At 41.5% G+C, this 240,952-nt stretch overlaps 3 protein-coding genes and 1 long non-coding RNA gene across 7 annotated transcripts; 2 read left to right on the forward strand and 2 right to left on the reverse strand.

Annotated features, from left to right (window-relative positions):
* Positions 1-44,463: 44,463 nt before the first annotated feature.
* Positions 44,464-126,286, forward strand: SERPINE2 (serpin family E member 2). The gene is made up of 9 exons (XM_010601649.3): positions 44,464-44,635; positions 92,268-92,548; positions 98,903-99,130; positions 108,160-108,357; positions 113,648-113,846; positions 115,897-115,997; positions 118,327-118,413; positions 120,870-120,953; positions 123,206-126,286. Exons 2-9 carry the CDS (start codon positions 92,290-92,292, stop codon positions 123,241-123,243), a joined length of 1,194 nt encoding a protein of 397 aa, XP_010599951.1. The 5' UTR covers positions 44,464-44,635; positions 92,268-92,289; the 3' UTR covers positions 123,244-126,286.
* Positions 126,287-135,694: 9,408 nt separating this feature from the next.
* MRPL44 (mitochondrial ribosomal protein L44) lies at positions 135,695-144,518 on the reverse strand. Its single transcript, XM_003406036.4, has 4 exons — positions 144,270-144,518; positions 141,893-142,361; positions 137,644-137,822; positions 135,695-136,257 (listed from the first exon to the last, which is right to left on the reverse strand). Exons 1-4 carry the CDS (start codon positions 144,446-144,448, stop codon positions 136,086-136,088), a joined length of 999 nt encoding a protein of 332 aa, XP_003406084.1. The 5' UTR covers positions 144,449-144,518; the 3' UTR covers positions 135,695-136,085.
* A 7,524-nt stretch (positions 144,519-152,042) lies between these two features.
* Positions 152,043-204,457, forward strand: WDFY1 (WD repeat and FYVE domain containing 1). 4 transcript variants are annotated; one of them, XM_023541060.2, is made up of 13 exons: positions 154,078-154,104; positions 155,291-155,322; positions 174,252-174,319; positions 179,274-179,347; positions 182,908-182,962; positions 185,821-185,971; positions 187,612-187,724; positions 189,785-189,911; positions 194,443-194,548; positions 197,725-197,826; positions 199,769-199,899; positions 201,341-201,449; positions 202,276-204,457. In XM_023541060.2, exons 3-13 carry the CDS (start codon positions 174,313-174,315, stop codon positions 202,333-202,335), a joined length of 1,035 nt encoding a protein of 344 aa, XP_023396828.1. In that variant the 5' UTR covers positions 154,078-154,104; positions 155,291-155,322; positions 174,252-174,312; the 3' UTR covers positions 202,336-204,457. The 4 variants fall into 4 exon arrangements, with proteins under 4 accessions (XP_003406085.1, XP_023396817.1, XP_023396828.1 ...); XM_003406037.4 differs by lacking the exons at positions 154,078-154,104; positions 155,291-155,322 and adding an exon at positions 152,043-152,211; XM_023541049.2 differs by having other exon boundaries at positions 152,781-155,322.
* LOC111748583 (uncharacterized) lies at positions 167,010-176,898 on the reverse strand. The gene is made up of 3 exons (XR_002784246.2): positions 176,257-176,898; positions 175,056-175,221; positions 167,010-174,535 (listed from the first exon to the last, which is right to left on the reverse strand). It is a non-coding gene; the product is annotated as an uncharacterized LOC111748583 (long non-coding RNA).
* Positions 204,458-240,952: the final 36,495 nt, after the last annotated feature.

The following is a 240,952-nucleotide window of genomic DNA, read 5'->3' on the forward strand; positions in this document are numbered from 1 at the left end:
AAATAAAATTTTCATTTTCAAAAAGGTTCTTAAAAAGCCATATAAACTTATCTCCCAAGTGCAGAGCTATGACCAAGATTCATCACCTCAGACACTCCTATTCCCTCACTGCATGAGCACTCACCCCAAACGGGCTGTTCTCCTGGGCACCGCGCTCCTACACCAGAGGGCAAAGCAGGAATACCTGTGGAGGAGGTGGAGTGCACATTACTTTGCCTGCACTCTAGTGGCCAGAGCCAATCATAAGGCCAGCCCGGGCTCAAGAGAAAAAGAAATAAGCTCTGCCTCTTGATGTGAGTAAAGGTGTGCATGAGCAGGTTGGGGAAGAATTGTTGTGTGCCATCTTCGGAGACTCACTACTACAGGCCAGAAGAGAGGTACTCACGCTTCCTCCCTGACTTCTGCCCTTTGCTCCCTTACACAGAAGTCAGAGTGCTCCTTCTCATGTCACTCCACCACTCAGCTCAAAGTCTTACAACTATCTACAAAGTAGTACGCAACCCGCTCCAGTCATTGGGCCTCTTCACCCCAACCCTTGTGCTTTCTCTCTGGTTCACTCATTACAGGCCCTCTGATCTCCTAGCTGTTTCTCAAACATCCCAAGCACATTTGTACCTCAGGGACTGCACCTTTGCTCTTTTATCTGTCTGGAAAACTTTCTTCCACTTCTCCCCAAGGTTCCTTCCGTCACTTCTTTTTGTTCTCAGATCAAACATCAGGGAAGCTTCTCCTGACCAACGTGCATAAAATGTCAACATTCATCTTCCCACTGGCACATTCTGCCCACCCACCCTGCTTGGTTTTTCTTCACAGCCCTTTGTCCCACCCGGATGAGTGTACCTTTTTTGTTATTTGCGTGTCGTCAATCTCTCCCCACCAGACTACATGCTCGGTGAAAAGAGGCTTCATCTGTTACAACCACTGCCCAATCTCTGGTACCAAAAAGAACCCTGCATATAGAGGCTCTCAAGAAAAATTTGCTGAAAGAATTGAATGAATGAGTAAACAGGAGTATTATTGAACAAAAAACCAAACCCACTGCCGTCAAGTCGCTTCCAACTCAGGGCAACCCTATAGGAGAGAGTAGAACTGCCCCATAGGGTTTTCAAGGCTGTAAATCTTTACGGAAGCTAACTGCCATGTCTTTCTCCTGCAGAGCAACTGGTAGGTTTGAACCACGGACCTTTCAGTTAGCAGCTGAGCACTTTAACTACCGCACCACCAGAACTCTTATCATTGAGCGTTAATGATTAATAAAGGGACGTTAAGGGTGATGGTATAATTTGGGAAAGGATAGGATGGTAGTTGAATGACATAACGAACATAATTAATGTCACTGAACTGTACGTGTAAAGATTGTTGAAATGTCCAATGTTTTGTTGCACATATATTTACCACCACGGAAAAAGGGGAGGGGGGAACAACATAATTTCTTGACCAGCTGACAGCATAACATTCCCCTCTTTCCTAGCAAAGACAGTAGATGTTTTCAAAAGGTAGCACGGATGAAAATCTGCAGGGATAACAATGTATTCAAGCCCTGTGAGAACTGAGCGTAACAGGACATAAAATGGTATGGTAATGTAAGGTGATTTTGAGCCATGTACATTTCACGAATCTCTAATTTGGAGGGCATATTTTCATTGTTGTACCTATTCACATCACTACCTTGTACTTAAATGCCTCTCACCCACAGGAACCTGTTAGCTTAGCATAGGCTAGGTAGATGCATGCACTGGGGAAAAGCTGTTCAGTTCCCATTACAGAACCACAATGTGTGTTTTGAATCTGTGCAACATGAAAGGTATATCTCAGATCATCTTCTAGAAACTCTAGGGGTTTGTTTCCATAGCAGGCTTACAGCTAGTGCCCACTGAGACATTGCATCATGAGCTGGTGCTGAGATATTCTGATGCCTGAATATTAACCCTTCGTGGAGCTCGTCACTGGTGCTTTAACACCAAAGAACAAGTCTGCAACAAGCTCTGGGAGAGGAGAGCTGGAAAGTTGCTGAAACACCTGTTCCTTGGGCCAATTACATCTCATGCCGGCTGGCAACATTTCTTAAACGCAGACTACTCAGTCTTTCTGGCCAATGGCTGTATAAAGCAGCTGATGTTGCAGTCTTGGTTTATTGACCAGGAAACCAATACTGAACAAATTGTTTGAGGTCAGGTCATGGAAAGGAATTAAAGAAAGAGTCAAGATGAGGGAGTGAAGGATTCAAACTAACGATCTGTGTTTTAGTGCCAGTTTACGCTAGCAGCAGCAAGAACACAGAAACTACCATCTAAGAGAACACATGAGGAGCCTTGGTCGGGCAGTGGTTAAAGTGATCGACTGCTAACCGAAAGGTCTGTGGTTCCAAACCACCAGCCACTCCACAGGAGAAAGACATGGCAGTCTGCTTCTGTAGAGAATTACGGCCTTGGAAACCTATGAAATCTGTAGGAGTCAGAATCAACTCGATGGCAGTGGGTTTGGTTTTGGAAGGGGACACATTTCTAGCTTCCAGACCAGAATGCCCAGCTCAATTTCCCATTACCATACCACTTATTTGAAGATACCCCATACACCCTGGGAGAAACCTCAGAGCTGTAGGAAGTGGACCCCCAGAAATAAATATGACAGCCACTCTTCGTTTTCTAGCGCTGCCATAACAAATTAGCACAGAGTTGCTGGCTTAAAGCAGCAGAAGTTTATTCTCTCACAGTTCTGGACCAGAAGTCTGAAATCAAGAAATCAGCAGAGCTCATTCCTTCTGTAGGCTGTAAGGCAGAACCCATTGTGTCCCTCTTTCCTAGGTGCTGGTGGCTTCAGCAATTCTTGGGGTTTTTTGACTTGAAGACATATCACTCCAATCATTACCTCTGTCTTCACATGGCTTTGCTCCGGTGTCTCTCTGGGTCTTCTCCTTTTCTGTCTCTTATAAGGACATTCATCATTGGATCCTAATTCAGGATGCTCTCATCTTGAGATCTTTACCTTAACTACATCTGCAAAGACCCTTATGCCAAATAAAATCACATTCTGAGATTTCGGGGTTTAGGATTTGGACAAATCTTTTTGAGGAACATTATTTAACCCAGTGGTGGGGTTGGGGGGGGAAGCCCAGTAGACACTCTTAATTCAAGCTCTCAGCAGGCTGTAAATCTTATAGCCACACATTGGTCATGACTTGGTTTTAAAGGAAATGGAAACATGGACGGCATTGTTCCTTTTCCAATCTTCAGTGCCCTCTGTCCTTCCCAAAGTCCTGTTTCATTATTTCTCCAAAGCTCTGCTCAACTTATATCCTCCTAAACACAACCCAATAATTTCCATATGTTCCAGCTACCGCCTCCCAAAAGCCCACTTGTTCCTCAGACATCTCTAATTCTACAAATTCATATCTAGTTACAGAGTATGTTGAAAAGCATATGGGTTTAGATCCTGACCCTGTTGCCTACAGCTCTGTTGTGTCACCTTTGGTAAGGTGCCCACTCTCTCCGAGACCCAGTCGCTTTATCTATAAAATAGGATGGCCATAAGAATTAACGACATTTTATGTAAAGTGCAGCTGTGATTGAGCAGTGGTTAAGAGCTCAGCTGCTAGCCAAAAGGTTGGTATTTCGAATCCACCAGCCACTCCTTGGAAACCCTATGGGTCAGTCCTACTCTATACTACAGAGTGGCTATGAGTCGGAATTGACTCAACGGCAAGGGGTTTGGTTTTTTGGTTTGGGTATGTAAAGCACTCAATTCAGTGATTTGCATATATAGCAAGGGCTCAGTCAATGTTAGCCAGTATTATCATTCTTCTAGGGAACACATTTTCTCTATGTGTTATTGGTGCCTCCTCCAGGCACAGCATAGTATCAGGCATTATGGGGGTTTTATCAAGGCCAGAGAAGCAATATCATTGCCCTTAGAAAACTCATGACTGGATTTTCCCATGTTCTGAAATTCTTAGAGGAAGAAGGTTTGGTAATGCTGGTGAATCAGAGCACAGACTGCGTGGATCATGACTCGTCCTGTGTCTAGGAAGGCACGCACTTTCACCATTACTAATGATGGGTATTTATTCTAATTTAAAACATCTTTCAAAAAGAAATTCCCTTTCAATAACAACCTTTTCTCTCCTTACAGCCTGTTTCCTGTAGTTTCCTGGTCTATTTTTACAAACTAAATATACCCATCTTCTTCTAATTTTCCACATGATTACTGGTTTTCAACCATTCGGTCAGTTTTTAGCAATCTTCTGATGTTTGAAGCTGTGGCATTTTTATTCAGGCAGCAAATTCTGCAGGTCTAGCCTAACCATAGCAAACCCCATATGAGTACTTATTCTACCAAGTGAAAAAAATCTCTCTTTGTGACCTCCCTTTGGATTTCTCTGGTAAAATGCTACTGTTGGTCAAAATGATGACTCAGAAGCATTTCAGAGCTCTTCTAGTGTCTTCTGAATCTTCAGGAGAATTGATAATGATAAGTCTAGTTTGGATGCTAAATATATTTCTCTCTCTGCTAATTTCCTGGGAATGGCAAATCCGCATATTGTTTACAAGATTGTTGTTGTTAGGTGCATCGAGTAGGTTCAGACTCAGAGAACGAAACACCATGCCATCCTCACATTCGTTGCTATGTTTGAGCCCATTCTATGTCAGTCCATCTCATTGAGGGTCTTCCTTTTTTTCACTGACTTTCTACTTTACCAAGCATGGTGTCCTTCTCCAGGGACTGATCCCTACTGATAACATGTCCAAATTACATGACACCGAATCTCAACATACTTCTAAAGAGGAGTCTGGCTACACTTCTTCCAAGACAGATTTGTTCGTTCTTCTGGCAGACTATGGTATGTTCAATATTCTTCATCAACATCATAATTCAGAGGTGTGAACTCCTCTCTGGTCTTCCTTATTCATTGCCCAACTTTTGCATGCATATGAGGTAATTGAAAATACCACGGCTTGGGTCAGGCGTACCTAGTCCTCAAAGTGACATCTTTGCTTTCTAACATTTTAAAGAGGTCTTTTGCAACTGATTTGCCCAGTGAAATGCCTTGTTTGATTTCTTGACTGCTGCTTCCTTGGGTGTTGACTGTGGATCCAAGTTAAATGAAATCCTTGACAACTTCAATCTTTTCTCTGTTTATCATGATGTTGTTCACTGGTCCATTTGTGAGGGCTTTTGAGTTCTTTATGTTGAGGTGTAATCCATACCAAAGGCTGTAGTCTTTGATCTTCATCAGTAAGTGCTTCAAATCCTCTTCACTTTCAGCAAGCAAGGCTGTGTCTTTGCATATCTCAGGTTGTTAATGAGTCTTCCTCCAATCCTGATGCCCTGTTCTTCTTCATATAGTCCAGCTTCTTGGGTTATTTTCTCAGCATACAGATTGAATAAATAAATAAATAATCAAAGGATACAACTCTGACTCACATCTTTCCTGATTTTAAACCACACAGTATTCCCTTATGCTATTTGAATGACTGCCTCTTGGTCTATGTACAGGTTATGAGCACAATTAATTGTTCTAGAATTCCCATTCTTTGCAATATTATCCATAATTTGTTATGATCCACAGCATCGAATGCCTTTGCATAGTCAATAAAACACAGGTAAATAACTTTCTGGTATTACCTGCTTTCAGTCAGGATCTATCTGACAACAGCAATGATGTCCCTTGTTCCATGCTCTCTTTTGAATTCTGCTTGAATTTCTGGCAGTGCCCTGCTGATATACTGCTACAACCATTTTTTTAATTATCTTCAGCAAAATTTTAGTTGTATGCGACATTAATGATACCATTCGATAATTTCCACATTCTGTTAAGATGGGCACAAATATGGATCTCTTCTAGTCTGTTGGCCAGGTAGCTATCTTCCAAATTTCTTGACATAGATGAGCGAATGCTTCCAGCATTGCTTCCTTTGTTGAAACATCTCAATTGGTATTCTGTCAATTCCTGGAGCCTTGTTTTTCGCCAGTGCCCTCACTACAGTTTTAACGTCTTCCTTCAATACCACTGATTCTTGATCATATGCTACATCTTGAAATGGTTGAGTGTCAGCCAGTTCTTTTTGGTACAGTGACTCTGTGAATTCCTTCCATCTTCTTTTGATGCTTCCTGCATCGTTCAGTATTTTGCCCACAGAGTCCTTCACTGTAGCAACGCAAGGCTTGAATTTTTTTCTTCAGTTTTTCCAGTTTGAGAACTAATCGAGCATGTTTTACCCTTTTGGTTTTCTAACTACAGGTCTTTGCACATTTCATTATATACTTTATCTTCTTGAGCAGCCATTTGAAGTAGTCTCTTCAGCTCTTTTACATGATCATTTCTTCCATTTGCTTTAGCTACTCTACGTTCAAGAGCAAATTTCAGAGTGTCTTCTGACATCCATTTTGGTCTTTTCTTTCTTTCCTGTCTTTTTAAAAACCTCTTGCTTTCTTCATGTATAATGTCCTTGTTATCATCTGACATCTCATCTGGTCTTTGGTTGTTAGTGTTCAATGTGTTCAATCTATTTTTGAGATGGTCTCTAAATTCAAGTGGGATATATTCAAGGTTATACTTTGGCTCTCATGGACTTGTGTTAATTTTTTTCAGCTTCAACTTGAACTTGCATATGAGCAATTGGTGGTCTGTTCTGCGGTCGGGCCCTGGCCTTGTTCTGACTGATGATATTGAGCTGCTCTATCATCTCATTCCACAGATGTAGTCGATTTGATTCCCGTGTATTCCATCCAGTGAGGTCCACACATGTAGTCTCTGTTTATGTTGTTGAAAAAAGGTATTTGCAATGAATAAGTCGTTGGTCTTGAAAAAATTCTATCATGTGATCTCTGGGGCTGTTTCTATCACCAAGGCCATATTTTGCAAGATAAACATCATGCATTGCATAATAAATCACGAGGTCAATAGCCAATTCATGTTCCCTGATTCTTACTGGATAGCGTGGCACTATTTTCTATAATCAATCCTGTTTCTAATACTTAAAGCTTGTCTCCAATTCTAAGGTGAAGCCTATGGTTACACACCAACACTCTGCGGAACTAATTCAACCCACCAATGAGTTTTGTTAGCATATTATTTTGCTTTTATGGGGCAAGCGCTCTCCAGCTCAATGTATCACTTTCTATTGTATTTTTACCCATTGATGCTATCTGCCTGGTCCCTGAAGCCATTTGAGTTGGTGAGCTCTGGAGAAATTTAGTAATTGCTCTGAAAATCTTCCGTAGTATTGGCTAATCAGTCCGCTTAGAGTTACTAATAACTCATAGCCAGCCAGGCACACCCATGTAGAGCTCTCTTATTCATCCTGACTCATGGGTTCATATTCCAAGCTTACTCCGACAGTTAATTGTAGATTGTTTGATTTCAACAGCCACTTGTTAAATTGCATTGACTTATGGTACCTTGGTGTTTCAAATACCAGAAGCAGTATGCCTCAAGTTTTCCCTCAGTGGAACACTTGATTTTTTTTTTAATTTATAGTTTTAAATAAAGTCTAATCTAGCCCTATGAGCCCTGCAACAAAGTTAAAAGTGTACCAAGGAGCTTGTGTTTATGTGGAAAAGCAAAGCCAAACAGAATAGCAACTTTTCCCATGTGGAAATCATGATCTGCTCATGTTGCTGGGTAGTCCATAGAACAAGGGTTCTTTGGTCAAATATATTGGGCAAACTCTCTGGTAAATACAGATAAATACCTTTGTTATAGTATAATATCTGAGAGTCTTTAGTTTGCTCCCAGAAGAACTACCAAAACGAAAAACAAACGTGTTGCCGTTAAGTCGATTCTGACTCATAGCAACGCCTAGATTTATTTTCTACCAAACTTTCTTTGCACAGATCATTTATTCACTACTATTCCAAGCAGTACACTTGAGAAAGGTTAGGCTGGTGGGGTAGAATTTGTGACAAATAATTCAGTGTGATCCTGGTAACTGAGCCGCCCCTAACAACTGGCAGAGTTTTGTGAGACCTGGAGCAAATCTCAGGGCTGCTGTAAGTTACTCTTTCTTCTTCTATAAGTTGAATGGGTTACACTCTTTCTCAACCCTAAATGTTTTTTATTTATCCCAGAAGTTTATAAAAGTATACCTGGTCATTTTCACTAAATGACAAAAGGGGGGAAAAAAAAGTACTGCTCTGAAAAACAGAAGTTCCAGGACTTCCCAGCCCCACCTGACTTTGCAGAAATTCAGCCAGGATTCCATGATCCAATGACGATTATTTTCCTGGAGCCTAACTGCATTTTCCTTAAGTGGGGTTTCAAGTCTTTAAGTGTTAAGATCACTAAAAGATGTCTGCTGTTGGTTGCTTCATCAATCCAAGATTTTTCATGGAGTTGTCAACAGAGCCGTTAGACATTCTTACTTGAGTAAAGAAACTGAGAGAGGCTAAAGGGCATTATTATTTGGTTTCTTAACCTGGACAGAAATAGGTCTGAAGTTAGGACCTCTAGGGTTTTCAGTTTAGCTGTGTGATTGGGTTTTTTCTTTACTACAGCGACCAAGGACAGAAAAGGAAGTCACAGACCCATCTCCTCTCCTTATGGGTCTTCACTTCCTGGGGATTAAATTTAATGACTCATATTCAGGATTGGCTTAAGTGGCCTGGCAACAACCCTGCTATTTTCAACAATGATTTGTCTTTTGATGGTGCAGGAAGAAGTGGGAGCTGTTTATACAAGTCACAAATACAGGCCACCAAACTCTCCTATTTATGACTCTTCTTTTTTAATCCAAGGAAGAGAAAAAATATATATTTCTGCTTGTGTCACAACCTAAGAAAAATAGTTTTCCTATTATGAATCAGAACAGAGCATTGTCTGAGAATAATACCTCCAATTGGGTAATGAAGTTCTAATAAAGTACATTCAGAATGAGAATTAATTCCCATTAAGCAACACATTCTTAGGACTGTTTGTGCTAAGATCACAACTGCAAAGATATGCTTTGACTTTTCTTCTGAGAATCTGCACTTGAAGAATTGAAAGTTTTCTGTTACATATTTGATTGGGCCCAGGAAAACTACCTACATGTTCTATGTGAGAAATTACAAATGCTCAGTGATGAATAGAAAGTATACACAGACTTATATACCATTTTTCTAGCAAGGTTTGGTGAAAATTATACTAATCCATAGATATTGGTTGCATGAGATGGAAACCTAACTCAAACTAGCACATAAGCAAAAAAGGTAATGTGTTGGCTGGGAAGCCTGTTGCTTGAGGTGTGGTGAGACCTGGGGCCCACTTTGTGATGTTTGGACTCTCACTCTCTCTATCTCCATCTCTTCATTCATCTTTGCTGGGTTTTAATCTCAGGCTTCTTGCTCCAGCTGGCAGCAAGATGTCTACTCATAGCCCCAAGCCAGCTTTGTCCTTGTAGCTTCTCTGTCTTGCAGCTTTCACATATCAAATCTCATGGAGGGGCTCTGGAAGGCCTTGCTTGAGTCATGTCACCACAGTTAAACCAATTACCATGTCAAGAGTAAGGGGCTATTCTGATTGGCCAGTCTGGGGTCATGTGCCTAGCCCTAGAGTCATGGTGGACAGGGCAGACAGGGTCCGCTTCTGGCCACCATTGGAGAGAGACAGTTTTCCAAAGGAAGAGATGCTGGCAGGCTCAAATAAGATTTGGCTAGCACACACACACACACACACACACACACACACACACAAAAACACTAACTTCCTAAAAATTATGCACTCAAGAGGTGAAGGTAACCTCAGAGCTCGGCTATCCTCCTCTTTCCTGTACAGGCATACCTCGTTTTATTGAGTTTTGCTTTATTGCACTTCACAGATATTGCGTGTTTTACAAAGTAAAGGTTTGTGGCAGCCCTGCATGAATCAAGTCTATCAGCGCCACTTTTCCAATAGTGCGTGCTTACTTTGTGTCTCTGTGTCACATTTTGGTAATTCTCACAATATTTCAAACTTTTTCCTTATTATTATATCTGTTATGGTGATCTGTGATTAGTGACCATTGATGTTATTATTGTAATTCTTTTGGGGAGCCACAAACTACACCCATATAAGATAGTAAACTTAATAGATAAATGTTGTTTGTGCGCTGATGGCTCCACTGACCAGCCATTCCCCTTCTGTCTCCCTGTCCTTGGGCCTCCGTATTCCCTGAGACATGATAATATTGAAATTAGGCCAATTAATAACCCTACAATGGCCTCTAAGTGTTAAGAGAAAGGGAGAGCCAAACATCTTTCACTTTAAATTAAAGGCTAGAAATGATTAAGCTTAGTGAGGAAGGCATGTAGAAAGCCGAGACAGGCCAAAAGCTAGGCTTCTTGCACCAAACTGCCAAGTTGTGAACGCAAAGGAAAAGTTCTTGAAGGAAATTAAAAGTGCTACTCCAGTGGACAGACAAATGATAAGAAAGCAAAACACCCTTATTGCTGATATGGAGAAAGTTTTAGAGGTCTGTCAAACCAGACACAACAGTCCCTTAAGCCAAAGCTTAATCCAGACCAAGGCCTCTCTTCAATTTTATGAAGGCTGAGAGAAGTGAAGAAGTTGCAGTTTGAAGCCAGTAGAGGCTGGCTCATGAGGCTTCAGGAAAGAAGCTGTCTCCATAACATGAAAGTGTAAGGTGGAGCAGGAAGCACTGATGTAGAAGCTGCAGCAAGTCATCCAGAAGATCCAGCTGAGATAACTAGTGAAGGTGGCTACGCTAATCAACAGAATCTCGGTGTAGACGAAACGGCCTTCTACTGAAAGAAGATGTCATCTAGCACGTTCACAGCTAGAGAAGAGAAGTCAACGCCTGGCTTCAAGCTTCAAAGGACAGGCTCTCTTGTTAGGGACTAATGAAGCTAATGCTCGTTTACCACTCTGAAAACCCTAGGACCTTTAAGAATTATGCTATGTGCTCTATAAATGGAACAACAAAGCCTGGATCAGAGCACATCTGTTTACAATATGGTTTACTGAATATTTTAAGCCCATTGTTGAGAGCTACTGCTCAGAAAAAAAGATTTCCTTCAAAATATTACTACTCATTGACAGTGTACCTGCTCACCCAAGAGCTCTCTGCTGGAGACGTACAAGGAGATTAATGTTGCTTTCAAGCCTGCTAACACAACATCCATTCTGCAGCCCATGGCTCAATGAGTCGTTTCGAATTTCAAGTCTTATTATTTAAGAAATATATGTCGTGAGGCTATAGCTGCCATAGATAGTGATTTTTCTGATGGACCTCTGCAAAGTAAATTGGAAACCTCCTGGAAATGATTCACCATTCCAGATGCCATTAAGAGTATTATTGATTCATGAGAGGAGGTCAAGATATCAACATTAACAGAAGTTTAGAAGAAATTGACTCCAACTCTCAAAGATGACTTTGAGGGATTCAAGGCTCGGTGGAGGAAGTACCTGCAGATGTGCTGGAAATAGCAAGAGAACTAAATGAGAAGTGGAGCCTGAAGATGCAACTGAATTGCTGCAATCTCATGATAAAATTTTTAACAGGTGAGGAGTTGCTTCTTATGGATGAGACAGAAAGGGATTTCTTTGGGTGGAATCTACTCCTATGAACATTCTTGAAATGACGACAAAGGATTTAGAATGTTACATAAACTTAGTTGCTAAAGCAGCAGCAGGGTTGGAGAGGATTGACTCCAGTTTTGAAAGAAATTCTACTGTGGGTAAGATGCTATCAAACAGCATCGCGTGCTGCAGAGAAATCTTTCTTGAAAGGAAGAGTCAGTCAATGCAGCAAACTTCATTGTTGTCTTATAAGAAATTGCCACAGCCACCCTAACCTTCAGCCACCACCACCCTGATCAGTCAGCAGCCATCAACATCAATGCAAAACCCTCCACCAGCAAAATGATTATGACTCTTTGAAGGTTCAGATGATGGTTAGCATTTTTTTAGCAATAAAGTATTTTTTAAATTAGGTATGTATATTGTTTTTTTAGACATAATGCTATTGCACACTTAATAGACTACAGTAATAGTGTAAACATGACTTTCATATCCACTGGAAAACCAAAAAATTCATGTGGCTTGGTTTATTGTGGTGGTCTGGAATGAAACCCTCAATATCCCTGAGGTATGCCTGTACAAGGTACTGCTGAGTACTCGAACAGTGTGGCGGCCCAGGACACATTTTTAAAACATCTTCCTCCCAAATATTGCCTTCTCTGAGATGCCTGCTGATATAAAACTTGAAGCCTAGGCACTCAAATATTTAATAAACATGAAAAGAGGATTAGTGACAAAATACCTAGATTCAAAGGAAAACATTTTTTATTTACTTATTGGGATTTTACGTTTTACCTGGACTAGGAAGTTCCTTTTTTTTTTTTTTACTTTCAGTTTGAAATAGCTTAAAATAAGGTTAGAAAGAAAATTTACAAATACTATCCGGCTCAAATGACCCCAGCCCGTGACCTAGGCAGCTAGGATGAGAGCTATAAAACATGAGTGAGTACTCAATGCCCGAAAAAGTTTGTTGAAGTTTCAGGTGTAGTCAATGATCCATATTTTAATATTTCTCTTAAAAATTCTGACTTGCTTTCTGAGGCATGGTGTTCACACCTGCTGTTGTACCTACAACACCTTTCTTGCTGTCATCACTTGGCTGGCCTTTTCTCTCCTCCATCATCACCTCCACAAAGGTACTCTCCTGCCATGCCTGCAATAAATAGGCCACCCTTCACCTCCTTTCTGTCACAGAGCTCCATTTGCTTTACTCAGGCAGCTAATCACAGTTGATTACATGTTTGTTTACCTATTTACTGTTCCTAGATTACAAGAACTATGAAGGCAGACACCAATCGCCATTGAGTAGGCTCCAAATCATGGCAACACCATGTGCGTCAGAGTTGAACTGTGCTCCATAGGGTTTGCAGTGGCTGATTTTTCAGAAGTAGATCATCAGTCCTTTCTTCTGAGGTGGGTCTGAATGGACTTGACTGTCCAACTTTTTGGTTAGCAGCCGAGTGCTTTAGCCATTTGCACCACCCAGGGATGAAGGCAGTAGTCAACTTTATTTGCCAAAGTCCATCCAGCAACTAGCACTTTTCTTGCCACATTGTAGAGAGCAATAAAAGAATGATGAAGTATTCCAGAAGAAAGGTAATTTGGGGCTGCTGGGTCTTTGATGAGTCTAAGAAGAGCAGGAAGAAGCACAACCTGCTAGGCAAAGCTGTCTTTCTTCTTTCAGGCAGAAACTGGGAAGGTGATGAGATGTGAGAGTAATAGCCTCTGCCTGACATGCTATCTCTGATTCCTCCCATCTTCTGGTACCCACTTGCCCTGGCAAACTTGTTCTCAAGAAAGAGTGAATATATTCCTTCACTGTGTTGTATATGACTTATAACAGCTTAACATAGTAACCTTTGCCAGGGTTTTTTGAATTTTAAAGGAAACCAAAGCCTTAAATTCTTACTAGATTTCAGTCATGAGGGCTGGGGAGGATAGGGGATATATGAGGAGTCCTTAGAGTCTGGCAACATAGGCAAATATGCATAATATCATCAAGGACATTCTCAGTTTTAAAGAAATTAATATTACCCAAGTTTCTAGACTTAATGAACATCCTATATTCCCTATTATATATTTAGGGGAAGGGAATCTTTAAAATGTACTTTTAGAACGTTCTGGGGTTGCAAGGAAATGGATTCTTCTAAACTAGAAGGAAAGGAGGGGCAAGGCAAACAGCCTACCACCCTGGAGAAATTTTCATAAAAGGCAGGTGGGAAGTGACAAGAAAGAGGGGAAGAAGACAAAAGAAGCCTTAATCTTCTCAAGTTCCAAGAGTGAGGTTGGGAAGAACCATTATTGCCAGGGGTGGATTAACTAGGATTTAAAGTGTTTACTTATATATGCAGGAACATTCTTTATCCTTTGTTCTTATTGGGACCTGAAGCTAAATTCTGAATAAATCCATGTTTTAACCATTGTACCTTGGCTCAAAGAGCTGTCCAACCAATATTGATGGAATGCAAGTTTCTAAAGAAATCTGCTTCTTCTGGGACACACCTTGTTGGTTTACAGGCTTCTCATCTCTTTTAAAACACAGAAGGGCATGTCATCTCTTTTCAGGTGTGGGTTCAAGCTGGTAGATAAAACACTGTCAGGTTGTTGCTGTTAGCTGCCTGCCCTCCAGTCATCCCAGATTCTTGGTGATCCCATGCACAACAGGATTGGACTATTGTGATCCATAGGGTTTTCATTGGCTGATTTTTGGAAGTAGATTGCCAGGCCTTTCTTCCTAGTCCATCTTAGTCTGGAAGCACTGCTGAAACTTGTTCAGCATTATAGCAACACACAGGCCTCCAATGACAGATGGGTGGTGGCTACAGATGAGGTATGTTGACCAGGAATCAAACCCAGTCTCCTGCATGGAAGGCAAGAATTCTACCACTGAACTATTTCCCCAAACCTCATCATGTTATTGTTGTTCTGTTCCATTGAGTCGATTCCAACTCACAGCCAACCTATAGGACAGAATAGAACTGCCCCACAGGGTTTCCTAGGCTATAATCTCTACAGGAACAGATGGCCAGGAGCACCTGGTGGGTTTCAACTGCTGACCTTTTGGTTAGCAACCGAGCTTTTAACCACTGCACCACTAGGGTTCTCCTAACTCTGTCATTGGGCACTATTAATAAAGACACTAGGTCATCTACCATCATGTGGATAAAGCCTTTACACAGTAGTGTAGGGGCTCTTATTTCCTGACTGGCCATCCCTAGCTGACCAGGTGTCCTGAATCATCACATCTGAGTTCATGTCCAACATGCTGCTTATCTCTGCACCTCAGCAGCTCACTCCAGGTGCAGTGAGTATCATTTATGCTACTAAGTCAACTAAATAGAGTAAAACTTGAGAAAACTGGAACCTGTGTAAAGTGGAAAACACCCAGAAAAGGAAAACTCAAATGTTTCCCGCTAAACTGAGCAATAGGAAAGTGGTAAGACTGCTCCCTGGAAAAGGTGGGAAACTTGCAAGAGCTGCGAAAACAGGGCAGTCCCCTTGAGCACGGGCTTTCACAGGTTTCACTGTACTTGATTCCAAGTTACTTAGTAACATAGATAATGCTAGTAATAATTTGCTCCCACATGTACGTCAGTTCGTCATACTGTGGGGTTTGCATGTTGCTGTGATACTGGAAGACATGCCACTGGTATTCAGATACCAACAGGGTCACCCATGGTGAACAGGTTTCAGCTGAGCTTCCAGACTAAGACAGACTAGGAAGAAGGACCTGGCAGTATACTCCCAAAAAGAATTAGCCAGTGAAAACCTTATGGATAGCAGCAGAACATTGTCTGATATAGTGCCGGAAGATGAGCCCCTCACGTTGAAAGGTACTCAAAAGTAAATTGGAAAAGACCTGCCTCCTCAAAGTAGTGTCAACATTAATGATGTGGATGGAGTCAAGCTTTTGCAACCTTCATTTGCTGATGTGGCATGACTCAAAATGAGAAAAAAAGCCACAAACATCCATTAATAATTGGAATGTGGAATGTACGAAGTATGACTCTAGGAAAATTGGAAGTCATCAAAAATGAAATGGAACTCATAAACACGAATATCCTAGGCATTCGTGAGCTGAAATGGACTGGCATTAGCCATTCTGAATCAGACAATCATATGGTCTACTATGCCAGGAATGACAACTTGGAGAGGAATGGCATTGCACTCATCATCAAAAAGAACATTACAAGATCTATGCTGAAGTACAACATTGTCAGTGATAGGATAATATCCATATGTCTACAAGGAAGACCAGTTAATACGAACAAATTTATGCACCAACCACTAAGGCCACAGATGAATAAATTGAAGATTTTTACCAGCTTCTGTGGTCTGAAACTTATTGAACATGCAATCAAGATGCATTGATAATTACTGGTGATTAGGATGCGAAAGTTGGAACCAAAGAAGGATCAGTAGTTGGAAAACATGGCCTTCATGATAGAAACAATGGCAGAGATTGCATGACTGAATTTTGTAAGACCAATGACTTCTTCATTGCAGATACATTTTTTTCACTGACATAAATGGTGACTATTCACGTGGACCTCACCAGGTAGAATACACATGAATCAAGGCAACTACATCCATAGAAAGAGACAATGGAAAAGCTCAATATCATCAGTCAGAACAAGGCCGGGGCCAACTATGGAACAGACCATCAGTTGCTCATATGCCAATTCAAGTTGAAACTGAAGAAAATTGGAACAAGTCCATGAGAGCCAAAGTATGACCTTGAATATATCCCGCCTGAATTTAGAGATCATCTCAAGAATAGATTTGATGCATTGAACACTCATTACTGAAAACCAGAGGAGTTGTGGAATGATATCAAGGACATCATCCATGAAGAAAGCAAGAGGTCATTAAAAAGACAAGGAGAAAGAAAAGACCAAAATGGATGTCAGAAGAGACTCTGAAACTTGCTCTTGAATATCAAGTAGCTAAAGCAAAAGGAAGAAATGATGAAGTAAAAGAACTGAAGATTTCAAAGGGCAGTTCCAGAAGACAAAGTAAAATATTCAGTTGACATGTGCAAAGAGCTGGAGATAGAAAATCAAAAGGGAAGAATACACTCAGCATTTCTCAAGCTGAAAGAACTGAAGAAAAAAATTCAAGCCTCGACTTGCAATAGTGAAAGATTCCATGGGGGAAATAATAAACGATGCAGGAAGCATCAAAAGAAGATGGAAAGAACACACAGTGTCACTACACCAAAAAGAATTGGTCAGCGTTCAACCATTCAAGAGCTAGCATACGATCAGGAATCAATGGTACTGAAAGAAGAAGTCCAAGCTACACTGAAGGCATCAGTGAAAAACAAGGCTCTAGGAATTCACAGAACATCAGTTGAGATCTTTCAACAAACAGATGTGGCACTGGAAGCGCTCACTCATCTATGACGGATTTGGAAGACAGCTACCTGGCCAACTGACTGGAAAAGATTCATATTTATGCCTGTTCCTAAGAAAGGTGATCAACCGAATGTGGAAATTATCGAACAATATCATTAATATCACATGCAAGTAAAATTTTCCTGAAGATCATTCAAAACAGACTGCAGCAGTATATCCACAGGGAGCTGCCAGATATTCAGGCCAGATTCAGAAGAAGATACGGAGCCGGGGATATCATTGCTGATGTCTGGTGGATCCTGGCTGAAAGCACAGAATACCAGAAAGATGTTTACCTGTGCTACTGACTATGCAAAGGCATTTGATTGTGTGGATCATAACAAATTATGGACAACATTGCAAGGAATGGGAATTCCAAAACACTTAATTGTGCTCATGTGGAACCTGTACATAGATCAAGAGGCAGTCATTTGAACAGAACAAGTGGATACTGTGTGGTTTAAAGTCAGGAAAGGTGTGCATCAGAGTTGTATCCTTTCACCATACCTGTTCAGTCTGTATCCTGAGCATATAATCCAAGAGGCTGGACTGTATGAAGAAGAACAGGACATCAGGATTGGAGGAAGACTCGTTAACAACCTGCGATATGCAGATAACACAACCTTGCTTGCTGAAAGTAAGGAGGACTTGAAGCACTTACTGATGAAGATCAAAGACCACAGCCTTCAATATGGATTACACCTCAGCATAAAGAAAACAAAAACCCTAACAACAAGACCAGTAAGCAACATCATGATAAATGGAGAAAAGATTAAAGTTGTCAAGGATTTCATTTTAGTTGTATCAACAATCAACACCCTGGAAGCAGCAGTCAAGAAATCAAGAAAGGAATTGTATTGGGCAAATCTCCTGCAAAAGACCTTTTAAAGTGTTGAAAAACAAATATGTCACCTTGAAGACTAAAGTGCGCCTGACCCAAGCCATGGTGTTTTCAATCCCCTCATATGCATGAAAAAGCTGGGCAATGAATAAGGAAGACTGAAGAAGAATTGACGCCTTTGAATTATGGTGTTGGCAAAGGATATTGAATATACCATGGACTGTCAAAAGAACAAACAAATCTGTCTTGGAAGAAGTACAACCAGAATACTCCTTAGAAGCAAGGATGGTGACACCGTGTCTTACATACTTTGGACGTGTCGGGAGGGACCAGTTCCTGGAGAAGGACATCGTGCTTGGTAAAGTACATGGTATCAAAAAAGAGGAAGACCCTCAATGAGGTGGATTGACACAGTGGCTGCAGCAATGGGCTTAAGCATAACAGTGACTGTGAGGGTGACACAGGACCGGGCAGTGTTTCCTCCTGTAGTACATAGGGTGGCTATGAGTTGGAACCAACTCAACGGGACCTAACAACAACAGTAATAATTTGCAATGCTGGATCTTAAATAAAGTACCTTCTCCTTTGGAAGTCACAGGTGGAGAGTTGAGAGTAATGACATGAATAGCTGGGTACCTGCAAAAAAAAAGTCTTAAAGCCAGAAAAGACTTGCTGATAATACAGATGCCAACAGAGTCAGACATGACTTCGGTCTCCTTTTGGTACTTAGGAAAATGGTGTCAGTGCTAACAAAGGGACCTGAGGCCAGTGCTCCACAGACAGCTCATGTCTGGGTCATGTGTGTTCCTTCCCAGCCCTGATGACCACTTTTCTGTGGTCTTCTGCTGGGGCTCAATTTAAAGAGCAAATAAAATCATAATTTTATTCCTTTGTCCTCATCAGTGTGGCTTTTAGGGGGATTTCTCAACTTTTCAATATCTGAGTACTTAGCATGAAAGAACAAGTGTATACCTCAGTAAATACTGTCATTTCTTCAAGCATTTTTGAAATAGTCTGACAAGACCACAAAAGCTTTGAATTTCCTGCATCGTTTGTTGAATGGACCTTAATGCTAAATTTAATTTATTTTGGAGATTTCTACACAAACTAACCATATTCTCTCTGTAGAGTGGTTTTGGAAATTGTGAATACTGGAATTTAATTACGTGGATATATTTTTCCAATAAAGCATTTGTTAGGTTTGGGCATGGATATGCCTCAGGTCAAAACAAGCTGCTCTAATTTTTTGATAATCTGAAAAAAAAAAAACACAGAAATAGAAACTGCTGATGTAAGGTTACAGTGTGAACGAATGCACGCACAAAACTCCAAAGCACAGACAGTTTCAGTTCTAGGCACATAACGTTGGAGTTAAAACAGGCCTCTTCTAATTTCCCTTTTTACGGCTAGAGCCCAAAGTCACAGTGCTGCTTAACGGTAGAACTAAGGCCAAGCACTGTACCTTGATTTTAAAATGAAACTTTGCCTTTGCCTTATGATCCTTTTCAAGTCAAATCTGTTCATCATCATTTATTCAATTAACAAAAATTTATTGAACAATTGCTATGTCCCAGACACTGGGATTTGACTGGGAAATAATATAGACAAGGTAGTTGCCGGCATGGAGGTTAGATTCAAGCAGTGAGACATACAAGCAAACAAATAAAATAATTACTTATTGGGCTATGTTCTACGAAGGAAACAACCTCAGTGCTGTGAGAGAATAACAGGGAGTATCCACGTGAGATACAGCACTTAGCTACTGAATGATAGCTCATACCTTTCAACAGGATAAGCATTTAAACTCAAATATCTAAAGAATGAAAAAGAGGTAACAGTGAGAACAGTTTGGAGTGGAGGGAGAGAAAATCCTCAGCATCTGCAGTTTCCTTCAATATTGTTGAGCGTAAGGCCAGTCTAGAGCCTCCTCTGATAAAGGCCATGTTTACGTTGTCTGAGGAGTCCCTGGGCAGTAGAAACGGTTAACATGCTTGGCTGCTAACCTAAAGGTTGGAGGTTCGAGTCCACCAGAAGCACATTGGAAGAAAAGCCCAGCAATCTACTTCCAAAACATTACAGCCGTTGAAACCCCTATGGAGCACAATTCTACTCTGATACGCATGGGATAGCCTTGAGTTGGAGCTGAATTCATGGCAATTGGTATGATATCTCAGATAAGCCTCCTGTCTAACTTCCATACATAGCTGGTTCAATTCCCCATTCAGAGCAGGACAATGCTTTTTAATCTATAAGAAGGAGGCTCCTCTTGTTATTTAGAGTGAGACCCACATTCTCTTCCATCCTCTCCTTCACCCTCCTTCACCTTCTGCAAACAAAATAACAAAAGAGGCTGAGGTTGTATAGGTTTCTACTACCAGCCCTGCCCGTGGAATCTTGACGCCTTCTTGATTTAAAAGAGGACAATCTTCCTAGTAGAAAAAAAAAAGGATAGGACTTAGGAAATCATTCAAATAGTTCATGAGCTGATGAGAATTCCACCTGATCTCATCAGTTATATTTACAGTACGATGTGCTCAGTTCTCAGTGTTTTACACTATAAACACATGTACAACTGGAAAATGATGCTCAGGAAGTCCAGTTGCATTGGGCTTGCTGACTTGATAACATGGAAGGTCCTGAATGCATCTGAATCCACCAGTCTTCTTCAAATCTGACCCATTAAAATACCCTAGAGCCCCTGATACTCATCTTCATTTAAAATGATATTTTGATGGTAACCATCAAACACAAATAGGGATGCTTTATTAAAGTTTCAGTCAAGTCCCACTCAGGCTTCCTAGTGTCAGACCTCACACACGAAAATAAAATTGTTTGTAGATAACATGAACGTGGGCCCGTCCTCTCCATCTGACTTAATAAATAACTTGACATCTTTGATAATCTTGGATTTGATGGCTACAGCTTGCCAGAAGTCCGGTTCTCTCTGGCCAGTTGGTTCAGATGGAATGGTTTTAATGAAGCTAGAGCTACAGATTCAGTTCCCTTGGGAACTAATTAGTTTCACACAGAGAAAAAAAATCTTCCAAATTCCCCCTTATAACCCTAGCCAACTATTCCAGAAGTGTACTCACTGGGGAAAGAAGGATATTCTATATCACTCTTCCCCTAAATTTTACAGAATCCCCCTTCTCCGCAACAAGGTTTCTTGCAAAAGAGGTTTAGATTCACCAGCTTGGCCACCTTACCTCAGAGCCACTTTTTAACTTTCTGTGTTTTTCCCATCTCCCCACATGCCACTGAAAGAGTTCTTACTAAAACCATCAGCAATCTCCTAGCTTCCCTAAGTGAGGGCATTCACAACCAATTCATTTCTCTAGGAATGAAAATCAATGGTAATTGTAGTCCCACTTATGAGTCCTAGTGGGTGCTGTGCCACCAAAATCCTTCCCTGGCTGCTAGGAGGATTGGTGGCTGAAAAATCTCAGCTGAGTTGTTCTTTGGGAACTGTTTTCAGCTGAAGGAAGCTATTTTGCCCAAACATTTGTCCCTTCTTGAGGATAGCCAGTACCCAATGACTAAAAATCAAAAAACCCACTGGCACTGAGTGGATTCCAACTCATGGCGACCCTACAGGACAGAGTAGAACTGCCCCATAGAGTTTCCAAGGAGCACCTGGTGGATTTGAACTGCCTTAATGCCCTAGCTCAGAGCGGCCCCAGCTCTTAAACACCACACAACCAGGGTTTCCATCCAATGACTAGTTGATGGGAAAGTGGGTATAAAGGCCAACTGTTTTGCCTTAAATCAAGACAACACTGCAGAACCATTCCTGTTCCTGAGCAACCTGTGTGTGATCAACTGAAGTCTTTGTTGCATTTTCCCTGATCTTGTATCATCCCTCGAGAAGAAATGGCCACATAATAGCAAGGTGACTACACTGGACTCTTTCCACCATTGATGGGCCAGTGATTGATTCTGACAGGCATAGACACATGTTTTGAGGTATGGGTTTGCCTTTCTTTCTCACAGGGATTCAGCCGGCATCACTATTTGAAGACTTACCAAGCATTTTATCCATTGACATGGGTCCTATATAACACCACATTGGACCGAAAAACTGACTTTATAGCAAAGAGGTGGGGCAATGGTCCCATGACCACAGGATCTACTGGTTCCATTACTTACTTACCTTACTACCGAGAAGCTGGTGATCTGATACAGCAGTGGAATGGACTTTTGAAAATGAATTCAGGTGCCAACTTAGAAATGATACCCTGCAAGGATAGGGGCCCCACCCTCCAGAATACAGTATATAAAAAAAAAAAAAAAATTTTTTTTTTTTTCCCCTACGTCAATTACCATTATACAGTGAAAATTGTGAAAGACAGAACTCGACAGGACTGCCTTGTTTTTCCAGGTCTCACAAGTTTTCCACCTTAGACAGGGTTCAGTTTTACCAGTTTTCTATCACTCTCTATTTGTAGAAACCTGTGAGAGCTGGAACTCAACAGAACTGCCTGTTTTTCCAGGTCTCACAAGTTTTTTGCCTTTGACAGGGTCTAAGTAGGATTGGCCTGACCCTGCCCACCGTCATGCCCAGTGATCCATTTGTGCTTTTGGTCCCCATAACTCAAGCTTCTATGGATTTAAAGATCCTGGTTCTCAGAGTGGAAACACTTGCACCAATGGACAAAGAAAGCGTCCCATTAAACTTCAAGCTCCTTGTTCCAGGAGACAAAAAAGCAAAGCAAGTAGTCTCCATCATGGCAGGAGGAATTGATTCTGATCATCAGGTGGAGATAGGCTGATGTTACACAGTGGGGACAGGGAAGAATATGTTTGACACCCAGATGGCCCACATGGACATCTCTTGGTACTCTCTCACCCAATTTTGATAGCCATAGATGATGGAACCTGACCTAAAGTAGCAGTGGTGGTAGGGGAGGTAGGAAGTCACAAAGAGTCTTCACTATCAGACCCCAGGAGAGCCATGGGTTCTTCTGAGCCCAATTTGGTCGAGACTGCCCAAGCACTAACTTGGCTCAATCCCTTGGCTTAGGCAAAGATTCAGAAGGCAAAGAATATCCTGCTGGATGAGCTGAGAATGCCTTTCCTTAATGTCAATTTCTCAGAAACCAGGGTCTTGCATAATAGATGCTTACAAACCATGCCATGTCCTTCAAGTAAGTAAGAAATAGAAATAGGAATAGATGTTTCACCTGGAAGTTTGCACAATAGCTATAGTTCCCTCTATACCTGAACTCTTTAATAAAACAGAAGATATTTCTCCCTGTCTCCCTGGGCAAGGACCAAATAGAAAAGTGGAACATGGGATAGAATACTTGGGTCACCTCCTCCATTATGAATGCTCATTTTTGCCTTCTCCAGATTGTCAGTTACAGATAAACTGGCCCACACAACATCTCAGGGAAAACTCAAGGTCAAACAAGTTCTCTGACTCAAGTATCAGTGGGACTTCTGATCCTGTGCTTTTCTGCCAACTAAAGGATGAGAACTGAAATGTTTTTCTGTAACTTCTAAATAAGTGATGTCTCTGTCTCCAAGCTGGCATCCAGCATGGAACAAAGGAGGGGACAGACTAAACTGAAGAAGCTCAAGAGTCAAGGAAAATTCCTTTCTCATTTGAGATGTTTTCTTAAGGAAGGGGCCTGTCTTGATGGGTGAGGGAGAGAGGAAGGGGTGGTTTGCTCTTGAAGGAGAATAATAAACTTTTAAATTTGGAAAATCACCTGCAAATATTCTCTAAGGGAATCAACAATTTAAAGCAAATTAGATAGGTAGGTAGGTAGGTAGGTAAGCAGGTAGAGAGAGAAAGAGAGACAGAGAGGTAGACTGACTTTTGGTCTCCAACTCATGGTGACTTATGTACAACAGAACGAAATGTTACCTGATCCTGTGCCATCCTCACAATCACCAGCATATTTGAGTTCATTGTTGTGGCTATTGTGCCAACCCATATCACCGTTTCCCTTGCCCTCACTGGCCACCTACTTCACCAAACATTATGTCCTCCTCCAGCAATTGATCCCTCTTGATGATGTGTCCAAAGCAAGTGAGTCAGACAATGTTCTGTTGTGACACATAAGGTTTTCATTGGCTAATTTTTGGAAATTTATCCTCAGGCCATTTTCCTAGTCCCTCTCAGCCTGGAAGCTCCACTGAAACCTGTCCACCATGAATGACACTGCCAGTATTTGAAATAGCACTGTCATGGCTTCCACATCATAGCAACTCACAAGCCACCAGAGTATGACAAACTGACAGACAGGTGGTGGGCACTGAACTTTAGGCAAGCTTAAAATTTGGGAAATTTACAATATTTTGACCACGGCTCCAATAAAGCATGTTCTATAGCCTCTGTTTAAGGAGTCAGAAATAAACATTTATGTGCTCAACACTGATCATATGTTACCTTTAGTCCTTGGGGCAACTTTATGCAACAGGATTATTTCGGTTTCAAGATGAAAAAGAAGTTTACCCAGCCAAGAAAACTTACCCAAACTCACATAGTTGGTAAGGGGTGAAGTTAGGATTTGAATACGGGCTGAACTAACTTTAAAGTCCTTGAGTTTTGGCCTCTACAGCACTTCCCACTGATTCCATAGGAATTATAAATTTCAAGGATTGGCACCACCAGAATAGAAGTGGGTGAATAAAAGATTGCAAATTCAAAGGAACTATTTCATAAACACTCAAATAAACTGGCAGCATTGTACATCTAGATATTGGCCAATGCATTATTTCTGTATATTTACACAGATATTTGAAAAAAACTAAATCAGAAAGTCCTCAGAGAACCTCACATTTGCTCAAAATTTTGACATATTGAACCAGATAGTACTCAGAAAATATTGAATATCAAAACATGATTGATTTTCCTCCTCACGGAAAAAAAAAATCAATATTTTACATTTCCTCTAGTTTGGTAGAGCAATTATTTGAAGTTGGTTTCCTTTAGAAATCTAAACACTAAATTCAAGTAAGTCCTTGGACCCCACATGGTTTAGCCTCACACAGTTGTGTTGGTAGATTCGTAGTTCAACAGCCAAAAGTAGCTTAATGGAAATCCCATTCTTTACTTGCATCTCTCCTAGAATGTCAAAAGAGATCAAATTCATAAACCATGGGAACACAGCTCTAAGCTCCCTTTCCTCTCATCTCCATTTGTCTTCTCGACTGAAGCTGCACTGAAGTCTCTCGTTTGCTAAATCACGAAAATTCTTTCTGACCTTCAACCCACATGAACTCTCTCACTCTCTCTTCCACATCTTTCCTCTCTGGTTCAGTATTGCTTGTTCCCCACCCATTCTTCTCATTCAACAACACAAAAACTAATTTTGAGGCAAACCAGTTCAGCAGAAAATCAGGACACCTCTAAATGTGGGAGACTAACAACAGCCCCAATTTTTTATGTCTCTCTACATTTACACTTTTTGCAATGTGACTTCATATTTCCTCCCGTCCAGAGACAGGCGTGATTGTGTGCCAGTTCTCAGTTTAGACCTCAGAAGACCTTATCTGCTTCCACTCTTTCTTTGTCTCTCAGAACTCTGACATGGCCATGTGGGCAAGCCCATGCCAGCATGCTGAAAGATAAGGGAAGGAGAGCCATTTGTCCCAGCTGAGTACATCCTAGATCAGATTCCTGCCAGCCAGTCAGTAAACATGTGAGAACACAGAGAAGATCAGCAAAAAACAGTCTGCAGCTGACACCAGCTCTTCACAAATGTGTGAGCAAGTCTAGCCAAGACCAGAAGAACGATTCAGCCAACCCACAGATTCATAAGCTAAGTAAATGTTTAATGTTTTAAGCCACTCCCCCTTTTGGAATGGCTTATTACCCAGCACTAGCTAACTGATACACTAAGTAAAAGAAGGAAAACCAGAGAACACTCATTTGTGAATAAATTTTGTCTTTTTTTGGTAGCAGCTGACATTTATCAGTGAACATGTCCAACAGTAGGCAATACTGGGGTTCAATGTTATTATTCCCTCCTTCTTTTGATCTGGTCTACCAAAATAACTTTGGTCCAAATTTTAAAAACGATTCATGGACCGCCTATTGACAATGTAGAAATCTTTTCTGGCCCATGCTTGACCCTCTCAATTTCCTCTGCACTCTTCCTTATAATCCAAAGCAACGGTCTTTTTTCTGCTACATGCGGTTTGCATGGATTCTGGCCAGAGTCCATTGCATAAGGGTTTCTCCGAGAGCAATGCCTACTATACCAAACAGGCATTTATCATAGTCTGTGAAAGTTTTATTTGTGAGCAACGGTGATGTGTAAGTCATTGGTTGCTGGCAGAGCTGAAATAAAATCTACATATTGGCTGCATCCACTTAGGAAATATTCCCCTTCTGAGGGTATTTGTTTGCTTTCTGACATTTTGAACATAAATTATTTTGAAGTTAGGGTATATACCTCCAAGGCATTGCCAATGAACTGCTTTTATCACATCAAAATTCTATTACCACAAGACATTCTGTAGCTGAGTTTTTCCAAAGTAGGGGTGTAACATAATGATGATAAAGCATTTTCTCAAGAGTTAACACACACACTTTGAGAAAAATTACACTAGGAAATTATCTGTAATGCCACCATTTGGTGGCTCTCTCAAAATGTTATGACTATCTCCATGCTAATAATCAACATTTTATTAATGCCTGAAAGCAAGAAAAAGTCATTCTTAAAAGGATGTACGGAAACTGTTCTGTAGTCTTAGATAATCTCATAAGGAACAGTGTATCAGAATGTCTTTGGAGGTTCTTTGCTTAGAACAGACAAATCAGCTGTAAGCAAAAAGGAGTTTATTTCAATCAAAGGAAAAGCTAAAAACAAAAAATAAAACAAGACTCCAGAAAGGACAGTGAACAGAGTAGTTCCAGGCATGAAGGAAGGTGTCAGGAACTATTCAGCATATCATCTCTTTAAATTGCCATTATCATAATGAAAGATCCCCAGATGTTTTCAAAACTTTTGTGCCAATTTGCTTAAGATTCATACTCCAAGAAGAAAGTATCTACTTCCTCTAACTTACGTCACCTCTCAATCTTGGCCAAGGGAGGGCTGGACCACCTTGATTGACAATTCTACCAAGACTGCTTCCAATGGAGTAGAATATGTGAGGAGGGACGGGAGGTAGTTTCCCAAAGCAACATCAGGGTCTGTTACCTGAAGAATGAAAATTGGCTGCTGGGAAATCAAACCAGAGATGTCTACCACAAAAATTCATGCTCAATAGACTTGGAAAAACTGAATAAAACCCAAAGTAAAGACCCCTTTCCCATTCCTCTATCACCTTCAGCTCAACATGAGCCTTGGAAATCATACTAGACCACAGACAGACCATGAGGTGATGGTGGGAAATAAACTATTTTAAGGACAATTTGAAAGGAGAGAGGGTTTTAGCTTTCAGGTTAATTGAGCATGAAGAAGAGCTTGTTCTAGTCATTGAGGCAAGGTGAAAAAGGGAGTAGTGAGTATAGAGAAGTGAAAACGGACACAAACAATCCAAACCAAGTGAGAAGGAGACAAAATCACTACCAGGAAAAAATGCCATGATGATTATTACTTTCCTTTCAAACCATGCAGATAGACAGACCCTAGATCGGTGCTTGCCTATGTTAACATCCCTCATTCTAAGCCTAAAACATACCTTCAAGGATACCTAGAACAATCCCATTTTTTTTTAGTCTTCTCAACTGGTTCTTTTAGGACTATCTCTGTACTCTCTTCTTGTATCTAAACTCTTTCCCCTTACAATTAATTTAGTCTTGTAATATTATTAGTGATGGTGGAGATAACTTGTCTTTACCCTTCCTATAAATACCTTCTCATATGCTTACAGTTCTTAAACCTATTCCCAATCCTGCTATGAATCAAGCTGAATGATCAAATCCCCTTTTCTCATAAGTCCTGTGTACTGAACCTTTAACAATCATTTCCGAAAGAAGAGATGTCACCATCACTGTGTTCCCAGAAAAGGCAGGAATCTATTTGTCCTCCGTTCAGAGAGGAAATGATACAAGGAAAAATCACACTGAACTGATTTGAGGATTGTTCCCATTTCTTCCTTCAAAAATTTGTGCACCTAAATGTCTTTTCACACAAAGAGAGTGGCAGAGTTTCCTAAGAGTACATTAAGGCATCTCAACCTGGAGTTATGTTACAGTATGAGTATCCCAGATTGGTGGGAAAGGGGCAGAGCCAGAATAAAAGGGAGCCAGGGCAAAGTCAGGGAACAGCCCTGGATGTTAAGACCAGCCCCCTAACAAATCAACCAATAATAAAATATAATGATAATATCTGGTAATATTTATATGTGCTGGACATTATGTCAAGTGCTTTACATGCATGGTCTCACTTAATTTTCTTATCTACTTTTTTTTTTTTTTTTGTTTACCCTTGATATAGACTTATTTAACTTGCCTACAGATAAAGAAACTGAGGCTCAGAGGATGAAGATATATATTCAATATTACACTTCTAAGGAAGGTCCAGAGCCAGAATTCAGACCCAGGTAGCCTGGCTACAGGGTCCAGTCTCGTAATCACTGTACTCTCAAGGGCAATACTCAACACTGGAAGTGGAGAGGAAGTGTCCAGTCTGATATGTAGCTGCCTAGGAATTCTGGAGGCAGATGGAAGGCCAGCATCCCAGCAGAGGGATTTGGCAATGGGTGGGCAGGAAATGGGGAATTCCATCAAGCCTGCTGGCGGTTGAGCCTGGTTCAAGTCTTAGGAAGAAACCCATATCCCAACAGGCCTGCCCAGTATAAAGATTGGAGACCTGTGACCTCCTGGGTCATCCAAGCAAAGCTCCCAAGCCAATGCGGGGACCAGCCTGGCAACACATTAAAAAAAAAAAAAAAAAATAGGAGCCCCCAAATCCCTACAGCCAGTGTCTGGCCCTGAGCCTAGATGAACCAATCATCAAAGAATCCCCGGTGCCCTCAAGTGCCCCTGTCAGAGCTCCAGCCACTCTCACAACCAGTACTCTGTATGCCCAATCACTGTAGGCAAGTGTCTGCCTGAGACCTGATGGGTACTCTACTCCCTGCTGGACTGGGACCCCAAAAAATTTCCAACCCCTTCCTTCCCCGTTCTCTCTCTAGTGACCTGAACCGCCTCCCTCAACCCAGCAGCCATTTGTCAGTAATACTCTCTCAGTTCAAATCCATCCTCCCTGGATTCAAAATGCTACTATCCCCACGACTACACAGAGATCTTACTACTGTACCTCAGCCCCTAAACTGGACTACATGGCTCCTGACGCCAGTCCAGATGAAACCCAGTCTCACTTCCTGGCAATTAATATGCCAATTTACCTTCTTTCTTGAGTTGTTGTCGTTAGTTGCCGTCAAATCAGTTCTGACTCGTGAAGACCTTACATACAACAGAATGCAACATGACCCAGTCCTGCACTATCGTCATCATCATTGGTATGCTTGATTCCATTGTTGTGGCTAATGTGTCAATCCATCTCATTGAGGGTTTCCCCTATTTTTACTGACCGTTGACTCTACCAAACATGATGTCTCCATCAAGGATATTCCCAACTGGTATCACTTGCATGATCCCAGTCCAAACTGAAGCAGCTTAGTCTCTCTTCCTATCAGTCTGAGTGTGGGTGGGATTTCACATGCTTGAGGGACAGCCTTGAACTGGTCATAGCACAGGGAGCCAAGGAAAAGCCCGTTTTGACTGGCTAGCCCTACCTGATGTGTAGCAGTCTATGATGAGCATTCATGCAGGTTTGTAGCACTCAACAGCACAAGGCACCAAAATAGTGAGCTGCAGTACAGGCCTCCCTCACTTCACAAAAGTAGGGCTGGAGTTCACAACTGACCCCGCCTCCCTTTCCCCTTAAATACTCCCATTTCTTGTCATCTGTATGGGATGTTCTGTTATCAGGTGCCTTCCTCACCTTGCTTCGGCAGTCTTCCCCTGAATATCCACTGGCTTTTCCCATTCTGAAATTGCATCTCTCCTCTGCTCACCTCTTTTTTGGAAAACAAGAGTCATGAAAGCCTTTTCTGTGGTTGTCCCCTTGGCTTACCTCCTCACAGTCAGAGTGCTGCCCCATTCAGCCCAGGGCTGTCAGAGCTGATGGCTTCACTCCTTTCAGGCAATACCAAACCATTTCAGGTAATCCTCACAAAGGATAACCTCAGCCCAGCTGCTGCCCAGGAGATCTCAGAAGCTGGGATGAGAGAAGCAGTTTTCCAGAGGACTGCACCTATTATTCTAGAACCAGGATTCAACTTCAGACCAGCAGATGGGTTTCAGAAATCTACAAAAACAAGAGTCACTAGCAACTGGAATAAACATGTTTGAATATGCATTCTCCCAAGAAGAGGGTCCACAGCTTGGATCAGATTCTCTCCCTCACCCACCCTTCCTAAGTCCTGTTAGTATTGTCCCCCTGGAATATATCTCCACCTGCTGTTCTCTACCAATACCCTGGCCAAAGCTCAGAACTGCTACGATAACATCGAAGTGGCCCCTTGACCTCCTCTCTTGCTCGCCTCTACAATCAGACTGACATTGCAGCTAGAACTATGTTTTAAAATTCAAATTTGATTAGGATAGTCCATTAACTAGAGAGTGTTCCAGCTTTCCACCTCCCCTCTAAAAGCATTGTGCTTTTTCTGCTTAATTTCTCCCCCTTTGCTCTGATTTCTAAGGGTATTCTGATTTTGCCAGTCCAGTTCCCATGATTACTGTGATGCTGAATCAAGATGAATGTGTGGAGAGACCGTACTCAGAGAGATTGGAGAAAAAGATTAGATCATGATAAAACAATGGCCCCACAGGCTGAAAGCTCCAAAGAGTAAGGAGGAAAAAGGAAATGAAGAAATGAGAACAGAGTTGCTTTCAGCCTGAGGAGGAGAGAAATGGTGGTTTTAAGAAGTGGTGCTGTGTGTTATGAGTTATATACAATATCAGTCATGCTATACTGCAGTAACAAATAAACTTTGAAATTAGACCTTAAAAGCAAAGGCTTCTGATGCAGATAATCAGCTCTATTACATCTTGTAGTTATACCATCTACAACAGATGGTGTCCAAGATCACTGTGGCAGGTGAAGTGAAGTCTGAAGGAAAATGATTTATATCATTACTGTCGAAATGGGTAATATCATTACTGTCAAAACCCAGTCCCATAGTTCCAAACGAGCTGCAAGGAAGACTGGAAAATGTAGAGGAGCACGGAGATACTGGATGAGTTCTAATACTCTTTGCCAAAGATTCCCTTTCAAAGGACTTTGAAAGACACAAACGAAGATTGGAGCTTTCTTCAGACTGTATTTGGTTGATAGTATTTTCTAATTTTTTTTTTTTAACACTATGGACAGAGACCAAAATTCTTCCTACGGTCTCCAACATCCTACATCCCCTAGATCCTACTGATCTCCTCAGTCTTAGATGTGCGATTCTCTCCCTCGATGTCTCTCCTTCTATCAAACAGATCTTCTTCAGGTTCCCCTAGGGCACCATGCTGCTTCTCACCCAGAGGCTTTGCACATGTCCTTCTCCATTCCTAGAATCATTTCCTTTCCCCATACTCTTTCAGACCTCAGTTCACATATCACCTGCTAACTGAAGTCTTACCTTAATTCTCCCCATTCTAGGGTGAACCAGATTCTTCTGTTATTCTCAGCTCATGCTCCTTCTCACTTTTCACCGTATGTCATTATATGTATAGGTGATTAGATTATTTGATTAATGTGTCCCAGCTCTATGAAGCCAGGAACCATGTCCATCTCTTTTGCTGCCATATTTCCAGTATGTACTCACTAAGTACTTACTAAAAATGATCGATTAATTAATGAATTTTAAAAATAGCCTACGATACCCCCCAAAAAAGTTAATGCCTATTTTTAAACAGTATTTGAAAGTCAGATGTGCTAATTATGATGCTCTTGGCTGCAGGTAAAAGAAATTACAAATCAAAATTGCAAAGACAATAAAACAACCAAACCTGTTGCCATCAAGTCAATTCTGCCTCATAGCGAAGACAATAAGGAATATTTATTAACTTATATAATAAGAGGCTTAGTTTGGATGCCTTCTGGACTGGTTAATTATGTAGCTCAATGACATCATCAAAGATCCAGGTTCTTTTGTCTCTTCCTTCCTCAGCATGTTGCCTTAAGCTTTTCTCATGGTCACAAGACGACTTTTGCAATTCTGGCCATCAAGTTGAAAAAGAAATCTCTTCTCTTTGTATGAATCTCTCCTTATCTACAATACAACCTTTCTCAGAAGTCCTAAACCTCAGTAGACTTCCTTGCAAATCCACTGGCCAGGATTAAGTCGCATTTCCTCCTCTAAACCAACTACTGGCAAAGAGAATGGAATTATTATGATTGGCCCAGACAAGAAACAGAGGGAAAAATGGATAAATGCCTGAACAAAATCCAGATTCTGCTAGAAAGAAAGGGGGATGGTGTTTTACAGATAATCAACCACATCTGCTACGGACTGGTTGGCACACTGCAGAATATCATAAGCCCTTCATAAGTGTATTTCGGATTTTGATCCCATATATAATTTATCACATGAGTACTCATCTTGATATGTGAATGGGTGTCAGATAGAACGCTATATTGAGCCAGCTGTATTGCTGTGGTGTAGTGCAGAGTATACTCTCCCATGAATTGAGAGGCAGGAGGTATAAAATATTACCAATGTGTGTGTCCTGGAACATGTCAAAGCCTAGTCTCATGTGTAAATCACAGTCAACATGCGGGACAGAAGAGACACAAGGCTAAAAAGAGCTAAGTAGATCATTTCACACCTATGGACACAATTTATACACCAAAATTTTAACATTAAAAACTGTTCCACGTCCCAGTACAATGAGCACACCCTGCACTCAGATCTTGGCTTCTAAATACTTTTTTCCAATAAAAGAAACCAGGGCTCCTTGGAGAAATGATTTATTCTAGGGCTGGGGCAGGGAAATTACAGAATGAGCCTGGTCTCATTAACACAATAAAAGAAAACCCCTGTTTTCAAACAGGGTCATATTTACAGATACAGGGCTTAGGGCCTTCCTGTTGTTCAAATCTCCATGTCTAGGAGCTGGGTCATTCATCTCCAGAACCCTAGTACCGAACTCAGTGCCTGGCTCCTAGTAGCAACAACACACACAGCACTTTCTCTGTGCAGGCACTCTTCAAAGCACTTTACAAATATTAACTTTTGTAAACTTTCATAACAGCCTGATGAAGTAGACACTGTTAAACCCCATGGCTGTTGAGTCGATCCCGACTCCAAGCGATCCTGTAGGACAGAGTAAAACTACCCCATTGGGTTCCCAAGGCTGTAAATCTTTACAGAAGCAAACTGCCACATCCTTCTCCCACAGAGCAGCTGGTGGATTCAGACCACTGATTTCTTGGTTGAAAAAAAAAAAATTTTTTTTTTTTTCTTGGTTAGCAGATGAATATTTAACCACTGTGCCACCAGGGCTCCTTCAATATAGTTATCAACTACATTTTACAGATAAGGAAACTGAGGCACAGAGAAGTAAATGGCAGAGGTTAGGTTTAAACCCAGGAAGAGTTTAGCTCCACAGTCTGTGCTCGTCACCTTATAATGCCAAGGGGTTTGTAAATTGGGAGGGAAAACGGGAGAAAGGAAAGGGTTAGGAGGGAAGGATAGAGGGAGAGTGGGTCTCTGGAGACTGTTTTAATTTGAAGGTGGTGCTGGCTACTGTTCAAAGTTGCAGGATTTGAGGAGGGCTAAAAGGATCCCATTTTCTTTCTTTTTTAAAAGGATCCCATTAGCACTCTAACCAAAAATAACCGCACCACTGACTGGTACAGTCATCGCTCACTATTTAGGGTGTAAGACAAGAAAAAAATCTTATGAAAATGCAAATAATATTTGGAAGAAAATGAAACCATTGTTAAAACCGAGCTATTACCTTAGCTGGCCAGTCCTCTGGAATGAGGCACAAAGCAAGTGACTTTTGATGTCTGGAAAGAAGACTCAGATTCTGCCCGGTTTCCCAGAGGAGGGGCCCGGCAGGGGAAGTCTGTGAGGAGCCTGCATAAAAACATTGCGGGGGGGGGCGGTGGGAAGGGGCAAGGAAGGAGAAGCTCATGGCAGTGAGGCAAGAGGGGAGGTGGCAGAAAGCTGAGAGAAGGTGTGAGCAAAATCCTCACACACCAGAACATCCCTCTAGGGGCTGTTCAGTTCGGCAGATCGTTAGGGACAGGCCAAGCCAGGGAGGAGTCAGGAAAGAAAAAGGAGTCTGAGAATTCCATGGCTATTCTGCATTCTATTTACTTTCCTCTAGAGTGCCCCCCACCCACCTTGTCCTCATTCTTTCAAGCACAGAATCTCAATTAGATGTAATAGTCTCAAAAAGACCAAATTTACCTGAAGCGCTATTTCCTATCTCTCACACGCAACATGAGATAGGTTTAAGGCAGCAGAGAGTCAGGAAATCTAGGTTAGAATCCTGAGCATAACAGCTGTTTATTGAGCACTTATTTAGGTGATTTTTCATTTATCTTCACTACAACCCTATGTAGTAATATTATTACCACTTAAAAAAGCAAAGGATTTGAGGCTGAGAGATACTCAGGGACTTATCTAACACCTCAGGCTAGCAAAGCAGAGGGCCTGGATTTGAACACTAGCCCATCTGACTCTAGGCACATGCCCTGATCCCAAGCCTCCCAGCTGACCCATGTGACCCTGGACGAGTTGTTTGGGTTCTTCAACCCAAGCTTTCTTGCATATTAGATAAGCAGGTTAGACCAGTTTTCTTAAACTCTAGTGTTCATATGAGTCCCTAGGTTGTGCAAACATTTAAGCACTCAGCTACTAAGTAAAAGGTGGTGGTTCAAATCTACCCAGAGGTATCTCAGAAGAAAGGCCTAGAGGTCTACTTCAGAAATATCACCAATCAAAAACACCCATTACGTTGAGTCGATTCCAACTCACAGCGACCCTATAGGACAGAGTAGAACTGCCCCATAGGGTTTCTAAGGAGCGGCTGGTGAATTCAAACTGCTGACCTTTTTGGTTGGCAGCCAAGCTCTCAACTACTGTGCCACCAGGGCTCCTCAGAAATATCACAGCCATTGGGGTGCAGTTCTATTCTGAAACATATGGGGTCACGATGAGTTGGAATCAGCTCATTGGCAACTGGCGTGGTTTTTGGTTTTCAATGTTCATACGGATCAAGTGGGGGTCTGATAAAATGTAAATTTGGATTCAGTAGGTCTGGGGCAGGACTTGAGATTCTGAATTTCTAACAAGCTCCTGGGTGATGTCAGTAAATCATTTTCAGAAGCAAGGGACTGGACTGAATCAATGTTTAGATTAGTGTGCATAAATGACACCTGGCCGGCTTGTTGAAAAAAAAAAAAATCCAATTCAGATCCTGAATAAGTAAGTCTGGGGATAGACTCCCAGGAGCATTTTTAACAACCAACTCAAAGATGATCTTACAGGCCATCCTTGGTCTACATTTTAAGAATTGCTGGACTGGGTGGCCTGTAAGGTCCCTCCCTCACTCTAGAAATTTTTGAAGGGCTGTTCAATGATAAGATGATGCAGGCATCAACAGTGCTAATACCATTTGCCATCAAGTTGATCCTGATTCATGGTGGCCCCATGTGTGTCAGGGTAGAATTGTGCTCCATAGGGTTTTCAGTGGTGGGTTTGTCAGAAGTAGCTCACCAGGCTTTTCTTCTGAGGCACCTCTAAGTGAACTCAAACTGCCAACCTTTCTCAGTTAGCAGCCAAATGCATTAACTGTTTTTTGTACCACATGTTGTCCCCTGTGTTAATAGATACAGTTACTCAGCAGCTCCAATGGACAGACCTCCTCACTGTTTGGTTGCTTGTTCCTAGACTCTTTATAGGGTACAAGTCTACAAAGTATAGACCATAGAGACTTGAGAAAGTCCTCCAGGCAGCTCAGTATGGAGTCATTCCTCATAAAGTGACAGTGGGTCTCTGCGTCTGGTATACTTTAATATTTGGCTTCTATTCTTTAATAAGAACCTGACAGTCTTTCCTCAGGATCTAACAAAGATGGGGGCATCATTATCCTTCTTTTTTGTTGTTGTTGTTGTTACTAGGTGCCATCAAGTCAGTTCCGACTCATAGCAACCCTATATACAACAGAACAAAACACTGCCCTGCCCTGCGCCATCCTTACAAACATTGTTATGCTTGAACCCATTGTTGCAGCCACTGTGTCAGTCCATCCCATTGAATGTCTTCCCCTTTTCTGCTGCCCTTCCACTTTATCAAGCATGATGTCCTTCTCTGGCCACTGATCCTTCCTGATAACATGTCCAAAGTATGTGAGGAGTAGTTTCATCATCCTTGCTTCTAAGGAGCATTCCGGCTATACTTCTTCCAAGATAGATTTGTTCATTCTTTTGACAGTCTATGATATATTAAGTATTCTTCGCCAACACCATAATTTAAATGCATCCATTCCTCTTCAGTCTCCCTTGTTCATTGTCTACCTTTCCCATACATATGCGGCAACTGAAAATACCATGGCTTGGGTCAGGTGCATCTTAGTCTTCAAGGTGACATCTTTGCTTTTTAACACTTTAAAGAGGTCTTTTGAAGCAGATTTGCCCAGGGCAATGCTCTTTTCTTTTCTGGACTGCTGTTTCCATGGGTGTTGATTGGTGATCCCAGTAAAATGAAATCCTTGACAACTTCAATCTTTTCTCTGTTTATTATGATGTTGCTTATGGGTCCAGTTGTGAGTATTTTTGTTTTATGTTGAGGCATAATCCATGCTGAAGGCCGTAGTCTTTGATCTTCATCAGTTAGTGCTTCAAGTCCTCTTCACTTTCAGCAAGCAAGGTTGTGTCAACTGCATATCACAGGTTGGTAATGAGTCTTCCTCCAATCCTGGTCCTGCGTTTTTCTTCATATAGTACAACTTCCTGGATTATTTGTTCAGCATACAGATTGAATAAGTATGGCAAAATGATAAACATTGACACCCACCTTTCCTGACTTTAAACCATGCAATATCCCCTTATCTTCGAACGACTGCCTAATGATCTATGTACAGGTTCCTCATGAACACAATGAAGTGTTCTGGAATACCCATTCTTTGAAATGTTATCCATAATTTGTCATGATTCACACAGTTGAATGTCATTGCATAGTCAATAAAACACAGATAAACGTCTTTCTGGCATTCTCTGCTTTCAGCCATGTCCATCTGACAACAGCAATGATATCCCTGGTACCACATCCTCTTCTGAATCCAGCTCGAATTTCTGGAAGTTCCCTGTTGATGTACTACTGCAGCCACTTTCGAATGATCTTCAGCAAAATTTTACTTGCATGTGATATTAATGACTCAGAAATTATCCTTGCTAAATCCAGAATGCTGTGCAAGGAGAGTTGATAAGTGGAAGCAAAACGGTTGAAGAATAGGTGGGACACAGGGTCTTTCACCACAACAGAAAGTCTAGTGGCCTGGAAGAGTGAGACTTGCTGCTCTAAAATGATGTGAGAAGCAGCACAAGTCAACTACTGCCTGTACCAGCATGGAGATGTTGAAGCAGCCTCTGGTTTTTTTGTTTGTTTGTTTAACCTAGAAGCTGTCTTGAGTGTTTAAAGTCAAGCTGTCCTCACTGCACAGTCTGAGCAAGCTTTGACAATACAGTATTGGAGACAGACCAAAATATTCTTGGGAGGCTTTCCTAACCTGGAATGAAGTTAGAAACCTAAGAGAACAAATCTTTCAGGACACTTGTCCTGTCAGCACCCTATGAAACTGTCAATAAGGACTGGGAAGACCAATAACATATACTATCATTTATTGATTTAACAATGTGCCAGGAACTATAGAAGGCACTTGAATGGAACTCCAAAGCCAGAAGGTTAGTGTGGGGAAGTACTAGCAAGGAACCAAGCTGGACCTCTGAAGATCAGCACTGTGATTCAGGAATAAAAATAGTAATAATATTTGTGAAGTGCTTTGGACCTTACAATTGTTTTCATCTAAATCATTTCATATTTATTTCTCATGACAACCCTCTAAAAGGTATTATATCACTCTTCTTTTAGACATGATGAAACGGAGGCCCAGAGAAGTCAAACGGCTTTCCCAAAACCACAGTTAAGAAATGGAACAGGAACCTAGGTCTTCTGGCTCCCTGTTTCCAGTCTTCTGAATTCTCCCCATCATGCAATGCTCCACAAAACAGAAGGTGGAGGACTGAGCATAAAGAAGAAGGAACAAAAGTACCCAAAGCTGCCCAGGTGCCAACTCAAGCTTATCTTTGAATTTCTGTCACCTTTTGGAACAGTAAAGTTAATGGCACCTTCATGCACTTAACAGACATTTATTACAGCCTTCTCTGTTTTTTTCTCTGTGCAAGCATCTTAAAGAGCCACAAAACATGGTACATTGCCTTGAAGACAGAGCCTAAACCAAAGACTTACATCCAAGGTGTGGTATGATTATTGTGAAATAAGCAGCCTATACTAAGAGCTGTGGGAATGCTGAGGGAGGAGGGATCAAAGCTGGTTAGGTTGGGAGGGAAACATAAAGAATGAAAATTATTTTAGTGGCGGAGATGGTTGGTAGTATATTACCTCCAAAAATGGTCACAGTAATCCCTCCCATCCTGCATGTCCTGTTGCAATGTGCTTTTGTCACTTTTTCCATTAAGAGGTAGCATTTATTTCTCTTCTACTTCAATCTAGGAAAGCCTCGTGACTTGCTTTGCTAATAAAATGTGGCAGAAACGACATTGTGCAAATTCTAAGGCTAAGTTTTAAGACGTCTTTCACCTTCTGTTTTCACTGTCTTGGAGTCTTGAGGCCCCATGTAAAGAAGTCTGAGTACCCTGCTGAAAAATCCACACGGAGAAAAGTTGAGTTTCAAAAAGACGAGAGGAAAAAGGCCCAGATTTTTTTTTTTTAACTGAGCAAAGAGAAGACTGAGAGTTCCAGTCATCCCTGCTGAGGGTCTACACATATGAGTCAGGCCAATCTTGAAGCCTGTAGCTGGATGAGAGAGATAAGAAAATACTAGGGGGATCAGAGATTAACTGTGCCAGCTGAGCCCTGCCTAGCCAAGGCTTAGAATCATGAACAAGTAAAAGAGTTGCTATTTTAACCAGTTAAGTTTTGGGATAACAATGGATAACTAACAATGGTAGAGTGAGGGGGAAGGTATTCCAGGCAGAGAGAAAGGTTTGAACAATGACACACTGTTGGGAAAATTCAAAATGAATTTATTTCAGTAATTCTGATTCGCAAAGCCGTTAGGAACATATCAGAAAATGAGGAGATAAGGCTAGAAAGTTAGGTTGGGGTTAAGTTGTAGAAAACTTTCATTGCAATAATTTTTTTATTGTGTACTTACTATGTACCAGATTCTCAGCTAAACCCTTTTCATGGATTAACTACCAATATAGTAGGATATACCATTATTATCCTCCATTTTACAGATAAGAATACTGGGGCTCAGCTCTTCTCTGGAGCTGAGATGAGAAGGCAGAGGGGGACAGAAGCTGGCTGAATGGACGCAGGGAGTACAGGGTGGAGAGAAGGAGTGTGCTGTCTCATTAGGCGGAGAGCAACTAGGAGTACACAGCAAGGTGTGTATAAGTTTTTGTATGAGAGACTGACTTGATTTGTGAACTTTCACTTAAAGCACAATTTTAAAAAAAGAGAGACAACAAAAGAATACTGGGGCTCAGAAGTTAAATTACTTGAAAAAATTACATAGTGATGGGATTGGGCTTTGAATAGAGGCAGTCCCACTCCAGGGCATGTGCCCATAACTTCTACAGCACATCACCTAAGCAAAGGAATTTGGACCTTACTGGTAAATGAGGAATTATTTTAAGCAGGGGAAGGGTCTGATTAAAGCAGTACTTTAGAAAGATTAGGAGCCCTGGTGGCACAGTGGTTAGGAGTTATGGCTGCCAACCAAAAGGTCGGCAGTTGGAATCCACTAGCCCTTCCTTGGAAACCCTATGGGACAGTTCTACTCTGTCCTATAGAATCACTATGAGTTGGAAACGACTTGACAGCAAGGGGTTTATTTTTTGTTTTTGTATTTAAGAAAGATTAAGGAACCCTGGCGACGCAGTGGTTAAACACTCAGCTGCTAACCAAAAGTTTGGCAGTTCAAACCCACCAGTCGCTCCATGGGAGAAAGATGTGGCAGTCTGGCCTTGGAAGCCCTATAAGGCAGTTCTACTCTGCCTATAGGGTCGCTATGAGAATCAACTGGACAGCAACAGGCCACGAGTTGGAATCAACTCTATGGCAATGAGTTATGGAATTGGAGAGATAACCTTGACTGTTTGGTAGTAAAAGGAAGGAGAGGAGCCAGGTTGTTGTTCAAAGGGGTCAGTATCACAATTCTCAGAACCTAGGGCTTTCTGTCCTATTTGGCCAAACGTAAGTAGAAAATAATACCCAGCTTAGTACTTTTTTTTTTACTTAGTAATGTCTGTTCTCTGAAGCTTCTGGTGAAAAATAGTGGCTAAGTGCAAACTGATGCTCTGGTTTAATCTGTTTCAGAAGTTACAGAAAGAGGAAATTGGATTTATCTGAAAGCCAACTCTAAAGGGAAATAAAAAGACAAATGTCTTTCTTAACCTAAAAAAAAAAAAGTTTCCAAAGTAACTGTTCCAGAAACACATTGTATAGGTGACTGTTATAACCAGTCACCTTTCCCCTGATTGAAGCAATCTTACATAACAACATTTATGTCTATAAGGTGTAGCAAGTAGTCTTCTGTTGAAATATATTTTAAAGAGGAGTTAGATAGGTGAGAACAGCTATAAGTATCTTACTATCATTTCAGACTTTCTTGCAGACAAAACACCCTTGCCATTAGGTGCTAAGGAGAGTTTTTCCTTCACTACGAGGCCATACTGTTTGGGTGCCCGGGGAGCAGGGGGGTTTGGTGGGGAGATTTTCATCTTCTTCCAAGGCTTTCAACACTGGACTTCTTCCAAGAAAGGAAACAAGACTAAATAGATCATTTGTTTTATTCTTTTTGGGTATTTCTTGCATTTCTCCCAACGGTGGCTTATGGACACAAAGCCAAACTCAAAGAGCCTGGCTGGAGCTGGATAAACTCCAGGTCACTTTTTTTTTTTTTTTAAGAAATAAACAATTTGAAGTTCTATCTGAGGATTAAGACAGGCTACACCATGGAAGGACAAAAGAAACTCTGCTGTGAAGGTAAAGATGTGAACAGCCAGTAGGAGTGTTTAATGCTTTGGACTTCTCAAACACGACTGAGGTGAGGATGGGAGAGAAAGGTTGATTGGAAGCACATTCTATGAAAAAGACTTTTCAAAGAGGATCAGATAGTGGAGAGGGCACCTGCTGTTCATGGGCACCAACTCAGGTAGGAACACAGCTTCTCTGGGACAGCACCATAATGACTGGGGTCAAAATGCCTGGACACGTGACACCATTATGTCACAAAAAGTGTAGTTTGGGTTATTGCTTCCATGGCCAGCATCAGGGAGGCCAGCCAACACCAGCCCTGCACGCTCGGTAAGGAGCAGAGTTGGTATTCCTAGCCAACCCTGCTGGCAGAACGGGTCTTTGTCTTGAATCACTTCCCTTTGGGAAACACTCATCTGCAGTTCCATCCAATGTCTAAGGGGAGAAAAAGGCACTTCAGTCGTTGGGCTTAGTTTAGCATATTAGTTAACACTGCATCCTGTCTGACTGTAGAATCGATAAGTCATGTACAGCATTGCTCAGAATGTCCCTTCAACAGAACAAGGAAGTGAACAGCAGTCAGTAAATAAAAGAGGTAAGACCCAAAGACTTCTGTGTGTATTTTATAAAGGGAGACTCCAGGCTCCAATTATGCTCTAATTGTGAAAATGTAGTTTTGTTTTTTTGGGTTTTTTTTTTTTTTTTCCTGAAAAACATCAAGTCAATTAAAACAAGAGACTGTAAACCTTTAAAATAAGATTTGTGTATTGCTGTCAAAAACTGGCTTAACTTCGGAGTATTATTATCGGGGGAAACTGGACAATGTCTGTATTCTTTCTTATAACTGCATGTGCACCTACAATTACCTCAATTAAAAATCTCAATTAAAAAAAAAAAGTGACTGAGATGGAATTGAATATGGAGTCAGGCAGGCTTTCACAATCTAGGGTCACTTACTCTTCGCAGTTCCACTTTTTTCCCTACTTGTTCTCTGAATGACCAAAGGAAGGCTACCCACGGGGAGGCTACTCTCATCTTCCCAGACACACGGAGCGCATTCCCACCTCCAGGCTTTTCTTCCCCAGCTTCCCCAACTCCAATTCACCTGAATTCTTCCCAACTCCACTCAGGTACCCTCCCTGACTGGACCAAGCCACAGCACTGTCATGGAACAGTACCGAACATGTCTAACGCTCCCTTGGCATTTGTTTACCTATCGATCAACAGATATTCATTGAGCAATTAATATACGTGTGTCATATGGTTTCCTGGAGCCCTGGTGGCACAGGGGTTAAAAGCTACAGCTGCAAACCAAAAGCTCAGCTATTCAAATCCACCAGGTGCTCCTTGGAAACCCTATGGGGCAGTTCTACTCTGTCCTATAGGGTCGCTATGAGTCAGAATTGACTGGACAGCAACCGACTTGCTAGTATGCCTTCCAAAACTATGGATGGGGTGCGTTGGGAACAATGTTAAACAGGTTTCTCTTTGCTGCTATCTGGGAGGGTATAGTCTAATGAAGGAGGGTGGAAGAAAGCTAGTAAGAAAAAAGCAAAAAAAAAAAAATTTTTTTTTTCACATGATAATGAAGGAAAAAAAAAAACTCAAAACAGTTGCTCTTGAGTCAATTCTGACTCCTGGCAGGCAACCCCATGTGTCTCAGAGTAGAATTGTGATCCATAGGGTTTTCAATGGTTGATTTTATGGAAGTAGATTGCCAGGCCTTTCTTCCAAGGTGCCTCTGTGTGAACTTTAACCTCCATCCTTTCAGTTAGCAGTTCAGCGTGTTAACTGTTCGCACCACCCAGAGACTCCAAATCTTGATGACGGTTATGAAAAAATCGATAGGTTGGAGAACGAAAGAAATGCCTTTAGCGCAAGTGGTCAGGGAAGGTGTCCTTAAAGAGGTGCCATGAGTTGTGACCTAAAGGATAAGAATGTGGTCATGAGAAGATTCTGGGGCCAAGCATTTCAGGCAAAGGGAACAAGGAGAAAGGATTTTTGTGTTCCCCTGGAATTGAAGATAAATATTAGGCAGTTGTTTTTTTTGTTTTTGCATAATAATGAAGCAGGGTTTCTTTTATGGCTGGTATTTCCTTCTTATCTTAGGGCCAAACCTTCCATAGCTTCTTTCCCTATAGAAAGTCAGTGAGCTGCCTTGTGTGCCGTGGAGTCAATTTTGACAGAGTAGAACTGCTCCACAGGGTTTTCTAGGCTGAAATCTTTACAGAAGCAGATAGCCAGGTCTTTTCTCCCATGAAGTGGCGCTGGTGGGTTCCAACTGCTGACCTTTCGATTAGCAATCGAGTGCTTAACCACTGTGCAACCAGGCTCCTTTGAATTTCCTTAAAGTCAAACCCACTGCCGTTGGGTCAAGTCCAACTCTTAGCATCCCTTACCAAACCGAAACCCGCTGCCATCAGTCAATTCCAACTCATGGCAACTCTATAGGACAGACCAGAACTGCCCCATTGGGTTTCCAAGGAGCGCCTGGTGGATTCAAACTGCTGACCTTTTGGTTAGGAGAGCAGCCCTAGCTGCTAACTATACCACCAGGGTTTTAGAAGCAACACCACACACATACACAGAGACACACACACACACACACACACACACACACGCTGTCTAGCATGACAACTACACACCAACGGGTAAATGCAAATTGATCGTCCAAGTTGCTCTAATCAGTAGAAATCAGTAGAGTCAATATTAATTCAAAGCTTGTCCACGTTAATTTCTGTTGGGGCTGCGGGCCTGCTGGTTGTGGGTCGTGCTACTACGGGCAACACAAAATCATGTCATCAAAGTTGGGTCCCTACAAACAGAACCTGACGCAAAGGAACCCAGGAGATCCAGGTTAGCAAGCTGGGAGTGGGACAGGCATCTGTCTCCGGCCTCTGGAGTCTGTACCTCTCTATTGCTCACAGGGTTCCGAGGACTCTGCGAAGACCTCACGCTGTAACCCCTAGCCAGGAATAGAGTTTCCTGGATTCCCCTGTCCGCCATCTGCCTGAGGCGACACACTGCCGCTCCCCTGCCCCCGCCGAGGCAGGGAGAAGCCGGCTCTGGGGCACCGCTATCCCCATCAGCAGGGCCGGTAAGCACCCTCCCGGGGCCCTTCTATCTCTCCCAAGGGGCAGCCAAGACGGCGTGCCCCGAATCCCAGGCGTGCCTCGAGTGCCCACGAATCCTTGTGTCCCCCGCCCCCACCACCCGTGATTCCAGGGACACACGCGCACCTCGGCCCGGCTGGCGCCGCACCTCGGGGTTGACGTGTCTTCAGATCTTTTCTGAGCCCCTCCCCACGACTGGGACCCTGGAGAGGGTGGCCAGATGGGAGCCGGGCGCCGGGACGCTGCGGGTTATGGGCACACAAAGGCGGCGGCGGGAAGGCGGGGCGGGGCGGCGGGAGGCGGGGCGGCAGGAAGGGGCGGGGGCGGCGGCGATAAAGCCCCCGGCGCGCGGCCGCCAGCTCACGGCGCGGACTGCACCGGGCTGCGCTGCTTGCGTGGGGCTGCCGGGGGCTCGCGGGCTGCGCGGGCTGCGCGGGGCTGCGGAGAGCTGCGCTCGCGGCGCGGGGTTGCACGCGCCGCCCAGCTTGCCTTCCGTGACCTTTTTTGCCGCCGCCTCCGCCCCGCCCCGCCCCGCCGAGACCTGGCTCCGGCAGCCGGCTCTCGGGCTGCCACCTGGGGATCCAGAGCGAAGCCGGTGAGTACGGGCTGCGCGCCCCAGGGCTAGGGGCGGGGGAGCTGCGCGCCCCGTGGCTGAGCCCGGGCACCGGGGGCGGGAGGGGACGGTCCCTGGGGCTCCGAGCGTCGCCGGCTCTGGGCCGCGACCTTGCTCTCGGCCGGAGACTGGGGGCCTGGGGGCGCCGAGGTCTAGGCGAAGGGAACTTTCTCACCTCCCCAGACTGCCTTGGCAAAGGCTGGGCGCGTGCCGGACCGCTCTGCCTGCCGCGTTGGGAACCCCGAGTGGGAGCCGGGCTGGGCGAGGAGAAGCCGCGCCAGCTGTGGAGTCCAGATGTGCTTGCAGCTGGGAGCCCCAGGCCGGCGGAGAGAGTCCCCGACTCCAGCGTGGCTTCTCTCCTTCCATCCTAGCTGGCGCTCGTGACCCTATCCTGAGGTCCCAACCTACCCGGTACTTTGCGTGTGCGACGCAGGAGAGGGAGAGACAAACGGACTCTTGTTACCTCTACCTGAACTGGTGGATGGTGACCAGTGATTTTAGGGAGAGCGCTTACACTGGCCTCCGGCAACCGACTTAAACCTACTGAACAGAGCTTTGCTATTTTCAAATCTGTAGAAATGGGAATTGTGTGGTCCTGATAGTGACTTCAGGTAAGGGGAAAGTGCTCAGAAATTACTGAGCGGAATTAGGTATTATTTAATGTGTCTGGAACCGTGGTGGCACTGTGGTTAAGAGCTGTCTGCTAACCAAAAGGTCGGCAGTTCGAATCCACCAGCCTGTCCTTGGAAACCGTGTGGGGAGTTCTCTTCTGTCCTGTAGAGTCACTGTGAGTCAGAATCGACTTGATGGCAAAGGGCTTAGGGTTTTTTTTTTTGTCCACAAACTGAGCGGGGCAGGAGGGATGCTGTTACATAAGACAGCACTCCACCTTCAGTTATTATGGAAGATGCTATTGAAGGTTTTAGTGTCTTAATGAAAGGAAGATAGTTTTCGTCTGTGCCTCTCTTGAGAAACCTCAAATGCTGCTGTGTCTTGCTTTGATCGCTTTGAAGAGGACATTCTTTCACTTAGCATCAGCATAAAAAGGTGTTTGAAGATTTGACTTCCTCTTTCAAGCCAGGAAGCAGTTTACTTCTCTGAACTGTTCAGGAACAATTAACATAATGATTTTTTACTTTGGAGATTTTATATCCAAAGATACATGGAGGAAACACAAGCATTACTAATTTGTATACTTTTTTTTTTTAAGGCTCACTGCAAAAATTGAGGGTACTTTTAAACCTTATTGACATATCTAAATCAATAATTATGTGCTGTTTGCAACATTTTATCAGAAATTTCCTTCAGCTATGCAAATGAAGGTGTTAGCCTAAATCATCTAAGGTTCCTTTCAACCCCCAAGTTTTATGATGCTTTATTGAAATGATGTTTGGAAATATTATACACTGCAGGGTAACTACTGAAGGTCATGAAGAAGTCATTCATCTTTTATTGTTGAAGAAGGGAATCTTTGCAAGAGATCATTTTCAGTTCCACGCATGAATGATTAAATACTAGTAAGAGATTGTTTGAAGTGGTAGAGTTGGAACTGAGAATGTGACCTGGACAGGTCTCTGGCTGCACCTCTGCCAGCCAGTCATTTTGCACAGCATAGAAGACTTTGGCTCATGGGCTTTCTCACCTCCTCTGGTCCCAAAGCCCACATGGGTGATGACGAACTAGATTCTTACCTCATTGACCATCTCAAAGTCAACTCCAGCTACTCATTGCTCAAACTACATCTGAGTCTCAACCTCACCCAGGCGTGCTTAGGTTCTGAAATCAGAAACTCCAGTATCTCAGTTCCCCTAAGCCACGACCTCCTGTCTTTTTAGGTCAAAAATTTGTACTTCCATTGTAACTCTTCTTTAAGGCAGGAGATCTCCAAGCTCTTCACTCCTCTTTTCTTTCCCTTCTTTAAACCCTTCTACCAAGAAAATGGAAACCCTTGTGGCGTAGTGGTTAAGTACTATGGCTGTTAACCAAAAGGTTGGCAGCTTGAATCCATCAGGCGCTCCTTGGAAACTCTGTGGGGCAGTTCTACTCTGTCCTATGGGATTGTTATGAGTTGGAATCGACTCGATGGCAACGGGTTTGTTTTTGTTTTTTTTTTTTTTTTGGACCAAGAAAATAGAGGCCACCCAGATTGAAGGCTCTCCATGTCCTAGTCCCTTCCCTGAGACAAGATTTTCCCTGTTTTCTGAGTCATTCAATGAGTGTTTTCAAGTATCTATTCTGTGCTAGGAAACCCTGGTGGCGTAGTGGGTAAGTGCTACAGCTGCTAACCAAAGGGTTGGTTTTTTGATTCTGTGCTAGGTACTTTGCTAGGCCCTAATGATATGGTAAATATAGCAAGTCCCTGCTTTCTTGAAACCATCATTCTTTTGGGAGAAAATAGATAATTAAAAAGCAAACAACGATATGATATTATATAATATATGATAAAAAATGAGCAGAAATCAAGTTGGAATGAGGAACTTAGAGAAAGTTAGAGAGGAGTCCTCTCTGGCAGTGACTAATGTTTCCAGCTGTGTCCTGAACCCCAGCATCTCCCTCCTCAGGAATCTTACCCCTTTCTCTCATTTTTATCTCCTCTTTTATAGCAATTCTTAAAAAGTGCCTTAGTCCCCCTCGGGCCTGCATCTCCCACCTCATATCTAGTTACCACCATTCTTAAACTAGTCAACACTTCTCCAACCTCCCCTTCATTTTTAGCTCCCTGCAAGTGCTTCTGCTCCCACTTCTTCCCAAAGTAGGAGAAGACCCCCACAATTTCCTGAACTAGTCGTCTTGCCGGTACTCTCTAGACCTCTCTGGGGCATTTATGTGAATCTTTCTTCATTCCTTTTTGATGCTTCTTTCCTCCGTAGTTGTCATCTTCTGGTTTTCCTCCCACCTTCCTGGCGTCTCCACTACCTTCTGGGGTCACCCAGGACTCTGTCCTCTCCCCTCTTCTCACTCTACATAGAGTCTTTGGGAGAATTGCATTCCCATAGCTTCAGCAGTCACCAGTATGGAGTGAGTCCCAAATGTGTCCCTCTAAGTTAGGAGCGTTCTCTGGTGTTCCAGACTCGCTTCCTGCAATGTAGTGGACTTGTCCATATCTTATAGGCAAAAAAAAAAAACTAATTTTAGTTTTCTCTATCCCCTCCATACCCATTCCATCCTTAGCCACACTTAGTCCCTTTTTTTTTTTTTTTTTTTTGGTATGTGTGGTGGCTCCACCATGCACTAAGGTATTAAAGCAAGAACTTCACGGTGATGCGGGGCTCCTCCTCCAGCGCCCACAACCACCTGATCTCCAAGTCCTGTTGCTTCTCCATGCTATGAAATCCCTTAAACCTCCTCTCCAGCCACACAGGCCTTAACTTGCATTAGTCCAGAAATGGCAAAACAGCCCTCAGTGTGCCACTTCCGGCTGGCAGATACCTGTTGTTGGCCTAAGAAAAGTTTACAAAAACTGAGTTAATATTTAGAAATCTGGAGATGTCACCTGGATTTATCACTTGTCTTAAAAATCAAACAAGATAGAGTGTGAGGCCTTTCTTCCCATGTGGCAACAGTGGGATGGTAGTGGGATTCTAGTGTCTTATACTGGAGGTTGCTGGCCTTCTGGTGGCTCACTGGACCTGTCGCCCTCATTCCAGTGCCTGCCTGCTTCCTGTGGGCCTCTGAGCTAGCAACCCCAGGCTGAGATGACTATTGGCAGCCTGATGAGTCCTTGATGGGGCATTGCACAGGATCCGCCTGGTTTTCCTATGCTGATTTTGCACCCCTTCCAGCTATCTTCCACGTTCTTACTGGGGTGCCTGCCCTCTCCCCCTCCTCCATCCAGACCTGCTGTGTCCTGCCTGGTGAAAATGCAGTGCCTTCCTCTTGCCTTTGGGATAAGCCTGGCCTCTGAAGGAGAGGCTGTGTATCTCAGGCTCTGTCTCTCGGGTTGACAGGAGCTCCCTGTTTGCATGTGGTGTTGTCTACATGTGGTCTTTCACCTGAGTTTCCCAAAATGCGTTTGAACTGTTGTTGTTAGTTGTGGAGTTGGCTCCAACTCATGGCGGCCTAACATATAACAGAACGAAACACTGCCCACTCATGTGCCATCTTCATTATCATTGTTATGTTTTTCATTGCTGTGGCTATTGTATCAGTCCATCTTATTGAGGGTTTTCCTCATTTTCATTGACCCTCTCCTTTACCATAGTGTCCTTTTCTAGAGATTGGTCTCACCTGATGGCCTGCCCAAAGTAAGCAAGCCATAGTCTTGTCATCCTCACTTGTAAAGATCATTCTGGTTGTGTTTCTTCTAAGATGGATTTGTTTTTCTTCTGGTGGTCTGCGGTGTATTCTGCAAGGAGGCTGATTAATGCATAATTCTGATATTACCTCCTCTCTGTCAACACTGCAGTCTCTGCTGTTTACAAACCTTTTCCATAGACCTCGTCATGCTCCCTGTTCCTTACCACCACCTTGTCCCAAACAGCAATGGGGAGGCTGAGAATATTGAGGCACAGGGTGTCAGAGGACCCTCGACCCTTGAAACATGGCAGGCCCCCTTTAGCACATGGTGTATTCCCGAGGTCACTCAGCTGTCTTTGGACCACCCTGGTCCGGAGCTCTAGTTTCTCTCAGCAGTCAGCCAGGGAACTTTCCACAGTGATCTTCTGTCCTCTCCAGGGCTCCACCAGGCTGCTGGCCATTTGTAACGACACTGACAAAACCTAAGTCTTCTCCAACCCCTTCCAACCTCCCCTGCCTTGTCCTCTTCCTTAACTTTATTTTCTCAAAAATCTGAACTTCCTGTTGTCTCCCCATCCCTGGCTGCTCCTTGCCTTTGCTCCTGCTCCACCTCTACCTAGAATTCCCTGTTTCTTTCTACTGTGTTCATGGTCTGGCTGCCTTCCCTGTTTTCAAGACTCAAGTCTGATATTACCTGTTCCCAAAAGTCTTTCCTGGCAATCACTACCCCACACCCTGTGCATACATGCAGCATGCACACACATACACCCTACCTCATGCCTACCTTTACCATGGTTGTTACAATGCTATTTATTGTTGTTGTTGTTATTAGCCACTATCGAGTCAGCTCCCAATTCATTATGACCCCATGTACAACGAAATGAAACCCTGCCGGGTCCTGTGCCATCACAGTGATCCATTTCGGATAGGACTGTTGGGACCCTTAGGGTTTCCACTGGCTGCTTTTTGGAAGTAGCTGACTAAGCCTTTCTTCACAGTCCCTCTGGAAGCTCTGCTGAAACCTCTTCAGCGTCATAGCAACACACAAGCCTCCACTGACGGGTGGTGGCTGCATATGAGGTGCGTTGGCTGGACGTCGAATCCAAGTCTCCTGCATGGAAGGCAAGAATTCTACCATGGAGCCACCACTGCCTCCTACTGTGTTACAGCATCGTGTTTTACCCACTGGGCACTAAGCACCATGAGACAGTGCTTGTGTTTTCCTTTAATTTGCATCAGCAGTGGTATGTGGCCCAAAGGCATCTAATGGGTGTCTGAACTAAATCATATTCATATTTTTCATAAGTTAATTCCACATTTTATGGAAGGGTACTTGTATTTCAGGCTTAAACCAGAGCCCTTTGCCCAGATCCTCACCCCTCCCTCTGGTACTCCTGAATTTAATGTGTATCTCCACACTTTTTAAGTCTTTGATTAACCATGTCTTGCAAGATGGAGCATTGCTAAGAAAAAAGCAGAGGTTTGACACAGAAGAGCTTCTGTGCCTGCGTTCACTTCGCTTATCCTCATCTGAACCTCTTTTGGTTTGGTTGTGTCTTCCTTGAGGCCGTTGGCTGGGCTGCACTTTGCATTTCATGGTTTATACAAGGTAGGAGACGGTTTTCTGGTTTATTTCCATTATCCTTCTCAGTGATGATGATATGTGGCCTCTTGCTGACCTTTCCCTTTTTTTTTTTTTTTGCCTAATGTCTTCAGTCAAGTTCAATGGAAAGAGCCCTGAGTTGACAGAGGGCCTAGACTGTGTCATTGACTATCTGTACAGTTGACCATCTAGACCTCAGTTTCCTTGTCTGTACAATGGGTATGTTGATTTAAATGATCTCAAAGGCATCTTTTCCTTTAAAAACAAAAACTATAACTTCTTGGCTTACTTTCCTTTCTGATCCAACTTTCTCAGAAATGTCAGGTCCAAATGTTTTTTTTCTTAAATGTATTGTTCGTTGTTTGCCTACCATGAAGTTCTTGTGTCTCCATTTTTTTTTAAAACCTATTCTTACTACCCTATGAAATCATTCTTTAATCCCCATTAGCTTGGCTCTTTAGTACACAGAAATGGCGTTGAAGGCAAACATGAAGATTTAGCTTGTTTTCCCATATGAAACCATTTATAAAAATGTTAAATAAATTTGGTCCCGTTATGCTTGGGCCTTCTTGGTGAAACCACTGTTCTCCACCCATAAATGTGCACATCTTTTCTTTCCAAAACCATGAGTAGATTCATGCCATATCTGAAAATCAAGGTTGGGTTTTAAAAAATGTCCTTAGGTGTGGAATAATAGAGTCAAATGCAATAAACTGTTTCTTCAGGTGATTTCTTATCTATAAGTTCATAATTTGTCTAAGTACACTGAAAGATTTTGTTGTTGTTTTTAGTTGCTGTTGAGTCAGTTACAACTCTTGGCAGCCCCTTCATGTGATTTTATTTCGCTTCTGAGCAGTGCTGCCTTCTCCAACAGGCCATGTCTATTTACACTTCAGTGATTCTGCCATTTTTCTGCTGTCAGATGGCTAGGTCTGGCAGTAAGCTCAGCCCAGAGAAGCTGTGCTCTCTGTGGCTCTGTTCGTGGATGGGAATGGCTGCTGAGCCTAAGCAATGCCCTGACTATTCGTATTTTGGCAAACATGTTCCCACTTGCACCCTTGAGTTCTTTCAGGGGTTGGGGTAGACGCTGTAATTCAGGATCAGATGAGGAACACCCTGTACTCTTGCCTCAGTTTGACCTCAGACTTTGCCCTTTGCTTCGGAATATAATTTGAAATTAGAATTTACCGTGTCTTTCTATTTTTGTCTGTTAATTTTTGGGAGGAAGATAATGTGGAAGAGATTTTAATGTAAAAAAAAAAAAAATCCTCTAAAAAGGCAGAAAAGATTTCTTGTCATGGCTGCAAATCTTGGTAAATGAATTTTGTTTCTGTTTCATGTTTCCTTTCCCAGTGGTAACCTGGGGAATTTCTCTTGAGAGCATACCAAAAATAGCATCAGCCCCCCGCTTCCCTCACTTTCCTAGTGCCAGCTAATAGAAATATGGAAAAACTAGCCACTTGTTTTTATCCCAGGTTTTTATGGGCCAAATCCTGGAGGCATGTGTGGGTGTGGGTATGTGAGACAGAGTTCAACACCACATACAGAGCCCATTCGAGAAAGAATAAAGAGACTGCAAATGAAAATATGTTTTTCTTCCTTTCTTTGGAGGAGACACTATATAAACAATGTCAGTGTTTGCTTCTTTTACTAAAATTCCAATTTTACCCCTTGTTTTTAAATGAGGACTCCACATAGGAAGAAATTATTTTGATTGAGGATGTAGTCACTGTTCAGATTATGTGAGCTATTAACGACTTCATTATCTTTGAGGGAAAAGTACAGAAATGCAACTCAAAATAATGCAGGCAAAAACCTAGGGTATAACAGGAGGGGGTGTTGACTTACATTGCTTCATGGCAGAGAGGGCTCTGGCCCTGCAGGTGGCTGGAACCAGAGACTCAGGGAGGGCCTTGAGACTCTTTTCTCTCCCTCTGTGTCTCTTGTCTCTGCTTCTCTCTACAGGTTGTCTTTGTTCTCTCGTAAGAAGAGCCCATGACTGCGTGTCTTTTACGGCTTCATGATCAAAGTGGAAAGAGGAGCTTCCCCACTAGTTCCAGCTGGAAAAATCCTAGGGAGGGATTCTCATTGGATGAGTTTGGGTCATGTGTCCTTCCCCGATCCAGTGGTTGTGCCCAGGGGAATGGGGCCCTGGATTGGCCAAGTCTGGGCCACACGTTCAACCCTGTGGTCAGGAGGGGAAGAAGTATTGAGAGGAGTGTGCTGCCCTAACTGCCATTGGTATTTATTTCCAGTTGGCTGAGCCTCTGTGTTATCTCCTTGTGACTCGTGCCTGCCTAGAGGACAGGTACTAATATCATTCCCACTCATCCGGGTGTGGAAAGGAGGGTGTGGAGGAGCCGATGTGTCGACAGCCACACAACCTGTGTGTGTTGATGCCAGTGCCTGAGCCCAAGTCTGTAAATGTATGAACTGTGAGCTGAATTTTCAAAGATTTACATCTCATCAATATTTATACCTTCTTAAAAAGAAATTCCTATCAAACGACATGCCTCCTTTCAAAAGACCATCTTCTCACTTTGATGCATGATACCCTTCAGAAACACAGCAAAAACACACAAGATGGAAAGAGGCCAGTACATTTGTGTGATGATTGAAGTAATGTTTTTCTGCCATTTGTCCCCAATTCTTCATTAGGCACTTGTTTTTTTCTGGGATTTGAATCTAAAATTAGTACTGACCTTTGGATTGAAAAGGTAGAGTGTATTTGCCCAGAGTCCAAGTGAGTTACTTAGGCTGAGCTGGATGAATCTCAACGTAACCAAAGAATAAGTATGATGGTGATTTTTAAAAGATGTTGAATTGAACTCCACAAATGTGGGGAGACTTTGCTTAGAACAATGCTTGGGGTTTAACTTTCCTTTTTCTAAATTTCACAGTTACCTTTATTTCAAAATTTGGCACTTCTAAATAGTAGACATTGTTGCTTGTTATTCTCTCTCTCTCTTTTTTTTTTTTAGACTATAGTGTAGCAGTTAAGAGTATGGAGGATTTGCAGTCGATTGACTTTGGTTTGAATGTAGACTTTATCGGTTACTAACTGAGGGCATAAGCAAGTTACTGAATTTTCTCCAAGCCTTAGTTTCTTCATCTCTAAATTGCATGTAATGGTGCCACCTCCAGGCTATTGTGAGGATGAAGTAGAGAGTATCTCTTAGCTGCTAAACACAGTGACTTGGCACAGGCTGGCTCATGGAGCAGGAGGTGGCCTTGGCTGTGGTGGTGCTGTATTTGTGGTACAGGTGAACAGCTCACTCTTCTAAGATGTGTGTTTTCATTGTGTTTTTTGACCTGGTGAATAATCTACTTGTTCTGTGTTCGCATGCTGCTTTTGCTCCTGTAATGCTCTCGGTGGGCAGCTGGTCGTCTGTCCTTCAGGCAGGTTTCAGGCTCTTCACAAACTGGCCACGGAGCAAAGGATGCCGGGTCAGTGAAATGACCTCTCTGTGACTCCACCCTTGTGTTTGTGAGGAGCCGTGTTAAGAGAGAAGGTTCCATGGGCTAGTGTATGTTGCAAGCCAGCCCAGCCAGGCTGGCGCTTTTATTTTCCTTTCTTATGTTAGTTTTGAAGAATGAATAAATGTCTATGCAGTAGGAAAGGTAGTGTATTTGGTTTAATATTTAGGTCTTTGCAAGTGTAGCATCCAGAGCCTTCTCTTTTCATCCTTGTTTTTCAGACTGTGAACGTTATTCCACTGTGTCTGATGATGTCTGCATACCCAGAAGTAACCATTTTAAACACGTGCTGAACATATTTAAAACACGTGACCATCTCATGATGATTTGATTCCTCCATTGTAAAAAAGAGTTCTAAGAATGTTGGGTTAACTTCAGCAAACTTTCCTAGGTAGGAAATCTGTGTTCTGCTGCCACTGGTATGAATTTTTAGGATTTGACTAGCAGATACTCACTCGGAGTTCCATACAGCCCTGTGAGCCTGTGCCTACACCTGGAGTGTAGCTGTGACTTTGAGATGATAGATAACTCAGTGCCGTGGAGTCAATTCCAACTCATAGCAACCCTATAGAACAGAGTAGAGCTGCCCCATAGGGTTTCCAAGGCTGTAATCTTTATGGAAGCAGACTGCTACGTCTTTCTCTTGTGGAGCTGCTGGTGGGTTCAAACTGCCAACCTTTCATTTATCAGCCACACATTTAAACCGCCGCGCCACCAGGACTCCTTGAGATGGGAGATGCCAGGCCATTTGTGTGTTTGATGACTTAGTTATAAGGCAACATTTGTCCTAAAGGTGTGACTTTTTCTGAAATTAATTTACTAAAAGACTCATATTAACTTATGTCCACCCAGTGTTACTTTGTTAATAATGTATTAGCTAAAATAGCAATTTGGAAGATTGGTGGACGATGGTGATGTACGCAGAATAAACCCATGCTTGTGCAGCAAGGTGGTAAATCATGAATACCAAAGTGCTAATCGTACTAAAAAATGTGAGTTAATTCAACAAGTACCGAAAACTTGGTTATTCCCGTGCATACATATCACTTATTGGCCTCAAATTTCTTTGAGTAGGAAAAGTACTTTTTTTTTTTTTACATGCACCATGGCAAAATGATGCCCTTGTCTCACTCTCTACCAGAGATGCCGGTCATGAGTGTCTTATCTGCCCTGGTAGAAACCCTCAAGCACTTCATAGTCTATCTTATCCTTCTGTGCTCCTTTCACAGTACCTAACACAGAGGAGCCCAGCAGATGCTGGAAGGAGGGCAGGAAGTGAAAACGTAGGGTGTCCAGCACCGGGAAGCATATTTTATGCATCATCTTGTTGAATTCTAACAGCCCTGGAAAAGTAGGAATTAGGCCTAGTTTACAGGTGAGAAAACAGATTGAGGTGTGCAGCACAACCTGCTCACTGTCCCAAAGGTGAGATGTTGACCCAGGTATGGGGCCCTGCGCGGTGGAGATTTTCTGTTCCTTCCAAGACATTGTTTCAGTGAGTGAGCTGAGGATAAATATTAATGGCTGAGCGAGCAACACTACAAGGCACCACAGGCCAAAGGTCGGAACATTGCTGGACAGATGATGAATTTGGGAATCAAAAGAACCTGGGTTAAAACTCCAACTCTGTACTTAGGAGCTGGTGCAAATGGTTAAGCACTCAGCTACTAACCAAAAGGTTGGTGGTTCAGATCCACCCAGAGGCACCTCGGAGGAAAGGCCTGGTGATCTAGTTCCAAAAGATCACAGCCACTGAAAACCCTATGGAGCACAGTTCTACTCTGACCCACATGGGATCACCATGAGCTGGAATCATCAACAGGAACTGTTGTTGGTTTGTTTGTTTTTTCCGTCATGCTTAGTTGCTCTCGGCTTTAGGCAAAATAGTTAACCGCTCTGTGCTAAGAATGGAGATGACCACGATGTTGCCTTCCTTGCAGAGCTAGTATTGTTCTCATTTTACAGCCAGGGGATTGAGAAATGCAGAATTGAAGTCACTTAGCCAGGTCACGGCTGTGGCAAGTTGAGAGCTCATGTCTCTGACCGTCACCTCTCCAGCTGCCAAGTTTGGGTTCTGTTTGACAGCAGAACTCCCTTCACCAGTCACCCATCCTTGATTAGCCCCCACAGTACCCCACTGACCAGGGGGCTTTCATAGTCATTTCCCTAGCGGCACTTTGCTGATTTCTGTCTCTTCTCTAAGCTATTCACCAGCCTGCTCTCAGAGAGTAAAAGGAATTCAACAAGACTTGCTCTTAATGAGTCTGTCCTACATGGAACTTCAAGGGAGTAGAAGGTGGCAGCCCTGTTGTATCTGGGTTGCATGTAGTTTAAGAGCTTGTTTTTGAGTTCTTACTCTATAGGGGGGACAGTGGTAGTTTAGCAGTAGAATTCTCACCTTCTATGCAGTGGAACCAGGTTTAGCCTACCTCAGGCAGAGCCATCACCCATCTGTCAGTGGTGGCTTGCCTGTTGCTATGATGTGGAACAGGTTTCAGCAGAGCTTCTAGACTAAGACAGACTAGGAAGAAAGGCCTAGCAATCTGCTTCTGAAAAATCAGCCAGTGAAAACCCTATGGATCACAATGGTCCAATCACATTGTGCATGGGGTCCCCATGAGTCGGAGTCCAACTCCACGGCAGCTAAAAGCAACAATGCTCTATAGTAGGTGTGCTGAAGGACACAGAAGTATCCATGAAACAACTCAAGCTTTGAGGATCTTATCTATTTGACAGAAGAGACACATCTGTGATACTTTACTAGTTAAAGATAGAACGTAGACTATACTAGTACCATAGCGGAGGAGGGGAGGCAGTAAGTGCGTAATAGTCTGTAGAGGATTTGAAAGCCATAATGACATTGCTTCAACGTTAGATTGCTTTTTATTATCTTCATACACTATACCAAACCAAACCCATTTCCGTCAAGCCGATTCTGACTCATAGCAACCCTGTAGGACAGAGCGGAGCTGCCCTATAGTGTTTCCTAGGCTGTAATCTTTACGGAGGCAGGCCACCACATATTTCTGCCACAAAGCAGCTAGTGGCTTTGAACCACCAACCTACTGGTTAGCAGCCATGCACTTAACTGCTTTGCCATCAGGGCTTCTTTACGTGCACCATAGTAATAAAGTATTTCTCCACTGCAGCAGACTAATCCCAGTGCCCCCACCCAGCCTCTCAGTATCCTACGGGGTCTATATGTACCCACTGCCAAAATGAGTGCAACAAATAAGATGTTTGGAGGTCCAGCTGGCAGTGATCATTGTGTTCTGAGATCATTGGGGAAGGCTGCAGGAAGTCCTCTCCCTTCCTTCTTGGTTGTGAGAGGATTTCAGGAGAGCAGTCCATGACCCCCTGACCAGAGTGCAAGTTGGCACAGTGCTTTGTGAGCATTGCCTCACTGCATCCTCACAACAGCCCCAAAAAGTGGTGCCTGAGTTCATGCTGTAGGTGAGCAACCCAAAGGCTCCATGAGAAGGAACATGGACAGGTGATAGAGCATCTCCAGGCCTCAGCTTCCTCCTCTGTGAACACGGGGAGGACAGTAATGCCTGGCTTCCCAGGGGGCCTGGAGACTCAGCAGTGCTAACGCTACTTCACACGTAGACGTTGTATAACCATCAGTTAGGACTCAGCTTCTGCGCGAGAGGCAAGTTTCTACTCTGCCAGAGTCCGGTGCTGATAAATGTCGATGCCAAGAGCCACCACAGGTAATGCAGTTCTCATTTTTATTCTTTTACTTCACTGTCCTCAAACCCTTTTTGCTTTAAACTTTGTAGAATTGCTATTTATTGATTTTTATCAGCTACGAGTTGGTCATTATTCTCATTGTTCTACCATAGCTGAACACCACAGGTACTTCACATAGAGGAAATTAGTTCCCTTAAAAACAGAAGGTAAAATTTCGGTGGACAGCTTTGGACGAGTGTGAAACGTTACCCCTGTGTAACTTTATTCAACATGCTTGTATTAAATGCTTACGATTACAAGACACCAGAGTGTACAAAACTGCATGAGGACTTGGTCTCCTCTGGGTCAGGCACACAAGCCAAAAGTGGGACCTGGGTGATGCCTTGTAAGTCATTAAAAGGCATCAAAAATACGGAATAATCCCTATGAAAAAGATGCTGTCCAAGTTTAAAACCTGTCCCTGAATATGAAGTAAAAAATTTCCTCAAAATTATTCCCCTGGAAGAAAGCAACCGGAACATACTAGAGTCCTCACAAAATCCCGTGTTACAAAGGGCACAATAAGTTCACTCCTAAAGAGTTCACAGACCGGGCTGAGTGGATCAAACTCATGAGCGATTGGTTGAGTGCAGGTGGAGAAGGCTCATTAGCTGAAATCCACTTAGTCAGGGCTCATTCTGGATGCTTAGAGAGGTTATATGATGAAAAGGGGTTTTTTTTTTTAAAAAAAAAAAAAAAAAAAGGACAACTCGTGACCCTGTAGGACAAAATATATGATGAAAAGGGGTGTTTTTTTTTAAAAAAAAAAAAAAAAAGGACAAAAATTTAATACAGACTTAGTAGCTATTCCTGAGGTCATCCTTCACAACTGCCAAATGTTGAATGTTGTATTAAAGCTAGTTGTTGTAACAAATAAACCCAAACAGTTACAATGGCTTAAACATGCCAAAAACTAAACCAAACGCATTGCTGTTGAGTCAGTTCCAACTCGTGACCCTGTAGGACAAAATAGAACTGCCCCATAGGGTTTCCAAGGCTATAAATCTTTACAGAAGCAGATTGCCACATCTTTATGCCATGGAGCCGGTGGTGGGTTCAAGCCGCCAAACTTTTAGTTAGCAGTCAAATGCTTTAATCACTGCGCCACTGGGGCTCCTGGCTTAAACATAATAGAAGGTTATTTTCCACTTCTGTAAAGTCCAAAACCTTGTGTCTCTTTCAAACCTGGTGATTCAGTGACCCAGCCTCCTTCCATCTTGTGGCTTCACCGTATTTAGTAGGTGATTATCAAGGTCATGTCCTTGCCAATATCCAGTTGATGGAAGCAGAAAGATGATGGAGTATTGCATACGGGAGGTTTTGATAGGTCAGGCCTGGGTGTGGCATATCACTTCTAGTCATGGCTCATTGACTGCAACTCAGTTGGCTGCAACTCTTGTGGCCACTCCCAACTGCAGCTGAGCCTAGGAAGTGTAGTTGAGCTCTGTGCTTGGGAGGAAGAGGAAATGAGTCTGCTAAGGAGCTAGCTATTCTCTGCCAGGTGAAACTTTATTAAGAATATTGAAAGTCACTTTAAAAAGTGATGCAGTCAGCACTACACTGTGGATCGTGAATATATCCTTACCGATGAGGGAGGGCAACTGTCCTGATGCTGTATGAAGGGCTTCTTATGGCTCAGGATGCATTTTTCAGTAACAGCATCACACATAGATTCAGAAAAGTGCTGTATCACAGGCAACCTGGAAGGAAAGGGAATGACGTGCTCTGGGAAACTGTTAGACAACCTGGAAGTGGCAACAGGAATGTGGATGACACTTGAGAAGAGTTGAAATTGAATTGCTTCATGGAAAGTCTCAACAGACCCATAACAAGTAAAGAGATCTAATCAGTGATCAAAAACCTCCCAATAGAAAAATGTCCTGGACCAGATGTCGTCACTGGGGAATTCTACCAAACACTTAGAGAAGAATTGACACCAATACTGTTTAAACTCTTCCAAAAGATACAGAAGGAAGGAGTACTCCCTAATTCATTCTATGAAGCAAACATAACCCCAATACCCAAACAGACAAAGACTCCACAAGAAAAGAAAACTATAGGCCAGTATCTCTTATGAATATAGATGCAAAAACCCTCAACAAAATACTAGTGAACAGAATCCAACAGCATATTAGAAGAGTCATACACCATGACCAAGTGGGATTTATTCTAAAAATGCGGGAATGTTTTCAGCATTAGAAAATCAATCAATGTAATACACCACATCATTAGAACAAAGGAAGAAGAGAGCCACACAATTATCTCTGTGGTTGCAGAAAAAGCATTTGCTAAAATCCAACACCCTTGCTTGATGAAAACCCTAAAGAAGATTAGAATAGAAGGGGAATTCCTCAATATAATTCAGGGTATGTATGAAAAGCCAACAGCCAACATTATACTTAATGAGGAAAGACTGAGAGCTTTCCCCTTGAAACTGAGAACAAGACAAGGGTGCCTGCTCTTACCACTTCTATTCAGTACTGTATTAGAAGCCCAAGCCAGAGCAGTAAGACAAGAAAAAGAAATAAAAGGTATCTAGATTGAAAAAGAAGAAGTAAAATTATCTCTCTTTGTGGATAATAGGATCCTATATATAGAAAAGCCCAGAGTCCACAAGAGAGCTTCTAGAGCTAATAGAGGAATTTAGCAAAGTTGCAGGGTACAAACAAAAACCAGCTGCATTTCTATACATCAGCAATGTGAAACCTGAAAGGGAAATTAGGGAAACAATTCCATTTACAATAGCATCTAAGAGAATAAAACACCTAGGAATAAATCTAACCAGGGACATGAAAGACTTAGGCAATGAAAACTGTGAAATACTGCTGAAAGAGATTAAAGAAGACTTAAACAAATGGAAAGATGTTCCTTGTTCATGGATCGGAAGACTTAAGATGTCAATACTACCCAAAGCAATCTATAGATTCAGTACAGTCTTAATCAAAATTCCAACAGCCTTCTTTACAGAAATAGAAAAACCAATCCTCAACTTTATATGGAATGGCAAGGGGCCCCAAATAGCTAAAACAATGTTGAAAGAGAAGAACAAAGTAGGAGGACTCACACTTCCTGATTTTAAAAGATACTATACTGCTATAGTAATCAAAGCAGCCTGGTACTGGTATAATAGTAGATACATAGGAATGGAATAGAATTGAGAGTCCAGAAATAAACCCACGCATGTGTGGTCAACTGATTTTTTACAAGGGTGGTAAGTCCATTGGATGGGAAATGGAGAGTCTCTTCAATAAACGGTGCTGGGAAATTGGATTTCCACTTGCAGAAAGATGAAACAGGATCCGTGCCTCACAGCATACACGAAAACAAATTCAATATGGATTAAGAACCTAAATGTGCAAGCTAAAACCATAAAATTCTTAGAAAAACAAGTAGGGGAATGCTGTCAGGCCTGGCTTTCAACAATGGATTAATATAATAACAAAAGTACGAACAGCAAAAGACAAAATCAATAAATGAGACCTCATAAAAATTTAAAACTTTCATTCATCAAAAGACTTTTAAAAAAGTGAAAAGACAAACTACCAACTGGGAGAATATTTTTGGAAACCATATATCTGACAAGAATCTAATAACCAAAATATATATAAAACTTCAACAACTTAACATAAATAACCCAATTATAAAAATGGGCAAAGGACTTGAATAGACATTTTATTCAAATGGCCACCAAACATGTGAAAAGAAGATCAGCGTCATGAAGATCAGCATCATGAGCCGTCAGAGAGATCCAAATCAAAACCACGATGAGACACCATTTCACTCCCACCGGGATGGCTAACATTAAGAAAAAAAAAAAACAGAAAATAACAAATGTTGGTGAGGATGTGGCAAAATTGGAACCTTTATCCATTGCTGGTGGGAATGCAAAATGGTAAAGCCATTGTGGAAAACAGTGTGGCGGTTCCTAAAAAACTAAAAATGGAAATACCATGTGACCCAGCAATTCCACTCCTAGATATATACCCAAAAGACTTGAAAGCAGAGACTCAAATGGAGATTTGTACACCAGTGTTTGTTTCAGCATTGTTCACAATAGCCAAAAGGTGGAAATAAATGCCCGTCAGCAGATAAGTGGATAAACAAAACATGATACATACGTACAATGGAATACTATTCAGCCAGTAGGAGAAATGAAGTCTTGGTACATGCTACTCTGGATGGAGCTTGAAGACATTATGCTGAGTGAAATAAGCCAATCACAAAAGGACAAATATTGTATGGCCTCACTTACATAAAAAGACAAGAAAAGGCAAATGTATAGAGACCAAAATTTATTAGTGGTTACCAGGGGTAGGAGGGAGGGGGAAAAGGATAGTTATCAGTGATGGAAAAATCACATTGATTAAGGGTTGGGTTGCACAGTGGTTGCTGTGTTTTTACACAAATAACACTCCTTTCCATGTTTGTTTGCCAACCATGCCCTCCCCCGTGAGGAATTTTCATAAGTGCCCTATCCCAATTTTTTTTTATATGTTGCTGTAGAAAAATGTTAGCATAGGGCACTTATGAAAATACCTCGAGGGGGGAGAGTGCAGTTGGCAAACAAATGTAAAAGGCACACATCATTTGCATAAAAATATGGTGGTGTAATTGCCATCAGTAACTTGTACACCTGTAAAAAGTTGAAATGGCAGAAGTTGTGTGATAGGCACATTAACAACAACGACAAAATAAGAAGAGTAGCTGCTTAGGCTGCTTGTGTACAACCAAACACCTCATGGAATTTGGTTCCTTGGTTTGGTGGTTTAGGGTCATGGTTTCATGGGTCTTCCCAGGTAATTGGCCTAATAATGTGTTTAGTGCTTCTGTTCTACACCTAGTTCATTGCATAGTGTTTAGAGCCATAAAAACTTGCAAGCTGCCATCCAAGGCACTACATTTGGTCTCTATTCACCTGGAGCAACAGAGAAAGAAAGAGAGGAATAGGAGGCGGATATGGAATATGTGGCTGATTGCCTTTAGGAACAACTGCTTCCTCTGCCCTGAGACCAGAAGTACTGGATGGTGCCCGGCTACTGTTACTGAACATTTTGATCAAAGATTCTGTAGAAGAATCCTGATCGAAAATGGAGAACAGAATTTCCAATTCTCATGGACTCTAGACTTTCTGAAGCCATGGAGGGTAGAGGAACCCCTGAAACTATTGCCCTGAGATATTCTTTAAATCTAAAACCAAAAATATCTCCTGAAGCCATCTTGAAACCAAACAGTAGTTTAACTTAACTAGTAAAAAAGGTCTGCCTTGAGCATTAGGCTCTTTTAAGAGCTGTCTATATGGGATCAAATTGACGACAGCAACTGGAAAGTTAGATAGGAACCTTATGGGGCAGTGAGTTTATGTTAACGAAGGGGGACAGCTCAGAAAAGGAGGATGGCAACGGTTACACAACTTAAAGAATGTAATCAATGTCACTGAATTGTATATGTAGAAGCTATTGAATTCATGTATGTTTTGCTGTGTGTATTCTCAATAACAGCAATATAATAAATAAAATTTAGAAAAAAAAGTAATAACAGCCTAGGAAACCCTATGGGGCAGTTTGAATCCACCAGGCACTCCTTGGAAATCCTATGGGGCAGTTCTACTCTGTCCTATAGGGTCACTAGGAGTCGGAATTGACCCGACGGCAATGAGTTTGGGGTTTTGAGTCAGAATCGACTTGACAGAACACAGCAGTAACAACCACATACAGGATAAAGAGGGACATAAAATTTAAGTGTCAAAAATGCCTTGATTTCTTTCTTCCCACTTATGGAAGGTAGGGTATTATCTAAAGAAATTTCAATTTCCTTGTAAACAGGATTTTAAGTCAGTTATCTTACAAGATTAGTTCGATGACCATAGCATTCTAGCTTTAACTTTGTGTTAAAGCATACTATAAAGAAAAATGTACCTACAAAAAAAAAAAATGGTTCATGGAAAGTGAAAATGGAAAGAAAAACACTCCTTCTGAATCTTAATTATGTGGTTTCGAATATTAGTCAGACAGTTTATATAGTCACATTGACCCAAACTTGTGGGAGTGGTGGAGGGGTTTGTATGCTTCTCAATGAGGAAAGAAGAGGACTGTCTGGTCTTAGGGATACCTTATATTCAAACACATATCATAAGTTCATCAAAGCAATTAAGAATTTTGTCCTGGAAGGTGTATGTGATTTTTAACAGTGTGGGAGAAGGTTGTCAGATATGCTGGAAACACATTTCTGCAGCTTGGAGCAAAAGCAGAGGTGAAAGGTCGAATTGATACCAGTCTTGCACTCTGACTGGGGAGTGAAAAAGGCTCAGAGAGACTGCGCCGAGGCAGAGGCAGGTGACAGGACCATCTCCACCTTCTCTCTGGGAGAAGCTTCTGGCAACTGCTGGTGTCAGGTGATGGGAGACCTGGGTGCTCTCTCACCTCTTCCTCTTCCTTGTTGTGTGACTGGGACAGGTTACTGAACGTCTGCATCTCTCTTACCTCAACCATACCTGAAGGGCTATGTGAGGATTCAGTAAGAGAACATGTGCACACAGTAGGAGCTGTGCACCCAGTAGGAACTCTATAAATGTTTCCTCCCCCATCTCCTGGGCCCCATTGTTGGTGAACATCGTCTGAGTAAATGGCTATGAGATATTGGGGAGGCGGTCTCTACCTATAAAATGTGACTTCATGACAAAAAGAACTTGGCCTCCTGCCATCACTATGGATTCCTCAGTGCAGTATCTTATTCCAGAGGTTAGATAAAGGTGAGATAGAGGACTTTCATTAGTTCATTGATATTTAATTCTAGAAATTTTTGCTCTTCTGCCTTAGCTTTGAATGGGGGTGGGGAAGCTTTAGGTTTTTTTAAAAAAATGGCAAACTGGTCCTATGAGGAAAAGTTCTGAGGTGCCTGATAGTTCTCAGATCATTTCCCAACACAGTGTCCATGTGGTCCTCATAGCAACTCTCTGAGGTACTTGGTGGGGTGGGGCTTATCGCTAGTTTTACAGAGGAGGAAACTGAATCACAGAGCAGTTATGTGACTTGTCCAATAAAGGCAGCCTAGGAGTAGACACATCTTGGAGTGGATCCACCAGCCACTCCTTGGAAACCCTATGGAACAGTTCTACTCTGTCCTGTGGGGTCGCTATGTGTCAGAATCAACTCAATGGCAACGGGTCTGGTCTGGTCTAGAATGGACACAGGTTTCGTTTGCAAAATAACTGAACGTTTTCCCTTCCTCCATCCCTTCAGAAGGTATTTGAGAAAACTGCAGCAAGGGAAATTGAGTCGGATTAAAGGAGGAGCCTCTGTATTCGGGTGATTAAAGCCAAGTTTGGAATCCTGCTTTCCATCATTTCAGTGGTTTCTAAGTTTGGCAGAACTTTGCTGGTTTGATGGTTGCTTTCCGGAAAGAAAGAAAAATGTAAATATACAGTGGTCATCTTTTTTAATATTCCTTTGGGATTTTATTTGTTTACAAACTCTTTGTACTGAAAGAAGAGAGCAAAGGATCTGAGATAAAATAACTTCCCCTTTATAAACGGAAAGTTATTAACCATCTTCTCATATCTTCCCTGTCCCTTGTTCCCTCTTCCTACTCGAGAAGAGTTTTCAGTTATTTCTTGTGCCTATAGATACATATATTTTTATTTATTTGTTTAATTTATTTTGGAAGATACCTCTCAAATATAATTTTCCCCCATAAATTAAAATAAAGGAACCAGGGACAATTTACCTCTTAGACCCAGTCCAAACTTCTGGGTACTATTTTACTTGTTGTAATAATTGGTTGTCATCAAGTCAACTCCAACTAATGGAGACCCCATGTATTTCAGAGTAGAATTGTGCTTTATAGAGTTTTCAGTGGCTGACTTTTCAGTAGCTCATCAGGCCTTTCTTCCAAGGTACATCTGAGTGGACTCGAACATCCAACTTTTTGGTTAGCAGCTGAGCACATCAACCATTTGCACTACTTAGGGACTCTAGTTGTTGCAAAACATGCCAAAAACTCATGCTGAAGGATTTGGGTGGACTAGTCCTGTTTGGGTGTCTTGCACTAAGCCTGGGGTAGGGAGGAGACTTAGTTATGAGAGCTGGAACGAGAAGTTGAGAAAGAAGAGATAGAAGTATACCCAGGAATCATAGGATCACTTCTGTGGATGCCAAAACTTAGCCCAAGGCACGTCCGAGGTCACTAATAAAACATGGAAAATAATGGCTCCGTGTTTACTGCTGGAAGCTAATTCTTTTGTGCAAAATTTTTAATACATTTGGAGGGTAGGTAGGAAAGGCTGTTCTTTATTTTTTCTGAATCTTTTCTTTAATTTCTGAACTGTGTAAAAGCTGGACAATGAATAAGGAAGACCAAAGAAGAACTGATGCCTTTGAATTATGGTGTTGGAGAAGAATATTGAATATACCATGGACTGCCAGAAGAACAAACCAATCTTTCTTGGAAGAAGAACAGCCAGAATGCTCCTTAGAAGTGAGGATGGTGAGACTTTGTCTCATGTACTACGGACATGTTATCATGAGGGACCAGTCCCTGGAGTGGACATCATGCTTGGTAAAGGAGAGGGTCAGCAAAAAAGAGGAAAACCCTTGGTGAAATGCATTGACACAGTGGCTGCAACAATGGGCTCAAACAGCAACAATTGTGAGGATGGTGCAGGAACAGGCAGTGTTTTGTTCTGTTGTACATAGGGTCACTATGAGTCAGAATTGACTTGACAACACCTAACAACAATATAAATGAACCTACTTAAAGTCGTAGTCGGATCATAGGAAACCGATTTACCTAGTTCTTCCCTTCCCTTTCTCCTTCGCAGGTTTTGTAACACAAACTCAGCACTTTTCTGCTTTTACTTCATTTCCCTCTAAATAAGTAGTGGCGCCAAAGGGAGAACAGAAAAACATAGGATGGGTTGTCCAGTGGCACTGCATTTTCTTTCTCTGATATGAGAAAAACTATTAGCTATGGGGTGGCATCACCACCTAGGGGGAGCCCCAGCATTAAGCATAGAAGAGAAACTCAGATTTTGTCAGGACACCCAAGGTTGTTGCAGCTCAGAGGGACTGACTCTCAAAAGAGGAATGAATGATTAGGTCACTTGGCCAATTAGCACATTTCCCATCTTAATGAATGTTCATAGGAAGCCCACTTGTCATTGGAAGGGTGCTTCACAAGTATGATGTGAAAGCAAGTGAGATAGTTGGTGCTCCAAGGCTTAGAACTAAACCCAGGTTAATTGCCTATGGCCTGTGGGGAAGGAACACAGGACGTTGAGCACATCTACAGAGTTCCCCCTACTATGTACTTTTCTCCCCAAATGTTGGTAGTGTTTTATGTAATTACAGATAAGACATCAGTCCCTGGTGACAGGTTATTGAAATAGATTATTTCTGAGTCCTTTCATTATTTCTAATTCTCTTTTTTCATGTGTGGAACAAAAGTTAAGGGTCAAAGGTTTGCATATTTGAGGAATCACATTAAGCTGTAACTTTTGTTTCGTTTATTCAATAAATATCTATCGAGTGTCCATTTACTGCTTGGCTTTCAGCTCTTCTGCTTTGGATTCTTTTCTAGTTTGGTTGTCATTTGTTGGTTGCCACAATTGCTGTTTGCTGTCTCATCTTGGCTGTTGGGGAAATTATGTCTTCTGGTTTTCATTTCTTACTAATTTGTGGTATCGTGGGACACCGTGATCAAACTTCATGTTATTGCATGTAAAGGCAAATAGGTGTCTTCATAATTTATCTGAACTGTTAATACTACCTGTAAGATTCTAGTGTTTCTTAGTCCTTTAAGTACTTCTGTCTTCTGTTAGTCTGTACGCTTTTAGGATCAGGCTCCCCTTTCCCTTCGTCTTTTTAACTTGGACTGTTGTGTTTTAGTTGTGATGTTTTTGTTAGCTGTTACTCGTGGCAACCTCAGTTACAAAAGAACAAAACCTTGTCCAGTCCTGCATAATCCTCACAATCACTGGCATGTTCAAGCCCATTGTTGCAGCCACTGTGCCAGTCCATCTCACTAAGGGTCTCCCTCACCCTCACTGGCCATGTGCTTCATAAAACATGATGTCTTTCTCCGGGGAGTGATCCCTCCTGATGATATAGCCAGAGCAACCAAATCAGATGCTGTTTTGTTTCTATCCATAATGTTTTCATTGACTAAATTTTGGAAGTAGAAGACCAGGTGTCTTAGTTATCTAAGTGCTGCTATAACAGAAATACCACAAGTGATAGCTTTAACAAAGAGAAATTTATTTTCTCACAGTCTAGTAGGCTAGAACTCCAAATTCAGGGCATCAGCTCCAGGGGAAGGCTTTCTCTGTCAGCTCTGGAGAAAGGTCCCTTCTTGTCAATCTTCCCCTGGACTAGGAGCTTCTCCACGCAGGAACCCCAGGTCCAAAGGGCACGCTCTGCTCCTGGTGCTTCTTACTTGATGGTATGAGGTCCCCAAATCTCTATTTGCCTCCCTTTCCTTTTATCTCTTGTAAGAGGCCACACCCCAGGGAAAGTCCCTTTACATTGGATCAGGGTTGTGACCTGAGCAAGGGTGTTATGCCCTACCCTGATCCTCTTTAACCACAGGCAGAGATTATGATTTATAACACGTAGGAAAATCACAAAATGGAGGACACGCACACAATGCTGGGAATCATGGCCATACCAGGCCTTTCTTCTTAGTCTCTCTGAGGCTGGAAGCTCTGCTGAAACCCATCCACTGTGGGTGACCATGCTGGTATTTGAAATACTGGTGGCAGAGCTTCCAGCATCGTAGCAACACAAAAGACACCACAATACAACCAACTGACAAGGGGATAGTGAACTCTTGGCGTAGGCCCTCCATAACTGTTTTGTTAACCAGAAAAGTCCATGAGCTGCCTGTGCAATCTCTAAGCTCTTTTAGAAACTAAAGATGATCTTGAATTTTGTAACTTCCTTTTTTCCCAGACCGCAAGCATGTTGGCACTCTACCTTGGCCACTTGTTACTTCATCATCACAACACACTCCGCCATCAACCACTGTTTTCATGTTTCTTTCAAGAGCGCACCATGTCCTTCCTAACTCTGGGGCAGTGGCTGTGAGGATTTACGAGATCATGGTTTTGACTTCCGAGTAAAGGATGTTATTGTGCCTGGCCCTTCTTCCCGGCTGTCTTCTTGGCTGCTGTTTTGGAGATGTTCTCAGTATCACAGAGGTTTGAACCAGACAAGTCCAGGACTGTTTGTTTTCTCAGAGAACGCAGCCCTATTAAAGCCATTGTTTTAACGGTCACTGAGAGCATTAAAAACCTCAGGTCATCCATTCGCAGTATTAAAATTTAGGAGTGGTTAGGGCTTAGGCAAGCAATATTGAATTAAATGAGTCCGGCACTTTAACACAGCATTTGATTGTGCATTTTAAAATAGGGAATCCAAATTGAAATTCCTCCTGGGTGCTTTAAATCATGCAGTATATGTGCAGTATTTTCAATTAGCTGCAGAAAAAAAATATGTTCAGTATGGCTGTATTTTTACAGCTGGGAATTGCTCTGAGAACACAATGGACTTTTTCATACGTGTGAGATTTATTTAAATGACTTGTGGGGCATTTGCAGTTTAGCCAAGAATTGAAATTTTTGTTGCACTGTGGCAGGTAAACCAGGAAGTCATTACACATTCCTGAAGAAGTGTGTCAGACTCAATAGCATTAGATTCATCGCTGGGGAGAGGCTGTTGGATCGGAACTGGGAGTCAGTCCTTCACATTTCCTTCCTGGGTTGTGCCACATCATGGAAAGGAAGAAAATGTTTGACTCCCTACAGATTCTGGGAATGGTGCTCTCAGGACAGACCCAGAACACTCAGTTGTTATCTTATTTCTCAATTTTATCTTAGGTACTAGACACAAATGAGTGGTCAAATCAAATACGAGGAGCCCTGTCCTTCCCCTGATTCTTTTCTGATTCCCTGTTTGTTCCCTGGGGTCATTGATGGTTCTATGCAGGAGACCTGGGTTCACTTCCGGGCCAGTGAACCTCATGCACAGCCACCACTCACCTGTCATTGGAGGTTTGTGTGTTGCTAGCATGCTGAACAGGTTTCAGTGGAGCTTCCAGACTAAGACCAGGAAGGAAAACCTGGTGATCTGCTTCTGAAAATCAGCCAGTGAAAACCCTGTGGATGACAGTGGTCCAGTCTGCAACCGATCATGGAGATGGCGCAGGAGTGTGCGGCATTTTATTGCATTATGCATGGGATCTTCATGAGCCAGGGTCCTTTTTTTATCACCCATTTCACATCAGCATCACCTGGAGTGCTGGTGTAGTGAGCTGAGCTGAGTCTCAGCATGGATCACCCAGCTCCTCTGTGGTTGTCCATAAACCTTACTAGGAATTTGGAATGCATGTTCCCACTGAAATGGGGCTGTAAATGGTGGTTAGGGAATACCATAATAAAAATGCAGTATTATTAATGTGATTGTAAGCATGGGTCAATCAGTTGTTTTGTGGGCAGAATTAAGATCTTCGCCATCATTTTCTAACTTTTTTGTCTCAGGAACAGTGCTTCTCAGCTGGAGGTGACACCTCTCCTCACCCTCAGGGCATTGTCAGTGTCTGGAGACATTTGGTTGTTACACCTGGGAGAGAGTGCTGCTGGGATCTAGGAGGTAGAAGCCAAGGATATTGCTAAACTTCCTACAGCGCATAGGCCAGCTCTCTACTCCCTACAACAAAGAATTATCCAACCCAAATGTCAGTAGCGCCAAGGTTGTGAAGCTTTGCTCTAGAATATAAGCTTGTGTTCTTTCAGAAAAATAAAAAAAAAACAAGTGACTTTTGAAGATACTTTAGACTACAACCTGCTTGTAAGATGGCGACTTCTGTAACATTAGTTGTTGTGTGCTACTGAGTTGATTCTGACTCATAGCAACTCTATAGGATTGAGCTGCTGCATAGGGTTTCCAAGGCTGTAATCTTTATGGGAACAAATCAACAGGTCTTTCTCCCACAGAGCCACTGGTAGGTTTGAACCACTGACCTTTCAGTTAGCAGCCGAACGCTTAACTGTTGCACCATGGCTCCTATCAACATTAATACACGATGTGAATTAATTTAATCATTGAAAGCCTGGCTTTTTTATCAGCCCACCTATCATATATGGAGCGCCTCAGTGTCCCGGGTGCCATGTTGGATGCAGGGGTACAGTGGTGAACAGGACAGACAAGGTCCCTGCCCTTCCCACTGGCACAAAGAGAAGAGGAGATGAGTGCTCAGATACAGGGAACGTGAGCATGGGGGCCTGAGGCTGGAATGAGCCTGGCAGGTTCTGAGAACTGTGAAGAGGACCGTGTATCTGAGAAGGAGGCCAAGTCCTTCTCTGGGCAGGCTCCTAGGCCACAGGAGAGGGCTTGTAAGATGGTAGGGAGCCGTTGGAGGGTTTGCCGCAGGTGGTGGTGGTGTGGTACGGCCAGGATCCCCTTACCCTGTCAGCATGGCCACTGGGTACAGTGCAGGCAGTAAGCTGGGCATCGGACGCAAAGGTCCTCTTCCAGAGATTGTGGTGGCATGGACAGGGGGCAGAGGAGCTGGAGAGAGGTAGACTAATCAAGAAATCTCTTAGAGGTGGAATGATAGAACTTGTTGATGGTTTGAATGAGGTAAGTGAAAAAGGACGAAGGAGGACTCCCAGACTCTCCTGTTGGATTCTGGGATGGATGAATGGCTGGTGCTGTCACTTACTGTGATGTGGAGCCTGGGGAACAGCAAGCTGAGGAGGCCTTTTTCCCTCCCGTCCTAGAATTGCTGTGAAAACTGATAAAGGAACTTCTATATCTCTTTCTCTCCCTGGGTGGTTTCAGACGGTTAATGTGCTCAGCTGCTAAGAGAAAGGTTAGTGGTTTGAGTGGACCCAGAGGTGCCGTGGAAGAAAGTCCTAATGATCTGCTGAAAAATCAGCCATTGAAACCCTGCGGAGCACAGTTCTACTTTATTGCACACAGGGTTGCCAGGAGTCAGAGTCAACTTGACAGCTCGTGGTTGGTTTGTTTTTTAAATATATCTTTTTACTTCTATTTAAGAAACACTGTGTTTCAGAGTCTGCTCTGTTTGGTAAATTTTTTTTTTCTCCTGGTTTCCCTCCTCTCTCCAGTTATTATTCTAATAGCTTCCTAATGTAGCTCAAAATCATTTCCAAGTGGCCTCTTAGGGCCATCATTACGCATTTTTAGTTTTGGGAACTTCCTCTAAGCAAGTAAGACAACAGTGATGAGAGTGGGCCTAAAGTCCATGTTTGACCATTGAGTCCCTCGGCCACCACAAAAGGGCTCATTTGGCTTTGCCATGCTGAAACTTAAAAACGTTACTTCGATCTAGTCTCACCCTATTCAGTTTAGGTTGGTAGGAAAACACTTTTCTTTATTCATGAGCTTGGCGGCTTTGGAAGGAGTGCAGGGAAAACCACCGGAGCCTGATGTCGATTCCTTAAGTCGACCGAGGCTGTCTGTCATCTCCCAGCACCCCATCGGGGCCCTTCGCAGGCTTCTGTGGGGCCGGCCACCACACCAGGGGACAAGGCCACTCAGTTCATCTTCCCTGCAGACTCATGACCAGATATGAAGCACTGATAAAGTCACGTACTAGACCACTTTGTTGTGGTGTTGTGTGCCATCAGGTTGATTCCAACTCATTGCGACCCTATAGGACAGAGTAGAACCAGCCCATAGGGTTTCCTAGGCTGTAATCTTTATGGGAGCAGGTTGCCAGGTCTTTCTCCCTTGGAGTTGCTGGGTGGACTCAAATCGCTGACCTTTTGGTTAGCGGGTGAGTGTGTAACTGTTGCGCCAGCTCACTGGATCCCTCCTAAAGCAAAGAAACAAAGGAAATGGCCCACGGTTGAGAAATGACAGCTAGTAAATAGAAAAGGTGGCTTTTCAAATTCCTTTTGACTTTTAGATCTCACACTGCTTGAGTGTTTTGCTGTTGAGGGAAGTTTAAGATGGACTGTAGAGACCCTAAGAGGTACTGATGTTGGTGTAATGATAGCTCACCATGGTTTTAATTTGCATTTCCTTAATGGCTAATGGTGTTGCCATCTGTATATCCTCTTCAGTGAAATGTCTGTTCATCTTTTTGCCCATTTTCTAATTTTTTTTTTTTATGATTGGGTTTTAAGGGTTCTTTATATAATCTAAATACTAACCCTTGTCCCATATGTGGAGACCCTGGTGGCGTGGTTCAGAGTTCAGCTGCTAACCAAAAGGTCGGCAGTTCGAATCCACCGGGTGCTCCTTGGAAACTCTATGGGGCAGTTCTACTTTGTCCTATAGGGTCGCTATAAGTCAGAATCAACTTGATGGCAGTGGGTTTTGGGTTGGATCTGATATGTGGTTTGCAAATATATTCTGTCAGTCTGTAGTTTACCTTCTCATCATCTTCACGAGGACTTTCGCAGTTTTGGATCTTGATGAGGTCCGGTTTATCACTTTTTCCTTTTATGGGTCATGCTTTTAGTGCCAAGTTTAAGGAAAAAAATGGGTATTTGACTCCTGCCTCTTCTAATGCACAGTGGCTGATGGTTGAGCATAAAGGCAGCGGAGCAGGATGGCCATCAGAGCATGAGCCTTTCCTCTGGCTTCTGTCTAGCTTGGGTTCTAGTGTGTGTCCTGGGAGCTGACTGTGCCATGGTCACAGCCACGTGGACTCACCTTGTCCTACAACCATTGTAGGATGATGTTGGTGTGAGAAGAAAAGTATTTCCAGATCAATCCATGTTACTTTCTAACACAAAGCTTTTTTTTTTTTTTTTGCACCTGAGAGCCTCTGTCTGGAAAACTCTTCCATGCCCCATCCATCCTGTCCCCAGCCCTCTCCCCCTTTATCCAGGTATATCTAGCCTATCCTGTCCCCATCCTGGGGTCCCTATTCAAGGGGCATTCCTGACCACTGCCTACTGCCCCGACTCAGGTGTTTCTTGGCTTCCTTTATTGAACTTTCTACTTGCTTCCGGAGCATCCGTAAGGTAAACATGTAAAAGTGAAATACCAATTCAGTACTGTGCTTATTTGACTGAAGTCTGTTTCCCCTGTAGACCAGGGTTTCCGAACCACAGTACTGTTAACCTCTAGGGCTGGAAAATCTCTTGCCTGTAGGACGTTGAGCAGCATCCCTGGCCTCAACCTATTAAGATGCCAGTAGCTCCTACGCGCAACAATGTGACAACCAAAAATATCTCCAGACGTTGCCAAATGCCCTCTGAGGGACAAAAATCAGCCTCATTTGAGAACCACTGGTGTCAAGTTAGTTTTGCCTTCGTCCTCACCCCAGCACAGTGCCTGGCACACAGGTGCTCCCTTATATATGTGTGGACTGACTGGGTGGAGGAACTGTGTTTAATACCAGATACTTCTTTACCTGGCAGCCTAGGAAACACCACCCTCATTTCAAAGGAGCAAAATGGGTTTTAGCTGTGGAGTTGAGCCCTGGAAATCTAGAATGCTCTCTACCCAGTGGAATATGGTTTTCTCGCCCCTTCTCTCCAGGCAGCTGACATAAGGGTGCATGAGCCTCCGGGTTCCTGCCTGATTAAAGCCCACACCCTCTGTTAACACCACCAAGGCCTCAGAAAAAGCATCTTTGTTGTTCACGGGGCTCGGAGGCGTCCCACTGACTCTGCGCTCTCCTCCTAAGAAAACACGGGCATCCCAGCAGACAGAACAGGACCCCCTCAGGTGCATTTCTGGGGTAGTTTGCACGGGGTAAGATTGGAGACCTAATTCTGCATTCATCTGCTGGGTCTCCTTCCCTCTAGCTCCTTTTTTGGGAGGGAAGGGAGGAAAGCAGGGGGTTTGGGCGCAATTTTGCTTAGCTAAGCACATAACTGGATATAATGGGTTCAGAAAGTTCCCGGGGAGTAAGCACAGTGGTCAGGAAGAATAATTAGGTGGTGTGTGAACATTTTACATTTTCTCTGTGTATCTGGCAGTTCTGGTCCCTGAACATGAATGATCGAGCTTGCTTCGGTTCAGCAAAAACGACCAACGGGGAGAGCCCAGACAGTAGGAGGGGAGGGCAGGCCAGCAGAAGGGTGTTGACTGGTAATGATGGCAAGGTTTCCCTGCTGCCGCTTCCCTGGGGACGGGCAGAGGAGGGAGGCTGGGCTCATCCTCCTTTAGGTGACTCAGCCTGGTGGTAGTGGCGTTCATGGCAGCAAACTCAGTGTAATGCCTGTATTCTTACCTCTGGAGCTCCTGGGTGGTGCAAGTAGTTAATGGGCTCAACTGCTAGCCAAAAGGTTGAAGGTTTGAGTCCACCCAGAGGTCCCTTGGAAGAAAGGCCTGGTGATATACTTCCAAAAAAATCGGCCATTGAAAACCCTACGGAACACAGTCTCACTCTTACACCCATGGGGCCATCATGAGTCAGAGTCAACTCGATAGCGACTGGCTATTCTTACTTTTAATGGCAAAGTTTCTTTTCAACAGGCTTTAGAGGAATTTGGGCTGATAAATTTGATACCTTGAACTGACAGTTCTAACCTTCAATTACTGGTTACACAGACTTTCCCTTCTAGGACTCAGAAAACCAATTGGTTGGTTCCTTCCTCTCCCATATAGGGAAGAGGTTGGCGATTCCAGGGAGAACCACTGTGCAAATTGCTGTCAGTTGCAGTTGTTGGTTTGACAAGAAACAGCCTGTGACTCCAGACTGAGACCTTCAATCTAAATCAAGAAAAATCAGTGGTGGCACGCTGTGATACTTTGCGGAAGAGTGAGGACTTGTGAGGCTTTTGTGCTCTGGAGCAGGGTTTCTCAGCCTTGACACTACTGATGTCTTTAGGCTGGGTAATTCTTTGTTGGGAAGAGAGGGGCTGTCCTGTGCATTGTAGGATGTTTAGAGGTGGCCTCTATTCACTAGATGCCACTAGCACCCCTACCCCAGCTGTGACAACCGAAAATGTCTAGAGACACTGTGGAATGACTCATGGGAGGCAATGTCCTCCACCACACACCCATGCAGCTGACCACCACTGCTCTAGAGTGACAGACATTATGTTCAACTCTTGTGCCTTGTAAAGCTGTCATCAGTTGTTTAACCCAAATATTTGATGATTTTAACCACGGAACAGGGAAGGAGAAAGAAAGCGGTGTTTCTTCATCTTTCCCTAGGTTGACCCTTTGAACTCCATCACACAAGGCAGCATGACTGGCTAAGAGTGTTGGCTTTGAGGCATTAGATCTCTTCTCCATGTCCCAGCTGTATGGCCTGGGCAGGTTATTTAAATTTTCTAGGCCTCAGTCTTCCTCATCTGTAAAATGGAAATACTAATGCCTGCTTTTTAAGTTGAGGACTCAGCTAGATATGTAATATCAAGCTCTAGATAGTGTTTGGTACACCAAAAAAAAAAACCAAACCCCTTGCCTTTGGGTTGATTCCGACCCATAGCAACACTGGAGAACAGACTAGAGCTGCTCATGGGGTTCCCAAGGAGCGGCGGGTGGATTTGAACTGCCAGCCTTTTGGTTAGCAGCCTTTTCACTTAACCACTGTGCCACCAGTGCTCTGTTTGGTATACAGTAGGTGCTTAATAAATGATTGCTATTATTCTTGAGTATTTAAGAATGCATTCAAGTGTTAAGAAAATTAACTTTAAAAAAAATTAGCAGTTAACAGTTGTTGCTGCTGTTACCTGAAATAGTAATAGGAACAGTTAATTTCCATTGATTACCGTTTATTTTACAAATCTCTATAAAGTTCCTAGGAAACCCTGGTGGCGTAGTGGTTAAGTGCTACAGCTGCTAACCAAGAGGTCGGCAGTTTGAATCTGCCAGACGCTCCTTGGAAACTCTGTGGGGCAGTTCTACTCTGTCCTATAGGGTCGCTATGAGTCGGAATCGACTCGAGGGCACTGGGTTTGGTTTTTTTAGTTATAGAGTTCCTATTATACACAAGAAGCCTTAGTGGCACGGTGGTTAAGTGCTCGGCTGCTGACCCAAGGGTCAGCGGTTCAAACCCACCAGCCCACTCTGTGGGAGAAAGATGCGGCAGTCTGCTTCTGTAAAGATTTATAGCCTTGGAAACCCTATGGGGCAGTTCTACTCTGTCCTATAGGGTCTCTTTGAGTTGGAATTGACTCAAAGGTGGTGGGTTTGGCTTGGTTTACTATATACTAGTTACCGTGCTAAATGCAGAAAATAAGAAAACATTAATAAATCATAACCCAAAACCCAACCAAACCCATTGTCGTCAAGTCAGTTCTGACTCAGCAACCCTACAGGGCAGAGTCGAACAGCCCCAAGGAGTAGCTGGTAGATTCAAACTGCAGACCTTTGGTTAATAGCTGTAGCTCTTATCCACTCCGCCACCAGGGCTCCATCAACCATAATAAACACCAAAGCTGTTGCCGTTGAGTCAATTCTGACTCATAGCGACCCTGTAGGACAGAGTAGAAATGCCCCATAGGGCTTCCGAGGCTGTAATCTTTATGGAAGCAGACTGCCACATCTTTCTTCCACTGAGTGGCTGGTGAGTTCAAACCTGTGACCTTTGGGTTAGCTGCAAAGAGTGCTTAACCACTGCACTACCAAGGCTCCTTTAGAAAAATACAGAACAGTATAAGAATAATAAATTATACTCATGTTTCTTATATCAGAGATGACTTGTTACACAGATAAACTCCTTACCTGTCTTTCTAGACTTCTTTTTTTCTCCTGTGCCTGTGTATAATTTTTGCATGTTTTATCATACCATAAAAATTTTTTTTTCAATTAAAAATATATCCAGAATATATTACCTTATCTTTACGTTTCTGTCAAAGATATGTTCTTAATGGCTGAGTAATATTGCATTGGGGGGAAGTCATTAACTGTTCCCTATTTTTTTATTGTTAGGTGTCATAGTTCATGTTCCCCCAGAAGCAGTCCCTAAGCCAAGGATATACTGCAAGTGATTCATGAAGGAATTGCTCCCCAGGGAGACAGTGAAGGGTTGGGGAAAGTGGGAATTGGAGAGGGATGAGGCCAATCAAAGATGTTATCAGGTGAAGTCCCAATCACACCAGTTGCTGTGGAGTGGATTCCAATTCATGGCGAACAAATGTGTCAGAGTAGGGTTTTCTTTTTGGTGGGGCGGGGTGGGGGGTGGGGAGAAGGAGGGATAATTTTTTTCTAATTATGGTGAAAATATTCTTAATAAAACATACACCATCTCAACAATTTCTACATGCACAAATCAGTGACATTGATTACATTCTTCAAGTTGTGCCCTTGGGGTTTTCAGTGGCTGATTTTTTTGGAAGTAGGTCACCAGGCCTTTCTTCCGAGGTGCCTCTGGGTGAAATCAAACCGCCAACCTTTCAGTAATCAGCCAAATGGTGTTAACCATTTACACCACCCAGGGACTCCCAGACTCAGCCTTATCCCATGGGGAGCTCTGGAGAGTCCACTACATCTCAGAGTTGACGCTACCTTAAGGCAAGGAGCTGGGCCTTCGTGCTCCTACACCAGTCGTCATGGGCTGTTGGCCTCCAGAACGAGGGTGTATGTCAACTCCCAGCCACGTAAGGCTCAATGGCAAAGGGGGTTCCAGTGTCAAATGACAGTCTTCTGAAGGGAGCAGGTGAATATTCTTATCAACAAAGCACACAGAAGCTGGAGGAGGATGGGAACACAAAACTGGTGGAAGGGCAGCCACAGTGGCCCTATGCTGGAAATTTAGGTTGCAGTGATTATTTAACTATTGGAAATAACTCCACAGTGAACATTTTGGACCCAAGCCTTTTTGATTATTACCTTAGGGTTGATCGATAAAAGGGATACAATCTAGAGAGCACTGGTTTCTCACCTATGAATATGGACTTGTAGGCGACATCAGAGTTTGTTGCAAGGTGTCTTGGTTATCTGGTGCTGCTGTAACAGAAATATAGGTGGGTGGCTTTAACAAGCAGAAATTGATTTTCTCACAGTTTAGGAGGCTTTGTTGTTGTTTTGGGGTGTTGTTGAGTCAATTCTGACTTATAGCAACCCCATGTGACAGAACAGAACTGCCCCATAAGGTTCTCTAGGCTGGTGGCACAGTGGTTAAAGCACTTGGCTGCTAACCAAAAGGTTGGCGGTTCAAACCCACCAGCCACTCCGTGGGAGAAAGATGTGGCAGTCTACTTCCATAAAGATTTGCAGCCTTGGAAACCCTACGGTACAGTTCTACTCTGTCCTATAGGGTCGCTATGAGTTGGAATCACTCAGAGGCAGCCAGTCAATCTTTATAGGCGTAAATCGCCCGGCCTTTCTCCCACAGAGCCAGTTGGTGAGTTCTAACTGCCAGCCTTTTGGTTGGCAGTCAAGTGCTTCACAGTTGTTCCACCAAGGCTCCATATAGGAGGCTAGAAATTTAAATTCAGCATACTGGCTCTAGGGGAAGGCTTTCTCTCTCTGTCACTACTGGGGATAGGAAGGTCCTTGTCTCTGCAGCTTCTGTTCCTTGATTCCTTAGTGATCTTCAAGTAATCTGGCATCTATCTCTACTGCTTTTTTCTGTACTTAATCTGCTCTTTTTATTTCTTGGAAGTGGTTGGCTTAAGACATACTCTACACTGATGTGGCCTCATTAAGGTAAAAAGAAAACTCTATCCCAAAAGGGATTATATCTACAGCTTTATAGGAGTTAGGATTCCAACACATATTTTGGGGGGACACAATTCAATCCAAACCCAAGGGATCACAGAAGCCATGTTCATGATCTAGATTTGAGTACAGACTGAATAAATAATATCTCAAAATTAGATTTTTTGGATATGTATCTAGATGCTGTTATAGATAAAAAGAACTTGCATTTTATTAAATGCTAATGAATTCCTGGTAGCTTTTTATCATATATTTTCTCAGTAAGTGCTAAAAATATTAGTCTCTAAGTAATGTGATATGTTTTTTTCCGCCTGTGGTGAAACATATATTAAAAAAAAAAAAGTTACCATTTTAAAATGTACAATTCAGTGACATCAATTACATTTACCATGTTGTGCAGCCATCATCACTATTCATTTTTGAATGGTTTTCATGCCCCTAACACAAATCCAGCACCTGTTAAGTAATGTTTCCTGAGTTGCTCCTCCCCCCAACCCCTGGTAACCACTAATAAACTTTCGTCTCTACACATTTGTCTATTCTAAGTATTTCGTATAGGAGTAATACAGTTTTATCCTTCTGTGTCGGACTTATTTTGTTCAGCGTGTTTTCAAGGTTCATCCATGCCATAGCATGTATCAGAGCTACATTTCTCTTTTTGGCTGAATGATATTCCATTATATGGCTATACCAGAATTTATCCATTCTTTTGTTGATGACACTTGGGTTGTTTCCACTTTCATGTCTGAGAAGAGTGCTTCCTTGTTTTTTAAAGATAGGAAACCATGGATCAATATCACTATAACTTCTTAGATCGTCTCTTGGCTGTTGGATTAGGAAATCACACATTTGAACCATTACATTGTAAAGATTTGCCCGTAAGAAAGTGTATAGGACTTGATGCCATAAGCAAGACAGATTTAATGACCTGAGTGAACAGACTGAAAAACATATCTCAGAACTCTTAAAGGTTTCCTGGAACATGCTCAGCTGCCTCCACCCCTTCCATAGCTCAACCCATTCACCCTCTAATAGAGACATAGTAACACCATCAAAATTGTCTTCTTCTATTTCTGTATATTAAGTGAGGGAGCTATAAAGACATGAAGGACTTTATCAAGGTGAAAATATTACGTTTGACCCATTTTCTTAGCTTGTTCTCTTGAGACTTTTAAAATAGCTGTTGAAATAAAAGTCACAATATTTCAGGACTTGAGCATTGAGGGAGGGAGCCAGCATTTGATAGGTACCTCTTCTGGGCCAAGTACTAAGCTAATTAAACTCCCTTTCTTGCTGTTTATGCTTGTTTAATTTCCATAACCACCCAGTGAGATATGATTTGTAATATGGAAGCTGAGGTTGATAAAAGTTGTGAGCTGCCTTGGATCTCTTGGTTGGTGGATAGTAGAATTGAGATTTGAAACTTAACTGAATTTTACCTAGAACTTAGAGGAAAATAGAATAAATGGCCCATAATCTTCTGTTTTAAAAGTTAGACACCTAGACTTTCTGGAGCCACAGAGACTGGACAAACCCCTTGAACTATTGCCCTGTGATAATCTTTAAACCTTAAACCAAAAATATCCCCTAAAGTATTCTTACAACTAAACAATAGTTTAGCTTAACTAGTAAAAACAATAAAAAGTCTGCCTTGAGCATTATGCTTTTTTAAGAACTGTGTGTATGAGATTAAAGTGACAACAGCAGCTCAAAAGATTAGATAGGAACCTTAGGGGGCAGTGGGATGTTTATGTTAATGAGGGAGGAACAACTCAGAAAAGGAGGATGAGAATGGTTGCACAACTCGAAAGGTGTTATCATTGTCACTAAATTGCACATGCAGAAACAATTGAATTGGTATATGTTTTGCTATGTATATTTTCAACAACAACAAAATAAAAGACTGCTAACAAAGCCTCAGTTCCTTCTTTCCTCCTGTCATGGATTGAATTGTATCCCCCAAAAAATGTGTGTCAACTTGGCTAGGCCATGGTTCCCAGTATTGTGAGGTTGTCCTCCATTTTGTGATCTGATGTATCTATCCTGCATATTTTAAATCTTAACCTCTGTGAAGTTGCTGTGAGTCAGAATCAACTCAACTGCAATGTGTTTGGGTCTTTTTTTTTTTTTTAATGTTAATGAGGCAGGACTGCAATCTACAGGATTACGTTGTAACCTGAGTCAGTCTCATTATTTGGGAACTGAATACAGGGTTTGGAGAGTGAACATATTTCAGTGTTGTTTGTAGAAGTTTGAGAGACCAGGGATCTTGCTTCTCTTGCTATTGTAGGGCCATATTTGAGACTTAACCCTATTACGTGTGCATTAATAATTCCTGTCACTTGCAGATACAGCCGAAATCTCCCTAGGTCAACTTCAGAAACATCTCTAGAATGCCTCTTGGTAAACATCCCTAAGAGTTAGGCCTTTGCCGGTTGACAGAGTATTGGTGAGAAACATTTGGCCTACCTCCTGGACATCACCCCCACGTGTCTGAAAAACAAGGCTCCAGGAATTGATGGAATATCGATTGAGATGTTTCAACAAACAGATGCAGCGCTGGAGGTGCTCACTCGTCTATGCCAAGAAATATGGAAGACAGCTTCCTGGCCAACTGACTAGAAGAGATCCATATTTATGCCTATTCCCAAGAAAGGTGATCCAACTGAAGATGGAAATTATAGAACAATATCATTAATATCACACGCAAGCAAAATTTTGCTGAAGATCATTCAAAAACGGCTGCAGCAGTTTATCGACAGGGAACTGCCAGAAATTCAGGCTGGTTTCAGAAGAGGATGTGGAACCAGGGGTATCATTACTAATGTCAGATGGATCCTGGCTGAAAGCAGAGAATACCAGAAGGGTGTTTACCTGTGTTTTATTGACTATGCAAAGGCATTCGACTGTGTGGATCATAACAAACTACGGAAAACACTGTGAAGAATGGGAATTCCAGAACACTTAATTGTGCTCATGAGGAACCTTTACATAGATCAAGAGGCAGTTCGGACAGAACAAGAGGATACTGATTGGTTTAAAGTCAGGAAAGGTGTGCCTCAGGGTTGTATTCTTTCACCATACCTGTTTAATCTGTATGCTGAACAAATAATCCAAGAAGCTGGACTATATGAAGAACGGGGCATCAGGATTGGAGGAAGACTCATTAACAACCTGCGTTATGCAGATGACACAACCTTGCTTGCTGAAAGTGAAGAGGACTTGAAGCACTTACTAATGAAGATCAAAGACCACAGCCTTCAGTATGGATTACACCTCAACATAAAGAAGACAGAAATCCTCACAAGTGGACCAACGAGCAACATCATGATAAACGGAGAAAAGATTGAAGTTGTCAAAGATTTCATTTTCCTTGGATCCACAATCAACAGCCATGGAAGCAGCAGTCAAGAAATCAAAAGACGCATTGCATTGGGTAAATCTGCTGCAAAGGGCCTCTTCAAAGTGTTGAAGAGCAAAGATGTCAGCCTGAAGACTAAGGTGCGCCTGACCCAAGCCATGGTATTTTCGATCACATCTTATGCATGTGAAAGCTGGACAATGAATAAGGAAGACCAAAGAAGAGTTGACGCCTTTGAATTGTGGCGTTGGCAAAGAATATTGAATATACCACAGACTGCCAAAAGAAGGAACAGATCTGTCTTGGAAGAAGTGCGGCCAGAATGCTCCTTAGAGGCAAGGATGGCAAGACTGCATCTTACATACTTTGGACATGTTGTCAGGAGGGACCAGTCCCTGGAGAAAGACATCATGCTTGGCAGAGTACAGGGTCAGCGGAAAAGAGGAAGACCCTCAACAAGGTGGATTGACACAGTGGCTGCAACAATGAGCTCAAGCATAACAACGATTGTAAGGATGGCTCAGGACTGGGCAGTGTTTTGTTCTGTTGTGCATAGGGTCTCTATGAGTCAGAACTGACTCGACGGCACCTAACAACAACAACCACCTGGGCATCACAGTCCTACCCAAGGCAACCTAGAAGCCCCAGTTTGGCAGCCAACACCTTTCCTTTGCATTTATTTCTTTGGGAAGTGCTGTCAAGAAAACTGTTGAGAGACATCACAATTCTAGTATAAGGTGGTGTGCAGCTTTTCTGTACTTCCTGCAGCCCTTCTAGAAAATTGCTAAGTCCAGAGGCAGATTAATAAGGGGCCTAGAATCCAAGAACCAGGATCCTAGAAACACAGTGACCACAGGAATAGCAACTCTTTCCTGGTGCTTGAGAAAATGTTAGCTTACATTGCAGAGAGAAGGCTGGCTGCCATACTTTCCCACTCTGAGAGAAACTGAGGTGTCTCCCGGTCTTTGCTGTGTACCCGTTGTTCATTCTAGGCTCCTGCAGTGTTGTGATCCCGCTCTTAGGAAGGGCTTCATTTAGGCAACTCACTGTATTCACATGAGGGTGAGGCACTTTGATTACCCTAGCCCAGCTTTTAATGCCCATCTGACTCCTCGATCATTGTATCATCCAGTCCCTCCTCTGCTACATGGTCGTGGTAGACAAACCAATTCAATATTTGGCTATAGTCCAGATAATGATGGAAAGGATATTGGATTTTCCACATGGCTGTTGCCCAGTATTTCCATAGTGAATTAGAGTTTATGAGGTGAGGACACTCAGACTGTGGTCTATAAATACTGTTTCCCACTAAAGGGAGCCAGGGTTGTATAGAGAAGCGGCTGCTCCTACCTGGGACAGGAAATGTACAAAACGAGCCTGGAATATCTTATCAGACCAGAAAACAAGGAAGCTATGTAGACTATGAGATGAGAAGCCGGCCTGAAGGGGCTGCTTTGGAGCATCAGTAGGAGTAGTATTTGCATGGATTGAGACCCTTAAGATATGTTGAAAAGCTTGAGTTCATAATGATGCTAAAAGAAAAAAAACAAAAACCCTCTGTTCAACTCTAAGAATGCTTATTAACCACCTCTCTCTTTGGAAAACTGTGAGAGACAGGCAGTGAATCAAGTGTTTATCCTGCCTTTGCTATGCCAACTGTACCTCAGGGTAACCAGATCGTTAGTTCTGGGAGATTTCTTCTTGAAGCCGTCAACTAATAGGTTCTTGTCAAGCAGGCTAGTGAATTGAAGTCAGCCAGACGCGGGGTTGGAAGAATAGAAAGGTTGATTCACAGTTTGCAAACTGGGAGGCAGGCAGGGTCTCGTGACCTAAGGCTGCCAGCTCAGCTCAACCAGGGTAGATTCGCTCCTTTTATAGGGAGTCGCATACATCTGCATGAGCAGAGAGGGGGAGGATCTTCAATCTTGCAATGCGTGCACAGTCCGCATAATTTTTGTGAAGGAGTTTCTGCACGGGGCTCTAAAAATACTGTGCACAGCCCTAAAAAAATGGCTAGGGCTCCTTACAGCCACCCCAGGAAGGCGTGCTCCTGGGGCCTCCTGCTAGGAGAAGAGAAGAAACCCGGGGAATCAGCCAATCATGGTGAAGTGCTATAAAAGGTTATAACACAAATGTAGCAAGAAGAGACTTTTCTGAAAAGCAGCGATTGTGGGGTACCCTTAATAACCTTTTCAGGGCTGTCTGCTTCATTCTTGGAGAAGTATTCCAACTAATAAATGAAGAAGGAAAGTTAGAATTCCAATGACACAATTTGGCAACCTAATAAAGCAACGAATTCACTTAGCTAATGATCACCAATGGCTGCTCACATCACAAAAAAGCTAATGATCACCAATGGCTGCTCACATCACAAAAAAGAGAGTTGAACGTTGTGTGTCCTTATTCCACCACGCTGTACAACACCCCTATGAAATATCCTTGCAAAAAAAAGAAAATTGAACTTGAATCTGATTAAGCCTCTAGGACAGGGGTTGGAAACTTTCCCTGTAATGGTCCAGATAGGAAATATTTTCAGCTTTTCAAGCCTTGTGGGCTGTTGCTATATGCCTTGTGTTGCCACTAGGCAACTCTGTCACAACTAAATCACATAGGAGCATGATTGTAGCCGTACACAAAACATACATGAACAGGCATAGCCAGATATGTCCCATGGGCTGTAGTTTGGGGACCTGTGTTCTAGATCTAACTACCAATTTCTAGAAAGTACAGAAGATAGGAACTTGTTAGCATTACATGGATACAATTAGAAAAATCCAGACTGTGGGAAACTCTACAGAAGAAGTGACTGTGTTTCTTCAACAAAAAAGTTCTAAGGAAAAAATTACAAATAGAGCAAGTAGGGGAAGATTTTTTTAAAAAGTCAAGAGATCTATCAAGTTATTGTAATATATGAAGCTTATTTAGGTCTTGGAAACCCTGGCGGTATAGTGGTTAAGTGCTACAGCTGCTGACCAAAGGGTCAGCAGTTCAAATTCACCAGGCGCTCTTTGGAAACTCTAATGGGCAGTTCTACTCTGTCCTGTAAGGTCGCTATGAGTTGGAATCGACTTGACGGCACTGGGTTTATTTAGGTCTTAATTCAAATAAACTACTAAAAAATTACAAGACAATTAGAATTTGAACACTGACTATATATTTGACATATTCAGGAGTTATTAGTTTTGGAGCAGGAAAATGATCTTGTGGTTATATATTTTTAAAAACCTGTTTAGAGCGTGTGGTAAAATAGTTTGAATGATATTGCATAATGTCTAGGATTTGCTGCAAAATAATCTTTTGCATTTAGAAGAAATAAAGTAAGGCATGAGTTGATGATAATTGTTTTATCTGAGTGTTGGATTCTGGGGATTCATTGTTTTTGCATATATTTGAAATCTTTCGTGGTATAATTTTTTTTTAATATATGAATTTTGTAAAATACATTGGTTCAAACTTTTTTTTTTAAGAGGAGAGGGAACACTTTTCATTTATTTAGACACTCCCAGGTCCTTCTTAAAACAGGATGAATCAGCTAAGAGTTCAAGCCAGAACAGTCTGTCCAGTTATTTTTTCCCACCAAACTGTGTATCTACAGCTTGTTATACCAAACAGAGATGAAAGCTATCATATCATTTATCTTTTGGTAATGTGTTATATGTAATATATATGTGTATGTGTGTATATGTAAACACTTTTTGAATATATTTTATTTGGTAGAAAATAGTCTTCATTTTCTGTGACTAAGTGTATTCCAAACTAAACACTTGAGCAGCTGGGTTAATCCCGTGGGTCAATTTCTGATTTAATGTCCTCTGGCAGGTAAGACCCTAAACTAGTTCCTGTAAGCACTAGAATTCTAAAGTCTCACGGCCCTGCTTTCTAGGAGCTTCTCGTCTAGTTGGGAGGAAGAAAAAAATACATTTGTTAAACAATTACAGTGAGAGGTACAGATAGGAAATGCTGTAGGAATTGAGAGAAGGGGGTAGAAAACCCCATCTTGGACAGTTGGGGAAAGCTTTGTGTAAGCCTTGGAATGAGTTCAGGTAAGCTTCAGTTGTAGATAGACGGGAGAGTAAAGGGGAGAGGGCATTCTAGGCAGGGGCCACAAAGAAGCAAAGGCATGGGCATGGGACAGACCAAGGGCTAGCCACTGAAAATAAGACCTAAGAGGACCATTGTAGATATGGCAGACTAGAGGCCCTGTATAGCCACCAATGGAGTAGGGTGTTCTATCTAGTCTAGTGTTCCAACAATCAGGAAGACAGGCAACAAGCGGTTGAAAGTATGGCACAGAAATTCAGGAAGAGATTTGAGAATTTGTGCCATGGATTTGAGCGTCATCTGTGTAGAAGTGATGGCTGGAGCCATTGGGTCTGTAGAGACTGTTCCTCTCATTTCTGCCATTGGCACGTGGTGGGTCTGTAAATGCAGAGACGCGTTTTGAGTTTGGCATTTGCAAAACTACCAACCCACCGTTTTACTACAACTCAGTCTCACTTAAAGCTCAAAGCAGTACCTAATTACTTATGGGAACATTCCCCACGCTGAAAAAGTGGAAGGATTTGAAATAAGAGAAACTGGAAGTACATGGGAAAAGAGAAAGCCAATATTTAGAAGGAAATGCCTGTGGCGATGGCTTTTTTGACATGTTTATGATCTCCCTCCAAGTATGGCCTAAACTAGAGGCATTTTTTAACTGTTGTGAAAACATTATTCAAGAAATGGAAACATTTTAAACAGATTTATGATCCTCCCTATTGATGCTACCCAATAAATTTGGGCAACACCTTTATTCCTTCTCCCTTATTTGAGAGTTTGAAGTGTTATTTCTCTTAAAAACAAAGAAGGGATTACAGTGTTCTTCCCATAATGAGAATCTGCTTGTTTTAGAGATTAAAACATTTCAAAGGCTGATAACTCCAACAGTTATTTCCCATTAAAGATTATCTTTGTGAACACAAGTCAATATCAAGAATTCCATAAGCCTAAAATAATTTATGGGTCAGCACCTACTCTTTCGGCTACTGAACTTTGGAGAGAAGTGAAAGCTTAGCCTTGGATATTTACGTAAGCCCAGGTGGGTTTAGACCAGTGGTCAATATGGCCTAGAAAATTGAGGCCAAGAAGTTATGCCCAAAACATCAATCAAAAACAGCTCTGATTCCAGGCTCTGACAATATCCCAGTACACTGTTATAAACTGCAGATAGACCTATTTTTCAAAAACTTCCTAAGTCCATGAAACCAAGAAAAACACCCATGGCAGCCTTCCGCCTGTCTCATAATGAAACTGTTCTTTTAGCAAAAATTCCTAACTAAGCAAGATTCTGCTAAACAAGGTGGCTATTTATTTACGAGTCTGTCCTTGCTGATTCCAAGACGTTGGAACCGTTAAATTCCTTGCAGCTCCTGATCCTTTCTACATGTTGTTTTACAATGTTCTGCATATATTTGTAGTATTTAGGTGAATCACCTTGAAGACATCAGAGGCAAAACCAGTTTGATGTTCATTATGCCTTGTGAGTGTACAAATTCAAATGTTTGTTCAAATATTTGCTAATCCAGGAGGATTTCTTTGGGAGGCTGGGATTATGGCATGCTGAAAGTAGATGCCAGAAGAGACTATAATGAAAGAGTCAAGAATTCAGATTAATGAAGTTGGCAGTAGCTACTAGATTTTGACCATTTATAACAAAGATTATACAGATTGTTTTATACTTATGAAGACTGTGGTATATTCAGTTTTAAAGAGGAATTTTCTGAAAGAAAGGGCAGGAAGGAGGAAGGACATAATTCCTGGTTTTCAGATGAAATTAATAGTTTCCGTAGTCAGGATTTGGAAGCTTTCCAATATTCAACAGACTCAGCAAAACTCAGGGCGATAGTCTTAGTATTAGAGCCAGTCCTGGTGCCAAAGTCAAAATAGGCCACGCTGGTAAGGCCCCAAGAAGGAGCGTATGTAGGTCACTTACATGTCTTGAATTTAGACAGGCTGAGTTTACACAATGATTTTACAATTAAATTCTGAAGAAACCCTGAATGTTCCAATTTTTTTTTTTTAATGTGTTCCTTGGTATAAAAGAAAATGACACCATCATTTTGAATGATGGCCTAGCCAGTTCACCTTGTGGCCCGATTTGTGTGTGTGAGCCACACAGTGATAGACTTGTGCTGACAGTCTGCCTCTCAACCCAACACTTTAACTTTCCTTGGAGAGTATATTGAGCTAACAGTGAGCCTCAGGACTAAACACAATCATTTTCTTAGACATACGCAACACTATTTTGATGCAGTTAAAAATAATTAATAAAAATAGAAGGTACTCCTAAGCTTGACCCGAACCCATTGCCATCGACTTGATTCTGACTCACAGTGACCCCACAGGACAGAGTAGAACTGTCCCATGGGGCTTCCAAGGCTGTAAGTGTTTACAGAAGCGCTGCCACATCCTTCTCCCACGGAGCAGCTGGTGGGTGCGAACTGCTGACCTTTTAGGTAGCAGCCAAGCACTTAATCACTGCACCACCAGGGCTCCTACTTCTAAGCCACTAGGTTTAATTCCACAAGCATTTATTTCACATCTCCTATGACCTAATAGGTCCCTAGGTGACTCAAGAGGTTTGCACTCAACTGCTAACGCAATGGTTGGCAGTCCAAACCCACCCAGCGATACTGTGGAAGAAAAGGCCTCGCAATCTGCGTCCATTAAGATTACCAAAAAGCCAAACCAAACCCGTTGCAGTCGAGTCAATTCTGACTCATAGCAACCCCATAGGACAAAGTAGACCTTCCCCATAGGGTTTCCAAGGAGGGACTGGTAGATTCGAACTGTCAGCCTTTTGGTTGGCAGCCATAGCTCTTAACCACTGTGCTACCAGGGATTACAGTCAAGAAAACCTTATGTGGCAGTTCTATTCTATAACATATGGGGTTACCATGAGTCGAAATCACCTCAACAACCACCAGCCCACCAATCATGAACTAAGGTAGGAAGTAGAAAAAAATACATAGAAAGGAAGGCAAACAACAACAAAAAAAAAAAACCAAACCCATTGGCTGTCGAGTTGATTCTGACTCATAGTGACCCTATGGACAGAGTAGAACTGCCCCATAGGGTTTCCAGAGGTGGCTGGTGGATTTGAACTGCCAACCTTTTGGTTAGCAGCCAAGCTCTTAACCACTGTACCACCAGGCCTCCAGAAAGGAAGGCAAGGAATCACCAAATCCTGGTTTTGCCTAATGTTGTTCCTGTGCCCTTTCTTTTCCTTGGAACACACTCAGACGCTAACCCTCTCCCAGGTCAGCTGTCTCTTTAAAAGCTCTCCTCCTCCTTATTCTCTGCAAACACTGCAGGTACCAACACATAAACACACATGTCAAGAGGACAGATTGGCTTCATGGGAAATGTACGCTTAGCAGGAGCTCACTTGGGTCTATAAAACCAAAGAAAACCAAACCCAATGCCATCGAGTCAGTTCTGACTCATAGTGACCCTACAGGACAGAGTAGAGCTGCCCCATAGAGTTTCCAAGGAGCGCCTGGCAGATTCAAACTGCTGACTCTTTGGTTAGCAGCCATAGCACTTAACCACTACACCACCAGGGTTTCCGGGTCTATAAAGTAGGAATCAAATTAACGACATCATGAATTCTGCTTTTGTTTTACCAGCTGCCGCTTTTAAGTTCTTACTTAAAGAAAGTTTTTACTTTCCCACGAATACGTGTAAATTTCTTACCTTTTACTTGTCATACCCACAGAAAGCTCAGTAAGTGGTAATCAAGGAAGGAGACTGATTTAAAACAAATTGTAATTGAGAATGTCAGCATAAACGGTACCATCCTCACAATTTGTGAATTTACCAGTTGTTTTTTCCTATTGTAGATTTAAGGCTTTTGCTTAAATTTAGTTTAATTGATACTTTTTAAATTAAAAAATACAGTGGTTAAGAGTTCCGCTGCTAACCAAAAGGTCGGCAGTTCCAATCCACCAGCTGCTCTTTGGAAACTCTATGGGACAGTTTTACCCTGGGCTATAGGGTTGCTATGAGTCGGAATTGACTTGATGGCAACAGGTTGTGTGTGTGTATATATATATATATATGTTTGCTGTTGAGTCAATTCTGGCTCATAGTGTCCCTGTAGGACAGAGTAGAACTGCCCCATAGGGTTTCCAAGGAGTGGCTGGTGGATTGGAACTGCTGACCTTTTGGTGAGCAGCCAAGCTGTTAACCACTACGCCACCAGGGCTTCCCATACACATACAGGTATAAGGTAATTATACCAACCCAATAGGTTCACTCCTTTGTTGACAGCCCTCCAGTGGTTTCTCATGAGCCTTACATTAAAATCCAAATGCCTTACCACACTGTACAGGCCCTTCGTGACCTATCCTCTTCTTCTCCTTCCTCTCCCACCTCTCTCCTCCACTCCCTTTGCTTTGCAGCCACCTTGGCCTCTGCAGTTTATGCCCACCTCAGGGCCTCTGTAGGCATGCCCTTCGTGCATGGCTGGCCCTTCCTCAGCCTCCAGGTCCAATCACAGCTGCTCCGTCAGAGGTGGCTTCCCTGACTACCCAGCCTATTGTTGCCCCCACCCCCAGCCCCTGCGTCTTAGCTTCTTAGGGCTGCCATAACAAAATAACATAAAGTGGGTGGCTTTCAAAAACAGAAACCTGTTTTCTTATGGTTCTAGAGGTTAGAAGTCCAAATCAGGGTCTTGGCTGTGTCAGTTCCTTCTGAGAGCTTTGAGAGGAAGAACTGTCCTGTGCCTTTGTCCTAAATTCTGGTTTCTGCCGGCAATCCTTGGTATTCCTTGGCGTGTAAAGGGATTGTCACATGCTATCTTCTCCCGTTTCTGTTTTCTGTCCTCTTTTATAAGACATCACCCAGAAGGGATTAGGACCCGTCCTACTCTGGTATGACTCCGTTAACTTTGGTGAAAACACCTGAAAAGAAAAACTCAGTTTTTCCCCAAACAAGGTCATATTCTTTGGTACACGGGTTAGGACCTCAACGTATATTTTTCGGGGGACACAATTCAATCTATAACATCTGTCATGCAGTCATATCACTAAATGATCATGTTCCTGGAGTCCTTGAGCAGGAGACAAATGGTTAAGTGCTCACCTACTACCTAAAGATTACTAGTTCAAACTCACCCACAGGCACTTCAGAAGACAGACCTGGCAACTTGTTTCTGAAACGTCACAGCCTTGAAAACCCTATGGAGCAGTACTGCTCTGTACACAGAGGGTTGCCATGAGTTGGAATCAACTCGACAGCAACCAGAAACATCTTAAATATATTAATATAGCATTAAATTTCCCTGAGTACAGTAAATCATGCCTCCAAAACCAAACCCATGGCCATCAAGTTGATTCTGATTCATAGCCACCCTATATAGGACAGGGTTTCCAAGGCTGTAAATCTTTACAGAAGCAGACTGCCACATCTTCCTCCCAAGGAGCGGCTGGTGGGTTCAAACCACTGACCGTTTAGTGAGCACTTAACCACTGTGCCACCAGGGCTCCCTTAAATTACACCTACTTGAGGACAAAGTAGTCACCAAAAAAGTGTTCAGTTAAGTATAACTAAAATTTTTTTCATCTAATTTTGCAGGTTGTCCTTGCTGGAAGGAACCATGAGCCGCCATTTTCCACTCTTGCTCTTGGCCACAGTGACTTTGCCCTTCGTCTGCTCCCGGTTAAATCCCCTGCTTCTTGAGGAGCTCAGCTCCAACACAGGAATCCAGGTTTTCAATCAGATCATCAAGTCTCAGCCTCATGAGAACGTTGTCGTTTCCCCCCATGGGATTGCGTCAGTCCTCGGGATGCTTCAGCTGGGGGCTGACGGCAAGACAAAGAAGCAGCTTACCACGATGATGCGATATGGTGTGAATAGTACGTATGTCCTGCATCACCGCCTGGAAGACTTCACCAGGAGGCCAGTGTAGCAGTGCTCGCCACTTGGTCTTAGATTCCATCCTGAGAAGCCAGGATGGGGTTACTGATGCCAGCCAGAGCTTAGGGTCAGCCTTTTCTAAATTAGGACAGACGTTGGTTGAGGTGATAGAAGTGAGAACTGCATTCTGGTCTCTGTGGTATAGCTCTGCATCTTTGGGTCAGTCGCTTGATCTCTCAAAGTTTCAGTTTTTATATCTATACAAAGAAAATACTTTTTGTCTGACCTACCTCCATTGTGGTACTGGCTAAAAATGCAGTAGGATTGTGCATGTTGTGTTAAACAGGGTTCTCTAGAGAAACAGCCAGTGAGACATATATATAAAAAAAAAAAGAGAAATTTACTTCTAGGGATTGGTTCACCCATTTGTGGGGACTGGCAAATCCAAAATCCATAGGTCAGGCAGCAGGCTGGAGATTTCTACAGGCTTGCGACCCAGGATCCGTAGATTAAGCAGCTGGAAGAGTACAGAGGAAAGAGAGAGACAGAGATTGAATTCTGCCAAACTGTTTAGTCTGAAGGTGGGCCACACCCTAAGGAAACACCACTTCCAACTGATTAGTTAATTACATTACATTAGATTGTGGCATGGAAGATGATTACAGTACATTGCATTAGTTTACATTCCAGAACAGCAGCTCGTCAAGTGTTTGGCAAAACCACTGGGAAACATAGTCTAGCCAAGTCGACACAAGAAATTAGCCATCACAAATGTGCTTTTGAAATATGTAAGCTAGGGAGACAAGTGGGAATGGCCTTCAAGGGCAAATTGAGGGAGCTTTGTGGGGATGGAACAGTTCTCCATTCTTAACTATGGTGGTGATCACAGCAGTCTATACTGGTGATGAAATTGCATAGAGCTACGTATGCATACAAGGAGCCCTGGTGGTGCAGTGGTAAAGCACTCAGCTGCTAACTGAAAGGTTGGCAGTTTGAACCCACCAGCTGCTCCATGAGAAGAAGGTGTGGCAGTCTGCTTCTGTAAAGATTACAGCCTTGGAAACACTATGGGGAGTTCTACCCTGTCTTATAGGGTTACTGTGAGTCAGAATTGACTTCAATAAGAATGGGTTTGGCTTTTTTGGTTTTGGATACATGCGCGCACACACACATGCCCACAGAGAGCACGTGTCCAAAAAAAAAAACCAAACCCATTGCCATCGAGTTGATTCTGACTCATAGCATGCCATCGAGTCGATTCTGACTCATAGCAACCCTATAGGACACAGTAGAACTGCCTCATAGGGTTTCCAAGGAGCACCTGGTGGGTTCGAACTGCCACCCTTTTGGTTAGCAGCCGAACTCTTAGCCACTACACCACCAGGGTTTCTGAGAGCACGTGTAGAACTGGTTTAATCTGAATAAGCTCTGAGGACTGTACCCATGTCACTTTCCTGCTTTTGATCTGGTACTACAGTTACTGTATTGTAAATCTGTTGCCATCGAGTCAATTCCAACTCATAGCAACCCTATAGGATATTGTAGAACTGTCCCATAGGGTTTCTGAGGTTGTAAATCTTTATAGAAGCAGACTGCCACATCTTTCTCCTGTGGAGCAGCTGATGGGTTCAAACCAGCTATCTTTTGTTTAGTAGCCAAGCACCTAACTAGTGCACCACCAGGGCTCCTTACAGATTTAAGATTTTGGCTTTGGGGGAGGCTGGGTGAAGGGTGCCTGGGACCTCCCTGTTGATATTTTTTGTTGTTTTTTTGCAACAACTTCCTGTGAATCTATAATTATTTCAAAAAGAAAAATCTAAGGTGTAGTGGAAAAGGTTTAGTTTCATTGACAGAGAATCCTGTTTTTAATTAGCTATTTAAACTTAAAAGCTGAGAACTTAAAAGCCCTGGGAATAGCACTGTGGTTTTGCTTCAGCTCAGTTTTCCATACCCAGGGTCATGTTATACCTGCCTTTCTCACAAGTGCAGTGTATATGGGACTAGGAGCCTGAATTGGCCTCTGAGCCCTCCTTTGCCACTGATAGACACTTTGACTGACCCTTGGTGTCTTAGTCTGGGTTCTCTGAAGGAGCAAAGCCAGTGAAACCCATTGCCATCAAGTTGATTCCTACTCATAGTGATTCTATAGGACAGAGTACAACTGTTCCACAGGGTTTCCAAGACTAAATTTCTATGGAAGCAGACTGCCACATCTATTTCCTGCAGAGCAGCTGGTGGGTTTGAACCACTGACCTTTTGATTAGCAGCTGAATGCTTAACTGCAGTTCCACCAGGGCTCCTTCAAAACCAGTGAGGTGTGTGTGTATATATGTATGTGTGTGTATGTATATATATATAAATATGAAGAGAGAGAGATTGATTTACTTCAAGGAAATGCCTCACACAATTGTGGGGACTGGCAGGTCCCAAATCCATAGATCAGACAGCAGGCTAGAGACCTCTGCTGACTCACGGGATTGTGGGTGCTGGTGAATCCAAAATCTGTAGGTCGGGTGATGAGAAAAGTGAAGGGTCAAGAGAGAATGAGCTTTGCCAGAATATCTATTTATATTCTGGAGGCAGGCTACACCCCCAAGGAAACTCCCCTTTCAATTGATAGGCTGGTCATATCAGATTACATCATAAAAAAAAAAAAAGTAAAAGGTGATTATATTACATTACAGAAGAGCAACAAGTCCAAAACCAAACAAAACCCATTGCCATTGAATTGATTCTGACTCATAGCAACCCCGTAGGACAGAGTAGAACTGCCCCATAGAGTTTCCAACGCTGTAATCTTTACAGAAGCAGACTGCCACATCTTTCTCCTGCGGAGCAGTGGTGAGTTTAAACCACCAACCTTTCGATTAGCAGCCATGCGCTTAACTACTGTGCCACCAGGGCTCCTGCAGCCGGTCCGGTGTCTGCCAAACCACCAAGAATCATGGCCTAGCCAAGCAGACACTTAACGGTGACCATCACACTAGGCAAATCACGTTTCACATCTTGGCCTTAGTTACATTTTTGGAAAAAGGGGGAGTTTACCTACCCATATTCTTCCATCACCTGCTAGACAAAGTTATGAGACTCTTGAGATGGATGCAATGGCTGCACTGATCCGTTTAGCAGGAACAGAGGTAGGCATGTATGTACTTAAATGCAGGGCTTAGAACTGGTTCATTCTGGTTCAAACCATGGCTGAGAATTTGCATTTCCACTGCAGATATACTGAATCAGAATCTACATTTTAATGAAATCACCCCAAGTAATTTAATTCTTACGTATAATAAATTTTGAGAACCAGTGCTCTACTAGTGGTTCTCAGAATTGGTCCCTAACCAGCAGTATTAGCATCAACCTGGGAACTTGTTAGAAATGCAGATTCTCAGCAGAGGTTTGAACCTGAATGAATAAGTTTGAATCCCTGCTTAAATGCGCCACCCCTTTGTGTTTTTAGTATAGTCTGACTGCCTAACTGCCCTGCCCTGTCTCGGTAACATTAAACTTTTGCACGAGTTTGCAGTTAATTCACCTGTTGCAAGCATGGAAGGACTAAATATTTGGAACACACTGTTCGGCCTCTTGCTTGGAAGTTTAGAAAACACTTGGTGATTTGTAACTGCTAACATTTATGGCCTTTCCTAGTGTGATCCAGGCCCCATCAGCCAGTGCAATTTCAAAAAAGCCACTTGATTTTTGTTGTTTATTCTAATAAGGAGCCACATTAATTTTAAGTCAGGAGTTTTCATTTTGGTAATATTGGCCTGTTGGCGCTCCATCCCCAGCACCACCACCCTTTCTTTCTCCAGAATAGCTAGCAAGAGTTTTGTACAATGTAACCTCGGTTTGCATTCAGACTCCCCCAAGAGGAGCCCAAAGGGTTTTTCAGGACATGGTCAGGGCTCAGCCTCTGAGAATTCACAATAGGATGCTCTTGTTGCAGAAAGAGCGAGGCTAGTTCAGGTCAGTGGAAGGAGATGTGCCCTGATGTTTTCCCTGCAGGACTCTGTGGCTTATGGAGGCGGCAGTGGCTGAAAGGACCCTGATTCAGAAAGGTCTTTTAGCCTCAGTAAGCTTCAGTTCCCTTCTCTCCATGTAAAAGGAGACTGCTGATGCCCAGTGTGGCTGCCCCCCACAGCAGATGTGAAGGGTGAATTACAAAGCCCTGTACTGTCCCTAGATCTCCAGGTGGTACACACAGTTTGTGCCCGGTAACCAGAAGGTTGGTGGTTCAGACACACCCAGTGGCACCGTGCAAGAAAGTCCCGTTGATCTGCTTCTATAAAGCTTATAGCCAATACCATTACTGAACGTTTTGATCCAAAGGGGAAAACTCAGAACAGGATTTCAAATTCTCATGGATTCCAGACTTTCTGGAGCCATGGAGGCTGTGCTGTATGAACCCCTAAAACTCTTGACCTAAGATCATCTTTAAACCTTAAACCAAGACTATCTTCTGAAGTCATCTTAAAACCAAACAATAATTTAGCTTATCTAGTAAAGAATGTCTGCCTTGAACATTGTGCCCTTTCAAGATCTATTTATGTGGAGTCAAATTGACAACAACAACTGGAAGGATAAGAACCTTAGGGGATAGTGAGTTTATGTTAATAGAGAAGGAACAACTCAGAAAAGGAAGCTGGAAAGAGTGGTTGCACAACTCAAAGAATGTAATCAAATGTCACTGAACTGTACATGTAGAAATGATTGAGTTGGTGTGTATTTTGTTGTGTATATTCTCAGCAACAACAACAAAATAAATAAAATTTTGGAACATGTAGTCAAGACGACTCTATCAAGCTGAGTTCTAGTCTGTAACACATGAGGTCTCCATGAGTTGGAATCGACTCAACCACAACAGGTGTTTTGGTTTTATACCACCCCCTCTTGTGGCTCATGGGAAGCCATTCCCTGTCCTTGTTCAGGGATCCTGAAGAAGGTACACTGTTTAGAGTGAAAGGTAGGGTCTTCAGGAGACCACCAGGGTGACTCTAGCAGGACTGTTTGGGGACAGTGTCATTTTGAAAAGACTCCTGAGAGCTTAGGAAGGAGCTGAAATTTTCAAGCTCTGTAGAAACACATTTCGTTTTTACAACTTATTTTCCCTTTTTTTTTTTTGCCCCCACACTCTAAAACCAAATGGAGCATGTATGAATGGTTTGTGTAAAAGAAAGCTGCTTCTTGTTGTTGTTAGGTGCCGTCGAGTCAGTTCTGACTCATAGCGACCCTGTGCACAACAGAACGAAACGGTGCCCGTGCCTGCGCCGTCCTTACAATCGTTGTTATGCTTGAGCTCAATGTTGAAGCCACTGTGTCAGTCCACCTCGTTGAGGGTCTTCCGCTTTTCCACTGACCCTGTACTCTGCCCAGCATGATGTCCTTCTCCAGGGACTGATCCCTCCTGACAACATGTCCAAAGTATGTAAGACGCAGTCTCGCCATCCTGGCCTCTAAGGAGCATTGTGGCTGCACTTCCTCCAAGACAGATTTGTTGCCATAAAATTAATCTCCTTGCTTTTTTGATCTTGATATCAACTAAAAATCACATTGTTCTGGATGGTGACACGTGGCAGTTTTTTTTATAGTCTTCCTAATGCTTATTTTATTCTTTTATTATTTTTTTCCAAGATAGAAGAAATTTCATTATTAAATCTTTGGCAGAAAAGGAAATGGTGCTTAAGGTGGAGAGCGAGCGAGAAAGGGAGGGAGGAAAGGAGGGAAGGAATTGGGGACAGAGGGGCTGAGAGATTCCATCGATTGATGGCTCTAGGGTGACATACGATTGAAGACACATCAACTTTCATACTGACCCGGTGACCAGAAGGAGGCCTGGATTGGAGAAGGTCCTTGAATATGTTGCTAGTTATAAATATCTTAGGATTCTGTCCTTCCTAGCAAATTATTTTTAACAGCTGTTTATATTTTCAGACACTTCATTTTACCACTCTCCCCCCATTTTTCTTTTAAGATAAGGCCACTGAGAAAGCAGAGGACTTAGTCTCTTCCTGTTCAAACTTACCTTGTTTATACTCTTCCTATTTGCCATAATATAAAAGACTTTAAGGTCCCTGGGTGGCTCTCGACTGCTAACCTAAAGGTTGGCTGTTTGAACCCACACAGTGGTACAATGGAAGAAAGGCCTGGCAACCTGCTTCCTTAAAGATTACAGCCAAGAAAACCCTATGGAGCAGTTACTCTGTAACACTTAGGGTCACCATGAGTCAGAATCAACTCAATGGCAATAGGTTTGGTTTGTTGTTGTTTTCTACGAAAGACTTTAGGAAAAAAAAAAAAAAAAAAGCTTTTCTAAATTCTTGGGAACATACTGCTACATTTTCTCATTTCCCGTTTAGGAGTTGGCAAAATGTTAAAGAAGATCAACAAGGCCATCGTCTCCAAGAAGAATAAAGATGTTGTGACTGTGGCTAATGCAGTATTTGTTAAGAATGGCTTTAAAATGGAAGCGCCTTTTGTGACAAGGAACAAAGATGTGTTTCTATGTGAAGTCCGGAATGTGAGCTTTGAGGATCCAGCCTCCGCCTGTGACTCAATCAACATGTGGGTGAAAAATGAGACCAGGGGTGAGTAAATGGCCATAGGCCCCAGGGAGACATTTTGTATGATTTTACACTTTGTGAATGGAAGTGCGCCGTATACTCTGAGGGTCAAGCCACTGTCTGGAAGTCCAGCAGCCCCTCCATGGAGAAGGGGCTAAATCCCAGCGGACACTGTTCTTTCTTAGCAGGCCCCAGGACTCTGTCTCCCTTCCTTGCCACTTTAATGCTGCCACCGCTCAATGTACCCTTTGGGGATTTTTTCTCTGGTCTCGAAGGTTTTACTCTATGTCCGTTTCTGCTTTTCTTTCTACTGTCCCCCGTTGCATGGAATGCCCTTCTTTTCCTTTAAGATTTAAGGTTGACCTCTCTCTTCCCCTTCCCTGCCTCTTCTGCCATCTCCAAGAAGTAGCTGCACCTCTTTGGTGGTATGATGATGCCTTCATAACCACCTCACTGTAGCCCTTCCCACACCACGTAATAATTCCTTGTCTACATGCACCTCTTCTCCCATTAGACAGGAAATGTCTGGTGTCCATGGTTTAACTCTGAAAGATTGTAAACGAGCGATCTAGGTAGAAACATTCAAGAGGAGAGGTGGGTCTAGACTGACAGAGGAAAGTACGTTTCAGAATCTTTTTTCATAGAAGGGAGAGCCAAAGCCACAAAAAGTCGAAGCCAGAAAGACTAGGGAGAAGAAACCCAAAGACAAAACTGGGGGGAAGCCTGGCCTTTCGGGGTGTGTTTCTCAAGCGTGATTCCTGGTCCGCCTGCATGAGGATTACCTGGGCATATGTTTATAATGCAGATCCCTGTACCTTGAGGGCGGGGCCTAGGAATCTACATGAAAACATGTTCTCCCAAATGCACCTTCACCACCCATCACCTTGCTTACATATGTGAATACTTGAGAACCGCTAGAGAAACTGGTGATGGATGGAGGGACCGAGAATGCTCAGGGGGTCAGAGGAGAGCATAGCCCACCGATGGAGTAGGGTATTCTATATAGTCCGTGTTTAGAACAATCACGGAAAAATAGGCAACAAGCAGTTCCAAGTATGGCACAGAAATTTAGGAGGGAACTTGAGGATTTGTGCCATAGATTTGCATGTCATCTGTGTAGATGTGATGGTTGGACTCACTGAGCCTGTAAAGACTCTGTTCCTCTCATTTCTGCTGTTGGCACATGGTGCATCTAGAAACTTAGAGATGTATTTTGAGGCTGGTGTTTGCAAAACTACCAACGTATTGTGTTTTGGATGTGTTTATGATTTCCCTCCAAGTATGGCCTAAATTAGAGACATTTTTTAACTGTCATGAAAACATTATTCAAGAAATGGAAACATTTTAAACAGATTTATGATTCTCCCTATTGATGCTACCCAATACATTCGGAAAACACTTTTATTCCATCTCTCTTATTTGAGAGTTTAAAGTGATTTTGATAGACCCTGGCATTCCCTCTCAGCAGAACCCTGGACCATTCAATGCGGGTTCCTTCCTGAAACCTCAAAATGATCAGGAGTCCAGCAGCTATGAGGGGTTTCCGTGGTTCCCCTGGGCTGCTAAAGCCATAGGGCTAAGAACAGAGGTAGGAAGAGGGTGGCACTGGGAACTGTTCTCGTCCTGACTCTATGCTGAATGGCTGTGACTGTGAATGTCACTCTACCCACTGAGCCACCTTCCTTACCTATGTGTTACAGATAGAATTGATCCCCCAAAAATGTGTGTCAACTTGGCAAATCCATGATTCCCAGTATTGTGTGAAGGTCCATCATTTTGTCATCTGATGTGATTTTCCTGTGTGTTGTAAATCCTACCTCTGTAATGTTAATGAGGTGGGATTATCGGCAGTTAAGTTAATGAGGCAGGACTCAATCTATAAGATTAGATTGTGTTTTAAATCAATCTCTTTTGAGATGTAAAAGAGAAAAGCAAGCAGAGCGGCATGGGGGCCTCACACCACCAAGAAAGTAGAGCCAGGAGCACATCGTTTGGACCTAGGGTCCCTGCACTGAGAAGCTCCTCAACGAGAGGAAGATTGACAAGGACCTTCCCCCAGAGCCAACAGACTTCTAGCCTCCAAGACCATGAGAGAAGAAATTTCGTTTTGTTAAAGCCGTCTATACGTGTGGTATTTTTGTTATAGCAGCACTAGGTAACTAAGACACTATGGTGGTGGTTGTTAGCTGCTGTCAAGTCAGCCGCCACTCATGGCAACCCTGTGTGTGTCAGAGTAGAACTGTACTCCGAAGGGTTTTCAGTGGCCGATTTTTCAGAAGTAGATCACCAGGCCTTTTTTCTGAGACTCCTCTGAGTGAACTGAAACCTCCAACCTTTTGCTTAGCAGACTAACACTTAACCATTTGCACCACTCAAGGGCTCCTCTTTTCCTGTAGAGGCGTGCTGCCTGACGGTTTTCTACACTTGGACAGGCATCGTCTCGATTGATCGCTTAATACGTCTCTGGGAAAAAGAGAGTGATTAGCTCGAGCAGTACCTTTCAACCCTATCAGACCCAACTCCCTCTTCTTTAGAACAAATACTTTTAATATTCTCTTTATTATCCTGAAATGAAATACATTGATCATGTAATCTGTACACATACACACAAATGTTTTTAAAAATTAATGTAGTGTCCACTGCTGGTGGGAATGTAAAATGGTCCAACCATTTGGAAATCTATCTGGCGTTTTCTTAAAAAGTTAGAAATAGAACTACCATACAACCCAGGAATCCCACTCCTCGGAATATACCCTAGAGAAATAAGAGCCTTCACACGAACAGATATATGCACACCCATGTTTATTGCAGCTCTGTTTACAATAGCAAAAAGCTGGAAGCACCCAAGGTGCCCATCAACGGATGAATGGTTAAATAAATTGTGGTATATTCACACAATGGAATACTACGCATCGATAAAGAACAGTGACGAATCTGTGAAACATTTCATAACATGGAGGAACCTGGAAGGCATTATGCTGAGCGAAATTAGTCAGAGGCAAAAGGACAAATATTGTATAAGACCACTACCATAAGATCTTGAGAAATAGTATAAACTGAGAAGAACACATACTTTTGTGGTTACGAGGTGGGGAGGGAGGGAGGGTGGGAGAGGGTTATTTACTGATTAGTTAGCAGATAAGAACTACGTTAGGTGAAGGGAAGGACAATACTCAATACACGGAAGGTCAGCTCAACTGGACTGGACCAAAAGCCAAGAAGTTTCCGGGATAAACTGAATGCTTCAAAGGTCAGTGGAGCAAGGGCGGGGGTCTGGGGACTATGGTTTAAGGGGACTTCTAAGTCAATTGGCAAAATAATTCTATTATGAAAACATTCTGCATCTCACTTTGAAATGTGGCGTCTAGGGTCTTAAATGCTAACAAGCGGCCATCTAAGATGCATCAATTGGTCTCAACCCACCTGGATCAAAGGAGAATGAAGAACACCAAGGTCACACGATAACTATGAGCCTAAGAGACAGAAAGGGCCACATGAACCAGAGACTTACATCATCCTGAGACCAGAAGAACTAGATGGTGCCCGGCCACAACCGATGACTGCCCTGACAGGGAGCACAACAGAGAACCCCTGAGGGAGCAGGAGATCAGTGGGATGCAAACCACAAATTCTCATAAAAAGACCAGACTTAATGGTCTGACTGAGACTAGAGAAATCCCGGTGGTCATGGTCCCCAAACCTTCTGTTGGCCCAGGACAGGAACCATTCCCAAAGACAACTCATCAGACATGGAAGGAACTGGACAATGGGTAGGAAACAGATGCTGATGAAGAGTGAGCTACTTGTATCAGGTGGACACTTGAGACTGTGTTGGCATCTCCTGTCTGGAGGGGAGATAGAAGGGTAGAGAAGGTTAGAAACTGGCAAAATTGTCACGAAAGGAGAGCCTGGAAGGGCTGACTCATTAGGGGGAGAGTAAGTGAGAGTATGGAATAAGGTGTATATAAGCTTATATGTGACAGACTCACTTGATTTGTAAACGTTCACTTAAAGCTCAATAAAAATTATTAAAAAAAAAAATTAATGTAGTGTCCAGGCTATAATACAAAGAAAAATAATGTGTATGTGCCGTTCAATAGGTAAATCCTTGAATCCTTAGACTAAAGAGCCGTGGCGGCACAGTGGTTAAACACTCCACTGGTACCCAGAGGGTCGGCGGTTCAAACCCACCAGCCTCTCTGCAGGAGAAAGATGCTGCAGTCTGCTTCTGTAAATATTACAGCCTTGGAAACCCTATGGGGCAGTTCTACTCTATCCTGTGGGGTCCCTGTGAGTCAGAATCGATTCAGGAGCAATGGATTTGGTTTTTGTTTTTGTTTTTGTTTTGTCCTTAGAATCTAGCTGTGAACTGACAGCTGCAAAAAAGCCAACCATTCAGGTGTGTTTTACTGGTCATACCAAAACCACAGCCTGTGCTGCTGTTGCTGAGACAATTGTTCTGAAACAGGGCATAACTCTCGCTAAATTTCTGAGCAAGACAAAATACAGGCTTCGTTCGGTTTTCATGGTAGATGCATTCCTGGCAAATTCAGTGTACATTAAAAGCATGCAAAATAAAAAATTTTTTGCATATCTGTTTGTATGCAAAAAGGAGTGAATTCTGGGCTCAGTTAATGATAGGCAGATTTTCACCAATATAAATATCCAGCATCAGGCTGAAAGTAGGACAGTTCTACATTGTGTGGAACTGTTTTGAACATTATAGGACTTGTGCCACCTCAGACCTCTGACCTCTGCCCACACAACCACAAATCCTCCTACAGCCTTCCAAACTGCCTTCTCAGGTGAACTGCTGCCTTAAGAGGTGCTTGACTACATGATAGAGCTCACATGATAGAGCTCAGAAGGACCCTGGAAATCAGAAAGCCTGTCCAGAAAATTGCTGAGCCTGTTCCCTGGAAACAGTAGGTCATTTCTTAGAGAACGGGAGCACCAAACACAAGAGCCCTTTCTGGTGTGTCAGATGCCATGATGGCCCAACGGGGTCCCACCTCACCAACCTTTCTATAGCCTCAGCTCAAATGAGCTTCTCCGTGTGCTGTTTTTCAGCCACCCAGCTTCCTTCTAGTCCTCGTACTTGCCATCCTCACTGCTCTCACGGCGCGCCCCCACCAAGGCGTCCCCACTGCTTGAAAGGCTTTCCTTTCCCCCGTCCCTTATTCCTGCTGCTCATTTTTACACCATTATGTCAGTGGCATAATCGTAGCAAGCACAGGCTCTGAAGAGTGCCCGAGTTTGAATCTCAGTTCTGCCATTAACTCACTGTGTAACCTTGGACAAGTTACCTAACCTCCCAGTGCCTCAGTTTCTTCATCTGTAAAATGGAGATATCTGTTAGAGTAATTGTAACCACATTAAGATTGTTATCAAACCAAACTGTTGCCATTGAATGGATCCCAACTTCTAGTGATCCTATAGGACAGAGTAGAGCTGCCCCATAGGGCTTCCAAGAAGTGGCTGGTGGATTCGAACCGCTGACCTTTCGGTTAGCAGCCGAACATTTAACAAACAGGTCGTTAGGAGACTATAAATAATACATGCGAAGCATATAGCACAGTGCCTGCTACTTAGTAAATGTTCATCAAATGTGAGCTATTTTTAGTTATTACCTCAAGTAGCACTTTCTCAAGGATCTCGTCCATCCCTGACCTCAATGACCAGGTCAGATCCCCCTATTATTTGTCCTTGTAGCCTGGAGGCATTTCCACTTGGAGGTATTTGTTACAACTGGAGCTTTACATTTTTTCCAAGTCATTTATGTCAGCCTTTGCCACTATTCCTTATCTTTCCGAGGGCAGGGGTCATTTTTGTTTTCCTACCAAAAAGAGTGCACGGGACATGGTAGGCATCTGAGAATGAGTAGATGGATGGACGGACAGATGCACGGTTGGATGGATGGATGCCTGCTTATGGTGGTTGTTGGTGACAGATCCCCCACATGCCTCCTTGCCTCTAAGTTATGCATTTCTTATCTTTCTGTCTTTATCCTCTTCCTTTTTCTCTTCATTACATCACGCCACCTTACTATATCTTAGTCCTACTGGTGGCAATCAGAGGCATTATTTATCTTTGCAAAAAAGAGCAGAAGAGCTTTCTTCAAACACTCACTGGGCACCAACTGTATGCTGAGCTTTGTGCTGCTGTCATTGCTGTTGGGTGCCATCAAGTTGATTTTCAACTCATAGCAACCCCATGTGACAGAGTAGAACTGCCCCATAGGGGTTTCTAGCTTATAACCTTTCTGGGAACCGATCACCATTGCGCTACCAGGGCTCCCTTGAGCTGGGTGCTAGAAGTGATAAGAAATGAGTGACAGTCCTTGCTCATATGTAGCTCAGGGTTTAGTTGGAGGAGACAAAGACGTTAAATTTGACTAGCATCAGGTAGTACAGATGAAATAATGGTGGCGCTAACCATTGGGCTTGAGAGAAACTAAGAGGCAGTATCTCCTGGGAGTAGGAAAGAGGGTTACAGGAATAGGGAACCGCTGAGCTGTGTCTTGAAAGTAAGTAGGGGTTGGATTGGGTAATGTTCCAAGCAAAGACAAGAAACAACACTCACTATTGGGGAACCAACTCTAAAGGGCTTGCTGCCTCTGGAGCACGAGGTTCTAACTTCTGTCCCAGAGGACAGCATCTGCCTGCACAGGTGGGCCTTCTACTTAATGATGGCTCTTTATAGCTTGGAGTCCTGGGTAGTCCTCATAGTTAACAGGCTCACTTGCTAACCGAAAGTTTGGAGGTTTGAGTCCACCCAGAGGCACCTTGGAAGAAAGGCTTGCTGCTCTACTTCAGAAAAATCAGCTGTTGGAGCCCAGTTCTATTCTGACACACATGGGGTCACCATCAGTCGGAGTCCACTCGAGAGCAGGTGTTTTTATTTTTGTTTTTTTATTGCTTGAGAATTTTCCTTCAATATCCTGGCTTAAGGTGGCATTGGCGATGAAACTGTCTTATTCAGCGCATTTAAAAACCCACTGCCGTCAAGTTGATTCTGACTCATGGTGACCCTGTAGGACAGCGTAGAACTGCCCCATAGAGTTTCCAAGGAGCGCCCGGTGGATTCGAAATGCCAGCCTCTTGGTTAACAGCTGTAGCTCTTAACCACTACGCCATCAGGTTTCCTTAGGATGTTGACTCTGACTTATTTGAACATTTGTAGATTGTACATCAGAAACTTGTTGTGCTTCCCTCAAAAGAATTTAAAGCTTTGCTAATTCTCTGCTGAATTAGAATCCTTCTTCAGAAACAGTTCATTTTACTCTCGCCATTTAAAGGATAATAACTCGTGTTTATATCCTGTTTTGTTTTTTTTTTTTAAATCTACTTTGGCTAAAGGCCGCATTGAATTAGCTTTTGGTATTAGTGATCCCCATTCAAAAAAAACAGCTGAATCTTCAAAGATCAGGCAACCTGTTGCCATTGAGTTGACCCGCAGAGCGGCTGATGGGTTCAAACTGCAGACCTTTCAGTTAGCAGCTGAGAGCTTAACTACTATGCCACCAGGGCTGCTAAGGACCAAGCAGAAACAGCCTAAATAAAAACCAAAGTGTCAACAAGAGATAGCACTTTTAGAAGGATCTTTGTAGCCTAACAAGAGCGTCCTGTAACCAGATGGACCATATTAGGAGAGATCCCCCCGCCCCTTTTCTTTTTTTAAATCTCTGCAATATTAACACCTCGCTCAATGCCTGGCCCAGGAATTTAGACACCGATTTTTAGTTTCAGCTCTTTTCTAAGTAGCTCTGAGACCTGTGGTAATCAGACTCCAAACTAATCCTTAGCATTTTTGAAATCTTTAATTGAACATTTGCCCTTGATAACGTTGCTGAAGTTTAAAGCAACTCAGTTGTTACGAACAAAACAAAACAAAAGCTTCTCTTGTGCTGACCAGGAGCCCTCATTGGCAGTCATACATGTTAAGTATTATCAAAAATAGGGAAATTAATTGTCAATTAGATCAGAGACCACAGCCTTCAGTATAGATTACACCTCAACGTAAAGAAAACAAAAATCCTCACAACTGGGCCAATAAGCAACATCATGATAAACAGATAAAAGATTGAAGTTTCAAGGATTTCATTTTACTTGAATCCACAATCAACACTCATGGAAGTAGGAGTCACAAAATGAAATGATGTGTACTGCATTGGGCAAAATCTGCTTTAAAAGACCTCTTTAAAATGTTAAAAAAGCAAAGATGTCACTTTGAAGACTAAGGTGTGCCTGACCTAAGCCATGGTATTTTCAATCACCTCATACACATGCAAAGGCTGGACAATGAATAAGGAAGACCAGAGAGGAACTAATGCCTTTGAATTATGGTGTTGGTGAAGAATACTGAATATACCGTGAACTGCCAGAAGAACAAACTAATCTGTCTTGGAAGAAGTAGAGTCAGAACGCTCCTCAGAAGCAAGGATGGCAAGACTACATCTCACATACTTTCGATATGTTATCATGAGAGACAAGTGACTGGAGAAGGACATCATGCTTGGTAAATCAGAGGGTCAGCAAAAAAAGAAGAAGACCCTCAATGAGATGGATTGACACAGTGGCTGCAACAGTGGGCTCAAGCATAACAACAACTGTGAGGATGGCGCAGGACCAGGCAGTGTTTGTTCGGTTGTACATAGATTCGACAGCACCTAACAACAACAATGTAAGTCGAAACCAACTTGACTTCATCTAACAGCAAGAATAATTATTATCGCTTTCAGTGAACACAATTTTCTGAGATGTGGGGCTAATAGGGAATTGGCTATGAAAGAATTTCTTGATGAGAATTTTAGGAATCCCTGACTATAAGATTGCTAAAGTCTTTTTCCAATTCGCTGGTTTTTAACCTCTTTTCAACTTTATTTTTTAGCAGGAAGGAAAATATTAGAAAACAGAAAAGGTGTTTTTTGGTTTTGTTTTTTTAAAAAGGCTTCTTTTTAGGATCTCTCGTAGCCCTTCCTTTGACTTTTCATTTTACCGGACCAGCAGGTGCCTTTTGCTTTCCAATCAGTTTCTTTATTCTTGACCTCACAGGTATGATCAACAGCCTCATCTCCCCCGATGACCTTAGTGGCGAACTCATCAGGCTGGTCCTCGTCAATGCCGTGTATTTTAAGGGTTTGTGGAAATCACGGTTTCAACCTGAGAACACAAAGAAACGGCCGTTTATGGCCGCTGATGGGAATTCCTATCCAGTGCCGATGCTAGCCCAGCTCTCTGTGTTCCGGTGTGGTAAGTCCATGCTTGGCGGTGGGGCGGAGGGTGGGGCCTGGTTGTCAAACATGTTGGCAGCAGAAAGACCTTCAAATGTTTTAGCTCAGATCTAGGAAGAAAGCTGCCTTTTTATTTAAAAATAGAAGGTTGGGAGAAGGGAAAGTGGGATTTTTAAGAATACTCCTGGTTTTTGTATTATATAAAAAAGCTATAAAATTTAAAGGTGAAAAGAGCAATTCACAAAATAAGAAATATAAATGGAGATTAAACCTATGAAATTGCTATTTTCAACTCATTAGCAATATTACATCACCAAATTAAAAATAAAAATTAGACTTCCTTTTTACATATCAGATTAGAAAAATTACAAAGATTGACAAAACCCTGTCGTGGTTCTTGTGTTGGGGAAAGCGGGCACCCTTGAGACCTGCTGATGGATCTCTCCACGTCTCCAGATGGGCATTCTGCATCTATAAAGATTTACAGTCTTCAAAACCCCATGGGGCAGTTCTGCACTATCCTGTAGGGTTGCTATGAGTCAGAATTGACTCAACGGCAATGGGTTAGGTTTGGTTTGGTTTTATTACGTTCTAGGTTTGGGACCTTTTCCATGATGTATATATATACATGTCTATGAAACTTTACCTACATAGGACTACACTGTGACTTCTATTCTATGGTCTGTTTATCCGTTAGACAGTGTATCATGCACGCCTTTCTGTGTCAATTCATGTGGGTCTATGTGATCCTTTTATCAAGTTGAATCATATTCCATGGTATAAATATACCATAATATCCTATGGATTGCCATTTGCTTTTTTCCTTGGACAACACTGGCATGCACATTCTTGCACATAAATCTTTAGACACTTGTATCAATAGTTCTAAATGTAATTCCTTGAGAAGGAATTGCTGACCCAAAGTGGTTAGGAATTTTTTTTGTGGTCATGAAATTAGACATTAGAGACTTATTTTGAAAATAATCATGAAGAATCCCCAGATTTATATTTTCAGCTCACATCTTTCCTCTGAGCCTCCGACCTCATACGTGTCTACCCATATTGCTTCTCTTCTTGGTTGCCTATTAAGTTCTAGTTCCATCCAAACCCATTGCTGTCAAATTCATTCTGACTCATAGCAAGCCTATAGGACAGTAGAACTGCTCCATAGGGTTTCCAAGGCTGTAATTGTTATGGAAGCAGACTGCCACATCTTTCTACTGTGAAGTAGCTAACAGGTTCAAACCGCCAACCTTTTGGTGAGCAGCTGAGCACTTAACTACTGTGCCACCAGGAGTTGTTCTGGTTCCATAGACTTAACATGCTCTCTCCCACCTGGCTCTCTCCTCAGCGTCTGTCCCTTAGCTTAGCAGATGACCCCAGTACTCACCCAGTTGCTTAAGCCATACCTCCTTCCCCATCAACTCCACCCTTTGCCTTCCAGCCTAGAATATAGATGACTTCCTGCAATGGCTTCTATTTGTTGTTTTTTTTAATATATATATTTCAATTGCCACTGAAATATATAGTCTGAGCTGCTCCTTAAGAGCTCATGAAATCCGTAAAGCTTCTTGTAGTAGAAGGTAATTAGAGGGACTTTCATCTAAAAAGCTTTCTTGATATTAAGTATTTAAAACGTTCTCTCTGCTCCTAAAGCCAAGAAGAGTCCTTAACGTTTCAGAGAGCTACGGACTTCCTCCTTTGTAAGGTGGAAAGTGGGAATCAGGGTGCTTCAGGGGGCAGTCCAGAAAAACTGGGCCATACCAGAAGCACCACGTACAGAAAGTTCTAAATCTTCTCTGTGTTTTTAATACTTAATTCTTCACCTACTATTTCTCATGAAAAGTTTTGTTGAATACCATTCACTTAACAGAAAACACTTCTTTTCCTCTTCTATCTCTTCCCTTCTTTTCAGAATGAATGGACCTGCTTCACATTTTTATACACTTGAGAAATTATCCTCAGTAAAGAATACTCAGTCTGTTTTCCGCATGTTAAAGAATAGGCAGCTGGGGGCAGGTCATTTTAAAGGGAAGTGACCTGGGACAGTGCAAGAGGGGCCCCCAAACGCCCTTTCCTGTCCTGACTCTTCCTGTTGGGGAGCTGTCATGCTCCACTGCAGCAGGCATAGTTTCTCTGGGTGGATCGCTTCTGGGTTTGGACTCTCTGAGCAGTGATGTACCATTCAGGAATTGAAGCTTTCCACAAAGCTTCTTGCATTGGTTGATGAAAGTTTTTGCTGTGTTCCAAACTCCATGCTGTGCCCTTTGCATGTAGTATCTCATTTAATTTTCACAACAACTCTGTAAGGTAGGTCCTGTTGTTATCCCATTTTAGAGAGAAAGAAACAGATTTGGAGTTAAGGAATTGGCCAAGCTCCAGAGTTAGTGTGCCCCAGGGCCAGGATTTGAATCCAAATCTCATGTCCTTAACCTCAGTGCATGTCTTCTTTAAAAGGATGCTGTGAAAGCAGTTCTTTAGTGACCAGGTGGAGGAAGAGGAAAGGTGTTATTTCCTCTCCCACCTCCTTAAGCCATCAAGGGGAGATGGGTGCGTAAGGAGTATGTATGGATGGGTCCCGGCAACTTTGGCGATCAGCTCATGTGATCAGAAACAGAAATGGGACCAGGGAAATATCAGTCACCAAGCACATGTGAGTGCCTAGAAGCAAAATGGTTAGTGGTGGTGAATTTTTTCAGAAGGATGGCACTAGTCAGCAAGTGATGTATCTAGATGAGGACAGATCAACTGGTGCAAGTAAAAACTATCTCTACTCCTCGTACTCACCTGGATCATGATTCATACCCCTGATCCTTCTGAACAGAACAGGAAATATTTCTAGAAATGGCTGAATGCCTCCAGGTTCTTATTTCATGCCCTGGAGCAATCATTTATTAAGTGCTTCCCATATTTCCAAGTTTCTAAGAATTAGCTCTGGAAGACCAGGGACATAATGTTTTCTTTGAGGACTTGTTGTTGTTGGGTGCCATCTAGTCGATTCTGACACATAATGAGTAGAACTGCCCCGTAGGGTTTCCTAGGCTGTTATCTTTACAGGAGCAGATCGCCAGTCTTCCTCCCACAGAGCAGAGGGCTCATTAGGAAGCAATTCTTTTCTCACTTTCCCATTGATTTTTCAGTTTCTGCGGAGACCATTTTATTATATAGGGTTAACGAAAAGATGGAGCATCCTATCTGAAGATTAGGTAGCTCCGGGACAGAACCCAGGGAAAATGAGAGTTCTCGGGTATCTCCAGCTGAGGCAGGCCATATGGGGCTACTGACCAGCTCTGCAGGCAAAGGCATTGAGGCAGGGAACAGAACATGCTGTGCACCCTGTGAATTGCCAAATACTTCTTCCTTTAGTAGAATCTGTAATTCCATTCTGCAGTGTCATATATTCTAACAGCTTCGCTATTTTTGTTGTATCTTACAGCTAAAAGTATTTGTTATGTAACAAAGGCAAAAAAGGTTCTGTCTTTTTCTGTCCCTTGCTCTTTTTCTCTCCCTCCCCACTCTATGGAGAGCTTAGCTCATTGAGGTTCTCTTTTACAAACGCAGTGGTTGGCAAAAGTCGCCCCTGAAGAAAAGACCAGTGGCAGTCGTGAGAGAAACTCTTTCACGGAAGAAACTCTTTCTTTGTCTTTCTGAAACATGTTGTCCACCTGGGTCATTTAGAGGAAGTGGGGGATCAACTTTATTGGGCATCCACCATGGGCCAGGCACTCTTCTAAGTACTGTGTATATTTTTTCTCATTTAATTATACAGCAACTCTGTGAGGTACATGCTTTTACTATCCTTGGTATCTCCATTTTACATACAGGGAGGCATTAAGATGTTAAGTAACTTCACCAAGGTCAGAAAGTTCTTTTTAAAAAGTTTGAAGTATTTAACAAAATATTTCCAAAATCCACCATAAATCATGCTGATTTTCCACTCATAATTTTTGTAACTCTTTGCCAAGTGTTCACAGGCTCCTAACACAGGCTCTGTGGAAAGCTCATTCCTCAGGGTGTTAGTAGCATCTCCGGGCTCCTGGACCCTGAGCCAGCCTTCTCTATGAAGCCCTTCCAGCCTGAGCTTCCGTCTGCCCTAATGGGTCAGTACTCAGGCCACTCAGTGGTTAAACATTTTGAATACCAGCCTTGAAGAGACTTCTACATGAAATAAAAGGGTTGTAAAGTCAAATTAGTTTGAGAAACATGGGCATAACTACATGGGGTCAATATGGATCAGAATTGACACAACCAACAAGTTAAACCGTTGTATTTTTTTACTTTACAGTGTCTCAGCACCTTTACAGTACTGATATATATTAGAGATCTTCAAGATGAATTGAGTATCCAGTGTTTTCTAAACCTCCTAAGACATGAAATCCGTCTTGTCCATAGAGCATCTTGCAGGTTGAATTTCTGTAGGTAGCGTTTGGAGAAATGCTGGTTTAAATCATTCTTGGGTTTTCATTAGTAAACAGAAGTGTCACAGAGTATCCAGAGTCCTAATTATAGTTACTAGAATGGGTAAAGAGTACAGAGTTGGGATAGTGAAGTAAGAAGATGACAATATTTGACATTAGACATACCTGAGTTCAAGTCCTGGCTCTGCCACTTTTTAGCCATTTGTCCTCTGGCAAGTTACTTAATTTATATATGTTGTAGCCTCTCCATCTGTAAAATGGGGCTGGTTATACCTACCTTATGGGTTGCTATGGACTCTAAGTGTGTTGAAGAAGTTCGTTTGGGTCTGGCACAGTGTGGGCACTAAATAATGGTATAAGCCTCTTATCCCCTCCCTTTTCATCGCACACACCCGCATGCATGCACACGTACACACCTACAAAGCCTCGTCCAAAGGAATAATTCTTAGAGAAGATATGAGCCTGATAAACTAGTTAAATTCTACTCAACAGAATTTATTTGATTTTAGTGATGCCCGAAGGCATACTGTTAAGATACATCTAAAAAAACCCATTGCTGTGTAGTCAATTCCGACTCATAATGACCCTATAAGACGGAGTAGAACTGCCCTATAGGGTTTCCAAGGAGCGGCTGGTGAATTTGAACTGCCGACCTTTTTGGTTAGCAGCCGAGCTCTTAACCACGGCACCACCAGGGCTCCAAGATACATATATACTGAAGAAATAGAATTCTTCACCACGGAAGGAAAATTGTCTTTATCTTTGTTCTTCTATGGCAAGTTCTCGAACTAAATTACTCTCTTTCCCATGAAGCTCTCTGGTGACCAGTAGCTACTCATGCACTTCTGGAAGTCACGAAGGACACACTGACCCTGCCTCTGATTTCCTTAGGGTCCACAAGCACCTCCAATGATCTGTGGTACAAGTTCATCGAGCTGCCCTACCACGGAGACAGCATCAGCATGCTGATTGTGCTCCCGACTGAGAGCGCCACGCCCGTGTCGGCCATCATCCCCCACATCAGCATCAAGACCATAGACAGCTGGATGAGCATGATGGTGCCCAAGAGGATACAGGTGATCCTGCCCAAGTAAGTACCCTTTTCCTAAAGGGGAAAACATGAGACAGTCAACTAATGTGGACTGTGTTAATACTCAACAACATGTGGCTAAAATGCAGCCCATCACGAAGCCCATTTTATTCTGCAGAAGTTGCGTGATGGCAGTGATTCTGTGCTTTTGTAAAAGCTTTTTTTCAATCCCTGTGCCGTTTGTGTGGCAGGATAATTAAAATGGGAAAGGAGAAGAAGAGCCTTGGTCTCTGAAATTCAAAAGACAGCAAGTTCCTCCTGACTTAACTGCGAGGGCTTTTCACATAACCCATTCTGTTCAGAGGACTCTGACCAACACAGGCATAACATCATATGATAATGGTGAAAGTGTAGTAGTTATTAGCACTCCATGGTTTTTGATAAGGAACTTCATTTTAGGCATTTCTTATGTTCCAGCTAGAAGTTGCTGGAAATTAAGGCCAAAAAGTTAGGTGATAAGGAAATACTTTGAAGCCACCCAGGTCGAATTCTTACATTAATACCTAGGGCAGTTTTTCTTTTACACCCTAAAAGTATGATAGAAATGGAATTTGAGCTGTTACGATTCGAGGCCAAACGAAACGTAATTCCAAATTCTGTCTGAATCTTACATTTCTAACTGGTCAGAAGATGGTTTGCCCAGACCAGTGAAGGAAGCAATGAACATTACCCCCTCTCTCTGAATGTTTCAGCATGACTGTTCTCCCAGCATCCAGAGTGTTTTAACTGCCCAGGCCTTGGTGCTGGTGGAGGTATCTTTCCGTTCTAGTAGCTTTTGATCTTCTAGTCACTGAGTTAAGTATTCAGAGTATATTCATAATAAAAAACGAGTTGCCATCCAGTCAGTTCCACCTCACGGCAGCCCCACGTATGACAGTGTAGAACTGTGCTCCCTAGGGCTATGATTTTTCAGAAGTAGATCGCCAAGCCTTTCTTCCAAGGTGCCTTTGGCAGATGTAAGCCTCCAACTTTTCAGTTAGTAGCCAAGCGCATAAACTGTTTATACCACCCAGGGACTCCGCGTTACAATACCAACCAACCAACTGACTCATAGCGTCCCTATAGGACAGAGTAGAACCGCCCCATAGAGTTTCCAGGGAGCACCTGGCGGATTCGAACTGCTGACCTTTTGGTTAGCAGCCATAGCACTTAACCACTACGCCACCAGCGTTTCCCACATTTATGATAAGTATTAGTAATGCTCCCAAGATAATTTCCCTGTTGTAAAATAAGTCTTCGAGTAGGCAATGCTCAATATAAACGAACAACATGGTGCATTGTAGGCCCTGGTTGGTGAAGAACAGGCAAGTTGCCCTTATAGCCCATCTGTGATGAGAATCTACTCACCTCCCTGTTGCTCCTCCATAGGAGGAGGTAAAATCTGATAAAACATCTTCTGATAGGTTTAATAACTGACATACGTAAATGTTTTAAACTACGTGACCAATTGTAGTTAGGCCACCACCAGGCCAGGCAGCCCACAAATACCCAAGAAGACCATATTAAACCCACATATAATAATCACCTCACCTCTTCCTGACGCTTGCCCTCATTTTAACCATAAAATGCTTTCAGAATCTCAATGTGAACTAGGAGGAACGTATCTCCTCTTTTGACCACCCAATTCCAGTAAGGATGGTGGTTCTTACTGCAGCCAAGGTTAATGGCTCTTTGGTTGGATATGGGGAAGAATGATAGATATTCCAGAATACCAGGTACTTGTTAACACCCTGCCTGTACCTCTACATTAGTGTGAGAGAAGGCGCTTTTGTAAATCTTCCTAAGCATTGGAAGGGAGCCTGTTATACATGCCTGTGAGAATGCTCCCACTTGCTCAGTAGGAACTGTTCATTTTGCCCACTAGTGTTTGAGAGATGGGGTGTTCTCTGTTTATGTGGTAGTTCAATCTTGAGATTAAAATTTAAGATGCACTTTAGACTGGTGTTCAGATCATACTTTAAAAAAAAACAGTTTGGGGAACATTTTTCCACCGGCACTCATGATATCACTGTCCATCATTTATACTATGTATTTTCTGCTTTCTTGCTAGGTTCACAGCTGTAGCTCAAACAGATATGAAGGAGTCGCTGAAAGTTCTTGGCATTACCGAGATGTTCGAGCCATCAAAGGCAAATTTTTCGAGAATAACAAGTACGTTCAGTTTAAAGCTTATCCTTAAACTTGAAGAAAATGTTAGAAACTAAGCCTCTGATTTGTTCAGAGAGAAAAAGTTAGAATTAGCAACGTGTTGTCCTCAAGGTATCCAAGGTTTAATTTGATATATTGCCAAACAGTGCTATTGATCTTTCATCATTTAAATGAGCATAACTCATCCATCTTTACGTTTCACATGTTCATTACATGTGAAACCCAAGTGACATACTCAGTGAAAGAAATATTTCACCTATGGTCGCTATTTTATTTTTTTCCTAACAAAAACATCTTCCCTGTGTTTGAAAAATCAAGACTTTTGAGCTCTCAGATGCTTGCTTGCTTCTACACGGTAATATCAATCATGTATCCTATCCAGATACGTATTTTGGCACGTCCATGCCAGTTAATCTGAAATAATATAAATTCAGATGAGTCTGATTAGAACTCTTCTTTGCCAGAGCAGGTAGGACATAGCTGACAGTGTATCCCTTCATTTGCCAATATACATATCTTTTTCTAGAGTTATGTTTGAAAAGCCATTCTTATCTTTTAAATTTAGAACCTAGCAACCTCCTCGCAAAAAAAGAACACACCTAAACATTATTTGTACTCCATTTTATATTTTTTTCCCTTGAATGATTAGAAATTAGTCATTATCAACCTGCCTACTAGTGATCACCTGTATCTATGTGTTTTGGGACAAGTACAACTCTTCTGGTGAATTTGCAGCTCCATGGATATTCCTTTTTTTTTTTCTGTCTGTAGTTTTATTTTTTTGTGAAAATATACACAGAAAATGATATACTGTTTCAACAAATTCTACATATACAATTCAGTGACATTGTTTACATTCAATTTGTATAACCGTTCTCTAACCTCTTCCACATTCCACCACCATTAACATAAATTCTTTGCCCCCTAAGCTTGTCATCTAACCTTTCGAGATGCTGTTGTCAGTTTGATCCTCTATAGATAGATATTTCAGACAGCTCAATACTCAAGGCAAACATACTTTACTAATTAGGCTAAACTGTTGTTTGGATCAAAGCAAACTTCCAAGAAAAGTTTTGGTTTGAGGTTTAAAGATTATCTCGGGGCAGTAGTCAGCTATTCATCCAGCCTCGGTGGCTCCAGAGAGTCTGGATTCCATTGAGAATGTATCATTCTGTTCCATTTTTTCCCCCTTTTGATCAGGATTCTTCCGCAGAATCTGAGATCCATGGATATTATTGATACCCTTAAAGCACTTGCTACTCAAACTCTGATGATCTGTCCAGCAGCATTGTCATCATCTGGGAGATTGTTTGAAATGCTCATGCTTGGGTCTGGCCCAGACCTACTAAATTAGAATCTTCATTTTAACAAGATTCCTCAGCCCAAAAAAGCTTGAGAAGCACTGTTTTGATATGTAATACCCCTTTAGGGCTATTCTTTGTAGCCTAAATAGGTGGTATTCACAGGGAATACCAAGTGCCCACATTCTCCTGTGAAGCACTGAGAAACCCAGTGACTTGGAGCCTGTAATCAGTCACATTAGAGCTAGGCGTCACTAGGGACAATTTAAAACCAGATGACACGAAAAGCTCCTTTTCCCCTATGCATCCAAACCTACGTCCCATCAAGGCTAACATTAACTTCAGTTTGGATTCTTCTTGGAAGCTCCACCCGGTGGGTATTGCTGGTTTGGTGAGGATTTGCTGATTAGGGACTTAAGTTCACTAGAAGGTTCCTAGAACACAGCTGCCCTTGAGTCTGGTCCTCCACAAGAGTCTAGACATTTCTCATACTCAATGCTATTCTCTCTCTAATACGCCCCTGAGAGGAGCAGCTTCTGGTGTGAAAAGCCAGTACTGACTCTGCTACTATCTGGCTGTGTGATTTTTGAGCAAATTTCTTATCACTCTGGGCCTCAGTTTTCCCCATCTATAAATGCTATCTGCGATATTTTCTGGGGGCTCTGACATTCAGTAATTGAAAAAACAGTATTGCTGGCTCACTTCTTCTGGATGACTGAGCTTCCTCTTTAAATAAAGTTCCACTGTTTTCACTTTTTTAATAAAATTCTTAGTGATCAGTTGAATTGATAGAGGCACTGAAAATAGTTCAGGCCTGCGAATCCCTCCGCTGAAGTATCACAGTTCACTTAGCAGAGACGGAAATTAACCACAGGTGACGATCGCCCTGCAGCCTTCACTCACCGGGATAGAAAGAGGTCACTCCAGATGCCTTCTAAGAATTGGAATTTGGATGGCTTTGAGGTTACTCTCCCAACCAAAGGGATGGCTTACATTTCAAGTACTATTTTTAATTTATTTTCTGGAAACAGGGTCAGAAAGCCTTCATGTTTCTCACATTTTACAAAAGGCAAAAATTGAAGTCAGTGAAGACGGAACCAAAGCTTCAGCAGCAACAAGTAAGTACAGGGCCCTGTGGCAGGAGGGGCTCCAGGGTGGGTAAGCAGGCGCTCCTCTGTCGGGCTGGCAAATACGCGGATGTTGTCACTTGCCGTCAAGTCAGTCGCAACTCATGGAGACCCGACGTGGGCAGAGCAGAACTGCTCCGTAGGGTCTTCAGGGCTGTGACTTTTCAGAAGCAGATTGCCAGGACGGTCTTCCGAAGCACCCCTGGGTGGGTTCAAACAGCCAGCCTTTCAGCTGAAAGTCAGGCACTGAACCATCTGTGGCACCCAGGGAGATAGGTAGTGAGCTCTGTTTCCGACAGGCACTGTGAGTTGCCCCTTGGGCCACAGTGGTGAGTATAGGCAGATCAGGACCTGCCCCACTGGAGCTCAGATTGTTTCATTAAGGAAAAGCACTTCCTTTAGGACAGGAGTCAGCAAACTTTTTCTCTAAAGAGCCAGGTAATAAGTACATCATTTCGGCTTTGCAGGCCATAGGGTCTCTGTCACAACTTCTCAACTCTGCCGTGGTAGTGTGAAAGCAGCCATTGACAATAGAGATGAATGAGTGTGGCTGCGTTCCAATAAAACTTTATTTACAAAAACAGCATTTGGTCCTGTGGGTTTGGCGCAAGAACAGTGGTTTGCTCACCCCTGCTCTAGGAGGATAAAGCACACCTTGCCTTCTTATTGGTAGGAAAGACCAACCTTCAGATTGAAGCAGAAAATAATAGCAAGTACTTGAAGGCTAATAGCCAGTCAGGTTTCTATGGGGCAAAGTGAAGCGTCAGCAAGCGTGTGTTGAATTGCAGCAGGACTGCTAGCTGCCTTCCTAGATAATTAGGACAGCCATAGCTGCATTTTCCTTAATGAAAAAAGATAACAGAACAATCTTCTGTTGTTTTTCTCTGGCCCCCTCCATCCCCCCCGCCCCGTTATCCATATGAGATGGGAATGAATAGATTTGACTAAACCCTGTGAGCTCATAAAATGTCTCTCTTAGCTACGCTTGCAGCTAGGCTGAATATTTCTGATCCTAAAAAGGTTCCATTTATACTCACAGTAGACACTTCATTACCTCTCTTGAATACACATTTATTTTCTATTCCTTTAAAACAGCATCTAAAACAAAGACACAGAACAACAGGGCTTGGATATTTAAGATGCCTTCTTACTTTTCTAGGCGAATATAAGCAACATCATAAATTTTGCCTAAAGTTAGCAACCAATTTTGCCAACTAGTGTGACTCTTCGGACCGGCTATGTAATATGCAGGGCCCAGTGCAAAGAAAAATGCAGAATTCCTTGTTTAACTTAGTAAGAATTTGAAGATAGCAATAGCAGAGCACTAAACCATGTGGGTGGCCCCTATCAGTATGGGGCCCTGTGCCAGTGTCCAGGTCACATGCCCATAAGGCCAGCCTTGCTCACTATTGATTTGTTCTTAATAACCCTGGGTTGAATGGCTTACCTTGCATAGCTAGCTGCATGTGTTTCCTTTGTAACATCAAGACCAAGTCATCAATACTTTCTGGGGGCTATTTCAGCAGGCATACAGTAGTTATGCAAGGTTGGTCAAACCGTGTAACTACCCTCCTGCAAGACCTTCCCTTCTTTTCCACTTGCCAGCGAGTCACCTATAACTCACAGTCACCTGGTGTGTCAGGTAGAACTATGCTCCATAGGGTTTCCAATGGCTGATTTTTCAGAAGTAGATCACCAGCCTTTCTTCCAAGGCACCTCTGGGTGGGCTCAACCCACAAACCTTTTAGTTAGCAGCTGAGCACGTTAACTGTACCACCCAAGGACTGTCACTATCACAGGCTTATTAAATGGAAGTCACCATCAAGTAAGCACGGCAGAGTAGGCGTATCTGAAACCCAGGAACCTGGAGAAGCTTTCTTTTGGGGTCAGATATCTACACCTGATGAGTTGAACAAGTGTATAAGGAACTAAGTCCCAGATGAATAATATCCATTGCCGCTGCAAAAAAAGCTCTCGATGAGCTCCTGGGATAGCCATAGTAGAAGGCACAGATAAGTTGCAAATTGAGCTGGGACTTAATATACAGGAAGACTTTGGATAGGCTAAAAAGGCCAGGCGCCTTTAACAGCCAGGCAAATGGTGTGAATAAAAAATAGCTAATAATGGTGGTGAATATGCATTGGGTGTTTATTATGTGGCGAACACTGTTCTAAAAGTCTTGACATGGTTTATGACATTTAATCCTCATAAAAATCTTACGAAGGGTAGATACCTCTATTAGTGAAGATACTGCTTGTGTAGGATAAATGAGGCAATAAACGAAAAGGGCCTGGCCTGTGGTGGTGACCACTGAGCCTGTTGTAACATGGCTTACCTGTGGGGCAGGGACTCATCGTGTCCTCAAACCTCTGCATCTGAGGATCCATCTAGTGGGCTGCATGCTGGATCATACCACGTGTGTAATGCACTTTCCTTTCTTCCCATAGCTGCCATTCTGATCGCAAGATCGTCGCCACCTTGGTTTATAGTAGATAGGCCTTTTCTATTTATCATCCGACATAATCCTACAGGTAAGTGATTCTCCTCTTCCATCTTTACTAATTGTTAGCATCCAGAAAAGTATATGGCAATCAGAGTTCGACCCAATAGCATTGGTCTTAATCCATTTCCCTATGTCCACAATTGCAACTGAATAATATAACCACCCTTCTTTGTTGTCATTGTTGAGAATATACACAGCAAAACATAAGCCAATTTAACAGTTTCTCCATATACAATTCAGTGACATTGATTACATTCTTTGAGTTGTGCACTTTCACCCTCCTTTTCTGAGCTATTCCTCTTTCATTAACATAAACTCATTGGCCCCTAAGGTTCCTATCTGTCAAGTTGCTGTTGTCACTTTGATCCCATATAGATAATTCTTAAAAGAGCTTAATGCCTCCATCAGCCTGAGACCAGAAGAAGTAGATGGTGCCCGGCTATCATAAATGACTGCCCTGACAGGGAACACAACAGAGTTCTTGACAGAGCAGGAGAAAAGTGGTGTGCAGAACTCAAATTCCAGTAAAAACACCAGACTTAATGGTCTTACTGTAACTGGAGGGACCCCCAGAAGACATGGCCCCCAGACTCCCTGTTAGCCCAAAACTAAAACCACTTTTTCTGAAGCCAACTCTTCGAAGATTAGACTGGACTGTAAGACATAAAATACTTGTGAAGAGTGTGTTTCTTAGCTCAAGTAGATATATGAGACTAAATGGGCAGCTCCTGTCTGGAGGTGAGGACAAGAGGGCAGAGAGGGACAGGAGCTGGTTGAATGGACACAGGAAATACAGGGTGGAAAGGAGGAGTGTGCTGTCACATTATAGGGAGAACAACTAGGGTCACATAACAATGTATGTATAAATTTTTGTATGAGAAACTAACTTGAACTGTAAACTTTCACTGAAAGCACAATAAAAAAAAAAAAGAAAGCTTAATGCTCAAGGCAGACATTTTTTACAAGTTAAGCTAAACTATTGTTGGATTTTAAGAAGAATTCAGGGGATATTTTTGATAACCACTCATCTTGAAGAGAAAAGAAAATCAAGGCTTTGTTTATAGACTGTCCTGTAATCTTTTAAACTAGGATTTTAGGTTTTGGGCTTTGTTGTTGTTAACATACGTAGAGTGACAGCAACACTTTGGGGCACTGTCTTTTCCATATTTTTATAAATGCAGTGGTTAAACTCTGCAAGAAGCTACATGTCTTCAGCTTTCGTTAGCCCCACTCTATCGTTTTGACCTGGAAATTGTTCATTTAGTAGATCTGGGCTCTATGAGTCATGGGTTCGAACCTGGCTGTCCCTCAGCATCATTTTTAAAACGAGGATTTCAATAGTTCTTACCTCCTGTTATAATAAACAATAAATAAGACCATTCTAGTTTTTTTTTTTTTTTTAGTAGAGAGGTTAACTTCATGTTGATACAAAATGCATTTTAGCATTCACTGTTTTTTTTAATATAAAATAGCTCCTTATACTTTTATCTCATTGTGCCTTTAATTTCATAATTAAATGGTGTGCTCCAGAGCTGAAAAGTTCAACACAGAAGCCTCTAGTTACATGTGGTTGTTTAACTTTCAATTTTAATTAAAACAAAATATAATTAAAAATTCAGTTTCTCAGTCATACTAGCCACATTTCAGGAACTCAGTAGTCACACTTGACTTTCTTGTTGAGTATCATCTAGTTCTTTTCAACTCATAGCGACCCCATGTGACAGAGTAGAACTGGCCCGTAGGGTTTTCTAGGCTGTAATCATTACGGAAGCAGATCACCAGGTCTTTCTCCTGGGCTGCATTTGGGTAGGCTTGACCCACCAACCTTTCATTTTGTAGCCAAGTGCTTAACTATTGTGCCACTAGGGCCCCTTGACATGAGACTAAAAACAACCAAAATCAAACCCATTGCCATCAAGTCAATTCCAACTCATAGAGACCCTATAGGACGAGTAGAACTGCCCCGTAGGGTTTCCAAGGTTGAAATCTTTACGAAAGCAGACTGCCACATCTTTGTCCCTTGGAGTGGCTGGGGGGTTCAAACCGCTGACTTTTCAGTTAGCAGCCAAGTGCTTTAACCGCTGCGCCACCAGGGCTCCTTTTCACATGTGACTTAGTGGCTGCCCAATTGGACAACACAGAAAGTTCTGTTAAGACAGCACTGCTAGAGAGCATTAGGCTAAACATGGCTCGGGCACCTCCCCTTAATTATAATACCTTTCATCTTATTTTAAGGATTATGCTTTTATATTTATGCATTGTTTCTTTTTAATTCCATAGGTGCTATCTTATTCATGGGGCAGATAAACAAACCCTGAAGAGTATACAGAAGAAACCATACAAAGCAAAGACTACTTTGCTGTGAACAAGACTCCTTTCCTACATCTTTTTCATAGTTCTGTTAAATATTTTTGTACGTTGCTTCCGTTTTCCAAAACTAGTTCTTAGCAACAGAGACTGGGTGACACAAACACTTCTGTTCTGGGATGTGTTTTAGAGGGAAAGAAGGACAGGATGGCTGGAACACTGTACTTAGAAATGAATAGAAAGGCTTCAAAACTGTCTGAAAGATTCTTTAAACTACTGAATGGTTACATAGGTTAACAACCCTCTTGAGCATTTACTGTCCTGTCCAGGATTTTTGTTTTGTTTTGTTTTTATGTGTGGCTTTTCAGAAGATATTTAATCAGTGTGACAGGGAAAAAAAAAAAAAAAAGACATTTTTATGGTAGCATTGACTTTTTATGAAAAAATATATTATTTGCCTTTTTAATTTTTTTCCTCCATCCAAAGTCATGATGGTAAGCATTATTTTCAGGGTAGAAATAGCTAAGTCTCACCTCCGTGTGTGTTTTTGTTGTCGTCGTTGTTTTATGTATGAGTATATTCACTAAAAGTTTTAAAAAACTAATGTCTTACTAGACAAGGTTGCTGTTGTGCAGTGTGCCTGTCACCATTGGTCTGCACTCTTCAGATTTGCATTTTTGTATTTTGTACAAAGTAAAAAATAAAGCGTTTGTGAGCAGTTAAAAAAAATGCTGCTTCTCCATTATTGGAAAATACAACAAAAGAAACAGCTTTTTTAAAACCTTTTGACCTCTTCTAATAATATCTTTGCATTTAAGCAAACAATAAAAAGGCCAAGCCTCTGGGCTTTTCCTTTTTCCTCTGAACCTGACAATCAAACATTGTTTTCTGCTTCACCGCTTCTCAGTTTAGAGATCATGTCAAAAGAATAACTATTCTGGTAATCCCAGTTCTAATCTCAGCTGCATTTCACATCTCAAGCAATGCCTGAATATTCTCAGCACAAGGTAGGGATTTTGTAAGTGAATGGTTTTTCTTTTAGGTGATAAGCTGGAGTATTTGTTTTTTGAAATGACGAAATTTTTTTGTTTTGTGGAAGAAGAATCATATTCCAAGTTGAACTCAGAAGCAACTGTCACATATCTGGCACAGCCACACTTGATTTGCCTGATCTTTTCACTCATTTTATAAAGGTTTGAATCCAAAAAAAAAAAAAAGCCCACTGCTGTTGAGTCGGTTGCTACTCATAGTGACCCTATAGGACAGAGTAGAACTGCCCCGTAAAGTTTCCAAGGAGCCCTTGTGGATTCGAACTGCCAGCCTCTTGGTTAGCACTTAACTGCTACGCCACCAGGGGTTCTGCTTATTTAAATCAGAATAGTTTAAAATACTTCTTGTAAAAACCTGAAAACATTTTTTTTTCTTTTTTTTTTAACACATGGGCTCTACTGATCACTCTTTAACTATACATTAAAACCTCATATTCATTCATCAAGAAGGAAAATGAGGTCTCCAAGTATGAGAAACATGATTCAGAAGATTGGAAGCATAATACCTCTATGTCTTGATAACCATGTCGTTTGACCAGTCAGAGCCTATACTGTTCTCATAATTTATGCATTTTATGTTTTTGAAATCACTTAGCTGAAAACACTGGTGGCTGTAGAAAAGACCAGCTTTTGAAGCAAAATCATGTTAGAAAATTTTATACCTATACTTTTATGAATTAAACTCTCATATCCACAAATTGCAGGAAAAAAAGCATCCGCCAATTTGCCTTTTATAATTCTGATCTGTTAAGTGGAATGAGCTCTATTGCTAGTAAGTATGTATGCTTTGGCTAATTAAAAGAGAAGGGAGAAAAGGGAACTGTTTTCCCTATTTTGAAGAGCTACCTCAGGCCACTTTCTAGTAAACATGTTAATAATTGCTAATATCTCTAACAGCCTCTTCTACTGGGTTCTCTAGTTTTCTGATCCCATTCAGATATTATTTTTGAAGAGTTTAAAATAGAAATAGTGTTTGTAGGAATCCCAGAATTATACACTCACTTCATTCATTGAGGTACCTACTGGGTACCAAATTCTGGGGCGCTTGTAGGGATGGAGAGATAAATACGTCATTTCCTTAAGGAATTTAGTCTTGGGAAGGAGAGAGACAATACTAGCACAGCAAGGTTTCTCACTGTTACAAGTGTATTTATAATATATGGAAGTAAGACAGGAGTATGAGTCCAAGAGAGAAAATGTAAAAATGTCTGCAGAGCCAAGGCTAGATCCCAGGGCTCACTCCAGAAAGGACCAAGAGTTTGCCTTTCTAATATTGCCTAATGGAATATCCTTTTTGTATCATACTGCGGTGCAGTGAATTACTTCTGTATGGCCCTTCTAGCCATGCACTTGTAACCCTCACAAAATGATTGGGTGGGACTAGGCAAATAAGGTGCTTGTGGACCACCAAGGGGGTTGGATAGTTTTGCTATTGCAAACAAGGTACATGGAATGCTTGCAGGGGTGGGATCATGTAAATAAGCTGCATGGAATCCTTGTCGGGGATTGGTCAGTTTTGCCATTCCCCTAGGCTTAAAGGGAGCCAATCCCAGAGGTTGGAGGGGGACCTCACTACTATCAAGAAAAAGCCAGGAGCAGGATACATCCCTTAGACCCAGGGTCCTTACACTGAGAACTTCCTGGACCCAGGAAACAGAACTGTAACACTGAAGACGGCATGAGACGGCAGCAGTACGGGACCAGGAGGCTATGCTCACTGACCTACAGAGCAAGAGAGCCAAGTGCCTTCAGGCAGGAGGATTCCTGGTAAAGTAGGGTGTCTCTGGGCACTTACCAGCGGAGCTAAGGAGCTTTGTAACACTTGCCTGAGCAGAGCAGAGGCCAGGCCCAGAGCATGGGTTGAGGGCTGAGGGCTGAGAGAGGTATGGCTGAGAAGAACCTGTTCTGATCAAAGAACTGCATCCTGAGTCGTTCCTGTTACTTCCAACCTGATTCTGATCTGAATTGTAACCTGTTACTTCCCTAATAAACCCCATAACTGTGAGTACGGTCTGAGTTCTGTGTGGTCATTACAATGAATTACCAAACCCAGCAGAGAAGTAGAGAGTACTGCGAGAGCAACAGGTGGTGTCAGAATTGGTAAAAAGCTTGGAGACTGGAGGTGTGCCTGACCTCCACCTCACAGGAATCAGCTTGGGGCTGCTGCTGATCTTGATAATCCTCCATCACAAAGTTAGAGGACCTCTGACACCACGCCAGTTTTACAGATACAGATGGGCTGCTCCCCATGAGTATACGTTGGTCACATTTTATCAGACACATCACATTTTGGATGTGTGCATTTATTGATATACATTGGCCTCTGAGCACCGCTTTTGCTGTGTCCCAAAAGTTCTGGTAGGAAGTGTTTTCATTCTCATTGGATTCTCTGAATTTCTTTATTCCATCCTTAATGTCTTCTATAATCCAGTCTTTGTCGAGCAGGGTATTGTTCAGTTTCCAAGTGTTTGATTTCTTTTCCCTGCTTTTCCTATTATTAATTTCCACTTTTATGGTGTTATGCTCGGAGAAGATGCTTTGTAATATTTCAGTGTTTTGGATTCTGCTAAGGCTTGCTTTATGACCTAATATGTGGTCTATCCTAGAGAATGTTCCATGTGCACTAGAAAAGAAAGTATAGTTGGTTGCTGTTGGGTGGAGTGTTCTGTATATGTCTACAAGGTCAAGTTGGTTGATTGTGGCATTTAGATCTTCCGTGTCTTTATTGAGCTTCTTTCTGGATGTCCTGTCCTTCACCGAAAGTGGTGTGTTGCAGTCTCCTACTATTATTGTGGAGCTAGCTGTCTATCTCACTTTTCAATCCTGCTAGAGTTTCTTTTATATATCTTGCTGCCCTGTCATTGGGTGCATAAATATTTAATATGGTTATATCTTCTTGGTGTATTGTCCCTTTAATCATTATATAGTGTCCTTCCTTATCCTTTCTGATGGATTTAACTTTAAAGTCTATTTTTTCAGAAATTAATATTGCCATTCCTGCTCTGTTTTGATTGTTGTTTGCTTGATATATTTTTTTCCATCCTTTGAGTTTTAGTTTGTGTCTCTGAGTCTAAGGTGTGTCTCTTGTACGCAGCATATACACGGATCTTGTTTTTTAATACATTCTGCCACTCTCTGTCTCTTTATTGGTGCACTTAGTCCATTTACATTCAGGGTAATTATGGATAGGTATGAATTTAGTGGTATCATTTTGATCTCTTTTTTTGTGTATTGACAGTTTCTTTTTCCCACTTGATTTTATGTGCTGAGTAGATTTTCTTTATATGTTGTCCTTTCCTCATATTTGTTGTTGTTGATTTTGTTTCTGCTGAGTCTGTATTTTTCCCTTGTATTTTATTTTGATGAGTAGGATAGTTTATCTCCTTTATGGTTAGCTTATTATTTATTCCCATTTTTCTAAATTTAAAACTTTTATTTCTTTGTATCGCCGTATCTTCCTCTCCATATGGAAGGTGTATGATTACATTTCTTAGTCCCTCTTTATTAGTCCCTCTTTATTATTTTAATATTGTCTTCTTTTATATAACAACATCACTGTTACCCTGTGTTGAGCTTTTTTTTTTTTTTTATTTCCCTGTCTGGGTTGACTTCTGGTTGCTCTGCCCAGTGTTCTAGTCTTGGGTTGATACCTGATATTATTGATTTTCTAACCAAAGAACTCCCTTTAGTATTTCTTGCAGTTTTGGTTTGGTTTTTGCAAATTCCCTCAACTTGTGTTTATCTGGAAATGTCTTAATTTTACCTTCATATTTAAGAGACAGTTTTGATGGGTATATAATTCCTGGCAGGCAATTTTTTTCCTTCAGTTTTTTAAATATGTCATCCCATTGCCTTCTTGCCTGCATGGTTTGTGCCGAGTAGTCCAAGCTTATTCTTATTGGCTCTCCTTTGTAGGTGACTTTTTGTTTATCCCTCGCTGCTCTTATAATTCTCTCTTTATCTTTGGTTTTGGCAAGCTTGATTATAATATGTCTTGTTGACTTTCTTTTAAGATCTACCTTATGTGGAGTTCGATGAGCATCTTGGATAGATATCTTCTTATTTTTCACAATATCAGGGAAGTTTTCTGCCAACAAATCTTCAACAATTTTCTCTACTTTCTGTTATCCCTCTCTGTTCAGGTACTCCAATCACTCATAAGTTATATCTCTTGGTAGAGTCCCACATGATTCTTAAGGTTTCTTCATTTTTTTTAATCCTTTTATCTGATTTTTCTTCAAATATATTAGTGCCAAGTGATTTATCTTCGAGTTCAGAAATTCTAGCTTCTACTTACTCAATTCTGCTCCTATGACTTTGTATTGAGTTACCTAGTTCTGTAATTTGTTAATCTTCTGAATTTCTGATTGCTGTCTGTCTATGGATTTTTCCAGCTTATTAAACTTTTCATTATGTTCCTGAATCTTTCTGATTTCTTCAATTGCTTTATCTGTGTGTTCCTTGGCTTGTTCTGCATTTCTGATGTCTTGAAAGGCTCTGTATATTAAACTTTTGTATTCTGCATCTGGTAATTCCAGGAATGCACTTTCATCTAGAAGATCCCTGGATTCTTTGTTTTGAGAGCCTGTTGAGGTGGTCATGGTCTGTTTCTTTATGTGACTTGATATTGACGGTTGTCTCCAAGCCATCTATAAGTTATTGTATTAGTTTATGCTTGCTTACTGTGTTGTAGCTGCTTGCTTTGTTTTGTTTTGGTATACCCCTATGGGTTGCTTGAGTGAGCTAGCTTGATTATTTTCACCTTTGGAGCTCTGGTGTCCTGTCCCCAGCTGGCTAGAGCTGTTATCAGGTATATCAGTCTAGGAGTCCATTCAGTTTTCTTGTATGAATTCAGCTCAGGTTTCCAGGTAGCTGATATCAAGTGTGTAGTACAGGCTCTGTCCTACAGTCTTAGAGGGGCAGCGGTGATTGGTGTATATACCAGTATCTGATTGCAGCAGGGGGTCACACTCTGAACAAGGCAGGGGGCTGAGAATGGACCCCCCAAATGTCTCTGAGGAAAACGCGTCTCTGTTCCCTAGAGTGTGCTGGTGGGTGGGTTCTGCAGAGGGACCATGGGCACCCAAAGTTTTTGGTTGTAAGGACTGGGAGGTACCAGTTATCTTTGGACCCCTGTTGCAGGTGGCTTGGTAACCTGAGTGGAGCTACCAGTCCTTAGGTCCCTGTTGTGGGTAGGTGAGGATCTTATTTAATAGGCAAAGCAATGTCAAACATCAAACACCCACCTCTCCACCGCACAGCTGAAGTGGTTGGAGTTTGCCAACAAGGGCCTATTCTCCCGAAATAGGTCCACGCAGAAAGAAAAGGTGCTCAAGGTCCAAGGACGGTTTATGCCTGGACAAGAGCCGCTTCTGTCCTGAGCTCCCCTGGTTAATGGAGCTAGCAAATTATCTTTTCCCCCCAGTTGCAAATTTTTTCCTTCTCCAAGGCCAGGAGGATGGCTCTAGGTGCTCACCAGGGTCTATCTCAGGCCCAGGGATTCAGCTGCTGAAGCCGGCTTGGGGGTGGGGGAGGGGCGTGGTAAAATATACGCAAGTACTTAGCTTTTGCTGGGAGCGCCGTTCTACTCAGGTTCTGGAGGCATGCTTGGGCTGTGTGGCTGGCTGCTTCTCCCTGAGGAAACTGCTGCCGAACGCTAGTACCAGCCCACGGCCACCGCTCCGGGAATGGTGCCTGAGGGTTCCCCACGATTCACGTCCGGTAACTCTTCTCCACTTCTGAATGGTCTCTTCCTCCCCCGTCCCTCAGTTTGTTGTCTAAGGTTGCCTTTGATGCTCAGGGCTCCCAGCTTGCCACAAATATACTTGTTTCACTTGTTTTTTCGGGTCTTTGTTGTAAAGAGGGTTTGATGGAAATGTCTATTTCGCCATCTTGGCTTTGCCTCCCACTTTACATTTTGAAGTATCTGGTCCCATTTTGGGAATGCCTCTTGGTAGATAGCAAAGTTTCAAATTTATGATGCTCAGAACTTGGAACAATCTCCTGGGAAAGTAATACCAAGGTCTCAAAACATTATAAATTCACTTGACCCTTCCGACTTGCTCATCTTTACCCCTCCCTCACCAGTCAGCACCCAGATTCTGACCATGACTGACTTTTGGATCCAGGTCATAATCTCTGGTCTCAGAAAGTTACTCTCAAAAAAATATCTTTTCTATCATTCAACTTTTACTTTTTGATACATTTGGGTCAATGAGTCAGTGGACTTTGTCTTTCATCAAAAAGGCCAAATTTATAAAAACTTTGAGGGTAACTAGAATAAATTTAAGATACATAGACTGGCACAAAAATTACAGACTTGTGGAAGCCCATTTTTACTATGTAGACTTGTTTGAGCAAACAATGGATTGTATAGTTAGACGTCACACTCAGTTCAAATAGAAGACAGGATGCAATTTTCCTAAAGTAACAAAATGTTAGATCTAAGAAAAAACAGACAACAACCAGTAAAGTCACTCTTTTGAAACTCAATGAGATTGGTACTTTCTGTTCTGCCTGAGACATAATGGAAAACACAAGAGATAGGCATTGACTCAAATTCATTAAAAGCCAGATGTCTTATTGGACTTTCAGTCTTTGTACTAAAAAAAGGAGATACAACAAATGACCTGAAAAAAATCCAAATCATAAGAAAACTTTAAAAAAAAAGACACAAGGGAATGGCTTTTGTACCAGTTAACTCTATGTTTTCCTAAAAAAATTGAAAGACATGTGAGCTCTACAAAAAGGGGTCTAAGAAATTGAAGGAGGTTTGCTTGGAGCCAGCAGACTAGCAAATGCTCACTTGTTAGGACCAATTAGTGGTGACCACTGGAAGAAGGGTGAGGATTGGGTAGGTTGGTGGATGACTTCTATGTCCATGACCTCTGGAGAATACTGGAAGACACTGTGTCCTTTGCCTACTCAGAGTTCAATTTAGGAGGACAAAGAGTAGAGGATCCACTGGCTATAATGTCCTATTTCTTTGAAGATCCCTCAAATGGTTCCTTTGGCTACCCCCTCCCAAATCTTGACAAAAGAGGGAGGTATATGTTATTTAAAAGAAGCCCTACTAGCACACTGGTTAAGCACTCAGCTGCTAACCGAAAGGTCAACAGTTCAAACCCACCAGCTGCTCCGCAGGATAAAAATGTGGCAGTCTGTTTCTGTAAAGCTTTACAGCTTTGGAAACCCTATTGGGCAGTTCTGCTGTCTTACAGGGTCACTATGAGCTGGAATTGACTTGATGGGAGTGGAATGTTAAATGAGAAGTTTGCTACCTCATTGTCTAAATACCCATGTACATTGCTAGTCTTTACAGGTTAAAGTATTAAATATTAGATAGAAAAATGGTAGCGAATTTTTTAATTTCCAAGTACTATACCGCCTTCATCTGAAGTTTATAATCCCAACTACTTAAGGTAAAGACAAGGTCAGCTGGCCTTTGTGCTTGTCCTTCCTAGAGAAGACAATCAGGACCAATAACTGAGTCCTAGTGGCAGGTAGTCAGGAGCGCCATGGACATCATTGTCAAGCTAGTTAATCTGATGATGGTTGCCTGATTTTGGCTATATTTGTCATATCAACTGCATAACTGGTAAGTGTTTCCTGACTCCTACTGATACATCATCTTGGTGTATAGATGCTGATGTCATTTTACGTAGAGGAGGTTGTGATGGTTAGTGTTACGTGTCAACCTGGCTAGGCCACAATTCTCAGTGGTTTGGCAGACATCATCTTCTATTTTGTGATCTGATGTGAGCAGCCAACCAGCTGAAGGGGTTTCCCTGGGGGTATGGCCGGCATCCAACATATATACGGATGTTCTGGCCAAACTCACTCTCTTTCCTATCCTGCATTCGTCTCGTCATCCTCTGCCTTCTGGTTCTTGGGATGTGAGAAGCCTTCAGCCTACTCTCTGACCTGCAGATTTTGGATTCACCAGCTTCCACAACCCTGTCAGCCAGCAGCCTGCTGCGTGACCTGTAGATATGGGGTTCGTCAGCCCCTGCAACCACATGAGTCAAGAGAAAGCCCAGCCTGCCACTTGACCCATGGATTTGGAACTTGCTGGCCTCCACAATTGCATGAGCTATTTCCATTTCCTTGGGAGATATATATATACATATACACACACACGTATACATACTTACATACATATACATACATATACATACACACGTATACATATACATACGTGTGTGTGTGTGTATATATGTATACACACACATGTGAATCCAGCCCAAGAGGTGTTATCAGAAAGTCAGGAAGACCCTTCCTCCTTACTATTAATTACCTTATTACTCATCTCCTGCAAAAAGAGAATCAGAATATAACATTTTGCAATTTCAATGCTTAAGAGTTCTAGTTAAAAAGGTATCCTGCAAATAATCAAGTAATGGTGTTCTTCCTCAATGCAGGAGTAAGTTGATGTTTTCAATTGTTCTTCTCCCAGAAATGTCTCTCTAACCATTAGTCTTCAGTTGGTGAGCACTCATAAGCAGCCAGATAAATGAAAGAGAACAAGCAAGTATTTGTGGAAGACACACACTGCCAATGCCTGGGCAGCTAGCTCTTTTCAGGAGCATGTATGCTTATAGTTGTGATTGTTGACTGCATGAGTTTTTTCTTGAAAAAACTGTCCTTAGTTTGAAGGATGAGATTATTAACAATCACTGAGAACCGCAGTTTTCAAGAGCTCTGGTACCCAAACAAATTTAAGAATCACAGCTCTAGGTCCTAGGGGAACAATGGTAGAGGGTCTTTACACACTTGGCTTTGGAGAACACAAGGTCAGCTGAGGGTAATAAACCAGTGGACTGGCCATGCTGCAGTGGGCACCTACCCCCCATGCTGGGCAATGTTGTAAGCTGGCTCCCCTGATAAGAATGTCCACATCTGTTTTAGGAAGTGTAAAGATGGACACTAGGAGTCCCTCTTCTCTGCAGTGTGTTTTCTCTCATCAGAAAGAAGGAAGAAAGGAACAGTCAGAGAGGGTGGGAGAGTGGGGGGGAACTGTGTCTTTTAAAAATCTTATCTGTGGCAACCCTGCCCTTTCTCCTCTTTCCAGTGGATATAAAAGAGCTCAGACTTCCACTCCTTGGCTTCAAAAGCAAACTGTTCATACATCAAAATCTTAACTTACTGACAAAATCCTGATGTGAGGGGAGAAGAGGGTGCGGTAGCTTCTGCAGATATATTCATAGAACATTAGAGTATAAGAGGCCTTTAAGATGTTTCACTGTAATCTTCTGCCATGTACATATACTGTCTTTCCTGTGTCTGTAGAAGACAGCATTCCCCATGATGGCATTTTGCATACTTAACTGTGAAATATGATTAGAGCACCATCTTGTGGCCAGAATCAATACAATGATAAAATAAAAACAGCCCCTATTCCATTCTTACCATAAGTTATAATTTCAAGTAATAGTTTGCATTCTCATGACCAATAAAGCATTTCCAGAATACTATTCCCTATTTTGTTGAGGCCCCGGTGGCACAGTGGTTAAGTATGTGGCTGCTAACCAAAAGGTCAGCAGTTCTAATCCACCAGCCGCTCCTTGGAAACCCTATGGGGCAATTCTACTCTGTCCTATAAGGTCACTGTGAGTCGGAATCAATGTGACTGCAATGGGTTATTCCCTATTTTATATATGCATATAGTAAAAACATAGTATATTCTCAGGAACAAAAAAATAAACAGTATAAACAAACAGGCCTGTAATTGAGTCTACAGGTGTTAACCTTACATTTTTGGGCTAAGGAATTTTTTTTCGTGCAATTATACTTTGTTTGGGCTTGGGACTGGACAGTAGGGAAAATGGAAAAGGGAGTCAGAATTTCAAAGGAAATGATGTTGTTATCTTTCTCTGGTGCCAACCCAAGTTCAAGCATCAGTGCTTTTATAGCCCAAAAACTTTATAGTCATAATGGCTTTCTTATTAATAGGGACTAGGCATTAGTCAAAAAGCCAGTCCTCCCAATGGCCACTGAATCTTCTCGGTTACATGCCCCATTTGTCAACATCCTGGTACCACGTTCTTCTCGCCCACACATCAAACTTAACCAAACCCGCTGCTGTCAAGCGGATTTTATCAAACTTGGGTAGTATTTATTCTCATAGGGCAAGTTAAAAGAGTTAACCCACAGGATGATTCCAAGTTTCAAGCTATTTCATACGGAACTGCAAAAATCCATGAATTGCGTTGTCCACATTTCAATCCATCATATTGTATTGGGTGCTTTTTAAAAGCATGATTTAACAATTTAACTTAAAAGAAGACCTAGAAATGTGAAATCCCAGTCTTTATAAGGGATACAGATCTTTTCACTGGAAAAAATCTGTTCCACATGCAAATCCAAAAGAATTTGAGATTCAGAAACTTGAAAACCTACAGGTAAGGACAGTTCCTCTCCAGCCCTGTAAGTGAAGGTCCTGCAAACTGCCTGACGGAAGTCTGGAATCATATTATTAGCACTATTTATGGGGCAGGGAGAGGGGAGAAGGAAGGCTGAGTTTGCAATTCAATTCTCAAGACCTTTTAAAATAATGTTCACCTAAAAAATTAAAATAGAAAATTACCCTAGCTAGACTCTGACATTCTACATATGCTGGGTAAGTGGTTAGACAGTACTTACTGTGTTTTGCTTCTCAGAAACTCTCCTCTAGTCTTTCTTCTCCTCCAGCATCAATCACATAACGTTGTGGGAACACTGTATTATGGATGGAAGTCACTTCAGGCATTTGCTTCCAGAATACGGAGGTTTCATCCATATTAAAAATCTGCTGGGGCAAATAACCTCCCTCTACAATTAGTTTATCTAAGGCTTCAACAAATTACTCTGCTGCCATCACATCAAGTCGCAGATTCACCACTCATTTTCATATTATGCAGCGAAAAAAGGTTTGAAGTACTCGTACCACTTGGAGCTAGCACTTAACGCAATATCATAGTCTGCTCCTTAAGCACGACAAACAAGCGCCGTGCCTTAACAGTGATCGTCAACATGCTACAAGAGATTTGCTTTTGTGTTTGATCCTTAGTCCATGGCCTTAGCAATTTCTCCACATCTAATATAGGGCTCTCCAGCATTTTCATCTTCATTAGCCTTGTAGCTTTCAGTGGAGCTTATCCTGTAACAGCTTGGAGAATTTTTTCTTCATTTTTCAGGATTGTTGTGCTTGTTAAGTGAGACGTGTCTAATTCTGATACATGCTGTTCTACGATGGGGATTTCTGAACTCTATGGCACTGGGTGGGTGGGTTATCATAACCTTCAGGACCACGGATGTATATGCAGTCAGATGCTGCCTGAATGGACATTATGTGGCACACGACTGTATTATATTAGGCAAAGTTCATCAGCCTTCTAACATTCCTAGGTACATCAAATTAAACTACGATGTAACATTTACAGAAAGAGCAACTTTTTTATTGGTATTACAGCAAAGTTCACATAAAACATATATCCAAATAATAGGACCTCACAGCTGAAAGAAAATAAAATATACCTAACTGTACAAATTATATACAATAGTAAAATCAAAGGCTTTAGGAAACAATTCTTGAAGAGAGTCAAAAAAAGATTTTTGCCAAAATAAAATCAGTTTAAAAAAAAAAAAAGCCTGCTATTGTGGAGTCAATTCCAACTCATGGTAACCTGATTAGCACTTATTTAATTTTAAGAACACAAGATGGAGAATTAGACCTATTTCTTTACAATTTAAAAATATCTAGCTTTGAACATCTTTGACATTTGTCTCGTTTTCCTCACAAATTTTACGTTTCACATCTTGGTCTGTTAGCTGGCAGTGATGGTTTTCTCCACTCTCAACTTCTCTTTGGGCCTGGAATAGTCCCAGGGTCGTCTATTCTCAGCGAATCCATACAGTTTCCTAAGTGCCACTCGAGCCGCTTCTTCTTCTGCAACCAATACTGTTTCCCCAGGTCCTTCTGCAATCAACTTTTTATCACTAGCAAGAGAATCAGCAGTAGTCTTAAATTACACCGTGCATCATAAAACATGGTACACAAATAAGTTATGCCTTCTAAATCTAATTTGGTAATAATAGCCACCAAAAATAACAGTACTCTTGGGGGTATCTTTTGGATTTTAACTGATTCTGTAGCAAATTCATTATATACAGCAGTTAGACAAAGAAACATTTACATTTTCACAGTAAATATAAAAAAATTCACTAGGCCCAATATTTTTTTGTCAAAAAAGCAAGGCACACCTATACAGGTATGTTTGGTTTTTTTTAATTGCTGATGGGATAATTAGAAGAATATACATTAAAATATCTTGCTGTAAAAACCTGGAATTATTAAAAATATTCCTGGGAACTATGGTTAGATTATTTGGGGTTTTTTTTTTTTAAAACTCATTTTCAATCTGCGATATAACCTGAGTAAAGATTTGGTTGGAAAAAAAATGTACCCTTCAGGTATGTCATCTAAGCTTTAAAAAAAATAAGAAATCAGCTCTACATTTTAAATTAAGAGTTATACAAAGATCTTCAAAATCTTACCAACATTTAAGGTGTGGAGGGGCAAACTTATTTTGCATATTTATAATTCACACTCTAATTTATTTCCAAAAGATACTGAAGTAGCACAGTAAGGGCTTACTAAATGTTGACTATCAGTGTTCTATTATAACTAAATTATAACTAGGTTAAAAAAAAAAATGAGAATTTCTCTGCTTTATTGGTGTTTCTATTGTAGCTACCAAACTCTTCCTTGAAAATGTAAAATGTTTCTCTAAGAGAGCAAATGATATATATAGTAAACAATACTAATCCTGTTAGTTTACAACTATGGAATGGATGTGCTACTTCTCAATTATATTTAAGTACTTCCTGGCAACTTCGTGACCCAAAATTTATCTTAGAGAGTCAATGTTTACATTTAACACTTTAATCCAACTGAATTCCATCAGGGAGCAGGCCTACTTTTTACCAACAAAAAAAGCTAACATGGGTTGATTTATACATTTTAATGGATAACTAAGCCCCTCCTTTTTTAGCTCTGGGCTCAGTTGAAGCTGCTGACAAGATTGGATTAGAGTTAAATCTAAAACACTTATGAATGAAAACTCATGTCTTTATACAAAAAATTTAGGTTAACACATATGCCATAAAATACTGCACTGAACAGCTGGCTAACAAAAGCTACTTTAGCAAAACATAGATTACTCACCTTCTCCAAAGAATGACATTCACTAGGAAAGTAGAAAATAAATAACCACGGGCATGAGTTTTAAAAAATCTTTGCAATCAGAAGTTAAGAAATTGAGAAAAGTCTGTTTTTAAAGCTTCCAATCAACACTATGAAGTTAAGATTAAAATTTTACTAACCAGTATAAGCCAACAAAATATAACGGCACAGCGGTGGTGCTTCCAGACTGCCTAGTAAGTCTGGGTTCAGGAGCAGAAATATTCCTTTTCTTTAACTCTTCTACCAGTAGTCCCATAGGATTTATTATCTTCCAAATCTCAAAGAGCTCTTTTCCAGTCATCTGTGTAATTAAGAAGTCCTGCATATAAAGATATAATTTATACATTTAAACTAGTATAAAGAAAATCAGGACCATAATTCCAAGTATACTTTTAACAGAAATAAAAAACTTAATGGGAAATGGAAAAATAAAACAGTTTAATATTCTTTTTCATATAATTTCTTCATGTAAGAAAAACTGAATTACAAGAACAGTTGAATAAAAGTATATTTAAAAGAGACTGAGAAAACTGCCTCTTTCAAGCAGCATGCTCCACACCAAAATTCCAAAGGAGGTAGAATCCCATTTTATAATCTAGGCTTACATTTTCTATCAGTATGAAAAAATATTTTTTTTAAAAAATTGGACTAATAAACAAACAGTAATAACGTGTGGCAAAAACCCATGTAAAAGGGCACTCACTCAGGACCTCTAGACAATAGTACTTTATTACCTAAGTTAATAACTTCAAAAAATCATTTAAAGAATAATTATTTCCTCATAAACTGCCTTTCAAGACTATGACTTGAAAAGACTAAAAAAACCGAAAAGTTATTAACATTCAAAGCTGAAGGGAATTCATTTGCCAATTTAAAAAAGTCAATCTATGCTGTATACAAAGCATGGCAACAAACACTAATTTTCACAGCAACGTGTGTATTATAATTAACCCATGTTAAAAAACTTAGTAATATGCTAACACAATGGGTAAATGGGGGCAGGAGAGGAGGAATTAAAAAAAGGATCGCTAAGTTCCATGAGATAAAAAGTCAATTTCATTACAAAAGTCTTAAGAACCACAACAAAGCTATTTCAGCTTCATTAGTTTAAAATGTTTAATAAGTCCATTCTCAGTTGGGGATTTTGAATCTTTCAATGTACAGCAATTAAGATGCCTTTTGAGACGTACGTGTGTGAATGTATGTACTTATGTATCCCTGAACTGTTATCTGCCATTTAAGATAACCAAATGTAGGGAAAAAAGAACAGTTCTTTTCTAATGCTTGAGGCATCTGCAGGAATACAGAAAGAAATCTCAATTATTCTGGAGTGATTACCTACTTCTCCTTCTATTTTTTTTCCTAGTGGCTCCTGTTCTTAACAATTTATTACTAGTTGAATACATCCAACCTCATCCCCCTACAGCAGGAAGACAGTATGACAGAAGAATTGATGTTTCTTAACTGGACATTTGATCACTAAGCTCTCCCACTTAAAACTCTTCTCCAGCTCTATCTATCTACTTTAGCCTTTACAAGATCATTAAATAAATGAAGAGTATAGCAAGGTTAACAAACCAAAACCCCTTGCCATTGAGTCGATTCCAATTCACAGTGATCCTATAAGACAGAGCAGAAATGCCCCATGGGGCTTCCAAGGAGCAGCTGGTGGATTCGAACTGCCAGCCTTTTGGTTAGCAGCTATAGCTCACCGAAGCTCTTAACCACTGCCATCAGGGCTCCAGCAAGGTTGACAGTGCTGTGCTAAGTTTTCAGGCGCGAAAGAATCACCTGGAAAGCTAGTTAATACACAGATTCCTGGGCCCTGTGCCCAGGGATTCTGATTCTGTAATTGGAGGTGGTACCTGAGAACTTGTAGTTCTAACAAGTTCTCTCCAGTGATACACTGATGTTACTGTTGACCAGACCACACTCTTAAGTAACACTGGCTTTGAAGACCTTCTGTACACCAGCTCCTAAAGGTGCAGATTCCCCTCTCCGATCACAGACCCCTCCACCCCACCACCAACACAATATGACCAATCACACAAAACTACTTGTAGTTCCCTAGCACAAGCTCTTTCTTGACACTTCTTCCTGGAATGTCCTTTTTAGTGGCAAGTGTCACCTTTATATCATCTCTATGATAGCACTTGGAAACCCTGGTGGCAGAGTAGTTTAGTGCTATGGCTGCTAACCAAAAGATCAGCAGTTTGAATCCACCAGGTGCTCCTTGGAAACTCTATGGGGCAGTTCTACTCTGTCCTATAGGGTCACTATGAGTCAGAATCGACTCGAAGGCAACGGGTTTGGTTTGGATGACAGCACTTCCCACATTCCACTATTTGCCTAAAGAGCTTAAGTCAGGAAGCACATCCTATTTAGCCTCTGGCTCCAGTGCTCAGCATTGTGGCTGACACATAGCAAGCACTCATTAAATTTTAGTTGGATGAATAAGTGAGATAAAGACAATCCAAATTAGTCAATTCTGTTACGGCAGACATACAATAAAAGCGACCCTATAGAACAGAGTAGAACTGCACCATAGAAACATCAAAACTCTTCATTTAGGAAACAGATATTTGAATTATCTATGTGTAACAGAAAGGAGCCCTGATGACACAGCGGTTCCAAAACAAAACCCATTAAGCACTCTAAACTGCAAGGTTGCTGCTAAATGAAAGGTTGATAGTTTGAACTCACCCAGTGGCTCCATAAGAGAAAAGACCAGGGAATTTGCTCTTGTAAAGATTACAGCCTAGAAAACCTGATGAGGCAGTTCTACTCTGCGCTATAGGATTACTACGAGCCAGAATAAACTCAATGGCAATGGATTTGGTTTTTTGGTATGTTAACAGCCTTGGAATCGTCAACAGAGGCACCAAGCTATGATAAACAAAAATTCCCCAAACAGTCTGATAATAACCTTGTGGAAATTTCCAGAATTCCAAGAGGTGCCTCCCCATACTGGTTACAGTTCTGAAATCTCCAGAGGCTACAAAGCTAAAGACAGACTTTGTGAGAATTTCTTTAGAAAAAGCTGTGCTGTAATTAACTCTAGGTGGGTTGGGGGGAGAGGCAGAGCCTTTCCTTTTGACCGCAAGCCTAGAAGGCTTCTAAGGTCCACACACCACTGGATTTTCAGGCAAGCAGTGTATAGCTGACTGCCAGCCAACATAACCTAAGGAATCAGAAGGCAAGAGGCTGGCAGAAGCCACCTGTAGTAGAGGGGCAGAAGTCTGCAATTGCTGTTAAAGGCGTAAAAACCCTTGGGACTAGATGTGGAACCCAAAGAAGGGATGTCATTTTTGAAGGGGTATCATTTTTCAAGGGATCCTGCTCAGCCTGAAGGTTCTACCAGGAAATCAAAAGCTGATCCATGTCAAGATATATGAATGGAAGGTTCCAACAGGGGAGACAATCCCCACTAGAGTCAATTTTAACCACCAACCAGGCTCAAACAGCACTAAGCCACTTGACAGCCATCAAATCAAGTAAAAAGTTTCCGCTGTCCTCTCTCCTTGAGCTCCAACTCCAGAGGTGTCATATAACATACCCACTTTCCAAAGACAGGCAGGTAACCACTCTGTTACAGGGCCTTGCTAGGGAAGGGAAGACAAGAAGGTCTAAATTTATGAACAAAGTCTGAAGTGTTGGTTTATACAATTATCCTTCTCTATCAAAACTACCCAACTTGGTATCAAAACTAAATATGAATAAATTTCAAGAGTAAGGAATGCTAGCTTAAAGGGTCTCACGTTCAAATATCTAAATCAAGACTGTTTTTCTGAACTACAATGAATGCACAGACTTTCTATTTCCTAAGAGTGACCAAAAACTCATGTTTTCATCCAGTGGCAGAGAATCAAATGTCCTTCAGTTAATAAACTCTAAAAACAAAGGAAATCAAGTCATACTACTTATGTATGCATTTCCATTAGCTAAGCTACTGGCTAACAAAGAGTTGTACATCACAGGGAGTCAGAAATCGTGAAGGTCCCTCATCACACTAGACTCTGGTATAGTGACTTTGGCTTCATTCATTCACTAAACATCTACTGAGCATCTACAGTGTAGGCACTATACTTGCCTTGCTGTCCTTAAGAACTTATATTGAACATTCACCTCTGATGTTGTTCTCAATTAGACAACTGGAATAACTAAGACCCTGTCATATAATAATATACATGTAGCAATTACTTAATTAATTCATATTGTAATTAAGACCCTATCATAAAAAGGCTTTAGGACCTCCTCAGTTTTTGGAGAGGGAAAAATGCATATCTAATCTTCAAAGCTGATATAACAAAGAAGTGAATAACAAACATAATTTTTTTACATCTGTCCACCTCAACCATGTCCCAGCATGGACAATTACTAATTACCTACCCTGATGAAAAGTGCAGTCCTCTGAGGTCCACTGCTCTGTAGGAGGGCTCCAATGACTGCAAAGAAAGTCTGCTGTAATACAGCTGGGGGGACTGGAAACTCTGCACTCAGTGTTAACTGTTCCACAGCCAAGTTTCTAGCCACATGGACCACGACTTCCTCACCAGTGAGAAAGTCAACGAGACTTTTGATGCCTTCAGTGGGCAAGTCTGGGTATGCATCTTCAAGAAATTGTGTGAGGCAAGTTTGTGAAAAAGATGTCCCTTGTTCAGATAGTTCTTGATTATCTTTAAGATTCAGAAGAACAGCCTCTTTCTCTATCCCAAGTTTTTGACGTTTGTCCTCCTCACTTTTAATATAGCAGCTATTAACAAATGCAGTTTTAAGAAGATCTAAGGAAAAGGTTTCCTGCAACCGATGTCCAAATGCTTGTATTTCAGCATGATAATCCCAGTTGGGCTTCTCCGAACTGAAAGTATAAAACGGAAGACAGTAAGAGCTGGTAAAGAAAACACGTTACTATGATTCAAAATTTTTTTACTGTTGTAATTATATAAAAAGAAGGGAAAAAAAGGCCACATTTCTTTTCAATGTCAGGCTCTGATATTTCAAATTTTAAAACTCAAGGCAGATGATTACTTGTGGTTTTTTGCTACATTCTGTACAAATGGTTGGATTATTTTCCCTTTGAACCAACAGCCACATTAAAGTGGCTCAACATCAGAGACTAAGCCATTATCCTAACTTTTAAGTTCCTTACTTCTGGCTCTAACTATGAAACAATGCTTTACAGCTATGCTGTTGCTGTTAGCTGCTGTTTAGAGTCCATTCCCCACATGTGCAGAGTAGAACTGCTCCATAGTTTTCAAGGCTGTATCCTTTCAGAAGCCAACTGTCAAGCCTGTATTCCAAGGGGCCTCTGGGTGGGTTTCAACTAGCAACCTTTTGGCTAATGGAGTGCTCAGCCATTTGGCTCCACCCAGGGACTCCTTCTACCTAAGTAATATAACTTCACAAATTCAGTCCATGAGCAGTAACTACATTATTACACTTAATTTGCATGTATTGATTTACGTTTTGGAAATATCCATTTAAATAAGCACTTATACAAACTCTGGCATCAATATTACAAGTTAAAAGCTCATTACTTCCAAGAATGGACCCAGAGATGTTTTTGTGAACAGACAAGTCCAAAGTAAAACCTTTTTTAAGTAAAAAAGCAACAAAGTATAAAGACCTGGGCTCAAAGTCACAAAATCAATACAATCCATAAAATCTCATCCAGCTTTACAAGTCTAAAATATATACAAACCCACTACCGTTGAGTCGATTACAACTCATAGTGACCCTACAGGATAGAGTAGACCTGCCCCATAGAGTTTCCAAGGAACACCTGGTGGATTCGAACTGCCGACCTTTTGGTTAGCAGCCATAGTTCTTAACCACTACGCCACCAGAGTTTTCCTAAAATGTCTAACCTCAAAAAAATCAAAGAAATGTAAATTAGGAGGAGATCCTTTTTTTTTTTTTTTTTTTTTGGCAATTAGGAAAAAAAAGGTAACATTCTGTGTTGGAAGAGTATATGAATGTGAACACTCATACTCCTACTGGTGGGAGTTTAGCAACTGATCAACCCTTTCTGAGAAGGGCAAAATGAAAGTATCAAAATTTCCTATTTACATATAAGCTTCCAAAGGTATAATAAGTTTTCAGGCTATTCATTGTTACATTGGTTATAACTGCAATAATATAGAACTCAAATGCACATAAACTGGAATACAACTATTCAATGGACATGCAGCCATGTAAAAGAATGAGGTGTTAGTTCTGCTATGACAATATATAAAAGACCCATTATTAAAGAGAAAAAAGTCACAGAACCACGTGTATAGTATGATCTCATTTGGGGCTATAAAACCTGGGCTTTTTTCTCCCAGACTTTATACTACTGGAACAAAATTATGATAAAAACCTAAAACTAAACTTTCTCTTTTATTCTGGGCAGCGATGCTGCGAAGTGCTTTCTTCACCCCTACCCGCACCCGAATAATTCACGCATGACAAAACGGAGCTACAACAAACTCTAAGCCCACGTAAAGAATGCCCTTGAGTCGGCCTCATTTCTTAAGACTCTGCCCACAGGGCTCTAAATGGCAGTTTTAAAGTGGGGAGAGAAGCCCCGGCTCCACTGCCTGCGGCAGAAATCCACCTCCTTTGTCAGGTCAAGCGTCCGCCTCCCACGGTGTCTCCTTCGCAAACCTCCTAGACTCAAGCCAGGAGCACACAGGCAACGAGTGACACGCTGGGCCGAAGACGCAAGACAAGCGGCCCAAGGTCCTCTCCATCGCCACCCGGGTCCCTTCCCAGGGCGACCTACCGGCGCACCGGCGGTGGCGGGCACCGGAGCAGGCGCCACCGCTCCAACTCCTTCTGGAAGCGTAAAGCGGCACGGAATCCCTTCTTCACGCCACGAACCGGCGGAGCTAATATGGGGGCGGCCGGAGCCAGTAGGCAGCGAGGCCCCCGCAGGAGCAGCCTCACCAACCCAGACGCCATTGCAGACAGGAGAGCAATGGCGGGAGGAAAGAAGAAAGTCGGCCCAGTGTCTCACTAACACAGCTCCCTTCCGGATTGGGGGTAGGGTAGGGTAGGTTGGGGCGGAAATAATTAGAGACAGGACAGGGCGAGGCCACCGTGCGGGGGGCGGGGCCAACATGTGGTGGGCGGGGTGGCGGGCTGCTTTCTCCGCGCATGCGCAAACCCTGGTTGTTGCCCGCCTAGAGGCGCTTTTTAGGATAGCGGGGCTGAAGGGCGTCCTTTGGTTCCAGGGATTTCGTTAAGACACTTCATCTTATTTGTTGTCCAGTTTTTCCGTTTCTCCCAAACAAAATAAAACAAAAAAGCTGTTTAAAGAAAAATTAAATTCTCAGAAAAATAAAACATTTCTTGTCAATATGTATTTAGCCTTAGAGTTCTAGACCGTGAATCTAGCCAGTATTTATTGAACAAATATTTATCAAGTCTCTACTTTCTACCTGGCACTCATCTCCAAAAACCTTCTCTCAGGAGCCATAGATTAAGAAATACTTGCTGAACTAAAAGTAAAATTTTTAATTAAAAGCAATCCAACAGTACAAATAGAAGGTGACAGCAAGACAGACCTTTTAGAGATGAGATCAAGATAAAGAAGCTGACTTAATAATATAAGTACCATACATAGGAGCCCTGGAGGCGCAGTGGTGAAAGGTTTGGCTGCTTACCAAAAGGTTGGCAGTTCAAATTCACCAGCCACTCCTCGGAAAACCTACTGGGCAATTCTACTCTGTCCTATAGGGTCACTATGAGTCAGAATTGACTCGAAGTCAACAGGTTTTGATCATACATAATCTTTATTTCCTGCGTTACTAATAAAAGGTAGTGTTATTATTTTCATTTTGTTGTCATTGTTAGGTCCCATCAAATCAGTTCCCACCCATAGCAACCCTGTGTATAACAGAACAAAACACTACCAGGTACTTTACCATCGTCACAATCATTGCTATGTTGGGGCCCATTGTTGCAGCCACTGCATCAGCCCATCTCGCTCAGGGTCTTCCTCTTCTTTGCTGGCCCTCTGCCAAGCATGATATCCCTTTCCGGGGACTGATCTCTCATGTTAACATGTCCAAAGTTCAAAGTTCAGATCTGTTCATTCTCCTGGCAGTCCATGGTATGTTCAACATTCTCCACCAACACCGTCATTCAAATGCACCAATTCTTCTTTGGTCTTCCTTATTCATTGTCCAGCTTTTGCATGCATATGAGGAGACTGAAAATATCATGGCTTGGGTCAGGCACACCTGAGTTCTTAAAGTGACATCTTTGCTTTTTAACACTTTAAAAAGTTCTTTTATAGCAGATTTGCTCAAGCAATATATTGCTTGTTTTCTTGACTGCTGCTTCCATGGGCGTTGATTGTGGATCCAAGTAAAATGAAATCCTTGACAACTTCAATATTTTCTCCGTTTATCATGATGTTGCTTATTGGTCCAGTTGTCAGGATTTTTGTTTCCTTTATGTGGAGGTGTAATCCATACTGAAAGCTGTGGTCTTTGATCTTCATCAGTAAGTGCTTCAAGTCCTCTTCACTTTCAGCAAGCAAGGTTGTGTCATCTGCATATGGCAGGTTGGTAATGAGTCTTCCTCCAATCCTAATGCTGCATTTTTCTTCGTATAGTCCAGCTTTTCGGATTATTTGCTCAGCATACATATTGAATAAGTATGGTGAAAAGACACAACCCTGGTGCACACCCTTCCTGACTTTAAACCACACAGTATCCCCTTTTTCTGTCTGAATGACTGCCTCTTGGTCTGTGTACAGGTTCCACATAAGTACAATTAACTATTCTGGAATTCCCATTCTTCTCAATGCTATCCATAATTCATTATCCATACAGTCAAATGCCTCAACACAATTCAAATGTGTCAGTCTTTCTATGGTCTTCCTTTTTCACTGTCTAGCTTTCACATGCATATGAGGCAATACCATGAAAATACCATGGCTTGGGTCAGGCACACAATATCGAAGTGAAATGGTCCTCACTTTATAGTCCTTCTCTATCAATTACTAAATGTGAGCCATCCCAGAAAGGGCATCACTTAGACCAGGGAGGCTCTCTGCAGCTGAGGCAGACCCTGAGGGAGCTGAAGGCTAGAGGCAGTCAGCTAACCACTTTCCTTCCATAAAGGGGTTCCTGTCAGTGCATCTCTGTATCCACCACATTTAAAATTGCAACACCCCCTACGGTGCCTAGCACCTTCCCCTGGTTTATTTTCTCCAAGGCTCTTGTTAGCTGCCTTCAAGTCGACCCAGATTCATGGCAGCCCCATACACATGTTGTACGTAGCTAATCAACAGACTTACTCTGCACTAGAATTAAAAATAAAAAGTTTTATTGAAGGATAAAAAGACATTTTGCAATATGGGAAACATACACAAACATCCAAACTATGCTGGAATGCTGGAATGTTCTAAATTGCAGGGAGAATAGTAAGGGCTTAAAAGGTGTGGCAACAAGGATTTGTGCTGGCAGGCACATACTCAGGGAAGGAGGGAAGAATCATGGTTACAAAGGTTACAAGGGGTTTTGTGAAATTACAAGTTTAAACATTTAACAACAGCAAATTTACTTCTTAAAATTTCAGGGTTAACAAGACATCCCGAGATTGGTTTAATGAGGCATTGGGTCAGGAATAAATTTAGTATAGCTGCATGATTGCTCTTTCCTTCTTTAAGGTAACAGGTTTATGTTTTAACTTAGCCACAAGCTTACAAAAGAATTACCAGAAATGAAGCAAAAGATCTCAATCAGTGAAAATGAAGTTTAATTTGAGTCAGGCTATTGGAATTTAAAGCTTCATGTTTTACCTTAGTTGCAGAGTTATGAGTCAGTTATGGGCTTCACCTCAATATCATCAATTCTAATCCTATTTCCTAATCTCCAGGAGACATACTTAAGACCAAAACCAAAAACCAAACCAAACTAGTTGCCATCAAGTCAATTCCAACTCATAGACACCCTAGACTGAGCTGAGTAAATTCTTTTTTTTTTTAACAAGTGTTCATTTCCTCATTTTTATTTATTTATTTATCTATTTTATTGTACTTTGGAAACCCTGGTGGTACAGTGGTTAAGTGCTACGACTCCTAACCAAAGGCGCTCCTTGGAAACTCTCTGGGGCAGTTCTAGTCTGTCCTATAGGGTCGCTATGAGTCGGAATCGACTCGACAGCACTGGGTTTGGTTTTGGTTTTATTGTACTTTAGATGAAGGTTTACAGAGCAAACCAGCTACTCATTAAACAATTTATATACGTATTGTTTTGTGACACTGGTTGCTAGTGCCATGACATGTCAACACTCTCCCCTTTGTGACCTTGGTTTCACTATTTCCAGCTTTTCTGTTCCCTCCTTCCTTCTCGTCTTTGCCCTTGGCAGAGACTTCAGTACTGAGCTCTAAGGGTGGCTAGGGGACATACTCTCAGGGTTTCTCCAGTAAGTCTGGTCTTTGTGTGTGTGTGTGTGTGTGTGTCAGAATTTTATTTTGTTCTACATTTTTCTCCAGCTTTCTCCAGGACCCTCTCTGTTCTGATACCCATCAGAGAAGTCAGTGGTGGTAGCCAGGCACCATCTAGTTGTGTTGGACTCAGTCTGGTGGAGGCTGTAGTAGTTGTGATCCTTTGGACTAATCTTTCCCTTGTGTCTTTGGTTTTCTTCATTCTACCTTGTTCTAGACAGTGTGAGACCAGTAGAGTTATCTTAGATGGCCACTCACAAGCTTTTAAGAACCAAGACGCTATTCACCAAAGTAGGATGTAGAACATTTTCTGTATAAACTCTGTGATGCCAGTTGAGCTAGATGTTCCCTGAGACCACGGTACTCACAGCCCTCAGCCTGGCAATTCAGTCCCTCAGGGAATTTGGATATATGCAGGTGTTTTTATGGAGCTTCTATGACTCTGCCTTAGACAAGTTGTGCTGGCTTCCCCAGTATTGTGCACTGTCTTAGCCTTCACCAAAGTTACCACTTATCTATTATCTATTTAGTGTTTCCATCCCCACCCCTCTTCATCTTGGAACCATCAAAGATTGTTTCTTTTTGTGTGTAAACCTTTTAATGAGTTTTTATAGTAGTGGTCTCATACAATATTCGTCCTTTTGTCATTGACTTATTTCATTCAGCATAATGCCCTCCAGATTCATCCACATTGTGAGATGCTTCACAGATTCATCATTGTTCTTTATTGTTGTGTAGTATTCCATTGCTTGCTGAAAGCAAAGAGGACTTGAAGCACTTACTGATGAAGATCAAAGACCACAGCCTTCAGTATGGATTACACTTCCACATAAAGAAAACAGAAATCTTGACAACTGGACCAATAAGCAACATCATGATAAATGGAGAAAATACTGAAGTTGTCAAGGATTTCATTTTACTTGGATCCACTATCAATACCCATGGAAGCAGAAATCAAAAGGTACAGTGCATTGATTAATCTGCTACAAAAGACCTACTTAAAGTGTTGAAAAGGGACAATGTCACCTTGAAGACTAAGGTGCACCTGACCCAAGCCATGGTGTTTTCAGTCGCCTCATATGAATGTTAAAGCTTAACAATGAATAAGGAAGACTGAAGAAGAATTGACCCCTTTGAATTATGATGTCAGAGAAGAATATTGAGCATACCATGGACTGCCAAAAGAATGAACAAATCTGTCTTCAAAGAAGTATGACCAGAATGCTCTTTAGAAGCAAGGATGGCGACACTACATATTGCATACTTTGGATATGTTACTGGGAGGGATCAGTCCCTGAAGGACATCATGCTTGGTAAAGTAGAGGGTCAACAAACAAGAGGAAGACCCTCAATGAGATGGATTGACACAGTGGCTGCAACAATGGGCTTAAGCATAACAGCAATTGTGAGGATGGCACACTGTTTCATTCTATACATAGGGTCACTATGTGTCAGAGCTGACTCAGGAGCACTTAACAACAACAACATTCCATTGTGTGAATATTCTTAACAGACACTTTTCAGCAAGTGAATCCTTATCTCGGTTAGAAATCCTGACTCCTGCTGTCTTTGTTTTACAACAGTTAAACTTTGACCAAAAGCCTGTCTTGTTTCTTTAGTAGAAGTCAAGATTTCACTTTCATTCAGAATGGAGTTTTTGATTTAGGTCTGAAGTCACCAACTTCAATTATGCTAGCACCTCAGTTTTTTAAGATATATATGCACACACAACAGAACGAAACACTGCCTGGTCCTGCATCAGCCCCATGAGTGGTTATGGTTCAGACCATTGTGATACATAGGGCTTTCACTGGCTGATTTTCAGAAGTAGATTCCTAGGCCTTTCTTCCTAGTCCATCTTAGTCTGGAAGCTCTGTTACAATCTGTTCAGCACCAAGCTACCACTGACAGAAGGGTAGTGGTTGCTATTGAGGTGAATTTTCCAGAAATTTAACCCAAATCTCCCACATGGAAGGTGAGAATTCTACCACTGAACCACCATTGGCCCCTCCACAGTATTTATCATCTTCTAATATACTTTTTTTTTTTTTAATATACTACTGCATGTATGGAGCCCTAGTGGCAGAGTGGTTAAGATCTCAGCTGCTAACCAAAGGTCAGCAGTTCAAATCCACCAGCTGCTCACTGGAAACCATATGGGGAAGTTCTACTTGTCCTTTAGAGTCGCTATGAGTTGGAACCAACTTGATGGCATCTGACAACAACAATATACTATATAATTTAGTCATATATTTTATTTTGTTTATTGTCTGACTCCTTCACTGGCATGTAAATGCCAATGGTGAGGGGATTTTTGTCTCTTTTGAGAACTGACACATTTAGAGTGGTGCCTGGCACATAGTAGGAGCTCAATAAATATTTGTTGACAGAACTAAGTTGTTCGGTAGCTTGTCTAGTTCATATACTGTACAAGTCTTACAGGAATCCTGTCTTATTCATCTTGTCAGCATAGGGACACTATTTAGGTATGCAATTCGTGTTTGTTGAATGGATGAATAAACCCATGAATGGATGTTTTTAATTTCATTATAAGAAAGTACTAGTGGAGCACTGACCAATAGAAATATCATGTGAGCCACATATGTAATTTAATGTATCTATTTTCTTATCGTATATTGGTCACATTAAGAAACAGGTAAGTTTCTTAGGGGTGAAATCCACTTGACAGCAAAGGCTTGGTTCGGTTTGGTTTGAAGATTAATTTTAATAACATTTTATTTAACTCAATATATCCAAGATAGTTTAATTTCAACATGCCATCTATATATAAAAAAAAAAAAAAGTAAGGACATATTTTACATTCTTTTTATTTTGTACTAAGACTTCAAAATCCAGCATGTATTTTACACTTAAACAGCACATCTCGATTCAGAGAGCATATTTCAAGTGGTCAATAGCACACGGACAGTGCAGTTCTGCAATTCTGAATTTCAGACATCAGAATAACATGGGGGAGAGGGCCGGGGGCTGGAGAGATGAGCTTTCTGGGGTCAGTGACTCCCTGGGTGTCAGACGTGACTAACTTGCTACCTGTGGATGTCCAGCTGGATAATGAATAAGGAAGACCAAAGGAGAATTGATGCATTTGAATTATGGTGTTGGAGAAAAATATGGACTGCCAGAAGAACATAAAATCTGTCTTGGAAGGATTACAGCCAGAATGCTCCTTAGAAGCAAGAATAACCAGACTTTGTCTCAAGTGCTTTGGACATGTTTTCAGGAGGGACCAATCCCTGGGAAAGGACATCAGGCTTGGTAAAGTAAAGGGTCAGCGCAAAAGAGGAAGAACCCTCAACGGGATAGATTGACACAGTGGTTGCAACAATGGGCTCAAGCGTAACAAGGATTGTAAGGATGATGCAGGACCGGGCAGTTATTATTCTGTTGTACATTGGGCCTCTGTGAGTCGGAACCAGCTCCACGCCACCTAACAACAATATAGCCACCACTCAGTGAATGTCATCTACTGTATTTCAAAGGGAAACCCTGGTGGCGTAGTGGTTAAGTACTATGGCTGCTAAGCAAAGGGTCGTTAGTTCGAATCCGCCAGGCGCTCCTTGGGAACTCTATGGGGCAGTTCTACTCTGTCCTATAGGGTCGCTATGAGTAGGCATCCACTCGACGGCACGGGTTTTGGTTTTTGGTTTGGGGTATTTCAAAGATTCTAAGATGCACCATATTTTTTTTTTTTACATTTTAGCATATTTTAAATCGGAATGTGTCTTCTAAGCAGTGGTTTCTTAAAATGTACACAGTAAATACAGTATTATTATATTCTGAAAGCTCTGGCCTGGAGGGTAATTCCTCGTCCTCTTCAACTGTCCAATCCATTGAGTGAATGCCGTTACCGTTCACCTCTATTACTTTTTCCACTCTCCGTAGGTGCCCCCTGTGGTCCTCTTCCGGCCAATGTAATTTTTTGTGTGTGCGCGGCGTCCCCAGGCAATACGGGCGGATGGCGGCAGCATTCGGGAGTTTACGGCGGCGCGGCACTCACGGGGCCCGGTTAGCCGAAGGGAGACCGGCGCGTCCCCGCCCGCCCGGCTGTCAGCTGATGGGCCGCCCGCGGGGGAGGCCACCGCCGCCGCCGCCGCCGCCGCGCGAACATGGCGGCCGAGATCCACTCCAGGCCGCAGAGCAGCCGCCCTGTGCTGCTGAGCAAGATCGAGGGCCACCAGGACACCGTTACGGCCGCGCTGCTCATCCCCAAGGAGGACGGCGTGATCACGGCCAGCGAGGACAGGTAGCGCCGGCGGCTCGTGTGCCTGGCCTGGGGCGGCTGGGACGGCCCGCGCTCCGACCAGCCCCCGGTTGTGGGGCGGCAGGATCGGCAGCCCGTCTCTCCCGCGTGGGGGCGCCCCCGGCCCTGGGGATACGCGGCCGGACGCCCTCGCCGCGCCCCTCCTGCCGCCGGGACCTCCGATCTCACCCCCTCCCCCGGGAGCCCTCGCCGGGACCGTCGCCGCGGGTGCTCAGTTCTGAACACTGCCCCGTCCCCCTGGCCCGGAACCCCGGTCTTTGTCGCACTTTTCTGGCCGGGGACTTCACCGCACCCCCCTAGCCGGGACCCCCACCACGGGGCCCTCAGTCCAGACCCCCTTTCTGCTGCGTCGTTTCTGTCTGGAACTCCCCTGAGCTCCTGCGGGGGCGGGGATCCCCTCGCGGCCCTCCAGTCCGGGTCCCCTCTCCGCTGCGCTTTTTCTGCCAGGAACCTCCCGTGGTTCTCCAGCCCGGGACCCCCGCCCCACCCGCCAGCCCCCCGCGGACCCGTCAGTCCAGACCTCCGCCCCCCTGTGCCACTGTAGCCCAGGACCCTCAGCCTCTCCAGCCCGGGATTGCCACCGGTCCTTTCCCCGTCAGGTATTCGTTGTGGGCTCTCTAGCCTTAGCTCTCCACCCAGCCAGGCTCTCTACAGTCTTGCGGGGTGTCGCTGGGTGCTCAGAAGTGCGGGACCTCGGGGTAAGGAGTTAACCCTCCCCGAGTCAGTTCCAAGCTATGGCCCCCAGAGCCAGGAGGAGCAGTGGCTGGTTACCTCAGGTCCTTGTACGTGGAATTCTCTCCTCCTTCCCTGTAAATGCTAGGTTCTTGTTCCTTGCTTCCAGGAGCTTCCACCTTCCTTCCACTAGTTTTTTTTTTTTTTTTTCCCCCTTACGTTGGGGTTTATGTCTTTGTACCCCAATACTAGGCCCCCGGACCAGTTGTTTTTGCCACAGCTGTTAGAAACACCTGAACCCTTATTTACTGCATAGTTTCTAAAAGTTACTCACTTTTTAAAAAACTGAAATGCATTTATTTAAGAAGGAAATATATTTGCAACATTAACGGAAAGCCAGTATCACTTGCATAAACTAATAACTATTAAAGTGAGCCTCAATAGTCTGTGTGCACCTAAAACATCTTGCACCTTGCCTGTCACTCTTTAGGAAACACTGATCTCGTCCAGTTTTCTCATTTTACCCAAAAGGGAACTGAGGCCCATGAAATGAAGCTAGTTATTCTGAGTCAGAGAGACACTGGTGAAGTCAGAAATGCAAGCCCAGGACTCCCCACCCTGGCTTTCTAGTCTTCTCAGGAACGTCTGATTGGGTTGCAGTGGTATTATTTGTTTTAAAATTTTAGTTTTTTTAAAACCTGAAAGGTTTTAAACTTTAGTGGCCTTATTGTGGGAATTTGGAGGAAATGACTGATGTTTGTCAAGTGGAACTGTGTTTCCTTGGTACAATTAATCTTCTTAAATGGTAATGTCTCTAAAAGTTGAAAGGCTTTCTGGAGGATAAAAGGTACGGCTTTTCTCTTAAAGCTGAAGGCGGAGTCCAGCTTTTGAAATCCTGTATATATATGTATGTACATATATATACATATTTATGATTTATTTTATTTTTGTAGTTGAGAATACAACAGCAGAACATACACCAACAATTTCTACAGGTACAGTTCATTGACACTGATTACATTCTTCGAGTTGGAATCATATTTTGAAGCAAGTAACATTGAGGGCCTGCCCTGAATGGGAAGAGAAAACCTAAAGTCCCCAGTTTTTATGTGACCTTTTGTATTTTATTTTTGTTTTGATGCCTTTTGCCTTACTAGATTGTGAACTTATTGTGAACAGGTAGTGACCTCTGCCTGCCTGTTGGTGAGTAGCTGACTTCAAACAAGGGGAGTGGTTGGTGGTCCTGGGTGTGGGTTTATATACGCAGAAGGGGAGTGGGAGAGAGAGGAGTTCTGGAAAAAGGCAAAGAATAATTTAGGTGCAAGCAACACTTTATAAAAGTTAGCAGTCTTTATTCAGTAAACAGTTTTATTCATGATTCATGCATGTTGGGTCAGTTGCAGAATATCTGAGATTACTGGCTGGAAGCAGTGCTGATAAACACTTTACGGAAAGTGCTTAGCTGCCCTGGAACTGAAAGGTTCTGGGGGAGCCTGAGATCAGCTTATTTCCTCTCTCGGGCACCACTATTCCTGCAGAGACCTGGCACTGGGCAGAGTGATGGTTGACACCTTGGGTTTCTAATTTGTGTTTTAGGCCCATGGAATTTCCTTGAAGGTAGGACTTTTTTTTTAATAGGTGTCACACTTGGTGAGATTGAATGAAAACTCAAGGCTGTGATTTTTGTTGTTGGTAGTGGTTTGTTTTTACATTGTTGTAAATATGTATGAAACCCTTCCTCCCTCTTTCCCTCTCTCTCTTCCTTTCTTCCTTCAGAAATGCTGTACTTACTGAGTTCTAGGCCCTGGGGATACAACAGATCAAAAGCCACAGTACCTGCCCTCGTGTAACTTCTGACTCACTGGTTTTTATGTTCCTGACCTGATAAAACCAGTGTTTCTGAGGAACAGAACACTGACTGCCCTTATTCATCCAACAACCATTTATTGGACACCTACCATGTGCTGGGCCTCGTGTTAGATCTGTGGTGTAGAAAAACAGCTGATACCGAATCACGGTTTCCAAAGCACTGGACGGGTAGAGAAGAGATGGCCCTGGGCACTGCATCACAGACGAGAAGAGAAGGCTCCTTGGGGTGGGACGAGGTCAAGGAAAGCTCCCAGAGGAGATGACATTGGAGCTGGTCCTGGGGGACGGAGGAGTGGTCTGTAGGAAGGAAGGAGGGATGGGTATGCCCATTCCAGGCAGAGGAAAAGAACAGGTGGAATATCGAGGGGGTAAAAACCACAGTTCCTTTGAGGCAACCAAAGCCAAAGGTGTGTGGGAGACACGGTAGGAGAGAGGAATGAAGCTCTGGAAGGTCCAGTGTCCAGTTTGGGAAGGGCCTTCCTCGCATGCCATACTTAGGAGTTTGGTCTTTATTTTGCAGGCAGTAAGGAAACATCAAAGAGTTCAAAGAAGGTAAATGACATGATCAGAGTTTGTACTTCAGAAATAACCATATCTAACCTTTTGATCTATTTCCAAAAATCAGCCAATGACAATCCTGTGGATCACAGCGGTCCAATCCTATTGTGTATGGGGCTGCTTTTCTTGTCCTGGCTCTACAAGGAGCCTCCTCTTCCTGTGTGGATGCAGAGTGCCCACTGACTCAATGCTGCTAACAACAACCTTTTGAGATCCCTTCTCTACCAGTACAGAGTTAGACCATACGTATGTTACAGCATCCAATCCACATATCCCCCCATAAGGTAGACAGCAGTCCATCTTCCCTTATCAGCAGTTCCAAAATTCAATACATTCTAAAAGTCAAATGTTTTGTTTCTTCTGTAAGTTGGACCTGAAAACTCATTTGGTGCTAAAACTTGACCTGAACAGATGACACAATTTATAATCCTTCCTTATCCCATGCACTGTGAATATTCATCTGTCTTACTGCAGAGATAGCAATGTGTTTAATTGCAGGTGCAGTCCCAGGCTCTGTCAGGGAGTGTTATGAAATGTATAGTATATATATTGTGATTGCCATTTGACAGGTCAGGAAACTGAGGCACAAAAGCCATTGAAGCAACTGCCCAAGGTCATGTGGCTAGTAAGTGATAGAACTGAGATTTGAACCCAGGCCTTCCTCCAAGGCTCTAGTTCTTTCCATTATGCTACACATTTGGAGAAACTGAGTCCAGACAATGTCAGCCAGTGACTGACCCTCTGGCAGCCATAATTCCGTTATTTTTCCTTCCTTTCTACTAGTTTTCAAGGTCTGAAAAAAAATTGGCTTGCAACTCTCGGTACCATTTCTGCTTTACTGCTCAGAAAAGTAACGTTTAACATGTAAAGCGTCCAACTGCAGTTAATTCATTTTATAAAAGCTAAAAGCAATGAGGACTAGCTGAGAGCATTTTGAGTGGAAAAGTCAAAGATATGGGGGTTGTCCTCAATGTAGTGCCCACTTTCCTAAACTTTAAAGTGGTGGTTTTCAATCAAGGGTGCCTTTTCACCCAGGGGATATTTGGCAATGTCGGGAGACATTTTTGATTGTCACTACTTGGGAAGGTAAACCCTGGTGGCGTAGTGGTTAAGAGCTACAACTGCTGACCCCAAAAGGTCGGCAGTTCAAATCCACCAGGTATCCTTGGAAACTCTGTGGGGCAGTTCTACTCTGTGCTATATAGGGTCGCTATGAGTGGGAATCGACTTGACAGCAGTGGGTTTGGTTTTTTTTTTTTGGTACTTGGTACTTGGGAGGAGTGCTACTTCTAGAGGGTCGAGGATGAGGACATTGCTCAGCATCCTACAATGCACAGGACAGCCCCCAACAGCAAAGGATAATCTGGCCCCAAATGTCATTAGAGCCAAGGTTGAGAAACCCTGCCCTAGGCTTCGTGCACTTGTTTTTCTGGTCTCTCTACAGCTGTGGTTCTCAAACTTGGTGTACATGAGAATCACCCAGAGGGTTTGTTAAAACAGTGCCCCACCCTGAGAGTTTCTCACTGGGTAAGTCAGGGGTGAGGCCTACAAGTTTTCCTTTCTGGTGAGTTCCCAAGTGTTGCTGATACTACTGGCCAAAGGACCACACTTTGAGAACCACTGCTGTACGCGAGAGGAGAGTTAGTCATCAGTGTGCCTGCCTGTGTAGACCCACTGAGGGAGAATACAGTTGACACTTTGTCCTCTTTCTGATAGCTTCAGGAATGTTTGCCTGGGGTCATTCACATGTCCTCTCCTCTCTCCCGGTAACACCCAACTGCATGTAACAGAGCTAAATACAAAGAATCTCCCCAAACAATATCAAACCGGTATGGAATATCAGAGCTTCATTCCATCATACCTGGAGTCGCTGGTAACTAATGGTTTAGGCAGTGAGCTTTGAGTGTGGTTAGAAACCTTCAGCAGTTGCTGTGCTGTGAGCGGTTACCAGAGATTGGTGGGACCCCTTTGGACATATTCGTTGATATTTTGTTGGAGCATTAAATCCGTAAGCTCTTTTATTTATTCTTCCGTTAAACCTGAATTAGTATTAGTTGCCTGCACTTTGGAACTAGAGTATTTGGTCAGGCAAATTATAAGAAAAATTCATGAATTTTCTTTAAAAGATGATTGAATCAGTAAAGTAGGACCATCTTTCTATTCAGGAAATTGTAAAAAAAAAAAAAATCAGCAGTAAGTTTCAGAATTTGACTTTCTGGTAGGGGAAACAGAAAACGAGACTCTAGTTTTAGAACAGAACTGAAATGTGGTGAGCCGGCAGGAACTGACTCCAGACAGGTTTGCTTTTGGGACTTCTTTGGACTGCACCAAAGACTAACACAGTTCGTTGGTAGAAGGCTAGAATTTTTAAAAGGTAATAACTTTATTATAAAAGCCTCATGAAGAAGTTAAGGCTGTAGGTCTGCTGTCCCCACGTTTGAAAATTAGGTTTTGCGGATGTGCGTGTTTGTACTGTTGTTTCCGGGGCCTGTGGACCAAGATGGGGGTCTGCAGGAATCTCAGCGTTGTTTGGCTTAATTCAAACAAGAACAGATCTCACATGTTTGAAAATATTTTAAGATGTTGCGCATGGGCTGGTAAACAAAGATTACAGAAAACCAACTTCTAAAACTTCCTTGGCAGCCTCTTTTTCCTATTTACAGCAGATACTTTAACATATTTGTTTCTCTCAGGCATTTTTAAGCATACTGTGATGATTTGGGGGGAGGGAAGGAATTGTATATTTATAGATTGTTCACATGGAAATATTCCTAAATAAACAACTTGATTTTTAAGTGTTATCCTTAGGGGAGACCTGGCAGAGCTGGAAGTTGTTAGCTTACACAAAAAACCAGGGTGTTAACTGTCGTGTTTTAGTTGTCATGCAGTGCCCAGCAGTAGACTTCTTGATTTGCTTTATGAAATAAACTTAAGAAGGGGGAAGGCGGCAGAAAGCCTGAGCGGGAATGCACAGATTGTTGTCGCAGTGCTTCTTTAGCGTCACAGTCATTTTCTTTTTATAGCATCATTAGGAACAGAGACTCTAGAGCCAGATGCCTCCCTTTGAATCCCAGCCCTGTGACCTTGGGCGAGTTACTCATCCTGTCTGTATCCTGGTTTTCTCCTCTGCAAAATGCAGCTAATAATAATACCCACCTCATAGGATCTTGTGAGGATTACATGAACTAATATATGTAGAGCGCATAGAACAGTGCCTGGCACAGAGTAAGCACTACAGTATAACCAAACGAAACCTGTTGCCGTTGAGTTGATTCCGACTCATAGTGACCCTATAGGACAGAGTAGCCAGGTTTCCTAGGCTGTAACGTTTACAGAAGCAGACTGACGCATCTTTCTCCTGCAGAGTGGGTGGTGGGTTTGAACCGGCAGCCTGTCAGCGGCCAAGAGCTTTAACCACTGCACCACCAGGGCTCCTAAGCACTATGTAAACCAAACCTGTTGCCGTTAAGTCAATGCCGACTAATAGCGACTCTATAGGACAGAGTAGAACTGCCGCGTAGGTTTTCCGAGGAGCAGCTGGTGCATTCAAACTGCTGACCTTGGGGTTAGCAGCAGTAGCTCACCAACAAGGCTCACCTGTTAGCTATTATTGTTGCATTCCCTTTAATTGCTTTAATCTTACCAAAAGTTAAAGATGTCTGTATTTGCTCTGTGTGTTTGTGTGTGTGTGAGTAAAAAAAAAAAAAAAGAAGTTTTTTCTGACTAAACTATACCATTTGAGGGGTTACTTACAAACCTAAATGCTTATAACTATCTTTGAGTCATGCATTTTCTTCATTTCCGTATTTGGTCACTGACAAGTCCTATCAGGTGTATTAGTTTGCCCTGTGTTAGGGGTCCCCAAGCCTACCCCTGGTTCAGTGATTTGCGAGGAGACTCACAGGACTTGATTTATTACAGTGAAAGGATACACAGCAAAATCGGTGAAGGGAAAAGGCTCCTGGGGTGGAGTCTGGAGGAAACCAGACGTGAGTTTTCAAGAGTCCTCTTCCTGTGGAGTCACAAGGGACCCGCTTAATTCTTCAGCATTGAATTGTAACAACATGTGTGAAATGTGTATACCAGAGAAGCTCATTACAGACCCAGGGTTTTCCTCAGGGGCTGCTCACATAGGCACCCTCTGCCTACCAAGTACCAAAATTCCAGATGCCCAGAAAGAAAGCAGATGTTCAGCATAAACCACATTTTTTTGTACAGGTTTGTACACAACCACTCATTTTTGTACAGTGAGCCACTCCTGTGAGTTAGGGGATGGTAGGGAGCCTCCCCAAATCTAAGTTCCCAGATGCCAGCCAAGGGCCAGTCTTGCTGTCGTGGATTGAATTATGTCCCCCCAAAAATGTGTGTATTAACTTGGTTAGGCCGTGATTCCCAGTATTCTGTGGTTGTCCTCCATTTTGTGATTGTAATTTTATGTTAAAGAAGATTAGGGTAGGATTGTAACACCCTTACCAGGTCACATCCCTGATCCAATATAAAGGGAGTTTCCCTGGGGTGTGGCCTGCACCACCTTTTCTCTCTCTTAAGAGATGAAAGGAAAGGGAAGCTAGCAGAGAATAGGGGACCTCATACCACCAAGAAAGCAGCACCGGAAGCAGAGTGAGTCCTTTGGACCTGGGGTCCCTGTCCCTGAGAAGCTCCTCGACCAGGGGAAGATTGAGGACAGGGACCTTCCTCTAGAGCCGACAGAGAGAGAAAGCCTTCCCCTGGAGCCAATGCCCTGAATTTGGACTCTTACCCTATTTACTGTGAGGAAATAACTTTTTCTTTGTTAAAGCCATCCACTTGTGGTATTTCTGTTATAGCAGCACTAGCTAAGACACTTGCAAACAGACCTTTTAAGGACAGCAGTCTCAGCCCTGCTGTGTGAACTCTTTTCTGTACACCTGTCCATAATTACCTAGTGCGTGGTCACTGGTTATCTTTTAAATCTTGATTATTCCAACAGCCTATTAGCTGTCTTCTCTATGTCTAAGGATGCCCTACTTGATTCTGTCCTATAAGCCCTTATCTTGGATTCTGCTTTTATCATGCCTTTCCCCTGCCCATGGCCATTCATTAACTCTTTCATCCTGTCTGCAGAAGGACTTTGTAGACTTTATAACTTGTCCCTGTCCGGCTTTATTTTTTTACTTCTCAGTGGTTCTTTAGTGTCAGTAAAGCCAATATGGCGCACTGGGTAAGAGCTCAGGTGCTAACAGAAAGATCAGCAGTTTGAATCCACCAGCTGCTCCTTGGAAACACTGTTGGGCAGTTCTGCTCTGTCCTGTAGGGTCACTATGAGTCAGAATCATCTCGATGGCAGTGCGTTTGGTTTTTGATAAAGCCAATATGCTCCGTGTCCCATTAACACCTTGTACATTTCCCACCTGGATGCCTTTACCCTGTACCTCCCCTTACTGGCAACAGCCTTTCTTCCCTCTCTCTCATATTCCAATCCCTGTCTCCCATATTCCCTGTCTCTCAAATTCCAATTACCTTCTCAGGCCAGTTCAGCTTCCACTTCCTCCATTGAATATTTCTCCCCAGGCCATCAAACTCTCTCCTTTTTTAAGTTCTTGCCTTCAACTGTAGTAACTTACTTACATAATTGGTTATGATCAGGTATTATTTACCATTCAAAAAAAAGCTCATGGCCATCGAGTCGATTCCGACTCATAGTGACCCTGCAGGACAGAGTAGAACTACTCCATATGGTTTCCAAGGAGTGCCTGGTGGATTCAAACTGCCGACCTTTCGATTAGCAGCCATAGTTCTTAAACACTACACCACCAGGGTTTCCCGTTTACCATTGCTTCATGTTTAGTCACTTTCTCTTCCCAAATAGTCTACACCTCCACAGAGCAGGGCACCTAGCAGGTACTCCATAAATATCCACTGGCGGATTGATACAGGAGCTCTGGTGGTATGGTGGTTAACAGCTTGGCTCCTAACAAAAAGGTTGCCAGTTCGAATCCACCAGCTGCTCCTTGGAAACCCTATGGGGTAGTTCTGCTGTGTCCTGTAGGGTCTCTATGAGTCAGAATAGACTCATGACAGCAGCGAGTTTGGATTGGTATAAACTCAGTAATTGGAAATGCAAAAAAGGTACCTTTCTTCCGTGGTGCTTTAATAACCTGCCAGTTCTTTCATACGAAGTGCATTGTAACATAATAGGTATTTGTTTCCAGAGTTTTGGAGTTCATCATCCCTCTCCATAATATATGCTTGGCAAATTTTTCTGAGCATTATTAAGATACTGTGAAAACAAATATGCTGGCTTAATTATGTATTTTTGTCACGCTTCATAGTGAAATAATCTTTTTAGCTCTTCATTTTTATTTGTTGACAGGTTTTTTTTTTTTTTGACCACATGCTACTTCACTCCGAATGGCTCCCCCTTGAGGAGATAGAGTGGATCTGCAGCAGGCCATTTTCAGAGAAGTTCTAGGTTAAAGGTCACCTGTGGCATTCCCTCGCTCCCTTTCTCATAGCCCTTTATATTTGCTTTGCCTTCCATCAGTAGTGTCCACTTACAAAGTCTAATGTGAAGTAGGGTATTCAGAGGGAAATCAGTGTCGATGGGGACATTTTTGGTTTCTAGTAGTACCCGGGAAACCCTGGTGGCCTATTGGTTAAGAGCTACGGCTGCAAACCAAAAGGCTGGCAATTTGAATCCACCAGGTACTCCTTGGAAACTCTGTGGGGCAGTTCTACTCTCTCCTATAGGATCGCCATGAGTTGGAATTGACTCAATGGCAATGGGTTTTTTGTTTGTTTAGTGGTACCGCAAACAGGCCCCTTACTGCTGTGCTGTTCTCTCTCCCTCAATTACTCTTCCCTATTTTATGCCTTGACTAACTGCTCATCCAGCAGAGCTCATTGTAAATGCCATCACTTCTCCTGAAACCTTTACCAAATCCCTCACCCATCACACCACCGTCACCACTTCCTAACGTTAATCCACCCTTTGTCATTCCCAATGTCCCTAGGAGGTGCGTATAGTTTGTTCTTGGCTACTAACAGGAGGATTGGTGGTACAAATCCACCAAGAGGTGTCTCAGAAGAAAAGTCCTAGGGATCTACTTCCCCTAATATCAACAGCCATTGAAAACCCTGTGGAGCACAGTTCTATTCTGAAACTTGTAGTGTCGCCGTGAGTCGGAATTGACTTGATGGCAATAAGTTGGTTTGGTTTTTTGGTTTTCGCCATTCCCATAGTTCTTGTCACATTATATTATTATTACCCATCTACATGTTTGGTTTCTCAAGCTAAATGGTGACCTTCTTGGTGGCAAAGCCCATATTTTATTCCTCTTCAATTTTCTGACACCTAAAAATAATGTAAAGCTTGCAATAGTCTCTCAAATGTTAGTTTGAGTGAGTCCATTAAAAAATAAATAAATAAAAGACCTGTAAGGAATAAAGAAGTGTGGCACAAATTTTTAAACTAGGCTACTCTTCCTTACTGCCCCAAACTGCTTCTTTTGGGTTAGTTCAACCTTGTGTTTCAAGGCTTGTAGACTCTTAATAGAGTTTTGAGACTTTTTTTTTTTTTAAAAGAAACAGTGTTGCGTGAACCCTGCACTGAATTTATTCTCTCTAGATTGTTTCTGCTCTTTAGAAGTTGTGGTGTGTTTTATAGCCTTCTTTGGGGTGCTAAGGCCACCAGAAATCATTTTGATGCTAACAGTGGAAAGATAGCAGTAGGAATGCTTTCTTGAGTAAAAAGAAAATATCTGCAGCGAGAAAATAAGCCATCTAGCTTCTGGAGAAGCATAGTTAGTTTGCAGGGTGGTGCAAATGCTGGGAAGATTCAAGTGGTTTTCCTTCCGTACCCTCCAGCAAGCTACCTGGATAAAATCCTGCCCTCAACAAAATCAGCTGTTTGCTGCTCTTCGCTGTCATTGACCTTTGGAGCTGTCCAGTATGCCTTCCTAAGACTGTAGAAAAAAGGGGATGGAAATTTTCATTTTCTGAACCAATCTAATTCTTTCCTACAAAAAAAGAGGGTAGTTTCTCTGCTTTTTAGTTTAGATAATTCAATAAAAATCTAGTGTTTTCCCACCTGTGTTGCCAAAGGAGACTTCTTTCTGCAGCAGGAATGAAGAGGGCAGGGTCAGGAGACTTGATCAGAAGGAAGTTGCTATTTATTTGGTAAAAACAGATTGCACTGAAGACCATCTCTTCTTCTCTGTCTTTTAGGCTGACATCTTTATATTATAGAAACCACCTTGGGTACCAGAATTACATTTTTGTTTGTCCCCTGGAAGTACTGTCAACAGAGGAAAAAATATCCTTTGCTGGGGCCCTGGTGGTGCAGTGGTTAAGAGCTTGGCTGCTAAACAAAAGGTCGGCAGTTTGAATCTACCAGCTGCTCCTTGAAAACACTATGGGGCAATTCTCTATCCTGTAGGGACACTATGAGTCAGAATCGACTCGATGCAGTGGGTTTGGTTTTTGGTTTTAGTAGATGACAAATGTTTTGAGATATACCAAGGTATCAAATAATATCAGTAGTGACCAAAGAAAAAAGACAAACCTGTTGCCGTCGAGTTGATTCTGACTCATAGCAACTCTATGGGAAAGAGTAGAACTGTCCCATACAGTTTCCAAGGAGTGGCTGGTGGATTCAGACTGCCGACCCTTTGATTAGCAGCCGTAGCTCTTAACCACTGCAGTGCCAGGGCTGGAAAATCATATTTCCTCAAAATTACTATCAGCCCTGAGCTTAAAAGAAATCAGACCCTGGGCTTAATTTGCAACCTATTGCATACGCTGTATTTTTTCTTTAATTGATTGGACGAATAACCCGTATATATGTGGATATAACTTAAAGATGGTCAAGTTGTTTTAAATCTACCCTTTTGGGATGATTAGGGCATTTATTGAGATTTCTCTAAAAAGTTTTAGAAATGCCAGTGTTTCAGGAGAGGCAGAACTTGGCCTTGTGCACTTGCAGAGACTTTGTGGGCTACTTTAGTCTATTTATCAAAGTATGGGCATGATTTTCAAGGTAATCATGCTGGAAAATTATATGTATTGAATCCAAATATATGTTCAAATGGAATTATAGGTTTTAAAATGGCATTATTCATGACTTAAAAGATGCCTTCTGGTTTGAGAACTGGTGCTTTTTAGAAGAAAAAATCCCACTTTGAATCTCTGCTCCTACTATATTATGGCCTAAGTAATTGAGGCTTTATAGAATCCCTGATTCCCTAAAATATATATATTTTTTAACTCTTAATTAGCTCTTCAAGGGAGTCAAAGTTACTGAAGGAAATGAAAAGGAGCCCCTCCACCAATTCTGATCATCAGGCAAACCAAACATTAATCTCCTGGAATAAATACTTCATTCTTAACCAGAACTGTGGTTTTAACCCTTTATTTTTCATATGGCTATGTAAAAATGATGTGGCTGAGGTGTCTGACCTCCTCTAACTTCCCAAGAAGGAAGGAGGATCAAGATTAATAGCCCAAGGCTGATTCTTATGAGGTGGAGGTCAGTCATACCTTCTCTCGCCAGCCTTTTTCACCAATTGTGACACCAACCGTCCCTCCTGTGGCAGCGCTTCTTTCTCTGCCTAGTTCAATAATTCATTGAAGTGGTCACACAGAACTCACAGACCCTGCTCACAGTTACAGGGTTTATTAGGGAAGTAACAGGTTACAATTCAAGTTCAGGAACGCTCAGGATATAGTTCCTCGATCAGGACAGCCTCTTTTCAGCCATGGCCACAGACAGGCCACTCGCTCTCTGGCCCTCTACCTCTGCCCTGCTAGGGAAAGTGTTACGAAGCTCATTTAGCTCTGCCAAAGTGCCCAGAGGCACCCCATTCTGCCAGTAAGCCCAGCTCTAGCTCCTTGTGTTGGAAAACCTGGCTCCACCAAGTGTCCTGAGGCACCCTACTCCAGCAAGCCACGTGCCTGAAGGTACTCAGCTTTCTCTCTGTGAGTTGGGCTGTCTCCTGCCGATCCTGGCTCTGCTGACACTGTTTACACTGTTTCTCTGCTGCTGCTGCTGCTGCTGCTGCTGCTGCTGCTGCTGCTTGCTGTCCTTGGTGTTACAGCTCTTTTTTTTTTATAATTTTTATTGTGCTCTAAGTGAAAGTTTACAAATCAAGTCAGTCTCTCACATAAAAACTTATATACACCTTGCTACATACTCCCAATTACTCTTCCCCTAATGAGACAGTCTGCTGTCTCCCTCCACTCTCTCTGTGTCCATTTTGTCAGCTTCTAACCCCTCTACCCTCTCATCTACCCTCCAGGTAGGAGATGCCAACATAGTCTCAAGTGTCCACCTGATCCAAGAAGCTCACTCCTCACCAGCATCCCTTTCCAACCCATTGTCCAGTCCAATCCATGTCTGAAGAGTTGGCTTCAGGAATGGTTCCTGTCCTGGACCAACAGAAGGTCTGGGGGCCATGACCACCGGGGTCCTTCTAGTTTTAGTCAAACCATTAAGTCTGGTCTTTTTATGAGAAAATTGGGTCTGCATCCCACTGCTGTCCTGCTCCCTCAGGGGTTCTCTGTTGTGTTCCCTGTCAGGGCAGTCATCGGTTGTGGCCGGGCACCATCTAGTTCTTCTGGTCTCAGGATGATGTAGTCTCTGGTTCATGTGGCCCTTTTTGTCTCTTGGGCTTGTGATTACCTTGTGTGCTTGGTGTTCTTCATTCTCCTTTGATCCAGGTGAGTTGAGACCAATTGATGCATCTTAGATGGCCACTTGCTAGTGTTTAAGACCCCACATGCCTCTCTTCAAAGTGGGATGCAGAACGTTTTCTTAATAGATTTTATTATGCCAATTGACTTAGATGTCCCCTGAAATCATGGTCCCCAAACCCCTGCCCCTGCTACACTGGCCTTCGAAGCATTCAGTTTATTCAGGAAACTTGTTTGCCTTTGATTTAGTCCAGGTGTTATAGCTCTTTCTCTGTCTCCTGATTCCAGGAGCTTCTCAGTATAGGGATCCCAAATTCAAAAGACATACTCCACTCCTGCCTTGTCTTTCTTGGTGGTGGTGAGATCTTCTCCTCCCGCCTCTGGGATGGCTCATTTTAAGCCTAGCAGGATGGCAAAACTGGCCAATCCCTTCATCTGGGTTCCATATACCTTATTTTGGATAGCTCCTCTCAATCCTTATGTGTGAGTCACAGAGACTGGCTAAGGAAAAAAACCAAACCCATTGCTATCGAGTCAATTCCAACTCATAGCGACCCTATAGGACAGAGTAGAACTGCCCCATAGGTTTTCCAAGGAGCAGCTGGTAGATTTGAACTGCTGACCTTTTACTTAGCAGCCAGGGCCTTAACCACTAGGCCACCAGGGCTCCAAAGAATGACCACAAGGACCACATTAAGTAATTCATTGCTCCGCAATCTACAATAGTAAGGTAAAAGAACACACAGAATTGTTATCCTTGGTAGATAGGATGAACAATATTATTGCACAGTATTTAAGAGTAGTAACTTTATTTATGCTTTTCCAATGACTTCTTCAATTCTGAGGATTCAAATTAGCATCTGTGCAAAATGGGGACTGTATATTTCAATTTAAGGCTTAAGTGGAGCATTTTGTTTATTTATTTTTTTTTTTAAAAAGTACTTTATAATCCTTGGCACTCAGAAAATACCAAATGCTATTTTTATTTGTAATTTTAAGGTCAGATTCCTAAGTATTCTTAAAGGTATACTATTTATTTGGAATAGAGCATTGTATTAGTTATCTGTTCTCTTGTAACAAACTATCTCAAACCTCAGTGACTTAAAAAAAAAAAACAAAACTCAACAAATATAAGTATTTATTATTCCTCATGAGCCTACAGGTCACCTGGACAGTCTGTTCTTGTCTCTACTAGGCGCACTCAGACATCTGTGGTCAGCTGTGGGTCAACTCTGCTGATCTTAGCTGGTCTCTTACATATTTGGGGGTTAGCTAGCTGTGGAGTCCCTGGGTGGTACAAATGATTAACCCTCTGGGCTGCTAACCAAAAGGTTGGTGGCGCAAGTCCACTCAGAGGTACCTTAGGAGAAAGGCCTGGCTGTCTGCTTCTGGAAAATCAGCCTTGGAATACTCTATGGAGCACAGTTCTACTCTGACACACATGGGGTCACCAAGAGTCAGAGCTGAATTGATGGCAACTGACTTGGTTTGGTTTTGGCTTAGCAAACTGCAGGCTGATCGAGGGTGGCTTTAGCTGGGACAACTAGGCCCTCCTCCATGTGATCTTATCCTCCAGCAGGCTAGCCCGGGCTTGTTCATATAACCTAGGCAAGCGTCCAAGAGAGGAAGTGAAAACAGGCAAGGTCTCTTGAGGCCTAGTCTCAGGGCTGGCACTCTCTCACTTCTGCTGTGTTATATTGGCCAAAGCAAGCCATAAGCCACCTCATATTAGACAGGTGGAGAAATGGATTACACCACTTAATGGGAGGAGCTGCAGCATCACATCGTAAAGGGCATGGATACAGGGAGGGGTAAAGAATTGGGTATATTTTAAATTTCATTTACCACAAAAACTTAGATTCCACATTGTACTTAGACTCACCTGAGTCTAGACCTTGAGGCAGAGGAGATTTTGTTAGAATCACTGTTTCTGTTTAGTACAGATATCAGAATTTCTTTTAACTTTGTGAGAGCTTTGAAGTTAGACCTAGACTTTACCATACTCTGGATTTATTTGTTGGGGGGGTGGGTAGTTTAATGCTTCATATTTCTTTATTGTTTAGGAGTTACTGCTTGGAAGAATTAAATACAGAGTTTTCTGAAAAGCCTTTTTTATTTTTATTTTTTAATGTTCTGCATATTCCTTACCACATAAGCCTACTTTGCTTTGAATTATTTACCTTGGTAATTGTCTTAGGCCAGGTCGCTTCTACTCATAGTGGTCCCATGTATGAGAGAACAAACTACTGCCCAGTTCTGCGCCACCCTCAACAATTGTTGTTACGCTTAAGTCTGTTGTTGCAGCCACCGCGTCAGTCCATCTTGTTGAGGGTCTTCCTCTTTTTGCTGACCTGCTACCCACAATGTAGAGGCTGAAAAGTCCGGCATCCCTCGGTCAGGCCAGGCTGGAGGCTTGGGCTGGCCTCTAGCTCACAGGCTATACAGACCAACAAATCCCAAGATCAGCAGGCAAGATGGCAGGTAAGCTACTAGCTCAAGTCCCAAGAACTGGAAGTCAGACAAACAGGAGCCAGCCAGCTGCAGAATCCAGAGCAAGCAAAAGCCCTCAATCCTTGCCAGAAAATCCACCTGTATTGGATACAGGCCACACCCCCAAGGAAACTCCCTTTCAACTGACTGGCTACTCACAGCAGATACCGTCGTGGAGGTGATCACATTATATCACATCTCATCATGGAGGTGATTACATCATTACACAACTGCCAAACTACATCATAACTGCCAAACCACTGAGAATCATGGCCCAGCCAAGTTGACATACAGCCTTAACGATCACAGCAATATTCTAAAATTGAATTTTCATGATGCTGGATGAGACAACTAAACAGTCAGAAAACCTGAGTCAGTGCTGATGTTGATTTGTATAATGTTAGAATTTTCTCCCTGTTAGCTTCTGCCTCCTTAAATATAAAATGAAGGTCATGTCTGTTATCTTTGCTACCTCACAGGATGTAGCATCATGTTCTCAACAGATCACAAGCTTTTCTTGAATCCTGATGTGTGTTTAGAATGCCAGAAGTAGCATTGTCTGTGCCACCAGTTTACCACTGTGAACTTACAATGTGGAGCTGGGATGATCCATGTTTATGAAGAGGCACAGTTCATTGCCTTTATCTTTCCAGGCCAGAGAGTCCTGGGCCTTCTGGAAGTGTCTTCTCTCTCTCTTCCCCTGTCCTTCTCCTGTCTTTCTGCTCTGCCCACCTGGTCCTCTACTCATTGCTCCTTTGGGAGTGGTATCCTCATGGCCTCTCCTTCTGTGTCCCCACCCCTCCCTGTCCACCTTGGCACCACTAGCTGTTGAGAACGTGTCTAGGTCCATTTCTGCTACTCGGTACCAGGGCTTTTTTATCCCTCTATATGGACCTCTGTGGATGCATCAGATCCCCTACTAGACTCATCTTGGGTTAGAACAAGCCTGAACCTAGGCACGAGTTCACATTGACGGGCAGCGCAGATCACAGAGTGAGTGTCCTCAGTGAGGCACGTAGGGCCCACCTTATTAAAACAAGGAAGAAACGGCTCCACTGCTTTTGAAATAGCCCCTGATTCCAGCATCTCCGGTTACACAAGCATTAGAGACTTGACTCCTGGTTTACCACTCAGACTTGTTTTCTTTCTTTCAGTAGCGAGGATTAAATGGACACTGGTTAGGGAGTGGGAAATTTTTACACTTTGAATTTTAGACAGCTACACTCGAACATTAGACCAAATAAGTCCTTAAGTGCCTCAGTTACAAGGAGGGTGTTTAATGTTGGCTTGTTATTTTTTTGTTATTATTAGTGTGCTTACTGATGGGGAAGACGGTTCACCCTGCTGTTCTCCTGATTCTCCACGTTCAGCATTTTTTCTCTGGGGCCCCTCACAAGGAGCCAAAGTCTTTGTTTTTCTCACAGGTGTGTTCTTCCCCCTCAGTGTCTGCCAGCTCCTTATCTGCCTTTTCACCCACTCTGTCCAGATTTATACAGGGTAGTTAGTTATATAATTTTGCATTATGCTTTTTTTTTTAACAACATAAACATTTTTTCATGGCCCTGTGGTCTTTATTCCTATTTTTAAATGACTGCAAAAGCTATTGAATCAATGTATCAGTAACTCATTTCATTATTTAACATTTTCTTCCGATTTTTACTCCTTTGAACAATGGTCTTATGAGCTTTTTTTAACATGCAATTTTTTTTTCTCTCTAAATAATTTCTTCAGAATCAAATGCCAAGACTGGAGTGTCTGAGTCAAAGTTTATCGTTGTTATTGTTGTCATCATCATTATTATTATTACTCTGACCACAGTGAGGGGGCTGGTCCTCACTATTATATTTTTTTGCAAATAATGGGGCCATGTAAATAGTGCGCCCATGATATAATGTGCAGCATAACTCATTTAGGAAACCCTGATGGCGTAGTGGTTAAGTGCTATGGCTGCTGACCAAAAGGTTGGCAGTTCCAGTTCACCAGGCGCTCCCTGGAATCTCTGAGGCAGTGCTACTCTGCCCTATAGGGTCGCTGTGAGTCAGAATCGACTTGATGGCAAAGGGTTTTTATAATTCGTTTATGAAAATAGCAGGGAGGGTTGCAAGGTTGGAAAAAACATATGACAGAACACATTATTTGTGTTATACTTGCCTGAGTTGTTAGTTCTAATATACAGTGCCAATAATGAGGGCCCTAGCAGTGGCATTTCATTGCTGTTTTGTTTCTTTGATTATCCCTAAACAACAATCCACTTTTTAAAAATTCCAATCTGAACTAGTTAAAAATCAAAAAATACCACCCAGCTTTAGTATATTATGGAAAACCTGGTGGCGTAGTGGTTAAGTGCTACAGCTGCTAACCAAAAGGTCGGCAGTTCAAATCTACCAGGTGCTTCTTGGAAACCCTGTGGGGCAGTTCTTCTCTGTCCTGTAGGGTTGCTATGAGTCCGGAATTGACTGGATGGCAACAGGTTTGGTTTGGGTTTTAAAAATATCATTTATTGAGAAAATAAATAGATTACCTAGCATGCTGAAAAATGATAAATAAGATGATGGTAGTGGCATGCATGCAATCTAGCTACGAATACATAACAATATACATAGTTTCATGTGGAGATACCTTTCCTGATCTGCCCACAGAGGATGTCTTAGCTATATGTAAGTCAGTGCTTCTCTAATTAGGAAGGCAAAAGAGATTGATGGTTGAGGTTCTCCACAGGATAATAGAATTAGAAAAAATAGAATAGGGAAGTTTAAAAAACACTTACGTAGGCTCTGAGAGAAACAACATATTTCCTTTCTAAGTACCTTTTGGAATAATACCAGATTATTGTTTTTAAGTAACTTCTAAAAATAGAGCTTGGCAAGGAATGAACATATTTCTAAGGTCTTAGTTTTAAGGAAAGATATTTTTTTCAGATTGACATGGTCTCCGAATTTTTTAAAAAATCCATCTGTTTGAAAAATGGGGAGAATAAGCAGCAAGAAAAACATAAAATGAGTTTAGGTGAGTAGGTGTAAAGTTAAGTATTAGAGAATCTAAGCTGTTTTATATCAATGGAGAGAGCAGCTCAGACATTCATCTAGGCAGAAAATATTGTGATTTATGTAAAAATAAAACCATCTGATCTCGACACTTTAGCAGTTAGAGGGTTCATTAATGTCATCTTGGATTATTCAATAGTTCGCTTCTGTAAATGTTACTAACTGTACTGTATTATTATGTTCGCTTTCAATTTACTGAATAGTAGATTTGGCTTCCAATTTACTGAATAGTAGGGGTTTTTTTATCTGTAGAATTTGTTGATTTTGTAATTAGCAGCCCAAGTCAAATCTATTTTTACAACTGTTTCTTAAACTAACGAGAAATGTTCTGAACGTAACACAAAATAGTTTCAGTATTACTAGCAGAAATTATACAACTCTGTTTAATCCATAGGTTCTTGGGAGTGCTGGAGTGTTAGGGGTTAAACTTAACATTGGTTTGATTTAATTTTGAAAGTGGGAGATTGTAGCACTATCTAAGGAAGGAGAAGGGTATGGCTTGAAAAAGATATGAGAGGGATTTCCAATAGTGACCAGAAGACAGGGCATGTTGTATACAACAGCTGCTCCTAACTGGCTTGTGTCCAGTTCACATACAAAATCACATTGTGCTCATTGTGGTGCTAGCTCATCTTCTTTATTTATTTTGGATGAATTGAAGTCAACATCTAGTCTCTATTTGCTTTTGACTGTGGTCTCATCACATTATGTGATGTGGTCTAATCACATATATGGTATTGGCGAAGAGTATTGAACATACCGTGGACTGCTAGAAGAAGGAATAAATATGTCCTGGGAGAAGTAGAGCCAGAGTGCTTCTCAGAAGCGAGAATGGTGAGACTTCGTCTCAAGTACTTTGAACATGTTATCAGGAGGGATTAGTCCCTGAAGAATGACGTCATGCTTGGTAAAGTAGAGGGTCAGCAGAAAAGAGGAGGACCTTCAACAAGATGGGTTGACACAGTGGCTGCAACAGTGGGCTAAAATAACAACGATAGTGAGGATGGTACAGGGTGGGGCAGTGTTTTGTTCTGTTGTACATAGGGTCGCAATGAGTTGGAACTGACTCCATGGTACCTAACAACAACAGTCATATACAGTGAGCTGTACAGATCTTAAGTGCATAGTTGGATGAGTCCTGACAAATGCTTACACCCATGTGTCCAACTCTATAGAGCCCTGCCCTTTCTCTGGAGAATTCCCTCATAGACCTTTGCATTCTTTCCTCCTTCTCCCCCAGAGGCATCCCCATTCGGATTTCTGTCCCCATAAACCAGTTTTACTTGTCTTAAACTTAAAAAAAAAAAAAAAAAGGAAACATACAGTGTCAACATTTAGGCTTAATGTATTTTTTTGTTCTAAAATTTTTATAATTAATTTTTTTGATGAAAATATGCACAGCAAAACACACCAGTGCAACAATTTCTACATGTACAATTCAGTGACATTGACTACATGCATCAAGTTGTGCAACCATTCTCACTGTCCTTTTTCCAAATAATTCTTTCACCATTAATATGCTAGTCTTAATGTATTTTAGTTTAAGGTTGTAAATATTTATTTAGCAGCTACTGTGTGCCAGAATCTTTGCTATTGTTAGAAATACAGAAATAATCTTGACAGATCTTTGCTGTTGTTAGAAATACAGAAATGACTGTGACAGAGCTGACCCTTGGGGATGATAAGCCAGGTATCAGTGATCATACATGGCAGGCCACAGTGAGTGCCAGAAGGGGATTTAGAAGAGGAAGAGGCCCGGACCTTAGAGAAGGCTTCGTGAGTGTAGGTGAGAGGATCATAGTGGTCCTTATTGTTTCTCTGAGGTAATAAAGCAAAACATTAAACTTTGGCTATTTTAGTCATTTGTCATTTTCCTGCATATGGGCAGGATTTCCTCATCTCCCTGTGTATGTTCTGATGAAAGTAGAAGCCCCGAGAGGTGTGGAATGATTTCCTCCCTGGGGTTGTGAAGACCGAGAATTATCATTGAATGAGAAATGGAGTGGACTGTGCTTTGTATCAGCATTGTTCTTCTTTCTAACTCCTAGTTCTCAAGAAGCGTTTTCTTTCCGTTTGTATCTTCTATGTTCCTCATTTGGCTCAGATACCCAAGCCACAAAGTTCACCCAATTTATTTTTACCAAGAAAAGCGGTTAATCTTAGTTTCCTTTACACACTAGTATAGAATGAGCATTTTCCGTGTTATTAAAAATTACTTGAAATCGTAAATTACAGTTACTGCATAATCGACCATATATGGTCATAACATAGGTTGAAACATTTGTGGTACTTACATGGTTTTGGTATTAAACTAACTTTATAATGAACTTTCTTATGTATAAATCTTTGATTGTTTCCTTGGTGTATATCCCTAAAAGGAGGACTACTGGGCAAATATCATATATTAAGTATATGATGTAATATGAATATGTATAAATAACTTTGATATATATTATTAGTTTGCTGTTGAGAAAAGTTGCATTATTTTGTATTCCAACAACACTTTATGAGAGAGGGAGGCAACTTTCAAATGGATTTTCTCTCACAATTGCTTTACAAGCCAGAATGTCTAGTTCATGTGGTGTCTTTGAAGATACTGTCCAGTTGATTTTAAGATCAGCTGAGAATTAGTATTGAAAAATAAATAAATAAATATAAATTTTCCTGGAGCATAAAAGGAGGCAAAATTACTGAAAACTACTCTTTCCGTTTCTTCCACAGAACCATCCGAGTATGGCTGAAAAGAGACAGCGGTCAGTACTGGCCCAGCATTTACCACACAATGGCCTGTAAGTAGGTGAACTGTTCCACATGAGAAAAGTGTCTTCAATTTCTTTGTTGATTTAAATTCCAAAGTGTCTGATGAAATAATGCTACTGGATTTCAGAATGAGTTTCTTAGTTGCCTCATCCTCTCATGGGCTGTGGTAAGCTACAGGAAAACTTCTTTGCCTTTGTACAGGAAGTTGGGTCATCTTGGCTTAACTGAAGTGGACTTGAGCAGAACTGAAGAGGGGGAAAAAAAGAGAGGAAAAAGAGCCCGTTTTCTTCCCCCCTGGTTTTCTTTTGCCTTTGTTGTATATTTTTGAATTGGTTATTTGGCCAACTTATATTAATAGTAATACACTAAGTATTAATTAAGTATTAAGTAACTTCATACTTAGTAATAGCTGAAATTGGCACTGAAAGAGCACCATACACGCCACAGCTTTAAACCAGCCTTATGCATAGATAACCTTGCTGAACCTTTTCACAAACTTCTGGGTACTGTGGAGGGATTTGGGCCAAGGTGCAACACAATCTAAATAAAGAATTTTCTCAGTTCTCAAGTGTGTTCTAAAAATAAATCTAAAAGATAAAGCTTCTGCATTCAGAATTTAAAACAACCCTAGGCTGTTTCATGGTAGCCCATTGACATAAACTTAGCTCTTTGTGCACATCTAGGCTGCATTGCCAGCCTTTTCTCCCACTTTTTTTCTTTGGCCTTCCTTGAAAAGCCCATTGTGTCCTCTGGGCCCACACTCACCCTCAGCTTTGGCTCCTTCAGCCCTGCAGAGGATACCTGGGTATCAGCCAGGCCCAAGCAGGGGTGGAACTCTGCTTTCCCAGATTGCCGTATGGGAGGCCCCCACAGCTGCTAGTTTCCTCGTGGTTTTGGTGTGTGATGAGGGACTTGCCTCGCTGAAGGATTTCTGTATTCAGAAAAGAAAAAAGCCTTGCTGGTTTGTTACTGCAGACCATTATAAAGTTCTTCAAAGAAGAGCTCTTGGCAGATACTTTAGGCACAGCATCCACGGCTTTCTTAAGGGTTTTTCCAGAGGCTATCAAGATTGTTATAAACACAAAACGTACAGTTACCCAGCAAATTCTAAAGCATCAGTTCGTATCATCCTTCAAGCATTTACACCTCGGTTAGCATTTTCTCATTTGCACTTATATCCCCATGCAGCATGCTTGGATCCGGAAATTGTTGTCACAACAACCCATCATTTATCCAAATTGTCATTTGTTCTACCTCCTACTGACAGCTTGGGCAGACCAGTCAACTGCTTTTTCCTTTGTCTTAATAACCATTTAAGAGAATGAAATAGGCTTTTTGCTATATCAGTATATAAAAGTAACTATTACAAAATGAACCATAAAACTTTACAAAAAGTAGGTTAGAAGCACTACCTGAAAACCTGATCACAAATTATTGTCCCAAGCAGTTGTATCCTCTCGTTACTCATGTCTGCATGTACTGTGGATGGATAACATTGATTTTTAATTCTGAAATATGAGGTGTCCAATGTCTTAGAAAAGATGTCTGTAGACTCCGTTTGATAAATTTACTGAATGTTTGGAACAAGGCAGAGACAGTGGGACACTCTGGGCCTCTGAATCTACCCTTCACCTAACTGTGGGAAGAATATGACTCTGTTAGGCTGGTGACTCCTCACCTCAGTGTCCCAGTGCTCATAGCTCTGATGACCGGAAATAGCAGCAGCCTAAGGAACTCCCACCAGTGCTGGGGAATGTTTTGTCATCTGTGTGGAAAGTCTTGTTAATGCTATTGCTATTACCCCTCCACCCTCCCTTCCTCCACACTTCGTATTGTGTCTGTCCATAGCTTAGTCTCTTGGAGGCCTCACCCTTGGAATTCATGTACCCTATAAGAGAGAGGAGGAGCCCTGGTTGCACAACGATTAAACGCTCAGCTGCTAACCAGGTTGATGATTTGAACTCACCCAGTCGCTCCACGGAAGACATATCTGATGATCTGCTTCCATAAAAATTGCAGCCAAGAAAACCTTATGTGGTAGTTCTGCTCTGTCCCATGAGGTCGCTCAGAGTAGGCATTGACTCCACGGCACCCAACAACAGCAACAGAAGAGAAAGAGATGGAGATAAACCAAGAGAGAGACTGAGATGGATTTTGTCCTTTGTTCAGTCTCAGTAGTAACTCTTTGGCCTGTACTTCCAGAAGTATTTAGTACAGCTTTGTAATTAACCATTCTCCCAGGGCACCAAAACCCTAGCAATTGAAAAATAGGACTTGAAGCATGCGCTCTCTCTCCATCTCTCTTCCCTTCTCTCTTGGCTTTTAGATCTTGAGCACCTGGCTCTGGCTCTCTGTCTTTGACTTCACTTCCCCCTCCTGAAATAGCTCAGGCCTAGGAAGGAGTGGCCGGTGGCCACAGCCACAGTACTTCTGCTGTGGGCGGCTGACACCTAAGGGTTTTACCTAAACATGTTCAGCCTGTTGCTTCCAGATGCTGCTTTGTTGCCTCCATGTGGCGCTGTGTCTGCTGATAAAATAGCGAGGCACTGACAGAAGAAAACAGTGAATGAATTATGAGGAATAACTGCTCGTCCATTAGTTAGGGTGACTGTGGTATTTCAAAATTAACAAAACAGGAGAGGATAAGTGCCATGTTTGTTCTAGAACTATCTGCAGATGACTCAGCTTAGGACTTCATAGTGGTCATCCACCAATTTAAACTTTGTTCCAGTGACCTGACACTGTGATCAGTAAGTCGAACTCTAGTATATTGCTACACATAGTCCAACTATGTTTCAAAACATTATCTCATATAACAAAAATAACATTTAGAATCTTGATAAAAAATGGCAATTCTTAATTTCTGTAAGTATCTACTATGTGCCACCTGCTTTTTTTCGTCATTTTACTTTATGTAACAATCCCAATAGCTGTATGAGGTAGATGATATTTGCGCCATTGTACTGATAAGTAAACTGAGGCCAGAGTGGTTAATTCAGTTGCTGTGGTTGGAATTCCAGTCCATGCCATTCTCTGGTACTTACCCTATGCTACCTGCCACAATTATGGGATGGGTCCTCAGGCTTTTTCTGCAAAGGGCCAGACAGTAAATATTTTTAGGCTTTGCAGTCCATACAAATCTCTGTGGCGACTACTTAACTCTGCCATTGTACCATGGAAGCAACCATAAACAATACATAATGAAAGGAAGTGGCTGTGTTCTAAAAACCTTTATTTACAGAACAGGTTGCTGGCTGGATATGGCCTCTGGCCTGATCTAGAGTTAAACAAGTTTGGATTGCAGTGATGCTTTTTTAAAAGGCCACTGACTTGAAAGATCATTTGTTTTGTTTTGTTTTGTTTTGTTTGCTTGTTTATAAAACTACATGAATACCCAAAATATTTTTTCTTTTTTTTTTTTTTAATTTATATTGCTTATTTCACTAGAAGCTTCCCTTCTAGGAGAAAAGCTAGGACCTCTTTATATACAAAACAAACTAGGGAAGCCTTTTTTCTTCTTTTTTAATGTAACCTCGTAAAATTATTCAGCACTTTGTAATTTTTAAACAAAAGGGGAACTTTTACCTATTTTTAAATCATAGACGTGGGGATAAAAGAAGTGAAAGAACTGAAAAGAATTCTTTTCTTTTCAGTAAAAGAATCTTAAAATGAATGCATTAAGATTTAGTACCAATTGAAGACTATGCACAAACAATGACAATGAGTCTGAAATCATCAAACCATGATTTGATTTGTCAAAGGTAATTCGTACACATGGTTACGATGGAACACTTCCATCATAAGAACTGATATGTATTTATGTGGTTATACTTAAAAACAATCATCCTTTCAATCTCAAACACCAGTATGATGGATGGGGTGTACAGGCGTGTAGTCAGTTGTAATCGTTCTCTGTAGAGATGATTACTCCTGGTACCTACCTCCCACTGGAGCTGAAAGTCTCTCTACTGTCCGATCATGCCGCTAGCTGTGTTCAGCACTGCAGTTTACTTTCTCATTTTGGTGGTGACGATCAGCCCACTGTAGAGAGAACTTTAAATTGAGCTATTTTCAAATGGCAACTTCATTTATAAGTTGCTTTATTTCCTGTTACTTTATTAGAAGTTATATTTCAAAGTATACTCGAGTGTTTTTTCCTGGCATGCATTTCCTTGTTGCGGTTCTTCCCTGGTTAACTAAAATCGTTCAGGCTAAAATGCATCCAAACACTTCTTTTTCCTAATGCTCCATTTTCTAAATCACTTGAATTCTGATTTTTATTGGAAGGAGATGATTTAGCATTTCTCCTTCCTGGAAATCATTCTCTTGCCCACGATTTCTGGAAGAACTGTAGTTAGAACTGTATGTCCATGAGAAAAGGCAGGCACTGGCCCAGTCCCATGCACTGCTTTAGACAGAGCAACCTGTCTACACCTCACAGCTCCACTCGCTGCAAACTAGCTGGTGTGTGTCATTGCAAAAGGGAGCAATTTTTGACCGTTGGGGAAAAAGAGTAATCCCAAAGTGGCTTTTCCACCTATCCCTCTTGCCTACATTTGCCATGGATTGGGAACCTCGATGCTGGGAACCCCTCTTTCCAGCGATTCCAGCTGCCCTTTTACCTTTGTTTGGGGAAGAGTTGCAGGAGCAGGATGACCTGCTCTGTGTGTAGGTAGCAGATCTCCCACTGTAAGTGCCAGTCCCCAGACTTTTCCAGGCTAAAGGTAGGAGTCTCAATCAGATGAAATTTCATCCAAAATTATAAAAATAATGTAGAAGGTTTTCAAAATTGGAGTGTTTTGGCTAAGACAACAGACAGAACTTTAATAACATTTTCAATTTATACCATTATTTAAAACACAAACACATTTTTACCACCTTTTTTAAACCTCAGTTCTACAGCTTTTTTTTTTTTAATGTACTTGCTACAATGACTTAAAATGCTTAGCTTTGCTCTTAATGTTGCGTTTGTCTTTCTGGCAGCTCCTTGCTCTACTATGACTTACCATCATGACAGTAGACGGATATTTGTGGGCCAGGATAACGGAGCCATAATGGTAGGTAGCTTCCAGAATGTATTATATTCTTTATATTGACCTTCCCATTTCACCTATATTAGACAGTTTAAATAAACTTAACAAGTACCCTCTCTGTGTTGCTTGATTGTCATAAAAAAAAAAAAAAATTTTTTTTAATTAAAAAAAATGGTTAATTCAGCAATTACTGTTAGACCTAAGAGTGTATTAATTTCCAGCTCCGAATGCTGTTCTGATTGATGGTTTGGTGCTCAGGCTAGCCCACAGAGCACAACCTTCAATACATTTCCATATGAACGTCGGGATTATCTTGTCCATTTCTTTAAGAAAGGCTTGGGAATTTTATTAGGGATTGCGTTGAGTCTGTAGATCAATTTCTAGGGTACAGGTAGTACCTACTTACATTGGGGTTCTGACTCTATCGTAGGTCGGTTTTGACATAAGTTGAGTACCTCATTTTTTTAATTTTTTTTTTTTTAGTTTTCATTATTACTACCTTTTATTGTCAGTATCTTTATAAATCCGATCTTTATTTGTCTTTGAGGGGTTGGAAGCATTACATATAAATTACAGATATATTTTCATACATATATAAAAAAATACACAAATTATAAAAATTTACCCTGATGTTGTGGAAGAGTTGAACAACGTTGGCATTTTGTCAGTTGTGGTAATAACTCTGCTGTGGAAGGTTCTGGATCATCTGGATTATCCCTGGGAATGGGGATGGTGTTTCTAGTAAAGAAATCAGTGAGAGTTGTCTGTGTGGTCCTTTTCTTTTCTCTTCATATATTTCATGGTCACATCTCATGCTTCCCAAATCTACCAGTTTTAGCAAAGCAGTCAGCCTTTGAGCCCATGTTTTGAAGCAGTTGAAGCCCCTGATTTAGTTTAGAAAAAACTTCCAACTAATCCTTCCACTGTAAAAATTTTTGACCATTTCTCTTCTTCCTCTTGCTCATTATTTCTTCTTCCGCACTTCTTTCCTCTTCAAAATCCATGAAGTCCTGATTTGTCAGTTACCTTTCCTTATGACCTCTGATCTGTTCCACGTTGGTGATATCAAGTTCTAAATTCAGTGCTGTTGCCATATGGACGATTTTTCTATCGGTTTCTTCCATCACATTATCCTGAACAAATACTGGGAGCATGATCACACAGCTCGGCAATTTTTTCCATATCCCCTGCATGCATTTTTATGTAACTTTCTTCCAGGGAGATGCACTGTTCATTATTCAGGCCTTGGACTTACTTCTGTAGTAGACTGGCAGCTTATTTTTGTCAGGGTTTTTGAATGCTTGGGAGTTTTCAGAACAGTAAATAAGAAAAGGTTTTCATTTAAATACAACAGCAGTTCCTTCAAGCAGCAGCGTGATTCTGTCTTTAAATGCCTTGAAACTAGGCATGAACTTCGCCTGTTTGTGAATATAGATCTGTTCTGGCATCCTTTTGCAAAACAGGCTTTTTTCGTCCATGTTGAAAATCTGCTCCAGTAGATAGTCTTCATTTTGGATTATCTTGTCCAGCCCATCCTTGAATTTTTCAGCAGTTTCGACATCGGCATTTCCTTCTTGTTCAGTTATATACACGATATGTTAGCCAAATCTGCTTTTGAAGCAGTGAAACCAACCCTTGGTGATATTAAAGTAATTGCGATAGTCTTCCCCTTGCTGTTCCTTCAGGTTTTCAAAAAGGCTGCATGCTTTTGTTTGAATAGTTAGTAAACTCATAGGAATCTTCTTCTGGATTTGGTCTTCTGTCCAAATCATTAACAGTTTCTCCATCGTGTGAATTGGCCCTTGCCTCTTTGTTAAAATTGTCGATTTTATGTCACTCATTCCTTTAACTGCCTCCAAAATTCTATTCTTATTCTTAGTGATTGTTGAAATGGTTGAATGAGACAGCCAGCCCTTCCACACCTGTTATTTCACCAACTTTCTTTCCATTATCATAAACCTTAATGATCTTTATCATTATATCCTTGTGTGGAGGCTTCCTCACATTCTTTTTTGGATTAGAATTTATAGTGACACGACTTCTTTTGCGAGACACATTATTGGAGCTATAAACAGTGCAGGTGTTATTATGTGAGAAACTCGAACAGCTCAGCTCCAGATTAATGACTGATTTTTTTTATGGTATGAAACACTGAGTAAGATCACATTGTAGGCATGGTCTACAATGAAGTCAGTGTCTGTTGTAACAATGAAGTCAGAGTCGTAACGGCACGTGCGCAGTTCGTTTGTCCTGTGTCTAAGAGTTGAACGTTGCCCAACTTGCCATCTATTACGACTCCTGATACCAACACAGACTTCGTCGTAGATTAGGGCATAGCCTGCTCTATGGCAGTGTTTTGAGCAGTAAATCGTGACGCCGAACATCTGTGAGTGAACATCTAAAAATGATAACATCAGCAAAATTACGTGCTGCAACATTGCATGTAGTACATATTACAAATGATAGGATGTACATAAAAACCCCACAAAAACAGATGACTGTTAGGTGCGGTTTGTCCTAACTCAAGTGTGTCATAAGTCAGGGGCTACCTGTATTGCCATCTTAACAATATTAAGTCTTCCAGTCCATGAACACAGGGTATCTTTCCGTTTATTTACATCTTTAATTTCTTTTCAACTGTGTTTTGTAATTTTCAATGTACAAGTCTTGCACTTCTTTTGTTACATTTTTTCCTGGGTATTTTACTCTTTTTGATGCTATTGTAAGTGGAACTGATATCTTAATTTCATTTTAGGATTGTTCATTGCGAGTGTATAGAAATACGACTGATTTTTGTATATTGGTCTTATATCTTGCAACTTTGTTGAACTTGTTTATTAGGTCTACTGTTTTTTGAGCTGCGTGTGTATGTGTGTAGCCTTCAAGATTTTCTATATACAAGATCATGTCATTTGCAAATAAAGGTGGTCTTACTTCTTCCTTTCCAGTCTGGATGCCTGTTATTTCATCTTCTTGCCTTGTTTATTCCTGAACTTTGGGGAAAGCTTTCAGTCTTTTACTCTTGAGTAGAATGTTAGCTGTGAGTTTTCTGTAGATGTCCTTTTTCAAGTTGAGAAAACTCCCTTTTAATCCCTTTGATTTTTAGTTTGTTCAGTGTTTTTATCATGAAAGGAGGTCAAATTTTGTCAGATGATTTTTCTGCATCTACCAAGATGATCATATCCCTTTTTCCTTATTCAATTAATATGGTATATTGCATTGATTAAAGTTTGCATGTATCATCTTGAGAAATTCTTAATGTAGCCAAGAGAGCATAATTAAACAAAACAAAACAAAACTTCCTTTGTAGTTAAAGGGAGAGAACATACACAGTGCTCACTTGTGGAGGAAGAGCTGGCCAAAAACGTCATATGGTCAGCAGCACTTTATTCAGTGTGGTCCCCAGAAAAAATAATAACCTGAGTACAGGTCTGCTGAAGGAGGCGAGTCATATCATTTTTATAGCTGATCTTATGTCCCAGGTCTTGCGATAATTATTTTTGGATTTTACTTTGCTTCGAAAGTTAAAGTCCTTTTACTTCTTAAACCATAACTATTTTCTAATTGCATATGTTTACTTTTAGGAATTTCATGTTTCTGAAGATTTCAATAAGATGAACTTTATCAAGACCTATCCAGGTAATTATAATTGATAGATTCCCGCACACGTACATATAGACACACACACACACACACAACTGGAACACCTTCTCTTATGATCACAATTAGGTTTTCCTGTTAGCTTTTTAGTTTTGTTTGTCCAATCTTGTGAGAGGTCATTAGCTTTTTAGAATTATCTGTCGTTCTTTTATTGCTCATTAACATTTAAAGTTTTTTATACTATTCCATTGTATGCCTGTATCAGATGTAACTTAACCATTCTTTTTTATTATTGGGTCTGTGTACTGCTTCCATTTTTGATAGCGCACATTGTAATGTGTGTGTGTGTGTGTGTGTGTGTATCTCCTTGACTGTTACTTTACTTCCTTAATACAAATTCCTGAAAGTGGAGTAACTAGATCTAACGTTATAAACCTTTTAATGTTCTTGAGTTATTTTCCAGATTCTTTACAGTCTCATGACTAATGGCTGCAAGATCCTGCTCATTAAGTCTTCACAGCATTGTTGCCTTATAATTTTTTTTTCCAGTTTGATAGATTAAAAAAAAAAAAATTCTCAATTTGAAATTTATTTAAGCCTTGTTTAATGTTGATCATTTGTCTTTTTTTTTTTTTATGAATGTCTGTTCATGACTTTGCTGATATTCCCAGGGAGTTACAGTGTTTTTCTTATTTATTTGTAAGAGCCTCCCATTAAAAGACTATTAATCCTGTGGGACATCTGTGTTAACTATATTTTTCCCAGTTTTTACTTTGCCTTGTGTGTTTTGGTATTTTTAAACTTAACCAAAGCAAGCTTCTAATGGTGACTTTAGATTGGAGTTGCAAAACCAAAGCAGTTTGATTAAGTTGTGGACTTTGTCTGGCCAGTTAGGTGATGCATAAACTTTGCCTGGAGGAATAACAACTAGTCTTATTTTATTTTATTCACCTTACCTTTCTAAAATTGTGTATCTTGTGCTTGTGGATAACGGTGAAAATTAGTCCAGATGTTTTAAGTGTATTTTTTTCCTCTTTATGAAATTTGGCCTAATTGTATGATGTAGGAAGCTGATTATAGAACTTTAATAAGAAGGCCAAATTGCCTTTTCCTACATATCTGCTTACCTTTTCCTAATTTAAAACAGGGTAAAAGCGATACCTTTACAATACTTTTTAACTTGGAGTGTTTTGGTCATGTGAACTGTTTTGTGAAGGTGAACTATGACACTTTTTCATCTTGCATTGTTGAATTATGTACAAGCATTACTAGTCTTTGAGCTGCCTTTTAAAAATGAAAACTGCAACAACAACTTTGAATTCTCAGCCACCATTTGCATGTTTACCTTTAAAATAAGAAGGCTTAAGTCCTTTATTGAGTATATATGAGGAAACTGAAGACCTTTCTTAAATGCCTGATGAATATGTTTTATCAAAAAGCAGATTCCTTAAAAAAATAGTTTCATCTGTCATTAAATTCCTTATTAAATTATCTGATATTTACACATCTAGTGGTATTTTTATCTGTATTTTGGTGTTCACAGTTCTTTATAAGCTCTTAGGCAGCATAGTTTTTGCAGTGGTTTCCACCCTTTGCATTTCATTGACTACTAACATTTAAAAAAATATATTAGGGGAATTGATATAGAGATTGCCAACTTTTTTATTTTCTCAGGTGAGGGGGTTTAAAAATTGGAGCAAAACAAACATTACTATATTTTACTGGATTTCATAAAAGAAAGGACTTTTAGGACAAAACAGCAGAAAGGATGTAATCTTAGAAATAGAACAGTTCTTCCCAAGATAGAGTAGTTGGTTATTTAACATTTTTACCAAAAACTAGTGTAAACTTTCTCATTGGCCTGGGTTCAACAACTATAGGTTAGTGGAAAAAGTGTTTGTGTAGAGTTGGATGGACTCAATTTATCACTTATTAGACTTTGGGCATATAATTAACCTGTTGGCATCTCAGTTTTCTTATCTGAAAATGGACATAATATACACCTTGTATTTGTGCAAGCTGGAAGCACCACCACAGCAGAAAAAGCGCCAACATCATCACCGAGTCGGGCCTCAGCAGATGGTTGTCGTCGTCGTCTGAGACTTGGCTTGCTCTTGTTTAAGATTAACAGCGATTAGCGTACCCTTTCAGTTTCAGGATCTTTTGCAAGCATTTACCTGTTCAATATAACCTCTTAGCGATGGTGACACTCACAAAGGGTTTTGGGAAAATATTCTCTCAGTCCTTCCGAAGCAGCCTGTACAGCTGAGAGCAAGCTCAGCAGTTTCTCTGTCTAGCCTCTGACTTCACTAATCCAACTGGGCAGTTATTAAACGCCTGCTACATACCAGGTCCTGTACCAGATGCTGTGGGAGCCCAGATGAAGTAAGACAGGCCACTGCCCTGGTGTGACTTACAATTGGCCTAAAAATGCAAATATTTCAGAATTTAGCTAATAGACAAGCCACTTCCTCATTTTCAGCTCTTGTTTTGGAATACAGAAATTTCCCAAACTTATTGAAAATTATTTCCCAAACTTATTGAAACAGTAAGTTCTATAAACATGAAAATGTGTAAAAAGGTTCTCTTGAGTACAGTAAACAAGTCAATTTTCCAATCTCTCTTGAACAGTACTCTTTAATGATTTGTGGCTGCTAATTGCCTCCAGTGCCTGTGACTACATGTTGGTGGGGATGGGAGGGGGGAGGGCAGATTACCTGGGGTCTGTTCACAGAGCAGAGGGATTGCCGAGATACCTATGACTGTGTAGACTTCATAATAAGAGTCTACAGGCTGGCGGCTTGAGAAGCTAAGCCCAAGTCTTCACTGTGGAGAATTGTTTTGGCAGATAACGTTGCCTCCTGAAGTGTGCAGACTTTCCCTTTCTGTCCCTTCAGCTCATCAGAACCGGGTGTCTGCCATCATCTTCAGCGTGGCTGCAGAGTGGGTGATCAGCACCGGCCATGACAAGTGCATCAGCTGGATGTGCACCCGGAGCGGGAACATGCTCGGGAGGCACTTCTTCACCTCCTGGGCCTCGTGTTTACAGTATCCTCCCTCTAGAACACGGGGCCACCTCCTTTCCCAATACCCTAGCCCCTTTTCTCAATATAGAGTTTTGAGTCTATCATAAATTGTTGACTGAGATCCAAAGATTGGATGATTCCTATCTGTTTCATATGAAATCCAAGAATTTCTGTATCTACCATTCTTTGGTATAAAATTGGTTTATTGAAAATAACAATTAAATGAATTCCTGCTCTCTCCGGGAAGTGCTATAGGTTTTTAATACAAAATCGTGGAAAACCTAAGTCTCATGAAAATTTCTCCCTTGTTTCTTTGCATTTCAGATTGAAAGGGTTTTGGTTGTATAAATAAAGAAATGAATCTTCCAGTAATTGGTTGTTTGCAGAACCTGTAAGAGGATGTACCATACGATAAGGGGTTGTGGCCCTGGCACCCATAAATGGGCCGCAAGGAATCTTAACAGTTTATACTCCTTGAAATGTTATACCGAAGTTTTGTTTAATGCTTTTGTTTGGAGCGGGTATATAACCTTTACAATATTCTCAAAGGTGCCACAGCATCCCCCAAAATGTTAAAAATTATTGCCTTAAAACCTAGCTCACCTTGCTGGTATGTGTACTTGTGAGTGCTGGCATCTTAGTGATGGCAAGATCCAGACTCTGCCGACAACATGCAAATACCCGGGGTAGCTCCCTCTCAGAGTTGACTGGCAGAGCACTGTTCTTTCTTTGTATTGAAAGCCTCGATCAGAAATCTTTGCCACAGGTGAATGAACAGCATGGGATATTTACAGTAGACCTTTAAAACTTTAGGATCCAGCAAGGGAAAAATACTCAGATATATCTTGAAGCTAAATAAGTGTTCCTGCTATATGTTAGGCTCCTCATATGTTTTTATAGAAAATGGCACAGAATCAGATAGTCATAATCTGGCCTGAGGGGCTCCTTTTGGTCTGACTTAGAGATAAAAGAGTAGTTGTTGTATAAATATAGAAACTACTGATTTTCCACAAATTTTTGTGGCAGCAGAGTGAGAAAGTAATGAGTTGTTACCAATAATTAATATCTTTTTAAAATTTAAATTTACTACTACTACAAATAGCTGTCTAAACTGTCCTCAACCATTTAAACCATCCTCCTCATTTAAAGCTCAATCATCTATACCAAAAGAAAGACGTATTCACGTCCTATATTTGCTTTCTCTTTTACCTTATTTCCAGATTTCATAAATAGCCATTTTGTTCCAGTTCATTCTTGCTGTATTCTCTATTGAATAATTTTACTTTTTCCCACTTCATTATAACTTGATTGTAACTATTTATTTTCATGTCTGTTTTCCCTACCAGCTCTTGTTAATCTTTTTCATTGCCAGTTTCTAGAATCTTGCCTGGTATAGTACAGGTACTCAGTGAATTCTTGTTGAATGAATGAATGAATGTTAATTTTCCCAGGAATCCCAACTGTTTTCATTTTTTTCTTCAATCCTTACATGTTGCGTGACTTTCAGTTGGGTATTTCCTTTCTCCTTATAATTTCAGGTTTGTGCTTATTCTCTTTAAAATGTACCTTTTCTGTTTTATAACTTTGACTAAAGCTGATAACTCTTTTATTGAAGGATTTTGAAATGAACCGTGTTATATATCCTTGACTGCTTCTCCTCAGATATGATTTTGATACTCAGTATGCTTTTGTTGGGGATTATTCTGGACAGATCACCCTGCTGAAGCTTGAACAGAACACGTGTTCAGTTATTACAACCCTCAAAGGACATGAAGGTAGGCTGTACAATCACTTGGAGGTTTTCTCCACCTAATTTGGGTATCCACCTTCACTTCTTAACTCTGGTTTCATGAATGATCAACTCCTTACACCCCATCAGACTTAAATTTGATTGACCAGATACGGAATTTAGATCTTAAAAAGTGGAAAGTAGGGTGTTGTGTTATCTTGTTTACTTTTTAAATTAAATTACTGTTTTCAGAAGATCTTTATAAAAGTCTTTGCGAGAATTGTTATTACTGTTTTTTCATTTGTTAGTTTCCATGTCAGTTAACAAGAACTTGTTAGATCAATAGAATTAGAGGAGATGTAGGGCTGTTTGAGCCTCTACTTGGGAAACATACCTGGAGCAGGGACTGAGGGAAAAGAACTATTGAGTGGCATTTCATTATTTCTGCACTGCAGTGAGTTGATTAGGCTCCCTGGCAGGTCTTTAAAATTTCATTAGTTACATTGGGTACCTCATCATGTACAGATGTATAATAAAGACATTTTATTGGCTGCTAAGCTATAGTTTTTATATGGAGCACAGGATCAAATTCTGATAAGTCACAAATTAGAAGCTTTGAGGCTATCTGGCTTGGATTGAAGACTTGGTGATTTGTTGAAAGAACTAGTGATGGACCTATTTAGGACGGTAGTTAGTGCTCTAGGTTTAACAAAATAAATGTACTCTGTGCTTTCTAGCTAATCTATTTAAGTGAAATAGACTGTATCAGATCAGGGACCTTCTTGGGGAAAAGGAAGAAAGGAGAATAGTAACTTCAATTAGAATAGATTCAGTCTGGAAAGTACAGCCCCTGAAGAAACCACTTCTCTGTTTATGACTAATATTCTTATGACCCTCAGGCTTGTAAATATTCTCTGGGTTGCTAAGGCAGAATGGGTTCTGGTAACTCAGTAGCGTTCATATTGAAAGACCGTGTTTGTCTGCCACTAGGCCTCTGGCTGAAGTGTAGTATGGGACCCAGGATTAAACAGGGTCAGGACTCATCCAAAATTAACTCCTGTAGCCAGTTTTCAGAGCACTTCTTTTTTTACTTTTGTTTTTAGAAAGTGTATGTGAGAAACTAGTTTCTGTTGTTTGCTTCTGATTATGCCTACGTCATTTTTCTGTATACCCACCAAAAACATTATTAGCTTGTGTGACTCTTTCAGTTTTATTAAGTTGATTAATTTTTTTCCTAGGCAAGCAGCAGTCAGTGGAACAATGAAGGGATCTGTTGAAAGAGAAATCTGTAGAAAGACAGATTTCCCCAAGGGTATCAAATTTGATAAGTTAGCCAGTATAGAGTGTGAAATGTCAGGTTTGGATTTTTTTTACCTAAGTTCTCTGACATGATTGTGTGGTACATGTACAGGGCTTTTTTTCTGAGACACTTAGTTTAATTTTGTTAAAAAACAGACATCTTGGAGTAAACTACCTACAAAGTCCCAGAGACCTGGAATAATCTAGATTTTTATCTTATATAAGGTGACCACAGTAAACTTTACTGGCTGGCTTTCCTCATTAAATTTTACTAGTTATTTTTTTTCTGAAAGTTTTTTCTCAACTAACCTTTCATGTATACCTACTTTATATATACATATATTTTGGTACAGAACAAGGAAAAATCTCTCTTAAAATCTTTATATTCTAAGTAGTTTGATGTACAACAGAAAATCCCAATCTTACCACTTTGGATAATAGATATGCTGTGTCTTCTCTGTGTCTTATGATAAAGTGTTGAATGACCCTTTGTACAGTGAAGATACATTTTTACTTAAAGACTCAGCTGGCCCTGATTCAGCCTTCAGCTGTCAAATGTCCTAATGTCCTGGTGGCACAATGGTTAAGTGCTTGGCTACTAACCAAAACATGGGTGGTTTGAACCCACTAGCTAGCTGCTCCGTGGGAGAAAAGACCTGGTGCTCTATTGCCTTAAAGATTTCAGCCTAGGGAATCCCTATGGGACAGTTCTACTCTGTCCTGTAGGATGGCTATGAGTAAGAATTGACTCAACGTCACACAACAGTGTAGTTATATTTAATCTTTTTCTTTCTCTGAAACTCCTAGGTAGTATTGCCTGCCTCTGGTGGGACCCTATTCAGCGGTTACTCTTCTCAGGAGCATCTGACAACAGCATCATCATGTGGGACATTGGAGGAAGGAAAGGCCGGACACTTTTGCTTCAGGGCCATCAGTATGTGACTGGGAGGGGGCTAGATCTGAGCTTGGGAGGAGATGGGAAAACATTAGTGTTCTGATACTCTAGATATATGAATGAATCTACCTCTCAAAGAGTTGAATTGGAGAACTTGCATGTATTATCATAAAAGCAGATATCACTGCTGTGTCTAATTTATGAAGATCAAAGCAGGTTATTATTATTCAGACTCTTACCATATGTACCTAGTTATCCCCTTGAAAGAGTGCCTCTTAACTGTGTTTTAAGCATTTTGTTTCAGCATGGCTATACATCTAAACTCACACAGAGACATTGCTTTTCAAATTCCTTTTTATTTCTGAAGAGATAATCTCTTCCATGAAAGGTGCTTTACTGTTGACATAATCTCCTTTATACTATATACATGGACAGTGCAAATCATCTTCCACATCCCAATTTTGAATTTTTTTTTTTTTTAGAAATTTCCCTTCTCTGCATGTTTTATTGAGAGTTTTTATGAGGAATAGGTGTTGAACTTTGTCAGATGCCTTTTCTGCGTCAATTGAGATGATCATGTGATTCTTTTCTTTCCTTTATTTATGTGGTGGATTACACTGATTGATTTTCTAATGTTGAACCATCTTCGCATACCTGGTATGAATCCTACTTGGTCGTGGTGTATTATTTTTTTGATATGATGCTGAATTCTATTGGCTAGAATTTTGTTGAGAATTTTTGCGTCTATATTCATAAGAGATATTGGTCTGTAATTTTTTTTTTTTTTTTTGCGGTGTCTGCCTGGTTTTGGCATCAGGTTATGGTGGCTTCATAGAGTGAATTCGGAAGTATCGTTTCCTTTTCTATGTTCGGAAATAGTTTGAGTAGCACTGGTGTAAGCTCTTCTGTGAATGTTTGATAGAACTCTCCAGTGAACCATCTGGGCCAGGGCTTTTTTTTGTTCGGAATTTTTTTTTTTTAATTACCTTTTCAATCTCTTGTTATGAGTCTGTTCAGGTTTTTAGTATCATTTTGTGTTAGTTTGGGTAGGTAGTATGTTTCTAAAAATTTGTCCATTTCCTGTAGTTTTCAGATTTGTTGGGGTATAGTTTTTCATAATACTCTGTTATGACCCTTTTTATTTCAATTGCGTCTGTTGTCATGTCCCCCATTTCATTTTTTATTTGAGTTATTTGCATCGTCTCCTATTTTCCTTTTGTCAGTTTGGCTGGTGGTTTGTCAATTTTGTTGATCTTTCAAAGCACCAACTTTCAGTTTTGTTGATTCTTTCTGTTGTTTTTATGAACTTTTGAACATTTTGACCCATTTTATGGTGGTGCTGCATGTCAGCCGGCAGTTCAGTTTTGACACAATTACCTTTTTATCTGTGTAAAAAAAAATAGTAGTTATTTATTAATTTTATATTTTATTGCATTTTGCTTTTTTATAAAAGCAAGTGGCAAATTAAAAAATAAAATGTTGATACTGTTGGTAAGACTCCTATAGTAATTGAGACTAATGTTTCAAGCTTCTTGGGGTGGGGGGCCATGTCCATCTTTTTTCCTGCTACGTCCTCATGTCTAGCATATCACCTGCCACTTAGTAGATGCTCCATAGTCAAAACACCAATCCAAACCCACTGCCGTTGGGTCGATTCCGACTCATAGCGACCCTACAGGGCAGAGTAGAACTTCCCCATAGAGTTTCCAAGGAGCACCTGGTGGATTCGAACTGCTGACCTTCTGGTTAGCAGCTGTAGCTCTAAACCACTAGGCCACCAAGATTTCTGCTCCGTAGTAGTCACACTGAATTCCTGAAAATCATTGGGGGTGCCCAAAATACTAAATCTCTGTCTCTATTCATTACTCTTTGGATTCTCTGGGTTGCTAAGGGCAGAATGGGCTCTGCTTAGTAGTGTTCATATTGATAGACCATGTTCATCTGCTACTAGGCCTCAACTGAAGTATAGTAGTAGATAAAACCAGTTGGCTCTGTGTTTGCATGTGACAGAAAAGTACAGAATTAAAAGTAACATGTACAAAATGCTGCAAATATACCACTGAAAATTGTGTCTGAAAGGCAAGAGGCAGTTAGGATTTTATGATATTTTTAGCTTTCAGAGAAGGAAAGCCTCCTGCATGAAATGTGTGTTATTCAGCCATCATCGCTATTTCCTGTGACAAGTTAGATGTGCAAATAAGAAGGGGCCTATGGAGGCCTGCCCTTTTTTATTCTTGCCTGTGATCTTTCTGAAAGGAGCCCTGGTGGCGCAGTGGTTAAGCACTTGGCTGCTAATCGAAAGGTCTGCAGTGTGAACCCACCAGCTGCTCTGCTACAGAAAGATGTGACAGTCTGTTTCCATAAAGATTACAGCCTAGGAAGCCCTACGGGCAGTTCTTCTCTGTCCGATAGGGTCACTCTAAGTCAGAACCAGCTCCACCGCAATGGGTTTTTTTGGTGATCTTCCTGGAGTTCTTTTTTTTTCCCCTGGTTGATTGTAATGCTTTGTGTTAGTTTATTATCCATTTGAACTGTAGTGCCTTTAAATACTAATTACTAGTTCAACCACTGAATTAACTTTAGTTGCTGTGGGAAGTAATTTACACCAAGAAAAATGGGTAGCAGTCATTTTGTTTTTTCTATGCTTTTTAAGCAATTATTTTGGCTAGCTTAGCCAGTCTCAAACAAGATACTTCTTTTCTGAAGGAAAACTTTTTCACTGCAGTAGTACATAAATAGAGCAATCTGGTAAGAATAAGGGAGCTATATTGACGGTGGCTACGTTTTCTTTATTACTGTTTAAAGCAGGTAGTATGCACAGTGGATTGAGACCTGACTGTCATGGTTCAACTCTCCGCTTTTCTGAGCTGCATGGCTTGTGGCACGTTACTTAACCTTTCTTTGCCTTGCTTTTCTCATCTAGGAAATGGGGGTGATAATAGGACCCACCTCCCAGGGCTGCTGTGGGCATTAGCTAAGTTTATCTACCTAAGGGGCTTAGAACAGTTTCTGGCATGTAATCAGCCCTTAGCAAGTGCCTGTTGTTGCTGTTATTATTAAACTCCTATACTGTAATTAAAACACCTTGTTTTAAGAAGGTATTGATGAGGCTTTTTTTTACTGTAGGTTGTTTATCCATTCATCTGTTGATGGGCACCTAGGTTGTTGGCATCTTTTTGCTATTGTGAACAATACTGCAAGGAACATGGGTGTGCATACGTCTAGTCATCTAGTCGTGTGATGGCTCTTATTGATGAGGCTTTTTAAAAAATAATAACAGTGTATAAGAAAACGATTTCCAGGAGTCATAAGTGAAACAAGTGTTGAACCCCCATCCTTTTAACTACTTTTTCTAAACCCCATCTTTTAAGATAGCAATTTGATGGGCCCAGGGTTTTCTGGGTAGTACACTTTTAACTGCATTTTGCTAGTCTTAAGTGTCTTGTGACATAGTGGTTAAGAGCTACGGCTGCTAACCAAAAGGTCAGCAGTTCAAATCCACCAGGCTCTCCTTGGAAACTCTATGGGGCAGTTCTACTCTATCGTATAGGGTCGCTGTGAGTCGGAATCAACTCAACAGCAGTGGGTTTGGTGTTTTGTTTTGGTTGAGTGTCTAGTGTTTGGTAGCAAAACCTTCTTAGTCTAAAGAGCACTTCCCACCTTTCTCTCTCAAGAAGTCCTCCCTCCCCACTTTAAATACCTCCTTAAGGCAGATGTGGGTTAGAGACTGCAGGTGAGGACTTTGACCTTGGACAATTGTGTATAATGCAGTATAAGAATGTAAGCCATTCTTGAACTGGCTGTCAAACTTGTTTTTCTAAATTCTAAAATGTATTTCATTAGGAAGGACTACTTTATGGTTTGGAGCAGTTGGAGTCACATAGCTGTGACACTGTAATACTCAGGCCCTTGCCTTCTAGGCTTGACTATTGCTCTAGGAACACTCTTTACCTTTCCTCCTGTTGGTTAGGCTATAGCTGTTTACTGTAAACAGAATTAAGTTGGAAAGTAGCTAAGGAGAGATACTGCACACAAGTCCACAGTCCAGGAGATGGTTTCCTCGGGCATCCAGAGGAGCAATCTGGCAAGGAAGCACATTTCTTCATCTCATCTCTGTGTGCGCGTGTGTATGCGTGTGCGCATGACCTGCCAGTAATCTCTGTGGTCTTTGATTTCATGTGTTTAAATAAATTGTGTTCCTATGAAGGATTGTTGGCTCCTGGCTCCAGGTACTTTTTTTGTTTCTGAACAAATTGTTGAGTCTTGAGCCCCTTAAAAAGAACCACGATGATTTGTCCAGAAACCCATAGTCCTCATGTCATCTCTGGCCTGTAGTTTTTAACAACTGATTTCAAAATGGTAGTATTTGTTTTAAAGAAACTCTTATTCTATAAAATGACTTATAGAATGCCATGTAGTTTTTACTAGAATCTATATGACTGTACCAAATAAAGTCAATGATAAAATGCCAGTTGCAAGTTCTAATGGGGGAGAGATTTGAGCCAAAATGAAAACCGTTTGTATTTGTTCCCACGTTTAGAAAAGTGACCATCGTCTGTTTTGTTTGCAGTGACAGGGTGCAGTCGCTGTGCTACCTTCAGCTCACAAGGCAGCTCGTTTCTTGCTCCTCAGATGGTGGGATTGCTGTGTGGAACATGGATGTTAGCAGAGAAGAGGTAAGAGGACAGAGCAGGGCGAGGCTGAGCGAATCTGGCTTCTCTGTTTTCCAACCTGTAAACGCTCACCTAGGTGTAGACAGTTCAGCCTCCCACTTCATGCTGTTTTGCACTGCACCCTCTCCATATGTGAGAGAGTGCCCACCGTGATAAGTAATGAGCATAGTCAGAAGGAACGTTTAGGTGGATTTTCAGCTTCAAGGACACTTCAGAAAGCATTCTTTCATACCAAGGAAATTGGGAGGCATGGTGGTGTAGAGGCCCTCCACAAAACTATAGTCCCACTGCACATCTGTTTCTCTGCTTTTATTTTCCATTAAATTCTGCTCTACTGAGTCCATGTCAACAGTAGTATATTAAAAAGCCACCTGACTAATAGTCACATAGTTTTCTTTTTACACCTGCGCCACTAACTAGTTGTGAGACATTAGTTGAATCAGTGGTTTAATTTCTCTTAGTCTTCCATTTCTTCTTACATGAGGTAAAATAGTTGAATAAGATGACTTCTAAGGTCTGAGCTAGGCAGTTCAAATCCACCAGCCACTCCTTGGATAACCTATGGGGCAGTTCTACTTTGTCCTGTAGGGTCACGATAAGTCAGAATCTACTCGATGGCAATGGGTATGTAAGATCTATTCTAGTTATTTTTTAAACAGACACTTACTATCTAAACAATTTCTCTTTCACTTTTTTTTCTCTATTTTAAGTAGTGCAGTGAACATTCTTGACCTTGTCATATAATTGTTACTTATTTCAGACAGATTTCTTGAAAACAGACCTCTGTGGCCAAGAATGTGTGCATTCTTAAGGCTTTTTATAGCATTGTCATGATTTCCAGGCAGCATATACATCCTCGTCTTTGCCAGTACTCCTATTGCCTATCTTTTCTAATAGCATCTACAGCCTGTGATGTGGATAGTGAAGGATGGAATACCACTTAGCCCCCAAATATCCCCTGAAGTCTTCTTAAAACCAAGCAATACTTTAGCTTAACTAGTAAAGAATGTCTGCCTTGTGCATTGTGCTATTTCAAGATCTGTCTGTATGGAATCAAACTGACAACAACAACTTGAAAGATCTGATAGGAACCTTAAGGGGCAGTGAGTTTATGTTAATGGGGAGGGGGGATAACTCAGAAAAGGAGTGTGAGAATGGTTGCCCAACTTGAAGAACGTGATCAGTGTCACTGAATTGCACACGTAGAACCTGCTGAATTGGTGTATGTTTGGCTGTGTGTATTCGCAACGACAACAAAACAAACAAACAAACAAAGATAAGATGCCGGAGAGGATTTTAGAGTATGAGTGGGGTGCTAATGACTTTTAGTTTAACTTCGGAAGTATTTATTGTGCACCTACCTACGAGGTGGCCGTAGGGTCTAGAAACTTGGGTGAATGTGCATAGTACATGGATTAGGAACACTGTGTTGCTAATATGTTCAGCGACATCACATGGTTTGCTGGTATGCTGTCCCTATAGCTGTGTGTAGCGCAGTGGGCTGTGCAGCACTGCAGTGGGCACCATACGCTAATGCAGTGTTCCTGTCAGGTCTGCACATGTGCCTGTTTTGTGTGGCCTTAGGCTGTTGGTGATTCTGATCCTCACGGAATACCCCTGAACCTTTAGCAGACCCGTGCATTAGTTTGCTAGGGCTGCCGTTTATTGCCTCACAGTTTTGGAGGCTAGCAGTCAAAGTTCGGAGTTCCTGGGTGGTGCAAACAGTTAACACGCCTGGCTGCTGACTAAAAGGTTAGAGGTTTGAGTCCGTCCAGAGGTTCTTCGGAAGACAGGGCTGGCGATCTACTTCCAGAAATAAGGCATTGTGGACCCCATAGAACAGAGTTCTACTCTGACACTTAAGGTTGCCATGAGTTGAAATCAACCTGACAGAACCTGGTAACTAGTAAGTCCAAATTCAGAGTGTCAGCAGGGCCACATTCTCTCTGAAGGCTGTAGGGGACGATCCTTTCTTCTTTCTTTCTGCTTCTGGTGTTCCTTGGCTTGAAAATAATAACTTGATGGCACTTTTTTTTTTTTTTAATCTAAAATAAGAAATAGCAAAGCCAGAAGTTTTGATACATCAGGAAACATAATAACAAACTAGGAGCACCCATCCTTGACACCACCAGAAATTCCCTTCAGAATCCCTGTGAAGATCTTGACCTTCGCTGCATATTTTCTGAGTTCAGTGTAATTCAGAAATCCTATGGTTCTGCCATCATTGCCTCCTCTTATCAGATACACAGAAAAAAGGATATCTTGTTCCTTTATCTTTGTTTGGTATAATGTATAGAAAGTATTATCTTCTATTTTTGTTGCCACTTGTAACACCCAGGTGATGTTTGGGGCTAAATAGATTTTCAATACATTCATCTTGTAAGTGAGGACAATTTGTAATTTTTTGTTTAGAGAAATATGTCCTAAGTACTATATAAAGTTGTTTTGAGACTTTAATTGATATGTTTGGACAAAAATGATGGGGAAGCTACACTGTTACAGACTGGATACCTAAAGATGAGTAAGACCAGGCCTCTGCTTTCGAGAACTCATTGGCAAGTGGGGAGGGCTGTGGGAAGAAAGGGGCACAAAGAATGACAGTACTGGGGAGTCCACGGCTAGAGCAGGGGTCTGACTGTAGGATGGCTTTGCGGGGCACAGGAGCCAGGGACTCACTCTGGAGAACTGGGAAAGGAGGGGTGACAAATCCGATGTGATGCTCACCTACTCACCTAAGAGAACTGATGACCTTTTTTTTTTTTTTTTCGGGCCTCTCGTATCAGCCACCATGTGACCCTAAAGCCTTTCCAAGTGGCTATTTACCAGATTCTGCAGGCAGTGGGTTTTTACTCAGTTGGATATACATTTCAAACAACTGGCGTGAGAAAGAAATATGTAAAGAAAGCTCTTCAGAGTTCACAGTGAAAACTGAATTGTTCCCTCTTTTTTTTTTTTTTTTATCTGTAGATTAGATACTGAACAGCCCTGTAAGCACTGCTAAAAATTTTGTAGATTACTCAAAACGCAATTGAACATAATATTGAATACGACAACCAACTATAAAATATTAAGGAATTACAAAGAAATGCCCACTCCAGCAAGGTCGCCAACGGTTGTGTTAATTTCTGCATGAGGACAGGGCTGCGCTAATTTTGGCTGTGACTCTTTCTGCCCCGCAGGCTCCTCAGTGGTTGGAAAGTGATTCCTGTCAGAAATGTGAGCAGCCCTTTTTCTGGAATATAAAGCAGATGTGGGACACAAAAACCCTGGGATTAAGACAGGTTAGTAGCCAATGCTGAGCCATCACTGAGTATCATGTATTTTGTTATTTGTATAATTAACATTTCTTTTTTGGAATTATACTTCTTCCCTGCAAATTCTGTCAATTTCTACAATTTTTATATTTTTTTACCATCGTGAGGCTAACAATAAGCAAAGTCCTTCCTAGGGCCTGTGAGACCATTACTCAGTGATTCCATTGCTTCTCCTGCACTGGAAAAGCCAGGATGTATAGAGAATCCTGAGAGCCTATTTGTAAATAGACAGAAGATTTTCAGGTTAGGACTGTTAATTGTTAAAGTCAGTGTTTCATGCCAGACAATCAGAATTAGAATAAATTAGGGCATATAATTATATGCCTTATGCTGACAGAAAACAGAAAGTTAACAATTTAGCCCTCAGTGGAATACCCTGACCCTAAGAATCTGATCTGTAACTGTAAACAGTTAACACACTTAGGTACGAACTGAAAGGTTAGACGTTTGGGTCTACTCAGAGGCGTCTCAGAAGAAAGGCTTGGCAGTCTGCTTCCCAAAACTCAGTCACTGAAAGCCTTGTGGAGCACAGTTCTCCTCTGCCGTACATGGGGTTGCCATGAGTCAAAGTCAACTCTGTGGCAACTGGTCAAGAGTTTGAGATGATATTGAATTGTTGTTCCGTTAGAAGTATACCTGGAACATTTTTATTACGTTTTTCAAGTACTGTATTTCATCTTTTAAATTAAAGAAGCATGCCTCAGTGAGCCCGTAAGTTTCAGAGATGCTCTTAGCACAAAGTATCCATGTAATACTAAAGTTCTACAAACAATATATTTCTACAGCGGCCTTGAGGGTAGCCACTCACTAAAGGTGAGTATAAATCTGTGCTGGTGAGTAAAAAAGAATGCTGATTTCATGGGAGATTAGCCTGAAGTTTGTGTGAGTTAATAAATTCTCTTTGGTTTTACTTAACAAGGCTACTCTACAGTAAGGTCTGATATGACACTAGCTGGCAATGCAGGAATCGTTTCAGCACTGCTAACATTCTACTGCTCTGAGATAGCGTCCGACTTCCATCATTAGCCGAGTTCACGCGGCGCATGTCTAGTGGTAACTGGTGCATTGTAATTGATAGGTGAAGTATTCCCTATTTCTAACAGAAACATGAAGAAAACAATTATACTCCTATGTGCTAACAACTAATGGAAGAGAGCGGAAAGGTACAGGTCGCTAATTTTCGTAGCAAAAGAAGATGTCAAAATCAGTAATGATGATTGTACATTTTGGAATGTTCTTGAAACTTATTTCCAGAACCACAATTTGAAAGATGAAAAGAAATAGCAAAACATGAATATGGGTATGAATTTTTTAAGTGTCTTGTTGAGGACAAATTACATTTAAAACTTTATTTGAAAACTTTTATCCGACGTAGGAATAGATTTTTTCTTCCCGACATCTCCGATGGGTTGGTTGCATAATGAACTTGACTGTTACAATGTTGTTTGTTGACACCTGGAGTCCCTGGGTTGTACCAACGGTTAATGCACTATGGCCGGTGGCTGAAAGGACGAAGGTTCATTTCTACGCAGAGCCGCCTCAGAAGAAAGGCCTGGCGATCTATTTCTGAAACATCAGCCACTGAAACCCCTGTGGAGCACAGTTCTACCCTGACACACAGGGGGTCGCCATGAGCTGGAGTCAGCTTCGCAGCAACTGGTAACTGGTTGTTGACATTCAGACAAATAATATGAATGAATAGAAACCAGTGTATGACCGTAGGCAAGGTTGTTTGGAAATCCTTACCAAGTATCAAAATTGTCTATCTTTTGAGATTTAATTGGTACATTGAATTGGGGCGATTCTAATTCAAGGCAAGTCTTCCCCACTCCCCAACTCGAAGGGGAACCCGTGTGCATTAAAACAGAGGTTAACCCCCTCCCTTTCCTCTCTCGGGTCCTCCTGGAAGCATCACTGCAGGAAATGCGGGCAGGCCGTCTGCGGGAAGTGTAGCAGCAAGCGCTCCAGTTACCCCATCATGGGCTTCGAGTTCCAGGTCCGGGTGTGCGACTCCTGTTATGACTCCATCAAAGAGGAAGAGTAAGTGTCACACACCTTTGCTTTATTGCGCACCTGAAATGAGAAAAATGAGAAGAGCTTGAGAAATAATATTTCCACCCGCGTGTTTGTCGCTACTGAATTTCATAAACAATTTCTAAAGAGAGGATTCTGCCCTAACGTTGTAATTAAGAGCATGTTACTATTTATCTCAAGCTGCCCCGCTTAACCAGGACAAATTCTTCCCAACCACTGTGAGGAATGATGTTCCTAAGACCAGTTCACAGTTCAGGGGACGTTCCTGACCCCTGCACTCTGCTGGGTTACTGTGCAGTGGCAACAGGGGCAGTTTGTCCATGTGCAAACTGATGGCAGTGGCTTAGCTGACTACCTACCAAAAACACCCAGATTTCCAATCTTTGCTCACACATGTATATAAATTTAATTGCTGAGAAAACTCGAGAGAACAATGTTCTTTCTTCCACAAGAATCTGAGCTAGCAATCTGTCCTCAAATAACTTCATATGTAAGAAATATCTCTGTCTATGTGCCTGGTTTCCATTCTTTCCTGACTTGGGCAGATCCATTAGGGCAGATCCACCATTCTGTTTGCCTTCCCTTTGAACCATCTTTTAAAGTAGCAGACTGGCAAGCCTTGGCAGAGGCCCAAGGTGGGAAGCCGAGGCATCGCCACTGGTGTTGGTAAATGAACTAGTGATGGAGGGTAGGGCTGTCAAACTCCCCGGGCAGCGCTTGAGGCAGAGCTGTGCGAGAGCGCTGTTCAGTGGAGGGCAGAGCGTTTTCGGGGGATCCCGCTGGCTGCCCATGGACACTTTGCCCATGCTGCATGGTCTCCTACACCATGGTTCCTCTTCTGTACTAAATGTTCTTATTTTTATGTTTAGGAGTATATCGGCTTTTCCTCTAAGAAAACAAAAATCAGTTATTTTGGGTGTTTTATAACACAATCTTGTAACTTATCACACCTTCTACCATCCTTAGTTATGGATTCAGTTTTCAAAATTGTAGCCACATTTTTAGGAGCACATTTTAACACTATTATTGTGTTTCTTTCATGCTGCTAAGAGAAGTTATTCCTTAGCCCTGGCAGCACAACAGTTAAACACTCAGCTGCTAACCAAAAGATTGGCGGTTCGAACCCACCCAGGGGTTCTGTGGAAGAAAGACCTGGTGATCTGCTCCTATAAAGATTGTAGCCTAGAAAACCCTATGGGAGAATTCTACTCTGTCACACAGGGTCGCTATGAGTCAAAATGGACTGGTTGAGAGCTATGGCTGTTAACCAAAAGGTCGGCAGTTCAAATCCATCAGGCGCTCCTTGGAAACCATATGGGGCAGTTCTACTCTGTCCTGTAGGGTCACTATGAATCCACTCAACAGCAATGAGTTTGGTTTTTGTTTTTTTTTTTAACAACTACAGGGACAGTCAGTTGAGTTAAATGATCTGTTTTCTCTTTGTTAGTCGGACTTCTCTGGCAACCTTTCATGAAGGAAAACATAACATTTCCCACATGTCCATGGACGTTGCTAGGGGACTAATGGTGACCTGTGGGACCGATCGCGTTGTAAAGGTAACCTGGCTTACTTGTCTGAGCTAGCATCTCAGTTTAGATTGCTCCTCTCTGTGAATGAACCTGAGACATTTCTATTGTAATTAACCATTCTGGTTGGCAAGCTTGCATTCCCTTTCTATAAGCAACCCATCACCAGTTTAGAGCTCCAGGTAACAAACTGCATGATTGTGAGTTTCCACTCCCCTGGTGGTGTTTAATCCCGGGGGAGTTTCCCTCTGCCATGTCAGTCTTACGGAGTGAGCTGGTGAGCTGCTGGCACTCATTAGATCACAGCCAACACTGCGCAAGTCACAGGGTCTCTCCTTAACCCTCCTGGGCCTTAGCAGGCCCCTTTCTCTCCTCATTCTTTCCCTTCCTAAATTTCCTTTTCATCCTGGGCAGAAAGCTTCTTAATTGTAAGGAATAACCATATGTATATTTTTTCCTTTTTTTTTTCATTAAATCCCTGGGTAACTAACACACAAATTGAAAAGTATTTTCTACTAAGTACCACTCTTGAGTTGTGAAACTATAAAATATTTTATATTCCCTGAGGGCTTTCTTTTTTTTTTTCTTTAATTAATTTATAGTAAAATATTATGATGTAATTTTCAGGTATTAAAATAATACTTATTATTACTTATGATAGGCTTTTTTCATGTTTTGATGAACTACCTTTATTACTGTATAAATCTTCGGGGGATTTTGTAGTGAAGAAAGAATGAGAGAATTAGTAGTTGTGACACCTTTCAAGTTTAGCAGCTGTCTGTTTTTCAGTGTTGCCTTTCACCATTAGACCACGGGGTGGATGATGCCTTCCCCACAAATCTTATTTCTCTCATAGATATGGGACATGACGCCTGTGGTTGGTTGCAGTCTGGCAACTGGATTTTCTCCACATTGATCCAGGAGCTGGACGATGTATACACCTTACGAAAGCAACCTTCACCAAATGAAATCCTTCCCGTGTAGCTCCACGGTCACTGTTGCGTGAATGGATGGTAGCCACTTAAATCAACATTTTTAAGAAGAAAAAAATGTAAAAGCATGTTGTTGGGCGCTTGTACAACTACTCTGTGGGACTAATGTGGAAAAGGTTTCTCTGTAGTGGTTCGCTGAGAAATGGACTTACTTCAACGCAGTTTCCTCATGAACAGTGAGCTACTGTGTACTGAAAGAATAATCTAGCAAATGAGAGTTTTAGAGGGAAAACATAGAAGAAAAAAGTTAACGGCCTAGAACTTTCTCAAAGTGGTTCCAAGTGTAAACACACCTCTGCTCAGACTACGTGGCTTTTCTAGGGCTGTTTGTGGCTCTGTTGGAGCAGAAATTAAGGGGAAGGAGGACTTGTTCTCTCTTTCTTGAGGGGTGGCAATAGGAATTTAACAAACCAGAGATCTCTCCTTATCTTCTGGCAGTATGTGAATATTCTCTACACTTAGTTATTGATAAACTTCTTACAGATATCTGTTCTCTTCAGGTAGTGCCATAATCTGCACTTAGTATTTCATTCACTTCAGTTTTTTCTCTTCCTGGCCAATATGCCCAAGGGTAAATCTTTGTAGTTGTGATTAAGTAAATTGTGAAATTTCTGTGATAACCAAGGCAGTCCACAGTCTGCCATTTCCCCCGAATATGCTCTGAGGACAAAACTTTTTTTAATGGTGCTGTTAATATGAGGATCACACAAGCCGCCTGACCTTTTCTCATTGCAATTAGTAATGACGAGTGGAAAACCTAAGTTACCCCCATGGTTGTAATGGGAAGTGGTCAGTCTGTTCCGTGGAACAGCCCAGTCCTCCTGCTACTCACAGACAGAATCTGTTTTTACTTCTCACTTAAGCCCATGTGACGTTACAACTTAATACACACCTCAGAAGGGTACTCCAGAGCTTTTAAACTATACTGACCTTCAGTTGTAACTAATATTTCACAGAAAGAAACTGGTGACCCTGAACCATAATCATTAACCAGGACTTACACAATTTTTTTTTTTTTTACCAACCCATAAGGTCCCTTCATAGTAACTGGTAACATTTGTTGTACAAATGGCATTTTTAAAGCTTTTGGCCACTTAGTACCTGGGTGGAGAAGAGGTAGCAAATTGGGACCCGGTCATTTAATATTCAAATATTTATTTGTTGATATTTTAACAACAGAACATGTATGTGTTACTTTAGGGCTATGGGAGTAGAGAGGGGCCTCCTTTTTTTAAGGACAACTTTAAAAATAGATAGCAACAGTGCTTTTGTTAGTTTTACTAATGTGAGTTGATAAGAACTCATTATTGTATCACCAGGTTGGCATCGTATCAAGACAACATGGTCGCTCTTACCTGATAAAACTAAGGCACAGAATCTGCTTTATAACAACAGCTTAGAGGGACTCTAACTCTTAAGAAAGGCAGTGAGAAGAAGATGGAGGACGGGTGTATTACATTCTAGCATGACCTGCATTAAAAGTTGACTTGTCTTCAGAAATAAGATGAAGGGTTTTGTTGCTCTTTATAATTTTTTGTGTTATATCACGTAGGAAAGATTTTTCTCTTTAAAAAAGCTTTTCCTAGGTTCAACATAGCCTGGAAGAAAAATTGAGCGATGGTAACTTTTAAGCCACAATGACGAATGTTCAACTTCTTGTATTAATTTTAGTTCAGTTCAGTTCAGTTTAGTTCATTGTTCAGCCCATACAAAGGTGCTATCTCAGACATTTATTAAGTCCTGAAAGGAAAATAGAATGTGATCAAACCCATGCCATGGTGAAGGGTGTATACTGTGGTTTTGTTTTCCCTTAACTTCTGTAGAATGTGGTGTTTTTTTTGTTATTTTTGTTTTTTTAATTTCTGTGGAGGACGGGCAGAATATTACAGCTGTGGAGAATGCTCCATAGCTTTCAATCTTTAGTTTTTAAACAATTCTTAATGGAAAAAAAAAAAAAAAGCATTGCATAGAGAACACGAAGTTGTTTTAGCACCGCCCCAAAAAAAAAAAAATTTTTTTTTTTTTTTAAGGCATTAAGTTTTTAAGGCATTAGGCTAAGACAAGTCAAGGAGGAAATTTCTATTTAAGGAAGAATTCAAGCAGTGAATCTTAGAAAAGGAAGGAAGTATGTTTCAATATAGCTCTCTCCCTACTCTGAATCTGTTATCGTTTTTCTTTTTAAAAACACGCATGGCCAACTTGTCTCATCCCAGTCACACACTAGGTAACACGAATGGGGTAATAGTCTTCATAGAGGTGGGCAAAAATTATTTCCTGAATTTCACTGAATGGGAAGGTGAAGAAAGTTCAAGTAGGCTTATAGTTATTGCCTTATTTAGACTACATTACTTTTAAGTGGGTCCTTTGAAGTAGTCATAAAGTAGCAACAGCTTATTGCCGTTTTCATTCACTCAAATAGGGATTACAAAATACAGAATGCTGGGGAAGATCCTTACATTTAGATCTAGTGTGTGTATGCTAAGGAAATGCCCATTGCTCATTATAAATATATTTTTTAAATTTCTCTTTATTAGACCAAGTAATAAAAGCACCCCTATAGCATTAAGTAGAAACAAATTATTCATTAGACTGTAACTCTCTATTTATGATGTCCTAGTTTGATCCTGTTACCTAGAGGATAGAAACAAAAACTATTGCTCTAAATATGTCGCTTTGTTCTGATTCTTCCTCTAAGGAATTCAGCTCGCCAGTAGCTACACTGTTAAACTGTTGAAACTGGCCAAAATGTGTAATAAATACTACAGTGACTCAGACCCAAGGCAATATTTTCTAAAATCATTTTTCATTCAAGTACTTTCTACTTCTGTTACTGGATTTGGTATCTCCTAAAATGTAAGAAACCAGTTACTATTAATGGTGAACCACCTGCTCATTATAAATATGAGGTTTAACAAATAAGTAATACATACTGTATTTATTCAAGTGTCTATTGCTTAATTTTTAAATGTGAGATTATTGAATGCCACTCTATTTTCTGCGGTTTACTGTACAATAACTCTTTGAGTAAATTGAAGTTTAATTGTGCAACAAATTTATATTAGAATACAATTTAAAGTGTTTTTCTCTATAGCCTTTTTTTGACTGGGGAAGCAAAGGGTAATGTTTATTAGTACCTTTTGTTCTTGTACTAGCTATGTTTCTATAAAATATGTGCCCTGTGTCTCCCAGAGAGACTAGAAAACTGTGTTCTCTGCTCCTGTTTGTGGGTTCTGTTTTTGTGGGGTTTTTTTTTTTTTTTTTTTGAGACTGTGCATATAATAAAATGTTCGTTGCTTGTTACCGTGTTGCTTAATTTTGTTTTCGTTATGTTTGGTCTGGACACAGGGCGATAATAGTAGCTAACGTTTGTTCCTCACCCTTTGCATGCTGGATGCTTTACCTACGTTCTCTCACTCTGTCCTGGCAATGATTCTGCAAGGCATTATTTTTCCGTTTTCCAGATGAGAAAACCAAGGTTCCAACAAGTGAAAGCTTCCAGAGTCAAACTCTGTTTGACATGAAAGCACATGCTTTCTTCATATCTGCTGCCTTAATGTATGAGCATGCCATGCATGTTTTATGTAAGGAAGTGTCTTAGTTCCCTAGTGCTGCCCTCACAAAATGTACCACATATCGGTGGCTTTAAGGGACAGAACTTCATATGCTCACAGTCTGGAGGCTGAAAGCCCAAATCAGGGTCTCGGCAGTGTCGATTCCTCCTGTGGCCCTCTCTCCTAGTTTCTGGTGACTGCACAATCTTTGGCGTACATTTGTTTGTAGATGGATCTTCACATGGCATCTGTCTCCTGTATGTAACTGTGTCTGCGTCTATTCTACCCTTTTTTAAAGATGCCACTCCTAAGTGATTAGGTTTAGGATCCACCCCTATACAGGCATGGCCTCATTAACATAACACATCCCTGTTCCCAAACTGGGTCACTCACAAGTACAGGGTTTAGGGCTTAAACAATCAATCCATAACAGGGAGACAGGTATTATCCCCTGAAGTTTGTGAAGCCCTACTTGAATCATCATCCACAGCATCGCTGCGGCTTTCTAGGCTCTGAGAGCAGTTAGTACCTGGGTTCACCTGGCCTGCATTCTGGTCCTTTGCTTCAATGGCTCAGTTTTGTGAGTAAACACAGGGTGATTCAGATCCAAGAGAGCTAATATCTTGGCCAAACTGCTAAGAAGTTGACTTAGGAACTAGGAGGGCAGTTTATTGTGTTTCTCAAAATAGGTAAAGCTTTCCTTTCTCTGATCAAAAATAATATATGTTCATTTTAATAGAAAAGAAAAAAAGCTATAAAAAAGTGTATTTAAAAAAGCCCTCTAATTCAATCATCTGGAGAAGACGCTGTTCAACCTGTGCTATATGTCTTTTCAATGTTTTTGAATCCACATCTACGTATACAACACACACTTACAGATACTTTTTTTAATGGGACCATGCTTTTTTCTCCCCACTTGATACAGTATGGATAGTTTGCCTATACCAAAAAACAGAGTGCTGTGCTACCATTTATACTTGCTGCATTAGCTGTAGACATGAGGGCTGTGCCCCCAGTAGTTTTCCTCTTTCCAGTCAGGTGCTGAGATTGCACTTCTCAAACCCTTTGAGGTTAGGTAAAGGCATGTGACTTGCTTTAGAATGAAATGTGGGCAGAACATTTCATTGCTGGTGAGAGGCTCTGCCAGGGCAGTTTCTTCCACAATGGTCATGGAAGCTCCAGTTAAACGATGAGCATGACGCTGAGCCTACGGAGCACAACTGCCCTGGACCTGCAGTGGGTTTGGCATGAGTAAAATAGATCTTGATTGTTTTAGCCCACTGAGGTGGTGTGTGTTGCATTTACTGCAACATAATCTAACTTGATACAGCGTACAGTATTCCACTGTTCCATTAATGGCTAGACATTATTTCACCAACTTCATGTTGAAATTAAGGAGCCCTGGTGGTACAATGGTTAAATGTTCAATTGCTTACTGAAAGGTCAGAGGTGAGAACCTACCAGCAATTCCTTGGGAGAAAAAGCCTGGCAATCTGCTCCCACAAAGATTATAGCCTAGGAAATCCTATGAGGCAGTTCTACTCTGTCACATGGTGTCACTATGAGTTGGAATCGACTCAATGGCACATAACAACATATTGAAATTAGATTATTTATACATTTTTCAATTTATAATTTCTCTATTTAAAAACACTAAACTGGCATACTTTTATGTTCATCTTTGCCACTTTTCCTTTTTTTGGAGGGGGCGATAAATTTTTGGAAGCGGGAATTGCTAACTCAAAGAATATGCATATTTTAAGTTTTTGATTCTCATTAATTGTATCTTCAGCCATTGCCAACATTCGAATTTGCAATTGGTAATAAAAAGCTATATTTAGTGTCTTATTTATGGATTTCCATAATTTACAATGAGAATTACACCTGCCAAGCCACCCAAGTATCTGTTGTTATTAGGTGCTGTTGAATTGATTTTGACTCATAGCGAACCCATGTGACAGAATAGGACTGCCGCATAGGATTTTCTAGGCTGTAATCTTTTTTTTTTAATCTTTATGGGAGCAAATTGCCAGAACTTTTTCTCCTATGGAGCTGCTGGATGGGTTTGAACTGTAAACCTTTTTGTTGGCAGCCAATCACTTAACCGTTGTGCCACCAGGGTGCCTTCCAGATATCTGTAAAAGAGTCTATATAGGAACCAAATCATCACTGGAAGGCTGCTTAGAGAACTAGAATTCAGAGGAAGAAAGGTTGGCTGGGTGTTCTCGATGTCATCTTACAACCCAATGGTCTTTTCTCACCTGGAAAGTGGAAACACACCTGCAGGTTCTTTTTTTCTGGCCTTTTTAGATTTCACCTACCTTACTGCCCTCACTATGCTTGGTTCTCTCTCCGTATCTTTCTATTTCACAGGCAAACCATCCTTGGGAAGCTTATTCACACGTTGACACATAGGATTCCACGTGAAAGTTGATAAACATTCTGGGACCACATTTTTTACTTCAGTCTTGTCATTTGTAATATGGAAATGGAGCTTGAAAGATAACTTCCCAGGTCAACTCAAGTGGAAAAATGATTCAGACTGGTCTGCCCAATCTCAAAACTCATGCTCGTTTTTCTAGCCCATACTGACTCTCATACTTGAAGAAATTTTAGATCTCGAATTTGACACTCTGGAGAAAGAAGGCAACAGGAATTTCTTTACACCAAGATCAAGGTCAGAATGTCTTCTACATCAACATATTTTCTCCGAGTCTGGCATTTAAGGTCAAAGGGACATTCTTCCTGTAATCATGACTCAGTGGTGGCACTAACATAGGTGGCATCTGTGATGACTTTTACAATGCCAAGTTTATTACAAACCGACCACTCATTTCACATATACTCAAGAAAGAGTGATTCTTAATCCACGTTTTATGATACTCTATTCCTTTATTGGAATAAGCACAGCCAGAATGCTCCTCATATGCGAAGATGGAGAGACTTCATCTCATGTACTTTGGACATGTTATCAGGAGGGACCAGTCCCTGGAGGACATCACACTTGGTAAAGTAGAGTTGTTGTTGTTCTTAGGTGCCATTGAGTCGGTTCCAACTCATAGCGACCCTATGCACAACGGAACGAAACACTGCCCGGTCCTGCGCCATCCTTACAATCGTTGTTATGCTTGAGCTCATTGTTGCAGCCACTGTGTCAATCCAGTGGCTTGTTGAGGGTAAAGTAGAGTGTCAGTGAAAAAGAGAAAGACCCTCAACGAGATGGATTGGCATAGTGACTGCAACAACGGGTTCAAACAAAGCAATGATGGTGAGGGCGGTGCAGGACCAGGCAGTGTTTCGTTTTGTTGTACACAGGGTCACTGTGAGTCAGAACTGACTCGACGGCATCTCAAAACATTGTTTTATGTTATTTTGAAACCGTTTAAAAATTTCTCCTAGAAAGTAAATTTTATTTCTGTCTAAAACAGGTTAACATTAATGCACAGCAAGGAATGTAGGGATGTCTCAAAATCAAGCTAATGAATTTGAAAGAACTTGGGAATCACTCTTCTGGGGTATGACTATTAAACCCACGGCCCTCTTAAGCAACTTTTACTTAAATCTGCCCTCATAATGGAAATTATCACTTCCTAAAACTTTTGGAAATTATAACCTATAGACTTTACTATGAAAATCAAACCCAACTAATCAAGTCACAAAACAGTCATGACTTTAATATTTCAGAATTCCAAGTATCATTCACTTATTAAATAACTGTGGTATTCAGCTTTGATGACATAAAGATAAACAACCAGATATTTTGATAGGCACAGATTTCTTCAGTTTATTCTATTCTATTCCTGGTCGATTCCTGGTCGATTCTATTCTATTCCTATTCTATTCTATTCATCAAAATTAGCACGATTTGTTTGAACTCAGATACCTGAACTGAGAAATAATGAAATTATTTTGGAACAATTGTAAGTTGATTTAAACCATTTTCTAGACTTGCCACATCCTTTAATTCATGTCAGGAGATGTACACGTGCTACATGTAGTGATGTATTGAAGCCCTCCTGCTCTGGAAGGCAGGGACTGGTCTCTATGTCTTATCCTCAGTTTCCTTCATGCGGTGTCTGTTTTGTCCTTGAAATCATTAACCCTTTTGATTTTCTAAATCTGTACCGTGCTTCATTCATTTGAGGACCTGGCTGCTTTTAAACAATTTTATTTCCCCCTTCTCAGAAAACCTGTTTGTCTTCATAAAACCTGGAAGTTAGTGGCACCCTTGTAATGGATAATTTAAAGATTTTTCTGTCACATTTCAACTATAACTTGTGAAAGTAGATAAATGAGAATTACATTTTAATACACTAGTTCAAATCTTCATATTTAACTATGATTAAAAAAAAAGAATTTCAAGCCCTAACTGTGTTACAAAGTTGTGAAATTTGTGGCTGGTGTCTGGGAATATGAATATACTTCTTTCATATAGAATCTTATAATTTTTTTAAAGAAAATTTCAAATGTTTATAAATATTAAGCAGATTATACTTGTGCAAATTTGAACTATTTAGTAATACTTTGGGAAGAGGGTAGGAAGAAACCTTCATATATTGTTTTAGCCCTTGAGTTTCTGAAAAACAGACAAAGGCGGCTTTAAAAAGCATCTAATGTTTTGTGTGTTAAAATGTATTAACTAAGAATAGCATACAATTAAGCATCTAATTGTGCTGAAAATGCAATTGCACATTTAGGAAAATTTCCTCTGGTTGCCAAGTTGTTTCTATGCTTCTATAACCATTTCAATTGCTCTTTAATCTCCGTATTTAAACTGTTTGCATCCTAATAAATGCACTAGAGGATACTGATTAAGTGCGTAACACTGGGTTTATTTATTTATTTATTTTTATTGCCTAAGTCTCAAAACCAAGTCACAGCAAGATTCAAGGAGCAGTTATTTCTCATGAAATAAAATACTATAACAAATTTTATCTCACTGTTTGCACTTTGTGCCTAGAAATCACATACTGCCAAGAACACAAAAGAAAGTGTGTGTGCTTTGAGTAAGTCTTAAAGCCTACTTGATTTTTTTTTTTTTCCCTGTCATCAGGAGCCTTAATAGATTTAATTCAGTGAAGTGAAAGAAAGTTGGGTTATTACATAGATCCAACTGGTAATTGCAACAAAGTCAATTGAAGAGAGTATCAAAGAGGGTAAATGTTTACTTATTCATTTATTTATTCACATATTTCCTTCACATTAATAGGTGCTAGAACTGGTTTAAGCAAAACACTGAGATATAGCAATGAACAAAACAGATGAACCCCTGTCCTCATGGACATTACATTACACTATAATGGAATGGAATAGAATAGAAAAATGGCTAGCTGAAACTATGGCACCCAAGGGCTATTAATAGTCTGTGTGGACCTCAATAAAAATTTCAGGGTCTTTTAGACAATATACAGGCCTTGAAAAGAAAGAAAAGTCCATCTTCCTGAGAAGTTCCATTTAATTAGAGATAACTCCTTCATTATGTTTTAGTGGGAAGCACTGAGTAGGATGTGAAGAAGGTTAGTGAAAAGACTAGTTAGATTGTGCTAGCAAGCGGCCATCTAAGATGCATCAGTTGGTCTCAGCCCACTTGGAGCGAAGGAGAATAAAGAACACCAAAGACACAAGGTAATTACAAGCCCAAGAGACAAAAAGGGCCACATAAATCAGAGACTACATCGGCCTGAGACCGGAAGAGCTAGATGGTGCCTGGCTACAACTGATGACTGCCCTGACAGGGAACACAACAGAGAATCCCTGAAGGAGTAGGAGAGCAGTGGGATGCAGACCTCGAATTCAAATAAAAAGGCCAGACTTAATGGTCTGACTGAGACTAGAAGGACCCTGGAGGTTATGGTCCCCAGACCTTCTGTTAGCCCAAGACAGGAACCATTCCCAAAGCCAATTCTTCAGACAAGGATTGAACAGGACTATAAGATAGAAAATGATACTGGTGAGGAGTGAACTTCTTGGCTCAAGCAGACACATGAGACTATGTGGGCAGCTCCTGTCTGGAGGGGAGATGAGAAGGCAGAGAGGGACAGAAGCTGGCCGAATGGAAACAAATAGAGGGTGGGGAGATGGAGCGTGCTGTCTCATTAGGGGGAGAGCGATTAGGAGTATATATAAAAAAAAAAAAATAGCAAGGTGTATATAAATTTTTATATGAGAGACTGACTGGATTTGTAAACTTTCACTGAAAGCATGATAAATTTTTTTTTTAAAAGACTAGTTAGATAGGTTGGCTCTAAGGGTTGTGTCAGTAGTTGCAAGAGTTATTTAAGAGAACCAGGCAGAATGGTGGAATTAGTTGTCAACTGTTGACATAGGGTCTGTATGATACGTGGAAGGGGATAAAGGTTTGGAGAGGAGAGGAAAGGGTTTTCTCTGCTTCTTTCTCCATGTTCTTAATATAACTATATGGATAAATCAATAATGAGTATTTACACTATTATGTTATTTTTACTTGATTATATTATCCTTCTTGTACTTTTGGTTTTCCCTGAGTTTATAATCACCTTGTTTTTTTTTTTTTTCTCCATCTTCTTACATCAATCAGGAAACCCTGGTGGCTTAGTGGTTAAGAGCTACGGCTGCTAACCAAAAGGTCAGCAGTTTGAATCCACCAGGCCCTCCTTGGAAGCTCAATGGGGCAGTTCTACTCTGTCCTATAGATAGGGTCGCTATGAGTTGGAATCGACTTGACGGCAATGGACTTGGGGCTTGGGCTTCATCAATCACAGTATATATAGAAAATGGTAGTATTTGTAGGGAGCACTGTGGTAAATGAAAGAGGTTATTTATAGCCAGAGGAAACTGGCTGTGTCACTTCAGTTAACCCGCAGGCCTTGACAAAGATGAGCGGATCAATATCTTGCCATAACTGTAACCCATTCATGGCACATCAGCATGCTGAGAATGTTAGTGTACCTATTGCTTATCCATCCCCAAACTCTTCACTGAATAATAATAATTCTATTATTCAGGTATGTAAGACTTCTCTCTGTACATTCAAACTTATCTTGTAATTGTGCAGTTTCATCTTGCTTAAGAAATGTCTTGCTGGGACTCTGTTCTCCTATACTAATCTGGATTATTTGTGTTCTGGGGCTACTGTACTTCTGTCTTCCTGGCTTCTCCCTTTACTGTCACCTAATGGATTCCTGTATCATATTTCTTTCCTATTCTTTGTTACGTCCTCATTTTGATAGAACACCTAGTTTAAGCTTCTTAAGGAAGAATGCATGGGAGGTGATTACTTTTTTAGTCTTTGTGTATCAGGAATATTTCCAGTTGCGTATAACAGAATACATGACTAATGGCAACTTAAATAGAGATGCATTTTTCTCACGTGACAAGAAGCCTTGAGGTAAGTAGTTCATCAGCTCAATGGTGGAATCAAGGACCCGGCTCTTTCTATCCTCATCCTCACCATCCTCAGCATGTGCACTTTTTTTTGTCTTGGTGCTTCTCAGGTCACGGTTGCCAGAGGGCTGCTGTAGTGCCAGGCATGACATTCTTACACTGGCATTATTTCGGTGTGGGAGAAAAGGGATGTGTACAACAAACTGCCCCTTCATATGCCTCTGATCTCTTTTTCCAGAAAGAAGATGCCTTCGCAGAAATGCCCAGGCAGATTTCCGCTCCTGGCTTATTGGCCGGAACTGGGTTACCTGTCTGTCCATCCCTACCTGTAAGAAGGCTGGGAGGGCCTCCTTTCCTTGAAATCAAGGCATCTTCACTCACTTCTGAACAGAAAACTGGAGGCATATCAACAGAAAGAAAGTAGTGAAATGGTTATTGAGGAGGCAAAGGATAGCATCCGTCCTACTTTGAACATCTCAGATGGCTTTATTTTATCCTAATACTTGAATGACAGTTGGGCTGAGTGTATAATTTTAGGTTGGAATTTTTATTTTTCAGAATGCTGAAGGTATTGCTGCATTGTCTTCTAGGTTCTAGTGTTGTAATAATGCTATTGGGATTCCCAACTCTTTGTAGAGGGACTTTTTTTTTTTTTCTGAAAGATTTCAGAATTTTTCTTTATCCTCGATACCCCAAATTTTCCAGGTGATGTGCCTTAATGTGAGTCTTCCTTTGTTCATTATGTGGGACACTCAGTGGAGCTCTAAAATCTGAAAACTTACATCAATTCTGAGAAATTTTCCTGAGTTATTTTCCTCATAATTTGCTCCCAGCCACTTGCTCTGTTTTTTTCTTTCTGGCAATTCTATTATTCTCTATTCTTTCTTTCTGGAAATTCTGGTATTCAGATGTACGATGTCTTGGACTGTTCCTTTAATTTTCTCTTCCCTTCTCTCCTGTTTTCCATTTGTTTGTCGTTTTCTACTTTCTGACTTTCTTAATTTTATCTCCCAAACTTTATATTGAATATTTCATTTTTGCTTTTAGATTTATAATTTTCAAGAGCTCTATTTTATTTTCTAAAACTTTGAAAAGCTGAATGCCCATCTAAGATACATCTACTGGTCCCACCCCATCTTGAGCAGGGGAAAATGAAGAAACAAAGACACAAGAGAAAAATTAGTCCAAAAGACTAATGGACCACAACTACCACAGCCTCCACTAGACTGAGTCCAGCACAACTAGATGGTTCCCGGCTACTACCATCAACTGCTCTGGCAGGGATCACAATAGAGGGTACCAGACAGAGCTAGAGAAAAATGTAGAGCAAAACTCAAACCCACAAAAAAAAGACCACACTTACTGGCCTAACAGAGACTGAAGAAACCCTGAGATTATGGCCCCCAGACACCCTTTTAACTCAGTAATGAAGTCACTCTTGAGGTTCACGCATCAGCCCAAGATTAGACAGGGCTAGAAAACAAACAATAACACATGCAGTTCAACCATGTATATGAGACTAAATGAGCACACCAGCCCAGGGGCAAGGACGAGAAGGCAGGAGGAGACGGGAAAGCTGGACGGATGGAAATGGGGAACCCAAGGTTAAGAAGGGAAGAGTATTGACATGTTGTAGAGTTGGCAACCAATGTCACGAAACAATATGTGTATTACTTGCTTCATTAGAAACTAATTTGCTCTGTAAACTTTCACCTAAAGCACAATAATAAAAAAAAAACTTAAAAAAGCATTTTCTTTCAATTTAATGAATGCAAAATCTTTTATCTTTCTACAGAAATTAACAGTTTTCTTGCTGCATTTTCTCTGCTTCTCTTCAGCCTCCTCTGTTCTCCATTTTTCCTGTATGTTTCAGTCTCTCTTTCATGTTAGAAGTTGTTTTGTGTGTGTGTGTGCGCGTGTATGCGTGGCGGGGGTTGGGGGTGGGTGTCCCTGGTTGTCTCCTCATATTTAAGAACAAAGCTGAAGAAGTTGACTTCCCTTCTCCAAGTGCATGGGTGGATGCACCTCTCTGTGGAAAAGATCTGGTTGAGTTGGTTCCCTGGGAAACCTCCAGTATGATCTGTGGGTCTTTACTCTTGGGTTCACCAGTTTCCAGAGAGTAAAACTCTCTAGTTTCTGGGGTTATGAGACTCAGCTTGAATATAATGTGGACTGCCAGAAGAAGGAACAAATCAGTCTTGTAGGAAATACAGCCAAAATGCTCCTTGGAAGTGGGGCTGGTGAGACCTTGTCTCGTTTACTTTGGAAACGTCACCAGGAGAGGCCAATCGCTGGAGAAGGACATCATGCTTGGTAAAGCAGAGGATCAGTGAAAATGAGGGAAACCCTCAATGAGACAGACTAACAAAATAGCCTCCCCAATGGGCTAAACCATACCAATGATCATGAAGATGACACAGAACCGGGCAACATTTAGTTCTGTTATACACAAAGTCACTATGAGTTGGAGCTGACTCCATGGCTCCTGACAACAGCAAAGTTGGTGAAGAGACTGGAGAAGTGGTCTCACATTCCAGGACCTTAGAATTTCAGTGTATCCCCCTGTGTCCAGTGTCCCCATGCTCCCACTCTCCCCTACCCCACCTAGACCTCCACCTGGCCCACAGAGCAGTCTGGTGCTTCCGTGTCCAGAGTCCCTCTGGGGCAATCTCTCCTGAGAGAGAACCTCCTGCCTTCTTCTAGGGGAGAGGAGGGAGTTGGGCAGGGCCAACAGGTTCTCATCAGACTCTCAGTTAACCCAGTAGGGTTTTTGGTCTCGCCTGTCCTCCCACCTTCAGAGGTACCTGTGCCTTTAATTTGGGACCCTTTCTGGTTCTGTGGTGCAAATCAAGTTGGCTCTTGGCTTCCTCTCCTGCCTAAGAGCTTAGGTTGCAGCTTTCTCTGGTCTGCTAAGTCAGTTATCCTTCGCCATCTGTTTTTCAGCTTCCAAAATTTTGTTGCTGACATCAGCTCTCCTTTTCTTTTCATACTTGTGCACTTCAGGCTTAGTTTTACAAAATTGCCTTTCTGAAATTTTAGAAAAAAATTCCAGGAGGACTGAAGGGAAATGAACGATTACTTCGCCATATTCAACTCACCATTTATATGTATATGTACATATTATATATATGTACGTATTTTGGGGGGGTTTATAAAAAAAATTTTTTTATATATGTATATATATACACTTTGTTAAAGATATATAGGTAAAAGAGTGTGAATAGGATGTTATTGTGCACAAGACACTGCAAACTAAAGATGTCCAAAAATGTATTGGTAAATATAGTTTCATTCCTTTATCTTTTATAACTTTCCCCACGGTGCTTCCCTCTAACTGTAATCTTAAAAATCTTTAATAAGAATGTTCCTTTCCAATTTACAATCTTTTTATAAAATAATTTGAGAATATATGCTGTCAAATAATTGCCTATTAAAAAAATAATAAATTTTCTTAATAGGCAATTACATACTGCAAAAAAAAACCCCACAGAATATGTATTTTATTGTCTTTTGTTTTCATCTCACGTGTACATTTAAGCATGTACTCATTGCTCCGTGTATACTTATTTATTGATTTCTCTTTGCATTTGTGTAATTTCTCTATTTGATTTAAGAAGTTTATTTAAAAATCTGTATCAGGGCTTAACTAATCTCCCTATTCAATAAATACTTGCTGGCAGCATACGATTTTTCTTTTTTCTTGGTTGTAATCTTAACGGAAGCAGATCACCAGGACTTTTTCGCATGGAACCACTGGGTGGATTTGAACCAACAACCTTTAGTAGTTGAGTGCATCACCTTAGGTGATTTTAATTGTATTCATTTGAGACCAAATCTGTCTGTATACAAAGCTAGACACCTTTAGGAACCATCGTGCTTCTTTGGCTTCATTTCCAAATGGTATGGCATTTCTGCTTCCTTTGTGTCACTCTGAGGCCCGGTGTGGGATCACCTGCAGCACAGAGGTGAAGGCTGAGGTGGAGAGGAAAGAGGAGGATGAAGATGAGGAGAAGGAGGAGGCGGAGGGGCAAGAGGAGGGAGCGGTGGAAAAAGAGGAAGAGAAGGAGATGGAGAAGAAAAAGGTGGTAAGGAGGAATTAGATTTAAGGTCCTTCTAGTTTGAAAGGCCTTCGTAGCTCCACTGAAAAAAAAAAAAATTTTTTTTTTCCTTACTTATTAAATTTTTTTTGGAAAGGTGGCCACTAAATACTCTCCTAGGATAAATAAAGTCCTCAAGAATGGCTCTGGTGCATAAAGAACATTTTCCCACTTAAGGCCCAGTTTTTTTTTAGATAGGAGAAAGAAAGGTCCTTTCTGGTCGCTTTACTCAAAATGAACACATGGGGTCTCCACTGTCATGTCTTGGCCTAAAATTATCTCGGTCTTCCTTGAAATCTGAGCTACAGGTAACTCACATAACACTGTAAGAATCTACAAAATCCGTGAGGGGGTTAGAAATGCTTAGTTACTGCTCTGGAAACTTTATTTTATCAGAAGTGACAGTCTGAGCTAATGATTCAGACTCTCAGTTTGCCTGGAATTGGAGGTTTGATACAAGAGAATTAACTAAGCAAATAAATATTCAATGATTTCTGAATGAGAGTAATGGAAACTGTGGGAGGACACTCCCAAGAACCACCTTCCAAGGTAGATGATGTCCTGTGCAGCAAACCGAGGCTCTGGTAAGTGAATATCTGGCAGCCAAGGCTTGAGATAGGTGGCGCCGTTTTAAAAAGGATCCAAAAGGAAGTGGAGGATGGCGGGACAGTGCAGAATAAGGGTTCTGTTCATGAATTCTTAAATCATGGAAACTAATGGGATTTAGAGTTCCTGGGTGGTGCAAACCGTTAATGCACTCAACTGCTGACCAACAGCTTGGAGGTTCGAGTCCACCTAGAGGTGCCTTGGAAGAAAGGCCTGGTGATCTACTTCCAAAAATTCAGACATTGAAAACCCTATGGAGTTTTAGTCTGCAATACTTGGGGTCACCATGAGTCTTAATCAACTTGACAGTTATCGGTTTTAATGAGATTTGGACACTGTTTTGCAAAGAAAACCGAAGAACAGGCTCTTTTCCTAATAAAATCTCGACTGTTTACCGCAGCGCACTAGGCCTGACTCACCTGGAAACTTTGTCTCTGAGATCCTCCTCCTTGCCCTCTGCTGTGCTCCAGCCACACCTGCCTTCCTCCAGTTTCCTGAAGCACTTCTCTGCCCTCCCTCCATCACAGAGCTTCTCACAATTTCCAATGACAGGTAGTCCCCGACTTATGACGAGATTCCATTCCAGTGACGACTCTGTCGTTAGTCGGTTCTGACGTAAGTCAAATACCTTTTATTTATTTATTTTTTTCATTAATTGCTTTTATTATCTGATCTTTGTCTTTGGGGTTGGAAACATTACATATAAACTTACAGATATATTTCAATAACACATACATAAAAAATACACAAATTATAAAAATTACTCCAACAATGAAGAGTTGGATGACGCTGGCATTTTGTCAGTTGTGGTAATAACTCCACTTGTGGACGGTTCTGGATCTGGATTATCCCTGGGAATGGAGATGGCATTTCTAGACAGAAAATTAGTGACAGTTGTATGTATGGTTCTTTTCTTTTTTTCTTCATAGATTTTACAGTAACATCTCACTGCTTCCCAAATCTGCCTATCGACTTTAGCAAAGGGATCAGCGTTCGGTTCCGCGTTTTCAAGCAACCGGTGCCCCGATTTAGTTTAGAAAACTAAATCTGTATGGCCGTTGTTTTGAACAGTAAACGATAAAATTGAATATCTGCAAGTGAGCATCTGAGAATGATAACATCAGAAAATTAAGGACTGCAACATTGTGTGTGGTACATATTACTAATGATAAGATGTACGAAAAAAAGAAAAAACCCCAGACATGGACGGGTCATAAGTGCGGTTCATTGTAGCTTGAATATGTCCTAAGTAGAGGACTAGTTACATTATTTTTGTTTGTATTCTGGTTTTTTTTATCCACCTACGCCATAGATTATAAACTCACCTAGAGCAGGGTACTGTCTTTTTCATTCACCCACACATATGAGCCTAGCACAGTGCCTGGCACATTAAGTTAAAAAAAACAAATCCGTTGCCATGAAGCCGATTCTGACTCATGCCGACCCCATGTGTTACAGTTATAGAACTGCTCCATGGGGTTTTCTTGGTTGTGATCTTTACAGAAGCAGATCGTCAGGTCTTTCTTTCATGGGACCACTGGGTGCGTTAAGTCAGTAGTTGAGGGTAAATTATTTGCACCGCCTTCCCCATTGCTGTAGAGCCGATTCTGACTCATAGAGACCCTATAGGACAAGGTCAGAACTGCCCCATAGGGTTTCCAAGGCTGTAATCTTTTAATCTTTATGGAAGCTGATGGCCACATCTTTCTTCTACTGCATAGTGGCTGATGGGTTAAAACCACCGACCTTTCAGTTAGCAGCCAAGCGCTTAACCACTGTGCCACTAGGGCTCCTTTGCACCACCTTTCCTTTGTCATGGAGTCCATTCTGACTCATAGTGACCCTATAGGACAGAGTAGAACTGCCCCACAGGGTTTCTAAGGATCAGTTGATGGATTCAAACTGCCAACCTTTTGCTTAGCAGCTGAAGGCTTAACCACTGCGCCACCAGGGCTCTTGTACTACCTAGTAGGTACTTAACATAGAATTGTTGAATTGGACTTAATAAGGAAATAAATGATGATGAATAGATGTGACACTGTGAATAAGAAAAGCACCTCTAGAAGTCTTCATAATCTATGAGTTATCCAACAATTTTCTGTTAAAAAGTGAGGTCTATCTGCTGCCTTGAATCTGGGATTTTCTACCTTGGCAGCCCTTAGGGCTTCACTTTTTATCAGAGAACTGAATATGAAGCCAGGAAATTGAGCGTTTGGGACTGAACTGAAGTAAAGATAACTAGCTTCAGGCCCTGCAGAGTGGAGTTGCCAGGGGCAGAGATGAAGAACTGGGAACTCCAATTCCTCTGCTGGTCCTGGTGGAGACCAGTCAGTGAGATCTTTATTGCTACCTAAATAGTGGTTCATAAACTTTGGTATCAACAAGAAGACCAAGTAACTTTTATTAAGCAGATACCAGGCTCCATGCTAAATACTTTTCAGGTATTATTATCATAGTTAATTTTCATAACAAAGCTATGAGTTGGGTACTAACGTCATCTCTATTTGCCAATGAGAAAATGGAGGCACGGTGAGGTTAGATAATTACTCAAATGTTGCAGAGCTAATGAGTGGGAGACCAGGACTAAACCAAAGCCTTATCTTAGGGCCTGACCTCACAACCACCTCACCATACACCTTGAAAAAGTTCTCCTGAATTTCCCCCCAGTGACTCTGTGCACATCAAAGATTGAGTCCACTGGCTTTGGTGAGAGGTACCAGACTTCTCATGGTGCTTCAACGGTGTCAGCAGAAACTTCCCATTGGTGTTTGAGCTCTGTCTTCCACTCAGGGGACCCCGAATCATGTTCAAAATGGTAAACTACATGCTTCAGGCTGTGGACGCTGTGTGCAGGGCAGGGAACCCTCTTCAGAATCACGCCCGCAAATTTTGAAAAGTTTGACTAGAATGGACATGGGCAAATGAGTCTGGAATGAAAGGGACAAAAATAAGCACAAGTGGCTTGTATGTTGCTGTGATGCTAGAAGCTATGCTGCTAGTATTTCAGATACCAGCAGGGTCGCCCATGGTGGACAGCTTTTAGTGGAGCTCCCAGAATAAGACAGACTAAGAAGAAAGGCCTGGCAACTTCTGAAAATTAGTCAGTGAAAACCCTATGGATCACAAAAAATATAATGTCCCATATAGTGCTGGAAGATGAGCCTTCTAATTTAGAAGGTACTCAAAATATACCGTGGCCTCAACAATGTACTCAAGCATATCAACAATCATGAACGTGGTGCAGGACCGGGTAGCATTTTGTTCTGTTGTACTTGCGGTCACCGTGAGTCGGCGCTGACTCCATGGCACCTAACAGCAGCAAAGAAGTCTGGATGAAACGCATGCTGAAGGTGGCAGATAACAGCAGTGGGAAGATAATGGGCGTTGGGGCTTGGGTGAGCCTAATTTAAATCCCAGCTCTGCATGTTACTAGTGAGATGGTTTTAACAAGTTGTTTAACCATTCTGAGTCTCAGTTTCCTCATCTATAAATTGGGATAGTAACTTATGCAGGACATCCAGAACAATCCCAGTACTTATTAAAATGTGTGACTAGAGAGGAAACGGTTTCAAAAGAAAAGAATGCAGCTTAACAAGTGTGAAGGAAATTAATGTGGTTTAAGAAAATGGAGACAGGGCAGGATGCGTCTACACAGAAATCCCTAACCTGCTCAGTAAATTCCTGACAACGTTCACCCAAGTCTTAGAATAATAAATTAATAGAGCAGAGTGTTTGTTTTAAAGACAAGATTAACAGCCGGTACTTATTACCTGTTAACAGTGTTTTCAGAATTCTGGCTCTTGCCAGAAAAAGCCAACATGTGTCTAGATATATATGATGGTGTCGTATATAAGAGCAGCAATTAGAAGACAAAGTACTGGATCTCTTTAAGCAGGAAAAAAAGTATTCTCTCACGTAAATTTCTGAGTGTGGAAGACACTGGAGTGGTTTTTTTTTAGGTAACAATCTTTGCTTTTGGAGATCCACCAAACACCAATATACACTCATATTACTTACCCTAAAGAACCTTGAGATTCCCTAAAAAATGAGATTCCCTAGATGGCACAAATGGTTAACCGCTTGACTGCTAGCCGAAAAGCTGGCGGTTTGAACCCACCTGGGAGCCTGGGAGGACAAGCCTGGTGATCTACTGCTGAAAGGTCACATTCATTGAAAACCCTACAGAGCAGTTCTACTCTGAAACACATGGGGTCAGCAGGAGCTGGAACTGATTCAAAGGCAACTAACAACAACAACAAAGAACCCTTGAGACTATCTGGTTGCCCAGTTTCTGCTTGTCTGTGCAGATTGTTATTCTGCTTATTTCTTTTCTCTTTTTCTTCTTCTTCTTTTTTTTTTTTTTTTTAAGAAGAAAGGGATTTATTAAGGGTATTAGAAAGAGCACAGATTCATGGAGGTTGGAAGAAACAGACTCGAGAATGACCTAGGAATGATGACCTGCATCACACTGTAGAGCTGCCTCTTACCTTTGCCGTCATCTGCCGTGGAAGCTGGGCGCTTTGGCTCGTCGCCCACAGAATTCAGAATCTGGGTGTCGTGTGGGTGTATGTAATTAGTAGAACATAACTTCCATGTCCGCACTCTAACAACAAAGGAAGCTTGGAAATATAGTCCCCTAAAACCAAAAACAAACAAAACAAAACAAACCCGTAGCCATCGAGTCGATTCTAACTCATAGTGACCCTATAGAACAGGGTAGAAGCCCCATAGGGTTTCCGAGAAGAGCCTGGTGGATTCGAACTGCCAACCCTTTGGTTAGCAGCTGTAGCACTGAACCACTACACCACCAGTGTTTCCACCATAGGCCCCTAGGAAGGTAATATTTACACTATGGAGAGGTGTTCAAAAACTTCCGGGCAGCCATGAGTTACAGATGCCCATTATAAATGCTTTTCTAAGATTTTCCCTTCTGATGGGATTAAAGTATTCTGTCACGGTAATTTTAACATATCTAATTATTAGCATGCTTGAGCAACTCTGCATATTCTGCTTATTTCTTGAGTTTCATGTGAAATTCAAGTATGGCTTGCACTGCTGGAAACCATCTTGGTGGAGCGACAAAGCCCCCATGTCATTCCACTGTATTCTCCATTTCTTCTGCTTTTAAGAAGGCACATTATGATATGCTTTAGAAAAGGTATTTTGGTCAGTGAGTATGCAAGGCAACCTTGTCATAAGCTGATACTAATTAATATTTACCATTAATCGTTGTTGTTAGCTGCCGTCAAGTTGATTCTGACTTGTAGCGACCCTAGGCACATAGAACACTGCCCGGTCCTGCACCATCCTCACAATTGTTGCTGTGCTTAATAGTAGTAGCTATAATTTATTGAATTCTGACTAATCCTTTTGGTGTCTTTATGAGGCCTGAGAATTATCTCCATTTTACAGATGAGAAAATTGAGGCACAATGAGGTTAAGCATCTTGCCCAAAGTCACATGGCTGGTAAGGGAAGAGGCTGGACCAGAACTCAGTGTCTACAGAGCCCACACACTTCCACACAATACTCCTATCCTCCCAAGAGCATGACAATCCCAGTACTCAGCACAGGTCTATGAAACCACGTTACTCATGGCAGGCCTAGTTCTCAACCTTTTCCCTGCCCCAACTCACTTGAGGGCTAGGTGATTCTGATTGTTCTCTATCCCCTTCTCCATTCCCTACCTGAAGCTTTGAGTCACTGACCGTGAGGTTCAGTCTCAATATACACATTTATTTAGTGAGTCTACACTTTGCTCAACCTACACAAGGCCACAGCATTACATGGGCAAGACCAAAAATCCAAACCTGTTGCTGTTGAATTGATTCTGACTCATGAGCAGTTCATCTAAAAACTACGAAACCAATGATCTTTGCTCATTGGAGCACCTGGGCTAATGATTCCCTGGTTGGAGTTGAAATTGGACATAAACTAAAGAGTGCAGTATATTTGGTAGGGGGCTAGCAATGTATACCAGTGGGGTAGCAAGCTGCAGACCAAACAGAAGTCCTTTCAAGTCATGTAGCTCTCTCCTTTGTTGTTAACTGCTGTGAAGTTGTCCCAGACCGATGGCCACCCAATGTACAAGGGAACAAAACATTGCCTGGTCCTGCACCATGCCCACGATCAGTTGTGGATCAGACCATTGTGATCCATAGAATTTTCACTGACTGATTTTCAGAAGTAAACATCCAGGCCTTTCTTCCTAGTCTGTCTTACTCTCGAAGCTCTGCTGAAATCTGTTCAGCATCATAGCAACACTCAAGCCTCCACTGACAGACAGGAGGTGGCTGCTATAAGGTGCATTGACCAGGAATCAAACCTGGGTCTCCTGCATGAAATGAGAATTCTACCACTGAGCGACCGTCTCTCCTCCTACACAGCTATAAACTTGGCCCCAAACATGACATCCATGTCTTGGGCAATTCACCAGCCTCACCTACAATTCCTGCTGGAGTTGGAGGCCACTGAGAAGCATGGGTCTTCCTGGCCTGTGGCAATTATTGTGGCCACACCGAATTTCAAAGCAGGGTAGATGTGAGTAATGAGGAAATGGTAGCAAAAGTCTGACAAAGAGGGGTGCACCAGCCAGGAATGATGCTAAACCCAAACCCAGTGCCGTCGAGTCGATTCCGACTCATAGCAACCCTATATGCTAGTCTTTTTAAACCAAAGTCCTTTTAATGGGCTTCGGAGCCAGTGCGACCTTAATTTAAAGTAGAGAAGGCAAGTCTAGAAACACTACCTGTAGGAGTGAACGAAAGGTTGATCCTTACATGTGAACAGGATCTGAGTGCTTCCAACACCCTAAATCTCACTCAGCACCCATTATTCTGACATAAGCTACATTTTTAGCTGTGACTAGAACTGCCAGTGACTATCTAAGGTACATCTGCATTCCTCGTTCTTTCTTCTTCTTGCTGTAGCAGTGATAGCCATCAGCACGCTTTGTTGAGGTAGTTTACAGGCAACATTTGACAAGACTAACAAGATGAGAAACCCAGGAGCTCCTCCTGTTCCACTTATCAGTTTAGCCTTTAACCAGATTACCATTATGGCTGGGCTCTCTTCTGAAAGAATGACCTTGCTCACTTCCTGACACATCTTGTCATGTCTATTTACAGATGTCAAACATTATCACAAAGAATTCAGTAGTCGTCAGGAAGGGTTTTGGATATTCACGCACAAAAAATGGACTCTTTGTCTTTGAACGTACTTTTTCTTTTCCACATACAATCTAGCATTTAAAGTGAGATAAAATAACATTTGAATAGTATTACTTAGTAATGCTGGGTAAAGTAATACTGGATAAATGAGGATAAAAAGGCCATTAAACTTCTAAGGGAGAGATAAAGGGAATTGTAGGGAGATTTTTCTCATTGTTTAATAATTTCACATTCTCAGGAGTCTGCTATGTCCTTCAGTATGTCAGAAAGAAAAACAGAGACCTGACCACTCTTGTGATATGGTATGTAGCTATGTTTGTTAAGTCAATTTGTAGTCTGTAGAGAATGGACAAGTTGATTCCAACTCATGACAATCCCCGAGTGGTGCAAATAGTTAACATGCTTGGCTGCTAACAGAAAGGTTGGAGATTCCAGTCCACTCAGAGGTACCTAGGAAGAAAAGCCTGGTGATCTACTTCTGAAAAATCAGCCACTGAAAACCCGATAGAGCACAATTCTACTCTGGCACACATGGGGTCACCGTGATAGCAACTGGTTTTAGAGAATGGACATAATTAATCATGGATGGACCAATGGGGCATGGGGGTCCAAGACTTTCTCTGAAGAGGGAGGGACCTACTCAAGGAATCCACCACTAAGAACATGTAAACCTATCGTGCCTGACTTGCTGGCTTTCCCACTTTCTCAAGGATTCATTCAGCAACTACCATGGCTTGGCTCTGGGGCTCACACCCCTCTCTCCATAAATCCCTTTAAAAGAGAAACCAGTTGTTGTCAAGTAGACTCGAACTCATGGCAAACTTACGTGTGTCAGAGTAGAACTGTGATCCATAGGGTTTTCAACAGCTGATTTTTCAGAAGTAGATCCTCAAGGCTTCATTTTGAGGTGTCTTCTGCTGGATTCAAACCTCCAACCTTTTATTAGCAGCCTAGAGTGTTAACCATTTGTACCACCCAGGGTCTTCATAAATGCCTACTGTGTGAAAAGCAAAGTTTAAACACATTTGTAAAGAAACAGAAATGACCTGAGAGTTTGCATACTGACCTCCCTGGTGATTAATTTCACCAAGGGATAAAAGCCAAAACCTAAAAGAACTGTATCTTTATTGAATCTTTGCTGCCTCTACTGAGTGTGTGTGTGTGTGTGCATATATGCATACGTGTACCTGTGTGAATTAAGTTATCCCAACACACTATGAATTTCTTGGCCAGATTACTAATTTCTTCTCAAATCTCAAAAACACATTTGAAGTCCCACCTGACTGGTATCCAGTAGTTTGAATAATTCCTTCCGGCGTTATGTCCTTGTGCCCTGCAGCCAGATGCCTTCTCAAGTAAATCTCCTTCAGGCCACACACTAACTCTTTGCCGTGCACCTCCTCCCCACACTCTCACCCTTGCTCAAAAGCCTTCGATAGATACTCACTGTCCACAAACTAAAACATAAATTATTTGACTGGCATTAGTGTTCTCCAAAATGTTGGCCCAAGCCACACCACTGTTGTTGTTGTGTGCCATCGACTCAATTCTGACTCACAATGACCCTATATGACAGAGTAGATCTGCCTCATAGAGTTTTCTAGTCTGTAATCTTTACAGAAGTAGATTCCCAGGTCTTTTTGCTGTGGAGCTGCTGGGTAAGTTTGAACAGGCAACCTTTTGGTTAGCAGCTGAGTGCTTAACCATTGTGCCAGCAGGGCTCCTTCAAACCACATTAAAAAACCAAAAACCAAACCCATTGCTATACAGTCAATTCTGACTCATAGTGACCCTATAGGACAGAGTAGAACTGCCCCATAGGGTTTCCAACGAGCTACTCATGGATTTGAACTGCTGACCTTTTGGATAGCAACCGAACTCTTAACCACTACGCCACCAGGGTTTCCTCAAACCACACTAGCAGCCCGAAAACACCCACAGCTATCTTACTCCACATTCCGGCTAAACTAAGGAGCAAGTGTGAAGACAAGAAAGGTCCAAGGTACGAACCTAGATGTGAGCATGTTTGGAGGTTTAGAAAGTGAGGGGGATTCAGCAAAGAAAAAAAGGACACAGCCAATGAAGTAGGAGAACTGAGAGAGTTGTGACCTGAGGTCAAGAAAGCAAAGCGTTTCCTGGAGGAGGTGGTGAGCAGCTTGGTCAAACATGACGGGTGGAGTGAGATAAGGACTGAGTGTTACCCATTGGACTCGGTAATAGGAGCTCCTTGGTGATCTTGATAAAGGTGGCTGGGTGGAGTGGGTTCAAGAGAAAATGGGATGAGACAATAAAAAGATAGTGAGTATAGGTAACTGTTTGAGACATTACTATAAAGGGGAGCAGAGAAATAGGGTGGCGGCTAAAAGGGAATACGAAGCCAAATGAATTTTTTTTTTTTGAACTTTTTGTTGAGCTTTAGGTGAAAGTTTATGTCTTAGGCTGGGCTCTCTAGAGAAGCAAAACCAGTGAAGCATAAAAATACATATACAAAATTTTTTTTTTTTTTTTTAGAGAGAGAGATTTATATCAAGGAAAAGGCTCATGCAGTTGTAGAGGCTGGGAAGTCCAAAGCCTATGGGTCGGGCTGGAGGTTTCTCCTGACTCACATAGCTGGTGGGACTGGCAAACCCAAAATTGGCAGTTCAGACAGCAGGCCTCTGGCTCACAGGCTGCAGAGGCTGATAAATCCCGAGATCGGCAGGTAAGGCGGCAGGTAAGCTGCTAGCTCAAGTCACAAGAATCAGGGGCCAGATGAACAGGAGCCAGCTGCAGGATCCAGAACCAGCAAAAGCCAGCGAGCTTTGCAGAAAGCCCACCTTTCAACTGACTGGCTACTCGTAACAAATCTCATCATGGAGGTGATTTCATTACATCAGATCTCATTAAGGAGATGATTATATCATTAGTTAGCTGCCAAACTACATCATAACTGCCAAACCACCAAGAATCACGGCCCAACCAAGTTGACACACAACCTTAACCATCACAGTTTACATATAAAATTAGTTTTCCAGTCAGTGATTCTTCCACAAATTGTTCCATGACATTGGTTGCAATTCCCTCAATGTATCAACACTCTCCTCATTTCTTCCCTGGGTTCGTCGTTTCCATTAATCTGGTTTCCCTTTCCCTCCCTGCCTTCTCATCTTTGGTTTTGGGCAAATGTTACCCTTTTGGTCTCATATAGTTGATTGTTCTAAGGAGCACATTCTTTACCGGTGTTACTGTTTATTTTATAGCCCTGTTTATTATTTGGGGATACTTTGTGGCTTAAAGTCGGGAAAGGTGTGCATCAAGAGTTGTATACTTTCACCATACTTATTCAATCTGTATGCTGAGCGAAGAATCTGAGAAGCTAGTCTATATGAAGAAGAACGTGGCATCAGGATTGGAGATATGAAGATGACACAACCTTGCTTGCTGAATATGAAGAGGACTTGAAACACTGATGAAGATCAAAGACTACAGCCTTCTTTAGGGTTTACGCCTCAGCATAAAGAAAACAAAAATCCTAACAACTGGGCCAATAAGCAACATTTTAATAAACGGAGAAAAGATTGAAGTTGTCAAGGATTTCATTTCACTGGGATCCACAATCAATGGCCATGGAAGGAGTAGTCAAGAAATTGAATCTGGTGCAAAAGACCTCTTTAAAGTGTTAGAAAGCAAAGATGTCACTTTGAGGACTTGGTGCACCTGACCCAACTTATGGTATGTTCAATTGTCTGATATGCATGTGGAAGCTGGACAATGAAAAAGGAAGATCAAAGAAGAATTGACACCTTTGAACTATGGTTTTGGCAAAGAATATTTACTAAACCATGGACTACAAGAAAAACAAACAAATCTGTCTTGGAAGAAGCATAGCCAGAATGCTCCTTAGAGGTTAGGATGGTAAGACTTTGTCTTATGTACTTTGGACATGTTTTTAGGAGGGACCAGTCCTGGAGAAGGAGATCATGCTTGGTGAAGTAGAGGGCCAGAGAAAAAGAGGAAGACCCTCAGGAGTTGGATTGCCATAGTGGCTGCAACAATGGGCTCCAGCATAACAACAGTTGTGAGGATATTGCAGGACTGGGCAGTATTTTGTTCAGTTGTAGATAGGGTCGCTATGAGTTGGAACTGACTCAATGGCACCTAACAACAGCAACAATTATTTGGTTGAAATGTGACCTCCAGGAGTGTCTTCAGTTTCAAGTTAGAAGGTTTTCTTAGGGCAATAGTCTCATGAATTCCTCCAGTCTCTTTCAGACCAGCAAGTCTAGTCTTTTTTTTTTTAATTAGAATTTTGTTCTGCATTTTTATCCATTCTAACCAGGAACTTCTATTGTGATCCTGGTCAGAGTGTTGGTGGTAACTGGACACTGTCTACTTCTTCTGGTCTCAGGTTAGAGGAGGCTGTGGTTCATGTGGGCCATTAGTCCTTTGGTCTAATTGCTTCCTTGAGTCTTCAGTTTTCTTTGTTCTCCTTTGCTCCAGGCAGGAAGAGACAAATTGTTGCTTCTTAGATGGCTGCTCACAAGCTTTTAATACCCCAGACACTACACACCAGACTATGATGTAGAACATTACGAACTGTGTTTTGCCAATTGACCTAGATGTTCCCCAAGACTTTGGTCCTTAACCTTCAAGTTCAGTAGTTCATTCCTAATGTCTAAGTAGTTTCTATAACTGTGCCCCCTAAATGGTGGCATAGTGGTTAAGGGTTATGGCTGCTAACCAAAAGGTAGGCAGTTTGAATCCACCAGGTGCTCCTTGGAGACCCTGTGGGGCAGCTCTACTCTGTCCTATAGGGTGGCTATGAGTCAGAATTGACTCGACTGCAATGGGTGGTGTGTGATATGCTCTATTCTATAGATGGGTATACATGCAGCATTTACCAATATGCATGTAGAAATATCCATAACTATACCTATATATGTACATGGGTGTGCTCCTATACAGCCTCCTTCGCATCTTTAGCATACATATTAGAATCTACTCACAAATTATTGTTTGTTATTACTGTTATTGCAGGATTACATATGTTATAGCATTTACTGTAGTTGCCCTTTATTCTTGCCTACCTCTCAGCATCCTCCTTTGCCTTGGTCACATTGTGCTGACTTCCTCCAAGTTGTATATTGCCTTTCCCTTCTCAAGAATTAACACTTGTCCACTGTCTATGAAGTGTTTCTCCCTGTCTCATCGATGGTAACTATCAAAGAATGTTTCTTTCTACGTGTAAACCTATTCTTGACTTTTGATAATGGTGGTCTTATACAATATTTGTCCTTTTGTGACTGACTTATTTCACTCAGCATAATGTCCTCCAGATTCATCCATGTTGTGAGATGTTTCAGGGATTCATCGTTCTTTTTTTTTTTTCTTCTTTCTTTCACATTTTAGGGCACAAATTTATTCAAGCTCTTAAATGAATTTTTTTTTGTAATTTCATCGTGCTTTAGGTGAAAATTTACAGCTCAAGTTAATTTCTCATTCAAAAATTTATACACATATTGTTTTGTGACATTGGTTGCAGTCCACTCAATGTGACAGCATGCTCCCCCATCCCTTCCCAGCTTTCCTGTGTCAATTCGTCCAGTTCTTGTCCCTTTCTGCCTTCCTGGTTTTGAGCAGGAGTTGCCCATTTGGTCTCATATATTTGACTTAACTAAGAAGCACGTTCCTTACATGTTTTATTGTTTGTTTTATAGGCCTGTCTAATATTTGTCGGAAAAGTGGGCTTCAGGAGTGGTTTCAGTTCCGAGTTACCAGAGTGTCCAGGGACCATCGTTTCAGGGGTTCCTCCATTCTCTGTTAGACCAGTTAGTCTGGTCTTTTTTTGTGAATTTGAATTCTGTTTTACATTTTTCTCCCATTCTGTCCAGGACTATCTGTTGTGATCCCTGTCAGAGCAGTCGGTGGTGGTATCTGGACACCATCTAGTTCTGGGCTCTGGATGTTGGAGTCTCTGGTTCATGTAGTCCTTTAGTCCTTTGGGGTAATATTTTCCTTGTGTCTTTGGTTTTCCGTATTCTCCTTTACTCCGGATGGGATGAGACCAATAGATGTATCTTAGACAGCCACTCCCAAGTTATTAAGACCCCAGAAGCTACTCACCTAAGTGGGGTGTAGAACATATTCTTTATGAACTATGTTATGCCAATTGACCTAAATGGCCGCCAGACTATGGTCCCTAGCCCCTAGCCCCAGCAACTCAGTCCCTCAAGGTGTTTGAATGTATCTAGGAAACTTCTGTGCTTTTGCTTTGATCTAAGTTGTGCTGACTTCCCCAGTACTGTGTGTTGTCTTTCCCTTCACCAAATTTGACACTTGTCTGCTATCTAGTTAATGGTTTCCCCTTCTGTCTCCTCCCCACCCTTGTAACCATCAAAGAATGCTTTTTTCTATGTGTAAACCTTTTCTTGAGTTTTATAATAGTGGTCTCATACAATATTTGCCCTTTTATGACTGACTTATTTTATTCAGCATAATGCCCTCCAGATTCATCCATGTTGTGAGATGCTTCGCAGATTCATCGTTGTTCTTTATCTTTGTGTAGTATTCCATTGTGTGTTTGTACCATAATTCATTTATCCATTCATCTGCTGATGAAAATGTAGGTTGTTTCCATCGTTTTGCTATTGTGAATAGTGCTGTGATGAACATGGGTGTGCATATGTCTATTTGTGTAATGGCTCTTATTTTTCTAGGATATATTCTTAGGAGTGGGGTTGCTGGATTGTATGGTATTCCTATTTCTAGCTTTTTAAGGAAGCATCACATTGTTTTCCAAAGTGGTTGTACCATTTTTGCATTCCCACCAGCAATTCATAAGAGTTCTAATTTCCCCACAACCTCTCCAACATCTGTTATTTTGTGTTTTTTGGATTAGTGCCAGTATTGTCAGGGTGAGATAGTGTCTCATTGTAGTTTTCATTTGCATTTCTCTAATGGCTAATTATCACAAGCATTTTCTCATGTGTCTGTTAGCCACCTGGCTGTCATCTTTGGCGAAGTGTCTGTTTATATCCTTTGCCCATTTTTTAATTGGATTGTCTTTTTGTTACTGAAGTGTTGAAAAGTATGTTGTAGATTTTAGAGATTAGACCCCTGTCAGATATGTTGTATTTTCCCAGTTTGTAGGTTCTCTTTTTACTCTTTTGGTGATGTCTTTTGATGAGGGTAAATGTTTAATTTTCAGGAGATCCCAGCTATCTAGTTTCTCTTCTGGTGTTTGTGCATTGTTAGTTATGGTTTGTATACTATTAATGCCATGCATTAGGGCCCCTAGTATTGCCCCTATTTTTCCTCCCATGATCTTTATCGTTTTAGATTTTATATTTAGGTCTTGATTGATTTTGAGTTAGTTTTTGTGTATGGTGTGAGGTATGATCTTGTTTCATTTTTTTACAGATGGACATCCAGTTATGCCAGCACCAGTTATTAAAGAGACTGTCTTCTCCTCATACCACAGACTTTGACCTTTTGTCAAATATCAACTGTTCATAGATGGATGGATTTACATCTGGGCTCTCAATTCTGTTCCATTGGTCTATGTGTCTATTGTTATACCAGTACCAGGCTCTTTTGACTATTGTGGCTGTATAACAGGTTCTAAAATCAGGTAGTGTGAAACCTCCCACTTTGTTCTTTTTCAGTAATGATTTATTTGGCTGGGGCTTCTTCCCTTTCCATATAAAGTTGGTGATTTGTTTCTCCATCTCATTAAAGAATGCTGTTGGAGTTTAGATTGGGATTGTTTTGGGTGGTATTAACATTTTCACAATGTTGAGTCTTCCTATCCATGAGCATGGTTGTTTTCCACTTATGTAGGTCTCTTGTGGTTTCTTGCAGTAGTGTTTTGTAGTTTTCTTTGTATAGCTCTTAGGTTTAGGTTTATTGCTAAGTACTTTATCTTCTTGGGGGCTATGGTAAATGGTATTGATTCGCTGTTTTCCTTTTCAAAGTTCTCTTTGTTGGTGTAGAGGAATCCTACCAATTTTTGTATGTTAATCTTGTATCCTGCTACTTTGCTGAAATCATCTATTAGTTCCAGTAGCTTTCTTGTGGATTTTTTTGGGTTTTCTGTGTATAAGATCATATCATCTTCAAATAGCGATAGTTTTATCTCATCCTTACCAATTTGGATGCCCTTTATTTCTTTTTCTTGACTTATTGCTATAGCTAGGACTTCCAGCATTATGCTGAATAAGAGCGGTGATAAAGGGTATCCTTTTTTGGTTCTCATTCTCAAAGAGAATGCTTTCAATCTCTCTCAGTTTAGAAAGATACTGGCTGTTGGTTTTACATAAATATCCTTTATTATGTTGAGAAATTTCCTTTCCTGTATGCCTTTTCTGCATTGATTGATATGATTATGTGATTGCATTGATTTGATTTTCCTAATGTTGAACCATCCCTGCATAACTAGTATGAATCCCACTTGATCAAGTTATATTATTTTTTTGGTATATTGTTGAATTCTATTGACTAGAGTTTTGTTGAGAATTTTTGCATCTATGTTCATGAGGCATATTGATCTGTAGTTTTCTTTTTTTGTGGTGTTTTTGCCTGGCTTTGGTATCAGGGTTATACTGGCTTCATAGAATGAGTTCAGGAATATTCCTTCCTTTTCAATTTTTTTCTTTTTCAATGCCCTGAAATAGTTTTTTTTTTTTTTTTTTGCAGGGTATTGTAAATGGTATTGTTTACCTGATTTCCTTTTTGGAGTTCTCTTTGTTAGGTAGAGGAATCCAACTGATTTTTGTATGTTGATTTCATACCCTGCCACTTTGATGAATCTCTCTGTTAGTTCCAGTAGATTTCTTGTGGAGAGTCTGTGATTTTCTATGTATATGATAATGTCATCTGTGAACAGGGACAGTTTTACTTCTTACCAGTTTGTATGCCCTTTATTTCCCTATCTTGCCTTATTGCTGTAGCTAGAACTTCCAATACAATATTGAATAAGAGTGGTGATAAACAGCATCCTTGTCTGGTTCCCATTCTCAAGGGGAATGCCTTCAGTCTCTCTCCATTGAGATAATGTTGGCTGTTGATTACGTATATATACCCTTAGTTATACTGAGGAATTTCCTTTCTATTCCTATTTTGCTGGGAGTTTTTATCCAGAATTGGTGTTGGGCTTTATCAAATGCCTTTTCTGCATTAATTGTGATAATCATGTGACTCTTGTCCTTTGTTTTATTTATATGGTGGATTATGTTGATTGATTTTCTAATGTTGAACCATCCTTGCATACCTGATATGAAGCCCACTTGCCCATGATGTATTATTTTTTTGATATGATGTCAAATTCTGTTGGCCAGAATTCTGTTGAGAATTTTTGTATCTGTATTCATGAGGAATATTGGTCTGTAATTTTCTTTTTTAGTGGTGTCTTTGTCTGGCTTTGTATCAGGGTTATGCTGGCTTCTTAGAATGAATTTGGGAGTGTTCCTTCCTTTTCTATGTTCTGGAATAATTTGAGTAGTATTGGCGTCAAATCTTTTCTGAATACTTGGTAGAATTCTCCAGTGAAGCATCTGGGCCAGGGCTATTTTTTTGACAGTTTTTTTTCTTAATGACCTCTTCAATTTCTTCTTTGTTATGGCTCTGTTCAGATTTTTTACTTCAGTTTGTCTTAGTTTGGGTAGGTAGTGTTTTTCTAGAACTTTGTCCATTTCTTCTATGTTTTCAAATTTGTTCATATATAATTTTTCATACTATTATGCTATGTTCCTTTTTATTTCAGTTGGTTCTGTTGTAATGTCATCCATCTCATTTCATATGTGGATTGTTTGCAACTTCTCCATTTCTTTTGTCAATTTGGCCAGTGGTTTGTCGATTTTGTGAATCTTTTCAAAGAACCAACTTCTAGTCTTATTCTTTCAATTATTTTTTTTGACTTCTCATTCATTTATTTCTGCTCTGGTCTTTATTATTTCATTTCTTCCAGCAGCTGTGGGCCTTTTTTTTGCTGATCCCCCCCCTTTTTTTTTTGAGTTCTGGGATTAAGGTATTGATTTTGGCTCTTCTTTTTTGATGTGTGCATTTACTGCTATAAATTGACCTCTGAGTACTGTTTTTCCTTGTCCCAAAGGTTTTGGTATGTTGTGTTTTCATTCTCATTTGATTCTAGGAATTTTTTATTTCATTTTTAATTTTATCTATTACCCAGTGGAATTTAAGCAGTGTTATTCAATTTACATGTATTTTTTTTTCTTATTCTTCCTGTTATTGATTTCTAATTTTATAGCATTGTAACCAGAGAATTTTTTTTTTTTTTAATTATTGAGTATTGCTTTGTTGCCTCAACGATGGTCTATTCTGGAGAACAATTCATGTATGTTGGAGAAGAATGTATCCTGTGCTGCTGCTGGGTGGAATGTTCTTCATATATGAGGTCAAGTTGATTGACCGTGTTTAGATCTTTGGTATCTTTGTTAAATTTCTTTCTAGTTGTTCTGTCCTTCATCGAAAGTGGTATGTTAAAGTCTCCTAGAATTATTGTGGAATTGTCTATTTCTCCTTTCAATGCTGTTAGAGTTTGTTTTACGTATTTTGGAGGTCCATCATTGGGTGCATGTTATTATGGTTATGCTGTCTTGGTGAATTAAGCTTTTAATCGTTATATAATGCCTTTCCTTGTCTTTTATGGTGGATTTCACCTTTAAGTGTATTTTATCAGAGATTAATATTGCCACTTATGCTCTTTTTTGATGTTTTGTTTTTTAAAGATGGAGGATGTTTAAACATTGATGTGAATGATCTCATAGAAATGGAGGGAATGAAAAAGAGAGCAGCAACCACAGGAACGAAACCCTTGCCTATATAAGAGAGGATGAGGCCTTGTGTCCAAGTGGTGGGGTTGGCACAGACAGTCCATCTATTCTAGTAATGGAATGGCTAAGCAGTGGAAGAGATGTACAGAGGCTGGAACATCTGGTGTTTCCAGGACGAAGTTGTTTTCTTCTGATTACTCCTATTTTCTCAGTGACAAAAGAAGGTGAGAGTGTGGAAAAGGCAGGATATGTTGAAATTTGAAGAAAGAAGAGGAAGTGGAAAACAGTTCTGTGGATAGGGAAGGTCCCTTGGTTTGCTCTTCACTACTAACCACAAGATTGGCAGTTAAAACCCACTCAGCTGTGCCATGTAACACAGACCTGGTGATCTGCTTCCATAAAGATTACAGCCAAGAAAACCCTATTGAGCAGTTCTACTCTAGAACACATGGGTCGCCAAGAGTCAGAATTGACTTGCTGGCAAAGAGTTTTCTGCCAGTTAGTCCTAAGAGCCATTTAAATTTGTAGGCAGGAATTTAACAATGTCATGGATTGAATTATGTCTCCCCCCGCCCCCGGTCCCCCCCTACCCCTGCCACCGAATGTGTGTATTAACTTGGTTAGGCCATGATTCCCAGAATTCTGTGGTTGTCCTCTATTTTGTGATTATAATTTTATGTTAAAGAGGGTTCATTCGGGTGGCATTGTAACACACTTACCAGGTCACATCCCTGATCCAATGTAAAAGGAGTTTCCCTGAGGTGTGCTCTGCACCACCTTTTATCTCTCAAGAGATAAAAGGAAAAGGAAGCTAGCAGAAAGGGGGGACCTCATACCACCAGGAAAGCAGTGCCAGGAGCAGAATGTGTCCTTTGGACCTGGAGTCCCTGAGTGAAGAAGTTTCTAGTCTAGGGAAGATTGATAAGAAGGCCAACAGAGAGAGAAAGCCTTCCTCCAGAGCTGATGCCCTGAATTTGGACTTAGCCTGCTTTACTGTGAAGAAAAGAATTTCTCTTTGTTAAAGCCATCCACTGTGGTATTTCTGTTATAGCAGCACTAGCTAAGACTGACTAAGACAGTTACCAAGAGTCGAAATTGACTTGTTGGCAAAGGGCTTTCTGCCAGTTAGCCTAAGAGCCATGTAAATTTGTAGGCAGGAATTTAAAGTGAGACCAGCCAGTACAATTCTGGCTTTTCTCCAGCCACCATCAGCTGCTCCTTTTTTATGCTGAAATTTATTCTTAACTCAAGAATTACATGGGTTGTTCATTACAGGTGAGAACGTGGTGAAACACAGACTCTCTTATACCAGTGTAACTTAGTACAATGTTTCTTAATGGATATATGGATACCTTACAAAAATTTACTCTTTAAATTAGTTATTTGAATTTTATGAATTTATCCTGATGTAACCAGAAGCTTGGGCACGAACATTATGTACAGGATTTCTGTTGTAGTATTTGTAAAATAACTACTGGAAGCAACCTCAGTGCTTAGTTATAGGGACATAGGTCCAGGAATTTCATTCCTTATTCATTTATAGAGGAGCCATGGCAGTGCAGTGGTTAAGCACTCAGCTGCTAACCACAATGTTGGTTGTTCAAACCCAGAAAGATGGGACGATCTGCTTCTGTAAATATTACAGCCTTGGAAACCATGTGGGGCAGTTCTGCTCTATCTTATAGAGTCGCTATGAGTCAGAATCGACTCAATGGCAAAGGATTTATCCCATATCACATGTCTTGTGCCAGTTGCCTTAGAGTTGATACTGACTCATGGTGACCCTATGTATGTCACAGTGGAACTGTGTTCCATAGGGTTTTCAATGGTTGTGATCTTTCAGAAGTGGATTGCCAGGCCTTTCTCTTGAGGTGCCTCTCGGTGGACTTGAGCCAAATGTGTTGACCCTTTGCACCACCCAGGGACCCTAAACAATGTCCGGGACCTGCTTATCTCTCCATCTCTTGGCCCCATTTCCTCGGCATTGGCTCCATCCTCAGAGAAGCTCATCCTTCGTCATGGCAAGATGGCCGCAGTAGCTTCAGCTTCATCTTTCACATTCAAATCTAGTAGGAAGAGTGGATTTACGTCTCCAAGAGGATTCCAAACAGAGTCCCAAAATTTGGTCTTACTGGCTTGGATTACTTGACTCAAGGCATATGTCTATTTCAAGGCATATGTCTAGTTTAGAAACAATCACTGTGGCTCTGGGAAAGCAGTATTCTGATTAGGCAGAACAGGGTAGTGTGCCACTCCTGAAGGTGAGAGTTTATGTGCAAGTTGTGTCTCCAAACCCAAATGAGGGATTAGAGGAAATAGGGAATTGGATCCTGGAGAGGCAAACAGTAAATGTCCACCAGAAATTTCTTTACTATGTTTGCCTAAGACGATATACTTTCCTTTTGTAGCATTTGTGATAATCATGCATTTATGTGCTATTATTTCTTCAAAGGAGCACTGGTGGTGTTGGTTAAGCCCTCAGCTGCTAACCAAAAGGTTGGGGGTTTGAACCAGTCAGCAGCTCCGTGGAAGAAAAACCTGGTCATCCGCTCCTATAGAGATTACTGCCTGGGAAACCCAACAGGGGCAGTTCTACTCTGACCTATAGGGTTGCTATGAGTTGGAATTGACTCAACAGCACACAACAACGTTACTTGTTTAATACATGTCTGCCCCATATACTATACATTCATCTTGAGTGGGTCCACGTCTCCTTGTTTCACTGTTCTATGCCCAGGGCTTAGCAGAGATCTTGGCACAGAGTAGATGCTCAGTAAATATTTATTCAATAGCTATGTTAGTGAGCAAAAAAAGCAAGCTACAGGACACCATGCATAACGAGATTTTCTTGTACTTACTTAACCAAACAAAAACCTTAAAAAGCAGGATATAAAAGAGTACATATGAAGTTATTGTTAGTTGTCTCTGAGTCAGTTCTGACTCATGGTGACCCTATGTGTGCAGAGTAGAACTGCGTTGTATACGGTTTTCACGGCTATGATCTTTTGGAAGAAGGTTGCCAGGCCTGTCTTCCACAGCTGCTCTGAGTGGGTTTGAACTACCAACATTTTGGCTAGTAGTCGAGTGCGTAACCATTTGCTCCACCCAGGGACTCCTATGTATCTATGACAGGATTCTAATTTTTGTTATAAAAAAGAAATCTTTCTCTCCCTTCTTCTATCTCTATACAATAAAAATCTGAAAGGAAATATACCAAATATAACAGTGGTTATTTCTTGGTGATAAAATTATGAGTGGGTTTTTAATATAATACTTTTCTGTCTTTTCCATAACTGCAATGAACCTATTTAATAATCTAAAATCTGAGAATATTCTTTAAAAATATATTGGATAGGGTTTTTCCATGTGGAATTAAAAATGTCCTGTTTTGAAAAGAAAATGAGTTTTATAAAAATTATCAGGCCTCAATCTAAAAGTTGCACCATGACAAGAGAAATTCCTGAACTACAGAAGGGATTACTGGAGATGCGGATTACTTAGACATTAACAGACAGGCATTGAAAAGCAGCAAACCCAGGTTTCAATCAAATGTGTGTCTTGCTGGGAAGGCATCCCATAGCTGACATGTGAGGGTAGCCTGTTTCACTACTTTTCTTTTTTTAAACTCATAACTCCTCCACTGATTTCTAGAAAGTTATTATTTTGGTTTAATAATAAAATTAAATAATTTTCTCTTTTTCTCTATGTAGATTTGATGGCAGCCTTTACTGTGCTCTCTGTCTTCTGTTGTTGTGGTGGTTAGTTGCCACTGAGTTGGCTCTGACTCATGGCAGCCTTATGTACAACAAATGAAACATTGCCAGGCCTTGTGCCATCCTTATAATCACTGGTATATTTGAGTCCATTGTTGCAGCCACCATGTCAATTCATCTCAACAAGGGTTTTTCTCATTTTTGCTGACCCTCTACCAAACATGGTGTCCTTTTCTAGTGATTGGTCTTTCCTGATGATGTGTTTAATGTAAGCAAGACAATTTCTTGATTCTGTTACTATGCATTTAGGACATGTTTTAAGAAATGAAACTCATAAATCAAGTTGATCAACTCCCAGGGCAATATATTGTGAGTAAATGTAAACACATAGAACAGCAACTCAGAGATGGCCTAATCCGAAATACATAATACACAATGTGCATCCTGGCTTCTGCCTGTTACAGCAGATTTTGAACCTAAAGGCCCTTTCACGATCTGATCAAAGAACCCCTCTTTGCCGTGGAACATCCTGAGCTATAGGGGCTCTGAGTCCTCCTGGGGTTGGCCTGAATATTAGTGGAGCCAAGAGTTTGAAAGAGAGCAAACATGGTGTCTTAGTTATCTAGTGCTGCTATAACAGAAATACCATAAGGGGATAGTTTTAACAAACAAAATTTTATTCTCTCACAGTTTAGGAGGCTAGGAGTCCAAATTCAGGGCACCAACTCTAGGGAGAGGCTTTCTCTATCTGTCGACCCTGGGGGAAGGTCCTCGTCATCAATCTTCCCCTGGTCTAGAAGCTTCTCAGTGCAGGGAACCCAGGTCCAAAGGACACGCTCCGCTCTTGGCTCTTCTTGCTTGGTGGTAATGAGGTCCCTCTCCTCTCTGCTCACTTCTCTTTTTTGTATCTTAAAAGAGATTGACTCAAGGTACAACCTAACCCTATAGATTGAGTCCTGACTCATTAAGATAACTGCCTCTAATCCCACCTCATTAACATCACAGAGGTTAGAATTTACAACACAAGGGAAAATTAAATCAGATCACAGAATGAAGGACGACCACGTAATACTGGCAATCGTGGCCTGGCCAAGTTGACACACATTTTTAGGGGACACAATTCAATCCATAACAGATGGGAATGGGGAAGTCGATACATAAAGATGCAAGTTATTCCACTGAGACAAATATACCCACTTTCGTGTCCTGAGTGGGTCTGCCAGGTATGGGGCTTCAGGAAGGATCAGTTTGAGCCTTGGTGTTTTGCAACATCTA

The sequence above is a fragment of the Loxodonta africana genome, chromosome 6 (genome assembly GCF_030014295.1).
Source record: "Loxodonta africana isolate mLoxAfr1 chromosome 6, mLoxAfr1.hap2, whole genome shotgun sequence".
Taxonomy (NCBI): domain Eukaryota; kingdom Metazoa; phylum Chordata; class Mammalia; order Proboscidea; family Elephantidae; genus Loxodonta; species Loxodonta africana.

Excerpts from the sequence above, each read along its gene's own strand:
- WDFY1 (XM_003406037.4), top strand. The coding sequence starts at position 152,075 with ATGGCGGCCGAGATCCACTCCAGGCCGCAGAGCAGCCGCCCTGTGCTG. Across the intron at positions 197,827-199,768 it reads AAACCCTGGGATTAAGACAG|CATCACTGCAGGAAATGCGG; the intron begins GTTAGTAGCCAA and ends TCCTCCTGGAAG. Across the intron at positions 199,900-201,340 it reads GACTCCATCAAAGAGGAAGA|TCGGACTTCTCTGGCAACCT; the intron begins GTAAGTGTCACA and ends TCTCTTTGTTAG.
- SERPINE2 (XM_010601649.3), top strand. The coding sequence starts at position 92,290 with ATGAGCCGCCATTTTCCACTCTTGCTCTTGGCCACAGTGACTTTGCCC. Across the intron at positions 108,358-113,647 it reads GCTCTCTGTGTTCCGGTGTG|GGTCCACAAGCACCTCCAAT; the intron begins GTAAGTCCATGC and ends TGATTTCCTTAG. Across the intron at positions 120,954-123,205 it reads CATCCGACATAATCCTACAG|GTGCTATCTTATTCATGGGG; the intron begins GTAAGTGATTCT and ends TTAATTCCATAG.
- MRPL44 (XM_003406036.4), bottom strand. The coding sequence starts at position 144,448 with ATGGCGTCTGGGTTGGTGAGGCTGCTCCTGCGGGGGCCTCGCTGCCTA. Across the intron at positions 137,823-141,892 it reads GGACTGCACTTTTCATCAGG|GACTTCTTAATTACACAGAT; the intron begins GTAGGTAATTAG and ends CTTTATATGCAG. Across the intron at positions 136,258-137,643 it reads TATTTTGTTGGCTTATACTG|TGATAAAAAGTTGATTGCAG; the intron begins GTTAGTAAAATT and ends TTCTCTTGCTAG.